Raw genomic sequence first — 288358 nt, 5'->3', positions numbered from 1 at the left:
CGTCCCTTTAGACAACAGGTTGGCTGGAAGCTGGACTGGCTTCAAGATAATTTGTTCTTTATACATTTCAATTATATACTTGGACATTATATACCTGAATTTTCAAAAGGCTGCCCTTCCCCGAGGGCTAACAGCAGCTTACAATATACTGAAACCATTAAACAGAATAAAAACCTTACATTAAAATCTAATATAAATTTAATGGTCAAAAAGCGCTCGCCTTCTCTCCAGTGAGGGGGAAAGAGAGTGCTGTCTTTCATCAAAGACTCCTGAGTAAACTTCTCATTTGTGGGCTAAGAGGACAGGCTCTCTTCTAGATTAAAAATAGGTTAAATGACAGGAAGCAAAGAGTCATGGACAGCAATCACAATGCAGGGAAGTAGGTAGTGGCATCCCACAAGGATCGATATTGGGGGCAGTAATATTTAAAGTATTCATAAATGATGTGGAGATGAGTTAGTGCAGTGTACAAGTTTGTAGATTATACAAAATTTGGGTGAAGGAATAGAGGGGATGCTTATTAAATTTGCAGATGATACTAAACTGGGAGGGGTAGCAGACACACCAGGCAAATGGGATTTGGGGCTGTATTAAAAGAATTATAGTGTCCAGATTACACTAGGTGATTTTACCACTTTGCTCTGCTCTGGTTAGATCTCACTTGGAGTACCGTGTTAAATTTTGACCACCACAACTGAAGGAAGATGTACAGAAACTGGAGCGTGTCCAGAGGAGGGCTACGAAAATGGTTTTGGAGACCAAGTTGTATGCGGAAAGGTTGAGGGAGCTTGGCCTGTTTAGCCTGAAGAAAAGGCAACTAAGAGGTGATATGATCACCATCTTCAAATACTTGAGGGGCTGTCATATAGGATATGGAGGAGAATTGTGTTCTGTTGCCCCAGAAAGTCAGCAGAATCAATGGGTTGAAATTAATTCAAAAGAATTTTTGGCTAAAAATCCGGAAGAAGTTCCTCACAGTTAGAGCAGTTCCTCAGTGGAAAAGGCTTGCTTAGGAGGTGGTGGGTTCTCCTTCTTTGGAAATTTTAAGCAGAGGCTAGATTTTATGAACTTAGGCAGATTGTGAGTGGGTGGGCAGGAAGGGATGTGCTAGTGTTTGTTTCTTGTGGCCCTTCCTTGCATACTCAGGGACTAGCTAATTGCTGCTGTGGGATGGTAGGTGAATTTCCTCCCAGCCAGGCTGGATTCTGGAAATTTTTGGTGGAGGGATCACTTGGCCATGAAATTAGGGTCACCATAGGTGGGCAGGTAGTTGTGAGTTCCTGCACTGTGCAGGGGGTTGGACTAGATGACCCTGGAGGTCCCTTACAACTCTATGATTCTACTGAAGATAGTGAAAACCAAAGCTGACTGTGAAGGGCTCGAAGAAGACCTCTTTAAACTGGATGAGTGGGTGGGAATGTGGCAAATGATGTTCATTGTTGGTAAGTGTAAGGTGGTGCACATTGAGGCAAAAAATCCCAAATTCAAGTATACCCTAGTGGGGTCCAAACTTGCTGAAATTGAGAGGGAGAAAGATCTTGAGGTTGTAGTGGATAGCTCAATGAAAGTGTCAATCCAGTGTGCTACAACAATGGGAAAAATGCAAACCCTGTATTGGGTATTATTAGGAAAGGCTTTGAGAATAAAATGACCAATATATAATGCCCCCATAGAGCTATGGTGCAACCTTGTCTGGAATACTGTGTGCAATATTATATCTCTAAGAGCCTCTTGTGGTGCAGAGTGGTAAGGCAGCCGTCTGAAACCTTTGCTCATGAGGCTGGGAGTTCAATCCCAGCAGCCGGCTCAAGGTTGACTCAGCCTTCCATCCATCCGAGGTCGGTAAAATGAGTACCCAGCTTGCTGCTGGGGGGTAAACGGTAATGACTGGGGAAGGCACTGGCAAACCACCCTGTATTGAGTCTGCCATGAAAACGCTGGAGGGCGTCACCCCAAGGGTCAGACATGACTCGGTGCTTGCACAGGGGATACCTTTACCTTTACCTATTATATCTCTAGAAGGATATTGCAGAGCTGGGTAAAATACAGAGTAGGGCAACCAGGATAGTTAGATGGTTGGAGGACCTTCCTTATTAGGAAAGGCTGAAGAGTCTGGACCTTTTCAGTTTAGAAGATGATAGAGTTTTATAAGAGGGGACATGATAGAAGTTTATAAAATTATTAAAAAGTAGAGAGAGTTGACAAAGACCTTCTATGCAGTGTTTTTTTTCTTCATTTTTACTGTGCATCCCCATTTTTTGTATTTTTCCCTTCCGCAAGTCAACTCACTTTCACTTCACTGGTGCATCAGGCTTTCTTTTTCCTTCTATATAGATTTTTCTCCTTTCAGCGCTCAGTTTGTTTTCTGTTCACTATCTCTGGGTTTTTTGGAGTGTTATTGCAATGTTTATTGCCCTCACTTCACTCCCAAGGCAAGGGTAATTCAAAAGCATAACAATTTCATTGGATTTTCTCCCTTCTCCCATTTCTTGCCCCTGGGAGGCCACTCCTCTACCACCCAGATTGAGCTAGGCATGTTTTTAAAAAAATTGTAAGGATTCTTCCAGCTACATTTACTGTCAGACAGCTATCTTGCTTAATGTTCAGTGCTTCTCCTGCCTTCACAATGGCTAGGCATTTAAAGTTTCCTTTTTAATACACAAAACTCAATCAACCTTCCAAAGCCTTGTTATTGTACTCCCAAAATAGTGCAGCAAGGAACCAGAGGCAACTGAGCTGTGCAAAAAGATCTTGGCTGACTTCTTTGTTCCCAGAGGACTGGCTCACTTGGGGAGATGATGCAAACACAGTGCCTTATATTATCTACCTCTAATGTGGGAGAATTGGTAGGGAATTTTCAGCTTATTTTGTTCTTCAATAACAATATTCATTTTTTAAAATAGTTTGTTCACTGGCTAATTTCCTCTCTTTTGTTCTTCCACTGGTTTCAGCGAGAAACACTGCAGGCTGTTACTTTTTGTTTTGCTTTCCATCTAATTGGGATGAAATGTTCAAGGATTATAATGATCACTTACAGGATTTTGCCTGTCAAACATCAGGCAGTTATGCAAAAAGGTTTGCATCGCACAGAAAACTAGAGGCAAAAAACATTTTTAGAACTCTTCATCCTCACAATTCAATTAGAAGGGAATTCTCAGTTGTTGCATCCTTTAATAAAAAAGAGTTCCTGTTTTACAGATAAGTAGCATAAATTCGGATGGGCAGCCGTGTTGGTCTGAAGCAAAAGAACAAATTTCGAGTCCAGTGGTACATTTAAAACAATCGGAGTTTAATTCTGGGTATAAACTTTTGTGGGCATGCACACTTCACTGTTATATCATTTCTACATATGAATGGTCTTAAAAGGTAAAGGTATCCCCTGTGCAATTACTGGGTCATGTCTGACCCTTGGAGTGATGCCCTCCAGCGTTTTCATGGCAGACTCAATACGGGGTGGTTTGCCAGTGCCTTCCCCAGTCATTACCGTTTTACCCCCCAGCAAGTTGGGTACTCATTTTACCGACCTTGGAAGGATGGAAGGCTGAGTCGACCTTGAGCCGGCTGCTGGGATTGAACTCCCATCCTCATGGGCAGAGCTTTCAGACTTCATGTCTGCTGCCTTACCACTCTGTGCCACAAGAGGCTCAGAATGGCCTTAGAAGAGTGTAATTCTGTTTTCGACCTGATCAGGATAACCTAGCCTAACTCAGTGTCATCAGATCTTGGAGACTAATAGGGTCAGCCCTGATTAATATTTGGATGGGAGACCACCAAGGAAGTTCTAGGTTGCTATGCAGAAGCAGGTAATGGCAAACCACCTCTGATAATCTCTTACCTTGAAAACCCTCACCATAAGTTAGCTGGCTTTCCACCACCACCACCACCGCAGTGAAATAGCCTCATTTGCTGAGCAAGCGAAGTGAACATATCCATCTAAGGAATATGTCCTTACCTTACATTTCTTATGGAAGGCAGACACCATAGGGGCCTCTGCATCTCCTTGGAGTGGTGACATATAAGGATGGAGCCACTAGTGAACTGTAGCTCAAAGGATAGCTTGAAAAGAAGGCTCAACCAACAGGTGACCCTTAGATCTGAGGTTGGAATCAGGGAAAAATAAACACATAAAAACAGTACTCTGGACAAAACAACTATCTGTGTCCTTGTCATAGAGGTCTCTAATGCTCAATATGGTCCCATTTGTGGATACTGAATTATTTTAATTTATTTTATTTTTGAAAATAAAATACAGAATGATAAATGAAACTTGCATTATAACATTAAATATTACGGTTTTCCTCTACATCCATTCTTATTATCACTTAGAGTTAGCTGCAGCTGTAAATAGACAAGGTACCTTATTCCACTTACAGCACCATCCTAAGTTATGCCTTTTTAAGTTCATTGACGTTAACTGGCTTAGAAGTATATAACTTTGCTTAGAAGATCACTGTTGGTAGTGCATTGGTCTGGTGGGTTGGTATATTAGCAATGCCTCAAGGTTAGGCATGGGTGACCTGGTTTTGGACTGATCCAAGCTGAACCAGCCATCCCCTGCATTTAAACAGGCCAAATCATTAGTGGCTGAATAGTGATTCAGCCACATCTCAGCCCATTTAAAGGCATCCCCCCACCACCACCACACTTTCTCAGTCAGCAGCTGAGAAAGCGGGAAGAGAGTATGCACCGAATAGCTGATAATGACAGACACACTGCCTGTTCCCTTTAAATCCCTCCCCAAGATTGGGGAAGAATTTAAAGGAAGTGGTACACCTGTCATTATCAGTGGTTGGTCAGTGCTCTCTTCACCCTTCCTCAGGCAGCAGAAATGCTCTCTGCTGCCTGGGAAGGGGGAAGAAGCATGTACACAAAGAAACCCCCAAACTTTTCAGATTCAGTCTAATTGATGTGGCCGAATCCAAAACAGTGAAGGAGTTATCTGTGCTATTTGAATCCGGTCTGAATTGTTTCAAGCCGAATCTGATAATGTACGAAGTTTTGCTTTTGCACACATGCCTACTCAAGCTGTATGAATCTGAGCCATAGGTCAGAAAGCATCTAGGTCTCATTCTTCATACTCCAACAAACCCAAAGAGATCTGCCTTGCTTACATACACATGGGATGAGATGCCAACCATGAAGATGTCGGCATTATATGGAAAAATAATCTTCAGTGCCCCAGTTGCTGTTGTGTTTGCCGTTTCAGTTCAGTAGTGTGAGCCAGACCTTGGCGGCTAAACAATGGAACGTGGTTCGACTTGAGTTAGGACAAACTGAGCTTGATTCCATGTTCAGCTCCCTGGTTTAGGATCCCAGTACCTTTTTATTTCCTCCTTTTTGTGTGTGTGCTGAAACGAGAAATATGGAAAGTATTAAAATAACTGTGCAACTTTACCTGATTGGAAGCACATTTTGCTGCAGATACGATCTGTATTACCAGCAAAATAAAGTATGTATAGGGCCTGTTTTAAATTAAGTTATCCTTTTGTCCTTTCTCTCTGCTTATTGTTATGTAACAGTTGTGATGGTGAAATGCGTAATGACTATTCCGGACAGTATGATAGAGCATCATGTGGCATTTATATTGGACCATACAGCGCCGTAAACATATGAAAGTCATTTACAGTTACAATTAAACTTCTAAACAAAGAACTTCATAAATATTTCATTGGCGAACGAAGCATCAAACAACTACCTGAGGGCTGGTGGAACTGGGAGGATGTATGTATGTATGTTTTGTGTGTGTGTGTGAAAATAAACTACAACATTATAACAAGTTCATAAAATGATGTAATTCTGAGTGTGCTAATTTGCCTTGACAGTGGGGCTATTAAAATGTATCCTTCAACCAGGTCTTCTTTAGGCTTTATCTAAAACTGCAAGGTATTTATTTACAGCTTACATTATAGAATGGACACCCTGTTTAAACTTCACATTGCATTATGAAAACTCGGAGCTTGGTTCTTTTCTGTGCTCAGAGCCCTTCGACACCTGAAGTGTAAACAGATTCTGTGATGGATCTAGGTAAATTTTGCTTTCCAGAAATATTGTATCTTCCAGTCCCATTCTGAAGTAAACATGGCTCTGCATCTAAGCACACGGCTTGCTGCTTTGCTTGAACTAAGCAGGAAGCTGTACACAACCTCAGTCTGTTTCCTTGGCTTTCAAACTGGAACATTTTCCACCCCTTTTAGGAAGCCTCCATGTGACATTGTGTCCTGGTATAGTGGTTAACAGCGATGGACTCTACTCTGGAAGACCAATTTTAATTCCCACTCCTCCACATGAGCCTTGCTGGGTGACTTTGGGCCAGTCACAATTTCCTCAGAACTCTCTCAGCCCCGCTTACTTCACAAGATACCTGTTGTGGGGAGAGGAACAGAAAGACAACTGTAAGCCACTTTGAGACTCCTTGAAGTAGAGAAAAGTGGGGTATAGAAAAACAATTCTTCCACTACTACTTTTTCTTCTATAATTGCCGTCCTTCCAGGTTTTACCTGTCCTCAGGTATTCTCTTTTCCAAACCTGCTTTACTCTAAACTTTTTGGAAGGAACATTACCCAAGCATCATCTGAAAGGAATGGGGCACAGTTTCTCATCCTGCAAAGGTCCAGCCCAAGCTGAGGCCATTCTCCCACTGTCAGCCTCTCACAGATGTCATTTTCCCACCATTTCTTTCTTACCTCGCCACTAAATCAATGATTGCTGTTGCAGTCTAGGACAACTTAGTTGTGATCTCGCCTCTGTTTTCTATATAACAATTTTAAGGCCAGGATCCGTCTCCAAATCACAAGGAATTTCCCAACTCAATGCTGAAAACTCTATACAGAAAACATTTTTTTAAAAAAATCTGCTCAGTCAATCATATTCTTGGAGGTCCCACATCCAGCCCATCCTCTAGCAGCTGCACTGGCTCCTGATTGAATTCCGGATCAGGCTTAAGGTTTTGGTTATCACCTTTAAGGCCATATGCGGTCTGGACCCAGTGTACCTGAGGGATCGCCTCTCTGCCTACTTCCCCCAAAGAGCTTTACACCCCACCACTTCCAACTTCCTCATGGTCCCTGGCCCCAAGGAAGCCCGCTTGACCTCAACCAGAGCTAGAGCTTTCTCCATTCTGGCCCCCACCTGGTGGAACGAGCTCCCAGAGGAGATCAGGGCCCTGGCAGAACCTGAACAATTCCGCCGGGCCTGCAAAAGGGAGCTCCTCCGCCTAAACCATCGCTTCCCATTGGCCCCAAGCCCCTTCCCTACTACAACTGCTACAAATCTTCCCAACCCACTGGGTCTCAGTAACGAGTGGAGTTTGCAGTTTCTTTGCAGTTTCCACCATTCTTTAATGTTATTGTTGTTATTATGTTAATGTTATTGTTTTTATTATGTTAATGTTATTGTTGTTATCACCTAGTTGTTACTATAAATGATGTTACCTCTATCACTTTCTTGTTTCATATAAACCGCCCCAAGCCTTCGGGGAGGGCGGTATATAAATACAATAAATAAATAAATATCTCCAATGGTCAAACAGCAAACTCCCTGGGCAAAAGCCCCACCCACCTTCTTAAAAAAGCTAGGAAACGTTACAGCACCAGGGGCACCATGTTGGGGATTCACACATTCACACACTACTCTAAGTGCTCCACCATGCTGGTCTTCATGCTGGCTTGGTATGGATTCTGCACTGAATCTGGGGAGCGGCCATCTAGTCACCAACGACCTCGTAAAGATATGGTGCATTGTACATGTCGCCTTTCTTGAAATGCATGTGAGATTTCACTTCCCAACGTCAACTTGTTTCTTCTTCTTTTTTTTAAAGAATACATTCCAGTGCCTCATTCGAAAAGCATGATTGATGGTCCCTTAACATTGTCCAAACCGCACGGTCCTACAGGAAAGCTTTACACTTTGGTCTGAAGCTTCGTATCAGTTCGATCTTTATATTTGGCCTAATTATTATTTTTTTTATGTTCTACGGCTAGCTCTTCCAATTCCTTAAGCTCAGCCAAGACAATTTGCTAGGACTGCTAAAGCGATAGGGAGCGAATCGTAGCCGCTAATGTCTCTCTTGAGGATAGTGTCAGGGTAGCTGGAGGAATGAACTTTTTGAGGACTCCCATGGCAGTGTGCAGAACAAGAGTCCATATTGACTCTTTCCCTTGTGGTTGTTGTTATGCACCAACAATTCCTTTACCCTACCACCCAGTGCCTCCATCGTTAAATCCTGTTTGAAGTTTACTTTCCAGTATCTTCCTGGGCAATCATTCCTTGGAACGTTTTGAAACAAACCGTCGCTTGAGGTTCTGACAATCCCATGGCGTTCCAGTTAGTCCGTTGCACCAAAACAATGTGTCTTGTCATTGTCCGGAGACTTTCAGCAACTCCACGAAGCCAAAGCGAATAGGGGAAGAAGCACCAGCCTTATGACAGCAGAAGGAGTTGGTAACGATGCCCTCTGAATGAACGTTCCCACAACTGGCTTGGAAAGAACATTCCCAAAAGCTAGAAATGATGTGAGACTTGCTAAAAAATAGGCAAGGCATAAAACAAATAGTAATTACTGCCACTGATGAAAAAACTATGCATTTCCACTCCTCAGCTAAAATGAATGAACCGATCTCTTTGGGCCACCCCATGTGTTTAGCAATGAGCCTCTTGTGGTGCAGAGTGGTAAGGCAGCAGTCTGAAAGCTTTGCCCGTGAGGCTGGGAGTTCGATCCCAGCAGCCGGCTCAAGGTTGACTCAGCCTTCCATCCTTCCGAGGTCGGTCAAATGAGTACCCAGCTTGCTGGGGGGTAAACGGTAATGACTGGGGAAGGCACTGGCAAACCACCCCGTATTGAGTATGCCATGAAAACGCTGGAGGGCGTCACCCCAAGGGTCAGACGTGACTCGGTGCTTGCACAGGGGATACCTTTACCTTTACCTTTGTGTTTAGCAAGTTCAGCTGGTTCCTAGCAGGATTCAGTCTTTCACTTCTGTCTGCCAGAAGACGTTAGGTCTGTCTCTTCCCTATTAACTTTTTGTCTTGTGTGCAAGACCATCTCAGTCAGAAGGGTTAAATAACGGAGTCTGATGTTTTGAACGGGTTTTGTTCTGAGGACCACTTGACTACAAAACGTGAGAGTTTTGCAGTGGTGGCGGAGATTTTGGTCCTGTTTATCTCTGTTTGGTGTAGTGGTTAGGAGCGCGGACTTCTAATTCGGCAAGCCAGGTTCAATTCTGCACTCCCCCACATGCAGCCAACTGGGTGACCTTGGGCTTGCCACAGCACTGATAAAGGTGTTCTGACCGAGTAGTGATATCAGGGCTCTCTGAGCCTCACCGCACAGGGAGAGGAAAGGTGACTGTAAGCTGCTTTGAGACTCCTTCTGGTAGAGAAAATAAGAACCAACTCTTCTTCTTCTTCAGTAATATCAGGGCTCTCTCAGCCTCACCCACCTCACAGGGTATCTGTTGTGGAGAGAGGAAAGGGAAGGCGAATGTAAGCCGCTTTGAGACTCCTTTGGGTAGAGAAAAAGCGGCATATAAGAACTGACTCTTCTTCTTCTTCTAAGCGTAATACCTCTCCATTCAGTTTAATATTGCAAGCTTAACCCCATTCAGAATTTTAGATGTGCCCCACTGTAATTCCCCCATTGCTTTACATCTGCCTGAGACTGGTGCATATTCCTTGAGTTATGCTGTTTGGAAACAAGCAGATGGAAACAATAAACAGCTAGATCATTAGCGAACACATTTCCATAATGCATGCATGCTTCTCCCCAATTTTCCACATGGAATGAAACTAATTCATATAATTTTCTTGGGATCCAGCCTGCCTAATTTTCCACATTTTTACTAGCTGAGAAGCCGGTGGATGCTTTTGTGAAATCTGTCGCAACAACATGCCCTTATGGAGGGGAAGGTTCCTTCTATTTTTGAGAAATCAGCATTGCTCCAGTGAAATCTGTGGAGGAGCCCTTGATAGCATAATGGGCAGACTTCAGGAATGCAACCACCATTGATTTAGCAGGGCTCCCAGATGCATCAAAGTAAATGCTTGAAAACCTTGAAAAAGCACCTGGCAGAGTCTCCCTGAGGCTGTACTGCTTGAAAATTGAGGGAGGGGGAGAAGAATTCTTCAGTGCTCCTGATATACATATTTCTCCCATAGGTCAGATCAGGAAGAAATTAACCAATGCTAGAGCTTTCTTGTTGGCAGATAATAGCAATTTTCTTTGAGGCCTGTGCCATTTGGATCTGGAAATAAAGGGCATTTGCCTACTAATAGCATGTGTAGAATGTTCTGAATATTTTTAAAAACTTTTATTTTGTATTAACAAAATCAGAACAAATTAATTCGCTTAGGAACAAAACGTAAACGAGAATGCATACCTAACAAAAAAGATGTTATTTATTATAAATTTATTATAAATTTATTATAAATATAATAAATAAATGTTACATAAATCAGCTTAAATTAGACTTCTCTCCGAACCCAATGAAGTGGAGAAATAAAGCTCAGTTCCACGGCACTACATTATGCTCAGAATCGACTGCTATCCTACAGATTTTTACAGATTTTCGCAATGTCCGGGAATTGCTTTTTAATATAAGTCCGAAATAACAAACATTGTTCATGGTATTTTCCCAGCTCTTGATCCATTAATACTGAATATTTTGACATCTAAACTTTCTCTTTCTGGATATTCCAAATCCCGTTGGCTATTACAAAAAGCAGACTGGACTACTTGGGAAATGAAAGTGAAACAAATGCCTCTAAGTATCAGCAGTGGGTGCGGGCGGGGAGGGGAGGAGAACTGAATCGAGTCCAATATCATCTTAGAAACCAACAAGATTTTCTGGATATATACCAAGAGAAGCCTTTTATTTTTATAAAGTTTTTAAAATATCCCCCCAAATCTTGTTGGCCTCTAAAATGCTATTGAATTTGGACATAGTAATAGGTTTGCTGTGCATTCTTGTACAGAATTACTCCCATCAAAAATAATTGATTTCAGTTAACTTAAACGGAAATAACTCTGCATAGGATTATCATTAAACATCATGAGGCTCAAATAGACAACTCACTTCCTACCTATCTGATTGGCACTCCCTGGGGGTGTTCCACCAAGAGAGAGAGAGAGAAAGAACACTCTGTCAATGAGGGCCAATAAGTTCAAATTGCACTCTGCCAGTGAGGGCCAATCAGCTCAAATTGCCTGCAGACAATTTACTTCCAACCTGTTTGGCCCCCTAATAGGAGATGGCCCTCAGCCAGGAATGGCACACCCTGGTTGTGTAGACCCAATCAGGAGTGAGCTCTCTACCTCCAACTACCTTCCAGTACCAAAAGTCTGTTGAGTGAAAAAGGAGGCAGCCGCAGAACATGCCCTGCTGCCACCAAGTTGCCCTTGCCTCTTTCATCTCAGTGGACATGGGGGCAGGGGAGCGAGCTACCTCCTGGAGCAGCCCCAGCATGCCTTCTGGGTGGCACCTTCCAGCTGGGACCAGGAGATCCCACTTCTAGGGTTTCTCAAAGCCTGAAGAATATTTCGGGAGTGTCTCAATGGTAAAAAGGTGGAGAAAAGCTGACATAGAGGCAGTAATTGAGAAACCGTCTGTAAGTTCTTTGCCAGCCAATGTTTTCATTTTTTATTGTAACATACAACTGTTTTTTAATTGAGTGACCCCTGAGTCAGGAATGTTCCTTGAGGTTTGGAGCTGGGGCCTCAAGAGTCCAGGGGTGGGCAGGAGCTTTTGTCATGAAGCCAGCCCCCAGGAAGGCCACAGTGCAGTTGTGCATCCTAGTGCCCGTTGTTGCCATGGGTGCAACGGGCTTGGACTCATATACATATACACAAATATATATACATACATATATATATATACACACACACAAGCACATATACATATACATATACACATACACACATATACAAACATATAAGCAAATCTATAGATGGAATGTAGAAATTTTAGGAAAATCTGTGGTATGACTGAATTATTTAAAAGTATATGAGAAACCACACAAGTGGTGTGATTGTGTATAATATGGTTGGGCAGCATAGCTGTGTACACCCCCACCTCGGGACCCTCCCTTTCCCAACCCCTTCAGGCCCATCAGTGGCGATTTGGGGGAGGGAGTTGGGTCCACATGACCATTTATGGTCCTATCCCCCAATAAATATTTAACAAATGTAAAAAATATATTAAAAATGGTTTAACTCACCCATTCAAGAAAGTCTTCCAAGGCCGTCAAGAAACCCCAGGGTTTCACAAAACCCTGGTTGAAAAAGTCTGATCTGTACACTTTGTTTCAAAATCCTATTTATGATTTTTCTCTGCATAGACTCAATCTGGGTTACAATGTTGGATAAAATATAAGAAAAGAAAACACAACAAAATACCTTATCTTTTCCACTGGTATCAGTGAAGAAAGTCCAGACCTGGCATTCCTATATGTAACATACCATAGTTGCAACAGAGTGTTGTGTTAGCATGTTATAAGCTTGCCTGGGAGACGGTTGTTCTAAGGCACATACAGTGTAAAGGTAATATCCTACAAATGCTGGTTCAGCGGTGTATTTTTCTGAAATAACCTTTGTTCTTGTTCCCTTTGAAAAGAAACCATCTTGTGCCTGTCAGTTGTACCTCAGTTATGAATCCTGGCTTAGATGGGTTATACACAGACTGGGATCATCCCCTTGAACCTTCTTTTCCATTTCCTGCTCAAAACCCTGGTACAACAAGGTAAAAATTGTCTTGTGTAGAACATGTTCTCCTCTGATGCCTGTTATATCCCGACATCTGCAGCAAGGTAATTATTGCTTTGCTTGACAACTGCTCTAGCTTAGAAAATACCAGGTTGTTACTGGAAGATGGAAACCCAAGATTTACAGTGCCAGGAGCAAAGTTCTTTGCCATAGCCTGCAAAATCCGTCAGTCGAGATTGACTTCAGGGTTTATGTAAAAATTATGCCATTTTATAATTTTTTAAAATATTAAACAGTATTCAATTGTATTTTTAACTCCATAACATAAACTTTTGATAGTTGAACTCTTATGATTTGCTGGTCTCTGACCACATAATAAAATTGTATTCTATTCTGTTGTGACTGAGGGGGAAATCCCACGGCATAGTGTCTAACCCCCAGGAAATCCATCACAGTAACTATTCAGGAAATCGGCCATTCCTCAGATTTGACCACATGATGTGTTGAAATTTCATCACATCCCTCACATTCCTGTGATGAGGAAGCAAATGCCTCCCTGGAAACTTCAGTGCTGAACTCGTTTTCAAAAGGAGTAGCTGTGAGCGGATGATACAAGACCACGATAAATAGATATCCTCCTTCATCCACTGTTTTTGTTCCATCCTCCTCCTCTATCCCCTGGTTTTGTTGCAACATGTGTAGAAACGAAGGTAGAATTTCAGCACATTTCATTTATCTTTGTGAAAGAACAGGAGTCAGTACTGGATCCAGTAAGACTTGTTACTTTCTGGTGGTAACGTGAGCTCCGTATCTTCCCATAATTCCTCTTAAACCCCAGCCAGCTGTCCTCCATTATCTCCAAGGGTCTCTGTATGATAAATGGATTCTGGTCCTCAAACTTTCACATGTTACTTTCCTTGAGGCTTTCCAATGTAAGGCATGCTCATTAATGTTTATTTTTAGGCCTCTGGTGTGTTTTCATATGGCCACTTTAATGCAGCCTGAGGAATATATAATCCCTTCTTTTCCTGTGATCAATTGCCAGTGATCCTCCCCTTCCACTGTTATCTGTCTTCCCTACCATCCCTAAAGGTTGTTTCATGTACAGACTATAAAAATGTCAACAAGGGGTAAGCTGCATCTAGGTTTTAATTAACCAATCAGCTGCGACGGACTTTTGCTTTCAACCGGAGCAGCTCCGCGATCGCTTCATTCTCTTCTCTCACTATGGCGTTTATTAAAGGCTGTGAACTGTACAGCTGGTCCCACGGCGATTCCCAGCGCCGCTCGCACCGTGCGGAATGCGGCTAGGTAGAAACAATCCATTCACAGAGAGCTCCATTCAGGTGTTATGATATCATCCGACCAAACACACGACCTTGGAAAATGAGGTTAGGCAAGTCTGAAGCCAACTGCTGCAAATTAAATGTCACATCATATTTTTATCCTCCAGTGCCCATGCAGGGGGGAGACATAAACCTTGTGTTTCCATTTTGTGAGCTTTCAAACGTATACAAATACATCCCCGTCCCCCCGACTCTTAACATTAAAACGTATAGGTCTGTCTCCTTTATTTAAAGAATCCAGGCTAAAGGCTGGTTTCATGCAGGGATATAAAAATGTGCTCATAGAATAATAGAGTTGGAAGGGACCTCCTGGGTCATCTAGTCCAATCCCTGCACTTTGCAGGACACTCACATCCCTATCGCTCATCCACTGTAATCTGCCACCCCCTTAAGTCTTCACAGAATCAGCCTCTCCGTCTGATGGCTATCCAGCCTCTGTTTAAACATTTTAAAATTTCCTATGTGTTCCTGCCACAGCGACATCAGCAAGCGGGTCTTCCTTCTCTCTGCCATTGAATCTATCTAGGAGGGCTTTCAGTGGGGCATTATGCCCTACTGTCCACCTTCCACACCAGCCATTTTCTCCAGGTGAACTATCACCATAGTCTGGAGATCAGTTACAATCCCAGAAGACCGGCAGTCCTAAACAGCCACCATGAGATTGGCACCACCAGACCCAGCAGAACTGTTGAGGGGGGGGGGCATAGCAACCCCCTCCCCCCTTTCTCTTTTCCTGCTACAGTGTGGCTCAGCTGGGAAAGGGAAAAGTCTTTAAAGCAGTGGTCCCCAACCCCCAGGCCGGGGACCGGGACCGGTCTGTGGATCAGTTCGTACCGGGCCGCAGCTCCTCCTCGTCCTCCTCCCTGGCTGCTGCCTCGGGGACTGCCCTGCCACTCTGATGCCGGCTCACCTTTGGTGTTCTCCAATGGCCGCCATGGCTGCGGCTCCCCCTTGACGTGGCAGCTGCTGCTGGCAGCGCCCCCCCAGCGGGCAGCGGGCAGTGGGAAGTCAGGGGCGCTGGCAGGAAAGCAAGTGGAGCAGGGGCTCAGGTGGCGGTGACGTCCCTCGGCAAAAAACTACCCTCCCCAGTAAAATTGTCAAGCGTAGACCAGCCCCCGGTGATAAAAAGGTTGGGGACCACTGCTTTAAAGGACTCAGAATCCAGGGAAGGAAAGTTGCAGCATAGTTCTGTCACCTCTCCCTAGTGCCTATAGGTCAAGCATCGAGCTGGATCCTCTACCCTGAGCCACACCTCAATTTATCCTTTGAGCTGAATTAAAGGAGGTGTGTTTTTATTTTATTTTCTATTTTAGGAAAACAGTGGGGGGTATAAAAAGAAAAGGAAAAAAATGGGTTATACAACCAATTTGCTTTTGTCGAGACAATCATGTAGTACAAAATGTAGAGGGCAGAGTATTTTTTCCCTTTTATTCCCCTTCATTATAATGTTTTAAGTTATCTTCTATATACATAAATTTGTGACTGTGTACCCTGACAACATGCTGAAGGTTCCAAAGCCCCCTAATTGGTGGAATCTCCCCACCACTCAGGGCCAATTGCTGTTCTTGCTCAGGATTCCACAAACATCCCCCCCTTCCCTTCAGGCCTGCTGTGAAGGTGCCACTAACAGCCCCTGACTGAGGGGAGGGACAAATTTCCAAGAGCAACACAGGGGTGTCTTTGGGCATAGGCATGCTTTCCTCTGGAGGAGGGAAAGCTTTCTCCTTCTGCCTAAAGGTTGGCTGACATGGAGGCCATGAAAAAGCCCTCTCTCACTTACTAGACTGCTGTGACTGGCCTCGCTGCTGGAGACAAGCCATGTGTGTCTCTTCTCCGGTCTCTGAACCTTTGAGGCCTACCATGCAGTGTTGTTGTGCAGATGAAACTGAATGCTGTTGCAGGGGTTCTTTTGCCTCCTGTTTCATCTGTACAACAACCCTGAGCAGTAGTCCTCAAGTATTTCATCTCCACAACAAGCTGTGTGGGAAGCCTCAAATGTTTCTTTTGCACAACAGCCCTGTACACCCTCCAAAGCAGCCCTTTATGCCTGGAGAGCTAATCTTTATAGTCTGGGGATGAGCTGTAATTCCAGACAATCTCCAGGCCCCACCTGGAGGTTGGCTACCCCTAGAGTGGAAATATTCCTTGAGGTTTGGAGATAGGGCCTCAAAACCATACAATGCCTCAGTCCATCCTCTGCAGCCGCCCAACCAGCCACATAATTTCAGGAAAAGAAAACATTGTAGAGAGGAGGTAAGGTAGCCAGATAGGTGTAGGTTCATGTTCTGGAATTCCACACTTCCTAGGTGTGCTTGAACCTGACATGGGTCAGGACTGTTTTGCACCAAGAGACGTACTCTTAGGGTTGCCAGCTTCCAAGCAAGGTACAAAACTGCCACCAAACCATGAACTATCACCCGTTGTATTACAGCATGCGATGGGCTTTACTGCTTGTTCTCTATAAAACAGAATAGTTATTATATCTGTTGTATTCATCGTTTAAGTTTTTAGTTTCAAACATCATAACTAATCTATTTTGACTATGGCACTAGTTTCAGCATTGCTTTGTGTTCATTATAACATATTCTTGACTTGTCTACAGATTCATTAGAACCTTCAATAGATAGGCAGTATAACACAGTGTAAAATATATATCCAGAATCCAGTTGTATTTGAGTAAAGGAGGCATATTTTTGATGTGGCTTGATGCTCCTAAATCCTGTGATGGCTTCTTATTGACCATCTGGGTGAGTGGATGGGGGAATTGCTCTACAAGGCAGGGGAGATTTCTCTATGAATCTCAAATATCATATATGTGTGTATGTGCATATTGACTATTCAACAAGAACATACAAGTTTATATGTAACAGTCTGATATAATTAATGAAAGAAGCCTAACATTCATTTTATTCATTCGAAAAACAATTAACTTTTTAAAATGGAAATTCTCCCCTATCCCCCACCCCTAATAATCCCAAACTGAATAAATGCCAAATCCAAAACTGAAAGAATGGTCTTATTTGAGAGTTGTATAAAATACATGACAGGCAAGACTTTCATATTACAAAGAAGTGGCAGCCCTTTAAAATAATAGTAGAAAAATGGGTGGTAATTTAAACATCACATGTGAAACAGCTCCACTAAACCTTATGAATGCAGAATTTCTCGAAGAAATTTTTTCTCTCTAGCTGTGCAGAAGCTCAAACGAGCTTCTGTCATAACATTAATGATTTTCTTACTAATTACTAACAGGCACTGCTGTGGTCTAGGAGCCTGTTAACTTGTTAATAATGTTTGGATTATATGTTGTTTTGATTTTAGGGATCGTTTTGTATTTTAAAGTAATTTGATCATACTTATTCATTCGTTAAACCATTGGTATGTGTTAATATTTTAAAAGTGGACTTGGCCAGGGACAGTCTTGTGTTGTTGTTGTTTTTAATTATTACACAGGTTATAAAGTCATCAACACATGTTACAGATATCATAAAACTGATTTAGGAAACTGGACAATCAGGGACCTGCTTAAACCAAACAGGAATGAATAAGATCTGGATGACTGTAAAGCACAACACGTTTTAAGAGGTTCAAAGGAAAAGGCTGTGTCCCATCTAGGTCATGATTCCCCCCCCCCCCTTTCTGTTGACTGATTCCTCTGTTTCTCTCTCAAATTATCACTCCATTTCCTTCTTTGTTCATCTCTGCATTGTTTCCATATACCTTTCCAAATCTGTCGGCAAGGCTACTAATCAAAAAAGGATGAAGCGAGGAACACTGACTATTTGATAGCTTGCCCAGCCTATTAAAAATATGAGTTTGACATCTTGCAGCATGTTTGAGCAATTCCTTTGCAAATTACAGCATGGCTAAGTACAATTAAAGCCATTCCGCTGTGCACCGTAACTGCTGAACACATGCAGCCAAAGCTTGTACACAGATCACAACATTGTGGGCTGTTCTTCCTTTTAAACAGCTGTTACTCTGCAGGCATATTTAATGTGCTGAAGGCTCATTAGATCCCGAAGATAAACAGGGATAAGGCAGACTTTTATCATACCAGGTTACTGAACGGGGTGGAAAAGACACCTTGATGTTTTGAAGAAAGGGGGCATTCAATAGGTAGGTACCTTCCCTCTTTCTCCAGCTAAATATACCATTAGGAGTCCCAGCAACCGTGAGAAAACTGAGCACTTCTCAAAATAAAAAAAATCTAAATGTGTATTAAATGGTTATATGACTCCAGTCTCAGATTTGCATCTGAATCCCTAAAACAATTGTTAAGGAACTGCCAAGTACCATGGGTTGGATCCAGCCAGCTTTTTCTCCACTCAGTTCCTCTCATAACATTCTGAGGGTTTCAATCGCTCCCCTCCCCCCCCCCCAAGGCCCTATTGAACTGCAGCGCTAGACTGTTGAAGGGCCTAATTTCATCCACTAGCCCAGTGGTTCTCAACCTGAGGGTCGGGACCCCTTTGGGGGTTGAATGACCCTTTCACATGGGTCGCAGCAGGATGAGCAGCTTAAGGGGGGGGCGCCACCACTGTTGTTACTCCTCATGCAGGCGTCTGTCTGGAGCAGCGGAAAAGAGCGAAATTAGCATGGTGGGACAATAGCCAGAACTTAAATGAGAACCCCCCCCCAAAAAAAAAACAAATACAATTATGAACAATGGATCTTCATGCCATTGGTTAGTTTCGGTTTAATTTCTGTGAAAGAACCCTTGCATAATTTTATGGTTGGGGGGGTCACCACAACATTAGGAACTGTATTAAAGGGTCACTGCATTAGGAAGGTTGAGAACCACTGCTCTAGCCGGTTTTATTCCATCTTATGTTTTCAGTTACTATTTCATCTACACTGACAGATGCCTGGAATAGGGGGGTGGTTATATTAGGTCGCCACCATTTTCCATATGTTGTAAACTATTCTAATTGTTTTATGGGGATTTAAAATTGTATGGATGTTTCTATTTTGCGAGCCAGCTATGGGAGCAGTGGTATAAAAATCAAATGAATAATAATAATACCCGTCCACATCACTGGTGCCTTTTGTTCATGCCGGTCCTACAATTCCCAATTGCTGGTCATTTCCAGGCAATAGAGATAAGTCCCCCTGGAGAAAAAGGGCTACTTGGGAGAGGGGAGTCTCTGGCTTTGGATCCCATGGAGGTACCGAGATGCCAGTTTCCAGGTGGGAAACAAAGAAAAATGCTGGGTGGTGGCAATTGCTAATAACAATGTATATCAAATAATTTAGAAACTTGTCACAGTTTCTTACTTCAATGAAAATATTTAATTGATAGCAAAATTTACCTTAACTGAAAACCTCTGGAGGCAGAGAGCTGATTCCTTATTAGCCCTTCCTGGCCAAGGGCTTCCTTCTGATTGGGGCTGAACTACCAGGGTGGTTCATTCCTGCCTGAGGGCCATCTTCTACTGGGGGGATGTTTCTGGAGGGGAGCAATCAGGTAGGGAGTGAGGTGTCTGCATGCAATTTGATTGGCTCTCATTGGCAGAGAGCGCTCTCTCTCTCTCTCTCTCTCTCTCTCTCTCTCTCTCTCTCTCTCTCTCTCTCTCTCTCTCTCTCTCTCTCTTTGGTGGCACCCCCCTAGGGAGGGCTAATCAGGTAGGACTGATTTGTCAATTTGAGCTTTATTATGTTTAGTGATGGGCATGAACTGGAACACAAAGCAAAATCTGTGCTGAGTTTGGGCAGGTCCAGGAAGTAAGTGCTCTATAGGTACTCTCCAAACTTTGGAAGCAATCCGGGAAATAGAACCCTCTTGCAGAAAACCAGGCATTGACGCTCGCAAACTCACCGGCAATGGTGGCGTTGGTATTCTCTCCAGCTTCAGAAACGCCAATCAGGGCCTTCCAAAACTTGACAGGCACTTCTGGCTGCCAGGGACCCATTCAGCTCTATGGAATCTGAACATTATATAAGGAATGGAAGCAGTCCCTCATTCCTTTGTCAGGGGTTTGCAGTAAGTTGGAGCAAATCAATATTGTATTTGCAAATTTGTGATGGAATATGCAGGATGAACAGATTCAGCTTCACTGGGGAGGGGAAAGGAGAGTATTGCTTTGCTCTGTGTATCCTTTCTGATTATGTTGTGCTGTAGGGCCTCTGATGACCTGAATTTCTATAATTCCTCTCATTTTGTCCATCAATTTTCTGGGCTCTCTGTGTTGTGTGTGCTGGGCCATGCCTCTGTGTGCCATGGGCAGCCTGGGGATTGGCTTGGCTTTGCTTCTGTTGAGGATGGTTTCTCTCTCTCTCTCTCTCTCTCTCTCTCTGTAATACAGCATATTATGAAATGGGAATTTCATATTATGTTGCAATAAATCCAAAAGATAGGAACAGACTTGCTGTTACAGCTAATATAAGAATCACACTTTACAATACATTTCCTGATACTAAACATATCTGTCAACAAAAACACTAATATTCTTCCCTATGAAATATGAAAAAAAATATCTTTTCAATAGCAATTATTCTGTTATTTTGTTTCTAACTTTTGGATTGTTGGAAAATATTTGTAACATACTTTATTTTTGATGTTATTTTTTTGTACTTATAGCCTGCCCTCTCTGCCAAAGGTGGACTCAGGGCGGTGGACAACATGTATATTGTAATACAGTAGATCACCTTAAAACCATGCTAAAATGTATAAAATCCAAACAATCTAAAGAAGAAGCTGCTGTGACTTAATAGTGCTGAGTGAAAGTACTACGATAAATAAAACTAGAATTCCAAAACTATTATTAATTTATTTATCACATGTATATACCTTCCTCCCCGAAGGTTCAAGGCTGTTCATATGGAACATAGAACAGGAACAATACAGAGAAAATTGGTAACCACATATAACAATAGAACAATAATAAACAGTGTGAACAGTAAATTCTTAACTGCAACATGTAGATCAGTGGTTCTCAATCTTCCTAATGCTGCAACCCTTTAATACAGTTCCTCATGTTGTGCTGACCCCTAACCATAAAATTATGCAAGTGTTATGCAATTTATGCATAACACTTGCATAATTTATGTTATGCAATTTATGCATAAAATTATGCAATTTCACAGAAATTAAACCAAAAATGTTTATCATGTTTGTTCATGATTGTATATAAATTGTTTTTTTCCGGGGTTTCTCAGTTCAGTTCTGCCTCTTGTCCCACCATGCCGATCTTGCTCTTTTCCGCTACTCCAGACAGACGAACGTTCTCTCTCGATCTACCCTGAAAGGCTGTTGTGTGGATGGCACCCCCACGGCCAAGCTGCTTGCCTTGCCGCACCCCCTGTGAAAGGGTCATTCAACCCCCAAAGGGGTCCCGACTCCCAGGTTGAGAACCTCTGATGTAGATGGACTCATGATTGGTTGGTTTCTGATGTTAATTTCAAGGGAGGGAGGCTTGGGGGACCAGTGGAATATGGTGGATTCTGGTTGACCTCAACCAAATACCTGGTGGAGGAGCTCCCTTTTGCAGGCCGTGTGGAATTGTTCAAGTTCCATTAGGGCTCTGATCTCCTCTGGGAGTTGCTCTGTATGTTCATTAATATTGTAATCAGGTACCTAAAGATGTTTTCAGTTATGGTTGTTGAAAACTCACAGATGATAGCTCGAAGTTAGTGAACAGGCCTTGGATTGTAAGCTCCTCTTCTGTGAGCAGGCAGTTTTTGCTCATTCTCCCTTTTCACTGCAGACCCTCACTTTGACCCACTTGGTGTAGAGAGCCAGCTTGGCGTAGTGGTTAGGAGTGCTGGCTTCTAATCTGGTGAGCTGGGTTTGATTCCTTGCTCTTCTATATGCAACCAGCTAGGTGGCCTCTGGCTCACCACAGCACTGATAAAGCTGTTCTGACCCAGCAGTAATATCAGGGCTCTCTCAATCTCACTTCCCTCACAGGGTGTTTGTTGTGGGGAGAGGAAAGGGAAGAAGATTGTAAACTGCTTTGAGACTCCTTCTGGTAGAGAAAAGTGGCACATAAGAACCAACTCTTCATGTTTGTAGGTGTCCACTGATGGGGAACAATTCTAGGGAGAGCATAGATGAGTGTAGTAGTGGAAGGGAGAAAGGAACTGTACTATTATTGATGCACATTTATGCTGTGTATGTCCTTCTGGCTGGGACATTCATACGTATATTCAAATTTTATGAAATAATCTAAACATAATTCAAAATAAAATCTTGGGTATTCCACATCTCCTTTCACATAGCGAGCACGAAAATTAGAAAAATGTCTCTGATGTTATTCATTTCAGTCAAATATTTCTGGTAATGACTCAGGACGTATCTGCCTTTTCTTGATTGTACCAAGGATAATAAGATAGACCACTAAAAAGTGCAATGTTTCACAAAGTATTGGACAAAACACATCCCTCCAGGCCTCCGTGGTTCCCCTAAACCAAAAATGCGGCCAGTGTTCTTATTCAATATGCAAAACCAAAACCCTTAACAGAGTTAGGAAATTAAATAAACATGGGGAGCCCAAACCAGCTTTGAGACTGGAAGGATGCATTATGACATACAGTTTGCAGAGCACAGGATGTTTTGATTGCATCTCTATTTTTAATAAAAGATGGCATAGGTTGCATGTAATTCTTATATAGCGTTGCCTATAAGACGAGAGGATGTAACATGCAAAAGTCCCTGCGCAATATTTATAGGGAGCTTAAATCAGATAAAAACCAGGAACCTTGGGGTTCTTTTTGCTTTCCTGTTCATAATATAAGACATGCTGGTGCAGATCTTCAGATGATGTACATCTGAACCTTTCAGCCCCATGTAAGGGACAGACTAGGAATAGGTGCAGAAATTCTATTCAAGTTCTTTAATTTCAATACGATTTCATTGTCATTGTATGCATTTCTGTTGCTTTCTGGGGTGGGGGGGCAGACATATTTCTACCTGCAACATTTTTCGTACTTAAAATCATTTATTTTATTTATCATACTTATATACCGCCCTCCCCGGAAATCACTTTGAATGAAATCACTTTGTTAGAATGAAATTCCTCACCCAAGGGATCCTCCCTCCTAACTTTCAGGCAGATTCGGGGGGGGGGGGTGGAGAACAGACTTCTCTCAACTTGAGACAATTGAACTTGTGAGTTTGGCACTTGAGGCATGGAGGAAAATAGGGGAACAAGCTTTGTTTCCTCACACTGCTTTTGTTTCCAAACCTCCCCCCCTCCTATGCATTTTACAAATGAACTGGCAAACTCATGCACATTGGATCCTGAATCAATATTTCCCTTTCAGTTATCTGTAACAGCGGGCTCGGTGTTATAATAACTTGCTAAGGGCTAAGTGGGCCGAGAGTGGGCGTGGCTTGTACCTTCCCCATTGGGCCGCCAAGCCCTCTCGCCGCCTCACAGAGGTGCAGAGCTGCGTGTGTGCAGTGACTGGTGTGCCAATGCCCACTCCTCCCCACCCCACCCTGCGGCGCTGGCTGCTTCAGGCGGGAACGGCTGCTTTAGACACCGAAACGCCCAACCCTAACAGGTACAGCCCAACTGCTTAAACAGCTTAACAACAGCCTTCAAGGCTAACTCCAACAAATTACTTGCTGTTTATACTTCCAACAGTTTGCTTGCTATTCACTAGATGAGGGAAGTCTAAAGCCTCCATTGCTCTCATTTCTAGAGCAGGTGGGCTGCTTGTCAAAGGGGGTGGGCAGATCCTGACTCTCTGCCTCTGTTCCGAGCTTCAGCAAAGCTTTCTCTCTCTATATTCAGCACACTGAATATCTCGTCCGATTTTAGAAGCTAAGCAGGGTCAGCCCTAGTTAGTATTTGAATGGGAGACTGCCAAGGAAGTCCAGGGTTGTGATGCACGACAAACCACCTCCCAATGCCTCTTGTCTCAAAAACCTCTTCGGTCTTGCTGCAAGTCAGCTGTTGCTTGACAGCGCTTTCCAGCACCACCATCTAACATGCATACAGATAACAGAAGAGCTGAGGCTGATATGCCCATCTTCTGAGTCAGGGCAGTGATTAGGGAAATGCTGGATGAGTAAAGAAACAACAGTCAGGACAATCCCTTTTGGCATGGACAACAGGTAAGTTCTCTGGTTAGATTAGGGTTGCAGCTCTGGATTGAGAAATACCTGGGGACTTTGGGAGTGGAGCTGGGAGTGGGTAGGATTTGGGGCTGGGTGACCCTGGGCCTGTCACAATCCTGTTAGGGCTGTTCTCACAGTGCAATTCTGTCAGATCTCTCAGTCCCACCTACTTTGGAGGACAGGTTTGGGGAGAGAAGGGAACACAGAGGGTACCATAGAGTTCATCTTCCAAAGCAGCTGTTTTCTCCTGGGGAACTGATCTCTGTCACCTGGGGATGAGCTATAATTCTAGAGGACCCCTAGGTCCTACCTGAAGACTGGCATTCTTAGAGATGGAATCCCTGTCAGGCATATTTTTTTCCTAGGAAAAAGCATAGTGCAGAGAAATGGAAACTGAAAGCACACTGCACCTGTAGATAGCAAGACCAAAAGTAATCTTGTCTCCTCACAAGGTTGTTTTTTTTTTTACCAGTACCTTGGAGAGGGGCTGTCCCGAACTCTGATAGTGGATGCTCAGGACCAGCCTAGGGACTACAGGGGTAGCAGGGAATTGGTAGAAATTAGTGCTGCCTTATATATAAATTCTCACTTTTTCTCTCGCCCTCTTTTTCTTTGACACATATACTCTTTTTCTTTTACGAAGCCTGGTCTTCATAGAATCATAGAGTTGGAAGGGGCCATACAGGCCATCTAGTCCAACCCCCTGCTCAACACAGGATCAGCCCTAAGCATCCTAAAGCAATTGTAATGTATATTGTAATGGCCTTTGGCTGTAAACAATAAAATCTGTTCCTTCATTCCTAATCGGTCCAGGCCCTCTGCCACCGATGCCCTGCTATGGTGACATGTAATTCCTGCCATGCTGCTGGAGAGATGAGGAAGAGTTGAAATCACTAGTCGAACCCAGCTGCTCTTCCTAGGGACTGGGTGATGATGTGGGAGCCATGCATGCTATAGCAACTGGCGAATCATCGCAAATATTAAACATTCTTAAGAATGTACACTGGAAGATAGCTAACCAGATTCCCATCCATGAGTCAATGCAGTCAGCAGGATGAGATGTTCAATGAACAATGCAAATAGGAATTAGGGGTGTAGTACCAAACAGTAGCCTAAAAACAGAACGAAAGCAAAGCGTAAGAATGAACACAATACGTGCATTAAGTGATGCAAAAATTCCATTGTAGGATCTCAGTCTCAGCAAGCTATATGCAAGTATGCTGCTAGCTGATTTTAGCAGGGTAACCGTTCTAAAAGAATTTTATCTCCAACTTTAAATAAAGAACCCATACTGGCTTATCTCAAAAAGGGTTTCGTGAAACCCTGGGTTTTCTTGACAGCCCCAGAAGGGCTTCCCAATTGACTGGAAGTTAATTGTATATGTGTATATATGTATATATATGTATATATGGTTATGCTTACTGTCGCGTCCCAATGGTCAATGATGGGCCTCGAGTGGATGGAAAGGAGAGGAGCCCCGGTCATAACAATCTTTGCTGGGTGACGCCACACATGGTAGTGACTAGAGTCCAGAGTGGTCAGTTTAACTTAACTGCATTGGCAGGTGGGGGGGATGACAGAGCATGATGTCACATCTGGTGGAAGTGATGTCACTTCTGTGACTTCTGAGGACATGGCAGGGAGGTGTGGCCTGCTGACTTCTGGGATTTCTTGAAGCCTGAAGAATGTTTCAGGGGTTTCTAAATTGTAAAAAAGTTGAGAAAGGCCTAAGTAGACCAACTGGGATTGGCAAAACTATTTTATTTTATTTTATTTTTACACTGCCCCCCCCCAGTTGCCTCCAATCCTAAATGCTTTCGAAGCAGAGGACAGTTTAGCCTATAACCCCAAATTCTGCAGTTGTTCAAACCAATGTTAGTCCAAAAGAGATACCATATTAAACCTCTCCGTGTGTGAGACTAATTCTCACAGCAACTGCCCTGGATGTTCTTATATTACCAGAAGAAAGAAGTCTTCTCCTCCTTGCTTTGATTTACTTCTGCAGGGTCCAAAGCATCACATTATTCTAAATAGAATAAAACATCTGTTGGAAGTCACATACAGTTCATTGGCTGGGTTCACTGATAAAAGCCAGCATGCAACCCTCCCAAAGCAATTTGTGTAACACTTGTCATATGTTCTGATCATTTTTTCATCCCTCCAGGCCCGATTTCTTCCGAGGTTTAGTCCTTTTCCTTTGGCTTCCCGGAGTGCACATGGTAGCAGCAGATCAATGTGCTTTACATAGGAACCTGCCCTGATGGCTTAGGGCCGTGTTACCCAACCCCCAGGCCGTGGAGCCTTCAGTACCGGGCTGCATCGGGGGGAGGGAGGCACAGCCAGCGGGCGCGCCTCCCTCCCCCCGCAGCGCAGTGCTACCCCTCTGGAACTCAAGCCTAGCTGTGTTGCGGAGGGAACATACGGGCACAAATGTGCGCGCGCGGCAGCTCAATGCCTGCGTTTTTGTGCCCACTGGCGAGTGCTGTGATGCGGGCGGGCGCCGCGGACTAAATAAAAGAGTAAGGGCCCCGAAGGCGGGCCCTGTCCGGGATGAGGAAGGGTGCCGACCTGGACTGACCAGCGGAGGGCCCAATCGGGAGGCACAAAGTGCCTCCCGATTGGCCCCTCCGCTGGTCAGTCCACCCTCAAGCTGCCAATCGCGGGGCTGCTGATTGGCTGCTTGCCCGGCCAACAACCAATTGGGAGGCGCGAAGTGCCTCCCAACTCGCCCCACACCCCACCAGAGCTTTCCTTTGCTCCACGGCGGCCATTATTTTGCTGGCCGCCGAGAGCAAAGGTAGGCTCCCTGGCCCCCGGCCCTTAAAATGCTCCCCAAGCCCCGGGGAAGGCGTGGATCGCCTTCCCCGGGGCTCGGGGAGCGTTTTAAAACTGCAGTGCCGCCTTAAAACGCTCTCCGGGCCCCGGGGCCTGGAGAGTGTTTCCCTACATGGGGGGAGGGGAAGCAAACCCTCCCCTAGGGCCCGCTGTATTTTTTGGACAGCGGGCTCTATTGCTAATATAATATAATATAATATAATATAATATAATATAATATAATATAATATAATATAATGTAATGTAATGTAATGTAATGTAATGTAATGTAATGTAATGTATACTCATATAATCAAATGTACTTTCCTGATTTTGACCTATTAATAAATCAAATTCATTACAAAATATAATTACAAAATTTTAAAAATATTTTATAACAAATACACAAGCGTACACATTTGTAGACAAGAATCCTGTGGCACCTTAAAGGTGAACACAATTTTATTCTGGCATCAGTTTTCATGTGCTAGTGGCCACTTCCTTACATGCAGTGAATGGATCTTAATTAAACTATTATTTTATTGAGGGCTATGACAATTGGGTTGCCAGCTGTGGGGTGGGAAATACCTGGAGACTTTGGGGGTGGAGCCAGGATTGGCTGGGATTTGGGGAGGGGAGGGATCTCAGTGGGGCATATATTTAATATATATCTGTTCCACTTAATATTTCTGGTTAGGCCTTGGAGGAGGAGCATGTCTCATAGCTTAAGTGCCACTCGGCACTTAACACCCACTCAGGGCAGTTGTCCCGCCCCTGAGTGCCTCCTCCTCCAATTGGCTTGCCTATCCAGTGTCCAGCCAATTGCCTTCCATCCCCCACCCCTGACCACCCCTCCTCCTTTCACTTCCCTCCAAGGCTTAGTGGTTGCAGATCCCTGCTGCATGAGAGCTACCTGCAGCCTTTCCAGGTCCTGGGGGGAGGGAGAGTCTACCTATAGAGTTCTTCCACTCCACCACCTCAATGTAACGTGCTTGGCCCCTAGTATATGCATATTAACACTACTTCAGAAGCTACAGAAAGTTATAAGACAGAAGTTCAAAGATATATTAGATATTCATGACAATGTTTTCGGAATTCTTCTGGCGGCCAATGGTTGACCAAGTGTTAGTTTAGCCACTACTGCTACTTCTCTGAGTTTTGTACACCATGAAGCAATGAGGAGCTTGCTGTTGCTTCCAGCCGGAAGCGATAAGTCTTGCTGCTGTTGTTGCATGAAAAAAAAAAGTTATGCACCTTGTTAATGTATAGCTACAGATAGAATGCTTAACAACATATTTTTGGGATCCAATGCAAATTTCCATTTAAACATAGTTTGTTTGTTTGTTTATTATATTTATATACCGCCCTCCCCAGAGGCTCAGGGTGGTTTACATGCAACATACGAACAATACATGAAACAATCTATAACATATGAATAACCATACAATAATATTAATAACAGATAGTTGTAACAATATTAACAGTGTAAACAATACAACAAAGCAACAGTGCAAACAGGTCCAGAGCACTCTGGTGGAGTTCTGGGAGGGAGGGGAGCAGGGGCCCTTCAGTCGCTATTGGTTGTGTCTGGTCTCAACCAAATGCCTGGCGGAAGAGCTCCTTTTTGCAGGCCCTGCGGAACTGTTTAAGCTCCGTCAGGGCTCTGATCTCCTCCGGGAGCTCATTCCACTAAATGGAGGCCAGAACATAGAATTCTAAAGGTGGACTTCTTTAGGGCCAGGGATCATTAGCCGGTTGGTGGTGGCAGAGTGTAGAGCTCTTTGGGGGGCATGGGGAGTCCCTCAGGTACACTGGGCCCTGACCACGTATGGCCTTGAAGGTAATTACCAGAACCTTTAGTCTGATCCAGAATTCAACTGGCAACCGGTGCAGTTGGTGGAGAATGGGTTTACATTTTTGATCAGTTTACAATTCTACCACATATGAAACAAAGATCCAATAGCATCCTGACATTTCCAACATTTTCCATCAGTTTGCTTAGATATTTACTAATAAATTTAGGTGTCAAATGCCATCTGTGAAACATCTTATACCAGTTTTCACGTAATGTTTGACATTTCAACAATTTCACATTTTTGCACCATAGATGTTCACATTCTCCTATTGTTCACATTCTCACACCAAATTTTTGCATCCACTTTAACATACAAGTTTTTACTTGTTCTGTCTCGGTTTCATATTTAATCGATAGTTTATAAATTCTGTCCCAAAGGTGTGGTTTATCTTGCATAATCATCTTTCCAAATTCAGTTTCCTTTCTCAAAATTCCTTGGGATTCTTTTTAGTTCTTCTTTTGTCTTAGATGCTCATTGCATCTACATGAATCAATCCACTCTTTTTTCTTCCTCTTGTATCAGCTGCCAACTTTTCATTCCCCTCTCTTTGTCAACCAAATCTTGAATGCGTAAAAAGTCGATAGACTTGTCTTTAGCTTTTCTTTCAATGACAATTTTTAATGGGGAAGGATTCGGGCTGAGTCTTTCTTTGTATTTCCCCTATATCTTTAAGAGCTTGTTTCTCCACATTTGATTTCATTCAATATCTAGTTCTTTTTTGATTAGCCATTACGAATTCTTCAAATTTCAGACTTCTTTTTTCCAGATCTTTGATCCAGTCTGTTATCCATATTAAAACCGCTGCATGATAATGTGGCTTAAGGTTAGGAAAGCCCAGCTCTCCTCTCGTCTTCTTGTCTTGTGATATTTTAAATGCCATTTACTATTATACTCCCCTTCCAAAGCAGCCATTTGATCCAGGGGAGCTCACACCTCCATAATAAGTTTGAAAAAAACAAGTCCCTGATTAGTGCTGAGTTTGTCGCCTAACAGATCTTTTCCCTCAGCCAGGTTCTGCTACAGGGTTTGAACTTGCTGGGAGTAAGCACCTAGTTGCTGCAGCGGTGTATTTTTCTACATTTCTTGCTGTTAAAGTGGGCGTTTATGGATCACCCAGTTTCAGCACTGAGTCTCAGTTTGCTTGAGAATTTCTTCTTCCTTGTATCTGTTGGAAATTCAGGAATTCTCCAAAAATGGTACACTGTTTGTTATAATAAAGTTTGGATACAGTGGGACCTTTAAGACCAATGCAGTTTTATTCAAGGTATATGAACTTTCATGTGAAAGCATGCTTCTTTAGATACAAACTGTTTCTGCACTATAGGGATATTGTTTAGATTTGCATTTTTAAGCGGTCAAGGTTTTTGTCAGTTTCCGCTCTGAAATTTAAAGCAGGGACTAATTGGGTCTAATTCAGGGTTCCCAAATGCGGGAAAGTGAGCAATCGGGTTTTTCCCTGCGCCCGCCATTTTGAGTTGTTTGGGAACGCCCCTTTCCTTGTCGCTGGGAAGGTATATAAATTAAATAAACAAATAAAAAGAAATATGTACTCTGAGAGAGCCAACATGATGTAATGATTAAGAGTGGAGGGCTTGGTTCTCCACCTGAGGCCTACTTGGTGGCCTTGGGACAGTCAGTTTTTTCGGATCTGTCTTAGTTCCACCTGCCTCACAAGGGTGTAAGATCGATTCAGTCCCTGCCCTCTACACAGAATGCGACTTGTGTTTGGATTTGGGGCGATTTAAATTTTCCTTCTGCAGCAAGAAGGATTGATCCGGAGTGACCCTACCTTTATTGTGGGATATCTCAGACTGCTGCTAATCCTGAATATATTCAGAAAATCGCATTGTTTTGAATCTGAGCTCTCCTCCGTGGTAGAGGACCCGTGATTGGCTACAGGTGGTCATGTGACAAGCCTGCCTCAAAGGAGAAGCCCCTAAATTCTCTCAACTTCTGTCGGCCTTGGATTTTTTTTTGTGCCTTCTTCGTTCCCCCCCCCCCTTCAAGAAAAGGATTTTTTTCCTCCCTCCTCTGACTTCTTGGATCCTCTCCCCCCTTCAAGAAAACAGCCTCCCTAATCACGTGCAGAAGACTTTCCTGTTTCAATGGGGAGGGGGGGAAGAGGAAGACCCGAGTTCAAAGCGATCTGAATTCAACAGGATTGACAATGGAATAAAAAAAGTAAGTGCAGACTCTGCCAAGGTGCCTGCCTCACTGAGAGTCGTTAAGGTAGAGAAAAGTAGGGCATAAAAACCAACTCTTCTTCTTCTGAACTAAATGCTATTAAATTGAACAGGACTTATTCCCAAAAAGCATAAATAGGTACACATTTGTTTCCTTTGCCACTGTTAAGTGCTTAGAGTACTATTAAGTACCATGCAGATAATAATCAGATGAAACAATAAAGTTAGCTTTTAAATATACTAGCCTCTGAACAGATAGCTTTTTTATTTTCTTGTATTTTTAGATTCTTTGTTAACAAAGGCTGCAATCTGAACCACACTTACATGGAAAGAAAATCCAGTGAACCCACGGGAGCTTACTTCTGAGTAAACATGCATAAAATTGTACTGCATGTATTGTTCCTGTTTTATTTAAGACCTAAGTAGCTCCGGCCATCCGGTACCCTCTTGGAAGTTTAGTCAAACAGTCAAAAAGCATCAAGCTTAGCTGTTTCATAATGAAGACCTAGACTAAGGATGAGGTGTGAAGAGGGGCTGAAAATGTTGAAGCAATTATGGCTTTATTTTCTGCCCAAAATATTCCCCCCACGCAATCCGTTCATGGAAATTGGCTGCTGGATTCAACCCATTAACTTGGCTTTTAAGTGCCTTGGAGATCCAAACATTTCAATCCACTGCTTAACATCCCCATGTCTTTAATATGTTTCACCTGTTATCTCTGAAATTTTATAGCAGCCTCTGAAGTATTTATTTTACTCTACCAACATTGCAGACAAGGATGTGCATCTGTGCACAATGAGAGGAGCTCACCGAGGGTGAGGTTCAGACCAGAGTTTTCTTGGCTCTCACTCTCAGCCATGACACGATAATCAGCTCTTTCTATCCCTTTTCGAATCCTCCAGGTTGGTGACCTACTTGAGGTTCTCTGTAGCTTTCTCATCTGTGGCAGCCAGGTTGCCTCCGTCCTGTTCTTTGCGCAAAACAACAACTTGCTTTTACATCTTCCTCCCTGCTTACCTGTCATAGATTTATGGCGATTATTTATCTCAGCTCAAAGTGTTTGGACACCAAACACACAATTCCGTAGGAGAGAGACCTAAAGGAGCAGGCGTAGCTAAGTGGAGAGTGCCAGAAGACATAACTCAGAAGTCCAGGGGTTTTAGGGCTTGTTTCGTGTAGTTCCAGATTCATGGTCAAGATGCCCTTGTGTCGAGTTGGCAGGATCCGTAGCTTCTTCAAATATTTTCCCCATTTCTGCACTTTCAGACGCTGTCTGCGACTTGTATATCAACGTCATGAGAAGCTAATTTCGAAAACAAACACAGTTACCATAGAAAGCTGGCGTTGTGTGGCGTATAAAAGTTCTTTCTTTCCTAAGCTTGACAAGGGTGGATATAGGCAAGGGAACAACAGAGTGCTGCAGGAACGTCCCGGTTTGGATTTTTTGTTTTGTTTTGCACAGAAGGTCTGCCAGATCACAGTGCATATGCTTCGGCCCTGATACTCCTTGAATGCTGCTTAATCTGAGTGAAGTCAAAACTTTGAGCAAAAGGTGGAATCATCTGTCACCCCTTCACTCCAGTCTCCACAGATGTAAGCTTGAATAATAAGAAGACTCTTGTCACCTAAGAGAGTAGTGTCAATCATTTAGGGAACAACTCTAGGCAGGTCTATTCAGAAGTGAGCCCCTTTTTATCCAGTCAGCTTACTGTCAGGAAAATGTTCTTTGGGTTCCAGCCTAAGTCTTATGAACACTTCCTCAATGTGTGAGCATATTGATATTTAGGGGAAACAACTGCTCATATGCAGCCTTTTAAATAGGGCAAGGTTTCTATTCTCCACCTCACTTGTCCTACATATTGCCCTTTAGCCTCAATTATTCTATGACTCTATGATTCAAGTGAGAAACACAAATGGAGGTCAACAGAGCTGATGGGCCTGTTTGTCATGTGGATAATCTAGGCTAGGAGACAACAATAGAAGATTGTCTTGAGTTAAAGATTATGAACACAGTGCGTTCTTCTCATCTTACTGTTCTTCTGACTCAAAAGTCTTAGACAGATCAAGGCCCAACCCTGGGGAAGGGTATTTAACTGAATTAGCCTGAAGAAGGGTTTTCTCCTCATACACATTTTCCTATTCCTTTTCCTCTAAAAGAAAGTCTATTATGAAATGAAATGAAGAAAGGGAGCCCCTTCCAGTATTTCAGGAGAAAAATATCTGTCAACTCTCCCCACTCCATGCGTAATTTTATAAACATCTGTCATGTCCCCCCTTAGTCATCCATTTTCTTAACCAAGTCTTTAGCCTAATCCAAGACTCTTTAGCCCAGTGGTTCTCAACTGCTGTAATGCCGTGGCCCCAACTGTGGCAGCGGCAAGGGCGGCATGCGCACGCGCACATGTGCACAATGATCTGGAGGCGGCCAGTAACATGGCTCGGCCGCCACCACTCACCACTGCCGGCCGCCGCCACCACCAACAACAACAACATGTCCTGGCAACCCTGCAGAAGGAGCCAGGCGACCCCACTTGGGATCAAGACCCAAGGTTGAGAACCACTGCTTTAGCCTTTCCTCTTAGAGAAGGGTACTCCAACCTCCTGATCATCGTGATTGCCCTCTTCCATATTATTTCCAGCTTTGCAATGTTCTTTTGGAGATACGGGACCAGGACTGTACACAGTAATCCAAATGAGGCATTAGAATATTGCATAGATCTATACAGATCTATACAGGGGCATTAGAATATTGGCCGTTCTACTTTCCCATCCTTTTCCTAATAGTTCCTAGCATAGGGTTTGCCTTTTTAAAGCGTTGCAGCCTGTGGGATTGACTCTTTCATCAAGCTATCCACTATGACCCCAAGATCTTTTCCCCACTAAGTCTCAGCAAGTTCAGACCCCATGAGTCTGTACTTGTAGTTGAGAATTTCTCCCAGTGTGCATCCCATTGCATCACTGAACTTCATTTGCCATATGGTTGCCCACTCACCCAGGTTGTTGGGATACTAGAGCTCTTCACAATCAACCTTGCTTTTCCCCACCCTGTTTTAGGTTTTATAGAATTACATTTACTAGTTCCCAGAGTTCACTTTAAATCCTGCACATTGCCTCTTATAACTCAACAACTGTGGTAAAAACAGTAAACATTCTGTGAAGTAGTAAATCATGGCAATAGATCATTACTAACCTATTATTAACCTATAATTTTTGACAAAAAAAAACCCGTGAAAAAGGTTGTTGCAGGATCTAGGAAATCAGAGAGAGAGCATAAGGGCACAGGTCTAGGAAACAGGAGACAAGTTGTCCAAGTCTACTGAGAGAGCAATCACGATTTCTGGGATTCCACAGTTCATTACTGAATGCGGCAACCAAATCTGTCTCCCCCCAAAAGGTGACACCATCCACTACAAGACCAAGCCATCTTATCATCTCTCATCATCTTTGTAGATGGTCAAGACTGATACAGCAGTGGAAACGCAAACTATCCCCTCACTGAAACGTCTGTGTGCCTAAAATATGACCTGGAGTAACCACTTCAAGAAGCCCATGCCTTTCAAGGACAGAGTTCCAGAGTGGACCAAGGTGTCCCAGCTGGTAAGGCAACTGTCATGCTTCCCAGTGTCTCCTGTTAACAGCTCAGACTACTGCTTACAAACTCACCTTTCCAAAATGGTCTGATTCGCTGTGTCAAGATCAAAGAGAGTCAAAGCTGCCAATCCAGAGCAAGGATCTACTGATAGGCAAGGATACCATAGCATTCCCCTGGCTCAGTATCTAATTAATGTTAGTCTTTCTACAGAGGCTGGTGGAATAGAATACAGCTCAGAGCGACACGACCACCTCACACTGTTCCTGTTTTTGCTGTTCATCCCTGTGATCCATCGGTATAGTTTTTGAGTAGTTAGCTGTTCTAAGTTTTAACTAACTGGTTCAATTGCTGGTTCATATTTTAGTTTATAAGCTTCTCGCCCTTTCCCCTCCCCTCCCCACCATCTTGGTTCCTGAAGTTTCTCTGTTATGTCAAGTCATGTTTATTGCATTCGCTTACAGCCATAACAAAGAACATTAAGAAAAACAGTGCAGCATATCATCAATCACAGTACGCATTAGGACCCATAAAATATCCATTAAAATCTAAAAACATAATCTATAATTAACAAACATGAACCTTAGTAACAAAGGGTGAGGTTTAACAACGAACTACTGATCCTGGAATAGCACAGAAAGATCCAGCTCAAGCAAGATAACTATTCCTCGACCACCCATTGGAGGAATTGCACTGGATCTTTATAACTAATGCAATAAATTCTTCCATTTGTGTTGTGACCCATTTATTTCGGTCTGTGAGTAATATTACAAGGTTGGGCCAATCCAGCTGTCCCAGATATCTTGTTAAAATATTCCCGTGATATCATAATCCACTGCACATCTTGGGCACCCAAAAACCACATGGGCCAGGTCCTGAATAGATCTTTGGTCACAAGAGCAGACTCAGTTATTACAGGGGATATTGTTTTCTTGTCATACAATATAAGGATAGAATTAATACATTACAGGCTTTCTCAACAAGGGTTTCATGAAACCCTGGGGTTTCTTGACAGCGATGAAAGGGTTTCCCAAACGGATGGGGGTCAATTAATTTTTAATTTGCTAAACATTTATTGCGTGATATATGGTCATGTTGACCTTCCCTCCCCCATCCCAAAATGGCCAATGATGGGCCGGGAGGGGGTGGAAAGGGGAGGGGCCCCAGGTGGGCATGTGATGATGATGATGATGATGATGATGATGATGATGATGATGGTGATGATATCCATTCAGTCGTGTCTGAATTTTTGCCATGTGCCCCTGTCTTTGACGGCTTCTTTTAGTTGGTTCATGGTCATCCCTGTATCTGCTTTGATCGTGTCGAGTCAGCGGATCCTTTGGCGACCACGTTTCCTTTTGCCACTGACCATGCTGAGCATTAATGATTTTTCTAATGGGCATGTACTCAGCTATAATTCCCAACCATATTCTGCTTGATTACACCACTTCTTGGGTTTCTCAAAGGCTGAAGAATGTTTCAGGGGGCTCTCAATGGCAAAAACGCTGCATTACAGTTTGGTTCTGTAACGTCAGGAGTTTTTCAAAAATCAAACAAACAATGGACTGGAGCATTTCCCTTTTTAAAAAACACACAAGCTCTTGGAGGTGGGTGACCTACAGCTGCCAACTCTAGATTGGGAAATTTCTGAAGACTTGGGGGTTGGAACCTGGAGAGGGCAGGGTCTGTGAAAGGGAAGGAGATGAGCGGGGTATAATGCCATAGGGTCCATCCAACAAAGCATCCTTTTTCACCAGGCCACTGCCGGTATGTCAACGCCCACTCAGCTATTGCTGGCCAATCACAGGGCTCAGAGCCACCTGTGGCTCAGGCTCTGCCTGTCTAGTGAGAATGTTAACCCCTCGCTAACTGTTACCATTGTCCCAGCAATTGTAAGCCGCTTTGAGACTCCTTTGGGCAATGAAAAGTGGGGTATAAAAACCAACTCTTCTTTTTCTTTAGCTTTTCTTTCTAAATAAAATCCGTAATTATTGGAATGTTGGTCTGTCAGTAGTTACTATCCTTGATGGCTAAATGGAACTTACATGCTCAGAGGGAACATGACTCTGCGCACCAGTTATTGTGGGGCAGAAGAAGAAGAAGAAGAAGAGTTGGTTCTTATATGCCGCTTTTCCCTACCCGAAAGAGGCTCAAAGCGGCTTACAGTCGCCTTCCCATTCCTCTCCCCACAACAGACACCCTGTGAGGTGGGTGAGGCTGAGAGAGCCCTGATATCACTGCTTGGTCAGAACAGCTTTATCAGTGCCGTGGCGAGCCCAAGGTCACCTAGCTGGCTGCATGTGGGAGAGTGCAGAATCGAACCCGGCATGCCAGATTAGAAGTACGCACTCCTAACCACTACACCAAACTGGCTCCATGCCTTTCTTTGAGGCCTTCCATAAGTGTCTCACAAGCCACTGCAGGAAGTATGATGCAGGACTAGAGAGACCCTTGGCCTGATTTGTCAGGCCTCTTCTTAGGCATCAGAAAGTAGTTTCTCCACAATACACTGCTCCGGTGGGACAGGATGACATGGGATGAGAACAGCAAATTGACAGAAATGTCCACTTAGTCTGAATCCATCCCTGAAAGTCACACAGAGGACAACAGCTCATAATCAGTGTCTACTTTTCAGAAGAGAATAATTTTCACTGTAATTTCACCAAGACGATGTCTTCCCTTGTCATCCCTCTGATGCACATCCATGCATCTCTTTTGGTGATCCTGTTTAAAAACGTTGATACGCAAAGACCTCCTCAAAGCAACATGTATGAAGCTGATCTGAAAAGAAATAAAGGCCAGAAACGACAACTGCACTAGATCAAACTCAGGAAAAAGTAAAGGGACAACCCCCCCCCCAACCCAAAGTTTGCATTTCATCTGTAATATTGCTGATAAATTGAAATGCTACCAGAACATTTTTTGGCTAGCAAAACTGCCCTCTTTGTTTTGTGAATCTGGGTTGCATTGACTTGCCAAATTTAGATCATCCACAGATTAGGAAGGGTTTCTTTTAATGTCCCAACGATCTCTTAATGAAATACATTTATAATCACAGAGCTTGGAGAACTCACTGGACATCTTTCCGCATCTGCTGTTCTATTTGAAGCTTTGCTGAATGGCGCATGGACACAGAGACGAATACGACTCCTGCCAACAACAATATGGCATGATCTCTCTATAACTAGGTTCCAAAAAAAAAAAACACCCCTCTATAAATAGTTATGAGTGCTTTACCTTGATAACAACCATCTGAACTGAGCCATGATTGCATGCAGAATTGCATTATAGTATGCTGTTAGAGAATCATAGAATCATAGAGTACGAATGCATTTCATGGGTCATCTAGTCCACCCTCCTGCACTATGCAGGACACTCACAACCCTGTCGCTCATCCACTGTAACCTGCCACCCCCTTGAGCCTTCACAGAATCAGCCTCTCCATCAGATGGCTATCCAGCCTCTGTTTAAAAAATTTCCAAAGATGGAGAACCCACCACCTCCCAAGGAAGCCTGTTCCACTGAGGAGCTGCTGTAACTGTCAGGAACTTCTTCCGGATGTTTAGATGGAATTTCTTTTCCATTAATTTCATCCCACTGGATCTGGTCCGTCCCTCTGGGACAAGAGAGAACAACTCTGCTCCATCCTCTATATGGCAGCCTTTTAAATACTTGAAGATGGTTATCAGATCCCCTCTCAGTCGTCTCTCAGAAAGTTTTGTGTTGAACGGCAGGGAACCCCTGTAATTGGAGGAGCTGGTATTGAGCCCCTCCAAGTACAACCCGGTGGAGTTGAAACTTTTTTTACACAGGCTCGTTCTCATGTGGACAATCGAAGGGAGAAAAGCAGTGGCACGAATTACCTGTTTGTGGAGAGGGGATGGTATACAGTGCCGTCCTAAGCAGGGTCACACCCGTCTAGGTCCCTTATCTACATTGATCTTAGAGGGTCCTAACTCTGCTGAGGATTGCACTGTTCTTCATCTCGTCTGAAATGGAAAGGGAGGTTTGGGGGAGTAGAGCTTCCATCCTGCTGGAAACTGCGCACGATCTGTTTCCCCTTCTCGCTCCTGTCTTCTCTCCAGGATTGAGAAAGAACAGCTGTTTGTACTCTCGTTTCTTCAGAACTTTCTGTATGTAGCGTCATCACTCCTGGGGTACATCAAGAATTGGCGCTGTGGTCTTCCCTGCACGGTGGAACAAGTGCACTGGATTTCCTAACAGACCCAGCAGATCCCAATGTTGTTATTTGGCCCATGGAAATCTTTTAGATAAGTGATTCAGAATCTGTTATTTTCCTCCCAACCTGTTCCAGTGATTAACTGCCCTCCTTGTTTGGAAGCTTGTTTGGTATAAATTAATCCATCTTGCAGACGATAGCTGTTGTGACTCCTTCTGTTAGGCTTTGGGTAGCCGGTTTTCCCCTCTTCTTGAAACTGGGGTTGCTGGAATAAATAATCTCTCAACCCTTTTTTTCTTTTAGTAACCTACTGCGTGACGACTTGCTTGATAAATCGAACAAACAAACGAATAAATAACTAAGCACCCTCCCAGATGCCTATACTTTGATTCACAAGTGACATAATTAAATATATATATGTATATATATATATATATGGAATAGGACAATATCAAATTTTCCTAGGACTGAAATGATCCAAGAAACCTTTGTCACCGCTATGAGGGATTTTCATTTGTGTATATTATTTTTGTGATGTAGGCAGCAAAGGAAGAGCATTAAAAAATCAGCTGGATGGAAGTCAAAATAATATGCAATCCTAAGATTGAGTCCAGTGGCACTTTTAAGGCCAACAAAGTTTTATTCAAGGTATAACTTCCATGTGCATTTTCCTGGGGGTAAGCCCCACTGAATCCTGAGTAGCTTTTTGGACAGACCTGCTTGGATAGACCTGCTTAGGATTGATTGCAGAGCTTTTCATTATGAGAACAGCTGTTGTGAAAGATACCCACATGGCTACAGCTGTTTGGGATCACACTACGGTAAGGTTGCCAGGATCCCCCTGACCACCAGCAGGGTCTGGGGGATAGGGTTGACAGATCCAGTCAACCCTGGAGAACTCTGGAAATTTGGGGGGTTGAGGAGAAGAGGGACCATCGTGGCCATAAAGTCCACCTGTCAAAGTATCCGTTTTCTCCAGAGGAACCGATCTCTGTAATCTGGAAATGAGTTGTAATTCCAGGGGGTTCCCCAAGTCCCACTTGGAGGCTGTGGGCAGAGTTTAAATAAGCAAGAGAAGGGCAAAGCACCAGCCTGATTAAAGAAAGAAATTGTTCTATTAAGAAGTGAAACAGCTTTGTGAAAAATAAAAAAGAGGAGGGGCCTAAGTAAATTCTGTTGTCTTTGTTCTGTCTGTTGATTCTGGAGGCAAGCAGGGAGGAAGTGCGCTGAAAGGAGCAGGAAGTCTCCAAAGAGCCAATCAGAACACTGGGGGAGAGTATTTGAAAAACTATGTTAAACTAGGAGCCAAGCATTCAGGAATACAACAGGTGCTAGATTGGGGTGGAAGAGCTCTGTGGATGGACTCCCCCTCCCCCCCAGGACCTGGAAAGACTGCAGGCAGCTATTAGGGAACTCACCGAGAGGGTCAGCTCTCACACAGCAGGAATCTGCAGCCTCAGAGCCTCAGAGGGAAGTGGAAGGAGGAGGGGGTGGTCAGGGGTGGGGGAGGGAAGGCAATTGGCTTGCTGCTGGACAGATAGGCAAGCTGGTTGGAGGAGGAGGTACTCATGGGCGGGACAACTGCCCTGAGTGGGTATTAAGCATTGAGTGGCACTTAAGCCATGAGACACGCTCCTCCTCCAAGGCCTTACCAGAAATATATTATGTGGAACAGATGCACATCTCTTCCAAAGCCCCCTGTAAGAAAATCTTCTTATACTTTTGATTCTGGCCTACGACAGTCCTTACAAATTCCAGTAGAGGCTGGCATCCCTACACGGCAGAGAACCCTTACTTCCTAAGGGAAACCATTCTTATTCCTTCACCTTTGACTCTGGTTGATTGCCCTTTTCATCGATCCCAAAGTAGCAATGGGTCTGGAAGAAACAGACACTGGAAGTGATTTCAGCTCTTTTTCAGGACACCATCACAGTACAGAACTGAACCAAAGAAGCGCCACCAAAACACCAACTTATAGGGTCAATTTTGGTTTAAACCAGCGGTTCTCAACTGCTTCTACGCTGTGACCCCAACTGTGGCAGCGGCGCACACTTGTGTGTAGATGCGCGTGCAAGTGCACAAGAATCTGGAGGCAGCCAGTGCCATGGCTCTGCCACTGGCTGCCGCCACCATCCACCTCCTGCCACCGCCCGCCGCCGCCTTGTTGACACCACGGAAGGGGCCAGGTGACCCCACGTGGGGTCGGGTCCCCAAGGTTGAGAACCACAGGTTTAAGCGGACCGGATCCTGCAGCAGGGATCTAACCATGCATTGGCTAATGCGATTGCAGCACCTCAAGCTAATTCCTCGGCAGGTCGACAGACACAACAGCCACCTTATGATCTTACCTCAAATTGATCAAGAAAATACATGCCATGCAATCCTTTGGAACTTCTAAATTCAGCCTGTTGAAATCAATAAGTTTTGTTGTTATTTGGTGCGAAGTCGTGTCCGACCCATCGCGACCCCATGGACAATAATCCTCCAGGCCTTCCTGTCCTCTACCATTCCCTGGAGTCTATTTAAATTCAACAAGCTTAGACTGTAGAAATTCTGCATAAGACAAACTGCAAGCTCCCTTCAGCTCATGGGTGTTGTTGTTGTTGTTGTTCTTGTTCTTGTTCTTGTTGTTCTTTTCGATTTATTTCCCACCCCTCCCTGGCAGGCTCTTGGCGGGTTACAACATCTTATAAAATCTCCATTAAAACACCAATTAAAACATAGAGACTCCACATGGCGGGAAACCCACTCCCAATCCCCCACTACTAGCACAGATCTTCTCTTCGCTCTGGTCTCAACTATAGAGCTCCATTTTGCAGGCCCTGCAAAAAGCCAGAAGCTCCTGCAGGGCCTGTAACTCCTCCAGGAGCTCATTCCACCATTAGGGGACCGAAAAGACCCTGGCTCTAGTTGAGGCCAGGTGAGCCTCTTTGGGGCCGGGAATGACCAGTAAGTTGGAACCCGCAGAGCACAATTGACAGGAAGCTGGTAGCGAGAAGCGCTCTGAGAGAACTGTGACTGATCCAAGGTCACCCATCAAGAGGGGTACCAAGTAAAACGCACTTCTCCAGATAAGAGTCTGCCACTCTTATCTACTACACCATGAGGGCTCTTCAGAGGATACTGAACCCTGAATCCGCTGGAAGTATGGGGCTGTTTCTAAGGCACGCAGTGTCTTATTTTATTCAGCGGTTCTTTGGTATAAATATGAGGAGGGGGGAGTTAAAATATGAGTTTTTCCAGCCCATACAGCTGTGTTAATTAAACAGCAATCGCCACATAACATTTTATACCTCTGGATGCTTTGAAGAACCAAATGCTTCCCTCTGCTGTTATTTTATTATGTATTTACTCAGCCCTAGCATGTTTCATCCCACATCTATTTGATTCTTTCCCTGCCCACGTTGCCTTTAAAATATATTTTCCACACATCTATGGGGCAAGGTTAACAAAGAGACGACCATCTGGGCCTAGGTGGAGTTTTCTGTCACAACTGTTGACGTGTAAAGGGAATTTTCTGTTTTGCTTGGACAGCGCACATGCTTTCTTTGGATTCGTGGGATTTTATTAATTTTTTTTACTGAACTGTAAAAATAGACTTCAATGTATAGGTTGTGGCAATTAATGCATTATTTACATTACTAAACTACAAACACATAGAAGGCTACGGCTCCCTCAGCCTCAGCCAGAATGACCCATCTCCTGTAGATCGGACGCTTTGCGATACTACCGGCAAACTTCACAAACTGTTCCGTAGGCCACTGTGCCTGTGGTTGGTTGCCAGGAAAAATATTCCAGGCCAGCTTGTTAGGACCTTGATGTTTCTCATGCCTTCGTCGGCATTGGAACATTGAGAATGTTCATACCGAGTCCCGCTGACACTGAAATCGTGCAGAAATCCCAGCGGGCTGATGTAACAGGAGTTGTTGATCAGGGAGATTAAGCTGGTCTTGGTTCAATGCATGCTCACCTCCGATGCAGTGTTCCGTTTGATTTTCTTCCTTGAGAAATGATGTGAGCCTACACTATAGTTGGAGCACAAGGGAAGCTAAGCAGGTACAGGCCTGGGGAGTGCCTGGATGTTAGACTTGTGGGAAACCCAATGCACTCTGCCTTGAGTCCCGCAATAGAAGAAAAATAGAACAGCGATGTCATGTCATGTAAAAATATATACTTTATGAACACAGAGGCCAGATAGCAATATAATTTTTATTTCTATGAGGCTACGAGGGAGGCTGCTGGGGGGCCAATCCAGGCTGTCCTTCTAACCATTAAAAGGAAGGCTTGTAAGGCTGGGATCAGCAAGATTGTTTTTGTGTACACACCAAAGGATTTGTTGTGCTGGGACCCCATGGAGTGGAATGGTGGCTGGATGAGTAGTTCACAGAGATGGTTGTCAGCTGCGCATGGATATGTAAAGGGGATTGCTGGCTGGAACATCAGCACACGAATTCTGCATTAAAAACTGAAGTATTTATTTACCTCATTCATACCCTACCTTTCTACCCAATGGGGACCTAAATATGTTCATATTGGTCCCTTTACTTCTGTCCTATCCTCACCATAATGCTGTGAGGTAGATTAGGTTGAGATTGCGTAATTTACCTGGTAGGATTCCAGGGCATGAGCAGGGATTCTAACCTGAATCTCCCAGATCCTAATCCGACACTCTAATCTCTACACTACATAGATTCCTCAGACAGGGACCCATGGATCCAGAATCCTTACATTTTAATAACATACGGTATTATCAGATCTGGGTGCTGAAGTGCTAATTTGGGGGGGGGGGTGTCTCAGATTAGTGTCTTGGATCCCATAGAACATTTCTGCAGACGGAAGGATTTCCATCCATGGAGTTGGACTTCCCTGACTCCTTCTCCCTCTGTAACCCAAACTGCTCCCTAAAATGCTGCTCCTGAAAGAATAGAGACCCTTGAGAACAGCTAGGGGGTTTGGGAGGTCTGCAATGGGAGGGGAGAAATTCTCTGTGAGTTCACGGAAATCCATTCATGGAAGTCCTCTGCGTTCCAATTCACATGACCGTGAGGTGGCAGAGTCCTGATCCAGTAGAATGGACTGTACCACTTCACTGGAGCTACGTCCGGCAGCAAACACAAGGCAACCTGCTCCCACCCAAGTTCCACGACGCACCGAGCCCCAACGGCTTGTTCAAGACCAGGAGGAGGGATTATATTTTCAGACTTCCACCACCCTTATCATTCGCTGTAAGTGGAAAACTAGCACACCTTGCCAGGCCGTAGGCTCAACTCTTTTTCCCATTTATTTTTGGGTGTGTTTTTACCTCAGAAACCTTCGTTTTCTGACCTGAAGTTTGTAGCAGTACCACCTCTTCCATCACCTCAGAATGCTACCACCTTATCTGCCTTCAGGTATAGACCAGGCCCTTTGTTCAAGAAGGACTGATGGTTGTCACAATGAAGATTGTCGTTAGGAGCGCTGAGTTATAGTACTCACCTGTACTTGAGTAAATTTAGGACAAAGTTGTGAAAGGTTTTGTTTATTTTTACACAGATTATGAGAATTCCTAACAGCTGTAATGCCAACGTCCAGTTCACAAGATCCAGAAACACATATGCATTAAAAATAAAGAGCCCTCATCTATCCCACTGTGTCTCTTCTATTAACAGTATTCACTGGTGCACACAAGAGAAGGATAAAGCCACTTTTACTTTCACTTTGAAATTCTCTGTCTTGTGTCTGATAGTTGTGTTTGCCTGAGAACAACAGCCAGGCATGAGATCAATTTATGGGAGACCACCTGAGACTGTTAAATGGGATTGCTAACTGTCCTGGAGAAAAATTATCCTGTCCCAGCTACATAGAAATGCGCAGCTGAATTTTTTCATTGCATGGAGCTAAATAGCATCACCTGGTCAATAGCATCTCATGCAATTTCTGTTAAAAGAGGAGGACATTTTTTATTTTCCATGCTGCTGGCAACCATAGAGCTGTATGATGTCTGGAAGAAAAAGTGAGAGATAAAACTTGACTGAACAAACACAGCAGCAAACTGGTCAGCATTTGTAAAGCTTGAAATTATTTTGCTCTGGCGCTTATCGTCTCCGTGCCTCTATACCTGGGATATACTATGACGAATAACATAAACTCTACTTATGTAGGGAAACTTCATCCGAATGGAAAAAACTCATACCAGCAATTAGTTTTTGGACTCACATAGTCCAGTTGTAGAAAAACTAAAAATCCTGGTTTCTTAAGGAGAGATTTAAGCATTCAAAGTTTGGGAAAAACAAGAGAGAACATATTTGGATTGCATAGGATAAGAAGATTCAGGTTGGTAGCCGTGTTGAGGTTTACCAAAAATACAATAAAATAACAAAAATATTTATTATATAGTGTACACATATAAAATTTTAAACAGTAGGAGTCTGATAGCTGTTCAAGTCAGCAAGAGTGCCCATAGTTTTTGCAGATGAGATATTTTCTTTGGTTTCATCTGTTTTCATGTGATATTCAACGACTAGGAACGCTTGTTAAATGTAGTCTGATAGTCAAATTCTACATTTCTAGTGGTTGAATATATCTTGTATATCACATGAAAACAGACAAAATATATCTTCAATATTTCATCTGCAAAAAACATGGGCACTCTTGCTGATTTGAGCAGCTGTCTGACCTCCTACAGATGTTGCAATGGCTTCTAAAGCAGGGTGTGATACCAAGCAACCAAAAACTATTAAGACCTGACTTAAGAAGACTTAACAGTCAGTTGAATGTCATATGTTAGGATTGTGTGTCCAGATTAGGGCTTCCAGTCTCAGGGTGGGGGCTGGAGATCTCCCAGAATTACAACCGATCTCCAGACATAAAACACTTATTTATGAATTATTTATTTACTTAAAACATGTACTCCACTTCTCTTGGCAAAAAAAAAAAGGCTGCTTTGGAAGGCGGACTGCAGGGCATTATACCCTACCGAGTTTCTTTCCCTCCGTAAACCCCAGGCTCCACCCTCAAATTCCCAGGTATTTCCAAAACCGATCTTGACAATCCATGTGCAATCTATTTAATCCATGTGCATCTATTTAGCACAATAGGAGGAAGAGCAAAGGGTGGTTTGGGAATTTTGACATCTTACTAAGCCAAGGATCAAGGTCATCTATCTTATCCCCCTTCCCTCCCATGCTAATGCAGTAATTATAAAGTTTAATTCAACTGGTATTCCAATAACAAGAACCTCTTGTGGCGCAGAGTGGTAAGGCAGCAGACATGCAATCTGAAAGCTTTGCCCATGAGGCTGGAAGTTCGATCCCAGCAGCCGGCTCAAGGTTGACTCAGCCTTCCATCCTCCCGAGGTCAGTAAAATGAGTACCCAGCTTGCTGGGGGGTAAAACGGCAATGACTGGGGAAGGCACTGGCAAACCACCCTGTATTGAGTCTGCCATGAAAACGCTAGTGGGTGTCACCCCAAGGGTCAGACATGACTCGGTGCTTGCACAGGGGATACCTTTACCTTTACCTTTATTCCAATACTAAGTGTGTATATACTACCACAGTGTAATCAGAGTAATGTCAAAGTAGCTTGGTCATATTTATAAGAATGTATCAACAGATGGATTAATCATTACCCTGAGGCAGCCTTGATAATTGCAGGAGATTATCATGCGAGGGAGGGAGCATATGATGAGACCATCTATTCCCCTTTTCACAAGATTCCTCCTGATCCCCTGGAGGAATCCTCTCTTTTTTTATAGACAGTCTAAGGATAACAGTTGTAATTTTGCAGAATTAAATTATTATTTGATTTTTACCCCGCCAGTCCCTAAAAGGGCTCAGGGCAGTTTATGTGTAATGCAAATGGTTCACAATTTTAACCTAATATTACAAAATGGAAGAATTAATCCTGGGAATTTTACATTTCTGCCTGGCGTAGATACATCAACAATCGACTAACTCATGTTATCACATAATCAGGCTTAAAATGTCTGTCCACTTGAAATGTCGGTACCAAAGGTAGTTAATCAAATATTATTTGGATTGGTAATATTGATACAAAAGCTTTAAACCTTTGGAAATAATACAAGCTATACTGGCTCTACCATACTATATATCAAATTCCGTTTTATGTTTAGAAGCTGGCCTGGTTACTATTGAAGCTTGAATGTGACTCTCTTTGTTTGGGTATTGGCTAGAATCAGTCTGTTTTCCAGTAGGCCTGACTCCATTTATATTGATTGGCAATCAGTCAAAGTGGGAAAATCTCCTAAATAAGAAGATGCAGAAAATGCTAGAATCCAGCGGAGAATGCTGTATTCTGGTGTACATGTCTTGTACCACTCTTGGGACAAGTGGAAGCACACTAATTAGGGTTGTTGATTCTGACATGGGAAACTGGGGGAATTTAGGGTTGGTACCTGGGGAGGATAGAGCTTGGGGAGGATAGAGAAAGTTCAGTGGGGATATGATGTCATAGAACCCACCCCCTAAAGCTGCCATTTTCTCCAGGAGTACTGATGTCTGTAGTCTGGAAATGTTGTAATTCCAGAAGATCTGGAGATAGTCAAACCAGTTTATAGTTCAAAGGTTTAAAGAGGAGGGCCTAGATTCTCAATACAAATCACCGAAAGGGCAATCCTAAACAGGGTTCTCCCCTTCTAAATCCATTGAAGCCAATGGGCTTCGGATCACACTGTGAAACAAGGTCTCAGTTCTTTCAAATAATCTTGAGAGCCAGCTTGGTGTAGTGGTTAGGAGTGCGGACCTCTAATCTGGTGAGCCGGGTTTGATTCCGCACTCCCCCACATGCAGCCAGCTGGGTGACCTTCGGTGGCCACAGCACTGAGAAAGCTGTTCTGACCGAGCAGCAATATCAGGGCTCTCTCAGCCTCACCCACCCCACAGGGTGTCTGTTGTGGGGAGAGGGAAGGGAAGGCGATTGTAGGCCGCTTTGAGAGTTCTTCGGGTAGAGAAAAGCGGCATATAAGAACCAACTCTTCCTCTTCTTCTACCTCACAGGTACCTCTTTCTACTTCTAAATGTTAGCAAAGCAAAACACCACAGTGGATTCTGTAAAATACTGGCCCATTCGTTTTATTCCTGCACTTAGTTCTAATGGCAACCTTTTAACTGAAGCACACCCAAATGCGGATGCCTCAGATCTCCCTCCGAATACTTGTTTTTAAAGAGTGAGATGTCTTTTTATAATGTGATGGTGGACAGAAGTGTAAGCACTGCCATGTCAAGTTCAATTTCCTTTCTTTACCACGAAGCTGAAAGAACAACCTCCTTTTCCTCTGAACGTTTCCTTTTCCTACTTTGAATTTCTGACATGCCAATTAAAGGCCTGGCAAGAACTTTGGCCTCCTGCAGTTCCTGTTCTTTGAACAATCGCTGTCAGAAAGACACTGGGAAAGTGAGGAGGCCGTGTCTTTGAGTCATCTCTTTCCATTTGCATCGTGTTTCCTGCTTCATGAATTCCACAAAAGGTATATCCTGCGGCTTCAAAAGAATTTTGGTTTAATCCTACATTTCTTACAGGCCTTTATTGAAGAAGAGTTGGTTCTTATATGCCACTTTTCTCTACTTGAAGGAGTCTCAAAGCAGCGTTCCCTTTCCTCTCTCCACAACAGACACCCCGTGAGGTAAAAGAGGAAGAGTTCGTTTTTATATACTGTTTTTCTCTACCCAAAGGAGTCTCAATGCGGCTTACAGTCGCCTTCCCTTTCTTCTCCCCACAACAGTCACCCTGCAAGGTAGAAGAAGAAGAGTTGGTTCTTATATGCCACTTTTCACTACCCGAAAGTCTCAAAGCGCCTTACAGTCACCTTCCCTTTCCTCTCCCCACAACAGACACCCTGTGAGGGAGGTGAGACTGAGAGAGCCTTGATATTACTGAAGAAGAAGAGTTGGTTCTTATATGCCACTTTTCTCTATCTGAAGGAGTCTCAAAGCAGCTTCCAATTACCTTCCCATTCCTCTCCCCACAACAGACACCCTGTGAGGGAGGTGAGGCTGAGAGCCCTGATATTACTGCTCTACCCAAAGAGGTCTCAAAGTGGCTTACATTTGCCTCTCCCCACAACAGACACCCTGTTGAACACTAGGGCAAAGATATCAAGGGCTTCTCAATTACTTAAAAAAAGAGAGAGAGAATTACAACAAATCAGGCAGAATGCTATTGCCATTAGAGTAGCAGAATAGGATTTGTGAGACCTGAGTTCAAATCCCCACACCGCTTGTTGTGTGACCATGAAAGCTTGTTGAGCCGATGGCAAGTGCAAGGGTTAGGGTAGGTCCGATTGGGGTGTGAGGGGCGGACTGACATGCAGAGAGGCGAATTTGGCCTCTCCGCATGTCAGTCCGAGGGCAAGGTCCATGAATTTTGATCACGGACCCGACCCACCTCAACCCCTCTTACTGCTTTATTAAGAGGGAAATATGTTTTACTCTTCTAAACTATAATGCCTTCCCTTTGGTTTATTTGGAAGGGAAATTTGAAAGGCTTCCAATTGAAAAACGTATCCCTGTTGACAACAGTTTAAGGCCACTGATAAAATATTTCCTGTGTCAAGACTCAAGGAGCAATTCCAAGGCTACACTGGAATGAGCAATGAACCTCCAGTCTTCCTCTTCCACAGAACCATAAACAAGTAGACCTAAATGTATTTAAGGACTATGCGGTCTCTCCATCTATCCTGTTATGACTTCTCCCTCCCCCCTGCGGTTCCAGAAGGTCTGGCCATTCACACTGTGTGGGGTGACAACATGAGGACTGATGCCCTGGACCGGACGGTGCCCACAGAGGCTGTAGGGCAAACGACATAGTGATGTGTTCCAAAGGGTGGCCAGGTCACATGCCAATGAGGACTGTGCTAAAGAATGGCTGCTAGGAGAAGGAGTTTTTGGAGTAGTATGCCTTGTGACCTCAATAATAGCTTTCGGAACTGGTTCTTGCGGTTTCTTGAAAGTTGCCCCTTTCAGCTCCGTACCAACCACTGGCTCTTGTGTTTACATTTCATTCGGTGCTTCTTTGGTGATGGTTAAGATGAGTGAGCAACAGTGAGAACTGAACATGGAATCACTAATTGGTTCAAAATTGAGAAAGGAGTTTGGCAAGGCTGTATACTGTCGCCTTGCCTATTTAACTTGTATGCGGAGCACATCATGAGAAAGGCAGGATTAGAGGACTCACAAATTGGGATCAAGATTGCAGGGAGAAATATCAACAACCTCAGATATGCAGATGATACCACTCTAATGGCAGAAAGTGAAGAGGAACTAAAGAGCCTGGTGATGCGGGTGAAGGAGGAGAGTGCAAAAGTTGGCTTGAAACTCAACATCAAGAAAACAAAGATCATGGCATCCGGCCCTCTCAATTCCTGGCACATAGATGGGGAAGATATGGAGATAGTGACAGATTTTATTTTCCTGGGCTCCAAGATCACTGCAGATGGGGACTGCAGCAAAGGAATTAAAAGACGCTTCCTCCTGGGGAGGAAAGCTATGGCAAATCTAGACAGCATCCTAAAAAGCAGAGACATCACCCTGCCAACAAAAGTGCGTTTAGTCAAGGCTATGGTCTTCCCAGTTGCAATGTATGGCTGCGAAAGTTGGACCATAAGGAAGGCCGAGCATCAAAGAATTGAGGCTTTTGAACTCTGGTGCTGGATAAGACTCTTGCGAGTCCCTTGGACTGCAAGGTGAACAAACCAGTCAATCCTAGAGGAGATCAGCCCTGACTGCTCCTTAGAAGGCCAGATCCTGAAAATGAAACTAAAATACTTTGGCCACCTCATGAGAAGGAAGGACTCCCTGGAGAACAGCCTAATGCTGGGAACGATTGAGGACAAAAGAAGAAGGGGACGACAGAGAATGAGGTGGCTGGATGGAGTCACTGAAGCAGTCGGTGCAAACTTACATGAACTCCGGGGAATGGTAGAGGACGGGAAGGCCTGGAGGATCATTGTCCATGGGGTCGCGATGGGTCGGCCACGACTTTGCACCTAACAACAATAACAACAAGATGAGGAACTACCTAGAGCCTGTTTGCGTGTCCTGGAATGTCTACCGTTTGGATTCGACCTTGAAAACACCTGGACTGAAATCACCAGTGGAGAGCAGGAAACAAGCAAGGAGGGTGGGATCTCCAACAATCAGTTTGAGGGCTGAAAAGACCAATTGTTCTACTTGGCTGCTGGGTTAACAGAAGTGGGTAAAGTCTTCTCATATAAGGTGGCCTTAAGGTGAGAGAAGCAGTCCACATACGATTTTGGGGGTAAATTGCTGGCAGATCTTACACGGTGCTATGTTGTGGTTTTCCCCGAGGAACAAAAGACAGATAAAGTGCTTGTCTGTATGAGTCATCTCCATAGAGCAAAAGATATGATTTTTGAATAAAGACATCCTTGTTGATAAAGAGAGGAGCTAGCAAGGAACGTTCTTCTCAAGGTGGCAAAGAGAACACTGAGGGAGGGAGAGGGACTCCAAACAGTTCCAATTGGGAGAAGCCCCCTCCCACTCTGCTACTAGGCTAGCTAGTAATCTTGTGTGCATGTGTGCACAGTCCCTCTGTGAGGTAGCACAGAACAACAACAATTAACCACAGTCACACCCTTCAAAACTAATTAGGTCAATGCAAATTGAGAGTGTAACCCTGTTTAGGTAATCTCCGATCTCAGAGAGATTGTTCACCTGCCCATTAAGGGAGGTGGAAACGACCAAACACATCTTCTGCCCTTTGTATTTCATAGCTTGCAGCAAGCTTATCCGACTCCTGACAGGAAGCCAGACCAATCACAAGAACTAAAGAGCATCTTGATGCAGGTGAAGGAGGAGAGTGCAAAAGTTGGCTTGAAACTCAACATCAAGAAAACAAAGATCATGGCATCCGGCCCTCTCAATTCCTGGCAAATAGATGGGGAAGAAATTGAGATAGTGACAGATTTTATTTTCTTAGATCACTGCAGATGGGGACTGCAGCAAAGAAATTAAAGGACGCTCCTGGGGAGGAAAGCTATGGCAAATCTGGACAGCATCATAAAAAGCAGAGACATCACCCTGCCAACAAAAGTGCGCTTAGTCAAGGCTATGGTCTTCCCAGTTGCAATGTATGGCTGCGAAAGTTGGACCATAAGGAAGGCCGAGCGTCAAAGAATTGAGGCTTTTGAACTCTGGTGCTGGAGAAGACTCTTGAGAGTCCCTTGGACTGCAAGGTGAACAAACCGGTCAGTCCTAGAAGAGATCAGCCCTGACTGCTCCTGAAAAGGCCAGATCCTGAAGATGAAACTCAAATACTTTGGCCACCTCATGAGAAGGAAGGACTCCCTGGAGAAGAGCCTAATGCTGGGATCGATTGAGGGCAAAAGAAGAAGGGGACGACAGAGAATGAGGTGGCTGGATGGGGTCACTGAAGCAGTAGGTGCAAACTTAAATGGACTCCAAGGAATGGTAAAGGACAGGAAGGCCTGCAGGATCATTGTCCATGGGGTTGCGATGGGTCAGACACGACTTCGCACCTAACTACAACAACAGTTAAGATCATTTGAAATTAAACAGATATAAAGCAGAAAAAGTCATAGAATCATAGAGCTGGATGGGACTTCTAGGTTTATCTAGTCCAACTCCTTGCAGAATGCAGGAAATTCACAACCAGCTGCCCACCCACAGTGACCACAATTCCATGCCCAGATGATCCCCCCCCAAAAAAAAAAACAATCCCTGGCCAATCTGGCCTCAAAGAAATTTGCCTCCCAATTCCAAAGTGAGGATCGACAATTCTCTGGGCATTCAACAAGGGACCACACAACCCAAGCACCCACGCAATCCCTTCTGTCCACCCACTCACAATCTGCCAAGTTTACGTAAGAGTATGTTTTATTATTTTCAACGCTCTAGAACAGCAGTCTCATCCAACAGACGGTAGCCTGGCACAGACAATAGCCATATACATTCATTGAACCTGCTGCATGATTGTCCATTGTCCAAGATTTGTAATGCTACATTGCAGGTACTCACAGAAATATTTATTTATTTATTATATTTATATACCAATTTATATACCGCCCTCCCCAGGGGCTCAGGGCGGTTTACATAATAATGTAAGAACAATACATAAGAACAATACATTTCATATATGTCTTTTCTCAAATAGCCCAGGCAAGCCTTAGCAGGGCTTGGAAGCTAAGCAAGGCCGACCCTGGCTAGCATTCGGATGAGAGGCCACCAAGGATGTGGGTGAAAGTTGTAGATGTGGTTTTAAAAGTTATTAACTGTTTTTAACTTCTACTGTTATTGATGATATATGTTGAACATCGCCCTGAGCCAGCTGGCCAGGAGGGCAATTCATAAACATATAATAATAATAATAATAATAATAATAATAATAATAATAATAATAATAATAATAATAATAATAATATAGCTTCAGATTAGAAGCCACTGCAGTAAACTGGAACTGGCGACTCTTTGTTAGAAGGGAAAAATGGAAGAAGGGGAAAATGGTATAAGCCGCTTTGGGTCTTCCACGGGGATAAAAGCAAGGTATAAATCTAAGAACAAACAGAACCCTGAAAACCCGGGCTCTTTCCACACATGTAGGATCATGTCGCTTCCATGTGCCTTTGCAGCTAGGTTTGCTTCTGCAGAACAGACGTCCAAAGGGGCAGACAAAGAACCCGGCCAGGACAGCTCTCCCAAACGGAGGGAAGGAAGCGCGCCTGACCCAGAAAGCCAACCGGGTCAGGCATCCAGCGCTGCCCACCCCCAAGGGGCAGGGCGCTTCCCACACTAGGCGGGCTCCGGCCCGCCCACCAAGCGACGACATCCTAGTCTGGCGGAAGCGTCGCGTCTTCGGCTTCCATCTTTCTCCGACCGCTGCTTCCGCCCGACCTGGAAGAGGCGCCGTGCCCGTCTCTCCTGCCGAAATGCTGCGCAGCGCACCGGCGGCCAGGGAAGGTACGTGCTGGACGCATCGGTCGGCGTTCCCCTCGCCGCCGCCGCCTGCCCCTTTGGGGCTTCTTTGCAAGGATTCCCCCCGGCTGGCCCTTCTCGTGCCCGGCGGGGAGGAGAGAAGGCGTCGCAGGCTGGCTTGTTCCCTGGGCAGCCCCGAAAGGGCCATCTGCAGGCTCCGGTTCTTTGCAGGGTGGCCGCTCCGACCTCGCTCGCCGGGATTTTAACTGATGGGCCGCAGCGGGGGACGCTTTCCCGCCTCCCGAGTCTTGTCTGTCGCTTTTGGTAAAAATCTGTCACTTAGGAAACGCACACACACACTGTTCTGAAATAAAGTGGTCGGAATGGTGCCAACCTGGAGGTTGCTATAGAGCATCCTTCCCGGGGGAGCTCTTGCAGAACGGGGGTCCCACCAGGCACAGCTTGTTCTGAGGCAGACAATCCTGCTTGTAGGGCCTGGGTAGGAAGCTTTTGCTTATTTGTTCAATTTATAGACTGACTGACTGGCTCGGGGCGGTGTACAACGATCATAGTCCACGCAGGGAGAATAAATTCAGATACAACTGGTAATTGATTTGAAAATGGATTAAATTAAGATATATAATCAATAACAGTGATGAAACCATTTTAAAAATGCACTTGCAGACGATCGTTTTCACTGCACTTCAAATAGATTCTTCAGGGCTTGTTAGGAGCGAAGTCGTGTCCGACCCATCGCGACCCGATGGACGATGATCCTCCAGGCCTTCCTGTCCTCTACCATTCCCAGGAGTTAATTTAGGTTTGCACCGACTGCTTCAGGGACTCCATCCAGCCACCTCATTCTCTGTCGTCCCCTTCTTCTTTTGCCCTCGATCGCTCCCAGCATTAGGCTCTTCTCCAGGGAGTCCTTCCTTCTCATGAGGTGGCCAAAGTATTTGAGGGCTATAGGTTTTTTTTCGGTTTTGGTTGTTTTCATGGGAGGGTGGGAGCCCTTTGATGTAATTGCAGGATTGTGTAGGTGTGTTGGCTTTGTGAGCTGCCCTGAGGTGACATACACATTTTCTAAAAAATATTTTACAGGTGCTTTTCATAATTTTATAATACATATTTCATAAATGCTTTCTAAACTCCCGCAGCACAAAGTGGCCTTTGTGTGCATGCATAATATGAGGCAGGACTGGAAATTCTTAGGACTATTGCCCTCCCTGCCGCCGCCGGTACACAGCCTGAAAATGGTTGTGGACCACTGATCTAGGCTTTTATGGAGCTTCCAAAGCAAAATGGCAATTTTCCCACCAGGCATTTTTTTGTGGCCAAGGTGCTTAACCATCTGAACAGGCTCTCCTGCCTAACACCCTGCCCAGGCTTCTGGGCCAGCCATGCCCCTCGCATCAAAGCTGGGCGAATTAGTCTATATCTTGAATGGCTTTAACATCAGACCTGGGGAGATGTTTTAACTGACATGGCTACTGTACTAGTATTTGAGTTTAAGACAGGGGTAGTCAAACTGCGGCCCTCCAGATGTCCATGGACTACAATTCCCAAGAGCCCCCTGCCAGCATTCGCTGGCAGGGGGCTCTTGGGAATTGTAGTCCATGGACATCTGGGGGGCCGCAGTTTGACTACCCCTGGTTTAAGATTTTAAGTGTTTTATTATACACGATTATTCCTCTTCTTGTAAGCTGCCCTGAGACCTTTTTGGAGAGGGGCGGTCTAGAAATCCAAGGAACAACAATAATAAAAGACTGCTTGTTTTTTCTTCTGACATGCACAATATGCTTTTTCTCCAAGGAACCATACTGTTGGTACCTCCCATTAAAGGTAAAGGTATCCCCTGTGCAAGCACAGAGTCATGTCTGACCCTTGGGGTGACGCCCTCTAGCGTTTTCTTGGCAGACTCAATACAGGGTGGTTTCCCAGTGCCTTCCCCAGGTACCTCCCATTAGGCACAGGTTACTGTGAACCTTTCTAGTGGTACAAGTCTCTCATAAACCTCCATTTGATCCTTTCAAATGGGCAGAATCTAAAGTTTCCTTCTCAGAAGACATCTTTTTTGTTGGAGAGATGACTTCTGCAAGAAGGATTTAATTTGGGACTTTATTGGCCTGGAAGGAATTGTGTATATTTCACAAGGTCTCAAGGATCCTTCCTTGGTGCCAAAGGTATTGTCCCCTTATTCTGTTTGTTTGTTTATTTATTCGATTTCTATAACCTAGAGTTGGTACTACCACACTTTTGTTCTACACCATGTCATCCCAAAGAGTCTGGCACAAACAGACAAGAAAAGAAAACTTTATTCAAACAAAATAAACTCTAGGGAATCTTATAAGTTGGATGGTTACCTTGTTGAACCTTTGATATTAGTAGACCCAAGATGTATGTCTTAAAATATAAGGTAGCGTGTTGAAGACTAACTTTATTAAAAACCAGTTTAAAGAAATACTACACTATACTGATAAGTTCACTGAGGAAGTAAAAATGAAAAACGAGGCTGTTGTACCTAGGAACTCGTTCTGCTTATAACAGTTTATATTGTTTGAATAAAGTTTTGCCATCGCCAGCTTGAAAACTACCATTTCTTGTCTACTCGTCTTCAGCTGACAGGTCGCCTCTGCACAAACTAGATGAAGGCAGGGTTCCATGAGTCTGCTTAAATAGGACAGTGCAGACTAGCCTAAAGGATTTTCTGCCTGTTTCTCACAGCTCAAGGCCATTAGGTGTGTTGAGCCATTTATCTAAAAGGCTTATGAAGTGCAAGTCCTCTGAAGCAGTCAACCTGTGGTCCTCCAGATGTTCATGGACTAAAATTCCCATGAGCCCCTGCCAGCAAACGCTGGCAGGGGCTCATGGGAATTGTCATCCATGAACATCTGGAGGACCACAGGTTAACTACCCCTGCCCTGAAGGATGTTATGACCCACTCCACCAGACCTGTGGTGTCAGCAACTTTTTCTACCAGGGTTCTGGTGGAAGAAATCTGTAGAACTGCAACCTAGTCCACTTTTTATACCTGTGTGAGACCCAGTAGGTGGGACCAGTTAAAATCTGTAGAAACTTCATCTGATAGAATGGTGTGCCACATAGTTGTGTGACAGAATAAAAATAAAAATGAGGATCTCACCCAGGTTGTAGGATGGGCCTATAACCGGTTTGGATGTGACTTCCCCCACTGAAGGAGAACAAAGCATTGGAAGTCACTTGGCGGTTTGTTCTCTTCAGCAGGTAGAAGACACCCACACTGCACCACCACAGAAACAAATGTAAAAGCCTAATCAGAAGTAAAATTTGTTTTGGAGCTGGGCTCTACTAAAACTGGAGGGTTTTAGATTTGCAAATTGGCAAATCGGTATAGCCCTGCCTGGAAAGAGAAGAGTTGTGACCTACCAGTTCAGATGACTTTGCCCCACTAAAGAAGACAAACCATCAAGTAACTTCAAATGTTCCGTCCTCCCAGCCAAGGCATATTCTTCCATTGCTGCATTTTAGACTAGCCTCCCTGATCGCTGTCTCTAGCCAATGCTATGCTGAGAAGATCCAACATGTTCAATAGGACTTCAGGTGCAATGATGAAGGTCTTCTTCTCCAGACTACATTGCTGGCTTTATGGTGTATCTGCAAATGTATTGCAGCTTGGTTTTTGCGATTATTCTGTTTTGCCTGATTGTCCTTCATCTTTCCTTGTGATTCTCTTTGTGTATTTGTAGAACATGCACATAAAAGGTTGGATCCCATTTTTAAAAGATCGGAGTAAGCAAAGGGGGAGGAGGGCTTCTCCCTGATGCCCCCCTCCCACATTGTTCCTGGGGGAAATGCAGGGTGGAAACTCATGACTCCTAGGTGGGATCCAACTTTATGAGAGGCTGGAGAAATAAAGATGGCATTTGAAATAGCAAGCTGAAGATGCTAGTAAAGATAGCTTCACTCCCCAGCAGGTGCGGTATTATATTCTATGCACAGTGTTCTTTACAGTTCCTTTCCCAGCAGCAGGAGAAACACCCTAGAAAACATTGGAAACAAAAAGCGGTGGTAATGCCTTTCTTTCAGGACCAACCAAAATAACACAAAATATGTAGCCTTTTGAGTTCTGTAACTTATTAGACTGGATGTCCTATTTTGTTTTGTAAAAGGGGGGGATGGGAAAGAGAGAAAATATTTGAGAAGCTGGTCTTTAAGGCCCTTGTTTTTAATCCTGCGTGGAATGCTAGGCAGATTTGAAAAGTGGGAAAAGGTGCAGGAGAAATCTGGGACTGGGTTATGTCTTTGACCTTCTGGGACAAGGGAAAAGGACAACCTCTGAGTGATAATATGTAGCTCGTTGAATGTCTGTCTGACAGCAAACACTATGCAGAATGTAAGATGGAATTCTTCCTCCAGGCATCCCATTGGGGCAATCTAACTAGGCCTACTATCAGCTTTTATGATTGTCGTGCCAGAGTATTAAATTGTTCTATATAGCATTTTTATTTATTTATTATATTTATTATTTATTTTATCTGTTCCACTTAACATTTCTGGTAAGGCCTTGGAGAAGGAGCCTGTCTCGTGGCTTAAGTGCCACTCAGTGCTTAACACCCACTCAGGGTGGCTGTCCCGCCCCTGAGTGTCTCCTCCTCCTCCAACCGGCTTGCCTGTCTGTCCAGCGGCCAGCCAATCACCTTCTGTCCCCCACCCCTGACCACCCCCTCCTCCTTCCACTTCCCTCCGAGGCTAGGAGGCTGCAGGTCTCTGCTGTGTGAGAGCTGCCCCTACTGGTGAGTTCCATAACAATTGCCTGCAGCCTTTCCAGGTCCTGGGGGGAGGGGGAGGCTGTCCACAGAGTTCTTCCACTCCACCCCCCTAATCTAGCACCTTCTTGAATGCAATGGGCTTGGCCCCTAGTTATTATATTAATAATATTGGTAACCATACTAAGCCCTGAGTGCCAGGGAAGTGCTGGGATGAAAAGATGGATGGATGGCCCACACCAGCTTAATCTCGGGAGCTGAGTAGGATCAACTCTGGTTAGTATCGGGGTGGGAGACCATCAAGGAAGTCCAGGGTCATTAGGCAGAGGCAGACAGTGGCAACCTGCCTCCGAATATCTCTTGCCTTGGAAAGCCTTGGAAAGTCATCAGACGTCAGAAATGACTTGACAGCACTTCCTACCACCCCCACCACTGAAAGGGAGCAAGTGCGAACTGATTCACGTCTGCCTTGGGGGCAATGGGGGCTCCGGGCAAGCCATTGTGAGCTTTCCAAGGATGAGTCGAACAGACAAGCAAAATCATTCAGTAGTCAAATAAGGGGAGAAATTTCTTTTGCTGCAGGAAAGCACATGCTGTAATTATGCATAAATAGTTAATTACTTTACACACACACACACAAAAACTTTCTCCCTTTCTTTAGCTGCAGGTAATAAACCAGTGTTGGAAGAGCAGATCCCAGTGCACGAAGAGTTCACCAGCATTTGCGGAGCAGCTACTCAGGTCTTAAAATGTGGCCCTTGGCAAAATCTCTTCGAAGATGCAGGTGTTCCAAGACTCTTATTTTTAGTCATCCCAGGTAAGTCTCCCAACTTCCCATTTAAGGGTACATTATCTCGGTTGGGCATATTATAAGAAACAGGGAACTTGTGTAAGATATATATAACTGAAGGGAGAAAATCTAAAGAAGAACACTGATTATTTCACTTATTGTCTGCTTTCGTCCTTGGGACTCTGAGTGGATTACACAATTCAGCATGTACATATGACTGCCTTCTAGCACAATCAGTCCATCAAGGTCAGTCCTGTCTACCCTGGCTGGCTGCAGCTTTCTCCAGGGTTTCAGGCAGAGAACTTTCACACCACCAGTTGTGTGGTCCTTTTAACTGGAAATGCTGGGGATAGAACCTGGGACCTTCTGTATGCCAAGAAGATGCTTCACTGCCGAGCCACGGCCCCCTCCCTGTTAAAAACAATGCAATCAGAGCAATATAACGCATACATTCCGCAATGCAGTAATATAGGATTCGAAGATTACAGTGCATTGAACTGAAAATAGCATCCTCTACACAATAAAATGGTATAATACAACCAACAATAACACAAAAGTGGCTTACAAGATGAGAGAACCAATGCATTAGTGTCATATGTACAACAAAGAGAAGGGTAGGGACAAATCTGGCCCTAAAATAAAATTTTCAAAATAAAATTAGGAACTGGAATTAGAATGATCTTTATAAAAACTGTGTTTTGTTTTGATCCATAGCTATCGTGGGTCCTGAGGAGGTCTTAAGTAAGACTGTGACAATCACTCCCCAAAATCTACCAAGATTTGATTGTACCTGGTGCTCATGATCTTGTTCTAGTATTGTGTTGCTACGTTTATTATCCTATTGGAGCATTGTAACGCTGTTGTTTGTAGTTGGTTACTACATGCTGGTTGTTTTGTGCCACTGCAGATGGTATCTTCAGTGAAGATTGAGACAAAAGTCATTATCCCTTGTTCGTTGTACGTGATTGCAGAAGTGTGTAACTGATTGATTTCATTCATTTCCTATGCAGGCAGCTGTAATTAAGATATGATGGCATAGCACTAAGACATCTGGCTGTACTTATATAGATAGATATGACAAGAAGTCAAAACACTCCTACCCTTTGGGCAAGCAGGTAACATCCAGGGCTGAGGCTATATACACACAATAAACTAGACCTTAATAAAATAAAGTTTATTAAACATTTAAAAAAAACCCCTAATACTCAGCAACACAGTCCAGCCTTGCAGCACAAAACAAGAACGCTAACTTTTCTAATTAATACATTTGTGCCTGGTATTAGATGGCACAGTTTGGTGTAGTGGTTAGGAGTGCGGACTTCTAATCTGGCATGCCAGGTTCGATTCTGCGCTCCCCCACATGCAACCAGCTGGGTGACCTTGGGCTCGCCACGGCACTGATAAAACTGTTCTGACCGGGCAGTGATATCAGCCTCACCCACCCCACAGGGTGTCTGTTGTGGGGAGCCTCACCCACCCCACAGGGTGTCTGTTTCTCAGCCTCACCCACCCCACAGGGTGTCTGTTGTGGGGAGAGGAATGGGAAGGCGACTGTAAGCTGCTTTGAGCCTCCTTCGGGTAGAGAAAAGCGGCACATAAGAACCTCCTCCTCCTCCTCCGTCTATGGCTCAATTATAGTCTCGTGCCATTTAGTGTCAGGTGATGTTCTAAATCCAGTGAGGGCACATGTTGCTGAAACGTTCTAATAGATTATGACACCACTCCTGCTTTCATCTCCCATCTCCCTGCTTTCATCTCCCAACCACAGGTTCCCAATAAGAGCTAATTACTAAGGGGAATAACTGATTTTGAAAGAAAACATTTCATAGCAGTTTCATCTCGTCTTTGGTAAATATTGTGAGGAAAATAATTTTTTTCTAAGTTTTCTTCCCCTCTGAGTATTCACATCTCTATGAAGGACCAAGCCTGATGTGTAGAAAAGAAGTAGCCATCTTCAGAGTGGATATTCTATGTGGAGATACTGTGGGACGAGTTGTGCGTGTGTTGTGCATAGAGATTCTATAATGGTTTGCAGCATGAAAGAGAAAAAGTTGACAGGTTAATTAATACATTATTTTAAAATTTTGTCATTTAATCTTTATAATCAAGTATAGATTTTGTGATTGTATTTGGGAGCAGAAAAACTCACTTGCCCATAGTGTAAGCTGACCAGGCGTCCCGATTCTCGCGGGACACTCCCGCTTTTGAGGAGAAAGTCCCGCCCCCCCCCCCCCCCCGCAGTCTTTAAAACTCCCGCCAGCGGCTGGTCTCGGCGCAGCTTTGCCCGGCCCCGGACAGACACTGCCGCCAGTGGCGTTGGGGCATGTGCCGGCCAGCAAAACAGAGGGGCGCAGTGCCCGCCAGGGATGAGTGGCCCTTGAACCCGGGTGCCTCCCACCTGTGCCCCGCTTGTTCGGTGCCTCCCGTTTGGCCCCTGCCATTGGGCTGCTTCGGTTTAGTAGCCGAGAGCGTGAACTGTGTATGTACACACACGTGCGCTCACTAGCTTGTTCCTGAAATAGAGAGAGAGGGACAGAGGGAGGCGCCAAAGGCAGGCCTGCGTGGCAGCTGAGGATGGACAGAGTGACTTGCGGGCGAGCTTGCGTCCTCAATTGCTGTGTGGGCAAGGGAACGCGTGTGCGCGTGAGTAAGAGAACGACTCGGTCTGTCAGTGCGAGAACAAAAACGAGTGGGGGTGGGATTGGCGGCGGGAGCATGCAAACAAGCGTAAGCGTAAGCTGATCGAAGTTTTGTCTGGGACTCCTCGCCTGCTTGACTGCGTGTTTGCCTGAGGCCCGGGGTCCAAGAAGCCGGGACACCTTCCTCCCAGAAGCAGCAGGTAAAGGAAGGAGGCCTCACCTTTGCTGTTTCCCAGCAAGGATGAAAGGAATGGGGTTGGGTCACGTCATGTCTCTTCCCAAGCGCTTCCCCCCTTACAGTTGGCGCCCCTTTCTCCTCCACGGAAAGCTCACTCAGGTGTCCCTCATCCCTTCCCTGGCCTTTAGCCTTGTCCCCGTCCCTCCCCCCCCCGTTCTGTATGCATTAGCAATCTTTTTTCTTTCTTCATCCTACTCCTCGTATTGTTTATGCATGCGCTTATTAGTTGTTATGTCCCGTCTTTCAGTTACAAACAATACTCAAGGCAGTTTACATCCTTGGATTAGTAAAAATATTAAACGTTTTAAACATGTATCTAATAGAGCAGTTTCCTGAAAGGTCGATTAACTATCGATAAAATAGAGAAAAAAACGTAAAACTAACAAGAGTTCAAAAATCAATATAGAAAGAAACATTTCATTGTAAGATTGACATAGTAACATTCATAAGTAAAGATTGCTGCTATTACTAGTATTTTGTAGGACCTTTTAATGGTCAATATTTTTTGCTTGCTTTGTTACCTAGGTTGGATTGGATCCCCTCCCCCCCCCAAATACAATTCGGCAGGTTCATTGCCTTTTACTCTTCCGTCTTGCATCCTTGTCCCTGCTCTAAATCTAGCTGTGCCTCATTTATTGTTGCTTTTCTTTCCATTTCTTGGTTCTGAATTACAACATTAACTGTTGTTTATGTGTGCTGGTTTTGCTGCAACCCAAAAGGAGGACTAGTGAGGTGTGCCATATGAATTGGAGTGGGGGTTTTGATTGCTGTCTGGGATACTGATTACACTGTACTATGGGAGGGGCATGTCATTACTCTCGTTCAAATCAGGTGATTTCCTACATACAGCTGAGCCATGAGTAGGAAATAGTTACTTGGTGTTATTTCTCTTGTACTTTTGTTATTTTGGCTTATATATGTCTTCGATACAAAATTTTATGGTCTGAATAGTTATTTTGTCACCTTACTTGTAAACTGGTTTCAACTACAGACTCTTTTGGGGGATCTCTAGTTGCCCTCTCTAGTATCTTCTTTGATGTGTGCTTTATAGATGTGTCTATACAGGCCCCTGCTTTCATCTGTATTAATTTTATAGATGGCAGGAGGAAAGTGGCTTTAAAATTTGAATTAAAATTATAAATTAGGCTTCTAAATAAGAGTGGAGTCTTAATCTTATCCGTTTGGTGCCTCTTAATAATTGTGAAACAGCCTTGGGTGACGGACTGTCCGGCCTCTCCATGGCAATTGGCCCTGCCCCTACAGCTCCGCCCTCCCTGTCCAAGTTGGAATAGGGCCAATCAGGGTGCAGCCAGCTGCACCCTGATTGGCACTGCCCCTACAGCTCCGCCCTCCCTCACCAAGCCCTCACCCCTTGCCTCACAGACATGCCTGGCTGCTACAGCCAATCAGTCGGTGACTCCTCCGCGCCACTTGCAGGGTCCCAGGTAAGACACCCGGCTGGGGTGGTGGGTGGAGCGCTTCCCAAAGGCCTGCAAAGGCCTCGCACAGGCCTTGAGTGTGCTATCAAGGCTTTTGGGAAGCCCTCTGACTGAGGGAGGGTGGGAGGGAGAGGGAGCGCTTCCCAAAAGCTTTATAACTGTAAATGCTTATAGGCTGAACCCGTAATTTTGTTTATGAAAAGTATGGTCTCTGCCACTGTCCTATACTCTTAGCTCTGATTCTTTAAGTTACAGGCCTCTGTTCTTCACCAGGCAAGAACAGTCCTTCCAGTATTTGATTTGAATTTCTTTAAACAGTAATTATTCTCCTAGGCCAACAAACCATGGATATAAGTATGCAGTTAAGCACATTAGGAATTTTAGGTATATCAGTTTTAGAGTTTCTCATATGGTATCAGGTAACATTTATTCCCTGAGGTTGCATTTAGAGTCAAAATGTACAGAGAAGACAATAGATGAATGGATAACAGTTATGGTTTTACTTATTCAGTATAATGAGTAAATGGGTGGGTGGAGAGGACGCCCAGGTGAGAGGCTTGGCAGAGGCAGCAGGGCAGGGGAGAGCTGCAAGGATCAGCTCCGGAGGAAGGCAGCGCCAGAAGGTGCAAGAGGAGCACAGGTTGGCCTCCTCCAGAGCAGCCCTTGGTCTCCAAGTGGCTTGAGTGGTGATTCTAGAACTCCAGGCTGTGCCTGGAAGTTGGCAACCCCCAGTGTCTCCAAGCTGTTCAGGCTATTTTATGGTTGTTCCAAATTCTGTCTCCTCCACCCCCATCAGGATTAAACATCAGAATTGGGCTGTGGAGTTGCAGAAATGGACCTGGGGAATTGCCACAGAAGCTGCCTTAATATTGGAAGCGGGTGTGTTTATTGTCCTTCCCATATGTGCTTTGTAGGCAGCATTTATGATGAATCAGACAGAAAGTAATGCTGAAAACGAGACAATTACGCTTTCTGACTTGCAAAAAGATGTGCCAGAAGATGGTGCTGTTTTGAAAGATAAAAAGCAAATACATATATATGTATACATATATATGTATATATATTGTTTTGATGAACTGCTGGTTAGAGGGTTTTTTTTTTTTTCATTAATCCTTCCTCCTTTCCAGTAATAGAAGCAAGCAAGCATCCGTGTGCATTTAGGTGGATAAAACCAACACAAACAAGGACTATTAGTGCTAGTATCTGTAGCTCTTGCTTTACCTAAATGACCTTTTAGTACTAATGTACCAAATTGGGGCAGAAATATGGGGTTTAGCGTCTACCATAAACCAGAGGCAATGAGGGTGGCCATTAAACTGATAAAAACTGTTACAGAGATAAGGAAAGTAATTTAAGAACACAGTCTTGAAAATGGAGAAGGAAGATAACTTTGAAGGGCAGGGCCTGTAGTGTCTCTTTAAAATATGCTTCCTTCTGCGTTGTGCCAAGTTTGGTTGTTGTTCTGTACCAGGCTATGGATTCCGTCATGCTTTTAAACTAGGCTTGAAAGAAAACTGATGAACATCTATTCCTATGATGCGGTTTACACAGTGGAATGGCAAATTACTTGCTGCTTTGCTGCAGGTACAGTATTAAATGTGTTAGTTTATACACACACACACCTCTGCTACTGTTCTCTAATTTTTGTATCGTGATGTTTTATTGCAGCTGCCCCCAACCCCCGGTCTACAGACCGCTATAGGTCCGTGGATCAGTGGGTACCGGGCTGCGGCTCCTCCTCGTCCTCCCTGGCTGCTGCCTTGGGGGCTGTCCAGCCACACTGCGGCCGGCTCACCTTTGGTGCTCTCTGGCGGCCGCCATGGCTGGAGCTCCCCCCTTGGCGTGGCACTGCGTAGCTGCTGCTGGCAGCACCCCCAGTGGGCAGCAGGAAGTCAGGGGTGCCGGCGGGAAATCAAGTGGAGCAGGGGCTCAGGCGGCTGCTACCCCCCTCCCCCAGGCCTCAGTAAAATTGTCAAGCACTGACCTGTCCCCGGTGATAAAAAGGTTGGGGACCACTGTTTTATTGGATCCAGCTAAACTGAAACTGCCCTTCCCACCACACATGTGGTTCCTCAGTGTGCCCTGTCCACCAAGAACAGCGTTGCATGGAGATCTGTGGGTTGCAGTGGGACAGGGGGAAACAGGAAAGTTCTGTTCCGCTGATGGAAAATGTAGTCTGAACCTTGAAGGGGTTTATCGGCTTGTGCTTTTTACGGTGGAAACTGCCTCAAGGAATTAGTTCAAAGAGACAGTAAACTGGCAGTCTTCAAGCAGCAGCTGGACAGCTGCTTATCCTGGATGTTTGAGGATGATCCTGCGTTGAGCAGGGGGTTGGACTAGATGGCCTCTATGGCACCTTCCAACTCTATGGTTCTATGATTCTGTGATGCACATAACCAAAGGAGAACACAACTGAGCTATTTTCTTGCTCTGTTTAACATGCCCAGTTGTTTTAGAAATGCAAAGTGTTTGAATTATGTAATAAACTTGGCCACCACCCAGTGGTCTTCTGTTTTAGAGGTCGGATGTGACTCAATCAACTCATAGGGTATCAGGCAACTATTTGTACAGCCCTTCCTTGCTATGGTGTCATGTTTCCCAGGGGCTCTTGGGGGGGGGGGGGGCTAAAGTGTTTCACACTTTTCTTGATAGTTTTCAGTGCCTTCTCGAGGAGATGGGAACAGCACGGTTGATCAATTAGTTTCTTATTGCTGATAATAGCTTCAGCTCAGTTGGATTTAGTCTTCCAAACAATGTCACATACCACATGTGTTGTGCTTCCCTCCCACCCCAATTGCCAGCTTGGGGCAGTGGTTAGGAGCGCCGACTTCACCTTGGGTGGCCTTGGGCTCACCACGGCACTGATAAAGCTGTTCTGACCAAGCAGTGATATCAGGGCTCTCTCAGCCTCACTCACCTCACAGGGTGTCCGTAGTGGGGAGAGGAAAGGGAAAGCACTGTAAGCTGCTTTGAGACACATTCATAGAATAATAGAGTTGGAAGGGACCTCCTGGGTCATCTAGTCCAACCCCCTGCACTATGCAGGACACTCAGAACCTTATCGCTCATCCACTGTAACCTGCCACCCCCTTGAGCCTTCACAGAATCAGCCTCTCCATCAGATGGCTACCTAGCCTCTAAAAATTTCCAAAGATGGAGAACCCACCTCCTCCCAAAGAGGGTGTACGCCTCCCAGGTATAGAAAAGCGGCATAGAAGAACCAACTTTTCTTCTTCTAATTCAGTGGTTCTCAACCTTGGGGTCGCAACCCCATTTCGGGTTGCTTGGCTCCTTCCCTGGGGTCGCCAGTTTGCGGGCAGTGGCGATGGGTGGCGGCAGGTGGCAGGCAGAGGAGGCGGAGCCATGGCAATGGCCACCTCCACGCCGCCCCAGTTGCGCATCTGTGAGTGCACACTGCCGCCACCGCCACCACGGCTGCTACCGAAGTTGGGGTCGCAGCAAAGGTAAGGTTGAGAACCGCTGTTCTAATTCCATAGTATTGAGACAACATCCATCTGTCCTTTTAATGCTGATGCAATTGCAGAAAACATTTACTGGGTCATCTGGAAATTGTACAGTCACCAAAGCACCAAATGCTCCAGAAAGTCCACTTTCCTTGGGTACACCACATAATGATAGGGCACAGGCATGCCAGCTGGGGCATACCGATGCATCCAGCCCCTATGAGTGCAAAGCCAGGTTGCCAGATGGCATCCTCCACCTTGTCCTAGCCTTCGGAATCTAGGGATAAGGACAATAGATTCACACCCACCAAACACATGTCAACAGAAAAGAAGAAGGTTATTTCGCAGGCACAGGATGAGAACCTGCAGTGTTGCCATCAGAAATTCCTCTGGCCCAATTCCACTTTTGCCAACCAGACCCCAAACTGGAATCCAGATGGAGTTTTGCCGGTTTCAAAATGGCTACCCGAAAATAGTACAAATGAATGAATCTCCTGCTGGTGACCTTTTCCCCCCAAAATCCCCCCAACCCTGACACCCACATTCAAAATCCAAAAAGCTGGGGGGAATCAGAGCAATCACGATTATTGAGTGAGGCAGCATCACTAGAATCAAGCGGGTGAGAGTCCCGTGACACCTTTAAGACCAACCATACCTGGAATAAAACTTTGTTGGCCTTAAAGGTGCCACCGGACTCTAATTTGGTTCTGCAGTATCACTAGAGCCCATGTGCAGAAAATTTAAAGAATGTGGGACTTCCATGATGACGCCGATAATCTCTCTGCAGATGAAGGGCTGGACCTTGAGCATTATGTCACAGTATGCTGAGAGTGCTTGTGCAGAAAATTAAAAGCGGGCATTATTGTTGTAGCTCTACTGGCTACACCATTGGTGACTCCAGCACTACGTGGCCATATGCAGAAGAAATAAAGTGCCTCTGCAGCAGAAATGATTAAGAGAAAAAGGCAGATGTGTGGAATGACTATACTCAAGTCGATCCTGATGCTTGCAGATCGACTTCCAAGAAAATCAGGCGTAAGCTGAGGGTGCGGAAATACCCTAGGTCTGAAAGCATGTTTTTTTTCTCAGCTCCTTCTAGCTACCTCCTGGCCCCAGCAAACAGCTAGAAATACTTGTGGATTCACAGAGAGCAACTTTCCCACTTTTAAGGGATATAATAAAGTCTTTTTTGGAGAGGCTGTTTGACCTTGCTCTGTTACGTAGAGCAATTTCATGGGACAATGAGATAAAAGTCAAGCATCCAGCATTTTATATTTGTGGGGGTCAACACTAGCAGTAGTCAGAATTTTCCCATTTCATCCTTATTGCCTACCTCTTTTTTTGGGAGGGGGGGGGTTAGTTGATTTGAAACAGGTAAACTTTGTGTCTGTTTAAAATGGTATAATATTTAATATGCAGCGTTTCGATTCAGGTGGTAGGTCCAGCGCACCTTGCCTCTTTTTCATCTAGGTGCTGGTCTTAGCGGTTGACCATTACCTGTTGGTGAAGAGACACAGTGCAGATTTGTACAACAAATCCAAACAAGGATAGCTCAGAATAAATCAAGCTGTACAAGTGTGTGACTTTATATTTTGTGCTTACAAAAATATGTTGCTTTAGGGCAATGGTTCTCAGCTTTCCTAATGCCGCGACCCTTTAATACAGTTCTTCATCTTGTGGTGACCCCCAGCCATAAAATTATGCAAGTGTTCTTTCACAGAAATTAAGCCAAAACTGACCAATGGCATGAAGATCCATTGTTCATGATTTTATATACCGTATTTGACGGCGTATAAGACGACCACCCAACATTTCCACTCAAAATATAGAGTTTGTTACATTACATTACAGTACTATGGGCCACTATGGGCAGCTATGTCTATCCCAACTGAAGTGCACCCGGCGTATAAGACGACCCCCCCACTTGAAGGCATGTTTTTCAGGGGGGGAAAGTAGTCTTATACGCCAGCAAATACTGTAAATTGTTTTTTTCCCCCTGGGTTTCTCAGTTCAGTTCTGCCTCTTGTCCCACCATGCCGATCTCGCTCTTTTCCGCTGCCCCAGACAGACGAACACTCTATCTTGAGCTACCTCACAAGGCTATTGTGTGGATGGCGCCCCCCCCCCCGACTAAGCTTCTTGCCCTGCCGCAACCCCTGTGAAAGGGTCATTCCAACCCCCAGGTTGAGAACCACTACTTTAGGGAATATAAGGTGGTTAATACATTGGGCTGTCCTTTCTTTTTTGTTGTGAGAAGTAAGGCAGTTTAGGCTGCAAATCCATGGTTGAGGGAAGCCAGTGCAACAAACCCCACGTGTGGTCTTTGTTCATAATATGTTTTCTTTGTACATCTAAGAAACATATCCCTGCCAGTTCCTGAGCTAGGCTCCTCTTGGAATCCACCGTGATCATCAGTTCTCTGCAAAGTCAGCCCTCCCAAACGTCGCCTTGTGTTTCAAATGCTGCTGCGTTCTGTACTGGTGCTGTTGAAACCCTTCTGACATCGGCATGGGCCAGCTTCCACACCTTAACACAGGGGAGTTAGACATTGCTTGTCCTCTGGCGGTTGATTCGTAGCCAAGGCAGATTGATTTTCCTCAAGGAAGGAAACTTCAGGTTTTATTCAAATCGAAACCCTCGGCGTCCAGAGAGGAAAAAGCGGGTGCAATCTTTGCCACTAAAGCAATTATTACAGTGGTTTTCTGTGCGGCCTGCAGCTCCCCCCCCCCCGAGATTTACATTTGACTATTTTGAAATGATTCTGCATTTTTATTTTGTAGCGGTGATGTAACAGTACTCCAGAGTTAAATTCCTTTTTAAAAAAAAAAACCTACGAGGATTTCCATATATAATTTGTGGTCTGTGGATAAGTTTCTTTCTTTCTTTAAAAACAGCAACGGCAGGTGCTGACTCCTTTGTGCCTTACGGCTCCTTCGAATATCCAGAGATTCTCTGAATCGTTCAGCAGCACCAAGGTTTCACTTTTGGGTTTCTTCGGGGAAATATGAATTCACGCTTGAGTAAGTTCACTGGAAGGAGAGGCTCAATGGGAGAACCTCTGTTTTGCCCACAGTAGGTCCCAAGCTGAATGTTGACAAACTGGAGCGTGTCCAAAGGAGGGCAACAAAGACGGTGAGGGGTTTGGTGACCAAGACGTATGAGGAAAGGTTGGGGGAGCTTGGTCTGTTTAGCCTGGAGAGGAGACGACTGAGAGGGGATCTGATAGCCATCTTCAAGTATTTAAAAGGGTGCCAAATGGAGGATGGAGCAGAGTTGTTCTCTCTTGCCCTGGAGGGACGGACTAGATCCAATGGGATGAAATTAATCCAGAGGAAATTCCGTCTAAACATCTGGAAGAAGTTCCTGACAGTTAGAGTGGTTTCTCAGTGGAACAGGCTTCCTCGGGAGCCATCTGACAGAGAGGCTGATTCTGTGAAGGCTCAAGGGGGTGGCAGGTTACAGTAGATGAGCGATTGGGATGTGAGGATCCTGCATAGTACAGGGGGTTGGACTAGATGACCTAGGAAGCCCCTCTGTGATTCTAAGTTCATTCCTTGGCATCTCCAATTAGAAGGACTAGGCAGTAGGTGTTATGTAAGACCTCTACTTGAGACCCTGGATAGCTGCTGCTGGTCAGAGTAGACTATGTTGATCTTAATGGGCTGATTTTCTGGGTGTTTCCGCACAAGGACCAATGTTAATTGGTTCCACAAAGCAGGAACGCTATTTTTAAAAGTGCAATCTCGGTGTTACGCATACCTGCCTTTGTAGTGGAATCCTGTAGCGTTTCATTCGTTTCCCGCAGGTTTCCGGTCTCGCAAAAATCGCTAGAAAGGAAACGATTTTTCTGTGCTTGGTCCCGCTCCTGGCCGTCAATCAAACGAACAGCCAATGGGCGGTTGTTATCATGCTCTGGAAAAGTGCCTTTCCCTTTAAGCACAGTTTAAAAAAAAAAAGAAAAATACAGGTTGCAATGAATATGCCTTGATTCTTCCTAACATAGAGACCCATCTAGCTGGCGTGTGAGCTGGCGAGTCATCGTTACCACGCTCCCCCGAGTGGAAAAAAAATCCCCCCCCCGCACGGGCGCAATTTTCAGCCGAAAATAAAGGGAACTTGCAAACGGGGCTGTGTTGTACTTAGGGACTTAGGGGAGCTTTAAAGCACTTCTGTGGAGGGACTGTAGCTGGAGAAGCCTCGCTGGGTGAATGAAGCCTCACTGGTTCGTTGCTTTCCGCTCGCTCAGAGGAAAAGAAAATGGCGATTGCTTCGCCGGAAGTTCGGAGGAGAGAGCCAGGGAGGGACTTTGTTGGAACCGCAACAATGGGAACGCACAGGTCTTTTTCGCTAGTGTTGCAGATTGTTTGCAAGAGTGTAGCGCTTTTCGGAGGATGAATCCACTTTTCCCGATTTCCCTTGAAGCGCTACAACGAATCGCTTTTCACGGAACTGTTTCAGGAGTGTTGCAGATTGTGTGCGATGTCTTGCGGAACTGCAAGTTAGTAGCGTTTACAATTTGCAAGCCTTCTGCTACATTAAAGTCGTGCGGAATGGACCTCATTCAGTATAAAGCAATTTCATGTGTCTTCATTGGTGTGCTATTGGCTCTCCTGTGTTAGTTCCATAATTGCCTGGTATCTCATGTGACTGGTTCCCCATTTTTTATCTCCATCTCATAATAGCTGCACTTTGTCTCTACCCTCTCTTTTAACTAGTCATCTTTAGACTCTGACTGTGGTAGCGTCAAAGCAGAAGGAGCCTCTCAATAGAGGTCATGAAAGGGAAACTGGATGCTGTCGGTTGAATCCCCTGTCTCTCTGGCGGGTTCATTAACCCTGGGGAGACTCAAAATAAATTGGCATAGAGCAGTTCATTGCAGCTGCAGAATCTGGAAAACCCTTAGCATTGTTTTTGAACGGCAGCGCTGGTGGCAAAATACTCGAGATGTAAACCTGCAAGTCCCAGATTCGAACACTTGTCTTTGTTGAAGCTGCTCTTCTCCTGGCTTTATCCCCCTGACTTCTGTACGGTGATACTGACAGAACTTTTGTTATAGGTCTGTTGGGATTATTATAGGGGGTGTCAGGTTACAGTGGATGAGCGAAAGGGATGTGAGTGCCCTGCATAGTGCAGGGGGTTGGACTAGATGACCCAGGAGGTCCCTTCCAACTCTATGATTCTATGTATGTGATATGTTTGGAACTCTGTAAAGCACTATATAAATCCAAAGTTCTGGCTAAATATATCGTTGATTCTAAAAAGAGCCATTCTAAAAAGATCCAGATATAATTTTCATTTTGCTCTCCATGCATGTTGGGCACATAATTTTACAATAGCTCTCTCTGTTTATATAGAAATGTATATTTAGCTCTGGTTTTTAATTTGTTTCATGAAAGGTTTTTGTACTCTGTTTTGGGGTGTTAGCTGCCTCAGTGGCCCAGATTGGGCCAAAAGGTAGACTGTGAATAATCTAAATTAATAAAACATAAATAATAACGCCCTCTTCACACCAAGCGGGTAATCTGGCACTGTAAAATGATGAACATTCATAGAAATGTTTAATCATTTTAAAAAGTCATATACGGCATATCTTAATGTAGCGAATTGCCTAGGATCAATTAACTGGGGAAGGACATTGTTGTGCTTTCAAGACTATTTCCCACCCGTATGTAGTAATTAAAACTCCAGGAAAGCAAGCTGTGATTGTAATCCTCCAGAACCCAGCACTGGAATAATATTTTTTTGGCTCTGATCACCGTCTTGGGTTAGTGGATTTCTTGGTGCCCACCTGCCAAAAGGTGACGATAATTTTTCTACCACAGATCCGTTCAGTGGTACAGTTAGATAACTTGAAACTTTGGCCTAATTTGATAGAAGATCCTTTGGCTCTGAGCACAAGATGACCTTTCCCATCTGCCAGATTTCTATCTTGCTCCGATGGCAGTTCTGAGCCAAAGAAGCATTCCCACTTCCCCTTCCCAATTCCGCCTCATTCTAATTGGTCGGGGGTGGGGGGGGCGGGGAGGCAGTGCACTGATAGCCAAGGGGAAGGAAAACTGTTGCAGTGTCACCCACCTATATCCTGTTTCCACTCCTAGTACATTCTGGATTCTGTCATTCCCAGAAAGAATGACATTGCTAGAAGAAGGGGGAATAACTGTTTTTTTTATACCCCGCTTTTCACTGCCTGAAGGAATCCTAAAGCGGCTTATAAGCACCTTCCCCTTCCTCTCCCCACAACAGACACCCTGTGAGCCAGGTGGGGCTGAGAGAGGCTAAGAGAACTGCTCTGCGGGAACAGCCCTGTGACTAGCCCAAGGTCACCCAGCGGTCTGCATATTTATTTGTTTGTTTGTTTTTGTTTATATGGGTGAGAGGGGAATCCACCCCAGTTCTCCAGATTAGAGTCCGCAGTTCTTACGAACGATCCTCCTGAGAAGCACTGAGGAAAGATGGGGATGAGCTGAGAAGGGGGGGAGGCTTGCCCATATCTAACCACAACCTGCCTTTGGAGGCCTCAGCGGAGCCATGGTGATTTGAGGCCCTGGATCCCACCCCAGAAGTTTGATCCTGTCCATGCTAATTCACCGACTTCAGTCGTACGAATTGTGTTGTCCACGAACCAAGATTAGAAATGCAGTGAGGTAATTTTTCCGACGGCGTTTTTGTGTGGCGGTGAACTTTCTTTCCCTCGCTGGCGTTATTATCTCCCTCATTCAGATGTTAGCTCATGGCCGTGGCTCCGATTTCTCCCCTTTTAAAGCATTTTTTTTTGACATTGCCCAGTTACAAACCGACCAGTGTAAAAGATTATCTCTCTCCTGAGCAGATGCTTATGAGAAGGATACTCTCTCTGTTCCCCTGGGTCTTTCCCAGGTCTGTTTTTTGACAGATCTTATCTCTGCCTTCCCGTCTGAAGTCGATCTCAGGTAGTGACTCCACTTATCGGAGATGAAGTCTCCTTTTGTCTCCGAAAAGCATTAGTCACGGGGCCATAAGCTAGTGCTGAGCACAAAGCTTGAGGCAGGTTATATAAACACTTCTTACTTTCGTTGTTCGGCTGGTGATTGAAGGAAAGCAACCCTCCGTGTGTTCTTCAGTGGAATCAGTGCTGGGAGGTGAAAATGTATAAAAGCTTCGACAGCGTTCTGTGTTGCTTTCAAAGGGGTCAGGAATGTGGAAAGGAAAAGCCAATCTTTAAGATGATGTAAACCATTATTCGGAGAAGGATATATTTGTTTTTAGTAAACCCAATCCCTTGCCGATGAAGCACCTTAATGCATTGTGTTTAAAAAAAAAACCCAAAAATACACCCCCCCTAAACTACAAGTGCATCTTTGAAAGGACAAAATGAGTTAAAGTATTTGCTGGCGTATAAGACTACTTTTCCCCCCCCTGAAAAACATGCCTCCAATTGGGGGGATCGTCTTATACGCCGGGTGCACTTCAGTTGGGATAGACATAGCTGCCCATAGAGGCCCATAGTACTGTACTGTAATGTAACAAACTCTATATTTTGAGTGGAAATGTTGGGGGGTCGTCTTATACGCCGGCAAATACGGTATATCTTCAAATAGCTACTTTGATCTTCCATGTTGCTGAAAGGTAAACTTTTCCTGTATTACATGAATTTCCAGAGCTTTGGCTGGACGTTTGCACGGCCATTTGCAATATCTTCTTTCGCTTCAAAATATGTTTTGAGCTAGAGTGGTCTTAGGAACAACTGGTAGTCCTGCAGTAACTAATGTGTTTTAAAAACATTTTTACTGACTTCTGCTGGGGATGGTGGGGGGGAGGGGGCAGGATCGAAATCAGCTGTATCTATGTCGAAGTTGTGGGCTGGTTCCAAACAATATTAATGGGATGCAAAGTTAATTCAGATTTTGTAGCCACTCAGCTGAACTAGGTCTGATTATTGTCCAAATCCTTAACATGTTTTCCCTTTCTTTTTCAGGCAACCCAGGATTGCCTGGCTATTACTGGACATTCATTCAAGCTTTGTACCGTGGCTTAAATCGGAAGTATCCAGTTTGGGTTGTAAGTCAAGCAGGACACTGTAAAGTTCCTCATGGCATGGAAATGATGGAAGGTAATACGAATGAACTTGTTAACATGCTGCCATTTTATAAGCTTTGTCCTTTCCTCCCCGTGAAGCGGTTTGAACGAATAAGCGTTTAGCTGGACCGTTACAGGATTTCAAGATTTTTGGAATCACGCAGCCTTCAGTTGTGTTTACACAGGAGGACAGATGGAGGCCTGAGGCTGAGGGTTTCAGGTTTGCTCACATTGTAAACAAATTGCGGTTGGTTTGGAACATCTGAATGTAGCCAAGAATGGAATTGGTCCATCTTGGGAACTTCTGAGAGCTGAAAGTTACATTTCACTATGAAAAAGGTAGCACGGACCATAAGGTGGTAATTGCAATTGCTCCTAGCTCTGCAGAAACAGTTTTGACCTCCCTTAGCATGGCATCTTTATGGGCAGCTATCCAGTTCCTCTATATTGACACCGATACACATAGGAGCATTCGACACCAAACGCCCGTTAGCTTAGTGGAGCTGCAGAGCTGGACGGGGCGTTCTCCCACCCCCACGCTGGCGGGAGAGCAGCATGCCACTGTCCTGCCAGTGTGTGGTGGGGCCCCCATGCCTCCTGCTCCCCCTCTGCCACCACCATCGTGCAGCGTGCTGGGCTCCCCAAGCCCCGGTGTTGTGTGTGCACACTACATTGAGGCAGTCCATGTGCACCGGGGGATTCCATCCCCCGTGCGTTTTCAGGATGAGGTGGGGCATGCCACTCCACCGCCAGGACCCGGCAGCAGCCCGGTGCAGCCGCTGCCATGCATAATTGGTCGAAGATGACACCCCTCTTAAAATAATCCGATAAAACTGGAAATTCCAGACAGAGAGGCATGTTATTCTGTAGCTTTAGAATAAAGAGCAGAGTCCAGTAGCATATTAATGCCTTCCCAAATTCATGTTTGCATAAGCTTTCAGCGATTGCTGCTCACTTCATCAGGTGAGAAAGGGGAGTTGAGAGGCGCTTGCTGCGCATACAGACTTCAGAATGTAATCCAGAAAACATGCTTTGATGTCGTCTCACATGTTCCCTAGAAATTGTACAAGCAAATACAGACAAAAGGGATGGTTTGTAGTGTTGGGTTACTGTAGCATCCAACCAGAACGGGTGCCAGATATCTCCCGTTTTCAAAGGGAATTTTCTTCTAGCATCCCTACAGTACAGAGCCAAAGGCCGGGGTATATTCTTAACATTTTGAGATTCAATAGAGGAACAACCACAGAGGAAAATTACATGTTCCCTAGCCTGGTCTCTGTGTGTCATTTTAATGCCATAACACGCTTGCTAGATCCTCCACATCCAAACAAAGGCAGGCTCTCCCAAGAAGCCTATATTGGAACAATGAATTCAATATGTTCCCTGATTCTCAGCACCCAAAATACTGGTCCTGTTCAGTTCTGCAGTAGCAATTGTCTTGATGGAGAAACGGCTGCAAGATCTGTTTGTGAGGTCTGTGCCTCTTCTAACATCTCCATAGAATTGCAGCAACTGTACAAGACACAGACCCCGAGAAGGGCATTTACCCTTGCAAGATGCTCCGTCTTGCCTTCAGCTCTTGTAGAGGGTCGCTATAAGAACATTCCCCTTCCACTGAGACAATGTTTTTGTGGGAATGGCGAAATTGATACGAGAGAGCATATACTCTGTTCCACTGCCCTGCTCATGTAGACATTCGCAGCAACTTGATTGAACTACTCCTTAAAATGTTGCCAGAACATGATTGTAGATCGAGCAAAGAGCCTGCTAAGTGATGAGTCCTCCCAGGTAACAACTCGGCTGGCTAAGTTTTGTGCTGCCGCCGTAAAAAATCTGATGCTCTAAAGTAGCATAATTTTAAGTTCTATTTTATGATCTGGAGAGCCTCTTGTGGCGCAGAGTGGTAAGGCAGCAGACATGCAGCCTGAAAGCTCTTTCCATGAGGCTGGGGGTTCGATCCCAGCAGCCGGCTCAAGGTCGACTCAGCCTTCCATCCTTCCGAGGTCGGTAAAATGAGTACCCAGCTTGCTGGGGGGTAAACGGTAATGACTGGGGAAGGCACTGGCAAACCACCCCGTATTGAGTCTGCCATGAAAATGCTAGAGGGTGTCACCCCATGACCCAGTGCTTGCACAGGGGATACCTTTACCTTTACCTTTATTTTATTATCCATTTTAAATGGTATTATATTAAATGACCATCTTCTTTTGGTCTTTTTATGTATTAACTTCGTACAACTTGGTCTGAACGACTGTAATAAAGTTTGATACAGATACTGATACTGACCCCGAGACATGTATTAAAACTGGATGTTTAGAACCTGAGCCTAAATGTTTGCTCTTAATAGAGTTTATTGCTGACTTTTGTGTTTTTAATGTTCAAGCCTTTTGAGCACAGGCACTCCTGCACATTCCCCATGCTTGTCTTCTGTGGTCTCTAGGCTGAAAAGGAAACCCAAGGCCTCTTGGTATTTTAGTCAAATTGCTGCTAATCATTGTGGTCAAATGTCAGACTCTAAGGCAAACATTAACGCTAAGAAGAAGGAAAAACACCGAGGAGGGGAGGAAAATCTCATTGGCTTCAAACTAGGAGTAGAACTTGACAATTTGTAAGCCCATGACCCCATTGTGTTCAGAAAAACACGGTATGCTTTTGGAAGTTTTGGTGGGTGAGGAAGTAAAATTACTCCAGGCAAGGTTTTCATGTAGTTTCTGTCTTAAAGTTTGGTGTATTTCTATCCTTTTATATTTACGTCAGCTCTGCAAAAATTGCTGTTGAGGGAATAATTCTTCAGAGAAACTTTTGAACTCCGGTAGGTAGGGTTAATGGATTTTAAAGACCTCGATAAAGCTGAGAGTGGAAATGTTAGAATGCCAATAGACCAGCATTTTATAGAAGAGGTAGCTTATTTGATTTTATTCCTCACTGACCTTTCAGCAAGAGCTTTGTTCAAGGTGACCCATTTCAACAAAGTAGTAGAGTGTTAAATATTTAAAACAAAAGCACATTCTAAAACCATAGATGCTGTTCTCATCTAATGTGTCCCAGAGTAATATTTATTTCTAGTCTGCTTTTCTTGCTGAGACTCAAGGCAGATTAAAAAAAAAAAAGAATGCAGTTAGATAGTACAAGACATAGAGCAATGCAGTAGGGCTTGGATCACAAAATTAGAAAGTGAGGAATACTGTTAAGAAGTTTAAGAATTGACGTTCGGTAAACAGTGCAGCAAACATTACAAATTTATAGGACAAGGAAGCAAAATCATGATAATGCAAGGAACTATAGTCCCATAGGTATATCTGTTTCTCAATTTGGACAAATCTGTAAACAATTAAATCTGGAAAGTGGAACCATGAACAATCAAGATAGAACAGATATTTCTACAGTCCTGACAAAAGCTGGGGATTGCAAAAGAAATCTGAAGTAAAAAAAAAATCCATTGGAGGGCCTCCTGGGTATGCTTTCCAGGCCTTTGGGAAGCGCTCCCTCTCCCCTGCCCACAGCCGGGCCTTTTACTGGGGCCCTGCAAGTGGAGTGGCGGAGTCACAGACGTGCCTGCCTCTAACAGCCAGGCAGTCTGTGAGGCAAGGGGTGAGGGCTTGGTGAGGGAGGGCGGGAGCAGTAGGGGCAGGACCAATCCAGGAGCAGCTGGCTGCACCCTGATTGGCCCTGGAGAGGCCGGACCGTTCATCCCCCAAGGCTGTTTCACAGTTATTAAGAGGCACCAAATGGATAAGATATAGATGTGCCATCAAGTTGCAACCGATTTACTGTAACCTAAGCAAAGGGCTCTCAAGGCAAGTGAGACACAATAGTGACCATGGACTGCAATGCCCATGAGCTCCTGGCAGTACATCCAATTGGCGGGGACTTATGGTCTACCGTGTTTTCGCACTCTTTGCACTCTGCATGCCTGCTTGAAATTGCGGAAGAGAGTAACGCACTTTTCACATGACTCTCTTCTTCCTGTCAATCAAGCCAGGCAACCAATCCCCTTTCTCAACCCTTTAAAAGGCCCACAATGCCCGCTAATTTTTTTAAATTCAAACCTCCATTGAAACGCCTATGCATCTTATCATAGATGCAGATAGCTTTCTGAATTCCACCCATTAAGGACTCACAAGTCTTGATACTGGAAAAAAAATCTTGTTACTGATTGGGGGGGGGGGACTTCAGAGAGGCATGCTTTGTGTGACTACTTGGAGGGAAAATGTTTTTTCTTTGCCTGCACACACACACACACACACACACACACACACACACACACACACACGCAAAATCCCATCCCCGGGAGAAGGGAGAGGGAGGCGGGTGCGAGGGCAGGACACTGGAGGCGGTGACAGCGCTTCTTCGCCTCCACACATTTCTTTAGTGTGTGGCCTGGTGGTTACTCTCCTCTTGCTGGCGCTTTTTAGCTTGGGGAATCCACTTTATGCGATTCCCCAGCTAGCACATTAAAATGGAAGATGTAGCTAGCAGTTTGCTGCTTGGATGCTGGATGTTGGCGACGTCATACGAAACGCCAAAAATGTAGCGTCTTCAGCAGGTAAGCATTTCACTATATTTATGGCATGGGGAAAGGCCCACAGTTTGGCCACCCCTGGGCTAGACCATATCACCTTTCCTCCCATTAATATAGCGAGAGGATACAAAATTCACAAATTGTGCAGATGCATTGTGAAATTGTGCAGAGGCTGGATAGCCATCTGACGGAAAAGCTGATTCTGTGAAGGTTCAAGGGGGTGGCAGGTTAGAGTGGATGAGCGATAGGGTTGTGAGTGTCCTGCATAGTGCAGGAGGTTGGACTAGATGAACCATGAGGTCCCTTCCAACACTATGATTCTGTGATTCTATGATCTGAAGATACAGGTGACCAACTCTTGACCATACTGTTACACAATGAAAAGTTGGAGAATTGTGAGGTCAGACCTCACCAACTCTGTGCTCAATCCTGGTGTTCTTAAAGCCGTCTTGCATCCTTTCCTTGATTGCTCATGTCCCTCTCTGGCCAACAGCTTAAATGCAGAGCACATATATGACTTGTTCCCTGCCCTAAGTGAATGTCAAAAACTGGTCTCCTGCCAGTGACCGAAATGAAGCTGCTTATTTTCCATACAGTTTGGAAGTGATTGCCCGCACAGTGCACGTTCCAGTGCTGTCCATGACCTTACAGCCATATTTTTCTACCTGTGTAGGCAGCTCTGTGTTCACACTCATGGGCTCCTATACGAAAGCATTTAAGATGGCAAGGAAGAAAGAGGGCTTACAAGCATCCTGTCACCCTGCTTGAAAAGGCCGACAATCTATATGTGCTGAGTAAACACTCGCAGAATCCTTAAATGTTGCTTTTTCCTTTGCCGTGCCCCAATATTGACACGTTGACTCATAAGTTTTCCTAATGGTTAGCTTGCTTGACTCAGTCTTTGCAGATGCTACCTATGAACGGCTTCTTTTATAGTATCATAAACACTGGCTTATTTATAGCATGCAATGTTGCCCATTACGGCAAATGTATTATGATTTTGGGGTCACTCCGTCGTAAGATTAAAGTGGGCTATTGGGCAGACTTTGTTTTTTTAAATTTAAGGATAGGCTTGAAAAGAAATACAGAGTGGACAAGATCTAATCCATCCCAGGAGATCCTAATCAACGCAGAGCAAACTCGGTCACTAGTTGAACATCAGCAGCCAAAGGCTTGCCCACCCATCATTTATTTTTGCAAGCCTGTCAGATTTCTTTTTAGCATGTCACTGTTCAGAGGGGCTTGTATTACTTTTTCCTTTGAGAATCCAGGTCACTTTTATTTATTTATTTTCCAGGGGTAGGGGGAAGGAGTGTGAAGTAATCTACTCTCTGACTTTTAGATTTTGAAAAAGCATGCTAGGCTTAGGGGGGAAGTTTATTTAAACTACAGGTTAGTACTTCCTGTCAGAAACTTTTAAAAAGATGTTAAATGCAGCACAGCACAGTGGTCTGGCTGCCGAAACAGAGACTACCGGTGTGGAATGAATGTCTGTAAATTAGTAGATGTTAAATGGGTGGTCATTTATTAAATTACTAATGGGGAGCAAATGGGGTGTTGGTCTAAATGAGACGTACCTGGGCTGATTCTGTACTTTATTTTCCATGATGTCAATCCTCCTGAATTCAGATCGATTTGAACCTGGGTCTTCCTCCGTCCTCACCCCCACCCCAAATTGAAACAGAGAGCCTTCTGCACTTGATTGGGGAAGCTCAGAACGGGAAGGGGGAAGGGGAGCAGGGCACGGTGGTCACGAAACTGAACTACCTTTCCTGAACTGGTGGCAGGGTGGGTGGGTGACTCTAGCTGGTACTAGTGCTTTATTTCTTCTCTTTTGACTCCCAAGCCAGCAGCTGCCTTTCAGAGAACGAGGGAAATCTCTGCTGAGAGAAGTGTGGGCTTCTGGAGCATGGTCACTTTAAAACAGGGAGGGAAGCCTTGCAACCGGGAACCAGGAAGTCTTTGAACTGGTGCCCTGGCCAATCAGGGAAGACTTCTTTAGAGCAGGAAGTTAATTCACAAAAACAGAAATCTACACTTACACTGGTCAATGTTTTTCAAATATCAAAGCTTATATCCACTCCAGAATATCGCGGGAAAAGGTAGGGTCACCACCGATCAATCATGCATGTTGCAGAGGGAAAACTTTTAAGTGCCTAAAATAAAAATGCAAATCAAATTCATTGTAGACGGGAGGGATTTATTTGGGCTGGGAGTGGATAAAAAGCCCCATGCAGACTCGACCCTGGATTCCACAGACTGGTTGCTATGTGTGTTTCCTTTGATGGTCCAGTAAAGCAGAGTGCCAAATGGGGCTGCTTTTTCCTTCTGTTTTTTTTTTTAAGCTAATAACTCTCAACATAATTTGAGTCCAATGGCACCTTTAAGGCCAACAAAGACGTATTGAAGGTGTGAGCTTTTGGGTTCATGTTCACACCTTGAATAAATCTTTGTCGGTCTTAAAGGTGCTATTGGTCTCAAGTCTTGTTGTGCTCCTTCAGACCGAACACGGCTACCCACTTGAATCTATCTCTCAACATGTTAAACTCGAGCAGTACCTTCAAGCTAAAATTTTAGTTATGTCTGCAAAGCCATAACTATGTCTGCAAACCTTCCCTGTAATCACCTCCACGTCACCCTTGTTCTTTCATTCAGGTTTTTGCTCCATCCCAGGGTTATTCTTGGCAGTGAAGTGACTATCAACTCCTTGCCCCTTGGGAAATGATTGGGTTGGGTTAGGTTGGGTAAGTTCCGTCACCACTTGGGTCGGGGTTGGACTTTTAGGCTTGATCTTCTTTGTATTAGGGGTTTTTCTTGGGTTTTTTATGTGTTATAACCTGCCACGAGCCTTGTGGCAATGGCGGGCTATAAGTATAATAATAACAACAATAATAACAATAACAACAACAAAAACAACAACAACAACAACAACAACAATAATAATAAACAAGATTGAAATTGCAATTAAAATTGCATAGATATTTGAATGCATCCGGTGTCACACAGCCAGGCTGAAATTTTGTATGTTGTAAGGGAAGATTTTGTATTGTATCCCCTTCCTGTCAGCATTGTCAAATGGGGCATTGTAAACGCCCTCTAGCGTTTTCATGGCAGACTCAGTACCGGGTAGTTTGCCAGTGCATTCCCCAGTCATTACCGTTTACCCCCCAGCAAGCTGGGTACTCATTTTACCGACCTCGGAAGGATGGAAGGCTGAGTCAACCTTGAGCCGGCTGCTGGGATCGAATTCCGAGCCTCATGGGCAGAGCTTTCAGGCTGCATGTCTGCTGCCTTACCACTCTGCGCCACAAGAGGCTCTTAGGTTTCACAGACCCAGCCTTTAAGAACTGTATTGTGCACATCCGTCAGGACTGTCTTGTGACTAGCAGCTCCAAGTAGTTGGCCACAGGAACTACATGCCCCACCTGCACCACTGAGAGTCTGTGCATGGCCACAGGTTGATTAATTCCCCATGAAGAAAATCACACTAAAACTTCAGTATTGGTGCAGAATTGCAAAGACTGGTCATTGGGACGAGAATGCAACGTGAACCAAAGTGAGAGCGAATTCTGGAATGAAATATTGATTCTAAAACCTGTGTAGTACAATAGCACTTAGAATTTGTATGGCCTGGTTTCTTTAAACAAACCTTGTCTACATTTCTTCACATGAATCAAACCTTTTTTCAGATAATCAGATTGACCAAATGTCCTTGGTATGGGTCAAAGGTGTCCTTCTGCTCATAGAAGGGCTAGTTTACATGTTCCACTCAAGCCATACCTGAAAAAAGTGTAACTATATCCAAAGATATTGCTTTGGTTTTATGAATTAATCTTTTAAGCCATAAAAAACCTGGAAAATGTTTAGAGACACTATTCTTTTATGGCCTATTAACCCCCAGCACAGCTGGCCCTCCTCTCGCCTTACATGTTGATCTACAAACTGAGGCAAAGCTGTCTTTGCCAATGCGTAGACTGAAGAATTTCCCCTGTAGGGTTGGCCCTACAGCATCTTGGTCAAATATATAGAGCAGCAAACCCTTGGGAAATAGCAAAAGGACAAAGAAAGGGTCCTGCAATAGGAGGGGGCAATCAGTGGAAATCCCCACCCTCCCTTAAGAGAACTGGAATGCCCTGTGTGTGGCTGGATACAGGCCAGCCTTTCAAACCCAAAGCGGATCGTTCAGCTTGCCTGCCCTCTCCATAATCCAAACAAAACAATCCAATTTGGGAACCTGAAAGTTCAGCCTGAAGAGCGGGCTCTTGATCAGCCTGCTTTCCTTTGTGTCCTTGCTTTAGAAGCATATGTCGAGAGGCACAGTTAACATTTCCCTGATTTTCTATTTTGGCAATCCGATGCACGCTTAGTTGAGTAAGACATACTCGAGTGGAGCCAATGGTACTTCTTAGTCACTCCGAGGCCTGTCGTTTTTCAGCTAGATATAATGACGACTCACTGAGCAGACTCCAGGTGATCTTTGAAGGAATGGGGGCTGTCACTGCTTTGGTGGAAAAAGACAAAACGTACCGTGTGCTTCAGCTGCAAGACCACTTATGTACCTGGCTAGAGAATATTTTGCAGTTGGTAGCTTTCGGAGCATAGCTGATCTTGGCCTGCTTCTGTGTCAGGAGCCCAGGGGTGGCCAAACTGTGCCTCTCCAGATTTCCATGGACTACAATGCTGGCAGGGGATCATGGGAACTGTAGTCCATGGACATCTGGAGAGGCACAGTTTGGCCATCCCTGCTTTACACTCTGCTCTCTATGATCATCTGTCTAGGAATATGTTACTCAGACTTGGGGGGGGGGGGCAGTGTGGCAGAAGCCACAGCTAAAACACTTGCTGGTGTACTCATGGCCCATCGTGTACAAAGCATTCCATATGAATTCCATGATCGGATGCAACGACAAGGGTAGAAAGGGACCTCCTGGGTCATCTAGTCCAACCCCCCGCACTATGCAGGACACTCACAACCCTATCGCTCATCCACTGTAACCTGCCACCCCCTTGTGAAACATATAAATTCTCCCTGGCACAGCGGAATTTTTTTGCTTCAACCTTTCTGAGAACAACTAAGGCAAGGGGAAGGAATGATTCAGGTCGAACAATGTAAATATATATTAAAGTCAATAAAGTTTATTTAATCTGAAGCCTGTCTTTCACTAATATCGAGAATCCTATTCCAGGTTCCATGCTTCTAAGTCCCATTAAAGTTAATGCACATGAAAAGGATGTAGCTTTGCTTTGAACTGCTTTGAACTGCACGGTTAGTGAGAAAGAGCAGATCCAATCCACTATAATGACAACCATCCATATACATCTGACTATGCTGGTGCCCTCCATATACCCCACATACTTTATGTTCTTCTGGCATATTAAAAATGCAGTGTTTTTGCTATGAAATGCCCAGTTTTTTGATATTGTGCCTCATCCGTATGCAGAAAAAAATATTTTCACTACTAAATACAGAGGGCGAGCTTCCTGTTTATAGCAATGATTCATTTTAAGCATTTTGCAAGGTATTCGTCAACAGTGAGGTATCCCACATCAATGGGTGTGTAGAGGAACTGGCTGTTTTCACAAGAGTGTGGCAGGAACTATATCAGCAGAGCTGCGTTACCCAGCTTGATGCTTCAGCTTCTACAAAACCAAGAGTTTGTCCCCTCTGAGGGTTCTTAAAAGGACACTTGAAAGCAAGAGTACTCGTAATGAATCATTAATACACAGATAAATAATAATTTTGAGTTTTTGCCATCTCCTGGACTCCTATTTCACTTTCATGTTGAGTTTCATTACTGGATGCCTATTTTAAGAAGATAGCCGAATATATTTTGTCCCCAAGGTTTAAAACAGAATGTGTGAAAGGAAACAGGTGTTTCAAGTCTTCACTTGCATTTCTCCCCCCCCCCCCCTTCAGAACAAACATTTATTTGTTATAATTTTCCCTTACCTCAAGCAACTAGGTAAAATTATCTCAGTGGAATAGTAGTACCGCTGAAGTCACGTAAACATGTAGAAATAGGGGGGGAAATCACACTTCCTTCAATTCCCAGTTTTTTCATTGTTAAAAAGGCTTGGGGACAGGCTGGCCATTTCGGCATTGGGAAATACCTGGAGATTTGGTGGAGGTGGAGCCTGGGGAGGGAAGGGCTTGGGGAGGTGAGGGACTTTAGCAGGATATAATACCATAGAGTACACCTTCCAAAGTAGCCATTTTCTCTGGGTGACCAGATTTTTGATGCCTTGCAGTAAGGGCAGGAGATCCAGGTTTGTTTGTTTTTTCTAGCCCGGTATGAAGATCTAGAAATGTATGATGGCCTAGGTCAGGGGTGGCCAGACTGTGGTTCTCCAGATGTTCATGGACTACAAAGTTAATGGACTATAGTCTGAGGAAGAGTGCTTGCACTCGAAAGCTCACGCCTTGAATAAATCATTGTTGGTCTTAAAGGTGCTGCTGAACTCTGATTTTGTTTTGTTGTGCTGCTATAGACCAATACGGCTACCCATTTGAATCTATAATTCCCACGAGTTCATGGAAATTTGGAGAGCTACAGTTTGGCCACCACTGCTCTAGGTGATTTGATTTTGGATACTGTGACTGGCAAAAGCTTTCTATTTTTTTTGGCAGAGTAACTCTTTTCTAGAACTGGCCAATTCTGCATGGGCGGAAAAGGCTGAAAGGAGAGCCATATGGAGGCAGGGTAAATCCCTGCTTCCATATGATATTGCTGCCAGGCCACCACTCTCCCAGGCTTGGTGCAGATCTGGCCCCAGAAGCCCTGGGCTAAGGAATGCAGAAGTTTCTGCATTCCCTCAGACCTCTGTGAGGGCACACAGGGCCTATCCGCATGTGAACAGCAAAGAACTACACCTAGAAGGCCCAGCTCCTCCCTGTCCTACGGTGGCTCAGAGGATGCAAACAATGCCCTAGTTGGCTTCACAGCTCTATACTGCACTGTGGAGTGGATCGGGTACTTATTTCCCCTTTGTAGGAAGGTGGTATTGCATTTCACGCAAACCTGCCTTTCTGCAAAATACAGACCCCCCCCCCCCCGCAGCTCCTCACAGAGCAGCGGAACTAAGGCGGTTCTGTTTTGTTTCCCGGAGAAACACAGTGTTTCCTGTGTGAACACAGACTGCTGCGGAGCATGCCACTCCGCAGTGATCCACTGGCAGCAGCCTGGTGTAGGTGCCACCATGCGGAATCAGCCAATGTAAGCAACTTAACAGTGTAAATTAAATTCATTATAATAAAGTACCAGGTAATGCACATGAGAGGGCTGGAAAATTTTAAATTAAAAATATGCAGATAAGATGTCGACAGGGGATCTTGGGCCTGGATAGCTCAATGAAAATGTTGACTTGGTGTGCAATAGTAGTGAATAAAGTAAATTTAGGAAATTCTGGTTGATTAGACAAAAGGATCTAAAAGAAAACCTGTAGTATATGGAAACGGTTTCATAGGCCTATTATGCACGGCCGCTGAAACGGCGGCATGGAGAACACGGAGGAGGAAGAAGCAAAGCAAACCGCTTACGCACGGGATGGAACGCAACGGCGGCAAAACCCAGAGAATCCGATTATGCACGCAGCTACTCCGGAGCCGCTTCTGGTTGCGCCCTGGTCCTGGGAAGCTCCACTTTCTTCCGCATCTCGCTAACGTGGCTTTTTCAGCTGCATATGTTGACTCTGCGCCCGGTTGCCGTCTGCAGCGTGCATAATTGGTGATTTTAGCCGCCGCCATTCCACCCCGAATGCGGACCTTCCACTCCGTGCATAATGGGCCATACTGATACATGCTCCAGCCACACTTGCAATGCTCTATATAGTTCTGGTCTCTGTACTTGAATAAAAGGTTCTCTGGACAGCTCAAAGCAAGTTGAGAGGGAAGGAAGCACCCAAGGATGACATCATCTGTCCATGCTGGCTATCAAAAGCACAGCATTGTCTGGAAACATCGAGCTGGCCAAGGTGGAGAGGTGGGAATGAGTGCATGTGCACCCATGATGCTCGGATATGGTGGCTGAAGGAGACAAGTTTGCCTTCTGGGTAATCAAATGCCAGATAACAAAGCTTTCACTCTCTCCCTTGCAAGCCTTGTGCTCTTGGTAGAAGAAGGGGAATAACTTTCTTAAAAGGAATTAGATGAGACAGATAAACTGAATTCCTACGAAATCTTAAAAGCAATATCTAGGCCAATCTTTTTCAACCTTTTGATCATGGGGGAACCCCTGAAATATTGGAGAAATCCCAGAAGTGGTGCCATATCCCTTCACAGAAGTGGGCGCAGAAGTCAGATTTGGGAGCCAGCCAATCAATCATTTATCATTTCCATTGTAGACAAAGGGACTAGGTCTTTATAGCAACAGGGGAAGTGGGTTCTAGTGAGGCCTAGTGATGTGATGTCGGCAGCCATACAAACTTCCGGGAAAGACCTTCCTGGAACCCTAGTTGGGAAAAACCTCCCTGGAACCCTGGTTGGGAATCTCTGATCTAGGCTTGAAAGTGTATGATTGGTCCAAGGTCACCCAGCAAACTTCCATGGCAGAGTGTGGATTTGAACCTCAGTATTCCAATTCATGGTTCAGAACCAATGACTTTTGTGAGATGGCTGTTGTTGAATGGTAGCAAGCAAGTAGACATGGGTAGCTTAGGCAAGTCTTGTGGTAGCAAGTTACTGCTGGGCCTGACCCTCACGAGTCCTCTTTGAAAGTCCAAAACAGACCTAAGAAGGGCCCCGCTGCCTCCCCCTGCTGTTTATTGACAGAAATGAAGGCTTGAATGGTGGTAATACTCTTGTGATCACCTAGCAACAGCCACTATGTTCATTTCTTAAAACGGCGGGTTCTGTTTCTATCATTTTGGAGAGTTTGAACATCATATTCTATTTTTATGATTTCAGGTTTATTTTTATGATTTCAGGTTTTTCTGCAAACCTGGGGCATGTTTCAGGCTTGTGGAAAGATCTGCCTTTTCTGTTCAGGGCTCCCGGCTCCAGATTTAAGTATCCTCATCTATAGTCATGTTGAGAATTAGATATATTAATTATGTGGAACTAAAGCAGCTTGGAGAAGGAAGGAATGCAGAAAGTCAGACTGGTAGTAAAAAAAAATACTCCTCAATTAAGAAGCTGGTGTGCAGCCTATCAACTGAGATTATGAGCTATGAACCCAAAAAGTTCTGGTTTAAACCTCATGTGAAATAGCATGCGAGACGGCCTTAGGAAACCCACTATCCGATGACTTATAAGGAGGTTAAACACAGGCAGATTTTACTGAAAGCATACATACATGGGACACTGAAATAATGTCTGTGCACACTTAGGAAAAACAATGTGTGTAAATCCTATGCAGCTGCATTAATCGCCAAGTGTCCTGTTTAAAGTAGCTGTTGACGTGAGATAATATTGTCACCCGCGTTAGAATGCAGCTAGATTGGCAATTAAAAAACTGATGGTCAAATGAAAATGGCAAGGGCTGCATTTGCAGCAAGCAAGGTAAGTCCCATGGGCATTATTTCAGAATCCTGAGCAAATGTCAATTTATTTGCGGAGGATACTTTTACAAAAAGCAATTACTCCAATAAACATTAATGAATTGAATGTTTACATTGAAAGTCACACGAACATTCCCCAAAGGTTGGAGAGCCCTTCTCAAGTCCAAGGGTTAATCGAAAACAATTCTTTTAGACTTTGTTCCCCGGTTTCTGGAGGGGTGTAAAACATTTATTGAACATTTGTTCCTGTTTGGCCTTCCACATCCCCGCATCCCTTTATGGCATTTCGACCGTTTCCAGATAGAAATTGGGTAACGAAATTTAAAGGTTGGGTCAACCCATGCCTGTTTTTAATGTTAAAACTGAGCAGGGGTTTGTCTCTGCCTCTCTGGAGTGTGCCTGCATGCCAATTCAAGAACCACATGTAGCTTAACTAGCTAATTTTTATGAAGTGACTACTACTTTGTGGCTCTAGTATGCCATAAACAATATAGCAGCTTTTCTGGTTTTACTGTGTGTCTACTCATAGACCTAAATGCCAAGGCTGTCAAAATGAAAACATTACTTATTAATGCAGTGGTTCTCAACCTTCCTAATGCCACGACCCTTTAATACAGTTCCTCAGTTGGGGTGACCCCCAACCATAAAATTATGCAAGAATTCTTTCACAAAAATTAAACCGAAACTGACCAATGGTCTGAAGATCCATTGTTCATCTGTAAACTGTTCCACGGTTATTAAATAAAGGAGTAAGGGCAAGTTGGGAGGAGTTAGGGCAGGCTCTGTCCGGGATAAAAACTTGGAGGGGCGAATCAGGAGCCGCGGCTCCTGATTCGCCCCTCCGAGTGTCAATCATGGACCAAGGATTGGCCACCATAGACTGCGCTTCGATGCAGGGAAAGGAGCAGGGCCGCCGCGTCAAAGACGCGGCGGCCCTGCTCCTTTCCAGCTGCACATCCTCGACACTTTGCCTGGGGGCCGCCTACAACTCGCCTGGATCCCTCGCTGCTTCCCGCCTCCCAGCTACCCGCCGCCTCCCGTCACCGCAAGAACCCTGCCGCCGCGAGACTCAGGTCAGCCACCGCCCGCGCGTTACCGCTACCCCCTTCAACCCCCACTCTCCCCTTACCCCGACCTTCCCCGCACCCGCAACCACTGCGCGATGACCCACACTCCCGCAAGTCCACCCCTCCTCCGTCCTGACCCGCACCAACACACCCCACAACAACCACCCCCACCCTGCCACGCTTCACCCCTCCAAACCCTACCCCCCCACACCACCCTTTGCCCCGCCACCCCTTACCCCCTCGAACACCGGCCCGGTCTCCCCTGCCGCGCTCCGATACATGGCAATGGCGCTGCCAGGCTGCGCGAACCCCCGCGTGCCTGCCGCGCCGCAAACACACTGAGCCATGCATGCGCTGAGCCGACGCACATCCCCAGCCGCCTCTGCCCCGCCACGGCTCATGGACGCTCTCCATCCGCCCCCGCACACCGGTGGTCGCCCGCCATTGCCCAACATGAAGCCGCGCCGCCACAAGCCTGCCATGCTACGGGTTTCCGGAAACACACAGGCCTCTGCGCACCCACGGACACCGCGCCCCGCCGCCCTGACCCACCACACCCCGGTCCCAGGTAACTTTGGGACTCGGGGGCGGGGGCCCAACTCTAGCACCCATTTTATTTCAAGATAAAATGGGCTTTAAATCTAGTGATTGTATATAAATTAGTTTTTTTCTGGGGGTTTTCACTTCAGTTCTGCCTCTTAACCCGCCGAGCAGCGCTGCCACCTGGAGCACCTGGTGGGAGATTGCCCTGGAGGCACTGCTGGAGCAGCTGGCAGCCAAACACCAGCATTTGCAGGAGGAACGGCAACAGTTGCAGCACCCCCCCCCCAGCCAAGCTGCTCACCCTGCCGCGACCTCTGTGAAAGGGTGGTTTGACCTCCAAAGGGGTCCCAACCCCCAGGCTGAGAACCACTGTATTAATGAGTAAAAAAAGAACTTGTGGAAGGGTGTTTTTTTTTAAGTTCATGATTTTGTGAAAAATCAAAATGTGAACTATTTGACTTTTGAACACTAAAAATTGTCATGAGCAAAGGAAAGAGTCAGGTGCTTAGGAAAATAAGTTTAGGAGAACACAGGAAATGTGAGGTAGAACTGCTGAAGCAATTAGACTTGCATGGACTTGTTGTTTTTCTAAGTTCATGGTTTCTATATAGTCTGTTCTTTAGATTAAATCAGTGGTGTCCAGCCATGATGCTTGTCAAAATGATCCCTGGTACACTTCTTTTCCCATAACAAAATTTGAGTCCGAAGTCACCTTTAAGACCAACAAAGTTTCATTCAAGGTGCAAGCTTTCATGTGCAGGCATGCTTCTTCAGACAATGCAACAGGGATCATAAGAGTAAAAATATAAGGAGGGGATAAATTAGTACTAAATTAACAGTATCATAACAAATATGCAGCACGATAATGAAGATTGGCTAGTTCCTTGCTAGAATAACATAATCAGCCCTTTGGGTTCAGTTGTCATTCACAAATACATAGGGGGAATAAAAAGGTTAAGGTTAGTGATTAATGACAGACTGATTTTGTTGTTCTAGCAAGGAATCTTCATTATGCTGCATATTTGTTGTGGCACTGTTTACTAATTTACCACTAATTTATTCTCTTGTTATATCTGTACTCTTATGATTCTTGTTCCATTGTCTGAGGAAGTGTGCCTGCACACAAAAGCTCACACCTTGAATCTTAAAGGTGCTACTAGACTCAAATTCTGTTCTGCTACTTCAGAATGGACTGGGTAAAAGGACTGATATTTCCTCAAGCCCCAGTTCTTTCTTCAGGAAGCCAGGTGGGAAAACTGCTGAAAAGTTCTGTCTCTTGTTCATTTAAGCTAATGGGATCTTTCTTCATTTATTCTTGTTCCAAGAAGTGACCCAGCTCAAGGGAACATAAGTGCCCTCTCATGTTTTGTCCCAATAATCGTATGCGGTAGATTAGTTTGAAATGTTGTGATTGGCCCAAGACTATCCAGTGAGCTTCATGGCTGGCTGAACAGGGGCATTTTGACCTGACTTCAAATTTTTTACAAGGTGTTTTCAGCACACATGTATTCCAACTACATGGAACCCACATGGAATGGAGCCTATGGAAGAATTTGGTCTCAGATCCGTGCTAGTGAGACTGAGTAAAGAAGAAGGCCTACTTTCCACCATCCCTTACAGCTGCAGGCTTATGTTTTATATCTAGCGTAGGGGAAAGCGTAATAAATGGAAATCAAGAAATCAGAGGAGAAAGTGACACCACAGGCCATGTTGTTTCTGAAGGTCCTCTATGCCCCAAGAGCAGCATTTTACGGAAATTGGTGAGCTGCAGTGAAAGGAGGGAGACAGGAGAGTTCTGCTGGAGGAAAGTTTCACCTGCAGCTGACCCATATTCATTAAAGGGAATAATCAGCAAAGCTCAAGCAGTCATTATGATATTAATAATAATAATAATAATAATAATTTGATTTATATCCCGTCACTCCCATACAATGGCTTGTGGCGGGTCACAAGTTCCTCATTAAAAATCCCATTAAAACCCCCATTAAAAGGACATACTGATACAATATAAAATACACAGCAACAGGCGATAAATTAAACAAGCCCCACACCCAAGACTGATGCCCAATATTGGGGAGGAGAGAGGGCCTAGCTGGCAACACCAAGGTGCTAACACCAGCCCTGCGAGAGGAGGACATGATCTTTCAGTGATCTTCCTCACTGCCCTGACCTCAATCAAAGACCTGGCGGAAGAGCTCCGTTTTGCAGGCCCTGCGGAATGTGGAAAGCTTGCGCAGGGCCCACAGCTCACTTGGGAGCTCATTCCACCATGCGCTGGCCCAGGTCAAGGCAAGGCGTGCCTCTCTCGAGCCAGGAATCACCAACAAATCAATGCCCACAGAGTGTAAAGCCCAGCATACTGTAACAGGATAAATCAACACTGTGATTCTTCTGTTCATATGCATGTTCCTGACATCCACACATCTCTGTGTATCATTCCAGCAAGGGAGACAAGATTCTGGAGAGGTAAAACAAGAAGGCAGAGCAGAAGGGATATATACTAAGAAGATCCAGCACTGGTCCTATTTCCTAGGCAGAAGCACAAACATCCAGGCAGCAAAATAATCTTCAAAATAAATGGAAAAAGGAAGAGGGAGCTGAGCCTTGATGTGAGTCCAAAACTATCAGAAAGGCAGAGACATATGATGGCATGTCGAGAACCACAATGTGGTAAACCCAGCAGGAACACACAGGAACTTCAATTTGTTGAAAGTTTCTGACACTGGTTATAAGGCTAGAGGCTAGAGTGAAAACAACAAGCAAAACCCAATAAAAGTTTTCTTATCACCCAACTGAAAGAGGATTCAGTTGTTTCTTACTTGTTCAAAAGTAAGAATGGGTTTTCAGGTCCTATGGAAAGTTAACAAAGCAAGGAAAGACTCTAGGCAGGTAGCACTAGAGGCAGTCTCTGAACTTGTTGAGTGGAAGTTTTGGGGTGGGAAATTCCAACACTCCTATGAGGTCTGAGAACCTATGAGTGAAAAATACCAGTGAAGGCTTACTTATTTTCTGTGGTTGAATTCAAAAATGGTAGAATACAGTTATGGCCAAGTAGCTTCGATTAATTGTTGAGATTAATTGTTGAGATGTTAATACTCTTCCCAATATCAGGGCTCATTCTGCACTTAATTTGTTTATTCTGTTGTGGATCCTGCTGAATTCAGATCAATTTGAACTCAGGTCTTCCTCTGTTCCCCTTCCCCCATTGAAACAAAAAATGTTCTGCACTTGATTGAAGAAGCTCAGAGCGGGGAGGGGAGCCAAGTGCAGCAGGAGTCTCTTTCTTTTCTTAAACAAGGGGAGGGGGAGAGGACTGTAGACAGCAGAGGCAAGGGAATAAATCCAAGAGGCAAATCTCTGCTGAGAGAAGTTAGGGCTTCTGGAGCGCAGTCACTTTAAGACAAAACTTGCAACTAGGAACCAGGAAATCTTTAAACTGACGCCCTGGCCAATCAGGGAAGATTGCTTTGCTACAAGGCATGGAGATGGAAGTTAATTCTCAAAAAGCAGAAATCTGAAAACTTACTCATGGTGATTTTTCAAATACCAAGGCTTATATCTACTTCTGGATATCGCAGGGGAAAGGTAGGGTCACGCCGGATCAATCATGCATGTTGCAGAGGGAAAATTTAAAGCACCCCAAATCAAAATGGAAATCAAATTCAGTGTAGACGGGAGAGATTTATTCAAGCTGGGAATAGTTATTTTCTAGAAAGTATTATTCACTTAGGCATGGTCTCATTCATAGTAGCCCAGGCTTTCTCAACCAAGGTTTCATGAAACCCTGGGGTTTCTTGACGACCCTCGAAGGTTTTCTCAAATGAGTGGGAGTTAATTAATTTTTAAAATTTCTTAAATGTTTATCAGGTGATATGACCATATATGGTCATGTTGACCTGCTCTGCCTTCCCAAAATAACCAGTGATGGACTCGCAGGGGGTGGGAAGGGGAGGGGCCCCAGGTGGGCCTGTTCACAGCTATGCTCCCCAACCATATTCTGCACGATTGCACCATTTCCGGGGTTTCTTGAAGCCTGAAAAATGTATCAGGGATTTCTCAATGGTTAAAAATGTGAGAAAGGCCGGTCTAGCCCTAGGACTTTTAAGGAGCTCATGGCCAGGATCACTGCTTCTTATCCTCATATCATTAACAGACAGAGGGTTGGGTCCAGCCACCTTTTTCAGCCATCTAGCCCCTATTCCACATGACATTCATACATTTATACATTCATTCATTTAATTTGTATGCCGCTCTTCACTATGATGTCTGCAGATCCTGTGATACACAGCATAACGTTTGGGATGTTCAAAGGAGATCCTCCCTCCAATTTTAACCTGCAAAAAAGTTCCATCTCATAGGTTCATCGCACAGCCCAGGGAAAAGAGAGAGACTGGCAAAAATGAAAGCTCAGTGGCAAGGCCTAATTGTTTGTCCGCTCCACCATTGTGACTGACTCTGCTTAAGACACTTTAGCATTAGGATAGGATTCTATGTTTGGAGATGAGATGAGTCTGTAAAATACAATGGCATTCTGCAAACTATGCAAAACTAAACTATCCAAGCGGAAGAAGAGTTGCTTTTTATACCCAGCTTTTCTGTACCCTAAGGCAGTGGTCCCCAACCTTTTTATCACCGGGGACCACTCAACGCCGGGGACCACTCACCAGGGACCACTCAACGCCTTTTACTGAGGCCCGGTGGGGGGGTAGTTTACTCCTCTACTCTCAACCACTGCCCTAGCGCTCTCTGATCGCTATGGTAATGTTTAAACATCCCTTCAAAATAAGATACAGACACGCCACAACAATGAAGTGTGTTGTAAAGGGCTGGGGGGGATGAAGTAAAGGGCCGGGGGGGGGGGGAGAAGGCGTCCTACGGGGCCCACCTCCAATTAGTCGAAGGACCACATGTGGTCCACGGCCCACAGGTTGGGGATCGCTACCCTAAGGAGTCTCAGAGCAGCTTACCCTTCCTCTTCCCACAACAGACAGCTTGTGAGGTCGGTGGGGCTGAGACAGCTCTGACAGAACTGCTGTGTAATAGCAGCTCTACTAGGACTGTGGCTAGCCCAAGGTCACCCAGCTGGCTGCATGTGGGGGAGTGGGGATTCCCTGCACAGAAAATAAGGCAAAATGGTACAAAATAATTCACAATTGGTTCACAAACGGTTCACACACTGCCTGCTGCCTATAGCTTATTGTAAATTGGATTCTATTACGCACATTCTGCACCACTTCATGTGCTTCAGTTCTTTCTGATGGTTCCAGTCTTCTCAAGTCCGAAGGCACTGCTTATTGAATGTCTCCTTTGGTTGACTATACTAACTCAGTATGTGGAGTCTGCCAGGATTCCCTGTGAGAAAGGCAGGCTATAAATAATGTGAATACATTCAAGAAATAAAGCAGAAACATGCCTCTGGATGGAGTGCCATTTTGCAAAGAAGAGAACGTGGCAAAACCTGGCATGTTTTCACATTGCGTTGTGCATTGAGTCCTATATTACAAAGCTGCCTTCTGTCCTTTGCACTAATATTCCATTCTGCCATCATTCCCTGGGACAGGTGTGAGGTGTGTATGTGTATATCATTCAAGCCATTTCATGGTATTTTTTAGAAGAAATAAGAAACTAGAGCAGATTGAGAGTGAGTGAGTGAGTGAGTGAGTGAGTGAGTGAGTGAGTGAGTGAGTGAGTGAGTGAGTTAGTTAGTTAGTTAGTTAGTTAGTTAGTTAGTTAGGCTTCTATACCACCATTCCCGAAAAGGCTCATGGCGGTTTACAACTCAGATATAAAATCCCATAAAACCAACATTAAAATCTCTGATTACAACCCCCTCGGTGGCAAAAATTCCCTCCCTTCATCCTCCCCGGCTCTACAGATAGCCTGAAGACCAGCCTTGGGGGAGATCTTCCAAGGAGAAGCTTGATGACCTGAGTGAGGGGCCCCTGACCTTCCTTTCCCTGGCCTCAACCAAAATCCTGGATGAAGAGCTCCATTTTGCAGTCCTGCAGAACCGTGAAAGCTCTGACAGGGCCTATAGCACTCCTGGAAGCTCATTCCACCAGGTAGGTGCCAGGACCAAAAAGGCCCTGGTCAAGGCCAGGTGAACTTCCCTCAGGCTGTGGGCCTCCAACAGATTCATACCCACTGAGCATAAAACCCTGGGGAGGGGCATAAGCAGATAGGCAGGGTGTGACCTCTACCGTGGATGGCCTTAATACCAAAAGCCTTGAACTTGACCCAGCCTGCAACTGGCAACCCATAAATAAATAGAGTGAATGAAATGATACTTCTTCACTGCAAAGGACAGTAACATAAGTTTTGGGGTTATTTTAGACACGGATGTTAAAGAGCTGGATGACGTCTTTGGGCTTTCTGGACAAACTGAACACAAACTGAACTTCCTCCGAAAGAACGTACCCCGAGACATGAAGCTCGTGCTGATCGGCCACTCCATTGGTTGTTACATTGCTCTGGAAATGATGAAGCAAGCGCCAGAACTGGAGGTATGTCAGAGACAACTAAATTTGTCGGTCAATTATTTTCTCCCCCAACCCCCATTTTTTGGGGGTGCCAAGTTTGTTCATGCTCATTCACCCCCTTGCCTGACTGTGCTGCAGCAGAAAAAACTTGTCTCTCCCTGGAACGTGCTTTTGCCAGCAAGCAGTTGGTGGCTGAGAAACACTGCAAAGGAACATGCTCTTTCTCTCCCCCCCCCCCCCACTCTCTTTCTCTCTCTGTCACAAAACCTTCTAGCAGCTTCTTATCTCCTATTCAAGAAGACAAAGAGTTGTTTTTTATACCCTGCTTTTCACTGACCGAAGGAGTCTCAAAGTGGTTTATACTCGCCTTCCCTTCCTCTCCCCACAACAGGTACCCTATGAGGTAGGTGAGGCTGAGAGAGCTCTAACAGGACTGCTTGGCCAGAGCAGAACTATTGGTGCTGTGACTGGCCCAAGGTCGGCCAGCTGGCTGCATGTGGCAGAGCAGGGAATCAAATCCAGCTTGCCAGATCAGAAGCGGTGGCACGCATGCTCCTGCCCCACTGCTACTGCAGTTGGTGTCGCGGAATTAGAGCGGTGGACAACCGCTGTTTTATAGCCTTCTCCTGCTTTGAAAGCACAGTTCTCCCCAGACTGTTCGTTTTCAGCTGCAAAGTAAGCAAATGGAACATTCTAGAGAACATGCTTGTTTCTTCATTCATCCTCTTTGACTCAAGTAGCATTACCTGGTTTCCGTTACGTTGAGTCATTTTCTTTCACCTGCGGATGCCGCTGGCAGAATACATTTTTTTGTTGACCCCGTCGGTATGCTTAGGACACTTTGCAAAAAGCACTGCGTGTTTGACGTTAACATATGACATGCCACATTTGAGATGCGTTCGACAATAGAAAATATTTGCGTAAGCCAGATTGTTGTGCAACTTCTGTCGCCTGGCCAAAAATAAGTTAACCGTTATGTTTTATGACATATGAAGTGTGATAATAAGAAACTTGTGTTTCCATCTCTTCTTTTATTTTTACTGGAATATTTTATTCCCCGTAGGGTTCAAGCACATATGTGTAGTTTAGTAGCTGAATCCATTTGTCTGTGTGCTTGTACTTTCACTATATTATTTTATTACAGGATCTCCTTTAGTCTTAAATTCGCTGTTTTCTTAAGAGGTTTTCATTGCTACGTTCCCTTGTTCAGAGCTGAAATTTAATGTGCTGTGTTTATTGTTTTAGTAGCTCTCTCAGTTTTTATGTTCTCTGTGCACTTTTTTTATTAAGGTTTATTTTGGGGGAATTTTAAAACATTGCGGAAATCCAGAATGAATGCTGGGTTGCCTGTATAAAAGGAAACAATAATTGGTTGCAGGGAAAAATAGCAATACCATCTGCCTCTCTCCTTTCCTTGTGCCCTCTCTAGCCAACGGCAGATGACCGACTGGTGTGTAGGTGTGCATGTGATGGGCAATGTAGTGTAGCCTATTCAAGATTTATTAAAAGTTAATATTTAGAAGAAGAAAAGCTGGGTGCATTGTACCCTGCTCTGTACTACCCAAAGATATTTATATACTACTCATCTCCCCACTGAGGACTCAAGTAGTCCCTGTGAGGTATGTTAGGCTGAGAGAAATTGATTGGTCCAAGGTCATACATGAAACTTGCATGTCAGAGTGAGAATTTCAGCCTGGATCTCCCAGGGGCTAATCTTAACCACTGTGCCATTCTAGACTTAATCTGTCCATCCGTCCATCCATCTAGAATCATAGAATCATAGAATAATAGAATTGGAAGGGACCTCATGGGTCATCTAGTTCAACCCCCTGCACTATGCAGGACACTCACATCCCAATCGCTCATCTACTGTAACCTGCCACCCCTTTGCCTTCACAGAATTAGCCTCTCTGTCAGATGGCTATCTAGCCTCTGTTTAAAAATTTCCAAAGATGGAGAACCCACCACCTCCCAAGGAAGCCTGTTCCACCGAGAAACTGCTCTAACTGTCAGGAACTTCTTCTGGATGTTTAGATGGAATTTCTTTTGAATTAATTTCATCCCATTCGTTCTGGTCTGTCCCTCTATCCATCTATCCATCTATCCATCTATCCATCTATCCATCTATCCATCTATCTATCTATCTATCTATCTATCTATCTATCTATCTATCTATCTATCTATCTATCTATCTATCTATCTATCTATCTATCTATCTATCTATCTATCTATCTATCTATCTATCTATCTGTTGTTTAGATTTATATGCCGCCAACACGTTACATAAATTTAAGACATTAACACAGTTATCACATTAATTAAAACAAAAACAGAAAAAACAGTTACAGTATCTCTTTAAAATTCCATCGCCAAAACAATATCTAGCAATTGACATAAATATTCCTCCTTCTCAGGGGAGATTTGTCACAGGAGGGGACTGAAACAGATGTTGCTAGTTATTGGCCCCAACCAAATGCCTGGCTGAAGAGCTCTGCCTCGCAGGCCCCTTGAAATTGAGCTCACTCTTGAATGGCTCACAGCTCTGCTGGGAGTTCATTCTACCAGGTGGGAGCCAGAACCGATAAAAATCCTGGCCCTGATTGAGGTCAAACATACCACTCAAGGACCAGGGATTGCCAGCCTGTTTGGCTGACACTTTGGCAGATATATTCAGTCAGGCAGTGATTCCTGGCCCTTGAGAGGTACTCATATGGCAATTAGTCAAGCCCCCCAGTAGGGGTGCCTGCCTCCAGGTAGGACCTAGGAGTATCCCATAAACACAGCTCATCTGCAGACTACAGATAACATTTGTCCTGGAGAAAGTGGATGTTTTGGAGGATGTGCTCTGTACCTCACTGAGGTCCATGTCCACCCCAGGCTCCATCCATTAATCTCCAAGAGTTTCCCTGCCTGGATCAGGCAACCTACCCCACCATTCCCATCAGTAGCTGGGGGGGGGGACCTAGCCACACTACCCCTCCAATGCACTTGACATCCATAGCATGTTAGACATCACAACCGTGTAAGGACCTGTGTGAATTGATTCACTGGCAGTCTTCAAGCAAAGGTTGGATACACACTTTTCTTGGATGCTTTAGGACAGTGGTCCCCAACCTGCGGTCCGCGGCCCGGTACCGGGCTGCGGTTCCCTCTCCCCGCCCCCCCCACAGTAAAAAACTTCCCAGGCCGCAAGCTTGCGGCCCGGGAAGCTTCTTACTGCGGGAGGGGGGGAGAGGGAATCAGGGCCGCGCCGCGCATTGCACATGTGCGGCCCAAATCGCGCATGTGCGGGACTTTCGCGCATGCGAGCATGCACGAAAGTGCCACGCATGCGCGATTTCGCCGGGGTGCACATGCGCGATGCATGGGCGGGGCAGTTGCCCTGCTGGTCCCCAGCCAAAAAAAGGTTGGGGACCACTGCTTTAGGATGCTTTGGGCTGATCCTGCGTTGAGCAGGGGGTTGGACTAGATGGCCTGTGTGGCCCCTTCCAACTCTATGATTCTGTGATTCCAATGTGTACTTTCCAGTTGTGCTACCTCTACACTTAAGCTTGTGGATCCTACAGATGTTGACCATTTCCTAGCAGTCTGTGCAAACATTACACCCAGCATATTGATATCAGGTATGCCAGAACATTTGACACCACAGATTGCCAACAGTCTGGTTTTGTTATATTGTTATCATTGTTCAGCTTTTATGCATGGAAGTTTTATTTGTTTGCACCACTTCTAGGAAATTTACAGTTCAGTCCTGTATAGACTCACTCAGCGGTGTCTGTGCTCTTAAACCTTCACTCTGTCTGCATAGGATTGCACCTCTGTTTGCAGTGTAAAGGTAAAGGTAAAGGTATCCCCTGTGCAAGCACCAAGTCATGTCTGACCCTTGGGGTGACGCCCTCTAGCGTTTTCATGGCAGACTCAATACGGGGTGGTTTGCCAGTGCCTTCCCCAGTCATTACCGCTTACCCCCCAGCAAGCTGGGTACTCATTTTACCGACCTCGGAAGGATGGAAGGCTGAGTCAACCTTGAGCCGGCTGCTGGGATCGAACTCCCAACCTCATGGGCAGACAGCTCCAGACAGCATATCGCTGCCTTACCACTCTGCGCCACAAGAGGCTCATATTTGCAGTGTAGGGATGGCAATTTTAAGGCTGGGTTGCATAAGATCAACGTTTCCCAAAATGGCTCCATTTTTTATCCACATTGGGATGTCAAGCTGGGTATTTCTCATTATATTAGATTGTACAATATTAGGAGACATGCATTCAGAAAGAAGATATTAGATGATTAAAAGGTCCAATATTTGGAGGCCTCTTGTATATTTTTAATGAATGGTGCTCATGAAAACTCGTACCTAGGATTAAACTGTATTGGTCTTAAAGGTGCTACTGAACTCAAACCCTTCTATTGCTTCAGACCAACCTGGCTACCCACCTGAATCTCCTTCTGCATTATGATTGTTAAATAACTTTCTCCATCAAACTAGTTATATAAAAGTCTATAAGAACCAACATATAAGAGGCATATAAGAACCAACTCTTCTTCTTCTTCAATAAAAGTTTATAAGTGACAACCGCCATTTAATGGAATGTTATAGTATGATTCAATACTCTTTGTCATGAGAATTGTTCTGCACATAAAAACTCAACTGTTGATAACCAAGCATATATAGTTGCATCTCTTTCTTCTTCTTCTTCTTCTTCTTCTTCTTCTTCTTCTTCTTCTTCTTCTTCTTCTTCTTCTTCTTCTTCTTCTTCTTCTTCTTCTTCTCTAGCTTTTTCTTTTACAACTATCAGTGTCCAAACCGTAGGCTCCATTTTTTAAAAAAAATGTCCCTTTAAAACTTTATCCATGCGCCTGTGTGGAATTACATTTCAAGCCTGTGTCTGTTCCTATGATACTATTTTTTAAGTAGCAGGTCATATTCAAGTGTGAATTTCATCTGTTAGTTTCAGTGAAGTGTGAACTGAGAGATATAGCAATATTCATTAACACTATTAATTATTTTAGCTGCAGGGCAAAATGTATTAAAATGTATTAAAATAAAAGACTTCCAAGATTTAAAGGCACAGGGTCTCTCTGTGTCTGTTAATAGAATAGTTACTTACTTGAGGGGCGGCAATGAGTAGAGGTAGTTTCCAGTGCAACAGAAGGAAGGATAAGTATCATATTCTCTTCACAGCAGCCTCCTTGTGTCTTGCTACATTTTTTTTCCCTATCAGTCTTGGGAGTTCAAGCATGAGCTTTTCAGAGGTCCCTGGAAACATCTTGGTAGTGGGGGAAAGTTGTAAGCTATACTTCTAAGTGAATGAGATCTGGGGTACCTGTGGACTGTAAGCTAAATATGAGCAGGCAGTAAAGAAGGCAAGTGCAATCTTGGGCTGCATCAACAGAAATATCACATGAAAATCTCAAAATGTCATAGTCCTATTGTATACTGCATTGGTCAGACTGCATCTGGAATACTGCGTGCAGTTCTGGAGGCCTCACTTCAGAAAAGATGTGGACAAATTGAGAGGGTGCAGAGGAGAGTGACGAGGATGATCCAGGGCCTGGGGAGGATAGGACCCGTAGTAATTAGTTCAAATGATGTGCAGAATGGTACCAGTTAGATATCGGGGGGGGGGGGGAATTTACAAAGTAGTTCAGCAGTGGAATCGGCTGCCATCGTGTTTGACTAAGCACATTATGTCGTGTTTATTTTATTGTATTTATTTTATTTCTAGCTTGCTTTTCTCTCTGAGATTTAAGGTGAATTACATGGAATAAGAGAATGCATGCAAAATTCCAAGAGATATCCCACAAACAATGCAATAGCAGTAAGACTGAAAAATTAGAAACAATGCAAAAGATAATATTAGGTCTTTGCCAGACAAACTTCCCCAGAAGGCAATGTCATATATCCCTCCTGTTTGTTTTCGCTTATTGGGTGAGAGCTGGTTGAAAGCTATGTGTGATGGTGGATAGCATCAGATTGCTAGGTCTCTCAGCTGTTTAAGTTTGGGGTTTGTGGATAAATGAAAAACATGCTGGCTTTCCCCATTGTTCGCATTGGCCCACAGACTGGAAACACTCAGTTTGCATACTAATTCTGAAAAAATAAGATGTCAAAGACTGCAGCAACTATTGGACCATTGCATTAATTTCTCATGCAACTAAAGTGATGCTCAAAGTTTGACAACAAAGACTTTTATCCTATATGGAACAAGAAATGTCAAACGTTCAAGCTGGATTTAGAAAAGGAAGAGGCACTAGAGATGATATTGCAAAATTATGTTGGTTACTGAAGCATATGAGAGATTTTCAGAAGAAAATGAGCTTATGTTTCATAGATAACAACAAAGCTTTTGACTATATGGCTCATCTAAAAGCTATGTTTGGCTTTAAAGGAAATGGGTATGCATTGGATTGTTTTGATGTGCAAACTGTACTCTGGAAAGAGGCCACCAGTAGGACACAATATGGAGAAATAGAATGGTTGCCAACTGGCAAAGATGTCAGACGATGCATTGTATATCCCTATACAATTTGTATGCAGAATGTGTCATAATGAAAACTGGATTAGAATTAGATGAAGGTAGAGTGTAAATTGGAGGAAGGAACATTAGCAATTTGAGATATTCAAATGGCATCACCTTATTGTCAAAAAACAGTGAAGACTTGAAACAACTCCTGCTGACAATTAAAGCAGAAAATGCCAAAGCAGGATTACAGCTGACCCATCAAAAAGACAAAAGTAATGACGACTGGGAAATTCCGCAATTTTAAGGCGATGAAGAAACTGAAATCGCTCAAGATTTTCTATTCATTGGCTCCATCATCAACCAAAAGGGAGACCGCACCCAAGAAGTCAGAAGAAGATTGAAGCTGGGAACAGCAGCCATGAAGGATCTAAAAAATACCCTTAAGTGTAAAGATGTATCGCTGGTGAACAAGATGAAGTTAAGGGCATACGCGGTCTGGGCCCAGTGTACTTGAGGGATCGCCTCTCTGCTTACACCCCCCAAAGAGCCTTACACTCTAGCACTGTCAACCTCCTGGTGATCCCTGGCCCCAGGCAAGCTCATATGACCTCATCCAGGGCCAGAGCTTTCTCTATTCTGGCCCCCACCTGGTGGAATGAGCTCCCAGAGGTGGTCAGGGCCCTGGCGGAACCTGAACACTTCTTCAGGGCCTGCAAACGGGAGCTCCTCCACCAGGTATTTTGTTGAGGTCAACCTGTACCACCATTTCCCAAGGGCCCTCCTCCTGAGCCTCCTTTCTCTGGCACCCACCATAATTCTGCCCAACCCACTGGGCTATCAGTATGAGTTAATTTAATGTTTCCCACATTTTTCTACTGTTCCACGTTGCTTGTTGTTTCACTTCATTATTGTTAACCTAAGTTGTCTGTATAGTTCTGTTTTAAGTGAACCTTCCTCAGCCTTCAGGGAGGGCGGTATATAGATATAATAAATAATTCATGCCATAGTATGTACAGGTTTGAACTGGACAATGAAGAAAGCTGTCAGCAAGAAGAAGTATGGCGCTAGAGGAGAGTTTTATGGATGTTGCAGACCTTCAAATAGACAAATAAGTGTGTCCTAAACTAAACCAAGCCTGAACTCTCCCTAACAACTAAAAGCTAAACTGAGGCTATCGTACTTTGGTCATATCAAGAGAAGGCAAGAATCACTGGAAAAGATAATAACGTTAGGAAAATTTGAAGGCAGCAGAACAAGAGGAAGACTCAATATCAGATGGACTGACTCAATAAAATAAGCCAAGGCCCTCAGGTTCCAAGGCCTGAGAATGGCAGGTAGCAATAGGAGATTTTGGAGAACATAAAGGAGGAGCAGCAGGAGGAATTGGTTCTTATAATAATTCATAGGGTTGCCCTAACTCAAAACTGACTTCATGGCCCTTAGCACACACAGAGTCCTTTTTTCCTATTTGAAATTTACTGCACTGGTTATGAGCCTGGATTTCTGAATACACCGTTTATTCATATGAATGATAATGGTAAGCCTAGTTGGACTTTGTTCCCTCGAAGGCTACACCAGGGCTTTGACAAGATATTAGCCAAAACGTTTGCTCCACAGATGCCTCTCTGACAGTGTCTCTGCACTTTCAGAGTAGCCAATACAGGGGTAAAATATTAAGCCACTGGGGGCGAAGCCCGTTGTGTTCAGGAGTACAAGGGGTGCTAGATTAGGGGGGTGGAGCGGAAGAACTTGGTGGATGGCCTCCCCCTCCCCCCAGGCCCTAGAAAGGCTGCAGGCAGCTGTTAGGGAACTCACTGGCAGGGGCAGCTCTCATGCAGCAGGGATCTGCAGCCTCCGAACCTCGGAGGGAAGTAGAAGGAGGAGGGGGTGGTCAGAGATGGGGGACAGAAGGCAATTGGCTGGCCACTGGACAGACAGGCAAGCTGGTTGGAGGAGGAGGCACTCAGGAGCGGGACAGCAACCCTGAGTGGGTGTTAAGCGCTGAGTGGCACTTAAGCCTTGAGACACACTCCTCCTCCAAGGCCTTACCAGAAATATTAAGTAGAACAGATTAACTCTGAGTTCAGTAAGCACATGCCTGTCTGAGTTTTGCTCTCTCTGCTGGCACTGGTGTTTCTTGTGGAATGTAGAGATTTGATCAAAAATAAATTTCAGAAGAATGGGTTATTTTGAAACAGGAAAAATGGCTCTGTTCCGCTGAATTGGATAAAAGCAAAGACTCAACATTGTCTTTGGTTATACAGTCACAGTTCCTTTACTTCAGTACAAGGATGATCACCTCAGTGTAAAGGCCAAGGAAACAGTCTTTATCAGCCCAGTTTTACAGAAGTTTTACTCAGGCGTAAATCTCACTTTGCTCAGTGGAACTTCCTTTCGAGCAAGGTCACACAGGATTGCCACTGCCATGTACATTCGACTGGGACTGAAAAACTGATTATGACATTACAAATTATTTCAGCATAATGACAGGAAAGACAAGTCACCCAACGCTGAATACAAGCATTTGAAAAGAAAACAAAATTCTTCAGTGCAGAATTGCTGGAAGTCCAGAAGACCAGACAATAAAAGAATTCTTGCATTATCTTTATGTGAGCTGAGATGCCAAGATAAAATTATCAGCAGCATGGAAAAAATAAGGGGAAGAGTATCTAAGTGGCATGAAGTTTTTATTTTTCTGATGATATGCAGTCCCATGGCATCAGTGATGTCACCATTGTAATAATAAGTTCACAACAAGAAGCTTTTAACCCCTTGTATTATATTATATCTCATATATAGCTAGTATTATATCTTAACTATCTAAACCATCTTCCCAGCAGCTAGAGCACATTATAAAGGCCATCACGAGATTATACCTAAACACCATTGTAACAATAATAAGAAAATGGGTTTGATCTGACCCACTTTTCTACTTGTGCAAGGAAGAGGGTCACTTCTTCCTGATTTCTACTCTTCACTCCTAAGAGCCTCTTGTGGCGCAGAGTGGTAAGGCAGCCGCCTGAAAGCTTTGCCCATGAGGTTGGGAGTTCGATCCCAGCAGCCGGCTCAAGGTTGACTCAGCCTTCCATCCTTCCGAGGTCGGTAAAATGAGTACCCAGCTTGCTGGGGGGTAAACGGTAATGACTGGGGCAGGCACTGGCAAACCACCCCGTATTGAGTCTGCCATGAAAACGCTAGAGGGCGTCACCCCAAGGGTCAGACATGACCCGGTGCTTGCACAGGGGATACCTTTACTCTTCACTCCAGCCTCCCCTGCTGTGTCAGCTTTTTGTCCACATGGATCCCACAAATCTCTATTGTGTGCCAATTGTGTGTCTCTATCAGAAGACACACAAATCTCTATTGTGTGTCTTCTGATTCTGAAACTGTGGCACAGCCATTTCAGGGATCATGGCAGGGACTGTCCTCCACCTGCCCCAGCAGAAAAAGTGGTAGGATCAAAGCAGACAGCCCCAAAACATTTTGGGAAAAAAACAAAACAGTTTCCATGCATCTTCATAACAATCAGACAATGTCTGTTCAGGGGGGGGGGGATAATTTTATGTACTGCGGGAGAGAATTAGCCTTTTCCTCCTCCAGAAGACAAAAGAGGATGGTACTGCTGTTTCTCACCCCTGCAAATCTGACATTCAGACGGAGACAGGTGATATACTTGTAATCTGGAATGATTGTGAACATTCCATACCAGTAAATTCCACTTGAAACTGATGAAAACAAAGCCATTCACTGGGGAGGGGGGGGGGCAATCTTTTTAACCACAACACCATTAAAGCAACATATGACACAATGTCACACCTTTCTAAACCCATTTAGCAAGTTCAGGAAGGTGTAGCTGTTTAGGATTGCACTGTACCTCCGTAGCCAAAGCAGCTCAGACTAGGATTTTATTTGTAGGTGACTGAAGATAACTTTCAGCAGACCGAGGCAGATGTTATGGGCTGGGCCGGCCACAACTGCTCTGTTCACCTCCAGGCGACTCTCAAGAAATAAGCTTTCTATTCCCTTCTCTTTCAATAGTGCCAAGTTTGGACTTGATATTCTAAAAGGCCTAATTAAAACAGCTGGCATGAGAGCGAAGGCTGTAGTTGAAGTCCACTTAAAATAGGCATCTTATCAGGGGACTTACAGGCTTAACAGAATAGAGATCGGGGACAATTAGATCATGGTCCAGCAAATTAGTCCAAAGTGAACCGTGGTCTCTTTTGTTCCTTTGGGTTCTAGCTAACCGCGTTATCAATCCTTGAGGCATTAAAAATGCTTTTGGAATATGTGGAAAGAAGCTCAAGAGGACAAGACTCCTAATAATTAAAAAAAAATGAGTGGAATTGGCAACCAGTTGCTCAAACGCTCACATGGGATGCTGCAGATGCTACGAAAACGGTTTCCAAGTATCGTCCCCGATAGAGATAAATGAACAGGATCAGTGCCCCTAAAGACTAGTTACTGAGTCAGATTGCAGGAGCCGCCTGTATCGTACAACAGCAGCACCGAGTCTTCTACCCCTCTGGGAAAGCGGGAAGAAGAACGAGGTTGGCCGTTTATTGAACTGAAGTGAGATGTATCTATTTATTTTGTATTTAGGAATGATGAAGGTGGGGCGCACGATTTTAAAATGCTCTTGGATGGATCTGTGTTTTCGAAATACGAAGTTTGGGACCTTAAAGGTTTGCAAATGTAAAATGAATGACAAAAGGGTCGAAGGGGCACGATGTTATGAAGACCGTCGACGTCTTAGAAAACTTTGGTACCCAAGAGAAAGAGCACTGGGGTCCTGCTCTGTAAACTCTCGAGTGTCCTCCCTCCAGGATGCATCTGTTTTCTTTTCAAACCTATGCGGAGTGAGCAGTTCTGGGGGGGAAAATACCCTTGAAATATTTTTTCTAGGAAGTTACATGGCATTAAAATAGCAAAACACACAAAAATAGAACATAAAAGTCTGTTATTCCATTGCAGTAGTCCAAGTTCAACATTACACTGAAGAGGAAATGAAGAATTAAAACCTAGGGATTGGTAGAGGAAAAAGTCATAAATCGAATTTACTAAGAAAGCTTTTTACAATTACTTGTGTTCAGTCCCATCGGCACGAATGACAAAAATGAATCTTCAGCTCCCCTTTCTATGACTGGGAACGTCTGATTCTTCACTGTCTATTATTTCCATTATCTCATGTGGGATTGATATTGTAATATTAGATTCCCCTCCCCTCCCCTCTCCTAATTTGTATTACATGTTAACAACGGCATTTAGGTGGATGATTCAAACTTCTCAGTACTGCAAAAATTATATTAGACCAGACTGGTGTTTAAGTCGTTCAAGATATGTAAACTGTGCCTTGTTCTGGGCTAGCACATTAATTTAAGGCAGATTTACCCGTTACATTTTTGCAGACTCCTACAAATTCACTGATGTCACCTTTGGATTTCTAACTTGTCGATCCCCTGAAATGAATTCTGGAGCATGTAGACCTGAGGACGTGTGAGCTCTATGTGTCAGCAATGCAGATATTACATTATTAGTGACTATGCAGATGGAGAGAGGGCTTCTTGCCAAGTAATAATACAGTGTCCAGATTGGTCACTGGATAAGAGCTAATAACAAAAGACACTAGCCAACGGAGCTGGAGACAAAGTCAACTGCTTAGCTCAGCAAAATTGTTGAGCTGCGAAGTCATGAAAGATCAATAACACTATGCTGTTTTCTCCAAGAGAACATTTAAATGGAACTCGTGTAGATCAAGGCAGCTAATGAAGAATGCAGAGATTTTTATGTAGAAAGGGGGGAAGTGAAGCCGGCAAAACTGCAGGTTTGAAGTGTGCTACAGTAGTCCCCAACCTTTTTATCACCGGGGACCGGTCAACGATTGACAATTTTACTGAGGCCCAGGGAGGGGTGGTCTTTTGCCAAGGGACGTCGCCGCCACCGCTTGAGCCCCTGCTCTGCTTGTTTTCCCGCCCCTAACTTCCCGACGCCCACTGGGCGAGCCGGCGGCAGAGTGGCAGGGCAGCCCCCGAGGCAGCAGCCAGGAAGGAGGATGAGGAGGAACCGTGGCCCAGTACCAGCTGATCGACGGACCGGTCCCGGTCCCCGAACCGGGAATTGGGGACAGCCGTACTACAAGACCAGTTTGCGGCAAAAAGCCTTTTTGATTAATTTGTTCTTAAGGAAACGAACCCAGTGATGGTGTCATTTTTCTGTCTGTATTTTCAAAGCGCTTGTGAAAAGGAGATGCTTACAGACTTGGTCGATGTGGTGTCCGATAGCAAAACCCTTTCAAAATAATTGGTTGCCCATATAGACTGAAGTCTTGCCGTTGTAGCCTTCTAAACTCATTGACTTCATTGGATTTAGTAGATTCAGTAGGGTGTCACTCTGCTTAGGACTGTCCAATAAATAACTTCCTTTGGGATCTTAGCAACTGTGAAGGAACAATGCACTAGAGAGAGACTGATTTTTCACCCCAGATTAAACCTTCACAAAATGCAAATAAACCAAGAAGATATTTAGTGTCCAATAGAGAGAAGGGACAGAATTTGTGCAATACTGGAAGTGGCCTTCCAAAAGGAACGCTTGAAAATCATGAGCATGTATCAAGTTGGATCGTTGGTTCATCTAGCTCAGTACTGCCTGGTTTGATTGGCAGTGACTCTTCAAGGTCTTTTCCAGCACCTGTAACTGGAGGTGCCAAGGACCATGCAAAGCAGGTGGTCTACCACACAGCCTTAATGTCTCCTCAAATGTTTATTCATCCCATCTTTGACCTATGGGGTTTTTAAAAATAGAATTTATTCAGTTTTACATAAAAGGAAAAAGAAAAAGTTAGGACAAAAGTAGAATCAATAAAGGTAAAAGTAAAGGTATCCCCTGTGCAAGCACTGGGTCATGTCTGACCCTTGGGGTGACACCCTCTAGCGTTTTCATGGCAGACTCAATACGGGGTGGTTTGCCAGTGCCTTCCCCAGTCATTACCGTTTACCCCCCAGAAAGCTGGGTACTCATTTTACCGACCTCGGAAGGATGGAAGGCTGAGTCGACCTTGAGCCGGCTGCTGGGATTGAACTCCCAGCCTCATGGGCAGACAGCTTCAGACAGCATATTGCTGCCTTACCACTCTGCGCCACAAGAGGCTCTCATAGAGAATCATAGAGAATCAATAGTAGAATCAATAGGACAACGTTAATCAACATTTTCTCAGCCTCTTGGAATTCTTGGAATTCTTGTGGTGCTCTTCTGTTCACTAGATTAGTTAAGTTTGCCATTACAGTGAACTCCTTGAGCTTCTCAAGCCCTAAGTCCAGATCAGGCAGCTCTTGTTGCTTCCATCTTGAGGCATCTAGAACAGGGATAGTCAACCTGTGGTCCTCCAGATGTCCATGGACTACAATTCCCATATGCCCCTGCCAGTGTTTGCTGTCAGGGAAATTGACAGGCCCAACAATATAGATTAAGAGTCTAGTGGAAACTTTATAGTTCTCTGTAATTTCTCAGGTATTTTAATCCAAAATGCTCTGGCAATTTTGCCAGATCGCCACATGTGGAAAAAAAACAAACTGGTAATCTCATAGCATTTCCAACAAGACCAATGGGCTTTGTGCAATAGTGAGGACATCTTTCTTTATGATATGGATTCAACACAGGCAGTTGCAGGATTTTGCTAAAATTCATGGGACTAGTGGCCTGACGTGTCTAGGTGGTATGGGTGATCACCAAGAACGGGCTCTTATCTGCAGCTCAAAAGAGTGCATTGCAGGGCTCCTCCATCACAGTTGCTTGTTCGGTGCCTGATTGGTTTTGGTTTTAAGCAACCGATCTGGGTGAATGTATTTTGGTTTGATTTCAGGTGTTTCCGTGGTGTTGCCTAGATGCGAAGTTGATCTTTAACAGCTGGTGGCGAAGTAGTGTCCATTATATATTGATTTGTTTTCAGTGAGGTGGATTGTCTTGAAAACGGCACCAGGCGATCCATTAGGCTGAGAGGCAGGATACAGGTTTTTAGAAATAAATTCAATTTTAAAAAGAGGAGGGAGAATGGGGCAGATATATCACATCACAAACGTAAGGAAAAGATGCATTTAGATAGAATAGCCCCTGAACGTCTACCAAAGCAGACAAGTGTGACATGGATACAGTTGTACCACTTAATCTCCACTTGAGATTAAATTCAATCAGACACAAAAGGAAGCTGTTCTTCATTCGGAGAACATTTCCCAACTAGCTGTTCTAAATCATAGAATCATAGATTCATAGAATAATAGAGTTGGAAGGGACCTCCTGGGTCATCTAGTCCAACCCCCTGCACTATGCAGGACACTCACAACCCTATCACACAACCACTGTAACCTGCCACCCCCTTAAGCCTTCACAGAATCAGCTTCTCCATCAAATGGCTATCCAGCCTCTGCTTTAAAATCTCCAAAGATGGAGAGCTCACCACCTCCTGAGGAAGCCTGTCCCACTGAGAAACCGCTCTAACTGTCAGGAACTTCTTCCGGATGTTTAGACGGAATTTCTTTTGAATTAATTTGACAGCTTACGCTTACCTAAGAGCAGCTTTCCCAAAGCACATGGTGGTTTCCCTGGCTGATACATGCTTGTCTCATCAGCTTCCAGCTGATTTCTTTTTCTTAAAATTGGGAATCAGTGTTGTCTTTAGCAACGATGCATAGTATTGACATCATTAATGGGCACTGGCCCCATTTTATAGATGAGAAGCACAACTATAAGTATCCAGAATTTCTTCTAAAGCAAAGTGTGCCTCTTACCATACCCAGAGTGTTTTCTTCTCACCATCTTTGTAACAGTTCACTCCTGGCACTCCCGTCCTTTATCTTTAAATCTGTAGCATTGTTGAACCCTCGTCTCTGACTGATATGCTTTATCAATGCATTAAAGAAGTTGGTGAAGAAGGGAACCAAGAATTATTCTTGCCCAAACACTTCTTACCCTTCCATGAAGGTAGATAGATTCAGGTGGGCAACAGAACAAAGTTTTGAGTCCATTGGCACCTTTAAGACCAACGCAAGTTTTATCCAAGTGAAACCTATATCTGAGGGTGTGAACAGGCACATAAAAGCTTATATCTTGAAGAATACGTGTGATCTTGGCCATCCCCATTGGTCTGCACTGGTACATGGGCAGCACTGACACTCTAAGGAAGGAGATGCAGAGAGTATCAGCCAGTACCTTTTATTCAGGATCTTCCTTGTTCCCTGTGCCTGCCGTCCTCACTCCCCAGCATGGTCTGCGCCTCAGTATGGCCACTGCCATGCAGTCTCCTGTACCTGCACGATCTGGCCTTCAGCTACACTTCCTAGTTCCTGCACACCTGGGGCAATTGGTGTACACTATCTCCCTGTTCAATACCTACCACTTCCACAATCCCAATGGCAGGCCATCGTCCCTCACTATGATGGAGGCATCTAGCATCTAATGTCATGGTTGTCAGCCAGTTGTACCCTGTGGGTTTGCCTGTGGCTCCACTGCTGGTCCTATGCCCCAGTCCTTCCTTCAGGTGGGCTACTTGCTGGAGGGGCCTTCCACAGCCCTCCCTTCCACATCTTTGCCAAATTCCTGTCAAAGCTCCTGTTTGCTTTTCTCGATCTTGGAGGGCCAGAAGTAGCAACTGGAAAAATATTTAATTTGCTAGCGCGACCATGATTCTAGCCTTTGGGTCTTACTGGGCTACTGTGGGGTACAATTGTGGAGGAATGTCAACCATTAGGTTTTGGCAGTGTATGAGTTAGCCCCAGAAGCAGATTAGATTATATTAGGTTGATTCCTATATTAAGTAGTTTTCGATTGATGCATGAAGTAAGTCTTAAAGACTTTTTGTTCCCTTTGTCTGCTGCTCTTTCAGTTAATAAGGTTCCCCCCAGCATAAATTAGAAATAACTAATTTTTTTGTCTTTCCACTGTGAATGAGAACCATGACTGATTCTCATCCTCCTTAGGAAAATGTATTGCAATCATTTCTCACTCTTCTTCAGGTTAAGTACATCACAGTTCAAGCCCCACTGAGCCCTGCCCAAAAGAACGTCTCAAGGGCAACTTCTCATGCCCAATGGCCTCAGATACCTACAGGAAGTGGCATTATTAACAGTCCGTGCCTTATGCGCCCGCTTGCATATGGCCGCGTGCATAAAGCGCTGTGAGAGAGAACTGACCCCTGAGTATTTCTCCTTACAGAATGTTACTGTGCATCCTTCCCCTCGGAAGCACCAGAGAGCCTGTAGGTCCAACAGAAAGAGCAAATAGTTTGCATGCGTTGGTGTGGTTTTGCCAGCTTTCTAGATATCTTTTTCAACGTTAGGACAATGATCCTGGGGGAGTGCTCCACGGAGGGGAGAAAATAAAACCCCACCATGTATTTTCAGAATGGAAACGGAAAGAATGTCTCCTGGAAAGTGGCAGCTGATTTTCGTTCTGTTTTGGACATTCATAATGGGAGCGACTGAAAGCTTTATGGCGTGTAACTGTGACACCACATTCCAACATAAGCTTCACTCTGCCCATCTCCCAGCCAATAAACCACCCTTCCCTCCCCTTTTTCGTTCTGCCTCCTTCTAATCTTTTGCTGTTTATACTTTTTAATCATAATAGCAACAAATCCTTCCTGGTTGACATTATCGTACCATGGTAAATTCTGGCTGTTTCCCCGCATTCCGCGGAATGATATTGCCCACTTTGTGGGGACATTTTCTTCTCCGTCAGAAAGTAATTCTCCCAATGAATTGTGTTTCCACCCAGGTAGGGTCTTTGTTTTGTTTTGTTGTTGTTGTTGTTGTTTTTGAGAATAAGTTGCTTTAAAAAAGAAAAATCTTAGCGCTACTCCAGAATTTTTATTTTAAAAAATCTTACTAATTCTACAGAGTTACCGAAGTGTGTGTTGTACAGGGAGGTTTTATTCCAGCTGTGCGAGTTTTGTGAACACAATGTCCATTCAGGCCATGATCCAGCAGTTCCGGCTCACGTACGCAACTGGAGGTTTTCCATGGTTGGCTATAGAAAAACATACCACGCATTTGAGTCGGTTTGTGTTTACACAGCCGGTGATGGGGACTCTCTGTGCTCATGGTGTCTTATCCAGATGCAGCAGTCTACTAGAACGGTCGAAATCCCAGATCTCTTCTTTGCACCCAGTGGTTGTCCTTACTGGTGGAACTGAATAGAGAAACCTGTTGTGCATACTGGAACGTTGGTCACTTGTAAAAATACTTTTCTTAATTTTTTGCATACACATAAACACAAATTTGCCTGAATTGTTTAATATGATGTGAATTTGAAACAGTTTTCCTGGGAGTCTTTGCTAGTCTATTGTGGGGTTTGTTCAGTAATAGAAGACACACCAAAACAGCTTGCCTGCCACTGTCAGTTGTTTTCCTTGCGGAGTTTAGCCACAGCAGAGGACCAGGGTACACTTCCAGTTCACATGAGCCAGTGCAACTAGGAGGTCCAGCAGAGCTGGCTCGTGTTGCATTAATTAACTGTACACCCCTAGCGGATATTCCCCTATCTTCTGTAACATTCAGGGCTCTATGGCAGAAATGCAAAAAGGAAGGAACAGAGTCCCTGAATACACAAAGTCAGAAAACTGTTGGGATAATTGATGAAGCTATAGATGTCAGAATTAAGTCAATAACTGCGCTGAGCAAAAATTCTTGTTACAAACTCCCCTATTGATTTCCATTCTCTCTGTCTCTGTCTCGTCTCTGTCTCTGTCTTTCTGTCTGTGTCACATGTCACAAAGAAAGAAACAAAAGAACCTGACTGTATTCCAGCTCCACAGATCCTGTAAAACAACATGATTCCAACAGGCTTTCGGTTGAGGCCAGGGTGGTTTAGCATCATACGGACCTCCTTCCTCTCCTCTGTTTCTCTCCTTGCCCTCCTTTACTGGCACACACCACCAGCCATGCAGGCCAGATAGAAGATGACATGTTGGGAGGGGGGGGTTGTTACTTGCTGATAGGTAACTGTTAATTTTAGTCATTTTATGCTGATTTAATTTTTTTATTGATTGTTTGTATCCTGTTGTTGCGAACCACCCTGAGCCCATTCTCAGAAAGGGGCAGTATACAAATTGATTTATTATTATTATTACTAATATTATTACTAATATTAATATAATATTATTACTAATAATTATTATCACTACTACTACTACTACTACTACTACTACTACTACTACTAATATAGAGGTAGCTCTTATTGCTATAAGTAGGCAAGTGGCTTTTCTCAGTTCTCTGCAACCACCTCAAGATGTTGCATTGCAAAAACAGTATCTATATAATGTCAGAATAGACATAATATTTTCCAGTCTGCTCACAGTAGCCTTTGTGAAGAACCTGTTTGGAAGTGAGAATCTCTTATTCATGGTTTAGAAAGAAAGCTTCCATTATGCGTTTGCCCCTTTCTACAAAGGGGTTAATACTCCTGGTTGGAAAAATAAGGTGACCCAGCGGACAGCAAAGCTCCTTTCGTACATTGGCCAATTGTGGCACGAGGGAGAAATTTCTCCCTTGAGCAAAAAAAGGAGCAGAAAAGTAAACCTTTTTTTCCTCCCACCAAGACCTTTGAACCTGATGCTACTTACTATTTTATTTTGTCATGTAGATTCTATAAAGCCTGTACAAAATAAATGTCATGTTTCCATAAGGGATGAATTAGTGTGATTAATACACACATAAAATTTGATTTAGTTGGCCAAATCCTGCAGTTAGGGAGCCAGATCGTCAGATAAGCCAAGCACGTGGCATAAGGGAACTGCAAAATAACTTGGCTTAATCTGCCACAAAGACTGAAATAAGTTAAATACTAGATGGATGATGCCCTGTTTGGGGTTCGTGAACATCTCTTTTAAACTGCATATCTTTGGCTTCAGCATTTTTGTGAGTGTATTAACCTTGATTTCGGTTACTGCTACAAGGGGGTTACCGTGTACACATGAAATTTCTACCTCCATTGGTCTGCTGGGGACACTGTGCAGTTCCACATGTTAAATCATTCCCTTTGTCAGTTAGGAGTTGGAATGGAATCTTTATATCCCGGTCAGAAGGGATGCTCTCTCAAATGCATATATTCCCCAAATCTTTATGATCTTTAGTGGTCTCTAATGAATGGCATGTGTCCTGGCAGCCACCGCAATTCACAGGTTTCCTGTTTATGTTGTAGGATTTTACAGAACCATAGAGTTGGAAGGGGCCTTGCAGGCCATCTAGTCCAATCCCCTGCGCTTTTCAGGATCTGCCTAAAACACCCAGGATAAGAATCTGTCCAGGTGCTGCTTGCAGACCACCAGTTGCTGCTTGCAGACTCACCACCTCCTTAGGCAGCCAATTCCACTGCTGAACAACTCCGACTGTGAATTCCCCCCGCCCCCTTATATCTAGCTAACTTCAACCAGTACCATTCCACATGTAGTTTAAACCCATTGCTTTAGTTCCTATCCTCTGCTGCCAACGGGAACATTTCCCTGCCCTCCTCCAAGTGACAACCTATCAAATACTTCAAGTGAGCCATCATGTCCCCTCTCAACCTCCTCTTCTCCAGGCTGAGCGTTCCCAAGTCCCTCAACCTTTCCTCATAGGGCTTGGCCCCTAGGCCTTGGATCCTCCTCCTCGTTCTCCTCTGCACCTTCTTGATGTTCTCCACGCCCTTTTTGAAGTGAGGCCTCCAGAACTGCACACAGTACTCCAGGAGCAATCTGACCAATACAATATACAGTGGGACTATGACATCTTGCGATGTCATTCAAATATAGCTCTCAACTGTTTTACTTTGGCTTTTTACTTGAACAGGAGCTTATGAGTCTTTTTCCGTGTGCTTCAGTATGAAGCTGTGATCATTCAATTATTTTTTGTTGATCTTGAAATCAGCCAAATAAACAAGGCTGCACTCTGTTTAAGTGAAAGTGACAGAAATTGCCAATGGCGGAAAGCACTCCTTCAGCCATCAGCTTAAATAAACAGTAGTCTTGAGGCACCTTAAAGATATAAAAAAATTATTTGAGCATAAGCTTTTGTGAACTAGAAGCCACTTCCTCAGAGGCAACGAATGGCTCCCCACTGTGCAATTTAATTATTTTTTATTTATGTCTCAATTTATATCTTGCTGCTCCCATTGAGCTGGCTTGGGGCGGGTCACACTGAAAACCCCAATAAAATATACAATACGGTCCCATTAAAATACCCATTTTAAAAACCCAATTTATTTATCTATTTTTATTTATTTTATTTTTATTTATTTAGATTTTTATACCGCCCTTCCCTACGGCTCTGGGCAGTTTACATAAAACATTTTGGAACATTTACATAGAACGCTATCAAAATCAATATAACAGTAGAACAATAACAACAACACACCAACTGGAACAATTAGAACGGCACTTCAACAATAACTTTGACAATCCCTCAGTAGGTTCGGTCCCTCAGTGTGGGGGGGTCACCTGCAGATGTTATGGGTCACTTGGCCCCACCAAATGCCTGGTGGAAGAGCGACAACAATTCCAAATCTCACAGTGCTAGCTATCCTCTGGTCTCAGGAGGTCCCTGAGTGCCGACCCATCACCCACAGCGATGGTCAGTTCATGGGGACTTCCAAATTCAAGATCTTTCCTTCTCCTCTGCCAGGGGGTATCACATGTTACATGTCTTTTTTCCTACCTAGAATGACAACATAGTGAAGATCCGTTCAGTTCATCTAACTGAGTGGGCTCGCAGCTTGTGCTAGAAGCTCATGATCGACTGACCCACTTGGTCTAGCTGGCGTGGGAGGTCATCCATGAGAGCGACTAGCGCTGTCTCTACCCTGTGTCCAGGCTGGAAACCCAACTGAAATGGGTCAAGGGCAGAAGTTTCCTCCAGGAATGCTGATATTTGGTCTGCAGCAGCCATTTCAACTAACTTCCCCAGAAACTCTAGATGAGAGACGGGGCGGTAGTTGCCAGGCTCCTGTGGAGCCAAAGATGGTTTTTTGAGCAACAGGCATACCACTGCTTCTTTTAATCCCTCCGGGAATTCTCCTGTTGAGAGGGAGAGATTGATTAGTTCCCAGAGGGGGGCTCCTATTCTTTATGTCTGATGTTTTCAGGAGCCACGATGGTCATGGGTCTAGTGGGCCAGTGGTTGGCCTTGTTGCAGCTTGCATGATGCCATTAAAGGTAATCTATACCTATATCTAGAGCCTCTTGTGGTACAGAGTGGTAAGCAGCAGAAATGCTGTGTGAAGCAATGTCCATGAGGTTGGGAGTTCGATCCCAGCAGCCGGCTCAAGGTTGACTCAGCCTTCCATCCTTCCGAGGTCGGTAAAATGAGTACCCAGCTTGCTGGGGGGGAAATGGTAATGACTGGTGAAGGCACTGGCAAACCACCCCGTATTGAGTCTACCATGAAAACGCTAGAGGGCGTCACCCCAAGACATGACCCAGTGCTTGCACAGGGGATACCGTCACCTTTTTATACCTATATCTATATGTAACTCCCACCCATTTAGCCCTTCAAGCCTTTCTAGAAACCCCAGGGTTTTACGAAACCCTGGTTGAGAAAGCCTGCCCTAGACAAAAGCTCAAAATGTTCTTAGCTACAAACAATCATTCTTGTCCTATGTCTATCTGTGAGCAGGTAATACAAAGAAGACGTGTGCAGGTAATACAAAGATGGCAGAGACAGGCCTTTAGGTTGTGTGATCCACGCTGCTCTGCTTTTAACAGCTCTAGAGGAGGGACTGACCTGCATTTGACTACCACCTCCTTCCCTCAGCCCTACTTAAGTTTGCTCCAGGTTGACCCTTGCCGAAGAAGAACAATATAAAGTTTGTAAAGTCCTTCATCAGTTGAGCCTCACACCTGTGACATACAGACTGATCAATTGTTTCCCCGTTGCAAGACACCAAATGCCGGTCATGTTATTATTCAACGAAAAAGAAATCTGTAACAGTGATATGCAGCCTGTGAGAAATATGACATGCATACTCCCTACTCAACACAATAGCCGCTATAGAAAAAGGGGAAAGTCCCCACACGTTTTTACGGTTTTTACGGTTTTTACGGTTTTTACTGCACAGCAAGACATATCTCATTCTGTACAACAGCATGGAAGCTTTTGCAGGGCATTGGGTCAATCTGAACAAATCCAAGATTCTTAGCCATTCATTTGTGTTGTTCGTTTTAACTAGGCGTTTTAACTCAGGTGGAAGATGGACGCAAAGCTTTCACTGAGCCATTTGAAAGCATGGTAGGTTGAAAGCTCTGGATAAAGTCGGAATGAATAAAGAAGGATGGTGGCCATGAAAGGCGCAGTCCTTATTCTTAGAAGAAGAAAACCTATATAAGATTAGAAGAAGAAGAGTTGGTTTGTATACCCCACTTTTCACTGCCTGAAAGAGTCTCCAAGTGGCTTACAATGTCCTTTCCTTCCTCTCACCACAACAGACACCCTGTGAGATAGGCGAGGCTGAGAGAGCTCTGACAGGGCTGCTCTGTGAGAATAACACTACCAGGACTGTGATGAGCCTAAGGTCATCTAGCAGGCTGCACATGGAGGAGGAACAAGGAAATCATTCCATTAGAAGCCTCTGCTCTTAACCAGTATACCATGCTGGCTCTGTTAAACATCTGTTAAAAGTGTCAATGTGGTGGTTAAGAGTGGCTGGGTGACCTTGGGCCAGTCACAGTTGTCTTAGTGCTGTTCTCACAGAGGAGTTCTGTTAGATCTCTCTCTCTCAGCTCCATCTACCTCACAGGGTGTCTGTTGTGGGCAGAGGGAGGGAAAGGTGTTTGTAAAATGCTTTGGGGATCCTTTCGGTATTGAAAAGAAGAGTATTAAAAAACAGCTCTTCTCCTTTGGCTGCAAAGATGTTTTAAAGGTATGTTTTACAGAAGTTACTTACGCATCTATATACTGGATATGAAAGGTAATTTATCTAGGTTATATGTTCAAGTCATTTTCCCATTTCAGTTCTCAGTGCAGTTCTGTGGAGTCTAGAGTTGTCTACTCAAAGCTTTGCATTACACAAACTGCTATCCGTGACGTAGGACTTACAGATTCTCTAGAAGATCAGGTCTCCTACAGCGGCTGGTAACTACCGTATTTGCCGGCGTATAAGACGACCCCCCAACATTTCCACTCAAAATATAGAGTTTGTTACATTACATTACAGTACTATGGGCACCTATGTCTACCCCAACTGAAGTGCACCCGGCGTATAGGACGACCCCCCAACTTGGAGGCATGTTTTTCAGGGGGGGGGGGAAGTAGTCTTATACGCCAGCAAATACTGTAGATGTCTTGTCAAGAACATTGGCTGAGGCCATTTGATAGGATCTAATGAAAGTATTTGTTCTTAAGCAGAATAGGATCACTTATCCCTCAGTCACTCTGAGGTCCTCTTGCTATCAGGAGACAACATGACTTCTAGGCTTAAAAAAGGAAAACACACAGACAAGACGGAACAGAGGCAGCCCCCACCCAATATAAACTTGAATATTATTCCAGTCGCAGAAGGGCTTTTAATTGGGATGAGTGGGCGGGAATCTGTCTGAGGCAACTTGTCCTAGGTGGCAGATTCATCTGGCCCAGAGGATTTGGTTTCATTTAAAGAAACTTAAGTGTTTATGGACTACCCCTACAGTGATCCTAGGCCACAACTCCATCCCTCATCACATTAAATGATTTTGCCATGTTGGGCACTATTTCCCTCGCAAGAGAAGACTGAGGGGAATTAGGAATTGAGCAATTCAGCCCTCTCTTCATCACTTTATGGTCCCTGCAGTGGTCCTATCATGTCCCTTTTCTTTTTCTTACTTTGAATATAAATAAAGATCCCTTTTTTGTTGTTGTTTTTTAGCCTTCCTTTGGATTTCTTTTGGATGTTACAAGTCGACTCTAGCCTATCTTCATTTGTCCTTTCCTCCGCTTGTTTCCCAGGCTGAAATCTGTGACATGCTTTCCACACTGAGTCTGATGGAAGCAGCTTCCCATCATGCTTTGTTCCCTTCCTCTTTTCAAAAAATTGTGTTTTTTGCAAAATGGTTCCTGCCTGCCCCTTTGTTTTCATTGCACCCCCCTAATCCCACCATTCTGCACCATTGATTGCCACCCCCTTCCCCCCAAAGTGTCCTGAATGTAATTTTTTTTTAAGCTGTGTTATAATGTTATAATGTTACTAGAAAAAAACCCTGCTGTAGGCTAAATACAGTGGGCTCTAGCGGGGCCGGGGCGTTGGCCATTGCGGGGCTGCGGAGGGCCGTCGGCGGAGGCAAGGTCGGAAGCGGACGGTGTGTTGAGGTGGCGGCGGGCCCGTGAGTACGGGCATGGGGCGGCCTACCTCGGGGTTGCGGGAGTCAATCCGGGGCTGTTTTGGGTGGATCAGGGGTGGGAGGCTCTGGCGGAGGGCGCGGCGCGGCGGCTGCGAGAGACTTTGCAGCCGGCGGCAGAGTCTGTGCTGGCGGGAAAGGAACGGGTGGCAGCAGAGGGGCTGCCGCCGCAGCCAGCAGCCCCAGCGGCACCAGAGTCCCCGCCGCCTGCAGAGGCAGCTCGGGAGTGAGTGGCTGGTGAACGGGCAATGGGGATGGGGCCAGGAGCTGACCTGGAGGGTCGTGGGGGTGCTGTGAGGCGGCGAGGCGGCGGTGTGGCAGTCCGTGGGAGTCGTCCGTGTCCATTGGTGGCAGGCGGGTGTGGTCCGTTGGTAGGCGGGGCCTTCTAAGGGAAGGGCGATGCTTCGACGTGGCGTCCCTTCTCCTTTCCTGCCGGCGAAGCATCTGGGCGAGGAGTCCAGGGCGGGCCAAGTGGCCAATAGGGTGGCGCGCGACGCTTCGCGGCTCCTGATTGGTCCCCTCCAAGTTTTTATCCTGGACTGGTCCCGCCCTAACTCCTCCCCAGGAGCCCTTAGTCAATTATTTATTTATTAATTATTTAGGACAGTTTAAAGATAATGTTATAATGTTATAATGTTATAATGCTGCTGTGCAAGACTGCTTTTTAAAAATTTAGAAACAGCATTGTAACGCAATCACCTCCTTTTTAAAAATGCAGATTTTGCGTAACAGAGGAAGGGAGTAGGGAGGGAGGATGGTGATGAGGAAAGGGACATGCCCAAAGGACTCAAAATGGCGGGCACAGGGGAAAACCGATTGCAAGCATTTCTGCATTGGGCAGCCCTGAATTAGTCCCTATTAGACCCCACTCGAAAACATGGAATCTGATTTCCTGGGGGATTCCTTCGCTGTGGAGCAAGTGAGGGGCAATTCGGACTGCGCCTGAGGAAGCAAATCATAGCACAGAAACGGACAAAAAAGTCGACCCTTTGAGAATGCAAACGATATGGCTTTGTGATTTGTAGGCGGCTTAACAGTAGATAAGCCCATGTTGAAAGGATTCGTGATGGCATGAAGGCCACCAGCCAGAGGGAACCACCAGCCAGAGGGAAATCTCGTAGGCCGTCCAAATTACCAGAGCCCTCTCTCTTTCTTCATCATGGAAAAGTTCCCTCTTCCTGCAGTGGTATTCCTTTCCTCTCCAGGCTCCCATATGTGCAGGAGCATTGAGAACATTGCATTTTGCGGCTTTGCATTGTGAAAAGGACATGTTTGCTTTTCCTTAAGGGAAAGGGCATGAAATGTCTTGCCACAGGTGCTCGGTATGGAACCCTAAAGAGTTTCTTTGGCATTTACTGAAGCACGACATTCATTGAAAGGTGAAATTTCACTGCAGGGGGAAAAGAGGAATGCCGCGAGTGCTACGGGGAAACCCTTCTGAGAGCTGCCTATCTGCATCCTATCGACCGTGTCTGCAAACATTGACCAAGTTCAAAATGCGTTGCTGGCCGTTAAACAGGCCAGTGACATAGGCTCTGGGATGGGAAAGCAAACTTTGCTTAATGGTCATTTAAAAACACACCCCCACACTTCTTTTCCCCCCAGGATGGCCAAAAAGGCCCACCAAGCCGACGACTTTCAATATCGGTTTGTGAAATGTGTCTGTATATTAAAATGAATGGCCAGAACTTGATGAATGTGGATATGTTCAAGTGAATGTTTTGCAAAGGTCAGCATTCATTCGTATGTGTCCCTGTTTGTCAGATACAGACTGGCAAATGCTAGAAATCTCATTTCATTGAAGCCGCATTCACTGGTGCTTTGGACTGCACCTTCTCATGGCTTCTTAAGCTCCTGACCCATGGAGCCGAGATTTCCTTGCTTATGGAAAGATGCATACAGAGAAAAACATGCTGCAGTTTTGCCCCCTGACCCCCCAGAAGGCTGTGGGATGGCGCCGCAGCTACAACGAGGTGTGTGGCCTCCACCCTGGCCCCTAGAGGCCTGTAGGGTGGCAGCTTTGGCCAGGTTGCATGGCCTTGGTCCCAGCCCCCAGAGATCTGTGGGGCAGCGCGACAGCTTTGGCCAGACATGCAGCCTGTGTCCTAACCCCAGAGGCCTCTGCCTTCACTGGCTTCCTCCCTCCCTCATGGCCAGTGCTTTGGCCTCCACCTCCACCAGCTCCCTCCCTCGCAGCCAGCACCCTGGCCTCTGCCTCTAACAGCCGCCTCCCTTCCTTGCTCCCTCCCTCTTCTGGCGCATTCTCTGGGGCGGGACTATGGACATCATGTCTGTACCCATTTCCATCCCAGGAGGCGCACCAGAAGATGTGTTCCACATCAACAATCAGTGGAGATAATAATGATTAGCAGAGTCAGTGAATTGAGCATGAAAGGTATACATCTTACAATTTGTCCAGACCATCTTGAATTTTAAAGTGGAGAAATAATTTTTCCCACAGTCCTGATTAACCTTCTTAGTGGAGAGTCCTCCCTGAAGTGTTTTATTTTTAAAAATTTGGATTCTTAGCTGGCAATTTCAGCATCTATAATCTGGAGTTCCCAGAATCCAAAGGGCAATTAAATCTGACAAATGGTGGGTTGCATTCAAACCTGTCTCTGTGAGATCAGAAGATATTCCCACCCCCACTAAAGGGAGAGCTGCAATTTCGGCAGATATCCCTCACTATTCCTTAGATCCTCCATTGTTCAAGAGCATCTTTTCAGGGATGGAAGGACCTGCAGCAGAAAAAGAGAGGCAGGAAAAATAGTAATTTTAACTCACCTTCTTCACCACCCTGAGCCCTATTGGGAGTCGGTATAGAAGTTCAATAAATAATAATGATAATTTTCAGTTCTCAGGACCCAGCCTCATGTTTCCCATTTATGCCAATTTATATTGGACTTGCGAGCACATTTGGGTTTCATCGGATTGAGGCAATTACCTTTGTGTCTATGTCCCCATCACAGATTTCTACTGTTTGAGTGAAACTAGGTAATAAATTACATGTAAACTCAAAGCAATTATGTCCTGTCTTCTTGAGGTTTAGTTAGGAAATACATTGGAGGTTTGTATGACGATCCTCCCAATAAAAGATTTGTTTCTTCTGTGAAATAACTCATAATCGTTTAAAGTTGATATTGAAATTGGAATCAGGAATTTTCAGGCTTTCTGTCAGATTCCGGGAGAGTTTGTTTGGTGCCAAATATTTTCCTTTCAAGTTCACTACCACAGAGTAACAAATGTAGTGTCAGAGGGCCACTGAATCACAGGTGCATATTTTCTAAGGCTATCCCAAGAGAGGGAATCTTAAATTTTGCATATGGTACAAAGACTGGGGTTAAAAGAAAAGCAAGTAGCCACACGGAGAACAGTTAGATGACTGAAAATTACTAACAGCTGAACTTTTTGTTAAGGGGAGTGGATTGTGTTAACAGTAGTACATATTTCTCATTTTAGGGAAATCACTGATTGCTTTGCAAAAACAAACAGTATTTCTTTCGTTGGATGAGAATGTTCTGAACACATTTATGTGTAAATCACTCACTGGCAAAGTCGAGTTCGTTTGATTTGTTTATAAACATGTCGTGACAGCCTAGCACATGGATCCAGATGCAAACATGATCTTTTTTGACTTGCAGAATGATAGTGATATTATTTTTAAGGAGACACCAATCTGCTGGTTTGGCATACCACACACAACAGCGAAGGCATTCCCTATGAATAATTTATAGACTAAGTCACAAAAGAGTTCTGTTATTTGTTTGTTTGTTTGTTTGTCTGCCCTCTCGAAAGCAGGGAAAGCACTTTTTGCCAGTCGTCTCACTGTTGATTTGACTTCAGCTGCTGTTGAAAGTGAACACACATACAATTTTCAGCCTTAGCAGTATTTGTCGCATGTTTAAAGCTAACTGTTGTTAAATCCATGAGTTCAGAGGTAAACATGGACACCAGTAGAAGAAGAAGAGTTGGTTCTTATATGCCACTTTCCTCTACCTGAAGGAGTCTCAAAGTGGTATAACAATCGCCTTCCCTTCCTCTCCCCACAACAGACACCCTGTGAGGTAGAAGAAGAGGAAGAGTTGGTTCTTATATGCTGCTTTTCTCAAAGCGGCTTACAGTCTTCCATTTCTTTTCCCCACAACAGACACCCTGTGAGATGGGTAAGGCTGAGAGAGCCCTGATATCACTGCTCGGTCAGAACAGCTTTATCAGTGCTGTGGGGAGCCCAAAGTCACCCAGCTGGCTGCATGTGGGGGAGCGCAGAATCAAACCCGGCTTGCCAGATTAGAAGTCTGCACTCCTAACCACTGCACCAAGCTGGCTCTTGGGGTCTTTAGTAAGCCTTCAGTGTTCTGTGATGGCATCACATGGCCGCTGCAGGACTGAAAAACTGGACCAGCAACCCCGATAGCACCCCAACATATATACACAAGTCACACAATAGATCTTCCCACCAGGGCACACTGTTGGTCAGTTTCACTTTGAACTGACTGGATCCTGCAGGCAAGATCTAGCCACGCTTTGGTGAGTTTCATGCTGGCTAGGATCCTGCCTCAGACCTCAAGCTTGGTCCTCAGCAGTGTTGTAAAGGGCTGGGGGGGATGAAGTAAAGGGCCGGGGGGAGGGAAGAAGGCGTCCTTCGGGGCCCACCTCCAATTAGTCGAAGGACCACATGTGGTCCGCGGCCCACAGGGTGGGGATCGCTAATCTTGAACATTTACAGGTCTCCCACAGAGGCTGCCACATCCTTGTGATATTACTGGATGTCGCAGAAATAACGTTTTGAGACTAGCTTAGCACCTGCCTCTCTCCTGTCCCCTGTAGTCTCCACCAGCCAATGCCCCTCTTTCAGGCGTCACACGGCCACTGTAGGCAATTAAGAACGAAAGGCTTCTACAGTTATCATTGCAGGCACCTGCCACATTTGTTTCAGGGTCTCTAATGGCTTGAAGGGGCCGATTGGATTCCAGTGAGACAAGTTGTTTGTTGGCACCTAGCTTTTCCACCATGCCCCATGCTGCAAAGTGACTTACCGGGCCAGAATTAGCCAAGCATTGTACAAAACTAAACATTGCCCTAAGCATTCAGATTCAAGCAGTGCACAATTTCATAGCATTGGAAGGGGCCTCGAGTGTCATCCAGTCCAACCCCCTGCACAACACAGGAAATTCGCAACTTCCTGCCCACCCACATTGACCCCAGTTCCATGCTCAGAGGATGACCCCCGCCCCCCCCCCAAAAAAGAACCAGAATCCCTCGCCAATTTCCCAGCACGCTGCCAAGCACAGGAAAAGAAAAGTCTGCAGCCTCCGAAACAAAAAGTCTTTACAATGTCTCTGAAAGCGGGACAACATGGACATCCTCCTAGATCCTTCGGGGCATTGGAAGGGAAAGTGCCATCAAGTCACAGCTGACTTCTACTGACCCCGTGAGGTTTTCGAGGCAAGAGACGCTCATAGGTGGCTGGCCATGGCCTGCCTCTGTATCCGACCTTGGTATTCCTTGGAGGTCGTCCACGGAAATACTTGCCAGGACTGAAGCTGCTTTGAGATCTGACGAGATCAGGCCAGCTTGACCGATTCAGGTTAGGTTAGATGCCACCACTGAAAAAAGAAGACCGTGTTCAGGCCACATTTATGGACTTGTATGACGGGCTGATCGGTTTTTGCTTTTGTTTCATCTCGCAATGCCGTTAACCTGACAAGGGGGCCATGTAACAGAGAGCTTGCAGGTTCTGCCACACCTTTATCTTGCCCCTGGGATGAAAAGGCAGACTTGTATTTCCCCATACGAGTGGTTCTTGGGTTTTTTTCTGTTCCTGCAAGCTGGAAATAGAAGGGTGATTAATGTGACACCGTGAGTCAAAAGCGGATCATAAATTACCATTAAATGCATCATTATGTTATCTTTGCACACTGCAGCAGGTTTCACCTGACAGATAAGAATTTTCCTTTTGCCAAGGCAAGCAGATGAACAAGGAGGCAAAATGGAAATATATCAAAATTAAGTGTTATCTCTGACGGAGAAGCAGCGATAAATTTCTTCAAAGAGGCAATGCTCTACTGCGGGAGCTCATGAAAACTCCCCGCTGGGTTTCCTCCCAGCCGTTTTGCTTTAAATGATGCTGCAGGTTTACAGAAGAGAGAATTTATATATGTACGGATCAGTGCCGGGCCGCTTCACGAATCGTAACCGGATGCCAGGGTCACTGCGAGGGATCAGTTATCAAAATAATGAATTGCTTCCTGCTTCTGCCAGCTGATTTGATCAGAGCCTGAAGTTTATTGGGAAGTGCAAGTTACATATCTGAGATGGAATCCAAGCCGTGCATTTCTTGTCAGCTGGTGGGTGATTGCATTAACTCTTTGTCCAACCCGCCTCCCCTCAATAATTCAAAGCAGGTTCTTCAGCGACAGCAAACAAGTTCCAAATTGATTTGCTGCTTGGGAGCAGCAGTGAACCTCAACCGTCAGCTGGGGCTGCTACTGACACTGCATGAGCTAAGGAGCAATTTCTGGACCAGCTCTGGGTCCCGACGACGTAAGTGAACTCAGTGATCTCAGACCTCAGCAGATCTCAATTTCAGCCCGGTTATCTCTAAGCCAGCATCCGTGAGCTAAGGCGGGCAGACAGAAGAGGAGGTTCTGCCTGTTTTCCTAAGAGTCTCTTCCGCTGGTAAGAGGTAGCCCAGTTAGAACATAAGTGGGTGGTATAAGCTGGTAAGGTGATGTGAATAATTTGGGTGCAAAGAACTGCCTACGCTGCAGGTGAACAGAGTTTGTATAACTTGGACAAATTTTCTTTTTAAGGAAAACTGGTGATATTTCTTTCCTGCATCTTTCTCTGTCCTTTTCTCTGTATTTATTTCAAACATATTTTTGCCTTTCCATCTATAAAAGGTTCCAAAGAGCCTGAAAATTATATAAAATCATGTGAAACAATTTATAAATGTACTTATGGCAGTGGTAATATTAATAATATGAAGGAGGAGGAGGACAAGAAGAAGAAGAAGATGATGATGATGATGACGATACAGTAGCAGCAAGAAAGCCATGTCGGAAATTGACGCCTTTATAAATTGCCTTAAATTGAACTAGATAATTTGTCTATCAAGGTCAATCTTATTTACTTATTTACTGAAATTGGCAGTGGTTCTGCAGGCTCTTAGGTGGAGGACTTTCCCTTCACCTTCTTCTTGACCCTAGTAACTGTAGATGGTAGAGACTGAACCTGGGACCGTCTACATACAAAGCAGATATTCTACCAGTTGGCCTCGACCTCTCCCCCCATGGCATGACCATGCAAGTCATAAGGATGTTCCATAATGCAGAATTCAAAAACTTTGAAGGCCTAGATGCATAGGCCCACCTGCTGCACTTAAGATTTGAGTAGGTTCATATGGGAGAATTTGGCCCTTGTCATATCTCATGTACCTAGATCATCCAGGTGGGAATGCACAAAAATAAGAAAATTATGCTTTTCAGAAACAGAGCTTAAAGAAAGGTGAGAGGGTTGAGGATTGATGGCTGAAGAGAGACCAAGCCAGTTGGTTGCTGTAGTCATTTAGTGGTCATCTTAATAATGGTTTAATAGGATTGGCATTTAACCCTTTTGTCCATAATACCTACCAAGAACCTGCCCTTCTTGTGTGATCATGCAGAAACATATATACAAAAGTGTTCTCAGTGGCTGCCTTTCAGATAATGGAATTCCTTCTCCATACGCATCTTCTGATAATGCTGCCATACTTTTCCGAGTTGACTGCTTTTCAGCAAAGAGCAGGGCTAAACAGGTGCCAAAGGTTTCTTGCTTCGCATGTCTGATTGCTATGAGTTTCTGGAAGGGGTGAGCCACAATCCCAGACCTGGAAAAAAAAATTCCCCCAAAAGTACAGTATTGGAGTTGCTTTCCGGAATTCTGTTTCTTTCATTTCTTTGAATCACTCTGCTAATTTCTCCCAGTGGCAAGTATGACATGCCGATCCTGCATCTGTAGACCATGATGTGCCCGAGAACGGGACACAAGCAGCCTCAGTCAGAAGCTGATCTGCCTCTGAGTGAAATGGCACAAAACTCCCATGTAATTCGATATCAATATTGCATTCCTCCACTTCAGATGTTGGATGTCTTGAAGGGGAAAAAAGAGAGGCCCAGAGTAGACTTTTCATCCAGAATGTGGTTTTCTTCATCCAGAACCAACACAATATGTGCTGGATGAGGTACAGAGTTCCTTACTAATATTATCATGTTCCTACTTTGTGCTAACTGGAAAAAAAAACGCTTTGAAATATATTTCTGTCCTGAAGCGTGATATGGCATAGGTTCAGAAAAGTTTGGGTTTTGTTTTTCATTTGGCCAATTAGTTGTCCCTACCCATGAAAGCTGAGCCACCCGGCAGGCCGCCTACCGAAATGAGCAGGAGTCGGTATTAACCTGGAGGTCTCTGCTCACTTTAGATACAGAACTTGAACTCCTACAGTTTCACAGCGCCTGCAAAAGGGAGCTCCTCCACCAGGCATTTGCTTGAGGCCGACCGACCCAACAACGTCCGCTGGTCCCCCCTGACACCTCCCCCTTACATGACTAAATATGACCTACCTAAGGGTCCCGTTAAAGTCGCTATCTTGGTTGAACAACGTTCTCTTGAAATATCCTAGTGGATACGTTATATCAGTGGTCCCCAACCTTTTTTTGGCTGGGGACCGGCAGGGCGACGGCCACGCCCACGCAGTGCGCAACGCAGCCGCACCTGCGCATTGCGCCCACGCGGCCGGCCCGTGCGTGCGCACATGCGCGCTGCGTGGCCGAAATCGTGCATGCGCGGCACTTTCACGCATGCGCGAAAGTGCCGCGCGTGCACGATTTCGGCCGCACAGCATGCGTGTGCGCATGCGCTGCGCGGCCCTGATTTCCTCTCCCCACCCTCCCGCAGTAAGAAGCTTCCCGGGCCGCAAGCTTGTGGCCTAGGAAGTTTTTTACTGCGGGGGGGGGTGGGGAGAGGGAACCGTGGCCCGGCGCCCTGATCTTCTCGGCCCGGCACCGGGCTGCAGACCGCAGGTTGGGGACCACTGCATTATATGTTAACGTTATGATTGTTATATCTGTTGTGATGTTCCATGTAATTACCTCATGATGTTTTATGCAAACCGCCCAGAGCCATATGGAAGGGCAGTATAAAAATCTGAACGAACGAACGAATTAATGAACGAACAAACAAGATGTAAAATAATTTATCAAGCTTAAGTATAATTTGTCATGGTTGTTCTTTAAATTGGAAGGTGAATGCAACTGACAGGTTGAGCTACAGGTCAGGAGACCTGCGGTTCAAAACTTGTTAATGGTATAGAGTTGCCAGCTCCAGGATGGGAAAACCCTGGAGGCTTGGGGGGCCGGGTGGTGGAGCGTGCAGACAGTGGGGTTTGGTGAGGGGAAGGACCTGACTGGGGTATACTACCAGAGACCACCTTCTAAGCGGCCATTTTCTTCAGGGGAACTGATCTCTGTTGCCTGGAGATGAGCTGGAATTCCAAGGGTTCCCAGGTCCTGCCTGGAGACTGGCATCCCGGCAATAATAATAAATAAACTGAGCTTCTGTGTGGAATCTTGGCAAATGGTTAGGACACAAAGCAACAGCTTCTGGACTGAAGCTTTCCTCTCAAAACCAAAAACACTTGCTGGGTGTTAAAGAAAAATCCTGAAAAAATATAGGTTCAAAACATGATAGAAAGAGCATATAGTTAAAACTTGTCTAGTGTAATATTTTTTTTGTATTTTTAATTTTTATAAACATGGTAGTAACTTAGTGTTAGGTGCTGCTCCAACTAGTCTTTCTAAGGCAGCGGTTCTCAACCTTGGGGTCAGGACCGCAAGTGGGGTCGCCTAGCCCCTTCCGTGGGGTCGCCTGGTTGGTGGTCACCATGGTGGCGGTGGCAGGTGGCGCTGGTAGCAAGCAGCAGCGGGCGGTGGCAGTGGTAGCAGGCGGGGTGGTGGTTGTGGTTGGCGGTGGCCGGCAGCGGCAGAGCCATGACACTGGCCGCCTCCATGCTGCCTCAATTTTTCTGCACGCACTCCCCCCCACACACACATATGCCCCCATGCACCTGTGCATGCCGCCCCTGTGCCGCTGCCACAGTAGTTGGGATCGCAGCCATGAGGCGGTTGAGAAGCACTGCTGTAAGGTGTCCTGGGAAATGCTGTGGATTTACTGTAGAGTTCTGCGGAATTCCTAGAGCGTTAGGACATCACTGCCAGGTAAAACCCAAAGCTGATATATTAATATTGCTCTGTGCTTTCCTTCTCCATGCCCTGCCCCCCCCCCAATTTCTTGGACGTTGTGGGCACCCTGATTCAGAATGCTGGGCTTTAAGGAGGAACCGCAGGGTTTTCCTGCTTAAAATCAGCGATGTGGCTGCAAATCACAGAGCTCTGAAATTCCCACAAGAAGGGACCCACGGCACGTTTGTGGATTCTTTTAATCGTGCTCTCCTCTGCTTTGTAATAATGCAGAAATGCCAAGGGTACACGGGGGGCAAACTCAAAACAGTGCACAACATTGTGCTGAAAGCCCGCGCTCATTAAGTGTCGTAATTAAATAAGACAAGGAGTGCTACTTTCAAGAATGTGCCACCTAAAATTAGAAGAAGGGGCAGGAGAACTGATACAGGAGAAGGGCTGGATTGAATCACCCGTTCTTAAGATGTGGCCACAACTCCAGAGGCCTCAGAAAGCTAGGGCTCGATCCAGAGCTCAGGGGAAACTGGGAAAGGCGCAATCTTGCGGGGTTTGAAATCGCCTTTCAAAATTTTGTCAGGAAGCAAGTAGTGTGCGTGTATCATAAAGCTGTATGCAAATTCTTGTGGTTTACTTTGAAAGGGGTGATTATTGTCTCGTTAATTTCTTCTTGCCTTTGTGCCGCACCCTTTTTATAAGAAATCACAAATGCTGCATGTTTTCAATATTCCATTGTTGTTTATGTTGAAAAGAATCTGAATTAGGGGGGGGAATAATAAATCGTGCATTTTGTGTGGAAATATGAGCTAGGAAAAGTTGCTCGAGATTACCCCTCATCCCTCAGCCAAAATATATTTCAGATCTGTCACAAGCAGGGCTTTCCATTCTCTTCTAGGAAAGCAAAATGCTCTCTCCCCATCCATTTGCACTGTCCCTGGGTGTTTGCTCTTCTACAGGATGTAAGGACACACATCTAGCTTGGCGTAGCGGTTAAGAGCGGCGGCCTCTAATCTGGCAAGCCGGTTTTGATTTCCCGTGCCTCCACATGCTGCTATCTGGGTGATCTTGGGCTAGTCACAGTCCTGATAGAGCTGTTCTCACAAATGTCAGGGCTCTTTCAGCCCCACTACCTCACAGGATGTCTGTTGTGGGGAGAGGAAGGGTTGGCGATTGTAAGCCGCTTTGAGACTCCTTCCAGTAGTGAAAAGTGGGGTATAAAAACTAACTCTTCTTCGTGTATACATATTTGGCAGCAAGAGTGACTGCTGAACAGGTCTCCAGCAACTCCACCCTGTTATGAGAGATGGAGTTAGGGCTGCCAACTTCCAGGCAGGACCTGGGGATCCCTCAGAATTACAGGGCATCTCAGTTTCCCTGGAGACTGGAAGGTGACATTGTACCCCTCCGAAGTACCTGGTGGAATGTGTCCAGGGCTTTTTTATCATGTGTCCAAACAATAAAAATTTCATCAATGCTTCACAGGTATAAGAGAGGTAGGAGTGGGTGGGACTTTAGGAAGTGTCATGTCATGGTTTGCAGGAAATGAGGCAAGGCAGAGCCTTCCTGACCTCCTCAGGGAGGCCATTCCACAAGATAGGTACCCCAATGGAGAAGACTGGTCCCGTCCCCCTCCCCCCCCCGGCTCCTATTGCAGTGCTAGACTGTGTTGTAGTCCTGTTTCCATCTCCCAGCGGGTACCTATTTTATCTTAAGAATGATGCCTGGAATACAGGGAGTGATTTTTAAAGTTATTTAGTATACTGCCATGTTGTGCTTTTATTTATACCTGTTTGAGTTGTTTTATTGGGGACACTTTTAACTGATATTGTTTATTGTTTTTGTAAACAACGCTGAGAGCGACGATATAGAAATACAAGGATGGATGGATGGATGGATGGATGGATGGATGGATGGATCGATCGATCGATCGATAGATAGATAGATAGATAGATAGATAGATAGATAAAACTAATGAATACAGGCAGTTATTGACTTTGCTCATTTGCAGATTGGCACAATACCTACAGAAACCACAGGATCGACACAGGAACACTGTATAAAATTATTTTATCGGACGTTATTCTGGAGATGGGGAAAATCTTTGCTCCTAGAGTGGCATAATAAAACTCCAACATATTTTGCAGAATCTTACAACTGGGGGTAAAACAGCCGTGCTCATTAAATCATAAGTGATTCTCTGGATAAAACCTATCATGCACTGGCAGCTCTCCCATCCGTGTCTTTTCAGGTTCTCCGCTGTGTGATGCTCTTCCCCACGATAGAGCACATGGCTCAGTCGCCACAAGGCAAGATCATGACACCCTTCCTCTGCCAGCTTCGTTACATCGTCTACATGCCGATATACCTGTTGACGCTTCTCCCGGAAATGATCAAAAGTACCCTGGTGCGCTTTTTCCTGCGAGGACTGAAATTCCAAGACGAACATTTAATAACGGCTTCTTTAGCTCTGGCTAACATGAACTGTATTGGTGAGTAGAATGTTGTTGTTTTTTTTTCAAAGCCCTAAACGTCCTTATCTAACATCCTGATCTGACAGGTTGGTGGGCACCAGGGGAATTGACTCTTTACAAGCTTAGCTGGATATTGCCAGGGTTAGAATGCTTTGAAAGCCAGTGGTTAAGAGTGGCGGCCTCTAATCGGGAGAACTGGGTTTGAATCCCGATTCCTCCTACTACAGTTTCTCTCAGAGCTCTCTCAGCCTCACCTTCCTCACAGGGTGTCTGTCGTGGGGAGAGCAAGGGAAGGCGATTGTAAGCCGCTTTGATACTCCTTTGGGTAGAGAAAAGCGGCATATAAGAACCAACTCTTCTTCTTCAATAATATCAGGGCTCTCTCAGCCCCACCTCCCTTACAGGGTGCCTGTTGTGGGGAGAGGAAGGGAAGGTGGTTGTCAGACAGTCTGAGACTCCTTCAAGTCATCAAAAGCAGAGTACAAGAAAATCTCTTCTTTTTCTCCTATGGTGTTGGAAGATCTGAAAAGGCATTTGAGCGTGAGCCCTCTTTCTTCCCATTTCAAGGAAATGAAAATATCTGTGAACACTGAACACTGTGCGATAACTGAGGGGAAGACAGATTCTCAAAACATGTGATTGTAGCATCAGTATATACAGAGTATTTTAATCCCTAAGAGAGCCAGCTCGGTGTAGTGGCTAGGAGCACAGGCTTCTAATCTGGGGAGGGGGGCCATGTGAAACACACCTGCCAGAAATGTGGACAGCTGCTGCCAGTCTGAGAAGACAATACTGACCTTGATGGACCAGTGGTTTGAAGCAATATAAAACAGCTTCCTGTGGAGGCCAGTCATAGGTGACATCATCTCTGATATGGTTTTGGAGCAGTGGTTTTCAATCTGGGGGTTAGGACGCCTTTGGGGGTCGAATGACAGGGGTTGTGGCAGGGCAAGCAGCTTTTAAAAAAATTAATACTCCCACCCATTTGGGAAACCCTTCCCGGGCCATCAAGAAACCTCAAGAGTTTCACGAAACTCTGGTTGAGGAAGTCTACTGTGGAGCAGACGAGGTTTGCAACATCAAATTTACCTCGGTACTCTGCTACAAAATGGATACCTCCTAAGCAGCAGCATGACTGCCTGTCAGCTGCCTTTCTGCCCAATGCAGGATCCCCAAGGCAGCAAACTGCAAAAACACTGAAGCAAGATTTAAACACAAAACACATGAAGGGGAGGAAAGGTCAGTGAGGATCAGTGAATGAATCGTAAACAAAATGGTGATAATGATAGAAGAATCACCCTTCCTTCCTCTCCCCGCAACAGACGCCCTGTGAGGTAGGTGAGGTTGAGAGAGCCCTGACAGAACTGCTCTGAGAGAGCAGAACAATCAGGACTGTGACTGGCTCAAGACTGCCCAGCTGGCTGCATGTGGAGGAGCAGGAAATGAAACCCAGCTGTCAAGATTAGAAGTTACTGCTCTTAACCACTACACAAAGCTGGTTCTCTAAAAGCGGCTTACTAGCACCTTCCCTCCCTCTCCCCACAACAGGCCCCTTGGTGGGGCTGAGAGAACTCTGAGAGAACTGTGAGTGGCCAGCAGGCTTCATGTGGACCAACGCTCTTAACCACTACTTCACACTGGCTCAGGAGTGAACAGAGTGATCTCTTTGAAGAGGGACTTCCATAATTTTATTGTTCCCTATTCGGAGAGGAACACAGTTGTGTCTTGTTGTGGGAGCCAACATTTCTGGCTGACTATAGATTTTGTCCGTCTTGGATCAAGCTGTCCTTGCCCAGAATCTCATAGCTAAAAATATTGACATTTGTAGCAGGAAATCTCAAGCCGCAGCTATGCTTTCTTATTTCTAGCAAGAGGATTTAGAGAATTAACAATAAAAGAGGGGGTGGTTGTTAAAAAAGTGAAGATCTGGAATAATTCTCAGACAGGTTTTATGAGATTTTTCCGCCCTCTTTTGGTACATATTCAAGTCAAAATATCCCTGTATTTTATTCATCATCTCTTTAACTCTCTTCTTCCCCTCCCGGCTTCTAGCTGCTATTTACGTGTGTGATTGGGCATGCAATCAAAATTACTTGCAATCTCAGGGCACAAGGATAGTATTTAGGGTACCGTATAGCCTGTGAGTAGAAAAGGAATGGGATTCTATCTTTGGTCAATTTTTATTACATATGGTGAAGATTATTTTTTAAACCTAATAATTTTCTTTAAAACAAAACTGAGCAATTAAAATTTGAAATAAGCAGGCCTGGCCAGCCTCTGTTTTTGACACACTGGGACATACCAGACTAAGTTACATCAAGTAGCAGAGCTCCGTCTTGCAGGCCCTGCAGAACTTCTGGGAGCTCATTCTACCAGGTCGGGGCCAGGATCAAAAAGGCCCTGGATCAGCTTGAGGCCAGGTGAGCTTCCCTCAGGCCTGGAACTACCAGTAAGTTAGTTCCCACAGAGCGAAACGCCCTGCGGGGGGCATAAGCAGTCAAGCAGTCCCTCAGATAAGTGGGCCCTGGGCCCTGACCACGGATGGCCTTAAGTACCATGACTTTCAACCTGATTAAGGTGACCAGATTGTCCCACTTTTGGAGGGACATCTGGAGGTACCTGGCAAATTGTACATATGTTGAAATTAAAATGTATGTATTACAATACTATTTTTGCTTTCTATGTGTTCTGTGAAACTTTTTGTTGCTCCATATCGACCACATTTTTAATCAAGAACCCCTCTGGTCAATGGTGTCCCGCCATGCCAATGTTAAAATCTGGTCACAATGTTAAAATCTGATCCAGGCCACAACTGGCAACCAACAACTGCCTCAACACTGGCTGGATGTGGGCCCTCCAAGATGTACCTGTGAGGACCCTAGCAGCTGCATTTTGCACCAGCTGCAATTTCCCAAACCAGAGCCGGCAACCCTAACACAGATGCATATGAATTATTTTCCTTAAAAGTGAAACTGATTATATTTTTTTGCCTCACTTTGGATAAAATTTGCTTTAGGATACTTTTGGCTGATCCTGCGTTGAGCAGGGGGTTGGACTATACGGCCTGTATGGCCCCTTCCAACTCTATGATTCTATGAAAATCTGGCAGAGCCGCAGAAAATAGGGATCACCAGCAGGTCCTTGGATGCTGGCAGGGCCATTCCGTGCTGATTGGTTTTTTGGATCCTGTTTTTATTTCTAAGGGGTTGTTTTTTCTAAGGGGGTCTATTTCCCTCCCAGATAGAACACGACTGATACCAGCTCCAAGGAGAGCTAGAATTAGGCCGAAGCCCTGGTCCCACCACTCAGCTCCGGGAGCTCCTTTGATTTTGCCCGTTCCGCCATTTCAGGATTTGGTCCTCTTTCGCCCTGAACAGATTTTGAAACCTCTTTACGTAATGAGGCCGCAGTCGAAAATGACTAGTTTTATTTGGCTGTACTTTGCTCAGCTGCCTTTAAATAAAATTAAGTACTCATTGATTTCAATGAACGACCTTGCTTGGAAATGAATCATTGCGGTTGACTGAGTTCAAAGGAAATGCCCACAAACATTAAGGCTCAGAGAGAGAGAGAGAGAGAGAGAGAGAGAGTTTTATATGGCAGCGGGCTCTTAGACCTTCCTGTGCAGGTCTAAGTAATCTAGGAAGTGGCATGGCCCAGAGCATATGCTTCAGATTAGCAATAACTGACAGTATCTTGGTCAGCGATCTTGCCTATTTTAACTCGGCTTTACCACTCTGCAAGTTTGTGCAGCAAAAGGAAAGGGGCGGTGGGGAGGGGGACCGTGGTCGCAAGCATCTCTTCCTACCCTTTAATAACCCGTTAAGTATGGTTCAGGAACAGCCCGCAAATGAATTGATTCCTCTTCTCAGGAAGTTTGTGTCAACTCCTGAAAATGTGTGCATGTTACCTTTGGCTGGGAGCGTCTGCCTCATTGCTGTAATTGTAATGAAAGCCATGATTAAGGGCAACCCAGAAAGCAAAACGAGAGGGAGAGAGAGAGAGAGATGGTAAAAGTTTCCTTAAAAGAAACACGTTTGCTAGAACAAAGTAACCTGCCAGGGACTAGTTACCGCGTCCGGAGCTTACTCACAACAATATGTTTTCTCTCCTCCGAAAAGGAAATGAGATTTAGAAAACTTAATTATAACAAGGCCTAAGGTTTCAGGCCCAGTCCCCATCAAGGCCAAAACGCAAAGCACCATTTAGAAGGAGCCGGGCCCGTTGCAAGATCTTGGCTCGGCTGGAGATAATGGGAAGTTTTTTTCTATTGGCTTCGGTAGAATCGAAGACTTTGCTCCTAGGGATGCAGAAAGACTCCAGAAGAACCCCCCCCCCCAAAAAAAAATACTCCCCTGCATTATTTATTTATTTTGTTTAGATTTTTATACCGCCCTTCCAGACGGCTCTGGGCAGTTTACATGGGACATCATGGGGTAACTACATATAGCATTGTAACAAATATATCAAGTATAACCATCATAACAGAACACGTCAACCAGAACAATACTTTAACAAGAACAGGAACATTGACACGGCCTTGGGTAGGTCGGATTCTTCGGTCATTGAAGCGGGGTGTCGGGGGGGGGGCAGCGTGTGTTTTTGGCTTGGTCGGCCTCAAGCAGACGCCTGTTGGAGGAGCTCCCTTTTGCAGGCCCTGCGAAATTGTGAGAGTTCGGACAGGGCCCTGATCTCTCCTGGGAGCTCATTCCACCAGGTGGGGGCCAGGACCGAGAAGACTCTGGCTCTTGTTGAGGTCCGGCATGCTTCTTTGGGGCCAGGGATCCGCAGCCAGTCGGAGGTGGCGGAGCGTAAGACTCTTTGGGGGGTATAGGCAGGGAGGCGGTCTCACAGGTACACGGGGCCCAGACCGCATATGGCCTTGAAGGTGATTAGAAGACGAGGGCCGTGTTTTGTGTGGCCTCAGTGCTTATTCAAAAGACATTTGCATTAAAGTTGTTGTTGTTGTTAGGTGCGAAGTCGTGTCCAACCCATCGTGACCCCATGGACAATGATCCTCCAGGCCTTCCTGTCCTCTACCATTCCCCGAGTCCATTTAAGTTTGCACCGACTGCTTCAGTGACTCCATCCAGCCACCTCATTTTCTGTCGTCCCCTTCTTCTTTTGCCCTCAGTCGCTCCCAGCATTAGGCTCTTCTCCAGGGAGTCCTTCCTTCTCATGAGGTGGCCAAAGTACTTGAGTTTCATCTTCAGGATCTGGCCTTCTAAAGAGCATTAAAGTTACGCTTCCTTTAAGCTGTAGGAAAACCATACATTTCGCTTCCATGTTTGATGTGGCATCAGGAAATCATGAATGCTAAATCATTTAGTGACGTTACAAGCAAGAGCAGTCCAGAGGATTGGAGCCCAGCAAACCTTTGATGTCAGCACTGTCATTCAGTAGCGAAACAGGAAAAGAGTAAATGAAACAATGAAAACATCTATTATATCATGTTCATAACATGCAAATTTACGGTATTTGTGGAGTGTTGACATCAGACCAATCTTTGTTATGGATAGGCAGTTAAATAGAGAAAAGCTTTAGAGGCAACAGCAATAATATGCACAGTAATTCTTTTAGCATTTGGAACAAAAACTGGCAAATTGTCAGGGGAGGAAACTGGGAGAAAGTTACGGCACTAAAGGTAAAGGTAAAGGTCTCCCCTGTGCAAGCACCGAGTCATGTCTGACCCTTGGGGTGACACCCTCCAGCGTTTTCATGGCAGACTCAATACGGGGTGGTTTGCCAGTGCCTTCCCCAGTCATTACCGTTTACCCCCCAGCAAGCTGGGTACTCATTTTACCAACCTCGGAAGGATGGAAGGCTGAGTCAACCTTGAGCCGGCTCTATGTAATGTTACAGCACTATGTAATGTTATGAATGTTCGACAGTTTAACTAATCTTTTCAAGTCCCATTTAAACCTCCAGCTCCTGGACCAGGCTTTCTCAACCAGGGTTTTGTGAAACTTGGAGTTTCTTGATAGCCCTGGAAGGGTTTTTCCCAATTGGGTGGGAATTAATTATTTTTAAATATATTTTTAAATGTGTTATTAATGTATCAGCTATGATCATAAATGGTCATGTCCTTCCTCCCAAAATGGCAACTGATGGGCCTGGAGAGGGTTGGGAAGGGGAGGGGCCCTGGGTGGGCGTGTCCACAGCTATGCTTCCCAGCCATATTCTACACAATTACACCACTTCTGGGGTTTCTCGAAGCCTGAAGAATGTTTCATGGGTTTCTCAATGGTAAAAAAGTTGAGAAGGGCTGCACTAGACTGATCCTGAATCCACTCTTCTAGAGGTCACAGGCTGCCAACCAAGGGGTAAGGGACAAGTGCCCTTGGGTTCTTGCCTTTTTGCTCGTGCCAAAGGCAGGTTGGCATTCAGACTGGGAAGTCAGCCATGTAAAGTGGGCACCTTCCTGATTCTGCCATGGCTTCTCCAGTCCCTGAAGAAATAGGGAATTCTGAGATCAGGAAATTCACAAGTGCTTCCCACCCCCATTCCCCCAGTGAGTCCTGTTCTATGCCCAGAAAAAGGCAAAAAATCTCCAGGATATCTGGTCTGGAAAAATAATTCTTCCTGACCCCAACATGGCAATTGGTATTACTTTGGACATGTAAGGAAGGGCCATGAGAGCCAAGCACTGGCTCACACTTTCCTGCACTTCCTCTCATGATCTGCCTAAATTCATAGAATCAGCGTTGCTATCAGATGGCCATCTAGCCCACCACTTCCCACGGAAGCCCATTCCACTGAAGAACCACTCTAGCTGTCTGGGAGTTCTTCCTAATGATACAGTGGTGTTTAAGGTGTTTAGCCCTGAACTATTTTGGTTTAATTTCAATCTGTTGGCTGTGGTCCAACTTTCTAGAGTAACTGTACTCTATACGATAGTCCTTCAGATACTTGAAGATGGCTATTGTACTACTTCTCACTTGTCTCCTCTCCAGACTAAATATACTCAGCTCCTTCAACCTTTCCTCATAGGACTTGATTTTCAGACCCCTTGTTATCTACATTGCACTGGTCTGGACACATTCCAGCTTGACAACGTCCTTCTTAAACTGCGGTTCCCTAAACTGAATACAATACTCCATGTGAGTTCTAACCAGGGCAGAGCAAAGCAATACCATACCTCGCATGATCTGGGCACCATCGTATTATTGATGCAGCCCAAAATCACATTTACCTTTTTAGATATCGCCACACACTGCTGACTTGGGTTCATGTGTGATCTGCTAAGACCCTTAAATCCCTTTTGCAGGTAATACTGTCCAAACGAATCTCCTCATCCTGTGTTTATGCATTTGATTTTTTTCTACCTAGATACAAAACTTTAATTTCTCCCTATTGAGCTTCATTTTGGTCCGTTTGGTACAATGTTCCAGCCTGTCAAGATCATCCTGTATCTTTATTCTGTCTTCCACTATACTTACTACCCCTCCTAACTTAGTGTCCTCTGCAAATTGAATGAACATCTCCTTTATTCCTTCATCCTTGTCATTTATAAAAAACAACACAGGTATGATCTCTTTATCCTCTCCAAGATCTCAGGTGTGATCCTTTTGTCCTCTCCAAGAGGACGAGGAACCATTAACAAGCTTGTAACATTGGGAATGGTTTAAGGAAACACGGGGCCCAGAGCACCAGAGCCAGTTTAAGGATTTGTGGGGCCCTAGCAGAGTACAATTGTGGTGGGAGCAGCCAGACTGGGGGCAGAGGGGGCCCCCACATTGGAAAGCGGTGTCATTCCAAGTGTCCTTAAAGGGGGAAAGGGAGCTGGTGAGAGGCTATGGCCCTGATCCAAGGGGGGAAGGTACCATGCGTGTGTTACAGGAAGTGCAGGGCCTGTAACACATGCTGTTGTGCTACATGGATAAACCGGCAACGAGGATGTATTTTATGTCATTACTCTGCAGTATGTTTCAATAAAGCAGTAACCCTTCTTTCTTCATGGTCAATTTTAAGAATTTATAGTCTGAAAAATAGTTTCCAGCGAGCACATAAGTGGCAATTTTAAGATGAGGGCAGACGGGTCTGTATCTATATAGCACAGGATTTATTGTCCACTAGCTTGACTGGCAAACTTCCTCCATTTGTTTCTGTAAAATTTCCACAAAAGCACAGACATTACATAATGGGTAAACACTGCAAGTCTTTTTTTAAAGAGGCAGGCTTGTGGGTCAGAGGTTAACGTCTGGATGACAGCGAAGATATAGATAAGCACAGTAAGCAAAAAAAAAAACCCTCCTTTTTTTCTGAGTAGCCTATATGCGGTCAGTTCTTTGCAATCTAGAATCTGCGGCTTCTCTTAAGGAATTTCCTTGTTTGTTTAACCTGTTTATTGACCAGGGGAGTAATGGAGACAGTTCGTTTTATGATACTTGGAAATAGTGGAAGGGACTTGGGGGGGGGGGGCAATCTTATCTTGGGAAACAGAATTTGAAATTGTTATAAAGAATGTGGTGGAAACAACAATCTCCTTCCATACCGAGGAAGCAAAGCTGTGAGTATAAAACAGATCTGGCACTGAGACGGGCCAATCATGAGCAAAGAATAAGGCTCAGGGGCCTTTTGACTTGTCTTCTTCGCTGTTTGGCTGAAAGCCAGCGACCGGTTTCTCTTGGACGCAGGATGGAGGATTCAGAAAGGTGGTGGGGTTTTACTTCTTCTTCTTGAAACCTGGGGTTAGAGGCCGGCTGAGACTCAAAAGCTCCTCTCGATTTGCTGCAAGGTAGGGATGCGTGGCGAGCCTCTTGTGGCGCAGAGTGGTAAGGCAGCAGTCTGAAAGCTCTGCCCATGAGGTTGGGAGTTCAATCCCAGCAGCCAGCTCAAGGTTGACTCAGCCTTCCATCCTTCCGAGGTCGGTAAAATGAGTACCCAGCTGGCTGGGGGGTAAACGGTAATGACTGGGGAAGGCACTGGCAAACCACCCCGTATTGAGTCTGCCATGAAAACGCTAGAGGGCGTCACCCCAAGGGTCAGACATGACCCGGTGCTTGCACAGGGGATACCTTTACCTTTTTACCTTTAGGGATGCGTGGTCCCCTCACTTTGCTCATGAAAAGGAGAGAATAGCATGAGAAGAATCAACATTTCTCAATGAGAAGAATCAACAAGAATCAACATTTCTCGTTCCACAATGTTAGTCTTTCTCTCTCTTTCGAAACGGAAGAGGGGCATCTGAGGCTCCACAAAAGCCTGCTTGGCATGAATTTAATTGCAGAGGGGTGGGGGTGGGGCAAGCACTCGAATATGAATGACATGTGGCCCTGACCCCCCCCCCTTCACCGAGAAGAAAGATGAACAGGCAGACATTATCTTTTCTAGAGGCTTTGCCCCCTGCCTTGTGAGTCAAGCACAAGTGTGTAAGAAGTCAACCTGCAAGAATCGTTGCGTGTTATCAAAAAGTTGAAGGGGCTATTTATTGGAATGTGAGATGTGATTAAAGAAAAGGCAGAGGAGGGGGGCAGTGTAGATGTGTTACAATAATCATGTCGCCTGTTCTACACAAAAGCATTCCGCCTCTCTTTCTGCCTTCTGATTTAGTGGCATATTTCAAGCACAGACAGCTCTGGGTAGAGTGGCCTTGCACTGGGGTAGGAAGGGAAAGGTCCCTGGGTGGGCACGTCCACAGCTGTGCTTCCCAACCATATTCTGCATGATCGCTCCACTTCTCGAAGCCTGAAGAATTATTTATTTGTTTGTTTGTTTATTTATAATTTTTCTATTTATATACCACCGCTTTTCCTAAGAACCTGCGGCGGTTCACCAATTAAAACCTTAAAATACAATAAAAACCCCATAAAACTCCAATTTACAATAAACAAGCAAGCAGCCACACGTACTTCTCCATGGTAAAAATGCTGAGAAAGGCTGCATTAGAGAGACAACGTAAATCCACAGTCCTGCCATTCCGCTGCTCCAACGTTTTGTGCCTGTGACAGAGGCGCCGTTTGACGTAAGAGATGATATTCCATAATATACATTTTCCTTCCTTGCAGAAACACATTCTATTTTATCACCTGCCTTCCAGGAAAAAGAGGCCACGGAATAACAGCCCTTGCTGCGTTCCCATTTCCTCGGCTACTGTTTATGTTCCTGCACAAGGCTTCAATAGGACGTTTACTTAACGTTGTCGGACAACCTACCTTCCCCTAGGCAGCACCAAAGCGTGGTATGAAAGAACTCTGCATCTGCTTTGTTGTCCGTGTTCAGGAGACGTTTCCCCCTGTTAGGAAAGTTTCCTTGCTTTTTCGTGAGATGAAGTTTTCCGCTATTAGGGATGCTTTTACGAACCGGGCGAAGGGAAACAAACGGCTTTTACTATGTTGACGGCCCTGTTCCTTTGTCGAAGTGGCCCTGCTTCCTAATGTGCCCTGTTTGTGAATGAAAGAGAAAGAAACAAGGATAAAAGTTTAACAAGGTCGTTTTATGGCTTATAAGAGTTTTGATTTCCCTGCGGATGCTCTGTGTGAAGAGAGAGAGAGAGAGAGAGAGAGAGAGGGAAAAAAACGGGCTGTTTTGGTTTGGTTTCCGTAATTACGGGTTGTTGGGGCTTCTTTAACCAAAATATTAAAAGCTCTCAGTTTTATTTCCATCATAAATATTACTCATGAGGCTTGAATGCTTTGATAATGAAGCTTGTTTGTAACTTCCAAGAAATACGAAGCACAGTTTGGGGGCTTCTAACATCCTTCCTGAGTCACTTGCTGTGACTCATGCCCTGTGGTGTTGTGAGCCTGGAAGTGGGGAGAGAGGAGGTGAGCTGAAGGAAAGATTGAGACACGGCCAGTCGCGATAATGCTTCTGTCTTGCAGGGTCACTTTGGCCAGACTGGGTCGACCTCACCAAACGCCATTCGCAGGTGCCTGGGCAGTAATGTTAGGTATGAAGAGGGGCAGTGTGTGATCTGAAAGTCGTGCGCTACCTGAAAAGATTCCAAGGCCCTGTGACAGTGCAGCTCATCCACGTAGAGCCGCAAACAAAAAGGTCCATCCCAGCTTCAGTTTTCCATATCTCTGCCACTTGAATGCCTGTGATGGTTACTCCAGAATTAAGCAAATCCTGAAATAAGCTAAAATAAACTACTTTCACATCTTACATGCATATCGAAGAAGAGTTGGGTTTTTATACCCCGCTTTTCACTACCCAGAGGAGTCCCAAAGCGTAATACTTTCCCTTCCTCTCTGCCCAAGGTAGGTGGGGCTGAGGAAACGGAGAGAAGTGCTCTGCAAGAACAGCTCTGAGAGAACTGTGACCGGCCCAAGGTCACCCAGCTGGCCACATGTGGAGGAGCGGGGAATCAAACCCTGCTTTCCAGATTAGAAGCCCTTGCTCTTAACCACCACACCATGCTGGTAATTAACCTGTTTGTAGAACCACTAGCTACCATCTCTAAATATTGTTTGCGAGCATTTAGCTGTATTTTTGAAAGTTTTTATTTGGCTGAATTACTTTTAGAGTCTGAACTAAGTGTCAGTGGCTAACCAAGGCAGGCAACGGCCAACATGGACAAGTCAGAGGGAAAGAAAGGTTCCATCAACTCCTATGCTTCTGCTTCTGCAGAACTGGATTCAACATGTTTTAGCTATAAATGTATTGTTCTACTATTTTCCATTTATTGTTCCTTTTCTTATTCTTTTGATTAATGATTAATGACTCCTCTGTATTGTTCCCGTTCCTATGTTCCATATAAACCACCCTGAGCCTCCAGGGAGGGGGTTATAAAAATGCAATCTATCAATCACAATCTAGAATTGCTCCCTCACTCCCTCTCAGTCATCTTAGTATCAGGTCAGGTCAAGTATTAGCATTAGTATATTTCTGCTTGTTTTGCTGCCTGTTTTGTGTGATGGATACGCCTAGAGATTTCCTTTCCTTCTCCTGAAATCCATCTCCCCTTCATGAAGGACTTACAACCAGTAGACTCATTAACTGGGAAACAACAAACCGTCGGTTACACCACAAGGTAGGGCTGCCCATATCTTATGGCAGCTGGAAGTCTCCCAGAATTAAACTGGTCTCCAGGTTACAGATATCAGTTTCCTTGGAGAAAATGGCTGAATTGGAAGGTGGACTCTGTAGCATTATATCCCACTGAGGTCTCTTTCCCCTCCCACCCTCCCCAGGCAACACAACCCCCTGAAATCTCCAAGAATTTCCCAACTCTGAGCTGACAAGCCTCCCTCAGTGTTGGACTGGGGTTCTGTGAAGTCTTAAGTGGTCCATGAAGGCTTAACTTCCTACAAGCCACCATGAAGGAGGCAGAAATGACCATCACTCCCAGTGCTTTCTAAATTCTCGTGCAGCACCTAAGATCAGACTAATAATTTAACTACCAAGTAATACATGCAACATTTGTGCCTTGGAGAAGGGGGGGTATTATATGAATCTTGGTATTAACTAGACCTGTAGGACGTAAAAGGGATACTTTTCTAAGAAGGAACATCTCTAATGTATCATGGAACAGTTTGAGGATAGGGATGATCTCAGGGATGTTCATAGCCACGGGGCATACAGTGCTATTGCCTTGGGTCTTAGGCTAGGCGCCCCCAACTCTTTGAAACCCTTTTTACAGGGAAGAGTCCTATAGCTAGGCATTGGACCCCACTTGCTCACAGGCTGAGATATGATGTCTGAATTTGACTGATCAGTTTGAAGGTAACTTCGGTCAAAAATCTGTCAGGAAGCCTAGGAAGAAAATGCCTGACATTCCAAGGCGGGGCAGCCATTGTACAGTTTTAGCATATCGATAACAGACCAGGTGCAAGTAATGGATTTCAATGTCTTCACGATGGCTCCTCCTGAGTGGATCGGATGTTAGGCTGCCTTTATCAGTGGTTCGATGGGATGAGCAATGCTTAAGGGTTGCCCAGCTGTCCATAGCTGGAAATGGTTCCCATTGCCTCAACAAAGTATCCCTTGGAGCAAAGGATATGGTTGCATTAGGCATGCCTCGGAGCTGCAGGTTGTAAATGCCTTATGCATTCCAGTGACACCTTGCCTGCGTGCTGGAATGTGGTCCAGACATGGAAGACCAAATGCACTCTCTGAAACATACCCCAGGTGTCCCCATTGCTCTTAGGCTTTCAAGGGGATTGCACCCTGACCTGGATAGTCGGGGCAAGCCCCAACTTGTCAAATCTCAGAAGCTAAGCAGGGCCAATCCTGGCTAGTATTTCAGTGGTAGTTCCTTCAAGAAAGACTAGGGTGATGGCGTTGAGTCAAGCAATGGCAAACCACCCTTGAACGTCTTTTCCCCGGCTGCCAAACAATCTAGGAGTTTCTGGCTCTACTACACCCATGCCATAATATAAGATACATAACATTTTAAAGGGGTGTCCTTCCAAACAACTTGAGGAGCCTGGTGGTCCAATTGGGGTCTCTCAAATGAAGAGAGGACAGGGGGCTTACAAGGGCAACTTTTGGCCAGACCTGTGGAAATGGACAACTGGTCTATGTTCACACAACTGCAAAATGGAGCTCTTCCACCAGGCATTTCGTTGAGGTCGACAGAACTGACATCTCCTGCCCCCCCCCTCCCCGAACCCCTCCCCATAATCTATATTCTGAACTGACCAACCATGGGGTAGTTAACATGTTAATGTTGTTCAACCAGTTACTGAGCTATAAAACAATAAAAAATTTTAATGAATATTTATTTAAGTGCACCAATATAATGTTAAAAACAAAGTAAAAACTATACAGATACTATACTGCAGTGGTCCCCAACCCCCGGTCCGGGGACCGGTACCGGTCCGTGGATCAGTTGGTACTGGGCCGCAGCTCCTCCTCGTCCTCCCCGGCTGCTGCCTCGGGGGCTGCCCTGCCACTCTGCCTCGGGCTCACCTTTGGTGCTCTCCAGCAGCCACCATGGCTGGGGCTCCCCCTCGGTGTGGCACTGCGCAGCTGCTGCTGGCAGCGCCCCCCAGTGGGCAGCGGGAAGTCAGGGACACCAGCCGGAAAGCAAGTAGAGCAGGGGCTTAGGCGGTGGTGACGATTCCTTGGTAAAAGACTACCCCCCCCCCCGGGCCTCAGCAAAATTGTCAAGCATTGACCGGTCCCTGGTGATAAAAAGGTTGGGGCCACTGCTATACTGCACGTGAACAGACCATATGTGTTTCGACCCTCATAGGTCTTCCTCAGTGGTCAATATTATTATACAATGCGCTCCTATCTAAAACCAGTTCTAAAGTTTAGCTGGGTGGTCTATTTGGGGTAGCTCCAACACATACTTCTATAGTGTTTCTTTTTGGAGCCCACCTTCTAAGATATATAATGTCTAGGACCACCACTCTCAGCTTTTTTCTGACACACATGTAACGCACTCTCTATGCAGAATAAGACCATACCTAAACTTCAGAACTGGTTTCAGATAGGAGTGCATTTACTTTGTTGTTAACATTATATTGGTGCATTTAAATAAATATTCAGTATAATTTTTATATTGTTTTATAGCTCAACTTTAGAGTCTCTGACTTTGTTAAGGTTGGGTTTCCGTTCCCTTTTTGGTTTTGCAACCAGTTACTGAACCTAATGGAACCACTGTTATTAATGTCGATTTATTCGGCGTTGTTACTGAGTTATACTGTACTTGTTCCATGTTCTCCCATGTCCTGTGTCAACTGCCCTGAGCTGCAGGGGAAGGCGGTATATAAATATAAGAAATAAATAATAATAATTAATAAAGTGTTTTTAATATAGCAAACTCAGTCATATAATTTCCCCCCTAGTGGTGTTACAGTCTTAAGAATGCAGGTTCATATTGTGATGTCCTGTCTTCTAAAATAGCTTCAAAATATGCACTGAATTAGCATATTTACACAAAATATGCACTGAATATGCACTAGTAAAAAAAACAAAAAACGTGGAAGGCGTCATAGCATCCATAGAAATTGCCACCTTGGCTTTGGATAGGGTATCTCTAAAGGACTTTTCCCGTATGTTCCTTCCTGGAGATTAAGGTCACAGAGAGATACCCTCCTGACTGTCCTCCTAATGAAAGACCGTGGGTACAGCTTGGTGTAGTGGTCAAAAGAATTGGTTTCCAATCTGGAAAGCTGGATTTGACTCCCAATTCCTCCATATGCAACTAGCTGGATGACCTTGGCCTAGGACTCTCAGAGCTCTCTCAGCCCCACCTGCCTCATAGGGTGTCTGTTGTGTGGAGGACGAGGAAGAGGAGAAGGAGAAGAAGGAGAAGAAGAAGAGGAGGAGGAGGAGGAGGAGTTGGGTTTTATACCCTACTTTTCACTGCCCGAAGAAGTTTCAAAGCGGCTTACAATTGCCTTCCCTTCCTTTGAGCAGTGAAAAGCGGGGAATAAAAAACAACTCATCTTCTTCTACACTAGAGGACCTCTTCACGGGGTGGGTGGGGGGAGTATGCTTGTCGCCCTCATTGTATATCTGCGGGAGGCAGTTGACAGTTTTATTCAGGACTGCCTTTGGATTAATTTAGGATTCATTATTGGTTTTCCTAATTGGAATTTTTAACCTGTGACTTTTAGAGGTTTTATTGTTGTTTGTATTGCGTTTTCGAGATGTTTGATCTGTATTGTAAGCCACCTGCAGTTCTGCTAACAATGAAGGCAGCTAACAATTGTTTTCAGTAAATAAATAACAAAAGCTTGTTCTGCCTTCAGCTATGTAAAAAAAAAAAAAAAACAGGAGTGGGAATCAGCCCTTAGCCTGAATAGTAAAGGCAAAGCATTGGATAAAAAAAATGCAACCCAAATGAGCGATTCCGATGAATGTTTCATTCTTTCCGCTGATTTACTCCAGCGGAGCATAACATGAAAACCAGTCTATGCGTTCAGAATAAATATTGGGTACAGCTCTCCCGAGACGGCTTCGTTTCTGAATAGTTGTGTGAATCTTACACAATTTAAAACTCTCCCACCAAAAAAGCTGCTTCTCTGTGCAATGTTAACAGGCCAAGGAGAAGGATTCCGTTTGGTGTCGTGGTTTAGGAGTGCAGACCTCTAATCTGGCGAGCCAGGTTTGATTCCCTGCTCCTCCACATGCAGCCATCTGGGTGATCTTGGGCTCACCACAGCACTGATAAAGCTGTTCTGACCGAGCAGTGATATCAGGGCTCTCTCGGCCTCACCCACCCCACAGGGTGTCTGTGGGGAGAGGAAAGGGAAGGTGACTGTAAGCTGCTTTGAGACTCCTTTGGGTAGAGAATAGCGGCATATAAAAACCAACTGTTCTTCTAACCTAACCTTCTTGTAGAACAAAGTTTCAGTCCAGGGGTACCTTTTGATGATATCACCCTTTCAGTCTTATCCGATCCTCGGCGATTCTATACGAAAGTCTTTGCCATGCACCACTGTCTCTGACTGCTTCTTTGAGTTGGTTCCTGGTAATGCCTGTATCGGCTTTGATCGTGTCGAGCCAGCAGATCCTTTGGCGACCACGTTTCCTATTGCCGCTGACTATGCCGAGTATTAATGATTTTTCTAGCGAGTTTGATCGCATGATGTGTCCAAAGTAAGTGAGCTTTAGCCGTAATATCTTCCCTTCTAAGGACATAGTTGGTTTGCTCCTCTCTAAAACTATCTTGCTGGTAACTTTGGCTGTCCATGGTATTTGGAGCATTCGTCTCCAACACCATAATTCGAAAGCATCTATTCTCCTCCTGTCTTCGTACTTCAGGGTCCAGCTTTCACATCCATAGGTTGTTATGGGAAAGACAACAGCGCTGACTAGCCGGTATTTTGTATTAAGGCTGATATCCTTATCTTCCATATTCGGTTCATGCCTAACATTGCATTCCGGCCCAGTGTTATTCGCCGTTTGATTTCACGGCTGCATCCACCATTTTGATTAATCATAGAGCCAAGAAAGATGAGATCATCAATACATTCAATGTTCTCATTGTCAATCGTGACTTTGGTGCTACTGCCAGTAGTTGTCATGATCTTGGTCTTTTTGATATTTAGGTATAGTCCCATCTTTTCACTTTCTTCTTTTAGTCTCTTTATCAGGGTCTTTAAGACCAACCAAATTTTATTCAAGGGGTAAGCTTTCATGTGCACAACACACTTCCTCAGACACAATGAACTGGGAATCACAAGTATGTATGCAGCTGGAGGGTGGGTCAGGAATTAGTACACAGATGTTTAACAAATACAAAGGCCTTACAGGAATGACAGGCTAAGTTTATAAGGTTATCATTTGTTTGGGTGGAAACAGAGGGCGCATAATGGCAGGGTCTCTGTCAACAACACTCAGCATTCCTTAGTTGAGAATGCATCTGTCCATTGGTCTTTAATCATGACATTTTAATTTCCTATACCATATTCCCCCCCCCCAGAATAATTGAACCCAAACAAATGAGGACCTTATAATCTTAGCTTGTTATTCCTGTAAGACTCTTGTATCCCTTGGACTGCAAGACGAACAAACCGGTCAGTCCTAGAAGGCCAGATCCTGAAGATGAAACTCAACTACTTTGGCCACCTCATGAGAAGGAAGGACTCCCTGGAGAAGAGCCTAATGCTGGGAGCGATTGAGGGCAAAAGAAGAAGGGGACGACAGAGAATGAGGTGGCTGGATGGAGTCACTGAAGCAGTTGGTGCAAACTTAAATGGACTCCGGGGAATGGTAGAGGACAGGAAGGCCTGGAGGATCATTGTCCATGGGGTCGCGATGGGTCGGACACAACTTCGCAACTAACAACAACAACTTCTGTAAAACATCTTGATTATGCTGCATACTAATTCATGGCCCACCCTCCGGCTGTGACTTACAATGCTGCAGGTGACTCACAATGTTGTGTGCTAATTCCTGGCCCACCCTCTGGCTATATATGTGGCCTTCATGGTATCTGAGAAAGTGTGAGTGCACACAAAAGCTTCTACTTTGAATAAAATTTCGTTGGTCTGGAGGGTGCCACTGGCCTCAAACTTCGTTCTAGGGCTTCAGATCAACATAGCTGCCAACCTGAATCTAACCTTTTTGGGATGCTAATTCAGGGAGTGACTGTTGTTGTTTTTCTAAATAGTTTTGAGTATACCAAGAGATACTCCCCCCCCCCCCGCTCTGCAGTCCCAAGAGAGCTATGCCACCAGCTGTTTTGAAGCTACACCACAGTTCTTTGGTAGAGACCATCTGTCCTTAACTAAAGACAAGCTAGGCAATTCAGGCCCCAGTTTGCTACAGAAAGCAAGGAAGATGCTCATGGAATGGATGACTCCATTTTTTTCAGTCAAGCTGCGCACTGAAGGATTTTGTTGGTCTTCAGTGCAATTTTTATGGTGGGCCAAATAACTCCCGATGAAGGCTTCGTATCATGTCAGTAAAGGCAATAAGATCTCAGTCGTCTTGCCCGCTGTGCCAGTTCTTAATGGGATGGGCAAAGATGGCATGGGCAGAAGGGCATTCAGGAGTAACCAGTCACTCTCCAAGCAATCAAAAGGTGTTTTCCTCCCCACCTCGGAAGCTGCTATCACCTCCACCTTATCATTCCCCTTAAGAACTAATCATAGCCACTTCACGCCTCTTTCTCCTTCACACTAAAGAGCCACATTTGTTTGTGTAGGAAAACAACAGCACCACAATCCTTTCCTTTCTGCCTCTCCCACTCTGCAGGGGGGTGAGGTGCACGCACACACACACAATCCCCCATAACAGTGATTTTCAACCTTCCTAATGCCGCAACCCTTTAATACGGTTCCTCATGTTGTGGTGACCCCCAACCCTAAAACTATGTAAGTGTTCTTTCACAGAAATTAAACCAAAACTGACCAGTGGCGTGAAGATCCATGGTTCATGATAGTATATAAATTTTTTGGGGGGTTACTCAGTTCAGTTCTGCCTTTTGTCCCACCATGCCAATCTCGCTCTTTTCAGCTGCTCCAGACAGACCAACACTCTATCTCGATCTACCCTGCAAGGCTGTTGTGTGGATGGTGGCCCCCCAGCCAAGCTGCTTGCCCTGCCGTGACCCCTGAGAAAGGGTTGTTCGACCCCCAAAGGGGTTCCGATGCCCAGGTTAACCGATTATGCATGCGGTGATCCCGGCGGCACTTCTGGTTGCGTTCCGGTCACCCGGAAGCTGCACTTTCTTCCGCGTTTCGCTAACGCGGCTTTTTCGGCAGCATGCACTGAAGCTGCGGCCGGTTGCCACCGGCACCGTGCGTTATCGGTGATTTTAGTCGCCGCCATTCCACCCCTAATGTGCATTATTCCCCCCGTGCATAATGGGTCGTTGAGAGCCACTGCTCTTTGATATGAATGGGAAAGAAATGTGATGTTTTCTCCTCTGCATTAAAGTTTGAATAGTGGGGTTTAATAAGACTCAGAGATTCTCATGTCCAAAACATTGGCTCCTTTATTTATCACCAGCGACTGAACAAGTAAACAGATCACCACCCAAACTTATATACATTTGAGGGGTTCCCACCAAAGCCTATGACTGGCCCTAAGCAGAGCCTCTTGATTGGACAAAGCAGACTACCAATAGCAGGCTGGATCCTGCCATCAGCCAATGGAATTCACGCATCTCCGATGTCCAACCTGGATTCCCCATTCCTGGTCTCTGCAGACAGGCATACACAACAGCTTCCATTTCCTCTTCTGGAAAAAATGTAATAATAACTCTACATTTTCCCCCAGCAGGGCATATTACAATGGTGATGGTGGTCTACTTTGGGACAAAAGCAGTGGAAAGGTTCTAACCCCCGCCCCTCCAAGTCGCCATTTTGTATCTGACTCCAGTCACTGAGCAGCCTTTTTGTAACTGGGACCTGAAGCTCACGAAAGCACTCCGCTCCCAGGAAACAATGATCTAAGACATGGCCCCTCCTTGTACTGGTTACCTAGATCGAAGCCTCAACTGGATTAAGTAGCTACCTTTTGTACTGAATATCATGCATAACCCTTATTTATATTGTAATTCACAAAACGATTAATAGTTTTTCTATGTCCCTGATTCCATTCCTTTATTAAACTGGAAGGTGAATATTAAGAATAGACAGTATGGGTTAGGATTCAGTGACAAAGATATGGACATCATAAAACAAATAAAGCCCTCAGTACTGAATTTGAATAGAACAAGTACCTTATTGAAGGCACGGCATATATCCTCGCCAATATTCTTTGGAGTTCGCTTCTCTTATGCTATTCCAGGCTATTTAAAAGGCTTAATAATCCCTCATTACAGCCATTCTGCTCAGTCAGTTAAATTTATTTCCTTTCACCATACCGGAAGTCCAATTCGTAGGCATAGTGCATCCAGACAGGGTTTGTTATTATGGATCTGGTCAGCTTGAGTTCTTAGAACATATTTTATTGGAGTATGAAATGTGGTCTAATTTGTCCTTCCTCTTAATAGGTAATGTGAATTTACTAACTCAACAAATTGTCTAGTTTTTCCTAGCAGATTAGGATTGGGAAACTGTCTTTGCAGTTGCTAAATATTTAGCTAAATATTTAGCTGTAGTGATGGCCTGGAAAAGGTCTGGATCTAGATCTATTCAAGACTGTTGGGACAAAAGAAAAGTAAGATAAGAAGGAACCACCTGTTTCTGGCTGATATTTTCAGACCTTTTCTTTTGAACTCTAAAATGGTTCAGATGTTATTTAAAGAAAACCTTCATGGTGCATCTAATTCTTTCTCAAAAATGGTACACTTTTTGGGCAAGAGAATGATGCCATCTCTTCCCTTATCACCTGGCTGAATCCCTCATTTTGGCTTCCTCTTGTTGAGTGACATGCTTACATCTATTGTGGTCAGATTTCTTCAGATTATCTGACCTGTACCCTTTCTGCAATCACAGCTTGATTCTGATTAGCACTGAATTGAAGACTGTATTCTTTTAATTTGCATCCTATTCCTGTATTCTGCACATTTCTTCTTTCCTCATTTTTCTCCTCCAAACTGCAGAGTATTACTCCACATGCTAATGGGAAAAATCAGATTCCTGAGGGTTTTTTTTTTCTTTTATGTGTGTGTGCAGCTGGTTGGTCAGTTTCAGGCAGGGGATGCCTTTTGCAACTTAAAGTTGCTTTCAGTTCTGGGTAGGCATTTTAGTAGATTTTTCTCCTATTCATATTGTCTGTGATCCAGTACTGATTAAGCATTTAATTTTTTATAAGCCCCCCCCCCCTTAAGTCTATCAAGAATTAGGGTTCAGTTTTTCACGCTATATGATAGATAGATAGATAGATAGATAGATAGATAGATAGATAGATAGATAGATAGATAGATAGATAGATAGATAGATAGATAGATAGATAGATAGATAGATAGATAGATAGATAGATAGATAGATAATGTACTCCTTGTGCAACAAGGACAAGCTGGGATGGAAAGAGGATGGCTCCTCCTGGTATTTGCCTATGTGTACACTAAGATCTGCCTAGGAATCTCTTTATGACCATCTTGTTGCGATGATTCTCTGGACTGGGCCAGAAATTATACTTTTTATGTGACCACCCCATTGCATTGAAACAGCCTCCCAAAGGCTAAATTACTCCAGCCTTGTTGTTTGTAGGAGAGGCTGCAAATTTTAACTTTTCAGGGATGGGTGTTCTTGGTTGGACTCTGAGACCATTTGTGGTTGAGTAGACGTTGGTGGAAGTGGCTGTTCTTCACTTTTGAATTACATAATTGTGCAGCGAGTCTTCGTATTTTTTAAATGATTCTTAGGATTGTACAAATTGTCTGTTTTCATTTCTGCTGTTAGCCCCCCTACACTTGTTGGAAGAGCAGGAATAGAAATGTTATAAATAAAATAAGCAAGACTCAACTGATTCCAAACATCCCAATCTAATCAAAGAACAGCTTTCCAAATATATATCTGTAACTGCCAGAGGATGCCATTTGTACTGGATTGGAAAGTGAAGTCTCATAAACTCAAAAGAACTATACTTGTACAAAGGGAACTGTGCGTTCTGTTGATCTTGGGTAACCCACTGAGTTTTTTATATGTCCTTCATCTGTAAGAGGGAGCTGTCAAATGTGTGTAGAACACCATCTGTGAGGGTGTGTTCTCACAGGCGGAAGGCTGGGGTAATCCTCGTGATCATTTTTGTTGGAAAAGAAATATCTGTTTTTTCTTTCTTTCTTTTTCAGTTTCCTCAAATGCTTGGCTAACTAAGTGGAAAACAATTTTACTTGGAACTTCTGTATTGGTCCAGTGCTGTGGCATCACTTTCTATCTATGTTTTATGTCACAGAGGACCCCAGATGGTTGGCTTAGCCATTAATTACGATTCTTGCTTGCTTGCTTTCCCAGGCTGCTTCCTACATAGCATTGTAGTATGTGGAACTAGAGCTGAGGTTGTAGCATCCAGCAGTCTTTAATTTTGCCAAACTTGGGGCTCATGCTGCCCTTCTCTACATTTAACTTAAGCCCATCTCGTTGAACTCTGTTCTGTTCCTAAACTGGTTTGACACGTGTCAGCCACAATTGTTTGGAATTTTTGTTTGTTTGTTAACTCGCTGAGTTCCGCAGGGCCTGCAAGATGGAGCTCTTCCGCCAGGCCTACAGTTAAGGCCAGCGGAAATTTGCTTAGTACACTCTGATTGGGCCTCCCTCATCCTGCCCTCTTGTTTCTCTCTCCCCTACCCTCCAACGGAGCTAACTTATTCGATTGTTGATTAGAGATGAGCTTTTAAATGGCTTTTAGTGTTTAATTTTTATTGAATAATTATGTTATGTTTCTATATAATATTGCAATGATGTAGATTGGTAAAGATTTGTATACCGCTCCAAGACAAGTGGTTCAAGAGAGGCAGTATATAGCTTTGATAAATAAGTAAGTATAAATAATAAACTGATGTGTATTTAAGTTACAGCAGGGATAGTCAACCTGTGGTCCTCCAGATGTCCATGGACTACAATTCCCATGAGCCCCTGCCAGCAGGGCTCATGGGAATTGTAGTCGATGGACATCTGGAGGACCACAGTTTGACTACCCTTGAGTTACAGTACACATGGCCACCAGGAATGCTTCCTTCCCCTATTGCAGTCTTTCTCAACCTGGGGTTTCTTGATGACGCTGACCAGTGATGGGCCTGGAGAAGGTGGGAAGGGGAGGAGCCCCAGGTGGGCGAGTACACAGCTCTGCTTTCCAACAATATGCTTCAAGATTGCACCACTTCTGGCGTTTCATGAAGCCTGACGCATATTTCAGGGGGTTCTCTACGATAAAAACATAAGTCTGCCTTACTGTGTAGCCCGGCTGCAAAAAAAAAAACGTTTTTGAACTTCGATGTTGTGTGAGCAGGTATTTTTGTGTGACAATTGGTGGTTAATTGAATCGCTGTCCAACGGTTTTAAAGGCTGGAAAAGTTTGATTGATTTCAGTCATTAGGCTTTGTTGGGGCGGGGAGGAAGAAAAACTGTTCATTTAGCGGATGGGGATATTAAGCTTCGGCGGTGACAGTTGAGGTTAAAGAGCTACCAGTGATATAAAGCTCTCTTTTCTTCTCTCGGGCCTTGATTCCGAGCCCCGTCCACATTGTGCCACCGGGAATAAATCAAGCACCCCTCGGCCCAGCTAGCTGCCTCTGTTTAGCAAAGGCATGGGACTAGACTGACACCAGCCCTCAGCTTGAGAAAAAGAGGTGGGTGAGGAGAAAGCCAAGAAAGTAAGATGGCGATCTCTTCTTCCAGGTCAGAAGAGAGGTCAGTGTTAGGATCCTGGGGTGGAATTTTCTCTGCAGCTAAGTGCTTGAGGCCTGACTTGGGAATGATGCCTTCAGCTTGCTGGGCTTTTATTACTTCCTTCTATGTGGTGTATATAATGACTGGGGGATTTGTGGTCTTCACAGCCCCGTATCAGTTTAAAATGGCCTTTTCAGGTTGCTGAATTACCTAGCCTGAAGACGGATAAATGGCTACGTTAAACATCCCAGTGACTTTTTGTTGCTCTTTGCATTGAAGCGCCCGGCAAGGTGTTTTGTAAATCGCTAACAAGTTAATCCTCAGTGTTTCTCTGGGTTCATGACCGTTTGGGGGAGAGGGCTGACCCCTCTTTTCATGAATTCAGAAGGCTGAAGTTGGGAACCTAATCCAGAATCAAAGCTAACTTCTTTGAAAGAAAACAGAGAATGCCTCCATTTTGTGTCACCGCCAACTCTGATTGGAGCCTGGGCGACCTTGGCCAGTTGCAGTTCTCTCAGCCCCACCTGTCTTGCAAGGTGCCTTTCGGGGTGAGAGAAAGGGAAGGCGATTGTAAGCTGCTGTGAGACTCCTTGGGTCATTCACCGTTCTCTCAGAACTCTCTCAGGCCCACATTCCTCACAAAGGTGCCTATAGAGGAGAGAGGAAAGGAAGGCGATTGTAAGCCACTTTGAGACTCCTTGCGGCAGATAAAAGTAGGGTATAAAGACCTTTATTTGTTTGCTTGTTTGTTTAAGACACACACACACACACACCATTGCTGTGTGCATGGCAGAGTGACAGGAAATACCCAACAGGAATAATTGCTTTATTTATTTAAAATATTTATGGGCCGTCATTCCCCAACAAGTGGGGCCAGCTTGGTTTAAAGAAACATGCTGTTGCATGCCAACATTAAAAACAGCAAAACCATAAAAGCATCACCCCTCAAAAACAACAACTGCAGCCTCAGTCCTGAAGTCTACAGCCACATGGTGGTGATAAAATCAGAAGAAAGTCCTTTGAAACAATCCTTCTTTCTTTAAATATGGGCAAGAGGGGCTGTTCTGCCCTCTGTTGCAATCCTGTCCGGCAGCAATGGGGGAGAGGAAGAACCCGGAGGAGTGGTCACAGATCAGATCTCTCCATGGGAGGAAATACAAAGGAGACACTGGCGAGAAGAACCTTAGACCAAGGGCCGAACTAGACATAAGGTTGTCACATGGTTGCCACAGGAATTTGCAACCATATACCAGCCATGTACCAGCTGCATGGGAACTCTGTTCAGCCGTGCCTTGGGGTCCCAGCTGTGGTCAGGACTTTGGTATGGGGCAGGCGGGGCTCTGGCCTTCCTTCCTGTACTGTTTTCCTGCCCTGAAGGAACACCAGGGGAGTAAGTTATTTACTTCCTTGGAGGACTCAACATGCAAGCATTCGGCATGCGAGCAGCCACCTGTTGGAGTAAACAGTGCCTCCCCAGGCCATTTCACCTCGGGGAAACAGAGCGGGTGGGTGGGTAAGAGCCTCTCCTCCCTCCTCAACATGTTCCTGATCTAAATCAGTGCCCCTGCAGCACTTTTATATGGAGTTCTCACCGCTGCTAGTCCTCGCTGGAAACTTGACCGAAATCATTACGTCTAGATTGGCCCTAAGGCAGTCCAAGCTAGAATGCTGAGTTAGTCCATAGCAGCAAAACAGAATCCTTAAAAACTTATTTTAGCATAGATTCAAGTGGGTAGCTGTGTTGATCTGAAGCAGCAGACCAGATTTAGAGTCTAGTAGCACCTTTAAGACCGACGAAGTTATATTCAAGGTATCTGAGCTTTCGACCTTGAATAGAATCATAGAATCATAGAACCATAGAGTTGGAAGGGGCCAGACAGGCCATCTAGTCCCACCCCCTGCTCAACGCAGGATCAGCCCTAAGCATCCTAAAGCATCCAAAAAAAGTGTGCATCCAACCTTTGCTTGAAGACTGCCAGTGAGGGGGAGCTCACCACCTCCTTAGGCAGCCTATTCCACTGCTGAACTACTCTGACTGCGAACATTTTTTTCCTGATATCTAGCCTATATCGTTGTACTTGTACCGTAGTTTAAACCCTTTACTGCGTGTCCTCTCCTCTGCAGCCAATAAATAAAAACTTTGTCGGTCTGAAAGGTGCCACAGGACTCTCCATTTACTTTCTCTTAAGCTTTCATGAATCAGAGCTCACTTTAGGAGACTACAGAGATATTTCCTGTGCATATTATCTCGGGAGCAAGTCCCATAGAACAGGGGTAGTCAACCTGTGGTCCTCCAGATGTTCATGGACTACAATTCCCATAAGCAAATGCTGGCAGGGGCTCATGGGAATTGTAGTCCATGAACATCTGGAGGACCACAGGTTGACTACCCCTGCCATAGAAGAAACATGGTTGAGGTAGAGTTGCAGAGTTTGCTGGGGTAGAAGCAGAAATATAAACGTCTGCACACAGATGCAGTGGGGTGCATCACTGAAAGGCATCCTGGGGCTTGTTTGACAAGGTTCAACACTAAAGCAGAAGCAGTCTTCATAGGAAAGGAGGCAGAGCTGCAGTGGTTATACTCCATTTTCATTAGAGAAGAGGTGGGTTTTATACCCCACTTTTCTCTACCCGAAGGAGTCCCAAAACAGCGTTAAAAAAAAAGTTTTCCCTTCCTCTCCCCACAACAGACACCCTGTGAGACTGGTGGGGCTGGGAGAACCACTCTGTGAGAACAGCTCTCAGAGAACTGGGACTAGCCCAAGGTCACCCAACTGGCTGCACTACACCGCGCATGAATCGTGACAACCAAGCACAGCCCAGGATAAGCTACATCAGCTGGTTGAGAGCCAGCGTGGTATAGTGGTGAAGAATGCCAACTTCTAATCTGGTGAACCGGGTTTGATTCCTCGTTCCACCACATGCAGCCAGCTGGGTGACCTTGGGCGCATCACAGCACTGATGAAGCAGTTCTGACTGAGCAGTAATATCAGGGCTCTCTCAGCCTCACCCACCTCACAGGGTGTCTGTTGTGGGGAGAGGAAATGGAAGGCGACTGTAAGCCGCTTTGAGACTCCTTCAAGTAGAGAAAAGCAGCATATAAGAACCAACTCTTCTTCAGTAATGTCAGGGCTCTCTCAGCCTCAGCTCCCTCACAGGGTGTCTGTTGTGGGGAGAGGAAAGGGAAGGTGAATGTAAGCCGCTATGAGTCTCCTTTGGGTAGAGAAGAGTGGCATATAAGAACCTCCTTCTTATGAACTTACCTACACACATCAGTACTGTATGTTTTATGGGTCATGAAAATGGTCTTCATGCAGCAGCACCAAGAGGGTTACCACACTCTTTTTTCATGATTGCCACAACAAATCTCTTTCCTTTGGGGGAAAGCAGTGTTAAAATCCTCCCCAGGGGGAAGGATCATCTTTGGGACTGGCCCACAGACACACATTTGCCTGCTTGGGGAATGGCTTTTTTAACGGCAGCCATGAGTGCAGAGTTGCTACCTGCACTGGCATTAATTTCTCAGAGAGTAAAGTAAATGTACAAGAGAATTCTTTTAAGCACTCTCCTTTAGCAAAATGCAGATGACCATCCTATAGCTCTACAAACCAACACCGTAAGTTGAACCGTACCTTTGGGGCAAATTGAAGTGTTATCGAGGAGAGGCTGTTTCCGAAGACCTGTAACTTGTGAAAAGGCTGAATTTTACCTCCATGAAAGAGATTAAAGCAAGTTAGGGAGGCCTTGCCATATTTGGGGACAAATGTCAGGTAGGATGAGGTAGGTGTCAAGGTAATTGTCTTGTGAACAATCGGTCCTGAAGATCATAAAGTACTAGCTGTTTTTCTGGTTAAAAACATCCCTTGTGGAAGTATTGTTTGTTTTAAAGAGATGGTGATAGAAGATATGTAAGGCATTGATTTCCCCTCACCTGTAAGATTTGATGGGGTTGAATACATAGGAAAGCACAGCGCAGTACAATATAAATCAGAAAAATCTTGTACTGTTGGCATGTCAGCGCTTTAGCCTTATTTATTTATTTATTTATTTATTTATTTATTTATTTATTTATTTATTTATTTATTTATTTATTTATTTATTTATTTATTTATTTATTTATAGTTGGATTTATATACCGCCGTTCCCCAAAAGGTCTCACGGCGGTTCACAATAAAATATAAAATCAAAATCACATAAAATCCCGTAAATACCCCGTTATTACAATAAAAGATGGCATTCTATTCTATAACTTTCCCCACTTCCCCCGCTTGTTCAGAGAGAGGTCGGACGTCAATCCTGTAAGAGAGAGAGGAGAGAACGACTGGCCGATGGATCAGGGATCTTGGATGGAACCCGGGCTCTGCCCTGGCCTCAACCATATGCCATTCCTTTGAGTTGGTGGACCGCGGTTAAGCCCTTATTTTGGGGTTCATATGAGTTCAGTAATCCAACCGTAGATACACTGATGCTTGAAGAAGATCTATGTAAGCATGCTTGATCAAAAATTAGCCTGAAACCGGTGGCAATTTGCAAGTTGTCCCGAAAGAAAATTACAGCACTGTGGAGAGACATTAGCCGTGGTTGGACTGAAAAAGATCCCTTTGATATTATAGTTTATTATGTTGATTTATATTGTCAGTATGAGCCTCTTGTGGCGCAGAGTGGTAAGGCAGCAGACATGCAGTCTGAAAGCTCTGCCCATGGGGCTGGGAGTTCAATCCCAGCAGCCGGCTCAAGGTTGACTCAGCCTTCCATCCTTCCGAGGTCGGTAAAATGAGTACCCAGCTTGCTGGGGGTTAAACGGTAATGACTGGGGAAGGCACTGGCAAACCACCCCATATTGAGTCTGCCAAGAAAACGCTGGAGGGCGTCACCACAAGGGTCAGACATGACCCAGTGCTTGCACAGGGGATACCTTTACCTTTATATTGTCAGTGGGGTTGCCAGTTCCCCTCTGGCCACTGGCAGGTTATGAGGGTAGGGTCACTAACTCCAGACTGGGAAACTGCTTGAGATTTGGGAATTGAACTGGTGGGAGGCAGGGTCCTGGGGGGAATACAGGTCCCCCTCCACAGCACCCATTTTCTCTAGGGGCACCATTCTCTGCAGTCTGGAGCTGTAATAATGGGAGACTCGCCAGGCACCATTAGAAGGCCGGCATCCCTCCTTGTTAAACTTGTTCCTTCAGTGTCCACTCTAGTTCCAAGCAGCCTGATTGTTTGGGTTTCATCGGGGCTTCTGCTAACTCTGTGTCTACATGAAGAGCTGACCTTCTGGCACCTGGATCTTCCTCCCATTGCCGTCAGTGACCCCTCCCTGCTCTGTGCCATTTGCCTCCATTTCCTCAGAGCATTTGTTGAATATAATGTTCAGGGTCATCACTGAGGATCTGTCTGATTCGTCTTCCTTTTCCTGTGCCTCTTGTGAAAATGTGTTGCTTTTAACTGTGCCTGTAGCTCCAAATGTCATTACGCCAGTAAATGTTACTAATGTAAAGCAGAAGAAGAGTTGGTTTTTATACCCTGCTTTTCACTCCCTGGAGGAGTCTCGACGTGGCTTACAATCGCCTTCCCTTCCTCTACACATAACAGGCACCCTGTGAGGTAGGTGGGGCCAAGAGAGCATTGAGAAAAGTCTAACAGGACTTTGACTAGCCAAGGACAGCCAGCTGGTTGCATGTGGAGGAGTGGGGAATCAAATCCGGCTCTCCAGATTAGAAGCTGGTCTTAATCACTACACCAAGTTGGCTCTCAACGTGGAGGTAATCAGTTGAGAAATCCAACAGGAATCTGAAATGTCCCAAAACCCTGTTGACTTCCATGCATTCATTTGTGGAAAGCCAGATACATTTAATGCTCAGGCATTTCACTTCTATCAGAAAGTGGACTCCCTTACTTAGGGAACAAAATTTGAGTCCAATGTCACCTTTAAGATCAACCAATTTTATTCCAGGTGTGAGCTTTCTTGGGTATGGACTCAAATTTTGTTCTGCTACTTCAGACCAACACAGCTAGACACGTGAATCTTTTTTAGGGAAATAATTTATTTTGTAGTATATTCCTATGCATGTTTAGTAAGACATGAGTTTCATTTTATTCAGTGTGACTTACTCCCAGGCTACTGTTCTTAAGAATATTTATCCAACTTTCTTGCTGAAACTCAAGACAAATTGCAGTTATAAAAAACAATGCAACAAATATCAGTATAATACATGCAATAAAACTGGATTGCACAGTTAAATGATATAATAAAAACAGTATAACATCTTCCATAAACTGGATTTCACAATAAAATGAGAGCCAGGGTTATATACCAATAAACAATGCTTTGGGCTGAACAGATTATTATTTACAAAGATCATCTGCAAAGGCTTAATTCATGTATTTAATACCATTTATTTTCTATCCCCCCCCCCACACACACACACACACATGTCTGGGTCTCGAAGCTGCTAATGAAAGCTTTTCAAATACCTCTCCCAAAAAAGCACACAATAAGTCCTGTACCCTACTCCTTTATCTTGTTTATTAAGTCTTGCAGCACTTGCAAAGAGGGTTGCTGTTTTCCATATGTGGTCTAGAGAGCTCTCAGAATTACAATTGATCACCAGAGAACAGGTATTTATTCATTTAAAGTAGTGGTCCCCAACCTTTTTCTCACTGGGGACCGGTCAACGCTTGACAATTTTACGGAGACGGGGGGGTAGTATTTTGCTGAGGAACGTTGCTGCTGCCGCCTGAGCCCCTGCTCCGCTTGCTTTCCCACCGGCGCCCCTGATTTCCCACCGCCCACTGGGGGGTGCTGTAAGCAGCAACTGCTGAGTGCCATGCTGAGGAGGAGCCCCAGTCATGGCAGCCGCTGGAGAGCACCAAAGGTGAGCCAGCGGCAGAGTGGCAGGGCAGCCCCCGAGGCAGCAGTTGGGGAGGAGGACGAGGAGGAGCCTGATACTGACTGATCTACGGACCGGTACCGGTCTCCGGACCGGGGGTTGGGGACCACTGATTTAAAGCATTTATTCCACTTCTCCATGGGAGGGGGGTGGCTGTTTGGGACGGCAAATTATATGGCATTATTATGCCCTACCAAGAACCCTTTCGTCCCTAAACTCCACCCCCCTTCCACCCTCAAATCTCCAGGGATTTCCAAACCTAGGAGTTGACAAAGTATTTACGATAATGAATCCCTGATGGAATTCACTCCAAACCTCAACTCAACTCTGGATAGCCCAGGCAAGCCCAACCCTGTCAAATCTCAGAAGCTAAGCAGGGCTGACCCTGGCTAGTATTTGGATGGGAGACCTCCAAGGATTTGGGTGGTGGTTCCTACAAGGAATGCTAGGGGTCATGATTCAGAGGCAGGCAATGGTAAAGCACTTCCGAACATCGCTTGCCTGGCTACGCTTTAGAAGTAGATTATCCTCGGATACTGTAAATACAAAAATAAAATCTACCCTTTATGAATTCCCATTATGATTTCCCTTCACATATCTGAAGAAAGTCCATCCAGAAATAAATGTTGTTAGTCTTTATGGTGCCACTGGACGTGGAGTCTTAGTGGCTAGGAGAAAGGGGTACTATCATTAGGAAGCCCACAGAAATGCCAGGTAGCTACAGACCTTTGCTGTTCTGAGGTGGTCCCTGTCAGTGGTTTATAAACATGGTGATGGTAAGTGGTGCAGCACAACTGAGGCCTTTCCAGGTCGAGTACATGATGTGCTTTATAAGCTGCATGATCAGAGAACTGATAGCCATGCCTGTTATAAAGCTACTGACCAGAGACGTGGGTCAATCTCAGGAAAGCTACATTGGTATGGTAAGATAATGTGATACCGCATAATGCTGTTCAATTCAGCAGCATTGTTATAAGGCAGGGGTAGTCAACCTGTGGTCCTCCAGATGTCCATGGACTACAATTCCCATGAGCCCCTGCCAGCGTTTGCAGACTACCCCTGTTATAAGGTATCTTTAATTACATGATTTGATATCTTCTCCTCAGACAGGAGGGAGGACTACTTAAAGAAGTCGTATCTTAATAGGTACACTGGCAGCACATAAAGCATTCATGCTCCTCTGCCATATGGTGAGTATAGGAACTAGGCCTCTGTTAACAAGTTGGGGTGTAGGGATGCTAGACACCCCGGTGGGAGTCTCCTGCTTTCAGCTCCCACCTCTCCACCACTGGCCAGCTGGCCAGGAGGGGAGAATTACCCTCTCCCCAAAAAGGGAGGAACGCCAGAAATTATGTCACCTGGAAATTAATTATGTCACATAGTGACATCAGAGGGCAAACATCTGGGTTTGGGGGCAAAACTCTATGGTAGAAGCTAATTCTACCATAGAGTTTTGCCCTCAAACCCAGAGCATCCTCCCATATGCCTATGTCACTTCTCGGTTACGTGGGCGTGTTGTTTTCATTTCCCATCCCCTGCCAGCTGTTCTGAGGGACCTGACCACCTTATTGGGTACCAAAGAGCACATACTATTGCTGCAGTTCTTTGATGCTCATTCTCCAGTCTGTTATTTGAGAACAGTTAAACCTCAATGGTTCTAGCCGGACTGAATTAAAAAAAATTGCAGCCCCAGGGTCGACAGACACTGTGCTCGGAATTCCACCATTGAGCTTATGTTCGTCTCTTTTGCAGCTAACGTCATGTACTTGGCAAGTCAAGAGATGAGGATTGTTGTGGAGAGAGACCGCCGTACCATAAGACAACACTTAAAGAAGGTAATCCTCGACTCTTTGCATTACTTTCATTGGCTAGGCAGTTTCTGGCCGTTCTCGTTTATGCTTTTCGAAGAGTTTTGCTTTCCCGAGGCCTAGAAAAGTTTCGTATTGATCTAACTCTCCAGGTGTGGAATTGATCTGCCTGTATTAATTTGAGAGAGGGTTCTTTTTTAAATTAACTTAATGCCAAACTATTCTGTGAACTTAGTCAGATCGTATGTGGGTGGGCAGAACGGATTGTGACGGTGCTCAGCACTTGTGGCCCTTTGTTGAATGCCCAGGGAAATGCCAATCACCACTTGGGGGTCGGGAGGCAAATTTCCTCCAGGCTAGACTGGCCAGGGATTCTGAGTTTTTTTTTTTGGGGGGGGGCAGGGGCATCATCAGGACATGGAATTGGGGTCACTCTGGGTGGGCAGATATTTCTGAACTTTTTGCATTCTGCAGGGGGTTGAACTAGATCAGGGATAGTCAACCTGTGGTCCTCCAGATGTTCATGGACTACGATTCCCACGAGCACCTGCCAGTGTTTGCTGGCAGGGGCTCATGGGAATCGTAGTCCATGGACTTCTGGAAGACCACAGGTTGACTACCCCTGGACTAGATGACCCTAGAAGTCCATTCCTACTCTATAGTTCTGTGATTCTAACTTGACAATTTAGCATCTCTGGGGATAACAATCCTGTTTCCCCCACCAGAATTCCCTGACTTTACGAATACTATGAGGGCCTAAGTCTGAGAGTCCAGGGAATTCCAGGAGGAAAATGGCGGTGACATCATAGGTGTTCTCGGGGAGATGGTAGGATCTAGCCTTTCGTCTGCAGCATTCAATGTGACTGGCAACAATATTAACAGAGATTAAAAAAACCCAAAAGCAAATAAAAAGACAGTCATGAGCCCAGCATCTCAGAGAAACAGGGTAAACAGCCAGGCTTTATACCGCTTTCTTTAAGAAGAAGAAGAGTTGGGTTTTTATATGCCGCTTTTCTATTGTGGGGAGAGGAAAGGGAAGGCGACTATAAGCCGCTTTGAGCCTCCTTCGGGTAGGGCAAAGCGGCATATAAGAACCAACTCTTCTTCTTCTTCTAACACTGGCCGCTTACCTGAAGCATTTAGCATCACAATGGCTCATCAATGGCCTTGTGGTTCTGCCATTTTTTCAGACCATCCCTGTGTGGGGTGTGCACCCACTGACTTCACTGTACTTGCGATCGTTGTAAAACTTTCTCACTTCCCTTGCTAAGTTCAGGGCTATGGCAGGCAGCAAGTGTCTTGCAGGTGCTTTTGGCTATTTCCATCTGTTTTCCCTCACGACGTCAATCCAAGCAGGGCTTTGGCACCTGGGAGCCGTCTTTGAAAACTTGTGTTTTATTGGCTGCTCGGTGTCCTTGCAATTTGAAGGCGGCAAGCTGTCCCCAGGAAAAGCAAAAGCTGAGGCAAAGTGGGCCAAAAACCTGGCGAGGGGACGGTGGAGCAAAGGCCAAGTGTGAAATTAAAGGCCTTTCGTCTCTCCCCCCCTCCCCCCCCCCCACGGCCACCGCCCCGATCCTTCCTTCTAATCATTTCTGTGAATGTGAAAATTAGGGGAGAAATGAGAGTTGGCGGGAAAAGTTATACCTGAAGCGTTCTGACAGTCAAAAGTTGGCTTGGCTCAGAAAGGCCTGGGAGTGTGCAAGAACAGGAAGTGTAGGCCAAGCCGCTCTAGAGCTGGCAGGTCGTCGCTTTGAAAAATGTATGCTGTTTAGTAGTCAGCGTGATCCTAAGTGTAAAGCCAATCTTAACACCTGACAATGCCAGCTGCTGGGGAAGAGGAAAAGTTATTTCTGGACTCCATTTGCATGTTGTGTGCTGAAAGAGGTGAGAGAAGAGACACTAAATTATTTCTGTTTTCCAAGCCCCGTTTTGCAGCATAATTAGTTTGAGCTGGGGACCAGGAGGCAATGTGGTTCTTTTCAAAATTGGGGCAGAGGGCCCAGGAACAGCAGTGCAAATGGGGAAGGGGGACGAGACCGTCTGTAGACAATTCTAGGGGTTTAAAGTCATACCGTGGCCATGGAATGAAGGGGTTGATGGTATTCTGTTTATTCCCTGCCCTCTTTCTAATGCAGTAGTTCTTGGCCTTCCTCATGCCGCAGCCCTTCAATACAGTTCCTCATGTTGTGGTGCCTCCCCCACCATAAAACTATGCAAGTGTTCCTTCACAAAAATTAAACTGAAAGTGACCCAACGGCGTGAAGATCCGTTGTTCATGATTGTATATAAATTGGTTTTCTTCCGGGGTTTCTCAGCTGAGTTCTGCCTCTTGTCCCACCATGCCAATCTTGCTCTTTTCCGCTGCTCCAGACAGATGAACGCTTTATCTCGATCTACTCCGCAAGGTGTTGTGTGGATGGCACCCCCCCCCCTCCGGCCAAGCTGCTTGTCCTGCCGCGACCCCTGTGAAAGGGTCATTCAACCCCCAAAGGAGTCCCGACCCCCAGGTTGAGAACCATTGCTCTAATGACTGAGGGTCATTAATCCATATTATAAACCCACTTGCTATCGGTCCCCTCGAATAGGGTTGCCAGCTCTGGGCAGGGAAATACCTGGAGATTTTGGGGACGGAGCCTGAGGACCCTCCAATGCAGTCATTTTCTCCTGAGAAGGGTGGGGTTTGTAGAAGAGAGGAACTTCAGGGGGGGTTCAGTGCTATGGAGCAGCCATCTTCGCCAGATTAATTGATCTCTGTCACCTGGAGATTAGTTGTCATAGCAGGAAATCTCCAGCCACCACCTGGAGGTTGGCAACCTGCCTGAATAGTAGCCCCGCCCTCCCATTAGGGACCCACTGAAGTTTCCCAACTGTTTTCAAAGGCAGTCCCGGACAGAGTACAGTCGATGTACCTAACGTAGATGCAATCAGAGCATAGATCGCTATGGACAGATCACGCTTTCAAGGAATGGTTGTAGCTGACGGACCAGCAGGAGAGGATAAGCCACACTATGTCCTACAGAGGAGACTTGAGTCTCTAACCATAGGCCAGGATCTAGCAGCATCCCCAGCCTTGTATTCCACCCCGTCAGCCAGATATTCCTGGAAGGCCTAAATGCAGCATGGGTGGCCAACTTAAGCTCTCCAAATGTTCATGGGCTACAATTTCCCTGTACCATTGCCAGCATGGCCAACTGGCAGGGGCTCGTGGGAAATGTAGTCCATGAACATCTGGTGATGATGGTTTGGCCACCCTCCAACATCTGGAGAGGATGGTTTGGCCGCCAGAGACAGTCTCGGAGCATGACTGCTCCATTTACTTACCATGGCTAATAACTACTACTACTATTACTACTACCACTAGTGCTACTACTATTTATTGGTTTTGTATCCCGCCCCTCACCAGCGTATCGGGGAGGCTAACAACATCATTAAAATGCAATATAAATATCTTGAAATAGTGAAAAACATGCAATGAAAAGACTGGACAACTAAATCTAGCTCCTAACGGCCACCGGCATAAGTTCACCCGGTTGGTTTGTGGAACAATTTCCAGTGCTGTAACGGAAGGCGGGGGAGTAAGTAGGGGGAGGCCCATCCCTCATGAATTTGCTTAATCCCCTTTTCGAAGAATTCAAAAACACAACGCGGAGGAGCTGGAAAATAACAACAAAACTAGATACAAAGCAGTCCCAGTTAGATGTAACCATGCTCCATTTAGACACTGAGAAATAGAAAACACATTCTCATATTGCACGTTATGCCTTCATAGGAAATGATTTTTCACGGTACATACATTTAAACAGATACACACCTGATTCCACTGTTTCGCTAAATACAATGAGAAGTAATTCTTTTATTCTTGGTAAATTGCAAATGCATAATCCCACATGCATAATCCCCAGAATTACAGCTCATCTCCAGACCACAGAGGTCAGTTCCTATGGAGAAAATGGATGCTTTGGAGGGTGGATGCTATGGCAATGGGCCCCACTGAGGTCTCCATCCCCAAATCTCTAGGCCAGTGGTTCTCTGAACTGAGAAACCCCGGGGGGAAAAACAATTTATATACAATCATGAACAATGGATCTTCACGCCATTGGTCAGTTTAGGTTTACTTTCTGTGAAAGAACATTTGCATCATTGTATGGTTGGGGGTCACCACAACATGAGGAACTGTATTGAAGGGTTGCAGCATCAAGAACCACTGCTCTAGGCATTTCCCAACCTGCATCTGGCAACCCTCCCCTCTACCACCACCACCAGAGGCCATGGAGAATCTGGCAACCCAACCACCAACACAGCTGCCATCATGAATGCTAACATTAAAAAATCAGCAGCCAACAGTGGGTAAAGAACTTCCATTAAAATCTTCACAGTTAGGGGCAATTTGAAAAAAAAAACACCTATTTTTTCCTTGGGGTCTAAAAGCCTGCAAATCTGAACATTTATGGGAAGAGAGATGCAAAGTCTTGGCACCATTGCAGGAAAGGTCTCCACCTTTGCTTCTGCCCATGGAGCTCACAGAGCAGAGCTTCCAATAAAGACCATCTTAACTGGTACTCAGTCGCTTCAGTATTCTGATTACATCATGGTGGCTACAGGAGGTGAGCCAGTTTGGTGTAGTGGTTAGGAGTGCGGACTTCTAATCTGGCATGCTGGGTTCGATTCTGCGCTCCCCCACATGCAACCAGCTGGGTGACCTTGGGCTCGCCACGGCGCTGATAAAACTGTTCTGACTGAGCAGTGATATCAGCGCTCTCTCAGCCTCACCCATTTCACAGGGTGTCTGTTGTGGGGAGAGGAATGGGAAGGCGACTGTAAGCCCCTTTGAGCCTCCTTCGGGTAGGGAAAAGCGGCATATAAGAACCAACTGTTCTTCTTCTTCTTCTTCTTGTTCTGACAATTGTGTGGAATGGTGGAGCTGCATTCATATCTCTTGGTTCTTTTGCTGGAGAACAATACCACCACCTCTTTGCAAAGTCGTTGAAGAATAGAAGTAATCTCAGATGAAACAAGATGAGCTACTTCTTGGGGGGGGGATTAGAGCAAGGTGGTATGGGTCCCCCTTGGCATCGGCACCTGAACATCTTGGTGCCGAACATCTTGGTTTCCCCCCCCCCCCAATACTCACCTTGCAAGGGCCTTCCCGTTTTAAGGAGAACCATGGTTTTCTTGCCATCTATCAAGGTTTTGTTGTATTGTAGTGACTGGGGTTTTAATGGGGTTTTATTGGGTTTTATCGTATGGATTGTTTTGTGCGATGAGCCGTGAGCCAATTTTCTTTTCTTTTCTTCCAAATAAATCAAGTTTAGTGGTTGATTTATTCGCTTCCTATGATGTACAAGAGCCTCTTGTGGTGCAGAGTGGTAAGGCAGCAGACATGCAGCCTGAAGCCCTGCCCATGAGGCTGGGAGATCGATCCCAGCAGCTGGCTCAAGGTTGACTCAGCCTTCCATCCTTCCGAGGTCGGTAAAATGAGTACCCAGCTTGCTGGGGGGTAAGTGGTAATGACTGGGGAAGGCACTGGCAAACCACCCCGTATTGAGTCTGCCATGAAAACGCTTGATGGCGTCACCCCAAGGGTCAGACACGACCCAGTGCTTGCACAGGGGATACCTTTACCTTTATGATGTACAATCATGTCTGAACAAAGGAGCCACCGAAATAAACGTCGTGGGCTTGAAGCTGAATTCAGAAAACCAACGACAGCTGGATTCAAGCCAAGAGAACTGAGCCTGTGACAAGGACAGAGGGGCACGAGGGGGTGGCAGGCTGTGCTGGTCTTTCGGAGATGGCATGTTCCGACGGACTCTCCCTTTACAGCATTTTCCTCTTCTCGAACTCCTTGTACGTAGTGGAGCCGAGACATGCTGACGACGACACCAGCATTCTGCAGGGCAGCAATTTTCTCTTTCGCTCCCCCTTTCCCACCAGCAAGGATGGCCCCGGTGTGCCCCGTCCTCCTGCCGGGAGCCGATTTTCAAGAGTGGCGGGCTATAAATCCAATAAATAAATAAATAAAATTATGATAACCCACTCCATGTCTCTAAGCACAGTTAAAGGCATACATAGATTGTTGCCCAAAGCCTTTTATGAAGATGAGCCTGTTTTGCAACACAAAATTCAAGTCAAAATGTCTTTGAAGAGAAAAAAAAATGTCACTAACAAATTAACGACGGTGCGTTCTTTTAAGGCAAGGGCTCGTTTTCAACCAACTTGAAGAAAATTGCAAACTGAAGCGGCCAAAACCAATTTTGAACTGGTTTTATTGAAACAGCTGGTCTGGTGTTGCCTCGTTTTCATGGCCCGGTGTCCAAAGCTGTCCATAGCAAGTTAATAGTTATTGCTCTTGAAAGTATCATAATCAGGAAAGCAGCAATATGGAAGACACCACAGATGCCGACTCTGTGCCCATAGCCAGAGTAAATTATTTGCCTCCAGTTGTGGAAAATCTTCCAAACACTCCATATGGTCTAAAATCTTCTCTACAGCCAGGAACACCTCTCCTTTTGGCAGGTCCCGTGTACTTTTTGGACTGCACTGCGCACTGCTGAAGTTCAGAGTGGAAGTTAGGAGAGATGCACATGAGGATTTTGCGACACGTAGCCCTGAAATGGGCTTATGGGCTCACGTAGCAGGACCCCAAATGATTCTGTGACATGTTCAGACTGGACTTTTTGGTATACGCACAATATATTAAAAGTCGAGTGCACCAAAATATTGACCTCGTAGAGATTAAGTTCACTGAAAGTGGAAGATGAAGGATGACAGTTCGGATGTTACCTTTGGACACTAAGATATGCATTTACTCTTGCGAGGACTGGGATGTCCCAGGAGAAAAAAATGTGTCCCAATATTGTAGATCATGACCAAATACTTATGAGCTGTTAATCTAATCTTAGGGCCAAATTTAACACAAGATTTGGCCTAAGCCTCTCTCAGTGACTTGAGAATTCCACACACTTTAGCTTACATCCTCCTAAATCAGCAGCGAATATATAAAAACAGGTTCCTCAGGAGTAGGGATAGGGCCAAATGTAAGAAACAACAGACACTCTGAGAGAGATGCACACGTTTCAGATCAGAACAGAGATGCCAGTCCTCAAATAGAACCTGGGGATCCCCTGAAATTATAGCTCATCTCCAGACTAAAGAGATCAGTTCCCTTGGTGGAAATGGCTGCTTGGGGGAAGGTGGACTCCCTAGAGTTATACTCCATTATACTCCTTGCCCCAAATCTTACCTACTCCAGATCCATTCCCAAAGACTCCAGATATTTCCCAACCCAGAGCTGGCAAGTCTAGATCACAAGGCGCTACTCTAATTATCACAAAAAATTAGCACTCCTACGTTTGAAAAAATGTGTGCATATTAATTCACTCATTTATCAAGGTTATTTCCATTGACTTGGGCAGTGATAGATAGAAAGGTACCCGACATCATATTGGAGCCCAACATAGCAAATCTATTGACACCTTCAAGGTGTTAAAAATATAATATTTCCCTCAATGGTTTCCTCAAATCTGCATCGAAGAGGAGCTTTCTCTTCCTTCCTAACCGTAAGGTCATCCCAGCTCTTGGTGGTCAGCTGACAGGAAGGTATAGGCGCTTGCTGAAGCTATTGTCGAACATAGCACAGAGGAATATCCCTTATTTTCCCTGAGCAACAATCATCTATGTCAATCTGAGGTGGAACCCCATCTCCTCTGATGCCTCACTGTACCTGCTCTTAGTCTGCAATCCCAAATCCACTTTGTAATGCTCCTCCTTGAGGAAAGGGCACCCCGGAAACAGCATGGGAGGTCACTGGAAGTGAGCAGTGGGAAGGGTTAGGGTGGCCGGATCCAGGTAGGTGGAATATTCCTGGAGACAGGTGGACAGAGTCTAGGGAGGACCTCAGTGGGGTACAATGCCATAGAATCTACCCTCCAAAGCAGCCATTTTCTCCAGGGGTACTGATCGCTGCAGTTTGAAGATGCCCTGTAATTCCAGGGGATCCCCAAGGTCCCACGTGGAGGCTGGCATCCCTAAGAAGAGGGAATCAGTGATCCCCCTTCTCATTCACGGAAAGCCTTCTGCTGGATCCAAGTCTTCATATTCAAACAGTTAATTTAGTCTCTCCTGTAGTCAGTGACATCACAGAATCACAGAATCATAGAGTTGGAAGGGGCCATACAGGCCATCTAGTTCAACCCCCTGCTCAACGCAGGATCAGCCCTAAGCATCCTAAAGCATCCAAGACCACTAAGACCTCAACATTTTCCAGAACAAATTTGAAAAGCCTCCACTGATACGCCCAGCGAGGAACTGGTAGCTCCTGTATTGTGAGTGACCAGCTTTTCTTCAAAGGTACAGACCAGGGAACCTTTCCAAGGCAATATATCTGTGTATATGATGAATTTCAATTCAATTTCTTTTACAATTCTTTTATATACCAGAAGGAACAACCATAATGGCTTCTAGATAAATTCCGTTTTCATTGAGTTCATCAGTGGTTGAGTCCTCCAATCCTAAATTCAAAATGTACAGATTATTATCCATATTAGTCAAATTAAACAATGCAGCAAAGAATTACTTCAAATACACATACCTCCAGAAACCTCCAAAAACAGTTTGTTGTATCAAAGGTGGCAAAATCCTATCGCCTTTCATATAAAATTAACAACACAAGTATACATCTAATCTGCTATATATCAATATTTGAATTGATATTGTTAATCTGTTGATTTTCCATTGTGAACCTTTCTTTTTTTGTAATGTAATTTCTTCAAAGGTACATCAAGAAAACCCAGAACTTTTTTACACCTAGAAGATAGTCCTTGAGTGGCACAGGCAGCTAGGGAATTTAATTGCATTCATCAATAATTTGGTTCCACTTTGTCATGAAGAAAAAAACAAAACACGAAATCATTCTCCCTGCAGATTAAGACAAGCACAAATATAGCACCGGATGATCTCCATATGGCACGGACATTTTTGTGAAAGAATTCTTCTTTTATCAAGTGTTTTTGGGCCCAACTCCCATCCAACTGGCCATGCCAAAGTACAGCATATGTGAAGTCCAAAATTCAAAGCAGAATTTCCAAAACCAGCAGATTGTTTCATTTTTATGATGTTATTGGGAAGAAGAAGAGGAAATTCCACAATGAAAGAACAGCTGGGGCAGTTTTTTTATGTCCCTTTACTAAAAAGGGCAGGGGGTAAGGGAAGGGGATTCCTTGGCTGAAGTTTTGCGAACTAGATTACATCCATCATTTGATAGGATCAATTTAACTCAGGAATCCTGCAAAGAGTGCAGCATATCAGCCTGTTAAAGCATGGCTTCTCTTACTGCCTACAGCGGTGGTTCTCAACCTGGGGGTCGACATTGCTCCTCTTCCATTTTATCCACACAACAGCCTTGCGGGGTAGATCGAGATAGAGCGTTTTCCTGTCTGGAGCAGCGGAAAAGAGAGAGATCGGCATGGTAGGACAAGAGGCAGAACAGAACTGAGAAACCCCAGGGAAAAAAAACAATTTATATACAATCCATGAACCATGGATCTTCACGCCATTGGTCAGTTTTGGTTTAATTTCTGTGAAAGAACACTTGCATAATTTTATGGTTTGGGATCATCACAACATGAGGGACTGTATTAAAGGTTTGCGGCATTGGGGAGGTTGAGAACCACTGGTCAATAGCCATCTTGGTGTAGTGGTTAACGGTGGTGGCTTCTAATTTGGAGAGTCGGGTTTAATCCCTCCCCCCTTTCTCCACATGCAGCCAGCTGGGTGACCTTGAGCTAGTCACAGTTCTCAGAGTTCTCTCAGCCCCACCTCCCTCACAGGGTGTCTGTTGTGGGGAGAAGAAGGGAAGGCAACTGTAAGCCGCTTTGAGACTCCTTTGGGCGGTGAAAAGCGGACCAGCTGGAGTGTCTAAAGTGGGCCCCAGGTTGAAAGTGAAGTCTGTTGACCGATCTGAACAGAGGGCACCAGTACTTGGCTGCTTATCCTACATTTAATCTACTGTCTTTTTCTTTTTTTCATCCATGATTCCGCGGAAGCTCTACCACCCGGAAGAAGGGAATTTTTTGTCAGTACTTTTACACTTTCTCGATCGGTCATGCCAGCGCAGTCCACTGCAGGAAACCTTCATTATTTTCCTAGAAACTCTTTAAACATAAACATCCTGTTGATAGCCATCTCAGATTCTTCTAGTGTTTTTGCAGCAGCTGCCATAGTTGTGTGGTATCTGAATTCTCCACTCGTATCTTACGGAAGTTTCATTTGATAATGTGTTCAAGATTTTTTAAAGGCAGAATGTGCATGGGAAGATTTAGGGAAGCGAGGACTGCAATTAAACCATTTTGTTTCCCGTTTGGGAAACTGAATCACGAAGTGTGGTACGGTTGAAAAATATACTGTATATACTCGCATATAAGCCGAGGCACCTGATTTTGCCACAAAATCTGGGCAAACTTATTGACTTGCATATAAGCCGAGGGTAGGAAATGTTCCATCATCACAGGCTCCCCCATCCAGCCTCCCCCCCCCCAACAAATACAGAAAAGACAAGAGGATGAATAGCTGCTGGTTTTTGTACCCCGCTTTTCACTAACCAAAGAAGTCTCAAAGCGGCTTACAATTGACTTCCCTTCCTCGATGCCAGACACCCTGAGAGAGCTCTGACAGAACTGCTCTGTAAGAACAGCTCTGGCAGGAGAACCAAACGGTGCCCCCCAGGCCAGCAAACCAGAACAATACCCAAAGTTGGCAACCTACTACAACAAGTACAACAGCTACCAAACTGGGAGAATGGACAACTCTAACTACAACTGCAGTGTCCCCCCCCAGAACAAAACACTGGAATAAAGAACTGTAAAACTGAACATTGAAAGAAAGAACTGTAAACATCAACTTTTAAAAGAAACACAAGTCAGAGCAAGATCAGCTTGAGGCACACATTTGCAAAAGGCAATGCAACGATTGGCTGGCTGGAACAGGCTGTTATTTCAATTACCATATATACTGCATATAAGCTGAAAAGGGCTTTTTCGGTGTTTAAAAAGGTGCTGAAAAACTAGGCTTATACGCATGTATATAGGGTACATACTTATGAATCATGCAGCATGGATGAAATATGCATCTGCATGACTGGGTCTGAGTCTTTTATAGACTTAGTTTTTAGATTTGACTGTAGCTATGATTCTGTCGATAGATTATCAGCGATTAAATCAGGGTAGCCAGGGCAGAGTCTGCACTTACTTTGTTTATTCCATTGTCAATCCTGTTGAATCCAGATCGCTTTGAACTCGGGTCTTCCTCTTCCCCCCCCCCCCTCCATTGAAACAGGAAAGTGTTCTGCACGTGGTTAGGGTAGTTCAGAAGGGTGGGGGGGGAGCCAAGCCTCTTTCTTTTCTTGGAAGGGGGGGAGAGGATACAAAAAGGCAGAGAAGGGAGAAAAAATCCAGGACCGACAGAAGTTGAGAGAAATTAGGGGCTTCTCCTTTAAGGCAAGCTTGTCACATGACCAGGTGTGGCCTATCAGAGGTTCTCTACCACGGAGCTTGCTTTCCCAATCCGGATTTGAAAAATATTGAGGGTTAAAAGCACTCTAAGATATTGCACAATAAAGGTAGGGTCACTCCGGATCAATCCTTCTTGCTGCGGAAGGAAAATTTAAATTGCCCAAAATCCAAACGGAAATTGCATTCTGTGTAGATGGCAGGGACTGAATTGACCTGGGATTGGAATAAAAGCTCCGTGCAGTTTACACCTAAGTTTCTCTGGCCACCAGTGGGGGATGGGGGATCTGTCAACACTACATTGGGAAACTCCTTGATATTTGGGGATGGAGCCAAAGGAGGACAGGGTCCTCAACAGGGTACAATTCCACGGAGTTCATCTTCCAAAGTATCCATTTTCTTCAAGGGAAGTGATCTCTGTGGTCTGGAGAGGAGCAATAATTCTGGGGGCTCCCTGGGTCCCATCTGGAGGTTGGCATCCCTAGATTGTGTTGAGGAAACTTTCCATGGGTGACGTCTGAACCAGTTTTCCTTCTAATATAATCTCTCCTCTTTTGCTTTTAGCTGACTTTTTACTATGGAGCTACAGACCCGTGGTGCCCTGTGCGTTACTACGAAGAGATGAAGGCAGAGTTTCCAGAGGGGGACATCCGATTGTGCGAAAAAGGAATCCGACACGCTTTTGTTCTTGGAGCCAGCAAGGAAGTGGCTGCTATGATTACGGAGTGGGTACAGGACGATCTAGCCAGACTGTGAAAGGTGAAGCAGGGGATAAAGTCAACGGTTGTGAGAGGCTACCTATGCTTTGTGAACGTGTAATTGTACTTGAGAAGGTTTGCTCCCCTCATTTCCCCTGTGCAACGTGGCTTCTTTCCTGTTGAGGGTGTAGCATGACATTAATGCTGTCCCATCGACAGGGTGAAATGCCTTCAATATGGATGCAAGTGCCTGCCGTGGATTTTGTCAAATGTAAAACCAGAATTTTAAAAACACATGGTAGTAGTCCAGGGGCCGTGGCCAGTGCATGTTAAAAACAAAGGTTGGAGCCAGCTTGGTGTAGTGGTTAGGAGTGCGGACTTCTAATCTGGCAAGTTGGGTTTGATTTCCCGCTTCTCCCCCACATGCAGCCAGCTGGGTGACCTTGGGCTCGCCACAGCACTGATAAAGCTGTTCTGACTGAGCAGTAATATCAGGGCTCTCTCAGCCTCACTCACCTCACAAGGTGTCTGTAGTGGGGAGAGGAAAGGGAAGGCGACTGTAAGCCGCTTTGAGACTCCTTCAGGTAGAGAAAAGCATCATATAAGAGCTAATACTACTACTTCTTCAGTAATATTGGGGCTCTCACAGCCTCACCTCCCTCACAGGGTGTCTGTTGTGGGGAAAGGGAAGGCAATTGTAAGCCGCTTTGAGTCTCCTGATAGAGAAAAGCGGCATATAAGAACCAACTCTTCTTTTTCTACAATGACAAAGAGTAGGTTTTCAAACCCTGCTTTTCCCTACCTTAAGGCGTCTCAAAGCGGGTCATAACCGCATTCCCTTCCCGTCCTGTCAGTTGCAGGGCAAGGGGCAGTTCCCTTTGCTCGATGATGTTATTGAACATGAGCCCACGCCTGTATGTGGTTGCAGCACCAAGGAATTAGTTTTGTGTGTGAAACAGCCATGACTGGTCACGTTCCATAGTCTTCCAAGGCTTCCAAGTCCTCTCAAATGCCAGGCCTGAAAAGCAGGTCATTGTCGCATTTAGCTGTGGGTCACTGAGTGCACAAGTTTTTTAAGTGATGTCCGTGTACGTGTGAATCAGCCCAATATCAAGGTGTCAAAGAACTATAGCACAATACAAGGAAAGCAGAACAAATTTAGAGTTCAGGGGCGGCTTTAAGACCAACAAAGTTTGATTCAAGGGATGAGCTTTCATGTGAACGCACACTTCCTCAGATACAATGTCATGGAATGGAAGTTATAATTTCATAATTATAGGCAAATCGTAAGAGCAAATTAACATAAGCCTAATGAAAATGGTTGACAGATTCCAAACAGGAAAAATCAGCCATTCGGATTTGTTTGTATTCACTGGCGATTGAATTGCATGGACAGCATTTGGGGTTCAAAGGTGCTTACATAGGAGAATCATGAGCAAATATATAATTAGTTGCTGATGACAACTAGGTGAGACCGTACCTAAGATGGAGGCATCTTAGGGTATTGCCTTCCTCTGCTGATATATTTTCTTAACTAATGTCCATTAGCACACAGCACCGAGCCCTAAATGCCCCAATGTCTTCCCTTTTCGAAAAAGATTCTTTTCTCAGAGACTTGCATAAGATTTACGTTTTCTACAATTACTTTTTCTATATAATAGAGAGCGAGAGAGAAATATCCTTCAGTAAGGACCCATTCCAACCTATATTAGAAACAGTTCAGAGGTAATATAATCCAAAAACGAGAAAGTTCTCTTTCTCATCTCTTTCATATCCAAGAACAGCCTTTAAAAATATCCTTTTTTTATTTTTGGACTTTTTAAATGATTATTTTATAAGATATAAAATGAAGGGAAGTGGTGGGTATCCAGCCAGCCACAGACTTTGGAGGATTGTCCTGCTCTCCCCTCCTGCTACAGCCTCCTGTCTCCCCCCCCCCCCCAATTTGGTTCATGATCTGCCAAAAGGAGGTGTGAACCCTCTCTTCTGCAAACAGAAATACCTTTCAGACAGAGGAACCGCACAACTGGAGGCAGGCCATGATAAAGCTCTTTATTTTTTATTTATTATTTAAATTTATTGACCGCCATGCCTGGGCCACACCATCTCATGGAGGTTTATAATAAAACCTTGATAAAACTGCAGAAATTCCCAGGTGGCATAACCCATCCTACTCACTCCCCACCCTTGCCAGTCCATCACCCCTACACCCACTACCAGCCCGCCTCAGGGCATCCTAAAGAGGGATCCTTGATCTTCCACAACCCGGCCTCAACCGAATGCCTGGTGGAGGCTTGCAGGCTATCTTGCCTGTAGTTATTTCCAGGAAACCACTAGAGTCCTGTTCTCACAACCAGTAAATGTGGTGGTAATGTCCGTTTCTGAGCTGTGCTATTTCAGACAACACATAATGGCTCGTGTTACTGAACCCCATACAAAAAGGCATGCAATGTCATTGGGTTTGGAGAAAGGTACTCAAGAGAAAGGCAAATATATCAGATTTCTAAATAAATGAGATCCTTGGATGTCAAAAACTCACCATTAATATTGTTTGGGCAGGCCACCTTTTTGTATGGAGATACGTTCAGTCTCAGATGACTTTCCCTACACTCTGGAATGGTTATGCTCTAGGAACAGGTTTACCTCATCTGGTTAGGGTGAGAACTGGGCATAATGTTAACCAGAGGTCCTTCGCTAACCACTTTGGAATCATGTCTTGGTGCTAATGGGGACTGAAAAACCATACATCTCTAGGATTTATTCTATAATTTCCAAATATGTGTAATGTGAAAAGGTTACCTTCTTGAGCTAGTTTGTGGCTCACCAAATTCATCTTTTCCCACTTTCAACCAACTGATTTAAACCAACTAACTGTCCACTTCCTTACTCATTTCCCTGGGCAGATTAAACAGCAATTGATAGTTACATCTGCAACTCTTGACATTTGAATAGATACAGGCACTAAAATGTACATAACAGTTCTTGCCTCAATGGCCCAAACCACCTCAATGTGCAATATTTTCATATAGCACAGGTAGCTTTAACCATTCAAGTTGCATGAGGACAAGTCACACTCTACCTTATTGGCCCTCAGGAGTGTCCATTCTCTCATGGTGGGCCAATGGCGGGTATGCCCCACCCCTGGTCTCTTCCTCTGCCTCCTTTCTGCTGGAAGAACAGCCATCCCTCTCTGCTGGCCCACTTCCCAAGGGTAAGCTGGGAGGGATGAAGAGTCAGAGGGGGGCAGGAGACACAGGAAAGGCTGCCCTGCAGCACCACAGGGGCCATCGCAGCCTTTTGGCATATCACTGAGCCTGAGCCGAGGGGAGGGGCCATGGAAAATGGAGAGAATGCCACCTACCAGCCCCATAGAGTCCAGGGCAGCCTTTGGACACGCCTCCATTTGTGTCCTCCCCCCCTAATTGGGGAGGTGCAGGAGAATATTTTTCCTTCCTTCTGTCCTTTCTTCCTCCCTTCCTCCCTCCTTCTTGCAATCTTTCGATTTTTCTCCTTTCCTCTCCCCTTCTTTTCTTCCTTCCTCTTTCTCTCCTTCCCTCTCTCTCTCTCTCCCTTCCTTCCTTCCTTCCTTCCTTCCTTCCTTCCTTCCTACCCTTCCTTTCATTATTCCCTTCTCCCTTCTTTTCCTCTTTCCTTTTTTTCCCATCTCTCTCCCCCTTTTCTTCTTTCCTTTTTTCTGTCTTCCTTTCTTCCTTCGTTTGTTTCTCCTGCCCTTCTCCCTCCCTCCCTCCCTCTCTTTGTTCCTTTCCTTCTTTCCTTCTCCCTTTTCCTTCCTTCTTTGTTTCTTTCCTTCTTCCTTCCAGATGTTTTCTCCAGAGGAAGTGATGACTGGAGACCAGTTATCCCTGATATCCAAGCCCCTGCCTGGAGGCCAACATCAGACCCAGCCCTTGAGATTAGACTCTCCTACTCTTTAACCACTTCAGCATGCTGGATCTCAAGTTGGAGCAGGGAGCAGGGGGAGGAGGGCCAGAAACCAGGAAGGACACAGTACTGGTGTGTGTCCTGGCACCCTTTGTATTCCTGGGTGCCATGGGCTTTGCCCCTAGTTTATGTAATAACGTTGCACTTTCAGTGTGTGTATCAGGCTATTCAACCCTTATGGGAGATGTGTTGAGATCTCAAATGTGGGGAGCTTTAAAGGAAGTCATCCCATTTTGATGGAGATGTGTTTGCATCTTTGGCTGGAATAGATAACAAAATCTAGCCATTTGTCATTATAATCATTCAACCACAGGCCCTTCTTTTAGTTTTGACCTCAGTACATGTGAAGACATGAAACTGCCTTATACTCAATCAGACCATCAGTCCATCAAAATCAGTATTGTTTACTCAGACTGGCAGCGGCCCTCCGTGGTTTTTATTTTGCCTCCTGCCTAGTCCTTTTAACTGGAGATGCTGGGGATTGAACCTGGGACCTTCTGCATGTCATGCAGGTACACTACCTACCATTGAGCCACAGCCCCTCCCTTACTCATCGAGCCCCTTAGGGTTAAGTGTCAAAAGGATCTGCAGTTCTTAACACTAATCCCATTAAAACAAGTATCGCTGTCCATTTATTACGGTTAAGTCACAGCAGAGATGAGATTGTTTGAACCTTGGTCTTCTCGGTTCACAAGTGTGGTAGGTCCCTCAAGATCAGTTAGGAACGAAGAGCTGCAGGATTATTTGTTCTAAAGCAAGAAGCAGTTGTCTTAAGTCGGGGCTGAAAATATCCGGGCATATAGAAGAGGGGTGCAAAGAAGGATCATGATAAGATCAGGAATGAAGTTCAGTTGTTCTTGTGACATGATGGTGTCGAATTGTTAGTGATTACATCCAAAAGGTTGCCAGCATAGCGCCCTGGGGGGGGGAATAAAAGCTGGTTGGAGGAGGAGGCACTCGGGGGGGGGGACGGGACAAACAGCTTAAAGGCCTCCTGGTAAATAGAAAGCAAATCCCTAAAATGCATTAAATTGGATGCCACTCCAGATGGGTAAAAACAGAGTGCCACTAGAGAATTGGCCCTGGCTAGTATTTGGATGGGAGACCTCCAAGTATTTGGATGGACCTCCTCCCAGGAACACCAGGGGTAAGGCACAGAGACAAGAAATGGCAAACCACCTCCGAACGTCCCCTTCTTGGCCACCGGACAATCCTTGGGTCTGTGGCTATACTACACACATGGCATACGATGAATGGATGGATGGATGGATGCTTATAGGAGTTGAATGAATGAATGAATGAATGAATGAATGACGATTTCTGTAGGGGTTCCCAAAGTGGGTGGTACACCCCCCTGGGGAGTGGTGAAAGAATCCGGGGGGGGGGGTTAAAGGATTTGGGGGCAGTAAGGGAGCAGTGATGAATTTGGGGGCAGTAGGGGGCAGCAGTCTGACACTTCCTGCAGCTGCATTTTCCTAGCAAGAGGCATTCCATGGGGGCTTGCTATAACCTCCCCCTGGAGTGGTGACCCTGGATTTCCTTGATGGTCTCCCACCCCAGTGCTGACCAGGGCCAACCCCGCTTTACTTCCTGAAGAAAACGACAGCTTCAGAAGGTTGGCTAGGTGGGATCCTATCCCTGCTGAGCTCTTTCCCCTCTTCAGACTCTCCTTCCCTCACTCCAGCTCAAATCTACAGGACTTTCTTTGTCCATGGTTGGCAACCCTTCCCCAAAAGTCTCCATCTCTGGGAGGCTGGAAAAGCCTTTTCCTGCTTGTTCCTGGCCATGGGATTTTCCACTGCTTGCTTCTCTCCTTCCCCATCTTCCCAATGAGGAACGAAAGTGACTTTCAAAGATGACTTTTGCAGACTCAAATATTTTCCCCAGACAAGTGTAGACAATACAGTGTGTTTTGAATTTGCAGTAGGCCTAACAACAGGAAAGATGTATGTATTCTTATGTTGGGGGGGGCATCGAGGATATCGCCTGGGACCCAAAGGGTCGGTAGCCCGAAAAAGTTTGGGATCTCCCGCATTACTACAACCCGTGCAATCATATAGAAGTGTGGTGAGGTTTTTAGAGTGATGTGCTTGAGGACATCTCTCTCCAACGCTGCCGTTCTTCACAGGCTTCAAGTACGGAGGAAGCAGCTTCCGTGACGGTCACTGAACTGGGCAAGGACGGTGATTCCAGCCAACAGTATGGCAATAATAAGGCACTTGTCCCTTTGAGCCAGAGCATTGGATGGGATCCTTAGTCAACTAGGTGGCTCTTGACTGTCTCGAGTGTTCTGATCCATGTATAAAAAAAACTACTTGTGCAACTAAGAATATTATTGTTCAATAAAATCTTGGTGCTAAGAACATTGATTTAGGTTAATGTATGATGGATGGACTCATTTTAACCAAAACGTTTCCCCCTCCCCCTTTGCTAAGGAACTGATATAATATCACTGATCTTGAAGGTACTTATAGATTCAAGTGGGTAGCCATGTTGGTCTGAAATAGCACAACAGAAACAGAGTCCAGTAGCACCTTTAAGACCAACAAAGATTTATTCAAGGCGTGAGCTTTCCAGTCTGACGAAGGGTGCTTGCACTCGAAAGCTCACGCCTTAAATAAATCTTGGTTGGTCTTAAAGGTGCTACTGGACTCTATTTTTCTTGAATGTGCTTGGGTGATCTCCTTGGGACCCACTGTGACTCAACCATTTTATTTTCTCTTCAGATACAGTTGTTACTATATTTGTGTGTGACTTTCTGAGCCAGCGTGGTCTAGTGGTGGCGAGCGGCAGCCTCTAATCGGAGAACCGGGTTTGATTCCCCACTCCTGCTCCACATGCTCGGTGACCTTGGACTAGTCACAGCTCTCTCAGAGCTCTTCTCAGCCTCACCTACCACGCAGGGTGCCTGTGGTGGGAAGAGGAGGGGCCCCACTTTGAGACTCCTTCGAGTAATACAAAGCAGGGTACAAAAACCCAGCTCTCCTTTATTGTCCGTTATGATAAGCCAGGAAATATGTCTGGATTCACACAGCAGGCTGGCCTACATGAACATGGCAGGGAACCCCAGCTCTTGGTTGAAAGCCTCTTGCCTCTATAGAGAGCTCCATGCACTCTGCCCATTCTAAGGCAGTTCCACCTGCGTATATTTCAGGTGTCGGGGCAGAGGCAGGCAGATCCTTTGTTACCCCAGGTGAGTCTTGTCAAGCCGCTGCTCTTGAGGCCCCTGGCTGCCCAGAACCAGTTGAATCTGGTGGCCCCTACAATCCCATTCCTCTTGTCCGGGGTCCGAGCCAAGTGGTTTTGCCTGCACTGAAGGGGTTGCTTTGTCCAACTTGCTCTGGGACTTGCGCCAACACCCCCCCCCCCCCCCGTTTTCTCCTGTGTGCAATTTCAAATGTGCAGTTGGTAAATCTGGCTGCAGCCCTGGCCTCCCTGTCTCATTGCAATTAACTGGGTGCAGTTGCCAAAATTTAGCGATTCTTCATCGGCATGCAAAAGAAAGAAAAAAGGAGCACTTCTGTCCTCTCATGTTACCTTCTGAAACATTTTCGTCGCTGCAAATTAGCATATTAAACAAAATAAGGGCAGACAGTATAGTCCATAGACATTTAATTCGAGTTTGAAGAATGTACAGATTCAAAATGCCCCCCCCCCAAAAAAGAAAATTCCACAGCAGTGCAATTTCTAAACACCTGGATACAGAGTGTATTGTTTAGGAATGACATACATGTCCAGAAGATATGAGTAAGATATTGCTCTCAACAACTAAACAAGCGAGAGGCACGCTCAACAGATAATTTATCATTTTGCAGTTGTTCCCATTCACGGCTTTCGTTTTGAGGGCCTCCCGCGTCAGATGTGGTGGATTCTTCTCCTTCCCCTGCCTCCCCAAGGCTTGCTTATCCACCAACAAGCATTTTTGTCTCAGCACGAGACACGGAACAAATTTCATCGTCGCTCGAGTGCCTTAAACCTTTGTTGGAACGATAGCGACCTTCAGTGCCCGGGAGACCGTCGTCTTACTTGCCGTGTCACGGGGTCAAGTTAAGACTTTGCAATTACGGCAAGCCCTTGAGCCTCTCCCTTGGAGCCCAGACAAAATAAGAATCCCTGGAGAGTTTCCGAGTGACCAAGAATGATTAAGCCAGCACAAAATGCTGAAAAGAGAAAGCCACAGTGATCAGAATACAGCGCACTTGCCAAAAGGGGCTGCTAAGGGAAGAAGCATGAATGCAGAATTTGGGAGAGAAGGAAGGAAGGAAGGAAGGAAGGAAGGAAGGAAGGAAGGAAGGAAGGAAGGAAGGAAGGAAGGAAGGGAGGGAGGGAGGGAGGGAGGGAGGGAGGGAGGGCCAGGCACATCAAGGAAATGGAGAAGGAAGAATGTCCTTACCCAGGCTCTAAGGAAGGCATAACGCAAAAAAACTCATGCTATTCAGGGCTGACCATATTATGAAGCATGAGGAAGGAAGCCTGTTTGAGGAGGCAGAGTGTGTTGTCGTTGTGTTGAAGGGAAGGTTGCCAATCTCCAGGTAAAGGTAAAGGTATCCCCTGTGCAAGCACCGAGTCATGTCTGACCCTTGGGGTGATGCCCTCCAGCGTTTTCATGGCAGACTCAATACGGGGTGGTTTGCCAGTGCCTTCCCCAGTCATTACCGTTTACCCCCCAGCAAGCTGGGTACTCATTTTACCGACCTCGGAAGGATGGAAGGCTGAGTCAACCTTGAGCCGGCTGCTGGGATTGAACTCCCAACCTCATGGGCAAAGCTTTCAGGCAGCTGCCTTACCACTCTGCGCCACAAGAGGCTCTAATCTCCAGGTAGTGGCTTACAATTGACCTCTAGGCCACAGAGATCGGTTCACCCAGAGAAAATGGCCACTTTGGAAGGTGGACTCTATGGAATGTATTCCACTGAGGTGCCTCCCCTCGCCAGATCTTGCCCTCGTTAGCCTCCACCATCAAATTTCCACGTATTTCTCAATATGGAGATGGCAACCTTAGTTAAAGGACAGATAACTGATTGATGATGATGTTTACTGTGTTTCTACCACAGGAGGTAGGAATGATAGCTCTTCCTGAGGCATGGAAATAGTTCGAGTCCGTATGTTGGTGTTTCTAATACAGGGGGGCATGAACCAAAGTGCTCTTGAGATACACATTATCTCCAAACATCAGAGACCAGGGCTGATTCTGCACTTTGTTTATTCCATTGTGGATCCTGCTGAGTTCGGATCAATTTGAACTTGGGTCTTCCTCTACTACCCCCCCCCCCCCCCATTGAAAGAGAAAGTGTTCTGCACTTGATTGGGGAAGTTCAGCGGGGAGGGTAGCCAAGCACATTTTAGGACAAGCCTTGCCACTGGGAACCAGGAAGTCTTTGAACTGATGCCCTGGCAAATCAGAGAAGACTGTTTTGCTCTGAAGCACGAAACAGGGAGTTAATTCACAAAAAGGAGACATCTACACATTTACCCATGGCGGTTTTTGAAATATCAAGGCTTATATCCACTTCAGGATATCACGGGGGAAAGGTAGAGTCACCACGAATCAATCACGCATGATGCAGAGGGAAAATTTAAAGCACCCCAAATCAAAATGGAAATCAAATTCAGTGTAGATGGCAGGGATTTAGTCATTCTGAGAGTGGGTCAAAAGCCCCGTGCACACTATACCCAGTTCTCCTGATTTGTTACTTCAGTGCTTCAATTTCTGCCTGTGCATCTCCTGACACCACCGGGCCACTCCTATCAGACGTAGGTTTCCGTGTATTCGTGAAGGAACAACCAGAGTTGATTCACTGTTAGGCTCCCACACTGTGACTGACTGCTGCTGCTTCCAAAGGTGCTTGAGCATGAAGAGCTCAGGAAAGAACTTCTTTTTTTTTTGCCAGATTCTTCTGGGGGAAGTATTCAGAGGGTCAATTGATGGGCATTCCTGAGCAAGCATTGGCACTCCAGGACAGGAAATAAAAACGTCAGAATGGATCTCAGTGGCAGCCACACACCCTTCCGTGCATCCACGCTGTATCAGACAGCCATGGGTTATGCTACAACTACAACTACAACACAAAAAAACAGGCGGTTCTGAATAAATGTCTCTTGAGCGGTCTCTTGACAAAGCTCTCCCATACCTGTGAGCTGAAGGCCGGTGTTTTATCAGTAGAGTTTATGCTACAATAAATGTTGAAATATTGGAAACTTGCTAGGATAAGTTTCACAATCACAGGAGGAAACAACCACTGACGAAAATTCAACATTGAAAACGGCATAAATCTAGAGTCCGTTTTGGTTGCTTCTTTAATCATGAAAATAGAGACCAGGCACATTTGGACGTTGGATTCAATATCTTATCAAGGAGTGTTGTATAAATGTTATATCGTATACAGATTTTGATAGCCTGGGAGAGATTCTCTCTTTTTTACTGGGTTATGCAACAGGCCTGGCTGAAGAGCCGGCTTCTTAGACATGCGCCTCTGAGACATGCAAAGAAACACAGATGGGCTGGGCAACACTTCCATCGGGTTATTAAGTCCAGCCGTGACACTCAGCCAAAGCAAAAATGATCAGAGGTCCAGCGGCATCTTACAGACTGCCTTCGAGGTGCCCCTGGCCTTCTGTGACATACTTGCGCAGCTTTTACCCCTCTGGGGTTATTATTGTAGAAGGCCCAGCATTTAGCCATATGGAATGGAAATCATTCAGCCTCGTATGGACGTCGTCTTTGTTCACCAGATAAGGTGAATGCTGACTCACGAAAGCCCATCTGGGTCAGAATAAACGTCATCAGCCAACCAAGTGCCACCAGACGCCTATTTAATCCCCCCACTTTATGATTCCCATCTGTAAAATGAGAAAATAATTAAGTCCTATCACTGGGGTGGTGGAAGGGCCAGCCAGACTGCAGAATAATAAAGTGCTGGGTAGAACTGACCGTTGACAATCCTATTGGCGGACAGGTAAGAGAGAAATTCCATTTGGGGTTAAGAGAATCCAGCTGTCCTGCACCGTCCCCGTCCCCCAAGAAAAACGCCAAAGAAGAGTTCCATTGAAGCGCGTCTCAATAAAATATTTAATAAACTTATCTGTACAAAATATTTAAAAGGTTAATTAAGAGTATACAAGAGGGCTTATTTAACAAATATATACCACTATGTAATATGTTCAAGAAAATATATATATTGCTTGTTTACAGTTAATTTACAATCGAATATGTACAATCTATTTAAATTTGCAGAATACATACACAACGCATTTACACCGTCGCTTACAGAAGAGCTACCTTCCGTAGAACTTTTCACGCGCTCCGACTCAAATAATACTTAAAAAAGAAAAAAAAATCCAGAAAAATAGACCTTTGTTTTTATGTACAGATACACATGGAAATGCAGTAAACAATAGTTTATCAGGAATGACAAAAACAGGACAAAAAGGGAAAAGGCGTTTGTTTTGTTTTTGCTCCTACGAATGAGAAAAGGAAATGTATAAATTAAAACGCGGATGGCGATTTGTTTTTGTGGTTAAACTGCAAATAGCTTTTGTTCTTAGGATGACAATAAAACTCCCTCACTTGGGCTAGTTGGACTGGATAAATATGTTCCGACAACATTTCTCCAGGGGTCACTAAAAATATGGAGCAGCGAGAATGCGGCCGGTTTCCTGCAAAAATGGAATCTCATTTCTTGATAAGAGGGAAAGAAAAACACGTCCCAAGAAGGAGCCGTCTAAACTTTGGCTGCCGCAGCTCGGCTTCAGATGCAAACAGCTCGGGCCTGAAGATCGCATTTTCGCACCCTGTTGCCGGTGTCTTGATTTTCAGAGATGCTTTTAGCCGGTGGAGGAGCTTAGCTGAATGGACAGTAGCCCCATTTGCTGCAGACAAGATCCGTTCACATATAAAGCGATACGGGGGGAAACACGGATGAGGCAGGGTGGGAGCAGCGCCAAGGCACTCAAACAGAAGTGCTGAACAGGGGGGGCATTCCTGAGGTCTGACCAAGGTTGCAGCCCAACTATTCGGAACCCAGCTATGTAAAAAATGTCAAAATGTGCAACACTATTTTTAATTCGAGATATTTTCACCCTCTTCCCTCTGGTCATATTTTGAGATAAATTACATTCGTGGGACCTGATTCCAATCTCACAGTAAATCAGGCGTATCTCCACCAAAGTCAATAAAATTTTGACGGATTCCAACCACTGTGGGGATGGGGGGGGGCAGGGGGAGATCAAATCCCAACATCTACGGGTGCGTTCTAACACAGGGTGCAAGGCCGCTTTTGATGCGTTGAGTAGCAGGTATTTTTTGCACCTGGCTTTCAAAGTGTTGCCCTTGATGCTTACGGAGAAGAGATTACAGACATGACAGGTGTCATTGCAAACATAAAAACTACCACCTATAGAGATTTCTTTGCTTCAGAATGCTTTGGATCCATCTCTAAGGGCTTCGGTCTCCCTAGCACAAGGGTGGCCCATCTGTGGCTCTCCAAATGTCCATGGACTACAGTCTCCCTGCAAGGGCATGGGGACAGGAAGAGGCGGCGCCAGAGCTATGACATCACCAGTGACGCCCCTGGAACTGTGGCCGGAAGCCCAAGAGGACCGGGGACAGCAATTGGAAAACAAGCATCCAGAGATGCAATTTGGCATAGTGAGGAACAACCCAGGGACCAGAACCCTGGAGGAACACGGCTAACTTTTGCTCCTCTTGCTGTCCATGCAATCGGAGATGGGAGGCCCAGTCCCTTTATGCAGGGCCAGTGTAGTGTAGTGGTCAAGAGCGGCAGACGCGAGAACCAGGTTTGAGTCCCCGCTCCTCCACAAGCAGCCAGGTGGGTGACCTTGTGCCAAACAGTTCTCTCAGAGCTCTCTCAGCCCCACCTATTTCACAGGGTGTGAGTTGAGGGGAGAGGGAGGGAAAGTGATTATAAAGCACTCTGAAACTTCTTTGGATAGTGAACAGCAGAATATCAAAACCAACTCTTTGCTCTTTGAGCATGCGCACCAACAACACGCCCTTCCACAAAGGGGAAAAGGTGGAAGTTGAGCAGGTGGGACTCCAGTAGAAGTTCTCAGTGAATGGGTTGAAGAGCACCAATTTCAAAATGTATTTTTGAGGACCTTACCAGGATGGACTAGGCTGGCCTGATCTGGTCAGATCTCAGGAGCTAAGCAGGGTCAAACCATCGCAAACTACTTCTTGTTCATCTCTTGCCATCCAACTCAGGCCTTTGAAAACGCTGCCTCCTTATTTCGTGGCTTTCTGCATGACAATTGATCGTGATAGGAAAACGTTAAAACAAGGGTAGGCCCTCCAGATGTCCATGGACTACAATTCCCAGAAGCCCCTGCCAGCATTCGCTGGCAGGGGCTCCTGGGAATTGTAGTCCATGGACATCTGGAGGGCCGCAGTTTGACTACCCCTGCGTTAAAACATCCCCTTTGGTTTTTACAATTCTCTCTGTGGCAAAACGAAATGGGGAGCAAGAAACAGACCCGAACCTGGCTAGATAGAGGAGATCAAATGACTCTTGAGTCATTTAAAACTTTGCCCAAAATACAGAACTTCTACAAATGCTTCGTATCCAGCCCAGCCACTTCCCACTCTGCAGGTTGTTCAGTGTTTTCATTGGCTTAATGCTGAGTGTCTTCAAGCACATTTGAAAACTCCCTAGCAGAAGCACCACAAGGGACCCATCTTCCCTGGCTTTTGTCACTTCGCAAGCTCCGCGTGGCCAAGAAGCTGGATCAGCAGGGAGGAAACATTCTCCCAAACAAGTTTCAAAACGTCAGGGCTGCAGATGGAGGCTGCCAACTTTTAGGTGAGACTTGGATTTGTCCCACAGTGACAACTGATCTTCAGATGGAGCAAATCCCTTGGAGAAAACAGTGGTTTCAGAAGGTGACTTCTACAACAGCACAGCCTTGCCAATTTCCTCTCCCCAAATTCCTCTCTCCCCAGGCTCTGCCCCTGAAGTTCCAGGAATTTTCCAACCTGGAACTGGCAACCCGATCTATACAGAAGTCTCCTCCCAAAAAAGCCTTTTCATCCCGAGCTGTTTTCCCTACAGGTGAAGGAGGTCCCGCACAGGAAACATTCCTTTAACAACAGCTCCAGCCTTGCATTGAAGAAGAAGAGCTGGTTCTTATATGCCGCTTTTCTCTACCCAAAGGAGTCTCAAAGTGGCTTACAATCCCTTTTCTCTTCCCCACGGCAGACACCCTGTGAGGGAGGTGAGTCTGAGAGAGCCCTGATATTACTGAAGAAGAAGAAGAGTTGGTTCTTATATGCCGCTTTTCTCTACCCAAAGGAGTCTCAAAGCGGCTTACAATCGCCTTCCCTTTCCTCTCCCCACAACAGACACCCTGTGAGGAGGTGAGGCTGAGAGAGCCCTGAGATTACTGCTCTGTTGAAACAGCTTTATCAGTGCCGTGGTGAGCCCAAGGTCACCCAGCTGGCTGCATGTGGGGAAGCGCTGAATCAAACCCAGCTCACCAGATTAGACGTCCGCACTCCCACTACACCAAGCTGGCTCTTGGTGTGATGAGTGGTGTCACGTGGACCTTAAAGATTCTGGATCGGGACACAGCATTTACTTAGTCCTCCTGCTCTCAAAAGCCCAGAGAAGGATGTACTGTCAGTTTTGAAACCAGTCTTCTAAAAACTGTTCTCCTCATGCCAGAAGGTGAGAGCATCTGATGAAGACAAACAGGTGCCAAGCAAATGAAGGATGAGGATTTTCACACTGCATCGTGTTGAACGGTGCAACTCCCCGCCACCAGAAACAGGAACGGCCTGCGTTTTGCAAATTAATTCCAGAAAAGGGAGGAATAAACGGAATTCACAGAAAATAGGAATATCAACAGCTATTTCGTGAAATAACAAAGAAATGCCCCAAGGACTACGGCTAAATTTCCAAACTGTTTGGCTGCAATCCTATGCGTGCTTATTTTGGATGCGTTCCCATTTGTTTAAATGGATCCTGCGTCCAAGTAAGAGCATGCAGGATTGCAGCCTTTGTCAAGCCATCAAATCCGGATACCTCAAATGAGGCCTACACAGGCTATTCTTCCTTTCTACAACCCTAAGTTAGATCTAGAATGGTCAACAGAACAGAATGAGGGAAGATTTGCATGAAGGAAAGACTTTGTCTTAAACGGGTGGATCGTGATAGCAGAGCCTCAGTTCATTTCTCTCAGGATTCCACATTTAAAAAGGGTACATCTGCCCATTAGTCTCCGCTTTTGATATATTTATGCCCTTCACGATAACCATATAAACTAAGCTTCTTATTCCAGTTTGGTCCTTGCATCCGTTAAACCAGGGGTAGTCAAACTGCGGCCCTCCAGATGCCCATGGATTACAATTCCCATGAGCCCCTGCCAGCAAATGCTGGCAGGGGCTCATGGGAATTGTAGTCCATGGACATCTGGAGGGCCGCAGTTTGACTACCCCTGCATAATTAAACTTTATTAAGCTGTCTGCTAATTTGCTGATCACCTTTAAAGGTACCACTGGACTCTGATATTTTTTTCCTCGCTGCAATATTATCTCTCAAAATCAACGCCTTTAGAGCACAGGAGAGTAGAGGCTCCCACTGTGTTCTACATACACGGCCTTCGCTTCGGTATTGCTCCAGGATAAGAGACTCGCAGACCAATTGCAAAGTTAACTCCCTGAGGGGGAGAAATCAGCTTGTGAGAAGGCTGTTCGTCCAAAAACAAGCGACAGCCAAACAGGAATTGTTTCCCCTTCCAGCAAGGCTGGACATTGGCATCTTTCATGGGCTGAAGTGTGAAGACCCCTCAGCGACAACCAAGTTCTGGACCGTGGCTCTGTTTAGAAAGCGGTTCTTGTTCGGAAGAATCAGGGCTGGGGAAAGCAAGAGTTAGTTTTCCGTGGGGAGAAGTACCCAAGACATAGAAGGTCTCGTTCCCACAGAGGCGGGAAACATTTCTGGGCTGTACTGTTCCACACAGAATGCTGGGGAACGGCTAGGCTCGAAATTGTTTTCTGCGTGGCTGGATTTCTTTTTCCCAGAGGAGGAGCATTTAATCATGTGACCCACCCCTGCGATCTGAAGGGGTACAGGGCACAAAACCCATTCACCACCTCAGTGAGGAAGGGACTTTAGGAGGAAATCACGGAAGGCGACAGGGCCACAAGAACGCCTTGTGAGGACCGGTAATGTGGTGTGTCAGGTTGACGCCTTCCCCTCAGTGCCAACCCCCCAGTTTGACAGTCTCAGCAAGCCTTGCTGCGTTTAAATTCAGGAACATGTCCTTCAAGCCAGGGAAATGCCAAGGAAGGCTTCTGCCTTCTCTTTGCATGCACCACAGTCCCAATCTAAACCAGGTCCTCCTCACACTTGAGAATTAACATTTTTTGTAAAAACCTCAGGGAACTCTGAACACAGAACTTCATGTCCATGTGTGGTTTGCTCATGAGAGCCTTTAATACAGACGTCCAGGATTGAATCTGTAGGGCTCCTAATTACCCAAACGCCAATCTCCCACTCTTGAGAAACTGAGGAGTGGGAAGAAAAAGTAGCCCCCATTGTGGTGCTCTAGGAATTTTTTCCAGTCTCTATAGACTTTACCACAGAGATTAGCTGAAATTCCTAGAGTGTTGCTCAGACGTGACATCATATCCTCCCCTAAGCGCCACCTTCCCCAAGAAAGTCCCAATGAACCTGGGACTTTCCATGGGTAAAGCATGGTCTCTGCCACTGAACCATGGCCTCTCTCACATAATAGCTTCAGAAAGAGACATTCTGAAACCAAAAGACAGTGAGATGCTTAACTCTTTCTTTTACCACTAGTTTTGCATTGCAGCTCCTCTCTTCTGTGTCCCGCTGTGCCCTTGTCAATGTGCAATCTGTCCAAGTGCACTGAAACTATCTAGCAAACCATAGACTGGACTGGACTGGACTGGACCGAGTCCTGTTCCAATCCGCTGGCGTGAATGACATTACAAGTTCAGCTTGTTTGTGGATCCAAATGCAAAGTCTGCACGCCGCAAACCGAGTTCCACCAATACACTCGGCTTATGCCCTAATTCCAAACACATTTTGGTGGGAGAAAGCCGGCCCTGGTCTCCTGAAACGGGCCAAAGAAGCATACTTGGGATTGTGGCGTCACTGCATGAGCCTAGCCATGTTTACGCTAAGACAAGTCACGGTGCAACCCTAAGCAGAGTCACACCCTGTGACTCTGCTTAGAACCCCGTTGTGAATTCCTGGCAAGTGTACTTTGGTTAACCAGCTGGGGATCGGCTCACACAAACAACAGCCCTGAGGAAGCTGCCCCTGGCCTGGACAGCTACAAAGTCTGGGGAAGGGAAAGCAACGCTGCAGAATGGAATATTCCTCACCCTTCCCGCCCCCCCCCCCAAATATTTTCTACACCAAAAACTAGCACATCTCATGTCAACCACTAACAGAGAGTCCTCCAGTTTTGCAGCTGGTTTCCTCTCCCTAGCTGTACTGGGCCTCAGGATCTTTTGCCACATCATTCTTATTTTGTTTTCCTAACAGCTAGGCTGGCAAACCATCCTGAATCTCCCCAACATTCTCCACATGAATTCCCGCTATGGTGGTGCTCTAGGAATTTCTTCCAGTCTCTATAGACTATCATAGAGACTAGCTGAAATTCCTAGAGTGTTGCTCAGACATGACATCACATCCTCCACTTTGCCGTCAAGTCCACCCTCCAAAGCAGCTGTTTTCTCCTGAGGAACTTGTCTCCGTTTTCTGGAGATCGGTTTAATAGAGGGAGATCTCCAGGTATCACGTGGAGGTCGAAAACTCCCGTCTCCAAGACACTCAACAGGGAAATCCTACCCCAATGCAATCCACTTGAAGCCACGCTAAAGGAGAAGTCCCCCGCTGACTTTTTAGAGACGAAGTCTCCAAAGCCATCCCAGCTGCAGGTAACCAGGAGGCTGGAAACCCCAGTCCCCCAGGGGGAGAGCTTGATGTACACACCAGAGTTGGTTGCCAATAGACCCAAAAGGAGACCAAGTTACTTGCTCGAGGGGGGGGCGCGCTTGTTCAGCCACCATCCCGGGCCTTTAAATTAAACTTTCAAAACTGGTGGTGACTGATTTCACTTTGAACAAAACAAACCAGCTACTAAATCAGCACCACACAGAACAGAAGCCAGGCTGGCTCCCATGTGAGCCACGCAAGCAGAAAATCCAGGCTGCCCACAGAGGAGGCAGTGGGCGTCTCTGCAGCGGCTGTCGGGGAAATTCTGAGAGCAGCAGGCTCCACTGCAACAAGCCTGCAGCCCCTGCCGTGGGCCAAGCGTGCAAGAGCAGTTGCCCTTGCAAGGGAGCAGGCTGTTCTTCTCCCTCCCAACATAGCCCTTTCCTGGCTGCCTGTGGACTTCCCAATCTGCTCCAAGTCTCCGTATGCTGGGGACGGTTTCAGGAACCAGCCATGTTGTCCTGCTTTAAAACAGATTCATGGGGGGCGCCATGTTGGTCTGAAGCAGCAGAACCAAGTTGGAGTCCAGGGGGCCCCTTAAGACCAATCCAAGTTTTATTCGAGTACTCAAGCCAGCCTTTCTCAAACTTCCTACCACCGAGAAAGCCCTGAAACGTGCTTCAGGCTTCGAGAAACCCCAGATGTGGCGCGATCGTGCAGAATGTGGTTGGGAAGCAGAGCTGTGGACATGCCCACCTGGGGCTCCTCCCCTTCCCACCCCCTCCAGGCCCATCATTGGCTGGTTTGGGGGTGGATGGGTGGGCAGGTCAACATGACCACATGTGGTCAAATCACAATAGAGTTTTAAAAAATATATAAAAATTAATTATCTCCCAGCCAATCGGCAAAACCTTCCAGGCACGCTTCTTCAGAAACACAAAAGCATTTATAGACAGCTTGAATAAAACTTGGTTGGTCTTAAACGTGCCAACGGATTCCAGCTATCTTCTGCATTGAAGCAGTGAGACTGGAGTCCATTTGCCCCTTAGGAGTCCAACAAGAACGGCAGGGCGTTAAGCTTCCAGGAGCCAAGCACTGCAGAAATGCAGATCCAAATCTCTGGATCCCAGGCAGAAGGTGGGAGGGGCGTTGTGACGAATCCAGTCCTGGGATAAGAATCCAGCATCCCTGTTCAGTCCTGAGACGTCCACTGAATTAATTCAAACTCAGACAGGGATGTCGGATTATCTCCTGGGAGATGCTCTTTTTTCCCTGGCCCCAAGCATTTCTGCTTTGCTAGTCACAATGTGCTTTTGCATCCTTTACAAGCGGTCTGCCCAACGCCCCCTGCACCTTCTGGATGAGAACGAAAGGTCTCCGGTCTACATTTCTACTCTCCAGTGCCTGATGAAGGGCTCCAAAGTTCACATCCCAATATTGTAAGGTGCTAACGTGCTCCAATCTCACGGTATACGCTCAGCAGACTTGGACGCATGCAGAAAAACAGCAGCTAAGAATGGACTGAAACAGGTTTTTAAAAAATCCCCAAATGAGCTGAAGCGAACTCAGTATGCTTTAGAAGGGACAGAATATCAAGAGCAGCAGAGGTGACCCTACAGGAAATAAGGGCTGAGGGAGAGGACAGCCCCATAGCCCCTGAGCAGAGCAACAGAAGGAGGATGAGTCGAGTGGGCCTAGATTTCCACGTGCAAACTCTCCCCTCCTCCACCGCCCCTCTGCAGTTGCTCAAGCCCTCCCAGCTCGGTCTTCCAAGCAGCAACAGCAGAACATAAGGAGGAGAGTTGGTTTTTATACCCCACTTTTCATTGCCCGGAGTCTCCAAGCGGCTTACAATTCCCACCCTTCCTCTCCCCACAGCTGACACCCTGTGAGGGAAGTGGGGCTGAGAGAGCTCTGAGAGAACTGGGACTGGCTCAAGGTCACCCTGCTGGCTTCACGTGGAAGAGGAGCGGGGTATCAAACCCGACTCCAGATTAGAGGCTGCCGCTCTTTAACCGCCACACCTAGAATTATTTCATCGACGGCATTTCCCTCAGACTCCGGCACAGCAACCAAACGGAATCAGGGAGCTGTGTGGGTGAAGGGGTGGGGCTACGCAGGTTAGATTCGGCTCTCCCGCCTCCTGGTGGGATCCGAGTTTTCTCTTTTGGCCACAGACCTTCAAGCTGCTCACTCCCTTTTGTGAAAAACAGAACCCTGGGCCTGGCCACACAGTTGTGGTCAGGTCAGGTCAGGTCAAAACTGTTTTGTTGTCTGGAAGCTGGATGGGCGGGCTCTCACTGCAACCTATGTGGGGGGGGGCATGTCTGGGGATATGTGCTACGTCCTCAGGGGTCTTCACAGCACCTGCCCCCACTCAGGAAAGGCCTCCTGTGAGTTTAACACTTTGTCTGTGAAAGGAGAGTCCTCTTGGTCCCCCTGCCCTCCACTCAGCACTGAGAAAAATCAAAATAAAACTTTGGACACAAAGCAAAACAGAGCCAGGCTTGACCACCCCACGGACCACGTCTGACCCTGTGCCCCCCCCCCGTCCCAGTCCTCCCCCCACCACCCTGCAATGCTTCACTTCCTTCCTGACACCTCAGAACGGAGGGGGGAATGGCTGGGGCACTGCAGGAGTTGTTCACCCCCTTTTCAAACAGGGCCCATGGACTGCCCTCTCCTGACTCCTCAGTCCCGTGAAAACACGGATCGGGACTCTTGACTGCTCCTCCCAATAACCCCTGCAGAGATTTCTGCCCACGAGAACAGGGAAGGACCCACAGCCTCACTCTGCAGCCCCACCAGATGCAACAGGGACAAGAGGGGCATTATGCACACACTAGGACCCCCCCCCCCCGCCATAAACAGGTGGAATTTCCTGGATGCAGCACAGGTGCAAGGACAGACTCAGGAAACAAGAGCAAGAAGGGGGGGGAGACAGAAAGATGGTTGCAAACCACTGGGCAGACCCTTTGGGCAGCCTCGGAGGTTTAATGGGGAGCAACCCAAAGATCGGGTTGCCAACTATGGTTTGGGAAGTTCCTGGAGATGGGTGGGTGGACCCTTGGGAGGGTGGATTGGGGGGAGGGAGGAAACCACGCCCTGGACCCCGTTCCTCCCAAGCAGCCATGTTCTCCAGAGGAAGCGATGGCTGTCGTCTAGAGCCCAGGGGTGGTCCTGGGAGGTTAGCAACTCTGGCAAATCAACTTCCCTAAAAAACAACCGGCCACCATCTTCTCTGTTGGAGGGGAGGAGGGGAGTTAGTTCCATCATGCACCACCGCCCAGCTGAGGAACCCAGTGCGCTCTAGGGTCACCCGCAACCACATCCCCAGCGTACAGGTGTCCAAGCCGAGCCACACAGAATGACTCTGCCCAGACAATTTGCAACCGGCTGCCCACGTATGGCTTATCGTCCAATCCGATCCCCTCCGGCTAAGCTTGGTGCAAAGCCACGCCGAGACCTTCGCCTTTCTTAAAGTGCCCATTGGGTGGGATCTCTCTCCCAGGACCGGAAAGCTAGAGAGTGAACGGAGGATGCCGCCCCCCCCCCCCACAAGCGATGCTCGGGGGAAAGGGGGCGCAGGCCTTCGGCTCAGCCAGCCCTCCTCCCGGGTTCGGCAGTGGCACCCGAGCGACCAGCAAAGGGGGGCAGAGGAAGAGGGGGGCCACCCAAGGCTCTTTGCTCGGCGGCCAGCAGGGGGGGCTGCTGCGGCTTCTTCGCTACCTGCAGCCGCACGTCTCCACCACCATGTCCTCGTACTGCTTGTAAACCACGTTGTTGCCGGCGTCGATGTAGAGGATGCTGATGGGGCTGAGCTTGGCGGGGACGCAGCAGCTGGGCGGCGTGGCCTCGGGGTCCATGGAGTTCATGAGGGTCTGGATGATGGCGTGGTTGGTGGGCTCCAGGTGCGAGCGCAGCGGGAAGTCGCAGACGCCGTCGCAGTGGTAGGCCTCGTAGTCGAGCGGCGCGATGATCCAGTCGTCCCAGCCCAGCTCCTTGAAGTTGACGTGCAGGGCCTTGCGGCTGCAGCGGCTCCTGTTCTTCTTGCCCTGCCCGCGACCCCCGGCCCGGCCGGCCAGCGTGGTCCGACGACGGCGCCTCCGCTGCTGCGGGCCGGCCTCCTGCAGGGCCCCGCTCAGCGCCTTGGCCTGCTCCCGGATCTCCTGGAAGAGGTTCTCCTTCCGCTGCGAGCGCGACGACACCACCAGCAGGGCGCGCTCCGGCGCCGGCCACGCCTCGGCCTCGCCTTCCTCCCGCGGCCGTCGGAAGCCCAGGATCCCCGGGTCCAGCAGGCGGCCCGACCGCTCCGACACGGCCCGCAGGAGGAAGCAGAGCCGCCGCGGGCCCGGCCGGCCGCGCAGGGCGGCCGAGACGTCGAAGACCTCCCACTGGGGCTCCGCCGCGGCGCCCGCGTCCAACAGGTCGCCGGCCCGCGAGTCCCAGAGCCGCGGCTCAGCGTGGCTGCCCGGGCAGGAGGAGAGCAGCAGGCGGTGGAGGAGGCTCTCCGCGGGCAGCGCCAGGCTCCGGTTCTCGGGGGGCTTGCGCAGGATCCGCAGCTCCGCGCCCACCACCTCGTCGCCGTCGGGCAGGCTGGAGAGGTCGAAGTAGTAGCGCTGCTCCTGTTGCGGCTCGGCCTCCGCGGGCGACTCGTCTGCAAGAAAAGGACACGCGGGTGATTCGCGGGGGCGCCCCCCGGAAAGCAAGCGCCTGGCACGTCCCTCTGTTAGCCCACCCCGTTGGGGAATGGCCCCCATCGCCAGCCTGGGCCAGAGCCCACCATGCTCCCAAACCCCCTCCGCTGCCCATAAGGTGCTCGAGCCGCTTCCCCCCTCCCAAACTTTGCTTTCTCAGGGCGAAGGCACTCTGCACATGATCAGAGGTTGGGACGGGCGTCTCCTGTGCAGAGAGACGGGGATGAAGTGAGCCCCTTCCAACATATATAATCAGCGGGCCTGCCTGGAGAAAATTGTTTAGACATTCCCCTCTTGATTGTTCAGGCCTGCTTAGTGGAGACGTCGGGTTTCTCTGAACATGCGCAGAGTGCCTTTTCTCCGCCCCCACGCGTCTGTAAACCATCCCCTGGTGGGATTCTGGTCTGGGCTTTTGCAGAAGCCGGGACAGCGGCGCTTTGGATGTGCGCATCTCTCCCTCCTCCTTTCCAAACGGAGCGCGCAAAAGCGGATTTCCAAAGGTACGACTCCAGTCGCCATTGGGATCCGGGCCTCTGCCTCTGAATGCTGCCTACTGTGAAGGATCGTGGCCCTCTCTCTGCCCCACTGGACGGCTTCCCATTCCGGGCCAAGTCAAACGTTTTCCCAGCCCCTCGACCCTGCGACGTGCGTTCCCTTCGTCTTTATGCACAGCCAGCCAAAGGACCGGAACTCGGTTGGGGCGCCTGCATCCCTCAATTTGGCTTGGGAGTTACTTAAGCAGCGGGCGGCGCAGACCCTCCCGGCTGCGGCGCTGGGCCTTTGAGTTGGGGATCTGGGCGCCTGGAGGCGGGCTTCCCGGGAGTCAGGATCGGGGCTTCCCACACCGCTGGGGTCGCCCGCCGCCTCTTCCCCCGCCCCGGCCAGTGGGCTGGGGGCGCTGGGAGAAACGGCTTCCCTTCGGGGACACGAGAGTCGTTCCTGCGAGAAGGGAACCGGGGCGGAGAGCTCTGGGAGGCCCCAGAGGCGGGCGGGAGAGCTGCCACCCGAAACACAGAAAGGGGGAATCGACCGATCCCAAAAAAAGAGAGACAGGAGGGGGCACAGATTGAGCTCCCCGTCCGGCTTTGCCCCTCCCGTCCCGGCTGCTCAGACTGCGAATCCACTAGACTCCGAGGATTGGGGGGGGGGGGGGGGTCTGGAAGAATCCGCCTGGTTTCGGTTTTGCTCAGGGCTTCTGCGCCCAGGCCGGCTGCTGTCTCCGGGCACGGAAGGCAGGTCGACCGGCTGAACCTCGGCCTGCTTCGCGCCTCCCTCGGGAGATTTCTCCCGTCGAGAGCAAATTCGGGCGCCCGCCCTGCCTAGCGGGCCCGATCCTGCACCCCAGCCCTTTGGGGAGCGGGACTCCCAGGGCGGGCGAGTCCAGTGGGGGCGCCGTCCAGGGAACAAAGGCCATAGAGGGGGCGGGGGGAGGACTGCTCCTCAGTGGGCAGGCGAGGTGGGCGCCGCTTTGCCTAACATTCGGATTGACTAACTGAGCAAAGCGGTTCGCTCCAACGCCGAAACGGATCGAATAAAACCTCTACAATCCGATTTGCCGGGTGCCCTTGCAAAGGAGGCATGGGGGGGGGGGGGGGCTGAGTGCTGCTCCTCGGGCAAGTAGACCTCCCGGGCAGGAGCCTCGGACGCCCCCACGATTGCTCGGAGAAAGAGGCCGAGGCACGCAGGATGCTATTTCTGCTTCCCCCCCCCCCCCGCAAGCCTTTCCCCTCCGGCTGGAAGCCACCCATCAGCCATCCCTGCGGGGACCGTTGCGCCCTTCTTCGCCCCACAACGCCTTCCGTCTAGGATCTCCGTCCCTCTTTGAGGGTGCCGTGGACCAACGACTTCTAGCCTCTGCCCCCCCCCCAACTGGCCATCCTATCGGCCCTTCATTGGTGGTCGCTCCCCCCCCCCTTTGCCCTTTTTGTGCCGGAGCAGAACCGCTTCACGCGATCCTCACATGCCCTAGGTCAGGGGTAGTCAAACTGCGGCCCTCCAGATGTCCACGGACTACAATTCCCACAAGCCCCTGCCAGCATTCGCTGGCAGGGGCTCGTGGGAATTGTAGTCCATGGACATCTGGAGGGCCGCAGTTTGACTACCCCTGCCCTAGGTGAACCTTGGGAGGCGGTCCTCGAAGAGGCCTGCCGCTCCAAAGTAAGCCCAATTCTACCCACCCGGGCTTGTTTGGGGAAAGGCCTAATGGGGTGCCCTCTACTGGGGCCCTGCTCTGTTTTTTATACCCCACTTTTCTCTACCAGAAGGAATCTCGAGACAATTTACAATCCCCTTCCTTTCCTCACAACATACACCCTGTGAGGTAGGTGGGGCTGAGAGAGCTCTGACAGAACTGCTCAGTCAGAACAGCTCTGAGAGAACTGTGACTGGCCCAAGGCCACCCAGCAGGCTGCACCTGGAAATCAAACCCTGCCCTTAACCACCACACCATATGGGGGGCAGTTCCTGGGTGTGACCAGATAGTGGATTAACCTCCCTTATATTTCAAGGCTCAGCGTGCCAAAGAAAGATTGACTGATCCTTTACACTCGACTGTCTCTGATCTTGGGCCAGTCACGCACTCTCTCTCTTACACACTTCTTCAGATAAGAAGAAAAGATGAAAGAGGTTGGAAGAAACCTGCTTCCATAGGGAAGCTGACCTCTTGAATAAAACTTGTTCTTCAAGATTCTCCCCCCCCCGCCCCGCCCATTTCACCTTGCACAGCAGAGATGATACTTTGAATAAAACTTGGAGGGGGGGTCACTGGAATCCAATTTGTTTCTGCTGCTTCGAACCCCGAAAGATGCCTCCCATTTCGGCAGGGGACCCCCTCGATGAGTCACATCCGCACTCCGGCTGCACCTGACAGCCTGCTGAACCCCCCACCCCTACGAATAAGGATTGCGGGAGACGCCTCGTTGGTCTCTCCGTGCCCTGGAATTCCTGCTTCTCCGCGCATTCAGCCATTATGGAGAGGGGGCGCCCTTCCCCCACCCTTTGACAGACAGCTCGGGGCTTGTCCGTCTCTAGCCCCCCCCCCCAGCCCTCCCAGGCTCTCTCCCCTGAGATTACCTGCGGAACTGCCTGCGGCTGGTGCCTTTCTGCGCTGCCTGCCAATTCTTTTCGCGCTTCCCCGACGCGGACTTCCCGTCCCTTCCTCTCTTTTCCCTCGGGATCCCGGGAGTCTCCGGATCATCCGGTGCCAACCGAGGGGGGGAATCGCCTCCCCGCTCCCCCCGAAATGCGGCCCCTCTCGCCTGCGCGGTCGAGTCCCAGCGCAGGACTGCCAGCTTCGGGCGACGGAAGAAGCAGAGCTCCGGGTACCGGGCGGCTTAGCTGTGGCCCGACGCCGCCAGGAGAGCGTATGTACAGAGGCCTGGCCGACGCCCCCCCCCCCGGCGCCTTCCCCGGGAGGGGGTTTTCTTGGGGGGCTGTTCGGGGCTTCGCCGAGCGGGGAAGCTCCAACGAAGCAGCCGCAAAGCAGGCCCCGGGGCCGTCGGCGTCGAGAGGAGCACGGAGCCATTGCCTTGCGCTCTCCTTCTCTGGCCTGCGGGGAGAAGGCTCAGACGGCCCGCTAAAGGAAAGGGAGGCGACCCCTCCCCCCAAAATAACCGGGTCCCCCCCTCGTCCGAATTGCGTTTGTCAGCGCGCAGAGCCGGAGCGAGCCAACCGACGGCTCGGGTCTTTCCTGCGGCCTCAGCCCGGGTCTTGCGCCCTCGGCAGGGGGAGATGCTGCCCACCCCCCACCGCAGCCCTGACGCGTCTACATTGGCCTCGGGCCGCTCCCCGCTCCGCACCGCAGCGGCGATGAATGCGATCCAGATGAAAGCCGACCTGCCTGCGGGCCCTGCCTCGCCCTTCCCCTCCCGACAGATGGCGATCCGGAACGCCGCCCCCCGAGAGCGCGCCCGCCCGCCCGGCCCGGAGAGCGAGAGACGGCCGGCGGGCAAGTGGCACTGGACGGTTAAGGGGACGAGGAGCTAGACCCCCCTGCCCCGGGACGCGCCGCCGAGCCCGGGAGGTCCGTCCCTTCCTGGGAGGTCCTGGCAGGCAGGTTGCCCCGTGGCCCGGAGGGGAGCCGCCCTGGCAGGCGGGAGGCGCCGCCGCGGATTGGTCGCTCCCGGGCCTCCCCCCCTCCCGCGCCTTCCACCTGCTGCCCCCCCCCCCCCGCCTCCCACTGGCCGGCCAGGTGGCCTCCCCGGTGCCGTCGGGCGTTCCCCGAAGAAGACCGAGGGGACGCGACGGGAATTCGGCCGCCGCTCGAGGCAGGGGCAGATTGCGGACAGCGAGGCCTCGAGCAGGGGGGGGTCTCTCCCCTCGCGGCGCCAGAAACGGGTTTCTAGCTTAGGGGGAGAATGAAAAAACACCGACATTCTCCTCTCCTCCCTTCCTTCCTTCCTTCCTTCCTTCCTTCCTTCCTCCCTTCCTCCCTTCCTTTCTCTTCCTTCCACTCTCATTCTTCCTTCCTTCTTAAGGCTGCCTTCCTTCCTCTCCCATAGCTTTCCTCGCCGGCCCAGAGCCGAGCAGACGGCGCGGCCCTCTGTGGCTTCCCAGATCCCGCTTCCCCGCTGAGGCTCTGGGCTCGCCGGTGGGGCTCCCTGCGCGCTCCGACTCCGCTCAAGCCCCGCACGCCACACGCCCCTCGCCTGTCCCTGCAGCGGCTCCCCGCGGCCCTTTGCTTCGAGCCGCTCGGCTCGACTCGCGCAGGGTCGCAGTCAACTTTTTCTCTAGAGACGCCGCTCTCCCCCAGGCAAGGCCAACCCGCGAGCGGGCTTCCCGTTGCGCATCGGGCGTAGCACCGCTCGAGTCGACCCGGATAGTCACGGACGGCATTCAGGGTTAGGCACCGGCGCGGGGACGGGGGAGCGCGACGAGCCCGGCCGAGCGCGGCGGGCGCCTTGGTTAGGAAGCGGCGTGGACGAAACGGCGCTTCGGAGGTGGCCCGTCGCTTCCCGCGCCGTCTCGCCCGCAGTCCGTCGCAAGGGCAAGCCGTCCGATGCAATCCTAATAAGACGGCCGGGAAAGCGGGGGACCGGGCGGCAAAACGTGACCGGCCTTTTGCAGAGGAGAGCCGGGGGCTCCCGACGCCAGGACTGTTCGATCCGGATTCCGGCCACTACAAACGGTTGACCCGGCCGGTCTGCGGGACCCCTTCCCCGCCGTCTGCTGGAGCCAGAGCCCGCCAGACAAGCGCGGCGGTCCCGTCCCGTCCCGGGGTCTCTACCCCGCAACCCTCCGCCCCGACGGCCGCCCGGGAGCGGCGCAGGTGCGCGTCTCCCGCCTCCCTCCCCCCTCCCGTCCCGGCGGGCGGACTCACCTGGCGGGCGCGCCTGCTGGGCGAAGCCGGTGACGGTGTCGGCGGCGTCGGCGGGGGCGGCGCGGCGTCGGTAGAGGTCCAGCATGTAGTCGTGGGGCACGAAGGTGGTTGTGGCGGCGGCGGGGGGTCCGCGGCGGGCGGTCCGGGCGGCGGGCGCGGCGGGCGTGTGGGGCGGGAGGGCGGCGGCGTCGAGCGGGCCGGGCCGGAGGCGTGCGGCGCCCCAGAGGCAGCAGCAGAGGCACAGCGCCGCGGCCGCCCTCAGCTCCATGCTGGCGGCTGCGCTGGGGCTGTGAGGGCTGGGCGCGCTCCCCGGCCGCTTTTTAACATGGTCTTCCGAATCCACGCCGAGCCCGGCGGCGGCCGGCCACCCCGCGCAGCGCCCCCTGCCGAGCGGACGCCGCCTCGCAACGGCGCGCCCCGGGCCCTTCGGACGCCGCACCTACAGCACAGGAGGAGAGAGGAGAGACGGGGCGGGCGGGCGGGGGGAGACGAGACACCAGCATCAGTAGCAGCAGCAGCAGCCTCGACGGCCGCCTCTTCCCAGCCCCTCCAAGCCCCGAGCGGGCGATGGAGTCATCCGTTTGCTTTGCCCGGGTCCCCTTCCGCCCTTCCTTCCTTCCTGCCGTCCTTCCTCCCCCTCCCGCTCCCTCCCTCCCTCGTCACCTCTTTTAATTGATTCCGTCGGAAGTCACACCGAGGGCGCGGCGCTTGGCAAGCCTCCCCTGGCAGCCGGACGGACAGCCAGCGAGCGAGCGGGTCGGGCGGCCGCGCCAGGAGCCTGCCTGCCTGCCTGCCTGCCTGCCTCCGGCCGGACGCCTCGCCGAGGGGCTTGTGTCCGGAAGGGGCGGACGGGGCAGGCCGAAGAGGAGGGAGGGAGGGAGGGAGAGGGGCGGGCGGGGTCCCCTCCTCCTCTCGCGGGTGGGGGGGGGGGCAGGACCGAGGCCAGCCCAGGAAGGAAGCGACCGGCCCCTGCAGCCTGCCCGGAGCTCGTCCCTCCCCGCCAAGGAAAAGAGGAGGCGTTGGGACGGCCGGCCCGGCCCGGCCCGACGGCGAGTTGTGCAACCCAAAAGGGGGGAGGGGGGCGGCTGAGCGCCTCGGATCCCGGGCGCTTCCCTCAGTCGCGGGGCCACAGCAGGCGCAAGGCCCTCCGGAGCGAGTTTGCCCCGTCGACCCGCTGAGGATCGCGCTGCCTTCCCGGCTGACAGCCTGACCGAAGGGAGGCGAGCATTGCAGGATTCGTCCCCTCCAGCGTGGGTTAGCGGCTGCAGAGCTGCGCACTCTCATCTTGGCTCCGGCTGGGTGACTTGGGCCAGGCACAGCTCTCCAAGAGCTGTTTCCCCCAGAGCAGTCCTGTCAGAGCTCACTCAGCCCCACTTCCCTCCCAGGGTGCCTGGTGTGGGGAGCTGAAGGGAAGGCGATTGTGAGCCCCATTGAGACTCTTTCGGGCAGTGAAAGGCCGGTCTAAAAGCTCTTCTCCTTTTTCTTCCGGTTGCTCCCAAGGCCCCGATCGACACAGGCCAGGCTGGCGCCATCTCCCCAGCCCTGGACCCTTCAGCAGCGTCGGGCTCAGCCGAACTTTTGGGAGGGGGCGCAAGGCGAAGGTGGGCGAGGAGCAGCCGCCTGTGAAGGGGCTCGGCTTCCCCTGCACCCCCGGGAAGGCCGCCCTGAAGCTGAAGCCCCCCTTGGCCATCCCGGCGGCCGGCCAGCTTCTGGAGCCCGAGTTCGAGTCCGGCGGCACCTTGAAGACCAACGAATTTTGCCCCACGACCCAGGCCTTGACGTGCAGCCACACCACACGGTCCAGATGCACCACAGCCCTGGCTGAAATCGGTCTCACGCCTGCTCCATGGCGACCGGGAAGCTGCCAGAGAACCGAGAGAGCCGTCCAGTTCTGGGGCCACGTTTTGGTGGGAAGGGCTCCAGGGGGTCAGCGGCCTCCCAAAGAGGCATGGCGCCGGGATTTCTCGCCGACCGGCGTGTTGGGGACTGAGTTCGAATGACGCGCCCACCCCCGCCTCGGTGTGACGCTTCGATGCTCCTCGTGGCTGCGGTCAGGCCGAAACTCGGGCTAGACTCGGAGGACGGGCGGCTGGACCACAGACCCGCGCTTTTAGGGCAGACCGGCCGGGCCTCCCACGGAAACGATCCCGAAATGGGGCCGCCGGGATTTTGTTCGAGGGCAGGCCCGGCGATTGGAGTAAACCCCTTAAGGAGGCGGCTGTGCAATCTCTATTTTTAAAGTGGGAGGGGGCTGTTAGCGGGAAGGGGGAAAAAAAAGGATTTCAGGAGCCATCCCCGGTTTCCACATCGCCCTTCCCGAAGCGATTGTCAGACGCCGCCTCCAACGCGAAGTCCACGGGACCATCCGGGTCCTTCATCTTCCTATAGGGACAGCCTCGCTTAAGAGGGGGGGGGAGAGGCCAAACAACCCCCTCCCCCTTGAATGTGTTCCTTTCTCCGGAGAGATTCCGAGGGCAGGGGGCGATGCAGATATTTCCGTGGATCGCGATTCAAAATCGCGTACGGCGATATCGATTCGGGTGTTCGTGTAAGTTTTCGCTTCAACCTTATTTGGGGAGAAGGGTGGGCTGGGGCGGATCCCTCCACAGGTGCCACAATATTACCCCCCCCCCTTCTCAGTAGCGGGGCTGCCGCAGATCAGAAGCAGGCGCTCGACTCCCCCCTGCGCCGCGGCCCGAGGCTCGGAGGAGGCAGCAGCGGGGCTCCCCGGGAGAGGGTGGGTGGCTGGGAGGGTTCCGTCGTCCGTCGAGGCTTTGGGGGGAAGGGCGTGGCGTGGCCGGGCAGCCGGATGCCCGGCCCAAGGAGCGACCCCGAGGTCGTGCTGCTGGGAAAGGCACCGCTTCGCCGTCGAACCAAGCGAGCAGGCCGCCGGCTGCCTTCCGAATCCGGATTCCGGCCGCTGTGCCTCTCGCTCGACGGGGCTTCCAGTCGGAAGGCCGCTCCCCGTCCGAGGATCTCCGCGGAGCTGCCTCCCGGGGGTGGGGGGCAAGGCGGGGGTCGCCTCCTCGTGGACGGGGAGCGCGTTTCCGTTCCATTCGTCGCGGCCCGTCTCAAGCCAAAGGGGTCTCCGCTTTGCTGTCGGGTTTCGACGCCAGGCCCGGCTCAGAACAGAGGCCGGTTTTCAACGGGATTGTACGGCCAAGGAAAACGCCCTTCCACGTAGTTCGAGGGGTTCCCCTTCTGCAATTTTTGGGGGATGGGTGCGAGGGAACCCACTTGGGATAGATAGATAGATAGATAGATAGATAGATAGATAGATAGATAGATAGATAGATAGATAGATAGATAGATAGATAGATAGATAGATAGATAGATAGATAGATAGATAGATAGATAGATAGATAGATAGATAGATAGATCCAGAGGAAGGCTAACCCCACAGAACAAGAACCCAAAGTTGGGGGAGGGGATATAGAAACCTACAGCAGCGAGGTATCCCAAGGGTTATTCAGCCGATGCCGCTATGCTTAGGATCCAAACTTCATGACACTTTCCTGAGAGTAAGCCCAGTGTGATCATATGGTGTTTCCTTCTAAGTAGGACCCCATAAGTGGCCACACCGGGAAGAAAATGCCCTGCCCTTATTTGTTGAATTCGTTTCTGTCCCGTTTCTTTCCCCAACACGGATCCAAAGCAGCTCGCACTGTTCTCCTCTCCTCCATTTTACTCTCACAACCACCCTGCCAGGTAGGCTGGACTGAGGCGGTGCGAACGGCCCAAGGTCCACAGGAGAGCACTCAGGCCGAGCGGGGATTCCACGCCCGGCCCTGGAGCACCCTCCCCGCAGGGCAGAATTCCTGTCCAGGGAGGCTGACTGGGTGAGGCCTGGGTTCAAAAGCCATGCGGGATCCTAGGACGGTTTCCTCGGGAGCAAGTCCTGCTGGACTGCATGCCTTTGCCGCATGTGTGTGTCAAAGAAGGGCGTTTCTGCTTTGGATTCAAGGCAAATGGGATTTAGTCACCAAATCCACCAATTCTGTAAAAAGGATTCCTTGTTTTCTACGAACCCCACCCCCACCCCCCAGCCTGCGTTTTGTGTCTCCCTCCCAGCACACAGATCTTGTGGAAATCCTTCTGCACACTTAAGAAGAGCCTGGACTTCCAATGCACTGGACTCCCCCCCTCCAAAAAAAAAAAAAAACAACCACAACATTTGCCAGTTGTTTGGAAGCTGGGTCTGGATAGCTAGGAAGAGTTGCCTGAAACTCAACCCCTGCAAGATGGAGGTCCTGTGGCGGGTAGAGGGGGACAGGACCAGGAAGCGTGCCTCCCCTGCCTGCATGGGGTGCAGATTGCGGCTGTGCCTGCGGCCAGTAATTTGGGGGTGATCTTTGACACCTCCCTATCTATGGAGGCTCAGATCATGAAAGTAGCCCAAACGGTCACTTCCAGACTGGACTTCTGTAACTCGCGCTACAAGGGCCTTCCCTTGCATCTGACCCGGAAATATCAGCTGGTACAGAATGCAGCTGCTAGGGTCCTCACAAAGTCCTCTTGGAGGTCCCATGTCCTGCCTATGCTGAGGCAGTTGCATTGGTTGCCAATTGGCTCCCAGATCAGGTACAAGGTTTTGGTACTTACCTTCAAGGCCATACTCAGTCTGGGCCCCGCTTATCTGAGGGGCCGCTTGTCTCCTTATGCTCCTTGCAGGGCTCTTTCCGTGGCAGGTAGGAATTTGCTGGTTGTCCCCAGCCCCCAGGAGGTGCGCCCGGGAGGTGTCCCTGGCCTCAACCAGGGCCACGGCCTTTTTGGCTCTGGCTCCAACCTGGTGGAATGATCTCCCGGAAGAGCTGAGGGCCCTGTTGGAGCTTTCAGTGTTCCGCAGGGCCTGCAAGATGGAGCTCTTCCGCCAGGCATTAGGTCCAGGCTGGCCTAGGAAGAATTGCTCCCTCCCTGTGTGGGCCTGTAAAGCTGCCGGGACAGATCTGTAGCTGCCCCCTGGGGGATTTGTGACTGTTGGATGTGGGGGCCAGGGTGGGTCTGGTGTCGTGGTTTCATCCTGTTATCATGTTTTTACTGCCATCTGTTTTTTTTATTGGGGTCTTATTGTTTGATGGGGCCACGAGCCGGGTGTTTCCGGGAGCAGCGGTCTACAAATGTGAAAATAAATATGAATAAACAAAAGGCGTATTTTCCTGTTCTGCTTGGATCCCGCACTTTGAGTTCACTTCAGAAGGCGGTTCTCCTGTTCCACGCGGGAAGATTCAGCTGCCAGAGCACATTGGACGTGCAAAATCCAACATGTGCAGAATGAGTATGGGATGGGGGGGGGGGTTGTCAGAGCAAATGCCGCAGAACTCGGGGAGATTTCGGTGGAAGTCAAAATGCAAAGCTAAGCGCCTGAGCCACGCACCGACCAACGGCTTCTCTGGGATGCTGGGAGCATCAACTTTGAGGACCCAGAAAGCAAGCGCGTATGGGGGGGGGGAGGTGTGCACCCATCAGGGTCACATCCCAGGGTCTTATTTGAGTGTCAACGTGGTGAGCTGCAGAGCCCAATCGAGCCGCCTTACTCCATTTCCCCGAGGAAAGGATGCTGTGGGCGTGCATGCAAGCAACCAGTCCGCAGGACGCCACAGAGCTCTTTGGCAGGCTGGGTAAAAACAAAACAAAACAAATGGGGAGGGTGAGAAGACGTTTCAGAGGCCGTGGAGGTGATTGACTTGAAGACGTCCGCTGGGATGGGCGTGGGCACGAGCGACCGGGCAGGGCTTTTAAAAAGTCATCACCTTCAATGATACCTGACCATTCTCCCCGATGGGAACCCAAAGTGGCTTTTGCATCCTTATCTTCTCCGTTTTGTCCTCACAACATCCCTGTGAGGTAGGTTACTGCTGAGGAGTGGGTGTGCCTCTGACCCCGCGTCACTCACCCAGCTTCCCGGGCAGAGTGGGGACTCGATCCCCGGGGGTTCCTCAACTCCTAGCCCGACACTTTAACCACCAGGCTTTTCTCCAGTCTGGCGCGTTCCTTCAAGGCACTTTCAGTGTTTTGCACAGGAAAAGCCAGCTGCGAAAAACGGCTTAAAGCACCTGGAAAGCGCATCATGCTAGGCCTGGGGAAGGAGCCTGTGCTCCAGCTCAATGGCGCCCCCTACGGGACCGGGGCTTCCGCATCCACGGCGTGCCAAAGCCGCCCTAGCGGCAGAGCACCGTCGCGGGCTTTCCCGCAGCCGAGGATCCCGCTCCCGTGGCCTTAACGTGCCCTGCGAGCGCGGCGGCTCCGCGCCTCCTCTTCCGCTCCGGCCCCCCCTTGGCGACCTGGGCACGGGGCTGGGTGGGATGGATTGTGGGTCTCTCTACCGGAGAGGCTGAGCTCAGAGGCGCAGCACCGTCCGGGCCCGCCAAGGGGGTTTCATGAGCCTCCGTCCCCCATCAGGTTTCTTGGCCGTCCGACAGAGCGCACATTGGAGGCGTCGAAAAGGGCGCTGTGTCCTGGCGCGGGGAGACCCGGCGGCCCCTCGGGAGTGGGGGTGGCAGAATCCCCCTCTTGGGATCGCGGGATCTGCAAATGAAGTCGGGGGTGGGGAAGCGGATCTGCCTGTGAAACCCTCCGGTCCCTTTTGGAGGCGAGTGAAGCCCCCCCTCCCCCCTTTCCCTCCTCCCGGTTAGGGCTCGATGACAAACCCTCTTGGGTTTGGACTGAGGCCATGGAAAATCAGCCGTCCCTCTCCATAGAAGGGCCGGTCTGACTTTCACCCCCCCCCCCAAGCTGGCTGCAAGCAGCGTCCTGTTAAGAGATCCCAAAGTCCACCAGTTCATCTCGAGATGCCTTTTGGGGGCCTCAAAGGCCTTGCTGGGATCTGGCCGGGCCTCCATCTTGCCGGGGTCAGCTCTGCAGCCCAAATGCAGCTGGGGTCTCTGTGTCTTTGAGATGCAGAGGTTCACGTGAAAGACATGCCAAATGAAACCAGGTATGCAGCATAGACCAAAGTAAGCTTGTAAGGCTAAGTCTGGGGGTGGGGGTCAAGAGCCTTCCCAAGAGCCAAGCCGCAGCCTGATCCTGAGCAAAAGAGAAACAAAAAGGCTCTAAGGTATTTTACGTGTCTTCTCATTCTGAGACCACGTTTGGCAAATTTTAGAAAGGGTGTGTTCCTGTATGACCACCCCCCTCCCATGAATCTCTTCGTTTTGATCTCTCTTCCCCTTGTAACATTGGCTTAGTCAAGAGCTAGTGGCCTGTTCTCTCACAGGGAAGAGTTCCATGGCTGACCTGGCTTTTTGGAATATTGAAAGTATTCTGAAAAGAGAAGAAGAGCTTTTTTTTGTCCCCTGCTTTTTACTACCAGAAGGGCTCCCAAAGGGTACCGGGCTGCGGCTCCTCCTCGTCTTCCTCCCTGGCTGCTGCCTCGGGGGCTGCCCTGCCACTCTGCCGCCGGCTCACCTTTGGTGCTCTCCAGTGGCCACCATGGCTGGGGCTCCCCCTCGGCATGGCACTGTGCAGCTGCTGCTGGCGGCGCCCCCCAGTGGGCGGCGGGAAGTCGGTGGCATGGCAGGAAAGCAAGTGGAGCAGAGGCTCAGGCGACGGTGACGTCCCTCGGCAAAAGACTAACCCCCCGGGCCTCATTAAGATTTCAAGCATTGACTGGTCCCCAGTGATAAAAAGGTTGGGGACCACTGCTGTAGAGGATAAAAGGGGGTGGTTTGCTGTCAACCCACAACTATTTATTAATTTGTTTGTTGATTTGTTTCAGGCTTTTTCAGCCAGGTTTTCGTAAAACCCACAGGTTACTTTAAAGCCCTGGAAGGGTTTCCCAAGTGGGCAGAAGTTTTTATATATATATTTATATATATAAATATTTATATATTTAAGAGCCTCTTGTGGCGCAGAGTGGTAAGGCAGCAGACATGCAGTCTGAAAGCTCTGCCCATGAGGCTGGGAGTTCAATCCCAGCAGCCGGCTCAAGGTTGACTCAGTCTTCCATCCTTCTGAGGTTGGTAAAATGAGTACCCAGCTTTCTGGGGGGTAAACGGTAATGACTGGGGAAGGAACTGGCAAACCACCCCGTATTGAGTCTGCCATGAAAACGCTGGAGGGCATCACCCCAAGGGTCAGTCATGACCCAGGGGATACCTTTACCGTTACCTTATATATATATTTAAAAGTAAACATTTATCAGGTATTATGACCATATATGGTCATGTCCACCTGCCCCCCTTTTCCCAAAATGGCCACTGGTGGGCTAGGAGGGGGTGGGAATGGGAAGGGCCCTTGATGGGCATGTAGGTAGCCATGCTTCCCAACCATATTCTGCACCATCATATCACTTCTGGCCAGATGTCAGAGGAAATATGTTCACAGCCAGAGTAGTTCAGTAGTCGATTTGGCTGTTGTGAGCTCCCCATCAGTGGCGGCCTTCCAGCAGCGGCTGGACAGAGACTTATCCTGGATGCTTGAAGCCAGTCTTTTTCAACCTTTGACTCTGGCAGAGCCCCTAAAACAATGTTTCAGGCTTCAAGGAGCCCTGGAAGTGATGCCACACACCCTGGAAGTGACATGTCACCAGAAGTGACATCACCACCAGTGTTAGGGTTTGGGAAGGACTGAGAGGGGAGAGACAGGAGGTGGCTTAAAGCGGGAATAGGCAGGCGGATCCACTCTCCGGAGCAGAAACCATGAGAGAATTCACTCATGCTTGGGAAGTGAAGAAAGGAACAATGGATCCTTGTGGACAAGTCAATTAAGGAAGCAGGGGAAAGGTTGTGGACCCCTGCCTGGAGCTCCTGCAGAGCCCTGGGGGCCCAAGAACCTTTAGGTGGAAATCCCTTCATTAGGCTGATCCTGCACTGAGCAGGGGGTTGGACTAGATGACTTGGAAGGCCCCTTCTGACTCTAGGTTCCTAGGTTCTATCCTGACCTGTCTGGGTCTAAGGCAGGCACATTGTGACTCAACATTCCGTCCTCTCCGTCCCAAGGTGTCCACCCAAAAACAGACACTCAGTGCCCCCCCCCCCATCTGTTCTGGATTGCAGCTTCATCCAAGCCCTTGTGGGCTTTCTTGAATTTCCTCCCACCCAACCCAGGCTAGGACAGCTGCAGGAGCTTCCTGAGCTGCTATGGCTCAGAGATTCTTGAAGTGGAGCCTTTGTGCCTCCCTTCCCTTCTGCTCTTTGGACCGACCGGCTTCCCCGCCCCCAGCCCTTTGGTAAGAATGCAAACATTTGTTTCTATTCCTATGCGCCTGTGCGCGGACCGTTGTACTGGCAATCGGCCTCTTTGGACCCCACCCGCTTGCGAAATTTAAGTAACAATCTGTCACTGGGGAAACTCAAGAAGAAAGAATGGCTTTTCCCCCTTTGCTTTATAACTTGGCAAATTATAAATTAAAAAACCATGTTGTAACCAAGCCTGAGTTTGTCTTTTTGGGGGTAAATATTATTCATCTCTACTTGCCAGCCAGAAAACAGCATCACCCCACCTAAGAATGACACCCCATTCTACTCCAGGCCATTTGACAATATTAGACATAATCCTTCTCCTCATCCCCAAGTTAACACCTCCCTCTTGTTTCCCATTGATTACCAAAAGTCCAAACTAACACACACTCCAGAAGATTTTTTTTGGTTGCTGTCAAGCCATAGCCAATTTGTGTAGATCTCTCAGGGTAGGGCTTCTCAACCAGGGTTTCATGAAACCCTGGCATTTTTGATGGCCCTGGAAGGGTTTGAGTGGGAGTTAATTAATTTTTAATACATTTTTTTTAAAAAAATTGTTAAACATTTATTTATATGTGTAAACCTTATAAAATCCAAACTGACAACTCGCTTCCTATCAGATTGGCCCTTCTTGGGGGTATGCCACCAATAGAAACAGCACTCTGTCAGTGAGGGCCAATCAGCTCAAATTGCACTCTGCCAACGAGGGCTGATCAGCTCAAATGCACTCTCCCAATGAGGGCCAATCAGTTCCAATTTCACTCTGCCAACAAGGGCCAATCAGCTGGAATTGCACTCTGCCAATGAGGGCCAATCAGCTCAAATTGAATGCAGATGACTCACTCTCTACCTGATTGCCCTCCCCTGGAAATATTTCCCTATTAGGAGATGGCCAATCAGGAGCTAAACCATCCAGGAAGGGCTAATAAGGGGTCAGGTCTCCACCTCCAACTTTCTGTCAGTTTCAGAAGTTTGCTGGGAGGAAGAGGAGGCAGCCTCAGAGCATGCCCTGCTTGCCTGTAAGTTGTCCTGGCCTCTTTCAACTCAGAGGACATGGGGAGGGGGTGACCTACCTCCTGGAGCAGCCTCTGCATGACTTCTAAAGGGGGAACTGCAGGAGGCCCAGAAATGACCCCCTGATGGCCCTCTGGGACCCAGAATGGTCAGGAAAAGCTTCCGCCCTGGGAATGTTTACTCATGAGTAAGTCATGTGAGATTTGCAATTTGCAGTCTGAAAAGGGAGGAATGCTTTCAGGGGTGACCATCACAGGCAACTGCAGCAGGGATAATGCTGATGTGAGACTGGGAAGATGTTGGCCTTCCCCTTTCCATATGGATACCACCTTGGTCTTGCTGCAGTCTTTCCAAGACCATCACAATGCAAATTTGAGACCAATGGCATGGAAGACGGGGAAACTGTAGAGGGGGCACAGAAGCACCACAGGGACATGTGGAGGGGGCAGGCTCTGTTTCCCAGTAGCACGTTCCCAGTAGAAGAAGAGTTGTTTTTTTTATACCCTGCTTTTCCCTGCCCAAAAGAGTCTTAGAGTGGCTTATAATTGTCTTCCCTTCCTCTCCCCACAACAGAGACTCTGTGAGGTAGGTGAGGCTGAGAGAGATCTGAGAGAAACTGCTCTGTGAGAATGGTTTCTAAAAGGACTGTGACTAGCCTAAGGTCACCCAGCATATGGAGGAGCAGGGAATCAACCCCTACTTGCTACATTAGAAGCAGCTGCTCTTAACCACTGCACCAAGCTGTACAAATTGCCATTGCCTTGAAGGGATGTAGCTAATGGACAGGCAGAAGAAGGAGGATGGTGTAAGCCTTTTTTGACTTGCTCATTGGCTGTTACAGGATTCTTTTCCTTTAAATATGGACCTTCTGGCCAATGCAGAGCAATCCAAGGAGGGAGACACTCAGGCATTCCCTACATGGAGAGGTGATTGTGTGTTTAATAAGGCATGCTATTTGTGAAAGGAAGAATGCCTTTGTCTTGTGTTTGTTCTCTGTGTGTATGAGTGAGAGAGAGTGTAGAGGGGAATGCTACACGCCCCCCATCCCCATCCCAAGCAGCTTTTTCCTCCAGGGGAACTGATCTCTGCAATCTGGAGAGGAGCTTTCATTCTGGGCTTCTCCAGGTCCCACCTGGAAGCTGGCATCTCTGAACATTGGCAGGGATGCCAGCCTCCAGCTTGGACCTGGAGATCCCACTTCTGGGGTTTCTTGAAGCCTCAAGAATATTTCAGGAGTTTCTCTATGGTAAAAAGGGTGAGAAAAGCTGCCATGGAGACAGTAATTGAGATACCCTTTGTAAGTTTTTTGCCAACCAAAGTAGTCATGTTTGATTGTAACATACAACTGTTTTTGATTTACTTTGATATTGAACTGAACTGAAGAACATACAGATTGAAAGGTTTTCAGTTCTTCATTTTCACTGAAGGAAGAAACGGTGACAAGATTATGCATTATTTGATGTTTATTGTTATTAGCAATTACCCCCATCCTGCTGGGCCTGCTGAGGCTTCTGACAGTGCCCATGTGGGGACAGGAGAGGCTGGCAAACTCCCATGAAGGCTCAGGGCCCACTGAGGCCTTTGCCAGCCTTGGAGGTGCCTGTCTGGGTCTTGGGGAGACCAGGAAGCCTCCCTGTGGTGCGCCAGGAGTCCGGGCTATGGTGCTGGCCCAGAAATAGCTCTCTGCTGGCTCTGTGGGGTGTAGGGCACTCAGGGGAATCCTTCGTGTGCTCTCCCCTGGATCGGGGCTGGGTGCATACTGAACTGAGAGCAGGGTGGCACACATGCTGAAATCAGGGCTATGGTAGCGTGCTTTCTAGAATGGCCTTCTGTCCAGAAGCAGCCTCCCAACTTCCCCATCTCTTTATCTCCATTCCTTTCTCCAGACCTCTTTCTCTTTTCCTTCCTTCCTGGCTTCCATGCTACCAAAGTCTCCCTCTTCCTCCTCTGCTCTCTCCTTCATGGCCAGAAAGCTATTTTTTGAGGGGGGGGGAAGAGGCTCCCACTCAAATGCACCTGTTTTCTTTATGGGGTCTGGTGCCTGGAGACTAGGTGTAATTCCTGAAGATCTCCAGGTTCAAAACCTGTCAAAACCATGAGGTTCAAAAACAAAAACCTGTCAATCCCACGAAGTAGAAGCCGAGAAACAAATTGATAATTGGCTGTGCGATAAAGTCTGTTTATACAAAATAGACTTTATTGCACAGCAAATTATTGGTTCTTTTCCTTGGCTTTCCTGGAGGTTGGCAACCTACCTGGCTGCACATGGAGGAGTTATCAGATCCAGCCACTCTTTAACTACCACACCACACCGAATCTTAGGATCAAGTGGGAAGCAGGAGGAGGAGGAGGAGAAGGAGGAAGTCAAAACCATGATTTATGCTTTTGCCAAGTGGCCAGCACCCACCAAGGCCACAATCCAGGCATGCATCCTAGCACCTGGTGCATTCCTGGGTGCACTGGGCTTTGCCTCTATTGCAGTGGTTTTCAGCCTTCCTGCTGCTGCTGTGGCGACCCAAAGGGGGTCAAAGGGTTGTGCACTTTGGCGCACTGGTGATCATGGAAGGCTGATGTGGCCAGAACATGATCGCCAGTGCACGTGCAACTCTACAACCTCCACAGAAGCAGGTTAAACCAGCAGTTCTCAACCTTCCCCTTTGGGTCGCCGAGGCTGCCGCGGAAAGAGTCAATCGACTCCCACTGGGGGTTGCAACCCCCAGGATGAGAATCACTGCTCTAGTTGACCATATATGATCCTGTTGACCTCCCTCCCTCCCAAAAGGGCCAATGATGGGCCTGGAGGTGGTGGGAAGGGCATGTACGCAGGTATGCTTCCCAACCCTATCCTGCACGATCACACCACTTCTGGGGTTTCCTGAAGCCTGAAGAATTTTCAAGGAGTTTCTCAATGGTAACAAAAGTTGAGAAAGGCTGCCTTAGGGTTTTCAAGGCAAGAGACATGACCAGGCTAGCCTGGAATATCTCTGCGTGTGTCTGTTCCAAGTGAGTTTTGCTCCAGTGGTTGATAGGATATCTCACAGGTTTACGTCCCGCAAGAAAATTTCCCTGCAGATTTAAATTGTGAGTGCTTATGCCAGGCATTCACTGGTGTGATATCGAATCGACCACTAGAGGGCGAGAACCACGTGCAGAACAGAAACTACCCCAAAGAAACAGGAACTTCCAATAAAGGGCAATGCTGAGGACTGTAGAACACTCACTCAATTGTCTCCTGTTCAGCCTTCAAATGGAACTGAACCTCTGACTGATATTCCATCCTATCAAGAATACCTTTGTTGTGACCTCTTTGGTGGCCCAAAATTAGTATCTCTGCTTGGTCAAGTCCAGAGGTGTGTCGATGGGGCCTGGAGAGGGCTCCACAGAAAGCAGAGATGTGTATTGGTGCATATGAACCAAGTTGAGTGGAGAAAGAAGGCTGTCCAAACTTGACCTTTAATTTTTGATCTTCAAGGCAGTAGGTAGTAGAAAACCTACCAGTCTGTTGAGTGAACTGGAACTCCTTGGTTAGGCAGCCTCCTGAATGGTCTTACCGGGCACTGTTTTTCCATCTGCTGGGGATGGTGAGGCTCTCACAGCTCAAGAACAAAACAAGCAGGGTTCTACTCTCAGCCACTTTGGTGTGTGATGGTCACAACCTTCTCAGCTGTTCTTCTTTTGGTTCAAAGAGCCTGCTGCAATGACTATTCTCACGTCATGTCCACCCAGTACAATGCAACCCCCTGATTTTATGTGCATTGATGGAGTCAATGCTGGCCACCTAGGAAGGGTCTCTAAGGTCCAAGTGATAAAATGTCATATTCTGAAACAATTAAAGTGGGAAAATCAGATTTAGGCATTATTAGAGAAAAAAATGGCCCTGAACTGGATAGCTTGGGCTAGCTTCATTTTGTCAAATCTTGGAAGCTAAGCAGAGTCAGCCCTGGTTATTATTTGGATGGGAGACCACCCAGAAAGTCGGGCTTGGTAGGCAGTCAGGCAATAGTTAATATTTACCTTTAAAAGGAGTGATATTCACTTGCGGCAAATTTGGAGCAAAGCCCTGAAACTCTTTCTTTATGCCATACATTTGGAATTCATTGCTGATGATGGTAAAGCAACAGAACTGAGAAGGCTTTTGAAAAGCCCATAACGATTTTGTAGGCAAGGTTCGTAGAGATCATGTGCAGGAAAGTAGCACCATCTGGTGGCCGATGCTCTCTTGGACATGCCCATTCCACACACAACCCACCCCAAAACGTCATCTTTGTTCAAGTCCGACAAGAATGGCTCCATATAATGAATGTTTATACTTGGTAGGACCCACAGAGCTAACAACGGGCCAGCCAGATCACCTTTGGGTACATAAATTGAGATCTTTCTGTTTCTGTTTTCTTTGTATGGTTATCTGGGCAGCCCTGTCAGCCACCATTACATAAGAGCAATGTTTAATTTTAGACGACGCTAACTTGGGTAGATGGACTGATAAACCTTGTTTTGATACCATTCCAGCATTCCGCAATACAAGCAAACAACCTGATCGCCTTGAAATATTGTAGGGTTTGCTTAAGAAGCGGCCCTTATTTCTTCAGCTGGTAGGAACACTGCGCAAACTGGCACATTTTGAATGTGCTCGAAGACAAAAACGGCATCGTTGATCTTCGTTTTTTTTATTACTATACCCTGAAAACACTCACTATATTGGGCCTTCCACTAGGATTATCAGCCCCCCAACCCCACCGGCCATGGGGGGTAGGGATGCTAGCACCAGGCTGAGAAATTTCGGAAGATTTTGGGGGTGGACCCTGGAGAGGATAGACAAAGAAGAAGAGTTGGGGTTTTGTACTCTGCTTCTTACTACCTTAAGGAGTCTCAAAGCGGCTGACGATGGCCTTCCCTTACTCCCCCCATAACAGACACCCAGTGAGGGAGGTGGGGCTGAGAGAGCTCTGAGAGACCCTGCGACTGGTCACCTGGCAGGCTGTATGTGGAGGAGGAGTGGGGAATCAAACCCAGTTATCTCCAGATTAGGGGCTGCTACTCTTAACCACTAACCAAGTTGGATCTCAAGATCTGACCTGGAGATCTCCTGGAATTAGAAGACGACGAAGAGCTGGGTTTTTAATATCCGTGGACTACAATTCCCATGAGCCCCTGGGGAGCCACAGTTGATCAATTGCAACAGCAAGAGCAGGAAAGGTTCCAGCAGCAACGGGTCCACGCAGCCTTTCCAACTCCTGCATCACAGCCAGCTGCTCTTCTTCAGTCGCTGCTGGGAAAGGGGATGCCCCACAGCCATATGCCTGAGACAGGAACAAGCTCCCTCTGGGAACAGGGCAAAGCCCTTTCCTCCCCAGTGGAACAAGGAGAGGGGAGAAGGAGGGGACAATGACAGCAGCCCCTGCAATTGAGGCCAGTGTTCAATTTGCTGGGACTCTTCCCCCCCCCCCTTTGCAAGGATTCAAAACACACCCAGCAGCCCTCTGAGCCTGTTCTCTCATGGGCCCAGGAAGCTGCCTTATATGGAGGGAGAAAGCAAAGGACAAACAGGACCACAGTAGACCCGATAACAGAAGTGCAACAGTGCTGCAGTTATTGTGTAAGCATGTACTCATAAGCCATGGGAAAAATTAAGAGTCTCCCCCCATAACCTTATTCCAAACAATGCAAATATACTTGGTAACCAGGGGACAGAATATATTTTTTTTAAGCAGAAGATCTGAGATTCTTGACCTTGAAAGTGCAACGAAGGACAGACTACAATCAGTTGAATATTGATGTGTTGATCCAGGGAAGAAAACTATTTTATTTTTTGGCTGCATAGCCTAATTCCACATGAGATGAACGAGACAATTTGTACAAATTGTCACTGTATCTTTAATGAGATTTCAAGCAGGTTGGGGCCAGTTGACTGCACCGGCTTCAAAATCAGTGACCAAAGGACTGGACTTATGCACAAGCTGCAGAATGCATGAGTAGCTGGATTTGGCCACCTTAGTAAGTTTTATGGGGTCTGAGAGATACAGTGAGGGATTGGAAGCTAAGATGGAAGAATTATAACTGTTATTTTGTTCTCAAGTTTGGGAGCTGGTCAAACTTGAGCCAGTCACAGATCTCTTAGAGCTCCCTCCATCCCACTTACCTCACAGGGTATCTGTTGTGGGGACAGGAAGGGTAAGCAATTGCAAGCTACTTCGAGACTCCTTTGGAAAGTAAAAAGCAGGATACAGAAAATCAGCTCTTCTTCCTCCCCATGCAGCCAGCTGGCTGACCTTGGCCAAATAACAATTCTCTCAGAGCTCTCTGAACTCCAGTTACCTCACAAGGCATCTGTTGTGGGGAGAGGAAGGGAATGTGATGAGCTACTCTGAGAGTCCTTCAGGTAGTAAAACGGCAGGGTATGAAAAACTCTTTACCTGTGAGCAAATTGGTACAGTGCACTGCAGATTTTGCCTACAGATACTTGATTTTGAACTCCCATTTAACTAGTTTACCTCTCAGAGATGACCTGAGGATAAAACAGGTTAACTCAATGTCAGAAGTTAACCAGGGTTACCTCTGGCTAGTATCTCCTAGGAATATCCAGGGTTATTTATATATTTATTGGATTTCTATAACTGCCCCTCTCGGTACAGCTGTCTCGGTGGTTTGCCAAATATAATACACAATAGGCAATAAAACCATGTAACATTAAAACCCTTACAAATGTTGCATAATTCAGAACGTATTTTTGGGTGGAACAGCAAGTCGCCAAGGTGCTCAGTAAAAACCAACAGCACTGATTCCCCCTTTCTTCTCCAATCTGTCCTAGTTCTTTTACTACAGTCCCCCTCACCCCTTCCCTTCTAAGTCAGTAAACCTTTATTGACATATATTCTCTTGCTCCAAGAAGCTGTGGTCAGCCCAGAGGAGAACTTATTCGTTTTAGGGCATGTGTAACCGGGAGATCCAAGGATTATCTGGCAACCAGGCAAGAGATGTTCGGAGGTGGTTTTTGCTATGGCCTGCCTCTGTGTTCCTTGGAGGAATTACCACTCAAATCTTTGCAGGTCTCCCATCCAATGCTAGCCAGGGTGGGCTTAGCTTCTTGATGGAATCAGGCTTGACTGAGGTACGCGGGTCAGAGCTTCCTAAAGGAGAAGCTGCCACTCAGTGGCAAGACCATCTTTGTAGCATCCAGAAGATCCCCGGTTCAATCCCTATATAAAGGTGTCAAGCCATAGGTGTGATACAACTCCACCTGTGACCTTGAAGGCCCACTCCCAGACAGAAAAGACTGTAGTGACATTGATAGACTAAATTCAGTAAAGCACAGCTTCATGGGTTGTATTACGTGTCATATCCAAAACGGGGCATAGCTCAGTGGTAAAGAATTTTTTGTACAGAGGGAAGCCCCCAGGTTCAAACCATCGCATCTCCAGTTACACGGGTCAAGTTGTACGTGATGTGAAAGACCTCTAACCTGATTCAGGGTGGGAAGCTTAGGAATCTGATGAAGGGTGTCTCCTTATACCTGGGATAAAACTTTGTTGGTCTTAAAGGTGCCACTGGACTCAGACTTTGTAATATTGACTCAGGCAGCTTGAGGGTCTGACTTAGGGCCATTTCCCACGGCTTAAAAATAGCACAATGGTTGCTAATTGAAAACGCTACTAATTTGGCATTACCCACGACGTCGTAGACAATCTGCAACACTCCTGAAACCGATCAGCAATAAGCGCTTCATTTTAGCGCTTTCAGGGGAATCCAGAAAAGTGGATTCACCCTCCGGATAGCGATACACTCCTGCAACCAATCTGCAACACTAGCGCTAAAGACCTGTGCGTTACCATTGTTGCTGGTTCTTCAAAGCCCCTCCCCCTGGCTCTCTTCTCCAAACTTCCGGCGAAGCGATCACCATTTTTTTTTCTCGGAGCGAGCGGGGATAAACGCACCGGCGAGCCTCTTTCTGTTTAGAGGCTTCATTCCTTCACCTTTAGTCACTAAGCACAAACCACTTAAAAGCCCGTTTGCTGAAATAAAGTCCCTTTATTTTTTACACATAAATTCAGCCGAAAATCGAGCCCGTGAGAAGGGGGGGGGGAATTTTTTTTATCACTCGAGGCAGCGTGCAAACGATCATACAATCAAACGACAGCTCACATTAGGCAGCTGGATGGGTCTCTCCGTAGCAACGAATCTACACAGATTCGTTGCTATGGGTCTGTTTTTTTTAAAAAAAACCTTTCTTAAAGGGAAAGCGGCTGTTTGGGAGCATGCTAACGGCTGCCCATTGGCTGCTTGACGGCCAGGGGCGGGACGAGCTTGGCAATAGCGCTTCCTTTCTAGCGATTTCTGCCGAGACCGGAAGCCTGTGGGAAACGCTAAAAAACGCAACTGATTCCACTACAAAGCCAGGTGTGCAAAACGACGAATTCCACTATTTTAAATGGCGATTTTTCATTCCGCAAACAATTTGCAACAAAGATCCCCGTGCGAAAAGGCCCTTACTATTCATGTGACTTGGCGATCAAGGAAAAAAATCAGATTGAGGGAAAGGAGCTGTAGTTATGCAGTACACTCTGACACCGCCCATCGGCTAAGGATCCTTGGCCCAAAAGAAGCCTGCTTGGCCTCAACCAGAGCCAGAGCCTTCTCTGTCCTGGCCCCCACTTGGTGGAATGAGCTCCCAGAGGAGGCAAGGGCTCTGATGGATCTAAAGCAGTTCCGCAGGGCCTGCAAAAGGGAGCTCTTCCACCAGGCATTGGGTTGAGGTTGACCAGAATCTGTAACATCTGCAGGGCCCCTGAACCCCCCTCCCCATACACCTGAACCATGGACCTGTTATGGATTGGACTGTTACCTTCAGTTATGGTTGCTATTGTTGTTATTGTTGAAGTTCACATAAATGTTATGAAGAAACAAAATTCCATGTACTGTTTGTGTTTATCTTCCATGTGAACCGCCCTGAGCCTTAGGGAAGGGCGGTATACGAATGAAATAAATAAAATAAAAATAAATAATTCTGTAACTGCTTTTTCTAAGCATTTCAAATCTTGCCTCTTGCATTAAAAATTCGTCATGTCAACAATATTATGTAAGAAGGCAGCAATGTGCACAATGGAACAGGTAAGAACAAGAACCTGAAATAATTTGCATGTGTCCTAGGAACATACCTGAGGCAATCCCCTTTTTCTTGCATCATTTTCTGACCCAATTGATTACCGACAAGTTATTTTCAGAACTTGCCATCTTATAGTTGGTATAAGGCTGAAATTTTATTTACAAATCGGAGTGCTCCTGTTCTTACCGGAACTGTTGTTAAAACACACATTCTTTCACAACCCCATCCTGTTTCATTGGGCAGCAACAGATATTGAGATCTCTAACAATATTGAGATCTCTAACACCGAGATCATGGTTAGATCTATTGTATTGGTGCCACCCTCTTCTGAACATTATTCTCTCCACCAGGCTGAACTAAGATCAGAATTGTGACCACCGCCGCTATATGTTATGTGATATGTTATATGTAACTTTTAATTGGGGTTTTTATGGGGATTTTATTGTGTTTTAACTATTTATGTTGTAAACCGCCCTGAGACCTATTGGGAGAAGGGCGGTCTAGAAATTAAATAATAATAATAATAATATCAAATGAGAAAATTTTGGAAGATAATGGGAACGAGAGCCAGACTCCTGGGGTCAGCCTCCTGTTCAGCGTTCAAGGGTCACTACCATCCTTTGTGCTCATGGAGAGCCTTGGTCACTGCCGTGCTCTCTACCTTTACATTAGTTACCTGTTCAACAGAACCAAGTGGCAACATTCCCCTGGATTTTATAACTTCCAGCTTCAGCTGGCAGGATGCGAATCTGCGGAGGGAGGTCATGCACATAGGAAAAAAAAATAATACACCAAAGAGAAGCTGAGCTCTTCTCCAGAAAATAATATTTCCCCCCCATGGGTGAGAATTTAGACCCTCTTCCCAGTCTGAAATGGAAGAGTCCGGTAAAAACACTGCAACTCAGTCTTGGCTGCCTTAATTTCCTAAATCCTCTCCGCCAGGAGTAGCCAAACTCTGGCTCTTCAATTGCCCATGGACTACAATTACCATGAGCTCCTGCCAATGTGACCACTGGCAGGGGATCATGGTGATTGTAGTCCATGGCATCTGGAAAGCCAGAGCTTGGTGGAGGTGGGGATAGGAGCAGTATGTGGCAAGAAACTGGAGAAAATGACAAATTGGGAGGCTTTCTCCTTTGCTGGATACGATGAAATTTGTCTGTGATATATGGAGGCCTCTGGAGCCTGCCAGAAACCAGGTGCCCCTCACCTCAGAAGAGGTCCCTCGCCGGTGAGGCAAGTGGCAGATTTATCTGTCATTTGGGATTGCTTAGGGTTTTGTCTTGATTGTTCCTGACAAGTCATGACAGGGCAGGTGAAATGCTTTAGATCAGGGGTAGTCAAACTGCGGCCCTCCAGATGTCCATGGACTACAATTCACTGGCAGGGGCTCATGGGAATTGTAGTCCACGGACATCTGGAGGGCTACAGTTTGACTACCCCTGCTTTAGATAGTGGGGGTGGTCATCAGAACACGGGGTCATTCTCATTGCCATAAATACAGACTGTACTTAGAAAGTTCAGGGAGGTGAAGAAGGCTGCCTTAACTGCCTCTCAATAACTTCACCACACTATAAAGCAGGGGGTGAATCTAGCCCTTCAGCAAACGAGTCCTGATTTTTTTATATCCTACAGGTTCACATCTGGGTATTGTCAACTGTCATCCTGAGGCAGATTATAGGACTGGCTCAGAGACTGAGGAAGCTTTCACGAGAGGTACTTCTGCCTCAGCACTAATTGTACGTACTTAAAGAAAGTTCCTTTGAAATAAATGGAATTCACTTTCAGATAAGTGGAATTGGGATGATTTTGTTTTTTTGGGGGGCAGTGGTATTCCTGCACCTTCAAAGTGCTATAACACATGCCTGAAAGAGGACATGCTCAAGTATTCTTGTACTGTTATAGTGCAATCCTAAGTTGGTCTACTCAGAACTCCCCTGAAGTCTACTCAGTGGCGCTTACTTCCAGAAAAGGGTTCTCACAGTTGCACTGTTAGGAAAGTCACTTGGAAAATGGCTGTTTTGATATGAGGTCGATAATTCATCAGAGGGTGAGGGTGAATGAGCCTTGATCGATTCTCTGGCTTTTGGGTCAGTTGCCCTCTGTAGACAGACGGATGATGGATGGATGGATAGATGGCTGGATATCAGGGAGCTGACAAATACTCATATTGATATCCAGTTTCTGAATCAAAATTTGATATTTGGACCTACCTCTCCCATGGGATTCTGATATTATTTGGCTCCATTATTCTCTATGAGGAATCTTTCTGAAAGGCTAGAATGGCTGGGTTTTTTTTGTTTTTTTTTAGATAATGGTACCAAAACTGCAAATGGAGCTGGCGACGCCTGTCCATTAAATAATCCCCAGGTTTCAAATGAATTGCATCAAAAGGTCTGATTCTATCGTCCCCCAAACAGGGTAGCCTCCATCATCCTATGGGACTGTGGGAATCCTATGCTTTCTTCAGGGCAAGGGATAACCCTGGCAGGGGCTCATGGGAATTGTAGTCCATGGACATCTGGAGGGCCGCAGTTTGACTACCCTCGCAAGAGCAAGCACAGTGACCACCAGCCAAAAGCCTCTCAAAGCAAACAGGCCCAAAGAACCAATGAAGAGCCAGAGAATCTCAGCAGAGCGTGGGACAGCGTGGCAAGCCCAGCACAACAAATGTACAACCTGAGAACCCCATCCAATGTCAAACTAGAGAATCCTCCAAGTCCAATGTATAGGAATACTGATGCAACCCTGGCAAATGAAAAACCAGAGAATCCAACTAAAGGTATAATTGAAGAGCTCGAGGCAACGTCAAACCCAAGAATCCCCCACAAATCTTCCACAAACCATGTGGAGTAGAGAACACAATGTTGCCAGCCCAACAAAACCAATTGCAATGGACAGAATGAAAGCCAAACCACCTGTCAAGCTGAAAACAAGACAGACGCACATGCATGCACACCATAAAATGAAAGAAAAAAGAGTTTTGGGAGCAAAATGCATTAAGAGAAGTCGGATCTCCTCAAGGGCATTAAATACCTAAATGGGACTGTCTGTCAGTCGGTCAGTCAGTAACCTTTTATTGGCATAAAATGTATAAGACATATAAAAATAGGGTTTAAAATTTCAACAAAATAATAAAATGGGGTTACATGACCAAACAGATCTTAAAATGATTAAATAAACTATAAGAGATAAAATACAAGGTAGGCAGCATATTATATGTCTGTAAGTTTGCTATATCCATACTGGGTCCTATCTTTGATCAGGCCAATACAAATCTAGGATATTGATCATTTTAGTACTCCCGCCAGTATTTAGAAACCAGAAGTCTGTGTTGCCAGCCTCCAGGTGTACGCTGGGGATCTCCTGGAATCACAACTGATTTCCAGACTACATAAATTGCTAATCCATTTTTTATTTATTCAAAAAATTGTTCCCGTTCTCCTGGAGAAGGCGGCTCCTTGGAAGGTGGGCTGCACAGCATTACTCACTCCTGTCCCTGGATTCTGCTGTCTCAGGCTTCGTTCTCAAATCTCCAGACCTTTTGGAACCTGGAGTTGGCAACCCCGTGTGTCTGTTCACACCCACCTGCTCTGGATTGCAAAACACAACTTTTTTGCTGCTTTGAGCAAACCCAAATACATTTCACCAAAACTGCAAAAGTAGATTATAGCATCTGAATGTGCATTTCTTCTAAGAATTGAGGGTCAAGGTGCCAAGGGTTATAATAGATGATGGCATTTCAGAGAAATACAATCAAAGGGGGGAAATACATTATTATTATTATTAATCTTTCCCCCCTTTGATTACATTACACAGAGAACTAAAGTGGTGAGGGGGGTGGTGACAATATCTTCCAGCAAAGTTTTATTATATTATATAACTGTGCCTTATTACTACAGGATAACCCGGTTATCTAATAACAATTTAGAGACTGCAGACAAACATCTCCACTTTCCTTTCTGCTTCCTTGTCGTTCCTGGCACTGCCTCCTGTCAGACACACCTGAGTTTTGGGGCAGAGCCCAACTGAAACTTTTAAATCTGTCCTGCTGGGGCCACCAGTCGCTCATTCGTCCTCTCCACGGGAGGCAATCCCAACCACTGTTTAGGATATTGCAAAAAAACAAAACAAAAGATGCCAGAGGAGATGAACAACTTTTAAAAGGCTCGTTCTGAAAAACCTGAGCATCAGGAGTAGTCGTGGCCGAGTGGTTAAGGCGATGGACTAGAAATCCATTGGGGTCTCCCCGCGCAGGTTCGAATCCTGCCGACTACGGGTTTCCCTTTTAAAACCCAAACTTTTACCCGCACGGCGGACGGGGCCTCGGACCTCCCTGGCCAGGCAGGCAGGCAGGCAGGCGGCGCCCAGCAGGAAGCGGCCGGCATGGAAAGACCCGACGGCTCCCGCGACGCTCCTCCCCGGATCTCCTCCCCGGCCTTGCAGGAGAAGCGGCGGCGGATCGGGAGCAGGAGGAGGCGGCATGCAGCCCCAGCAGCAGCAGCAGCAGCAGGGCCCGGCCCCCGCCCTCTTGGTCACCACCCGGTAAGAAGGCGGAGCGCGCCGCCCTTGCAGAGGACGGGCTTGCCTGGGCGCTGCCCTCGCCTCGCACGGCCTGGCCGGCCTGGCCTGGCCGCGCTTCCGCCTCCCGGGCGGCGGAGCTGGGCTCTCCTGCCTCTCCCCTCCCTGCCCCTTGGCTGTGGGTCGCCCCCTCCCCGGGGAACGCCGCCCTTCCTGGGGGGCTTCACTTCCCTAGGGACCCCCCACCCATCCCGACTCCCCCTCCGAGGCTTCTCCGTCGGCGAGGGACGCTTTTCTGGCCCGCGTGAAGCTCTGCTTTCCCAAAAAAGTTCTATCCAGATGTGCGGGCTTGGGGGGGAGAGAAGAGATGCGCCGAGAAAATCCGCCCCCTGTGATCCGACTTGGGTTGGCAACCGTAGCAACTGCAGGAGGGCCCGAAATGTTTTCTCCAACTCGCTGCAGGCTCTCTGGTGGGGAGCTGGACGGGTGTAGGGATGCCAGCCTCCAGGTGGGACCTGGGGATGCCTACCGGATTTACAGCTCCTCTTGGGACAGCATTGATCGTCCCCGTGCAGAAAACGGGTGCTTTGAAGGGGGGGGGGAGTGTAGGGCAGTGAGATCCCTGTCCTTCCTAGGCCCCATGCCCCAATTTCCAGGAGTTTCCTGACCTGGAGCTGGCAACCTCCCCCTCTCCACCAAGATCAGATAGGACCTGGCACCTCTGGGTGGGAGACCACCAAGGAAGCTCAGTTGTAGCTTCATGGATGCAGCCTGTTTAAAGAACACAGAGACAAGAAAATCTATACATTTCTACTGCACATGAAGCATGCACAAAGCGTAAGAGTTCTCCCAGGAGGAAAAGTTGACGACACACTAGCTTTACAGCATGTTACTGGCAAAAAGCCAGTGGAAACCCTTCCATGCCTTTCGGTTTGCCCCCACTTTTTTTGCACATTCCCACAAATTTACATGGAAATGTTTGTGAAATCAGTTACACCCATTATCTTGCCTTGGGTACCCTGAGTTCATAGTGGTGAGTCACTGTGGAGAGCCAGAGGGGTGTAGGAGGTAGAGTGAAAGACTCGGGTTTGGGGAGACTCAGGTCCACTCTAGTATGGAAGGTCATGGGTTGATCTTGGGCCAGTCTGAGTCATAACTACCACAGTCTTCTTGGGCCAATCACTGCTTCACGGAGTGATGACTGTGAGAAAATGGAGAACAGTGTTGTAAGCCACTTTGGATCCCACTGAAGAGAAAAGTGGGGTATAAATCGATAAAAATAATATCAAGTTTAAAAATTTTTAATGGATTTTTGAAAGGAAAAGTCTATCTACAGCTAGTTTTCGACTTAGCATCCATTATAATTCAAAGGTTATCATGAAATAGTGACTAGTCTTTCATTTTGTAGTATAAGGCTCTATTTTCATGCAATGTTTAACCCCGCACTTTGAACTGGGCTTGCGACATATCTCTAGGTTGTGTAATTGCTGTAATAGCTGAGTCACATGCTCCCTGGCTCCTCTGGACTAGCAGTCTAGTTGCAGCATTCTGCACTCAATGCTCTGAACACTCTACAAGGGCAGCCCCAAGTAGGGTGTGTTACAGCAGTCCAGTCCAGGCATAGATCACTGTGGCTAGACCTAACTGCACCAGGAAGGAACATAGTGGATGCACTAGCCAAAGGTGCAAAAGCACCTCAAACCACCATAGTAGTGTGCTTTTTGAAGGTGACAGCTATGTCAAGTAGCGTTTCCAAGTTGTGAATCTGGCTTTCCAAGGGGGATAAGCCAGGAGAGACCTCAAGTCCCTGGTCTGCCTTTTTACTAACCCAGCGAACCTCTGTCTTTTCAGCATTAGAGCCTTGGTGTGTTTGTTTACTTCTGCAGGCCTGTTCAGAATGCCCACACAGGATTAGATCTGTCAGTCCCAGAATACCAGGAGATCCGGGGGAAGATGATGTCCGGCCACGTGGAATATAACATTGTGGTTGTTACCCAGCTGGCTGTATTCAAATCAGCAAAGCACAAGCCGGAAGACGTCATTCAGTTTATGGTAACTGGTCACTAACTTTGGATGAGAGGCGGGCTCACTAGTTGGCAATAAGAGGTGGATGAGGCTAGCGACAGGTGTCTTCTAATGGCTCCTTTTCGCAACTGGGAAAGCATTGGCCTTTAATCACTAACCTTAACATTTTTATTCCCCCTTATTTTTTTGTAAACCCAAAGCACTGAGGAACTCAGTCTATTTGGTTGTGCTAAACATCTTCCTTATGCGGCATATTCGTTGGAGATCTTCACGGTGCTTTATTAATTTACTGCTGATTTACTTTCTCCTCATATCTGTACTCTGATGATTCCTAATTCACAGTCTGAGGAAGTGTGCATGCACACAAAAGCTCACCCCTTGAATAAAACTTTGTGGATCTCAGAAGCACCATTGGACTGAAATGTAGTTGTCAACGAGGCTCTGATACGTTGGGAATGAATGAAACAACAATCACAAGGTCATTACTGCCAGAGCGGTGTAGTGATTAAGAGCTGTGGTCTCTAGTCTAGAGAGCCAGGTTTGATTCCCCTCATGCAGCCAGCTGGGTGACCTTGGGGCAGTCACAGTTTTCTCAGAGCTCTCTCAGCCCTACCTGTCCCACAAGGTGCCTGCTGCGCAGAGAGGAAGGCATTTGAAAGCCTTAAGGTCAAGGAAAGCAGGGTTTAGAAGACAACTCTTCTTCTTAGCTATGTCGCCTCTCCAAGCTTCTCGTATCACATTTATCAGTGACTGCATCCATGTCCACATCTTTGCAGCTGCAGCCTATCAGGACCATGAAATGTGGACATGCTACGATTGCAGACTCACTCAGAAAACCTTTATTGGCATACATGCTATGATTGCATGTTCATGCGCCTGGTACTCAAGGTATTAAAATTTTTTAAACAAGATGCTAATCATGTGGAAAGTTGTCTTCTCAGCTGACATGCACTTAGAAGACATCACATATAAGAAGTAATTATGCTAGAGAGTCTGTGTTTCAGCCTGTGTTTGGGCTGTACCACATTTCTCTCTAAGTAAGGGTGCACATTATGTATGAAATAGTATTCGTGAATGTAGAAAACTTTTACCCATGAGATCTAGCTTTCGATGTGAAAACCTTTAAAAGGAAAGAGGATTCAAACGTGCACTACCTCTTGCAATCTTCAAGTGGTATAGTCCTGACCTAAGTACATGTGACCTCTAGCTTAGCTGGACTTTATTTATACGCCTCCGAAGACTTAGGTTCATTGGAACTCTGCAGATCGTTGGCCCAAGTTGGTCCAACGTAAAAGAGTTTGTACTCATACACTGAATCTATATTTGCTGAGGCCAACACAGCTGTTACCAAATATAACTAAACATCAGTGCTGAAAATTGCAAGCGTTTATCCCTGGCCCACGCTAAGCTGCCCCTGCCCACTTAACAGTGCTGCCCTAAGTGGAATTATATGTAACGTGTGTTAATTTGGGTAGCATCAAGTGAGCTGTTGAGTTGCAACCAGCTTTCAAGGCAGGAGATGGACAGTAGTGGCTTGCCGCTGCCTTCCTCTGCATAGCATCCTTAGTTGTCTTTGGTAGTCTCCAAAATGAGCATCACCCATGGATATGATTGCCCACTGCCAAGTGGTACCTGAAGATCTTCCAGTTGATCTCTAGATCAGGGGTAGTCAACCTGTGGTCCTCCAGATGTTCACGGACTACAATTCCCATGAGTGTTTGCTGGCAGGGGCTAATGGGAATTGTAGTCCATTGACATCTGGAGGACTACAGGTTGACTACCCCTGATCTAGATGACCAGGATCATTTCTCCTGGAGAAGAGGGCTGCTTTGGAGGGTGGACTCTAGGACAATATCCCTGCTGAGGACCCTCTGTACTCCAGACCCCACCCTCTCCGGGCTTCACCCCCCAAATCTCCAGCTATCTGACAATCCGGGTCTGGCAACCCTAGGCACGGCTGACCCTGCTTAACTTCCGGGCTCTGACAAGGTTGGACTGCTCTGAGCCATCTAGGCTGCCCTGTTCATTTTCATCATAGATACTCGGTACAGACGGATGCTTCTATTCAATTCAAGTGGGTAGCTGTGTTGGTCTGAAGCAGCCAAACAAATGTAGAGTCCAGTGGACCCTTTAAGGACTGATTCAAGGTATGAAATAAAATAAGTAAATAAAACTTTGTTGATCTCCAAGGGGCCGCTGGACTCTACATTTGTTCTGCTTATGTTAAATGTAAGTGACAGATGTTTGAATGAAGGGCCTATGGGTCATCCCGCTTGGACATGCAGACTTGGTATGTGTCCTTAAGTAAGCCTCAGGGATTCAGCTCCCTTCCATCTGCCATGCAGGGACTGGCCCTCCTTAAGGGGCTGTTGTTGGGAATACTGTGATATATAAGGACATACGAAAAGCCCTGCTGGATTGGACCAGTGGTCCATCTAGTCCAGCATCCTGTCTAACACAGTGGCCAGCCAGTTCCTCTGGAGGGCCAATAACAGGGCATAGAGGCTGAGGCCTTCACCAGAACATAATAAGAGCCCTCCTGGACCAGACCAGTGGTCCATCTAGTCCAGCATCCTGCCTCGCACAGTGGCCAGCCAGTTCCTCTGGTTGCACTAGTATATAGATGAAGTTGTTGGAGTCTTGGAAGTGCCGGATCAAATCTCAAGGGGAATCAAAGAATTTGCTGCCAAACCTTGTTCTTTGCAGCCCGACCTGCAGAGTTGAGGGGCGTGGTGACCATAGACAGGGCTTTTTCAGTGGTGGAAATGCCTGAGACTTGCTTAGTGGCTAACTTTCCAATGGTACCATTGCTGTTTTTCTGTTGTTGTTGCAAAACTAGGAAATCCCTTCCATAGGTAGTGGTGCCCCAATTGGTTACTTTGTGAGTCTGCACATGGTCTGAAAGGTAACAAACTGACTAACAGGACTATGACTCTGGAATAAGATATACAAATAAGGGAAAAGGAACTTCATGCTATTAGATTCAGCATTTTTGAATTATGTGGCACAGCAGAGTTGTGAGTTGGGTTCTGGTAGTCTTTGTTCAGACTTCTACAGGCAAGTTTCGGGGTTTCAAGCTCTCTTCCCCCTGTGCTCCCCTCAAAAGTATTTCCTGGAAGCCAGAGAACTTTCTGGAGTGACATTTCACACAGTGTGACGAGCAAAACCCATTAGGTACACAGAGAAACAGCATTTTTGTAATGCTCTGTCTGCATTCATTACTTACAAACTGAGTTGTGATTATGTTTGCATGTGCATCACAGAAAGTATAAGGTGCATTTGGGTACACTGTTGTGCAGAAAGGCCTCTAGGGCCAGCTTGGTGTAGTGATTAGGAGTGCGGACTTCTAATCTGGCGAGCCGGGTTTGATTCCCTGCTCTTCCACATGCAGCCAGCTGGGTGACCTTGGGCTCACCACGGCATTGATAAAGCTGTTCTGACCGAGCAGGAATATCAGGGCTCTCTCAGCCTCACCCACCCCACAGGGTGTCTGTTGTGGGGAGAGGAAAGGGGAGGCGACTGTAAGCCACTTTGAGACTCCTTCTGGTAGAGAAAAGCGGCATATAAGAACCAACTCTTCTTCTGCTTCTAAACCAGATGAGAAATACTTGCAATACACTATAACAAAACAGTATGGTGCAGGGTTAAAAGTAGATAGATGCACCATTGCTGAGATACATCAGTCATATCCACACCCAATGGATTTAGGCATATAGAACTCGGAAGGTGCTACAGAAACCCATTTGGCCCAGGTCATTTTCTGAATTATGTAGCAAAACCAAGAAAAGTGGGACAAGTTTAGAGTCCAGTGGCACCTTTAAGCCAGCAAAATTTTATTCAAGGAATGAGGTTTCGTGTGCACAAGCACTTCCTCAGATTCAGTGTGCATGCACGTGAAAGCTCATGCCTTCAATAAAACTTTGCTGGTCTTAAAGGTGCCACCGGACTCTAAATTTGTTCAGCTGCTTCAGATCAACACGGCTACCCACTTGAAACAATCTCTGAGAAATGTGGGTTACTTTCACACTCAATTGCTACAAAGCTGGATAGTTCCAGTAGAGGGCACTCGAACATCATGTACGATGCATGTGTGTGTAGGCCTGGAGAAAGAATATCATTCCGTGATCAGATGGCTTATTTTTGTATGTTTCCCTTTGGAATTAATGGGTTTTCCATTCATTTTGAAGCAAAAGCAGAAGAGGGGGTGTTGTTGCATTGTTTGCACTCTGTTAATGGTGGGGAATATTAAAGGCACAGTCAGTGAAAATTCGCATCCATTTAATAGGCTGTCGGGATAAGGATGTGTCCATGTTTGGAGTTAGTTATGAACAGTTAAAAGAAGAAGGAGAACCTTTATGCCAGAAAGGATTTCATGGGTTTGCTTTTGGTCTGCTTCAGGCTATTGCTTTGTTGTTCTCCTGTCCAAGAAACAGCTTCGGAAATCCATGTGTGAAAAGTTGATAGACTCATCTGTATCACTCCACAGAAAGCATTTTTGGCCACTGCCTGGGTAACTGGGGAGTCACCTGGCAGAAACCTTGGAGCCATCACAGAGAAAATGAGTCTGTCTGTCTGTCTGTCTGTCTGTCTCTCTCTCTCTCTGTGTCTCTGTCTCTGTCTCTGTGTCTCTGTCTCTGTCTCTGTCTCTATCTCTCTCTCTGTGTCTCTGTCTCTCTGTCTCTGTCTCGCTGTCTCTGTGTCTCTCTCTCTCTCTGTGTCTCTCTGTCTCTTTCTCAGTCTGTAAGTTGGTCTTTCACAGCTCTCCGTACTTCTGTCTCAGGCAAACCTTTGCAGGTCTGTCTATGTCTCCACCCCCACCAAACACACACACACACGCTTTAATTTGCTTTATATAATTGTATTCTGGGACTTCCTCTTGTTCTTCTTCCATGCAATTTTCCTTCAATTATATCTTTGAACTAGGCCCCACATAGATCTCCACCCTTTCCCGCCCTCTTTAATTCACTTTATGTAATTGTGTTCAGATGCTTCTCTTTCTTCAATCCAATCACCTTTCAATTGTACCTTATCCTTGTTCTCTCTTTCTTCAGAAGTGCCCCGTCATAGATGCCTTCCTTTGAATATCAACAGGGCAGCCTGCTCTCTTTGTGCCTGATTTGGGGGGGAGAAGCAGGGCCTTGAACGCACATGGCTATCCGCTAATGAAAGCAGAACGTGGGCGGGACAAGGGGGAGCATTGGGCATTGTGATGCCAACTCTGGGTCGGGACGTACCTGGAGACTTTGGGATGGAGCTGGGAGTGGGCAGGATTTGGGACTGGAAAGGGACCCCAGTGGAACATAATGCTATGGAGTCCAGTCTCCAGAGTAGCCATTTTCTCCAGGGGACCTGATCTAGGTCACCTGAAGATGAGCTATAATTCCAGGGGATCCCCAGGTCCCACCTGTGGACTGGCATCCCTACTTTGGCCTAAACCAACAGGGCTTTAAAATATTCTGATGAGACTGATCCAGAGTCTCATGGTGGGATAGGAATTTGAACCAAGTCCTTAAAGGCTAAACTCTGGTACTGTATAATGTGTAGGAAGAGTGGTTTAAGAACGCCTTGAGATTTAGTTCGGACTCTGTGGGGAAACTGTAGCTCATTTGTAAAATCAGGACTTCGCTCACAGGCAATCATTGAAATTTATCCATTTATCTTATTTAAATTAATTGTATTTACATTTACATCCTGCCTTTTGGTCCCATGACCAAGAAGTGTGCTGATTTCATTGCCTTAATGCTCTTCCACACAGACATCCCCCTACTCCCGTATTCCAGCAGACATTGTGGTAAGGGTGCTGGCAGGGATCAATTCAGAGCCCAAGGTCACCCAGCTGGCTGCATGTGGAGGAGGAGTGGGGAATTGAACCTGACTCGCCAGATTAGAAGCTGCTACTCTTAACCAGGCTGGTTCTCGCAGAACTTCATGTGTACATGTGGGAATATCAGTCGTGTGTGGGAAACCTGGGTTGAGGATGGAAATTCTAAACTTCTGCAGTTTTCTAGGATCACAATAAGGTGATAATGCCCAGTACCCGGCTACTAACCTTTGCTTCAGAAATCAGGCGGAATTGTGTTCTCCTGTACCTGCTTCTCCAAATCTGTCATTTAATAAAGGATATCTCCTCTGACCATGTCCTCACAGGTCTCAAAGAAATACAGTGAAATTGAAGAATTTTATCAAAAACTGGTTTCGCGGTATCCACAAGCATCTCTGCCCTCCCTGCCAAGGAAAGTGTTGTTTGTTGGGGAGTCTGACATCCGAGAGAGAAGAGCTACGTTCAATGAGATCATGAGATCCATTTCCAAGGACGCGGACTTAGCAACAAGCCCTGAGCTCCTGGAATTCCTAGGTAATTCCAAAACGTTCTCCTTGAAAACTGAAGGAAATTCCTTCAATGTGTAATGGTCCAAGCCTTGCGGAACCAAAATGTTTGCAAAAAACAAACAAACATGTTCTTCCAAAATCTTTAAAGGCCAAGTTCTACTGCTGTTATGTTAAGGACTGGTAGTACATGTGACGTTCTGAATGTAGCTTCCTTACGTTTAATGTGTCTCAGGAACATTTCAGCTCACCTAGGTGCTAACTTTGCCTTTAGAAGCATCATCCTGGAAGCAAATTTCCACCTCTTGCTGTGGCATAAAGGGTCTAGCAGAATCTATTGCCTGATGTGAAAGCATTCATTCATTCATTCATTCATTCATTCATTCATTCATTCATTCATTCATTCATTCATTCATTCATTCATTCATTCATTCATTCATTCATTCATTCATTCACTTATATCCTGCCACTCTTGAGAAACCCGTGGTGGCTTACAATTATAAATATGAGTTTTCTCTCCACCAGTTCATGCTGCTGCTGGTTGACACGTGTGTGTGTGTGTGTGTGTGTGTGTGAGAGAGAGAGAGAGAGAGAGGGAGGGGGGGCGGGGACAGGAAACTCTCTGTGCTAGTCCCAGTGGACATAATGGACTCTAAGAAATGGATAAGCCCGTGGGGGAAGGAAAATTGCTGCAGAGGTTCAAAACAGTCCCGTGAATGTAATATGTAGACCAGGTCAGAGTAGTTTCATTTAGAGGTAATTGATTTTGGTACAAATTAAAAGGAAATGCATTCTGAATCAAAGCGTGAATTGTCCGCTGATTAACGAAGCCTCCGTTTGCTAACTTTTCAAGTAGGTTTATATGTATCTCTTTTGGAATTTTTGCTCGATCCTGGGATCCCCTTTAAAAAATATAATCTCTAAAAATGTGGTATGCCATTCTATCCACTTCTTTTCTATAAATCTCGTACTGGAAATCTGTAGTACTTGATTTAAATGCAAGTCTCACCTGTAAGAGAGTTTGCTTCAGGAAGAAGGGTTATCTTAAGTTCTTGATATGTGTTCTGGGAAATCAATAAATAAAACTCAAAGTTCTGCAGCGAGGTAACCACATTTCTGTACCATGCAGTGTTTTGAGTTCTGTAGCCATTGGCAATGTAAACAAAATTGTGTTTGCTTATTTCCTAATACGTTATTCAAAATAATTACATAAGAGCACAGAGATGCTGCCTGGACTCTAGGAAACTCTGCTCAGCTTCCCTTCTGCTCTACCTGGTGCTTGGGGCTCCTGGGATGCACCTAGGTGTTGCCCACCCAGGGCTTCTTTTTCTCAGGACGTTTGTGCTCTTCACCAATCGCCAGACATCTACAATATGATTGTGGGTTCAGAGAACAGGGACAGCTGGTTCTTGATTCAGTTAGATTAGCCGTGCTGGATCTAAGCAGCTGCTTATGGTAGTTATGCACCGCTTAAATGTCATGTGGTTGTACTTTTGGCCTTAAATCAAAAAGAAGTAGGTGTCTGGCTATTAGCAGAATCTGAAGGCTCTAATCGGGGCTGGAATTTGTTGATAATAGCTGTACGCACATTATCAGTTGGAACATTGTATTTTGGAGCTTTAAAAAAAAATTATTGTGTACAGGCTGAAAACAAACTCTCTCTGGGTCAAGGCAGAAAGCTGATCTGTCTCTAGGTAGTTAAGTTATGGTGCATCCGTAACCTTCTTTGAAATCTCGTGGCAGACGTGCTATAAAATGAAAGGAACTGCTAGACTAAGGGGAACAAGGCACAAAAACTTGTTTATTTATATATAAGAATACATCTCCCCCCATTCTGTTTGCAGATCTGTTTGCGGTCAGTGAAATGAGCACACGCCAGTAACAGCGGCTGGTTTTTTAGATCGATTTGTTATTCATTTTCCATGTTGGCCCCCCTCCCCGCCCCTTGCAGGAACCAGATCTGCCAGTGTGGTTGACTTCAAGGGTAAAAACCTTCCTGATAAGGAAGAGGAAGAAAACGAAGCTTTTGATTTCTTCAGAGAGGAAGGAGAGTCTGACGTAATCCCCCAGTTCAAGTCCCTGAATGAGCAAGGAGCTAAAAGTGTGAAAGCAGAAGAGGAGGAAGGGGAGGAGGACGGAGACGATGGCGACCCTCTTGGCGTGATTAAGTATAACTTACTTTTATTCTACTTATACCATATGAATTCAAACTTTTATTTGTTCCCAGAAAAGTAACGTAGAAATCTTAAGCCCAAATTACGTGTTATATTAGACCAGTCTTTTTCAACCAGAGTTTCATGAAGCCTTGGGGTTTCTTGATGGCCCTGGATGGGTTTTCTGAATGGGTTGGGAGTTATTTAATTTGTTAAACATTTATCAGGTGATAGGACCCTATATGGTAATGTCTATCCACCCTCCTCCCAGGGATGAACTTCGAGGGATTGAGGGCCCTGGTTAGGCATCTACCCAGATACGCTGCCCAAACAAATTTTGCATGATTGTACCACTTCTGGGTTTTTTGTTGTTGTTTTGTAAGCCTGAATAATTTTCCTGGGGGTTCTGGATGGAAAAATTTTTAGAAAGGCTGCATTAGACACAACAGCTCTGCATTTTCCATGGGAAATCAGTTCTAAAGTACTTCAGGGCCCAATTTTGTGCAGGAGGGGAATCCAAAATAGCCCTCTGGGTGCCTTATTTCCCTGCCTGGAAGGCAGTATATGCACTAGAAAATAATAATCCAGATAAAAGCAAATGACTTGGTTCAGCTGCATCACAAAACTACGGTCTATTTTAACAGATCCATGTGAACCTGAGATTCAACTGGCAAAGGACCACCCTTTGTTTTCCCATACTCTGCTATGCAATGAGTATAGTACTGGGCAACCAGCCAGGATGTCTCTGTGCATCATGTGAAACCATAGTGAACATTAACATTAACATTAATTAATTAAACCAGCTTAAAACTCTGATCTCAGGTTCAGATGCTTGTCCACACAGCATGTCTGCCACATGTTTTTAGAAAGTGGGTGGGGCTAAGAGGGGCTTTTGCCCAGCCAGGCTTCCCATTGGCTATTGGAGATTCGATTGGCTGTGCAATTATTTTTTTTTAAGTAACTTTGACAGCAGCTGCTGGCCTAGCCCAAGGATCTTCACCGTGTGCCTGAAAGTAACCAAGCCCTATGAGGAAAGGCTGAGGGATTTGGGAATGTTCAGCCTGGAGAAGAGGTGGCTGAGAGGGGACACAATTCCTGTCTTTAGGTATTTCAACGGAGGGCAGGGAGCGGTTCCTGTCGGCAGCAAGGGATAGGATCCGCAGTAGTGGGTTTAAACTGTGTGTAGAACGGTACTGGCTAGACATCAGAGGACATGTGTTTTCACAGTCAGTGTAGTTTGGCAGCGGAATCAGCTGCCTAAGGAAGTGGTGAGCTCCCCCTCACTGGTGGTCTTCAAGCAGCGGCGAGGCAGATGCTTATCCGGGATGCTTGAGGCTGATCCCTGCATTGAGGTGGCCTGTATGGCCCCTTCCAACTCTAGGATTCTAAGTGAGCCACAGCAGCAATTTTGTGGCTGGCTTCACTTCCTGCAGCAACCACTTTGTGGCAGACGGTTTGTCACTTGGTTTAGTGGTTAGGAGTGCGGCCTTCTAATCTGACGAGCTGGGTTTGATTCCCTGCTCCTCCCCCACATGCAGCCAGCTGGGTGACCTTGGGCTCACCACAGCACTGATAAAGCTGTTCTGACTGAGCAGTAATATCAGAGCTTTCTCAGCCTCACCAACCTCACAGGGTGTCTGTTGTGGGGAGAGGAAAGGGAAGGCGAATGGAAGCCGCTTTGAGACTCCTTCAGGGAGAGAAAAGCGACATATAAGAACCAACCCTTCTTCTTTTAATGTGCCTATCACCGTGTGTTGAAATTCCAAAGATGCCCGCATACTCAAAAAGGCTGGGCATCATTGGATTAAACTGTAGTTTGTGCCACGTCTGAACTGAGCCGTTGTCTCATTGGCTTGATGGCAGAACAAAAAATACTAGAAAGATGTCCTAGAGAGCCGGCACAGTGTAATAGCTAAGTGTCAAATGAGGATGCGGGAGATCCAGGTTCAGATTAATAGACCGTGTGCCTGCCGAACCTACGGAGAGTGATGGTGGCTGTGAGAATCTAATGAAAGACGGGAGAATGATGCTGTGAACTACTTTGGGTGTCCATCAGGGAGTAAAGCAGAGCACCAACAAATGAGGTACTGATTTTTCTTACGCGTCAAACATCACGGCACAGGAGTGGTTATTTGTAGTTCAGGATTACTACAGGGGGCAGAGAAATGGCGTTGCTCGGGATCTACCCTTCCTTCCATCCACTTATACCAAAAAAGAAAGTGGGAACAGCATTCAGTTTTCAAATGGGTCACATCACTGAGTCTGTGGTCCTCCAGATGTCCATGGACTACAGTCCCCATGAGCCCCTGCCAGCATTTGCTGGCAGGGGCTCATGGGAATTGTAGTCCATGGACATCTGGAGGACCACAGGTTGACTACCCCTGGTCTAAATGACTTCAGGGAATGAATCAGAACTGGATGTGACTGAGGGATGCCAGCCATAAAGACTTATTTTCAGAAGAATGGTCCTATTGTGTTTTCAGGAACTACTCTAGCATGAGGGGCTATTTTTTCCATTAGTCTAATTCAGGGGTAGTCAAACTGAAGCCCTCCAGATGTCCATGGACTACAATTCCCAGAAGCTCCTGGGAATTGTAGTCCATGGACATCTGGAGGGCCGCAGTTTGACTACCCCTGGTCTAATTCTTCATTCTTCATTCAGTAATGCTCGATATTGCTGAACATCTGAGCTCTTCCTCTGCATGTACTAAAAGCTAGGAGGCATTTTTGTTTTGTGTGAGCATTAATTGTGCTGAAAAGCTAGATAAAATAGTGTGTGTTTTTTTCTTCCTGTGGCCGTAGCCTTATTCCAAAAAAGGCTGCCCTTTTTTGGATAGGAAAATGATCCTCAGAACTGGACAGCCTGTTTCGCTGGATATTCTACTCTCACCAAATATAGGTAGTAAAGACGTTAAAGTGCCAAAACAAACAGTCAGCATTCCTTTTAGGTTTCTGGTATATCTAATTAGATGAATTGCATATCTTTGGCTAGGTTCCAGGGGGCCACCAGAAGAATTCGGTGCCTACAGAAGGACCCGTTGTTCTAACATCTCCCATCACTTCATTCTGTGTCACCCAGATTTCAAAATTTCAACACACATTGGGGATGTTCTCTGAGGCAGTGGCTTGAAAAATAAATGAATAAATAGAGGAACTCTGCTAGGCATGCATAAAAACCTTGATGCATCCCTTGGTGGGGTGTGTGTTTCAGCTCCTGGTTCTTAACAGAGAAGCAAGGGCTTTCCATTTTAATGGATTCCCTGTAGTGGTACATGAGGGTCTAACAAATAATAATAATAAGAAGAAGAGTTGGTTCTTATATGCCGCTTTTCCCTACCCGAAGGAGGCTCAAAGTGGCTTACAGTCACCTTCCCTTTCCTCTCCCCACAACAGACACCCTGTGGGGTGGGTGAGGCTGAGAGAGCCCTGATATTACTGCTCAGTCAGAACAGCTTTATCAGTGCTGTGGCGAGCCCAAGGTCACCCAGCTGGTTGCATGTGGGGGAGTGCAGAATTGAACCTGGCATGCCAGATTAGAAGTCCGCACTCCTAACCACTACACCAAACTGGCTCTCTCTCTCTCAATAAACTGTTGGCCATCACTGGGAGCCTCCCTCCCAAATATTTAGTAGAAATTATCCGGAAGCTTTTCTCCTCTGTGGCTGCAGCAGTAAGTTTGGAAAGCTGATTGGAGAAAGAAGCCAGTGAAAAGCCTAAATTCATTGGCCTGAGTCCTGATTTAGTCATGCTTTATGACTAACGTCCCTAGACGCACATCCCCATGTGGCATGTCCACCCCTCTTGCCTTTGTCATTCCGAGCAGCATTGCCTGCATTCCAAACATATCTTTGCAGTCAAAAGGGCTAGAAATGTAATTTCCCCCCAATGAACACCCAGGAGATTACCTTGGAAACTGAACTGTGCATGCTGTAGCAACAATTCTTCTTTGCTCTTTTGGAGGGGAAGAGGAAGTGCCAGTACACCCGCCACCATGCTAGTGAGGTATTTAAGAATGCTGTCCTAAGTACACTTACTTGCGAGTCAGTCCCATTGGACACCGTGAGATTTACCTATGGAGTTAACAGGTTTGATTGCATCGCTTACTGTATTGCTGGTTAAGAAAGAAAGGGTTGAATGATAATTACAAGTGAAAACTTTTCCATTGGTTTGGTTGCAAGGTGAGATTTCACCACTGACAATATTAGAGCTGTTTCTTCGATTGCTAGAATTAAATGAGCAAACATCAGTGGCTGTTTATGCAGCTAAAATTGCTGTGATTTCAAAGGGATGGAATTGCTGATTGTCTTTAAATGCACAGCTAGCATTCACCTTACCCTGAGATTCCAAAGCTCTGAAATAGATCCCAAGAGGGAAATGTACAATTTTTTGTGCAGAAGCCGAATTCCAGCCTTCAGAAACGGAGAGCCTTCTTTGTTCTTCTTCCTCGCTCTGTTTTTGGAGTTTTTGGCAAACCCTTTTGCAAAGAAACCCACAAAAATAGGTGCTGGCTTTCCTGCCCATCTATAATGGCTTTGTTAATGTGTTTTATTAAATTTGTATTCTGTCTTTTCACATGGAGTGCCATGCATTAGCAGTCTCCTGTACAGTCACTAGACAGACCGAGACTTATCTCATTTCCATAAGACAGCTGTAGCACATCCCTTCAGATCATGCTCAACTTGTGATGCGTAGCGTGCATAAGGAAAAGAGAAGTTGCGCCAAACATCTTACGGGGTTTTCAGCAGAGCAGCCAGGCACTCTTTCTCAGGCTGAGTTTCCTTGCAAGCTTTTTATGATGATAAAATGCAGGAGGGGCAAAATGTTGTGAGCACACTAGGGGAATAGTGGGGGGAAGCTTAACGTGCGTCACAGATCTCAGACTGGAAATGAAAACAGGTTGGGTAGGAAAACAAAAAGCACACCCATATATGCAAACACAACAGATGGAGCAAAGGCAAACAGAAATGTGAATAAAAGGCAATCATCCACCCCTAAAGGTGGGAATACAGAGCCACTGTCACTGTCTCTCACCTGCCCTCATTATTCTCTTCTTCCTCTGTTTCACACAGCTTGATTCAGTGGATAGCCCCTTTCTTGGGCAGGACTAGGACAGCATGCCTCAGGGTGTGGCAAGGGATGCTAGGTTGGAAGGCTTTAAGGAGGAGTGGGCAAATCCATGAAGAATGGGGCTACCAATGGCTAGTAGTCACCATGGCTATCTACTCCCTCCAGGCAGTATGCCTGTATGTATCTGTTGCCGAGCAGCACAGGAAGGAGGAGGATGCTGCAGTCCTCCTGCTTTTGCGGGCTTCCTAGAGGCAGCTGGTTGGCCACCATGAATGCTGGACTTAATGGGGCTGTGACCCGGCTTAGCATGGCTCTTCTTATAGTCTGAGAGTTACAAGGTTTTAGAAATCATCCATTACCTTGGGGTCAGTATCTAGAGCAGCCTTCCTCAACCAGGGTTTCTTGGAAGGGTTTCTCAACTGGTTGGGAGTTGAATAATTGTTCATTATCCTAGGGTGCCATAGCCTTTGGCTTTAATCCTGGGGACATTTCACCACAAGTCCGATGGAGGCTTGCCTCCTGCTACATCTTGGTCAACTCTCTGTCCTCTGCCCCCCATTCCTGTTTCACACGAATTTATTCACTGGGGGAGAGTACATGGCTCTTATCTTACTTTCCTTGAAGTTAAGAACTCCAAGGTGAGGATATCTGATTGCTTAGCTGATTTGTTATCGATTGTGATGCCAGTTGCAAACCTTGTAGATGAGGGGGGCACTGCTTTTCAGTTCTCTTCCCTGTTACAATAAACTAGGAATAACACAAAAGGAAAGAGCCTCTTGTGGCGCAGAATGGTAAGGCAGCAGAAATGTTGTCTGAAAACTCTGCCCATGAGGCTGGGAGTTCAATCCCAGCAGCCAGCTCAAGATTGACTCAGCCTTCCATCCTTCCGAGGTCGGTAAAATGAGTATCCAGCTTGCTGGGGGGTAAACGGTAATGACTGGGGAAGGCACTGGCAAACCCACCCATATTGAGTCTGCCATGAAAACGCTAGAGGGCGTCACCCTAAGGGTCAGGCATGACCCAGTGCTTGCACAGGGGATACCTTTACCTTTAACATAAAAGAAAGGGTGGTTATGAAACTACTACTGTAGCTTATGAAGGGTACAAACTAGCCAATGTTGAAGGTTTCTAATTTTGTATCGATTATTATTTTAAAATTAGGAGTGTCAAGCTATAGGGCAGGGGTGGCCAAACTGTTTGCATTGGGTTAGCAAAGCGTGCTTGAGCCGCTTTTGAGGGAAACTGCTTTCTTCTGTTTTCTACCTCTTTGTTGAGCTTCTGAATCACAGTGGTGTGTTGTTTAAAATGTCCATAGAGCTTCCTATAGTGCTGCTTTTCCCTCTGCCCATTTTTGTCATGTGATCATCCATTCCAAGCCAAGTGTTATAGTGCCATTGAGATGCCTAGAATCCCCTGACTCCAACTCAGTGGTGCTGCTATAGCACTGAATCGCTATATTGGTTTAGCACTATAGCGCTCAGCTCAGAATGTTAAAAAAGCCCTCTGAGGAAGATTGTGTGGCAAAAAAGAGTAGGGGGTGGGGGGAATGACGCTTCAGAGATGGCTCGTGAACAGAAAGGGATTTGCTATAAGAAACCCCCATCCTTGTATCGCTTTACTCAAAAATTGACCAACAACAAATGACATCTAGTTTAGAACAATAATGTGAAAATCTTCACATATGTATATTGCATTATCTATATTATACTATCTTTTGGTAGAGAGAGGGAAACAGGAACATATATAGCTTGAAGCATTCAGCTTATACAGCCACCTGTCCAAGTGCACAGCTGCAAACTCTTTGAGATTTGCTTTTCACAACTGCTGAGTCCAGGAAGCATGTTTGGAGACTACGGTTGGGTATATGACGAAAATGTTTGCACGGCTTCCAATCCCAGCTGCTTGTCAGAGCTGCAGCTTTTAGATGACATCTTTTGCAAACTGACAGTGAGCACAAACAGACCCTCAAATATGTAGATATAGCGGTGACTCAGAACCACATAACATTTTTTAAGAATATGGTAAATCAATTTTGCTTAACAGAGCTGTTTTAGAGTCACTCCCGTTCATTTCAGTTAGGGTTTTGTAGAAATTCCCGACGCTTCCATCTTTTGTATGAATTTAAATGGCAGATTTTTTTTAGATTGGTGGGATGAAGGTTTTTGTACACATAACATGCGTTTTACAGGGCAATCCTAAACAGTTACAACTCTATAATGACACTGATTTCAGAAGGTGTACCTCTGCTTAAGATTTGCCCTGTTAGGATGTATTATAGTCTAAACCAAGCTGTCTCAACCAAGGTGTCTTGAAACCTCAAGATTTTTTGACAGCCCTGGAAGGGTTCCCCAAATGGACAGGAGTTAATTAATTTCTGATCTATTCTTAAATTTGTTAAACATTTATCGGGTGATATGACCATATACCATCCTCCCTCCCAAAATGGCCAGAGATGGGCCTGGTGGAAGGGGAAGGATCCACGGTGGGCGTGTACACAACTATGCTTCCCAACCATATTCTGCACAATTGTGCTACTGTTAAGAAACCCCTGAAATATGAAGAATATTTCAGGGGTTTCTCAACAGTAAAAAAGTTGAAGAAGGTTGGTCTAAATCGGTGGTCCCCAACCACCGGGCTCCAGCCCCCTCTCCCTGCCCCCCCAGGCCGCAAGCTTCTTTTTGCGGGAGGAGGGGGGAGAGGGAAGTGCGGCCACATGCACAAACGCGCATGCGCGGCCGGGCCGGGCATGCACGTTTGCGCCATGTGCGGCCGCATGTGTGCATGCGCGAAACAGCCGCACATGTGTGCATGGGCGAAACGGCCGCGCATGGCACAAACGCGCGTGTGGGGCCGCCATATCGCCCTCCCACACCCACCAGTCCGCAGCCTAAAAAAGGTTGCGGACCACTGGTCTAAATGACTAAATACCATGAAAATGAACAGTCTTTGCTCACAGTAGTTTGTTAAGAAAGAAAGTAGGGAATGTGGGTGTTTTTCTTTAGGGACAGTCATTTCTTCCTCCTCCTATGTAATTTTACTTTAGACCCGATCTGTGGTGGTAGACTGTATCCCTGGTTTCTTAGGGGATAACTTTCTGAACTCCAGTTTTTCAGGAATAAAGATAGCTTAGCTAGCTCCAGTGGGAGGCCTGTCTATTTCATAGTCTCCCCCCAAGGGTGTAAAGCATCAGGGACAACGTACCAAATACTTGTAGGGAATAGCTTGTTCCAAGCAAGGCGTATTCACTGCCCTATTTAGACCCGAGCATCTTTTTATATTTATCAAGAGGAAATGAGGCTGTATCCATCCTTCCCCCTGCCAGTGTGGTGTAGTACTTAAATGCAGTGGTTTCTAATCTGGCAAACTGGATTTGATTCCCTGCTTCTCTCCCATGTGCAGCCAGCTGGGAGACCTTGGGCTCGCCACAGCACTGATAAAGCTGTTCTGGCGGAGCAGTAATATCAGGGCTCTCTCAGCCTCACCTCCCTCACAGGGTGTCTGTTGTGGGGAGAGGAAAGAGAAGGTGAATGTAAGCCACTTTGAGACTCCTTCGGGTAGAGAAAAGTGGCATACAAGCACCAACTTCTTCTGCATGATTCATAATGGTGTCAAGGGAGGAGGACAATTTAGAACAGGGAACCTGTATGGAGTGCAATAATTAAACAGCTTCATGACCTCCTTTGCTGGTCGGAGCTTCTTGGAAGCTCCTTGGGAATTCCTGATCATGAATCTTTTACATGCTACATTATGCATGTGACATGCGCTTTGAAACCAATGTGGGGCCCAACCAAACTACAAAATCCTTATCTGTTACATTTGTTAGGATAGCAAGACATGAAGGAAAGAAACAACTAATAAACCTTTGAAACACAGATTTTAAATATTCCCCATTCCCATGTCATGTCTAATCTGGTTCAGGTTGTCCGTACTATATGAGGTAGGGCATGAAGTACAATTTTCTCACTGGCTGTGTGGTTGTTGTTGTTATTAGGTGCGAAGTCGTGTCCAACCCATCTCAACTGCATGAGCAATGATCCTCCTGTCCTCTACCATTCCCCTGAGTCCATTTAAGCTCACACCGACTGCTTCAGTGACTCCGTCCAGCCATCTCATTCTCTGTCGTCCCCTTCTTCTTTTGCCCTCAATCGCTCCCAGCATTAGGCTCTTCTCCAGGGAGTCCTTCCTTCTCATGAGGTGACTAAAGTATTTGAGTTTCATCTTCAGGATCTGGCCTTTTAAGGAGCAGTCAGGGCTGATCTCCTCTAGGACTGACCGGTTTGTTCGCCTTGCAGTCCAAGGGACTCGCAAGAGTCTTCTCCAGCACCAGAGTTCAAAAGCCTCAATTCTTTGACGCTCAGCCTTCCTTATGGTCCAACTTTCACAGCCATACATTGCAACTGGGAAGACCATAGCCTTGACTAGACGCACTTTCGTTGGCAGGGTGACGTCTCTGCTTTTTAGGATGCTGTCTAGATTTGCCATAGCTTTCCTCCTCAGGAGCAAGCGTCTTTTAATTTCTTTGCTGCAGTCCCCATCTGCAGTGATCTTGGAGCCCAGGAAAATAAAATCTGTCACTACCTCTGTTTCTTCTCCATCTGTTTGCCAGGAGGCTGTGTGGTTAGAACTAGATAATAGTCCTTATGGGTTTAAGTCACGTGTTCCATCATGAAAACCCCAGTTGTCTTCTCACATGTTACAAAAAGTTATGAAAACTGTTTTGCTTCCACATTCGAAATCCCTGGTAACCCTTCAAGGTCTGCCCAAGCTCCCAATAAACATCCCCTTGGCGATGTTTAACATCTACCTGAATCTAACTTCTAAACATATAAATAAAATGGTAAGAGTGTGGTGGGAGGAGTTGGGACTCATTGCCTACCAATCAGGTAGGCTTTTATACCCTGCTTTTCACTACCCAAAGGAGTCACTTCCTCTCCACACAACAGACACCCTGTGTGGTAGGTGGGGGCTGAGAGAGCTCTGACAGGATGGCTCTGTGAGGACTGTGACTGGCTGAAGGTCACCCAGTTGGCTGCGGGTGGAAGAGCAGGAAATCAGATCCAGCTTTCCAGATTAGAATCTGCTGCTTTCAACCACTACACCAAGCTGTCTCTTCGATATTGCGCCAGGGAACTCCATGTAGGTCCTCCGTGGTGGAACTATTATGAATTTTAGGAAATGTTCTTTCGGATGGGATAAGAAATTCCTGCTCCCTTCTATCTTAATGGATATGCTTTACTCCCATTCAATTTACAAATCAATTTTAAAAAGAATTTGCAAAGGTGCTTTACAATCTTGCCTATGCCTGTTCTTTCAACTATCCTGAGAAGAAAGGAGCTAATATGCCCAATGAATAGGGAAAGGAACTGAGGCTGGGAACAAAAGGAAACAATGAAATTGTTTCTGGACTCTGCCTCTTTAGAGGGTAGTCAAACTGCAGCCCTCCAGATGTCCATGGACTACAATTCCCAGGAGCCCCTGCCAGCATCCGCTGGCAGGGGCTCCTGGGAATTGTAGTCCATGGACATCTGGAGGGCCGCAGTTTGACTACCCCTGGGATGGTGTTAGGCATCTGAGAGCACAATTTTTAAATTGTATGTAAACTGCCCTGAGCCCCTAGGAAAGGGTGGTATATAAATACAAGAATAAATAAACCGAATAAAAAATTGACATGTAGAAGATTGGGGAGTTCAATCCCTGGCATTTCCAGCTGAAAGGACCAGGCCATAGTTTAGAGGTAGTCAAACTATGGCTCTCTGGATGTTCATGGACTATAATTCCCACAAGCCCCTCTCAGCACATGGCAGGGGCTCATGGGAATTGTAGTTTATGGACATCTGGAGAGCCACTGTTTGGCCACCCCTGCCATAGATGATGTCACAGACCTCTTTCTGAGACCTCAAAGAGCTCCTGCCGGTACTGATCTTGACATACCAATGGCCTGATTTGGCCTCATGTGTTTTTGTGTGAGCCAATCCTTTGGGCTGTATCCCTTCAGTCAGTTGATAAGCATGCCCATGAGGAAGGCTCCCCCAGTGAAATTACATCTATGCCCCTGGCATCTATGTCTCCTCAGCCGGAGAACTGGGTGGCAGGGATTGAGGCCGCCTTCATCCACATGAGTCTTCATCGACAGGCTGAAGTGGTATAATCCAAACGCGCCGTTTGTGAGAACTAGGCCAAACCTCCCCGAAGTCCCACAGAAGGTAGCTGGAACAGCTAAATACGGTCCAAGAATCCGTCCTCCTCCGGTTGAACTAACTGGGCAGACTGAAGCATCTTTTGTCTCGAGGGCTTTAGAATAACGGGAGGCCTCAGCCCCTCCCTTCGAATTCAGAAGGAGCATTACCTCATCGATTGGCCCCGGTCCTTCACCCCGTGGAACAGGAAATGTTGAATCACTTGATTCACAGAGCCTTCGGTTGACAATAGCAAACGGCAAAGTGTGTGTGTGTGGGGGGGGGGGGCGCATTTCAGTTGCCTGTTTTCCCGAGCCTTTAATGAGTTTAAGTGAATAATTGGCCGGGATTCATGGCAGCGAAAGTCTATGTAGGTTAACAGAAGCCTGATTTGTGGGGGTTCATGCTCACTTGCACTGAGAGTGTTAGGAAATATAAGGCCAGTGCGCCTCAGCATCTCTTGTTTGTGTCGAGGGCTCCTGTCCACACGGCCTTTCTTTCCTGGATTTCAGGTGACTTTGCCAGAGTTTGCTTCCAGTCTGTAACAGCTTCCCTACCCGAGTTGCCCAGAGGCTGCCTTTATAACAGGAGCGGCTATTTAAAGATGTGTGCTGAGTTACTTACTGTGACACGGACAGGGTCTGGCTGTCTGGTGTTTTGAGGCCGGGTGGTGTTTTGAGGCTTTGTAGGAGTGCCTCTTTGCTTTCATCTGTGTGCCGTTTAATTTTTGTTTATGTGAAAATGCTGTTAGTTTTCAAGGTATCTCCTTCAGAGGGAATGAAGTAGCATTGGAATTTCTTATCACTCAGGGAAAGTGTGTATTGCTATATCTGACAGCTTTTCCCATCCAGTACTTGTGCGGGAAGCACAAAAGGTAGCACCAAAGGGCCAGAGGCTGCAAAATATTTTGTCTCCAGTGGGGTGGGTGGGATTGCCAAATTGCAGGTTTTCTGCTGTTTTATTTGATTTGTTTCTTGAAAGATTTCTGCTTCCTGGTAGCTCTGGGTAGCTCTCAACACCTAGAACAAAGCCACTTCCTCCAAGATAAAAGCAATAAGAGTATTTCTTAATATTTCAAAAATGAAATATGTCCACAGAGTGCACCTGTATAAATGCAGCTCTTGGATAAGCATTCAAACCCAAGCCCTCTGCAAAAGACCTTTTTGAATAATCCAGTCTGGCATGATTTTCCAGAAGGTTGGGGATCTTCTGGACTATTTCTAGAAGTCTGTGAGCAACAATGGGAAAAATCTCTGGGCAGCACTGCGCATGCCCATTGCAGCAGAAGCACCGGGAAAATGAATTTGTGGGCCAAATAGAGCTGGCTGAACACTCCTGTGCTGGAGAGACAGAAATGTCCCAAGAAAGGAAATTGAACTGCCTGATTCTAATCATTTTTGAAGAAGAAGAAGAGTTGGTACTTATATGCCACTTTTCTCTACCTGAGGGAGTCTCTACCTGAGGGAGTTACATTCGCCTTCCCTTTCCTCTCCCCAAAACAGACACCCTGTGAGGTGGGTGAGACTGAGGGAGCCCTGATATTACTTGAAGAAGAATAGTTGGTTCTTACATGCCGCTTTCCTCTACCCGAAGGAGTCTCCAAGCAGCTTACAGTCTCCTTCCCTTTCCTCTCCCTACAACAGACACCCTGTGAGGGACTTGAGACTAAGAGAGCCCTGATATTACTGAAGAAGAAGAGCTGGTTCTTATATGCCACTTTTCTCTACCAGAAGGAGTCTCAAAGTGGCTTATATTCACCTTCCCTTTCCTCTCCCCACAACAGACACTCTGTGAGGTAGAAGAGGAAAAATTGGTTCCTCTATGCCGCTTTTCTCTACCCGAAGGAGTCTCAAAGCGGCTTACAGTCGCCTTTCCTTTCCTCTCACCACAACAGACACCCTGTGAGGTGGGTGAGGCTGAGAGAGCCCTGATATTACTGCTCGGTCAGAACAGCTTTATCAGTGCTGTGGTGAGCCCGAGGTCACCCAGCTGGCTGCATGTGGGGGAGCGCAGAATTGAACCTGGTGTGCCAGATTAGAAGTTGCCACTCTTCACTACTACACCAATTACTTTCTATTAAGCGCACTGTATGTGGACTTAACAGAGCCACACCCTTCAAAGTTACATTTATGGTTTCATCCTAAGCAAAAGTAAATGCTAATGAATTCAGCGGACGTATCGCCTGGTGTGTTCCAGACTGTAGCTTGCATGCAATACGTTTTCCCTTTCTTCTAATTTCCCAGTATGCTCCTACTAGAAGAATCTCCAAACAGAATAACTCCGACATCTAGGGACCACTTTGCGTTTATTGGAATTTTAATAAGACTAATCTGTTTTCTGTCACTTTTTCTCCTGGAAGACTAAAATAGCAACAGTCTGTCTCATCTGAGATGATTTGAGGCAGGGGTAGTCAACCTGTGGTCCTCCAGATATTCATGGACTACAATTCCCATGAGCCCCTGCCATGTTGTCATTGTAGTCCATGAACATCAGGAGGACCACAGGTTGACTACCACTGATTTAAGGCAAAGATACTGGCTTGAATTCTACCATGCCACTCAAGTCAGGTGCGGTCCTTACCTCCCGCCTTCCTTTTGAGGAAACGTGTCTTCCCTCAGAAGAAAATCCCCTTGCCATCGAAGGTTCTTTCCAATGATTACGCTGTTCTTTCCTTGCACACAGATGAACAAACACAACACTCAGCGCTGTTTTTGTAAAAGTGAATCATTTCCTGGATTTGACATGAAGGTTTGCTCTTCCACAAAGAAGTAAGAAAACAAAACATTTCTTCTGGGCTACTGCAACCTTTTTACATTTGCTCAGTAGATCTGTAGAGCCTAGCCATTTTTCTGTTTATTGAGCAAACCTCACTTTCTGCCAGCTGACTTCAGAAGAAAGTCTTAAATCCATTTGCTGAAGACTTTTACTTCACTCTGTCTCTGACAATACTATACTTGGTGAACCGACAGCCAAATTGGCGTAAAATGGCTTCATTTGTATTTTAGTGTATTTATATATGAAAGTCACTTTTCAATATTCCATTGTATGATTGGGAACTTGAACCATGGATGCGGGTCTGTGGTTGATTCCGCACCAGTGGTGCCATTCTGGGTTGCCGCCAGTGCATTGCTGTGGAGCTTCATGTTCTGCAGCGTACTGTGTCCCTACGGGGGACACATTTCAGCGGAACACCAGGTGTCTTCCTGAGAAACACAGTGCTGGCAGGAAGGCTCTGGTACAGAGGGATGGGGTGGCAGGGGATGTTTTATTTTGCTGGAAGGTGGGATTGTGTGGAACACTATCCCACCTTCCAACAAAATAAACAAACAATGTCCTCGTGGTGGTGTCATATAGACACAGGAATTAACCCCAGGTCCATATAGACACCATCCCGGCCTTTACCGCCCATGCGGAATCGGCCTGGCTTCCACAGCATGAGGAACTTTACCCCATCCTATTTGTTACTCTTTATAACAGTGCCCCCAAATTTGCCATAATGGTAGGCACAGTGCTGATTTAAAATTGTTTCACTTGGAAGCAATACATTTATTTCTTTAGAACTTACTTTCAAGTAGGAGCGTTTAAGACTGCAGTCCAAGTTGGGATTGGCAATATTTTCATGTAAATAACCCTTCCTGGCTCCTGGCCATTACTTTATTTAGATGGAATCCTCCTTTGAAAATAGGCATTATGTTTGCAATTTTCATGAGTCTTCGTGGCTTGGAGACTTTTACCACTAAATCCTGCTGCATTTGGTCTACCCTGGGAGCAGGCAACCCAATTTTTGGCCCAGGGGATGAAACCACCAAAATAGTATAATTCACATACATGGTTTGTTCTAACAGGAATAAGCCTTTGAGAGCCTTGAATTTACAAGTTTCCTCTCTCCTCTATTTGCATGTAGTTTGATAGTGAAGAAGCTCTGATTCTGTGAGAAACCATGGGCTGGATGCCTTGGATTTGTTTTGCTAGTGCTGGTACTTCCTTCCCTCTCAACAAGCCTTCCCGTGATGCCAGAGAGGCTCTTGTTTGGCATCAAAAGAAAATTCCTCATGCTGGAGGGAACTTCCACCGCTAGTAAAATGGGGTCCCCCAATTCTATAGGTAACTAAAATGCAATCCATGGCAGGGTTCTGCAATCTATGACTCTATGGCAGGGGGCACCGTCACCTTTCCTGACACCCACCATGTATTTTTGAAGTAGGCGGGGCTAGCTGCCTAGCAATTATGACTGTTTCGCCTTTGGATATTTGGCTGTGCAGGTTTTTAAAAAATCACTATGGGAGCAGCTACCACTATAGTCCGAAGATCTTCACTGTGTGACTGACAGTAAGTAGTGGCAGCCATTTTGTGGCTGTGATGTTCCGTGGCAAATCTTCCATATGAAGACAAATTCAGAGTTCAGGCTAGAAACGTAGTAGTTTATTCAGGAGAGTACCAATGGCATCACAAGACTTCAGTGTTGACAAAGGCAAAGGAAAACATAGAGCAATTATAGGGGCAAAAAATCCCTCCCCCTTATGTACACAATTCAGTTTCACACAGAACGGTTCTTGTCAACATAGAGTAGTACACTTTACAGTTGTCACCCTGGGGGGCACGAAACAGCCACAATAGCCGAGCATACAACAGTGACCCAGAGTACGGGAAAGAAGGGGGGGGGTGAGCAAGGCAACTTCAGGACAAGTCCCCATGAGGACTTCTGAGATTTTAGTCATATGAACCTGACGGTAGCTAGTTTCGCCTTCTGCATCAGCCATTTTATGACAGCCATTTTACAGCTGCTCCCACCATGCTGTGTCAGATTTCCAGAGGTGCTGCAGACTGAAAAAGGTTGGGGAACCTCTGCCAAATACGGTCTGTGTGGAACCAAATATGGCTCTTTGTAGATGAAAATTAAGTATTTAAAGGGGCTAGGTGGGATGTGGAATAATATCCATTATGTGACAAGGATGCCAAGAAAAGGTTTTTATGAGATTAAAAAGCTTCCTAGAGAATCTTTATGGGAAAAGAAATGATACGGGAGAGCAGTTGCCAGTTTTCCAAGTACGAACCATGACCAGATTTATGGTAGTGCATTAAAACAATTGCACAGGGAGCTCCTACATAAATTAATGGCTGATTGTGAAACATTGCGTGTGCCACTTCCTAAATAAAAGATTTGCAACGACCAGTCTTTGGGCTGGATTGCTAATCAACATGTAGATTATCAGTAATGTGAAGCTGTATATTTTTAGTTATGCAAAGAGACTTCCTTGTAGAGTCTCTTTGTTGTTCCTTTGCTTTGAAATTCCTTGTGGTTTGGCTCTTCCGTTATACAGGCTGGCTGGTTCCCTGCTCCTCTACAGTTCTGCAGAGTACGATTCATAGAATCATAGACATCTAGTCCAACCCCATGCAGAATACAGGAAATTTACAACTACCCACAGAGACCCCAGTTCCATGCCCGGATGATGCCCCTCCAAAACCAGAATCCCTGGCCAGTCTGGCCTGGGAGAAAGTTGTGTACTGATCCCAATGTGGTGATTGGCATTTCCCTGGGCATGCAAGAAAGGGCCACAAGAGCCAAGTACCGACCCAGTCCTTTCTGCCCACCAGCTCACAATCTGCCTCGTTTCCAAACGGCAGTTTGGTCTCAGTTTTTCACAGAGTAGTTCAGCAGTGGAATAGGCTGCCTAAGGAGGTGGTGAGCTCTCCCTCACTGGCAGTCTTCAAGCAAAGGTTGGATACACACTTTTCTTGGATGCTTTAGGATGCTTTGGTCTGATCCTGCGTTGAGCAGGGGGTTGGACTAGATGGCCTGTATGGCCCCTTCCAACTCTATGATTCTACGATTCATCAGGAACACAAGACTGAACCAGTCGTGTCAGAATGGAATACCACGGCCCCAGCCTCCTTTCAGTCCATCTGCAGAGCCCTTGAAGTGAACTTGCCAGGCCTAGCCAAAAAGAAAAGAAAGAAAAAGGAACCCAGGGAAGTTACAAACGTTCCTAAGAATAGACGACTAGCTGAGTGAGCAGCGAAGGGCAAGAATGCTTCTGTCTGTTCTCATGGGAGAGCTCTTTTTGAGAATGTCTTCCAGTGGTGTTTCTGCGGATTCCGCTTCCATTGCTTCTTTGCAACCTCAGTTTAATCCCTCCTTTTTGCAGTTCAAGAAGACACTTATGCCTATTTGGAGCAGGTACATTTCATCACTGGTACAGCGTGGGTACATTTTATGCCAATGACTGTTGCTCTTATTGTGGTAGGGGAGAGAACAGGCCTATTCTAAATACAGATATGTGGGAATGGTGTTTCCTTGATGTGCCTTGACTGTAGAGAATCTAAATTTCTGGTAAGCGGCAGCGTTAGGTCCTAAATTAGATTCCCATGGAAGGGAAAGCAGGAAGAACCATGGGTACAAATAATTCCACCTCAGCTTTTGACCTAGTAACGTTCAAAGAATGTGGTTGATCCTTTTTGTGTGTGTGTCTAGAGCTTCTTCCTTGGAATAATCAGTAATGTACTGTAGAAAATCCAAAATTAAGCACGCAAGCGGGAAAGATTACCAGACTCTGCAGAGGAATGTTAGAAAGTCCATTTATTTTATTTAGATACAAACCTTTAAACAACATTTAGCTGCTCTTTGTGCTTATGTCTCTGTGTCTTCTCCTTCATCTGCCGGTTGTTGTTTGTTTGTTTCTGCATGGCATCTCTCTTTAGCATCAGAGCCTGGAGGAAGAACTTTCCTATGATTCAAAAGCCACGCATCATCCGGTATATAAGAGGATTGCCGTGAAATCTTTAGTGGGGTTGTCAAGTTGCAGCCAACTAATGGTGACCCTGTAAGGCTTTCAAAGCAGGAGGTGTTCAGAAGCTGTTTGCCATTGCCTGCCTCTGCACAGCAACCCTGGACTTCTTTAGTGGTCTCCCATCCAAATACTAGCCAGAGTTGTCTTTGAAACAGCCAGTTCAGATCCCCCTTTCTCCCAACTGTGGCTTTCTCCCCACAGTGAAGAGAAAAGAACGGATTGCACACAGCCATTTAAACCTAATGACTAATGAGTGGACCCATCCCACTGTTAGGTTTAAATGGCTGGCAGAAGGGTAGGTGTGCCCATCAGCTGTTAGGCTGGAATGTCTAGCAGCCTTTATACCGGTTCATTCACTTCCCCCTGCTTCGAAGTGGAGGAAGCACAACAGATCAGTGAAATGGTTTGCAGGTTTCTAAACCTAACAGGTATGCTGAGGACCCACGCTGTTCAGATATTTAAATGGCCCAAACAGTCGAACTGAACCAGACGAAGTCCAGGAAATGTTCAGGGGAGGTATCTTCCCTGAACTGAACATCATTTTGGGGGATATGAACTGGACCAAGTTCATGCTGGATTTTGGCTCATGAACCAGTTTGTACCCATGCCTATGAAGAATTCACAACCGTGTTGATGAAACTCAAAACGAAGGAGGACTGGCCTTCTAAGATGGACTTCCAGATTTGGGTACAGAATCTTTTCACAACAGTTCCAATGCATTTTCTGTAGAATCACTAGAATCCCTGGAATACAGGACAGTTTCTCTTCCAATCAGATCAGCTTTAGTCTTACGAAAACATATGAAGAATTTTATGTGGAAATATGGACCACAGATCTTCCCCCTTTCCTAGTTGCTAAGAGATCAAAAAGCAACAGAGACGTGATTCTCACTGGGTTTATGTTTTTTGTAAATTTACTGCAAGCTGGATTTCGGAACATTTCAGTGATCCCATCTTTAGCTGCAATTCTTTAACAGAGCTATTAAATATAGGTTGCCTTTTCTTGGAATCTTTGCTGGTCTTATCGCCTACTTGTATTTTGTTTCTAGTACAGTTGCTAAAAACATTGTACTTGTGATTAAGTTCTTTATCTGCTCCCAGTGTTTTAAATTACTTTCTCTGTCCCAGTGGGATACAATTAATCAGTTCAGTTGTAGGCCACATCCTGACCTTGCTTGGGTGTAAGTTCACTGCTGGCTTTGGAAGAGATTTTAGTAGACCATTGCTGGCTTGCAAAGCCATTCACTGCTAAGGATAGATTTATCTGTTACATTCTTACCCTACTCTTCTGCTAAAGATTTAGGGGTGCCGTGGTATGCATAGCTTTTCCTAACACAATTTAATTAATTTATTGAATTGCTTACTTTCCCCCTTCCTCCCCAGTGGGAACCCAAAGTGGCTTCCATTGATTTTCTCATCTCCGTTTTTTTCTCCCAATAACCCTGTGAGGTAGGCTAAGTGGACAGCATGTGACTGGCCCATGATCACCCAATAAGTTTCCATGGCAAAAAGAGGATTTGAACTAGCGGCTCTCTGACTGCACCGCACTGAATCTCCCGTGAGTCCCCCATGAGGACCCAAGTAGGCCTATTTATTGCTCTTCCTTTGGTGGCCCCACCGTCATATCGGGTTGCCATGTGTGTCAAACTGGCCACAAGGTTGTCTTAAGAACTTTAGCAATATCTGTTGGATTAATTTTTTTGTATTTTTAACCTTCAGATCCAAAAAGACCAAGAAGCCTGTGCCATCACCTGTCAGAGAAAACAAGTCCAAGTTGACAATTTTTGATGAGGAATTGGATCCAGACAATGAGCTGTTCGGCTCGGCTAAAGATTTTCCCTTCACTGGCGGCAAGAGGATATCGTCAGCCAAAGAAAGTAAATGTGTTTATAGTCCATTTCGCAGTGCCGTTTGTCTGCTGTCTGCTCCCCAAGTAAGGGTAGAAGTTTCACATGGCCTATAAAACTTTTACTGGCTTAGAAATTCTTCCTTTCTGTTGTAAAACACACTTAAGATGGCTTACGAAGATTGAAAACGTAACAAAACACGAAAAGCTAAAAATAGCAGGCCAATAACAACAAAGTTTCCTAAAACAACATTAAAAGTCTCCCCCAAAAGACACTAAAAGTCACGTTGGGAGAAAATCAAACAATAATTGTGATAATAGGACAGTAGACTGGATTATGAATCTTGTGAGTGGGAAGGTGTAGCGCAATCTCTTACGATCTCAGAAGCTAAGCAGAGTCTGTACTTGGAAGGGAGGCCATCAAGGAAGACACTGCCGAGGAGAGCCACGGCACACCATGCGCGCTTCTCACTGGCTCCAAAGTCCCTTGCTGGGGTCGGTGTAAGTTTATTTATTTATTGGATTTATAGCCCACCGCTCTCGAAAATCGGCTTGCGGCAGATCACGTAAAAGGAAAATCCATACAAAAAAATCCAATAAAACCCCATTAATATTCCAATTACTACGATACACAAAAATCTTGAAAGATGGCAAAAATACCCATGGCCCTCCTTAAAACAGGAAGGCCATTGCAAGGGCAGCAAGGAGGGGAACCAAGAAGTTCAGGCACCAATGCCAAGGGGGGCCTATACCACTTGCTCTACCACTTGCCCCAACCATAAACCTGGCGGAAGAGCTTCGTTTTGCAGTCCCTACGGAAAGCAGTAAGCTGTCACTTGACGCATATGAATCATATACTCATTTGGATTTATGTTCAAGGGACTGGTTTGAGTTACCAGCAAGGATAATGGCCTACCAATAGGTAAGGGCTCTTGCTTATCTCTGCTGATATTCCTAAATAATGCCTAAAATAATCAAAATAAAATCAGAGTCCACTAGCACCTTTAAGACCAACAAAGATTTATTCAGGGTGTGAGCTTTTAAGTGCAAGCACTCTTTGTCAGACTATGAACTCCTTACATCAGGGGTAGTCAACCTGTAGTCCTCCAGATGTCCATGGACTACAATTCCCATTAGCCCCTGCCAGCGTTTGCTGGCAGGGGCTCATGGGAATTGTAGTCCATGGAAATCTGGAGAACCACAGGTTGACTACCCCTGCCTGACATGACAGGGAATATATAGCAAAAATCAATTCTGTTACATCAGTAGACTGTGTCACACAACCAAATACAACCACTGATCATTCTTTGTCAAAACAGCCAATCAGTCCCCTGGAATTCAGTTGAATTCCAGTTGAATCTAAAAGAATCAAAAGAATCTGCAAAGGTGAGATCGCTTATTGGTCCAGTTGTGGCCTTGCTGTTCACAGATGTGCAACGACATAGGAGTGCATGTTTGTCACTTGAAATGTGGGCAGAAGTGTGGGCAGATCTTAACGTGTGAATGGTGGACTGATGCTGTACCCATCTCCACTCCCTGCCAACATAGTGTCCGTGGTTGTTGTGTACGATTAAAATCTAATGGAAGTTATCCATCTGCTCAATTGTTAGATCTGAAATTATTTGAAGATCCTGACCTCGGTGGAAAGGTAATGCTGGGTGACTCGCTACTGTTGCCGACGGCTTGTGGGAGCAGAGAACATACCGTCTCCCCTACCCCTGAAGAGGACACCAGTGAACTATTGAGGTATTTATCTCCCAAGTGGTCACTTGTTGAAACTTTAGAACTTCAAAGCCTTGTTCAAAGATGCTCTGAGGTAAACCTGTCTGTCTTGTACAGTGTTGCCCCTACCTTACTCTCACGAGGTGGTGTATGTGATTCTCCCTTACTTGATTTATCTTCACAATAGCCCTCTGATGAGTCTGCATTTCTGGTCTGTCAGGGCATGTTGTGGCAGAGGTGGGATTTGAACCTGAGTCACCTAGATCTTAGACACTTGGAGTACTGTGTTCAGTTTTGGGCACCACAGTTGAAGAGGGATGTAGACAAACTGGAGCAGGTCCAGAAGAGGGCGACAAAGATGGTGAGGGGTTTGGAAACCAAGACGTCTGAGGAAAGCTTCAGTGAGCTTGGTCTGTTTAGCCTGGGGAGGGGATCTGATAACCATCTTCAAGTATTTAAAAGGCTGCCATATCGAGGATGGAGCAGAGTTGTTCTCTCTTGCCCCAGTGGGACAGACCAGATCCAGCAGGATGAAATTAATGCAAAAGAAACATCTAAACATCCGGAAGAAGTTCCTGATAGCTAGAGGGGTTTCTCAGTGGAACAGGCTTCCTCGGGAGGTGGTGGGTTCTCCATCTTTGGAAATTTTTAAACAGAGGCTGGATAGCCATCTGACAGAGAGGCTGATTTTGTGAAGACTTAAGGGGATGGCAGGTTACAGTGGATGAGCGAGAGGGTTGTGAGTGTCCTGCATAGTGCAGGGGGTTGGACTAGATCAGTGGTCCCCAACCTGCGGGACGCGGCCCGGTGCCGGGCCGCGAAGGCCATGGCGCCGGGACGCGGCTCCCTCTCCCCGCCCCCCCGCAGTAAAAAACTTCCCAGGCCGCAAGCTTGCAGCCCGGGAAGCTTCTTACTGCGGGAGGGCGGGGAGAGGGAATCAGGGCCGGGCCAAATATAAAATTGGGGTCACTGTGGGTGGGCAGATACTTGTGAATTTCCTGCATTTTGCAGGGTGTTGGATCAGATGACCCTGGAGGTCCTTTACAACTCTATGATTAAAAACGGCATTTAGACTGATGAAACAGATCTATAAAAAGTCATAAATGTACAACACTGAAAGCAGTGAGAAAGGCTAAAGCAGTTGCTGTGGGAATGCCAAACAAAAACAGAGAAGTGTTTACCTGTTGGCAGAAGACATCGATAGAGGGAGACATACTAATCTCATCAGGGACGGAGTTACAATGTTTTGGCACCGTGACCCGGAAAGCTATTTCTTTTAACTTGCCTTGGTACCCTAAGATTTCCGATAACAGGACAGCCTCCTCCTCCTAGTGTATTTTGATTTTTGAGAGTCGGTACGCTCACGTTTCATTAATGGGACACAAGCAGTTACATTTGAGAGGTGTGAGCCAGATGTGAAGCTTTTAACGATTGTCTAAAATTTTAATAAGCGATACTCAGTGGACGGGAAGGGTAGCAGCTACCCTTCCTGTGAGGTCCCTTTAATGGACACGGTTCTACAACTCCTATTATTTAAGCAAATTCCATTTGTATTGATACATCTCATCAGGAACACCCGCCTTAATGTATCTCAAAGTAAATGAAAATTACCACCTTCTCTCTGCTTATACTTTGGCAACATGTTGGATTTTCTAAGGCCTTATATCTGCTTGGCATGACTTGATTTTATTGGAGCCGGGGAAGGAACGCTCACCGTCTCATGTTTCCCTCTTTGGCTTGATCGGCCCAGTCATCAGAGATGGAAATTCGCTCGTGTTTGCAGAACATGATTTCACGAGGCGTTTGACTTCGCTTAAACAGCTGGACTGAGCTTGTCTTTCTGTCATAGGCCTACACTCCCAAGCTATTCCATATTCTCCCTGCTCGGTGGAATAAAAGAGGCCCCAGAGATCTGCCACCCATGTTTTCTTGGAGCTTGGCATGTGATGAATAGCCCATTGCTTTGCCAGTACAGGAAGAAGAATGAGAGTCATTCTCTGTGCTAGTACTGGACCGCCACTGAGACAACAGTGACATCAGCATCTGGCAGAAAGAAGATTGGGGAAGAAGGGAATCGGTTATCATTGCTGCTGGCTTTGGGGCGATCTTATGTGTAGTTGGCTTGTTTCTGAGGAAACGTCTGTTGAATCCAGCTGTGAATGCAAGAGCTACTGACGTTTGTGAGGGTGGCAAAGGTAGCCACCCAAGATATAACAGTAATTGAAAACTAAAGGCATTTGGGGGGGGGAATGGATGAAAATAAGGAACAAACCAGCTGTCATTTGTGTGTGTTAGAGGTGGAGTTGACTCTCCAGTTGACCCTGAGAAAGTTCTGACCCTGGGAAAGTTGACTCCTCTTCCTGGGGAGGGAGAAGGGAACAAAATCACCTTGTCTGCTTATTCCGTTAGAGTTGCACCGATGGAAGAGGAAGGAAGGGTGATATCACCCCTTAACCTTTTCCCAGGGCAGCCTCCCTGACCCGTATAGCAATTGGTCCACACGGGTCCCACATCTATAGGAATAAACTTTCTTAAGGTCAGCAAGAAATGCTGAGGCAAAGCAGAATAAGAGAGAGGGAGAGCCCACAGTTCCTGCTCTCATGGATTGCTTCATCCAAACTGTTCTGTCCTTCAGGTTCACTGCCTTCTGTGCAACAAGAGCATGCTGATTTGCATAACATCAATGGCCCATTGTTCATCCTAACACCCCAGTAATCTCTTATAATTTCAAGCACACCATTTTCAATGGAGATGGTTCACAATTTCAAACCCCCCCCCCTGGCCATCAAGTACAGAATTACTTATTGATTGATGATACATTCATATTCTGCCTTTCTTATTGATTCAAGGTGGCTTACAGATAATAATTAAAGCCAAATATTTTTTAAAAAACAAACCTTTCCTTCTAAAAGATGCCCCGTTAAAAGCTCTGGCCTTTGTAGTGCCTCCTGAAGATCTCCAAGAAGGGGCACCCATAAGTTCTTCAAGAACCCCATTCCACGGGCCGGGCTCTGGTTGATGCCAAACTGGCCACCCACAGCCAGCAAGTGTCTTAACCTAGCTTGGAGAAATCAAGGAATGTCCAAGGGTTAGATCAAGCCAGCTGTTCTGCTGGTGAAAAAGGGAAGAAGTTATAACAATTTCCTGACTTCCCAAATTCCTTTTTTCTATTTCTTGGACTGGGCAGTCCCGTGTCTTTGTTCTGCTGTTCTTGGTTTTGCTGTCTGCCCCACCCAGTTTTTAAATGTAGATAGAGATATGCTGATCCAGTGTAAGGAACTGAGAGACCAACTAAATTCCTTCTTTTGTCTTTGTCTGATCATGGCACATGAGAAGCTTATGGTGATTCAAGACTAGCAAACTGCTTTATTTCACTTTTGAGGGGAAATGGCCAGGTTGGTATGAGGTTTAGGATTTAGAAGGTGAACAGGTAAAATGAATTAGCTAACTTTGTTATAAACAATAGTCACAATCAGGTAGTTATTTTGTTATACAGGGTCTTTCAAACTGTGGAGAGAAATCTCTTGCAGTCACAGCTTAAATAAACACGCAAAAGCTTCTTTGTCTCAAAAATACTTACATTTGTGAAGGCAGAAACATTAACAGAAGTTTCAGTTCTCCTTCATAACCACCTGATAGGGATCACATACACACCCCTTTGCTAAAAGCCACTTCCCCCCCAAAAAAGGCTACTCATTTCATTTGCCTAATCCAGGATCCTCCTTGATCTTCTCCCTCAACTTAACTCTCCACTCTCAGCTGTCATTCTTAACTCTTAACTGACACTCTCAGTTTTTGAATCCCATTTGAATCCCCCGCCACTCAAGGTTCTCAAACCAGGTTACTGCATGTACTGTCCACTACAGAGGTGTTTCCTCTGACCATCCAGAAAGGCTGTATTGGAGATCATGGGACCTTTTTGGAGTGAAGCCGGATGGGATAGGGACAGTAATAAGGAAGGGGGTTATTGGCCAAGATTCAGTGAAAAACCTGGCTACAACTAACCATATTTATCTATAATAAACGGGCACTTAATGAAATTTATACCTTAAATACCATTCTGCTGCCACTACTCCATTTCTGATTTACTCCCTCTCCATGAATACTAAGGTTTGGTGCAGTATTAACAGGAGCAACCTTTGATGGCTCGTTAATCTAAATTACATCTGGGTAGTGTGACAAATACTATGTTTTGATTAGGTGAAGCTCAGTATAATTATTCTGGAGAATGCTGTGTCAGGATTAAAACTCCGAAGAGCATATGAATTACAGTGTGGTTAAAATGCTAAAAGCATTAGCCTAGCTGCTCAGTCGATTAAAAGTATATCTTCCAGCCTCATTGGCATATGGAAACAGGAGAATAAGTGATAGATGGTGGGATGTTAACTGAAGGGTGAAGAATAGTACCAAATTTAGTATTTTGATCCCTCGCAAGGCAGAGAGGAGAGCTATGTGAACCTTTTTGCTGTAATTTTACCCCTCGTCTACAATGTAGCACAGCCAGGTTTTCTATGTCTTTAGGTCTGGCTTTCTCAACCAGGGGTTTGTGAGGGAGTGAATCATCCATCCATCCATCCATCCATCCATCCATCCATCCATCCAATTTGTTAAACACATATCTGGTGATATGACCGTATATGGTCATGTCAACCCCACCTAAAATGGCCATTGATGGGCCTGGAGGGGGTGGGAAGGGGACCAGTCTTGGGTGGGTGCACAGGTGGGCATGTACGCAGCTATGCTTCCCAACCATATTCTGCTGATTGTCCCACTTCTGGAGTTTCTCAAAGCCTTGAAGAACGTTTCAGAGGTTTCTCAGTGGTGAATAAAATTGAGAAAGGCTGCTTTAGCTATTCAGGATCGGGGTTGCCATTTTTCTATCATATTTTTATCCTGCTTTCCCTTGAAGGAGTTCAAAATGGTGTGCCCAATTCTCCTTCCCTCCATTTTATCCTCAAAGCAACTCATCAAGGCTGGATAAGCTGAGAGAGTTTGATCACCCAGTGAGTTTCATGGCTGAGTTGGGATTTCCACCTAGCTCTTCCAAGTCCCTGACCAACATTTCTCTTCCGGAGAAAAAAACGTGGAGAGAAATGGCAGCAGCAGAGAAGATTCACTGTTAAGATCACCTGTTAACAGTAAACCTGGAAGGACAGCAAGAAGTTCTCATAAAATGTCCAGGCAAAAAGGAGACAGAGCCTGTGAAAAGATAAAGGCCCCTTATTTGAAACTGCCCCCAAACCTTTCCTCCTGCAAGGAATGGATCAATTTTGCATATCTGTCCTGACAGTTCAATAGATAGATCCCGTTAAGGTGGAATATATGCAAAGGTCAGGGAGATTTCTTTATTCAAATAAAGATGGGATCGATTGGCTTGCTTCGTTAGCTATCTTGGCAATAGAGTTTCCATGTGCAGAATTAATCAGTTCACCAAGGAGGCTGCTTCAAAAACACCTGTCTGTCAAAAGCAAGCCAAATTCACGCTGCTCCTTGGGCAGTGGTATTGACTGGTTGAGGAGACCTTATTGATGCGATTGTGTCACTTTGAAAAAGTGTCTAGTGGACATGCAAGGAAGAAAACAAAAGATAATGAGGACAAACAACATCATTCAAACGAGCAGCAGTGAACTAAAAGAAAATCTAGAAACTCCCAAATCCCTGGCCCTCAGCAAGGGACGATGGTAGCAGGGGAAGTAGCAGTTGTCCCCTTCCTGTTACCATTGCCTTGATTTGGGAGTTAGAGAAATAACTCTGCCAACTTCTCTAAAAACAGCACAGCGAGCCGCGTGTGTCCTTAACACAGTGGTTCTCAACCTGGGGGTCGGGACCTCTTTGGGGGTTGAACAACCCTTTCACAGGGGTCACAGCAGGGCGAGCAGCTTGGCCGGGGAGGGGGAGGGGAGGCACAACCACTGCTGCCGCACCTTCTGCAGGCGCCTGCCAATTTATATACAACTTATAACCAATTTAAATATACCGTATTTGCCAGCGTATAAGACGACTGGGCGTATAAGATGACCCCCCCCCCAACATTTCCACTCAAAATATAGAGTTTGTTACATTACATTACAGCACTATGGGCCACTATGGGCAGCTATGTCTATCCCAACTGAAGTGCACCCGGCGTATAGGATGACCCCCCCCACACACATTTGGAGGCGTGTTTTTCAGGGGGGGAAAGTAGTCTTATATGCCAGCAAATACTGTAATCATGAACAATGGATCTTCACGCCATTGGTCAGTTTCGGTTTAATTTCTGTGCAAGAACCCTTGCATAGTTTTATGGTTGGGGGTCAGCACAACAGGAGGGACTGTATTAAAGGGTCGTGGCATTAGGAAGGTCGAGAACCACTGCCTTAAGGGCTTCTTTCAGAAATCTCTTGCACGATTTCTCCTTGTCACGAGAGATAGATGCCGTTTTCATTGCCTTGGCACCTGTCACCAAAAACGGCAGCGGAGATAAGCAAGAGGCCTGGAAGGAATGCATACAGATAGGTGTGCTGGTGTGTTCAAAAGCTGCAGGTAGTGAGGAGGGAAGAAGAATTGCCTTCCCCAGCTGCCAAGAGAGCAGCTGGTGGGCCAGCAGGCAGTTGGCTGGGCTGTATTAAAGGGCATGATGGGAGATTGCTGCCAGAGCAGGCCCTGCGAGGCGAGGGGGAAAATCAGCCACTAGAAGAGGAGGGGCTAAGTTACGGCTCTCCGGCTGTCCACAGACTACAATTCCCATGAGCCTTTGCAAACAGGGTGAAGATGTTCTACCCTTTCTCCTAGGCTCTGAGGTCAATCTGAATTGGGTCCTTCTTGTGCCTTTTATCTAGCATTTCTTTTTTTAAGCATGAGATGTAACTCCTTCTTCACATGGACGTGGTTGAGCCCTTAAGACCTGCAATGCTGCCGTGACAGCATAAGGACACGGCTGGGAAAATATTTACTTTTGGGACTGCAGTCAAATGCGTTTTATCTTTTCATACATTACATCTGTTAGCTTTTCCAGTGCAATTGCCACTCTTTTTGTTTGCTTTTCACCAGCACTTACAGATTTAATTGTTTTTAAAAAATTACAGGATAACATTTGCGGCCAGAAACTTGAATGGATCTCCCCCCCCCCCCCAAGGTGACCTGTTTACCGATATCTGTGCTTAAATGGCTTTCTTGCTTGTTGCCATGGCATCCAGCCCTGCAAAGGTGTGAGGAGGCAGGCAGAGTGCTAATCTAAACATAATTTGTAAAATGGAAAGAAGAATTAAAAAAAAACATCAGAGTGCACCGGGGATGAAAGCACCAAAGGGCAAGCTGACCAACTTTGTTCCATTAAATAGTCAGGAACCAGAAATCTGAAGCACATGGCTCTCCCTTTCCCAGGCTGAGAGAGAGTTTCTGACTCAAAGTCACCCAGCAAACTTCTTTATAGACTTGGGATTGAAGGTCAGGTTTCCCAGAGTCTGGGATGATGCTCTTCCCACTACAGCACTCTGGATCAGTCAGTGTGAGTCCCTTGGCCATGTGGCACCTTGGAGGGGAAGGGAACTGAGGATGACAGGCTGCAAGCTCAGGAGTCATTTGCAAAGGTCTTTAATTGTGAAAAGTGATGGCTAATGTATTGGATAAGCATATTTATTTATTACATTTCCATGGAAATCCTTTGTTGTTTGCTTACGATAGAGGTGATGATTGTTTAATTAGCTTTCGTTTTCGAATGCTTGCATATGTTGCAATCATTTTGTTCCAATAAGGATTTAACATTTTATTTTTTAACGCTTTCACACTGTTATGCAAAACCACTTAGATCTTATTTCTTTTCCTACGGTCGTTCCGTGTTACCATACCTATTTAGCACTCTTATTTTTCGGAACTGGCATTTGACCCACCTCCCATTCCTGCTTATGTGATCTATTTAGAAGGTATAAATGTTTTCCATTAGCGGTTGGAATGTTGCAGTATTATGACAAGAATTTCAAACAGAGTTCTTCCTTTTTAAACAGAACGTAAAGTGTTTAAAAGAAAAAGAAAAAAAACACACCAGCAAGTGGATTTCTTTGCTCCAGGTGACCTTATTAACAAGAAATTTAGACGTTCTCTTTCCAAGTGGGTGAAGATTTCTAAAGATGGTTGCTAGGCTGATTTGTTTCCCTGGCTGTCCATGAAATACGCTTGTTGCTAGGCATGCTAATGGCATATTAGCTTGCCAAAACAAGGAAATGGCTTCTTAGTTCCACATTTACCAGAGGGCCTAACTTAGAGATGATGTTTTACACACATATACCTATAAGCCATGTCCATAGGTGCTGCTAGCAGGAAATGGGGGGCACTTTCTTGGAGTGGGAAGGAATGATGCAATCTTACCCAGAAAGGATATGGCATGTAAGAGATGTTGGGGGCGCCACTCTGGCTTTTAGGCAAAACTCTATGGTAGAATTTTGCTTCTATCCATAGAGTTTTGCCGCAAACCAGAGCATCCCCCCCCCCATGACCCCAACATGCTGACATTACTTCAGGGTGACATCAGCACATTGTGTTAAAATGTGGCATTCTTCTAGTTTGGGGAAAGTTGGGAGAGAGTGGGGGGGGTGAGGTGTATCCGGGAATTGGGAAACCCCTTCTCGGACCCAGGGACTTGGCAACCATACATGTCCATCTGGTTTGACGTGTTGCCACCATGGGACACACCTTCAGTGAAGAGATGAGAATGTGAAACACCACTGCTTCTGCACTTCTGTCATGGCCTTTTTCTGATCCTCTTCCTCCCTTTCCCCAATGTAATGTGAGACAATGTAATGTGAGGGGCACAGGTCTTTTGCTCTCTCTTCATGTTTCATGAAGCTGCCTTTTACTGAATCTGGCTGTTACCCAAATTGCTTGGACACGTGTCCTAAAAACACGTATCTTTGAGCTTGTGGGGAATATTAGCTCAAATGCTGCGAGAGGGGGGTAACTTAGCGTTATCGGATCGTTACCTTTGTATACGAGGGTCGATTGAACCCGTAGGAACTCAAGGCAAACACAGATGTAAATGGTAAAATATTAATATAAGCTTTTATTGAAAGGAAAATAACAAAAAGACACACAAATAGCTAACACACGTACAAGCAGTCATATAGAGAAGGGGGAGGAAGAGTGGAAGGCTTGATAGTTACCTGTCTGAGGAGTGGTGGGTCAGAGGAAGAAGCACGAACCAGCGTGGGAGGTCCCGGGTTGGAAGACACTCAGAGTGGCTGTGTGAAGCCACAGTTTTTATAGGATTTTGGGAAGGGGGCTATGTGACAAGGCTCAGGTAAGCATGTGCTGGAAGTTTCCAGGGTCCCCAGAGATTAGGACAATACCTGGCCAAGTGGGGGGATGGCTGTAAATGGATTTGGATAAAGGTAGCTATCAGGTCTAGCTGGCAGGATGTGGGGAGGAGATTTCCCCTGGCAGAGGGGCCAAGTGTGAAAAATGTTGCAAGACAAAGGATTTTCCTAGGAGCCCTTAGGCAAACAGGAGGAAGCCAGTCCACTCCCTTAGAAATACAATGGGGGGGGGGGGTGAGCTGATGCAAGCTTGAGTCCAGAGGCACCTCTGGGTCAGGCAAAGGCTGTCATTCCAAACCTAAGGCAGAGATGGAGTCTGGCCTGGCTTGGCCGACCCTAGCAGTGTTGTCTTGGCTTTAGCTTAAGCCTAGACTATTGTGGGGTGCCATTGGTTATAGAAGACAGTATGCCTGTCAATGAGGCAGGGGCCCTGCCACACTTAACAATCCCCCCCTCTGGAGCGAATTTTATTTCCATTTATTCGCTCCAGACCAATGTATAATGCGTTAGTGGCGGCAAAGATTGAAATTCAGACTAGAAATTCAGAGAGAAAAGTGGGGCCATCTTCTGCCACTACAAAAACTTAAGCCAAATTAAAAACAAAACACATTTAGGAGGGGTTTGGGTGACTTAAGGAAAGCTGTGAAGTTGCCATTCCTCTTTACCACAACCACTCAAAACTAAATGTAACATACATGAACTATGAACTAGCTAAGCGTGAGGTCTCCACCATATGAATAAAGCAATGAACCAATGCAGACTAATACGTTGAGCGAGGCAATCTAGCAAACAACAGACAAAAAGCAAATGCAGTGAAAACCAAATTCTATGCAGGCAGGAAACTGTGGGCAGTACCTGAGCAATATTTTAGAATGCGAGCACTAGGCAATCCTAAAAATGCTGGCAATGAATATCAAGCAATTACTATGAAGCAGGCAGAAAGTGGTAGAAACTAAAAAGTTAGACAATGAACTTAGCAATGACTTCTAATAAGCAATGCAATAAGAACAAGATAAAGCTAAGCAATTTAGCAAAAATTATATACATAAACTAGCAAACTATTTAAAACTGATACAGGCACAATGCAATAGACAGTGAGTTGAAATACAGGGCACAATACAATTTGGAATACAGACAATACAGTTTGAAAAACTTCCTCCCCCCCTTGTCCAATTGGTAAAGGTGGGAGTGAAGCTGGAGATTCCTTGAATAGTTGAACATGAGGATGGATGAAGATGAGCAACTGGTTCAGCAGTTGAAGATGTTGATATATATATGCATATATGTATAAGACATTGCTGGGTGATGTTTGCAAACACATAGAATGGTGAAGGAGGTTCCTCCATGGGGGTAAAAAGCAACTTTGGCGAGGATCCATTTTATGAGAGAGCCACTGGCAAGAGATTGTGGCAACAAGCAAATAGCTGGAGATGTGTGCAGGTCCGGGTTAGCTTGCAAGTTGATCTTCTTCCCCCCCTCGTGACTGAAATGGCAGGGGAAGAGGCAGTGAAGGCACTAATCCAGGGCGTCAAAGGATATGCAGGGTCAGAGATTGCACATAGAAGAAACAGCAGGCAGGCTGGGCAGTGAGGCTTCATAGAGCAGGAGCTGAGGTAAACAGCAAGCATCAGAAGTTCACCAGCAGGTGGGCTGGGGCAGAAAGCGCAGAGCAGCAGGTCATGACCACAGGAACACATCCATAGCAAACGCAGGCAGAGGATCGCTGTCATCTTGACCAGGTCAGGTCTGGAGGTTGGCAAGCAGGAACAGCATACAGGCAGGACCATCAAGAATTGGTTATGATGCACAAGCCTGGAGCCTCCTTAGGGCAGACTTGGCAGACGTGGGTTGCAAGAATATTTGAGCGGCCCAGGGCATCAACAGCACAGTGGAGCTGAAGAGCTCAAAGGGGAGACACCCAATTGAGAGAGGGACAAAGATTGACAAAAGTTTAATGGAGAAGTGTGTGCAGCTGCTAAGAGTGATGCTGCAAAGTCTGTTGAGACTGGGCTCAAGTAGGCACACAGCCTGATGGATATACAGATTAGGGAAAATACTCAAAAATTTAGAGCTTTGAAGACAATGAACTCAAATGAAAGATTGGAGCAGAGGGGTGCCCCCATAAGTGACTGTCAAAAAGATCTACTGTGGTGGGTGCCCAGCATTACCTTACAGAGACTGAAAATAGAATTTAAGAGGAGCTAGATGCCATCTCCAGGGAGGGAGAGGGAGATTAGAGTGCAATCATAAGACAAGGGAAGGAGGATGCCAAACTCCTGGTGAGTTTGGGAATTTGAGAGAAAACTGATAGATTACTATGGGTGACTGAAGCAAGATGCTTTGTAGAAATACACAAGAGGAGAGAAAGTCCTGGAAGTCCTGGAAGAAGGAGACTAGGTCTACTGACCTTCTGCACTGTTGTGTAAAAAGAAGCATTCAGAAAAAGAATCAAAGAGCCAAAGTTAAAGGTTCCTGCAAACATGTTGCAAATGGTCTATGAATGAATAGATTAGCAGCTCAAATACACACATATATATATGAGGGGAAAAAAGGAGAATTGCTAGATAGAATCTGGTCAATTGCTTCCCAGTTAATAAACACAAAAAGAAATAGATGCTCTGATGTGCAATAGGTTAAAAGCATAAGCAGAATTTTTCTACAGATTTTTCTCTATAAGGAACATAAGATAAATCAAAACACAAAAAGAAAGCTTCAAAAACAAAACTTTGATTGTGATCTATAAAGATCTTGCTATAAAGAGCACAAGAGAGGACTCCTAATTAAAAGAGGACTCAAAAACATGGCAAAAGAATTTGCAAAATATTGTGGATTGACATAAGCAATCTAAAAAGTTAGAGCACATAAGCACAAATCTAAAAGCAAAGGTTTTCTTATAAAAATGAATAAAACCAATAACTTCAAAGAAAATTCAAGGGTTGAGGAATAGAAACTTGTTTTTCAGATTGAGATCTGCTTGCTTGTAGGCCAGGCTGATTGGATGCCAATTGCTTCTTTAAAAAGATACATCTATTGGAGTACTGCTGAGGATATGAGTGGGAAAGAATGAATGAGGAGAACATGAAGAGTCCCATTACACAATAATGTGTCAAAAGAATTGTGTTTTTAAGGAGGAAAGACTGTTCCTCTGTACATACACAGAGTGCCTTTTCATAGGAGTCAGGCTGAGTGGAAGCCTGAGTACCCAAATGAAAGGTCTGTATGAAGCTGTTTCAAAACATATTCAAAACAAAAACAAAATTGCAAAAACAGATTTTTAAACAAAATTGTCTTATGCAAAGAGGAAAAAAAATGTTAACTGCCAATTAAAATTTGAAATAGGAAGTAAAAATATCAGAGGGAAAAACTATGGAGGGAATGCTTTTTCTCAAAGATAAAATATTTCAAATAGTAAAAGCAGCCAAAATTGTCTTAAAATAAAAACTAAAACAAAACATATTTTAGAACAGAACTATTTTACTGTACTCTCCCCCCCCCTTAGATTCTCTCTGAGGTCTTTAAAGAAACAAATCTTCTTCCTGATTTGGGAAGAAAGAATACTTTCAGTCCTTTGTTATGTGGATTAGTTGCCTGGATGGGGGAGAGCAAGGCATGAGTCATGGGGCTGAGTGCCTAGAAAGGCAGTTAGACAAAGAGAGTCTGTTTTAAGATTGCAAAATAGTGGCTGTTTCAGTGTGACTGCAACTATAGCTGGAGGCTCTACCAATTGCAGCCAAATTTAAAATTTGAAAATTTTAAAGTAAAAATTGAAGCACGCATGTTGAACCATTATTTTTCCTGTGTATATCATTGAATCTGTTAAATTTGCTTGCAACATTTACTGGGAGGAGGGAAGCTAAGAGAACATTGAAAAGGAATGTTGTCCTTGCAACAAATTCTTCCCTGTTAAAATAATGGTTGTCACCTTGCATTTTGGAACTCTGTACAGGTTCAGAGGCAGGGTTTCCTTCCTGACTCTGTGATGGGGGAACTGAGAATATTTCCTCTTCTTTAAAGACAAGAGGTGAAGCTGGGTTACTGGATCTGCTGTATTTTCTTTTCAATTTATTATCTGCATGGCTTTGGAAATCCAGTACGTTTTGCAAATGGGTTTTTACATTTAAAAGTTCACCCTGGAATTCCTTGTTTTTCTCATTAAGATCCTTAATTTCTAAATCTTGTTTCTGGGTAAGAGTTTTAAATTTCTCTATTTCCTTCTGCCAGTCCTTAGGGGATTGAGAAGAAATTTCTATGGGGCTAGTTTTCTGTAGCTCACATCTGCCTCTGTTCCTTTTCTCTCTAATGGCCTTTACAAAACCAAACATGAGTACAGATGTTGGTTGGTCATGATACTGGGACATGTCTGCTCCAGTATTTCTAAGTTCCCGCCATAGAAAAGCCCTGTTACTGATTCTTTTATTGCGCTGCTGATGGGCAGAATTTCTATTCTGGAAGTATTTAGGTTTGAGAGTATTTGGGGGAAAATTATTTGAAGGGAAACCATTTAGTGGCTTACTCCTTTCTCCTGGCTTTTGTTTGCTCCAGCCATTAGGTGGCTGCAGGGAGCGATTGTCTCTATTCCTATTAGAATTGGGGTGATTCTGATTAAAGCGGTTCTCCCTCTTGATCCTGTACTGAGAGTGGAGACCACTGTTTGCCTGAATGTTTAAATTTTTGGAGTCCTGGTTAGTGGGAAATTCAAGAGTACCTGATTCTCTAAGCTGGCCTGCAATGGGGAGCTGTTTCTGGATTTCCTGCCTCTCAGTTCTATCTGCAGGGGTTGTAACTAGAACTGGGTGGAAGGGAGCTGAATTTTCCCCTCGGGGTTCTATGAACATTTTGGGGGTTATTTCTTCTGGCAGAGGCTCAGAAGGTAGAAGGGGAAGAGTCTCTGGATGAATTGTGGCAACTAGAGCCCTCTGGAGCTCTAACTGCTTTTCAAGTTGCTGCATTTTTCTATGGCATGCCTCATGGCTTACTTGAGCATGCTTGGCCACATTGTTCTCCACTAGGAACTGTGCAGCTCCCTTGATCTTAACTTGCTCTGCTTCTAGCTCGATAATGTGAGCCTCTGCTACCTTAGCTCTTTGCCTTGTGGCTTGGAGCTGACTTTCTAGTTCCTGGATGGTCTGAAGCTGATGAGCCTTCTCCACCCGTGCACTCAAGCGCTCAGTTCTCATGTCCTCCATCTCGGAGAGGTGGATGACATGAGCCTCACGCTGTTCCAGGAGATCAGCTAACTGGGCCTCCCGTTGTTCGAGACGGTCAGTCAGCTGAGCTACCTGCTCCTTCACTAGGGCATCCTTCTCCTCTAGGGCATGTTGCAGCTCAGCAATCTGGGCTACACTGTCCTGAAGTGCAACAAACATACCCCAAGTGGCATAAGAGTCCTTACTGCCACCCCCGAGCTTCCTGGTGTTACACCATTCTTGGAAAGCCTCGGTAAGGGTTTCCAGGGGGTTAGAGCTTTTAAAAGCTCCCGGGCGCCAGGGGTTCCGGCCGCCCTTCTTGGTCACCCAGAGTGTCAATCTGTCTGCCGGTTCCTTACGGGCAATCAGGCTAGTCAAATTGAATCTGGATGCCATTTCTTCCTATTAATTTCCAAGATCTTAAAGGGGACGGGGCTTGGTTTTCTGGCTTCTTGTCGCTGGGCAAGCAAGCACAGAGGGGATGAGTTTAGGGGCAGCCGCTGCTCGTCTCTTGAACAGCAGGGGAGAGAGGGAAAAGGATCCCGTGGAGTTTAACCTCTCACGGGTGTGGCTAGTTTGTTTTTGGCTGAGAATGGCCGGGGCTCTTCTCAGTTCAGGGCAAAAACTACCGAAAAACCAAGAGGATGGCTGATTTTTCCAATCAAGGTTGCCGGAGCGCACTTGATCCTCGGGAAAACCACCGAAAACCTGAAGGTATTTTTAGGGAAGAGATCACTGGGGGATTTTCTTGCGGCTTCTATATCCTTCAAAGCGGCAAGGGGAAAAGGGGGAAGGGCTCCCGTCAAGGCACGTCCTTACGGGGTTTGGCTAGTTTTCTTATTTTATACCGAGATGGCCGGGGCTCTCTCGATTCAGGGACAAAACTACCAAGAAAACCTGAGGGTACCGGCTAATTTATTCGGTTAGGATCGCCCTGGCTTTCCTGAACACGGGGAAAATTACCAAAACCTGGATCATCTGAGCTTCGCAAAGCCCGCTTGAGTTCTCGTGCCACTCCCGACACTCGAAACTCCAACTCCTGCGGCCGCAGGGCAGTTTTGTGCTACAGAGAGCGACTCTGCTTGCACAGATTTTAGCAGTAGGGGGATTTTCCTGGTCCTTCCTACAGCTAAGAGGAATTTTGCCTAACGCCTTCCTACGCTTGGCTAATCCCTAGTTGTTGGGTGCGTGTCGTCCACCCGCCCGTCTAAGCCTAAGAAAACCTTGCTTCGGTGTTCCTAGCCTTAAAGGAAACTAATCTCCAGCAGGAGCAAAACAATAGTAAAAGGGTAGAAAAGAGAGAGAGAGGCCAACCCTTTTAGAAAGCACACTTCCAAGAGCACATTCACACACTTATGCCAAGAGTTCAAACGGGCTTTTCCCCTTACGTCCGGGTTACTGGAGAGTGCCGTGCGTCCACTTTACTCCCGAGTAAGCCTGGGGCAATTGCCCGCGAGATCCACCATAATCTGTTACCCAAATTGCTTGGACACGTGTCCTAAAAACACGTATCTTTGAGCTTGTGGGGAATATTAGCTCAAATGCTGCGAGAGGGGGGTAACTTAGCGTTATCGGATCGTTACCTTTGTATACGAGGGTCGATTGAACCCGTAGGAACTCAAGGCAAACACAGATGTAAATGGTAAAATATTAATATAAGCTTTTATTGAAAGGAAAATAACAAAAAGACACACAAATAGCTAACACACGTACAAGCAGTCATATAGAGAAGGGGGAGGAAGAGTGGAAGGCTTGATAGTTACCTGTCTGAGGAGTGGTGGGTCAGAGGAAGAAGCACGAACCAGCGTGGGAGGTCCCGGGTTGGAAGACACTCAGAGTGGCTGTGTGAAGCCACAGTTTTTATAGGATTTTGGGAAGGGGGCTATGTGACAAGGCTCAGGTAAGCATGTGCTGGAAGTTTCCAGGGTCCCCAGAGATTAGGACAATACCTGGCCAAGTGGGGGGATGGCTGTAAATGGATTTGGATAAAGGTAGCTATCAGGTCTAGCTGGCAGGATGTGGGGAGGAGATTTCCCCTGGCAGAGGGGCCAAGTGTGAAAAATGTTGCAAGACAAAGGATTTTCCTAGGAGCCCTTAGGCAAACAGGAGGAAGCCAGTCCACTCCCTTAGAAATACAATGGGGGGGGGGGTGAGCTGATGCAAGCTTGAGTCCAGAGGCACCTCTGGGTCAGGCAAAGGCTGTCATTCCAAACCTAAGGCAGAGATGGAGTCTGGCCTGGCTTGGCCGACCCTAGCAGTGTTGTCTTGGCTTTAGCTTAAGCCTAGACTATTGTGGGGTGCCATTGGTTATAGAAGACAGTATGCCTGTCAATGAGGCAGGGGCCCTGCCACACTTAACATGGCCCTTGGTCTGTCAAAGTCAGTGTTGTCAGATTAGTTTTTCCCTGTCACACATGAGATGCACTCTCTATGCCAGCAGTAGTCATTCGCTGGCAGGGGCTCATGGGAATTGTAGTCCATGGACATCTGGAGGTCCGCAGTTTGACTACCCCTGCTCTATGCAGAGTAAAACAATAGCTGAGAGTGGTGTTTCGAGATATTACATATCTTAGAACAGTGGTCCGCAACCTTTTTAAGGCTGCGGACCGGCCGCGGTGGGGAGGGCAACCGCGCATGCCGTGCATGCGCAGCCGTGCTTCCCTCTCGCCCCCCCCCACAAAAAGAAGCTTGCTGAGCCGCAAGCTAATCGGCTGCTTTTGCAGCCGATTTGCTTGTGGCCTGGGAAATTTCTTACTGTGGGGGGCGGCGGGGAGAGGGAGCCGCGGCCCGGTGCTTGGGGACCACCGTCTTAGAAGGTGAGGCTCCAAAAAGAAACACTATACCAGTATTTGTTGGGGCTACAATGAACAGATTTCCCTTGACCCTTCAGCTCTACTTCATAATTGGTTTTAGATAGGAGTGCATTATTTAATATTATTGACCACTGAGGAAGACCCAGTAGGGTTGAAACACGTTCGGTCTGTTCATGTGCAGTTAGATCTGTATAGTTTTTAAATATGGTCTTTGTTTTTAACCTAATATTGGTGCACTTTAATAAATAATTGTTAAAATGTTATATTGTTTTATAGCTCAACTTTTGAGTCACTGAAATCAGAATAGCAACAACTGGTTGAGGGAAAGTGCTCTGTGGGAATGACACTTCACCCTTTTACCTCCTCATGGGTTTACTGTGTCAACAGATCTAGGAATTACCGGACGGGCACACGATTTAGGAGTCTGTTCTAAATGTACCTACGTCAAATGTTGTGTCTCCCAAGGCCCTGATTTGTTTCAGTTATTTCCTTCATTTTCTTCTGGGTTTATACCACAAACATTATTTAATTCTCTAAACCAGCTTTTCTTCTTCCAAAGCAGCTTAGAACCATGTTCTCCCTTTCCCCATTTTAATTTCACAACAAACATCCTATGAAGTAAGTTAGGCTGAGATGGTATAACAAGATAATACACTTGCGCATTCAGTTAAAGAATCTGGACCAATTAATCCCCTAAGAATGGTCCTTTTAATGGTTTAAGGTATTTTGGCCCCAAATATCTCCAGGATCTATCAGATAAAGTTGTTTGCAGGCCTTAATTCTGATAAGTACAGATTGATTAATTCTGTTCTTTCCCCTTTCACCAGTAAACCAGGCTAAAAACATTCAGAGAGTTACTAATTTTTACTCTTTATGAGATATTAGAAAATGCAAAGAAGAAGAGGAAGAGTTGGTTCTTATATGCCGCTTTTCTCTACCCGAAGGAGTCTCAAAGTGGCTTACAATCACCTTCCCTTTCCTCTCCCCACAACAGGTGGGTGAGGCTGAGAGAGCCCTATTCGGTCAGAACAGTTTTATCAGTGCTGTGGGAAGCCTAAGGTCACCCAGCTGGCCGCATGTCGGGGAGTGCAGAATTGAACCTGGCTCTGCAGAAACAAATGCTAACAAAATCAGGTCTTCTAGCATTTCTGAACCATACTTGAGTAATAATAATAATAAAATATATAAAGCAAACTGGATTTCAGATTGTTAGCTTAAAATGCTTTTAGGATTTTTTTTAATGGACCAAGTCACGCATGCAAGCAGAAATCTCACCTAATATCTTCTTGGAATTCTGTCCAAAGAAATCTGATTTGCGTGTTGCATCAACACATTTATATGGAAAAATAGCTATCTTATGCTAAATCTTTCTAACTTAATTGTATGATCACCATGTAGATAAATGATTGATTCTTAACTAAGGATAAGCTAATCAAACAGGCGCATCTAAAGATATATCCGTTATGTGCTCATTAACTTTTTTCAAACAAGATTAGAAGGCTAAACTTGACAGTTCATCTCAATTAAAAGGCAATGAATCTCATATTTCTGGAACTGCTTCAATTTACTGTCAAAAATTAAAGCAAAAAAAAAATTCTTTCCCAATCAGATTTGACTAATAGATGAACCAACCTGAGCTCACAACTACACGAAAACATGCAGGATCAGCAAGAAAACCTGTAACTTCATCAGAATCCTGCCTTGATAGAGTGACTGGCCTGACGTCAGGCAGCCAGCTTCCATGGCTGAGCAAGGATTCAAACCTGGGTCTTCTACACCTTTGCCCAGCACTTTAACAACTACACAACATGGGCTTCCACAAACAGATGTGAGCATTATCTAAACACCACCATTGACTGTTACAATCATGCCACACCTGTGGTTTTCAGCCTTGGTTTACCTTTAAGTTCATACCCTATTAAGGTAAAGGTATCCCCTGTGCAAGCACCGAGTCATGTCTGACCCTTGGGGTGACGCCTTCCAGCGTTTTCATGGCAGACTCAATACGGGGTGGTTTGCCAGGGCCTTCCCCAGTCATTACCGTTTTACCCCCCAGCAAGCTGGGTACTCATTTTACCAACCTCGGAAGGATGGAAGGCTGAGTCGACCTTGAGCCGGCTGCTGAGATCGAACTCCCAACCTCATGGACAGACAGCTTCAACCAACATTTCTGCCGCTTACCACTCTGTGCCACAAAAGACTATTCATACCCTATACTGAGCAGTATACATTGGTGCAGAATCCTAGATTTGATAGGGGCCTTGTCTAGGCATGTAATCCATTTCTGTGTTCTGTGTGGGAAATGTAGAGCTGGACCATCCCTGCCAAATGGTCTCTGCTTGGGGAGTTCCCAATGAGGAAGAGCCTATACCAGCCTTTCTCAACCTTTTCACCATTGAGAAACCTCGGAAACTGTCTTCAGGCTTCGAGAAACCCTAGCAGTGGCACAATCATGCAGAACATGGTTGGAAAGCATAGCTGTGGACACGCCCACCCTTCCCATGCCTTCCAGGCTTGTTTATTAACCTCATCCTCTCATCCTATATTTCTCCCACTTCTGAATTCTTAACATTCAGCAATTAAAACCACCATCATGTATCAGATTATTCTGAGCCAGCTTGGTGTGGTAGTTAGGAGTGCGGACTTCTAATCCGGCGATCCGGGTTTGATTCCCCACATGTAGCCAGCTGGGTGACCTTAGGCCAGCCACAGCACTGATAAAGCTCTTCTGACTGAGCAGTAATATCAGGGCTCTCTCAGCCTCACCCACCTCGCAGGGTTTCTGTTGTGGGGAGAGGAAAGGGAAGGCAACTGTAAGCTGCATTGAGACTCCTTCAGGTAGAGAAAAGCGGCATATAAGAACCAACTTTTCTTCCTCTTCAGTAATATCAAGGCTCTCTCAGCCTCACCTCCTTCACAGGGTGTCTATTGTGGGGAGAGGAAAGGGAAGGTGAATGTGAGCCGCTCTGAGACTCCTTCGGAAAGAGAAAAACGGCATATAAGAACCAACTCTTCTTCTTTTCCCTTCTCAGATCAGTAGCTCTTACCCACCATGTTAAGCCACAAGTACAACATCTCAGATGTTCCCACTGTCCTACGGGTGGGACAAATGAGCTCCATGTCCTTTCCATGTCTGGTTATGAAGCAATCAGCCCTACCTAGAGAACTCAGAAAGAACAACATTGGGCAGGCAGAATACTGCAAACAGAATACCAAGGAGGCCATATAATAAGAGCTGTTTATTTTGCATATACGCTAAGTGCCAAGAATATAATTCCGCATATACACAGTGTTAACAAGGAGTCGGCAGACCTGTAAACATCTGCCTTGTTAAATTGTTCTTGACTCGTAGAATTCTATAAATATGTGAATTTTAAAATAGCAGGTGCTCAAAGTGATGGATCGTGATTACGAGTGCTCGAGTAAACAGATGTCACGGCAGTGCCCGTCTGCTTTGGGGGAAACAACACACTATAAAAGTCTGAAGCAAACACGGGAAACCAATGCTCAGAAATCATCTTTTGGGGGCATTCGTGCAGACCATGTTGTCTGTTGTAAAGTGAGCGTATCACATTCTTTGCACCCTTGTTGCTCTAAGCACTTTTATTTATTTCATGTATATCTGGCCTTTCTTCTGTCATTTATTGACTGAAAATATTTCCCCCTGCTTTTTAGCACAAATACCCCCCCCCAAAAAAGCAGGAAATTTGGCCATGAGTTAATTGGGTGGCTTTAGGAAATGGACCAGGCATTTATAAGATGTGACCTTTATGGATCTTTGATACTAATAGACCCAAATTATATGACTTAAAATATAAAATATAAGGTATATAAAATAGAAGAATTAGGTATAGGTTGAAGACTTTGTTTGTATCCCTGAAAAAAAAACAATTCAGAAATAAGTTTACCGAGGAAGTAAAATACGAAAACGAGGTTTTACACCTAGGAACTCGTTCTGAATAAAACTTTTCGCCATCGCCAGCTTGGAAATTTCTTTCTGTTTATTCACCTTTGGCTGACGGGTCGTCTCTCCTGGAGAAAATGGCTGTTTTGAAGGATAGTCTCTGCAGCATTGCACCCTCCTGAGGTCCCCTCCTCTCCCCAAATTGGGCCCAACTCAGGCTCTGTCCCCCCCCCCTCAATCTCCCAGCATTTCTGTACCCAGAGCTGCCAGCATTATGGATACCAGACTCATGGCTCCTTAGGCCCAGCAAGGTTGACCAATGACACGCCTTCCAAACATTGGATTGGATTCTGTAAAAGAGCTTCTAGTGCAAACATAAAAGAGAATGAAGTCCTTGCAAACAGCATTACATCAACTTGACAATCCCATCAAAGACCTGAAGGCCAGAGTCATCTTCTCAAAGGGAAGATGACTCTGAACATTAGACAATCTGCCTTAAAAAAATGGTTATACACAGGAACTGTGGGTGTTACTGGGCATAACTGTAACTTATATGCAAAGGTTAGAGGACCTGCCTCATCTTTTTGGGAGAGAAAGTTCTGGTCTTGCATTTGAGTACGTTCCGTAGTAGTAACAGGCTTGTTTTTGTAGATATGGAATGTTTTCTCTGACATGAGCATGCATGGGCAAGTGGGAAGAAATCCCTCCTAAATCTCTGGTGAGCCTGGCCACCCCTGTGGTCTGACCATTTGATAGTGGAAACGCTATCTTTAAAAGATGTCTGCTCCAATTCCCTGTAAAGGCAGGATGGATCTAAAGCGTAAAAGGGTTATACCCCACTTTCTCTTCTTCCCTCTCTGCCAATTTTTCTCTGGTCGGGTTCACTTCCGTTATTGACTGATGGACAGACTAAAAGTAGTAGATTTTAGATTTATTGTAATATGACTCCAAGCCAGTTACAAAACCTGCACAATTTACAAATCCATAATCTAGGAAATGACAAAGTAGTAAAATAAAGTAGTGACTGGGAGAAAGTTGAGTGGTGATCAGATTTGTTGCTCTTTATACCCTCCCCATCCCTCCATTATATTTGTGATTGGCCTAGATACAGGCATGTCAGGGTAAGAGGGGAGACAACTAGAGGCCTCTTTCCTCGGCCTGCTAAGGCCTATGGCCCTTTCTGCTTTTTTAAATCCAATCCTATCATTTTGGGACCATATATATGTTTTAAAACAATGGGGACAAAATTGAGAGGGTACAAAGGAGAGCAACAAGGATGATCTGGAGCCTGGGGACCTAGCCCTGTGAGGGAAAGGCTGAGGGACTTGGAAATGTTCAGTCTGGAGAAGAGATTAAAGAAAAATTCAGAGTAGTTCAACAGTGGAATAGGCTGCCTAAGGAGGTGGTGAGCTCCCCCTCACTGGCAGTCTTCAAGCAGTATCTAGACAGTTACTTATCATGGATACTTGAGGCTGATCCTCGCCTGTATGGCCCCTTCCAACTCCATGTTTCTATGATTCTATCTAAGGAATTAGTCCTGACCTGGATAGCCCAAGCTAGCCTGATATTGTCAAATCTCAGAGGGTAATCAGGGTCCACCCTGGCTTGAAGATGGTTGGGAGATCTGCAAGGAATACCAGGGTTATAAGGTGGAGGCACGCCATGGCAAACCAACTTTGAATGTTTCTTGCCTTAACCCTACAGGATTGCCATAAGTTGGTTTGACTTGATGGCTCTTCCCACCACCACAAGGGGTCAGTACCTGAATTTTATCACCCCTGTCGTTCTGTCCTCTCTTCTTTTTGTGTTGTATTTATTGTATGGAATTTTAAACTACCATGAATGGCGGTCTCTAAATTTATCAAATAAAGGCTCAGATTTGTGGCCATTCATGACAGCTCGGCTCTGAACTCATGTTATTCAACAGAAGTGCCGCCGGTTAACTTTTGAATTTATCTCTCTCCCCCCCCCCCTTAGAGTGGAAGAGGATTTTGAGAAAATGTGGAACTTAAGCACTAAGGCTAAGCCCAAACCCAAGCCCCAGGTGCCTCCTAAGCCAGCTGTGCCAAAGAAGCCAACAATGGATGCCAAGGTCCCTGCATGCACCGCCTCGAAGGTCAAGCCAACAGAAGCAAAGGTACAAACCATGGGAGAGGTGGACATCCTCAAGTACATTCAGGAAAACGAATCCCTGGGCAGTGAAGAACCAAGCCTTTTCTGAAGCTGTTCTACTGTCGATGCACTGCTTCAACCTTGAGAGGTCCTTTCTCAGGAAGATCTCCCCTCAGCCCGCTGAACAGGAGCAACAGGTCTTCATGGGAGTTTTGGGTTGTCCCTTTGCCAGATGTTCTGGTCGGTGGTCTACAAAGCAGTAAATTAACGAACGGAGTGTGTTGTTACTGCTGAGCAATTACGGATTAATCAACGATTCCTCATTTTAAAGAGGGGTTTAAGAACCGGGTAGGAATTGTTTTAAATTAAGTGCTGCAAAGTTCTCTACACTTGGGTTGATGATCAAGGGATGGCCACATGAGTTTAGCAGAGCTTTGCACAAGCCGATGACTCAGCTGGGAGGGTAGATGGCATGAAGGGGACAGACCGTACAATAAGGGTGGGTTTGTGATAGTCTGGGAAATAATGGATTAAACAAAAATTGAAACAGGCGTACTTCTTCCTTTTGAAAGGACATGCTGGAAAACATGCAATATAAATGCCCCCAGCTATCCTATGGCTGTTATTGGCTTATTCTTCTCCTTGATCTATGCTTACTACAGTTGTTCAGATGACAATTTATGGTGCAGGAGAACAAGGCCCAAAGATATGTGGATGCAAGTGCATCCGTATGACCAGCAGGGTGTCAACAGTCCCTTTTTCAAACCTAAAATTTCATTCTGGTGCCTTCAGAGGTTTCCTGAGAAATGCATCCCTGCAGAGAAGGGGAACGTGGAATCTCCCTTCTCCATGTTGCCTTGATCCCGACTGATGTGAGATTCTGGCATTGGATGCCTTTGTAACTTGTACAGAGAGAGGCACCCCATCTTTAATAAGGCTAGGAGGCCTGTTGCTTTCAAGATGCTGCCCTCAAAGCAGCTCATGTCCCCATTTTGGGAAATCAGAACAAGGAGACTGTGAGCCCAAAGCCATCTAAATCCGTTTTTCCATTCTGTGAACATTGTGAGACAGTGACAAGGTTTTATTCCTTGATAACAGACGCATGTCATTTCTACCCAGGGGGAGGGGGGTAAGTTTGTAAAGAAACAGGCATATCATCTTTCAAGAGCTGAATTGAATGTGGGTGATTTGGCACAGGGTGGGTATTTTTTTAAAGTGACCTTCTCTATGAACCTGGCCTGTGTCTCTCTATTCCTTCCGACTTGAGGGTTTGTGGCCTATAGAATCAATCTCCCTGTATGGAACCTTAAGCCATATTTGCCAAGCCTGTAGACTTTTCTTGGTTGCCTTTAAAGTATAGAGCTGAATGAATGGGGAAACCCCGCATTTAAAGCACTTTACAATAACCGTGTTTATTATGTACGGTGGTTAATATTTTGTTATGGACAGAATGAAATGATCATACATTATTAAAATTAAGTACAACAACTATTTCTGTGTATCAAATTGCACCCTGTTATGTGATGGACTAAGCTCAGATGAGCAGCAGATGTTGGATTTGGTTTATTTAAAGGTTCAATCCCCAGCAATCTGACAGCATGACAGCAGTCAGAGCTGACTTTGAATGACAAAGGTATGAGTCAGTAGAAAGCAGCCACCTGTGTTCAGCCTGCAGGATGGGCACCATAAGTGGCCAATCAGGAGTGGAAGAAGGTGTGGCCTGTCTGTACAGGAGCAAAGGCCTTGGGTGCCACCCCTGACCACCCCCTCCTCCTTCCATTTCCCTCTGAGGTTCAGGGGCTGCAGATCCCTGCTGCGTGAGAGCTGCCCCTGCCAGTGAGTTCCCTTCCCGGGGGCCTCCATCCTTTCCAGGTCCTGGGGGGAGTGGGAGGTCATCCACAGAGTTATTCCACTCAATTCTAGTGCCCATTGTATTCTTGAATGCACTGGGCTGGGCCCCTAGTTATTTATATTACACTTCCATTGCATTAGCGTCTGTTAACTGCAAAAAGCTGAACAGTGAATACTTCTTAAGAGCCAAAAGAAAAGGAGAAGGTAATAGTCCTCTTTGCATCCACACTAAAATTACCAGCTACAGGGGTTCTTTTGCTGCAAAAAATGTGGGGCAAAATTCGCTGCGGTGGCCACC

General features: G+C 46.2%; 3 protein-coding genes, 1 long non-coding RNA gene and 1 other non-coding gene across 7 annotated transcripts; 4 read left to right on the top strand and 1 right to left on the bottom strand.

Moving 5' to 3' along the window:
• Positions 1-53362: 53362 nt before the first annotated feature.
• On the top strand, positions 53363-185414 carry LDAH (lipid droplet associated hydrolase). Of its 2 annotated transcripts, XM_077311649.1 has the most exons (8): positions 53363-53659; positions 59021-59176; positions 74884-75018; positions 96945-97114; positions 134364-134604; positions 166852-166934; positions 178976-179170; positions 185180-185414. In XM_077311649.1, exons 1-7 carry the CDS (start codon positions 53629-53631, stop codon positions 179165-179167), a joined length of 1008 nt encoding a protein of 335 aa, XP_077167764.1. In that variant the 5' UTR covers positions 53363-53628; the 3' UTR covers positions 179168-179170; positions 185180-185414. The 2 variants fall into 2 exon arrangements, with proteins under 2 accessions (XP_077167764.1, XP_077167754.1); XM_077311639.1 differs by having other exon boundaries at positions 178976-185414.
• LOC143824401 (uncharacterized) lies at positions 143076-145018 on the top strand. The gene is made up of 2 exons (XR_013226764.1): positions 143076-143323; positions 144594-145018. It is a non-coding gene; the product is annotated as an uncharacterized LOC143824401 (long non-coding RNA).
• A 14149-nt stretch (positions 185415-199563) lies between the features above and the next one.
• On the bottom strand, positions 199564-207777 carry GDF7 (growth differentiation factor 7). Of its 2 annotated transcripts, XM_077311479.1 has the most exons (3): positions 207654-207777; positions 206991-207429; positions 199564-201633 (listed from the first exon to the last, which is right to left on the bottom strand). In XM_077311479.1, exons 2-3 carry the CDS (start codon positions 207256-207258, stop codon positions 200702-200704), a joined length of 1200 nt encoding a protein of 399 aa, XP_077167594.1. In that variant the 5' UTR covers positions 207259-207429; positions 207654-207777; the 3' UTR covers positions 199564-200701. The 2 variants fall into 2 exon arrangements, with proteins under 2 accessions (XP_077167594.1, XP_077167603.1); XM_077311488.1 differs by lacking the exons at positions 206991-207429; positions 207654-207777 and adding an exon at positions 204746-205122.
• A 22699-nt stretch (positions 207778-230476) lies between these two features.
• TRNAS-AGA (transfer RNA serine (anticodon AGA)) lies at positions 230477-230558 on the top strand. Its single transcript has one exon. It is a non-coding gene; the product is annotated as a tRNA-Ser (tRNA).
• Positions 230559-230632: 74 nt separating this feature from the next.
• Positions 230633-287700, top strand: HS1BP3 (HCLS1 binding protein 3). The gene is made up of 7 exons (XM_077311465.1): positions 230633-230825; positions 232688-232853; positions 238974-239181; positions 241105-241321; positions 261059-261216; positions 262796-262931; positions 286075-287700. Exons 1-7 carry the CDS (start codon positions 230764-230766, stop codon positions 286316-286318), a joined length of 1191 nt encoding a protein of 396 aa, XP_077167580.1. The 5' UTR covers positions 230633-230763; the 3' UTR covers positions 286319-287700.
• The last annotated feature ends 658 nt before the right edge of the window (positions 287701-288358 follow it).

The sequence above is a fragment of the Paroedura picta genome, chromosome 1 (genome assembly GCF_049243985.1).
Source record: "Paroedura picta isolate Pp20150507F chromosome 1, Ppicta_v3.0, whole genome shotgun sequence".
In the NCBI taxonomy this organism is placed as follows: Eukaryota; Metazoa; Chordata; class Lepidosauria; order Squamata; family Gekkonidae; genus Paroedura; species Paroedura picta.
Note: the sequence above shows the minus strand (reverse complement) of the source record. Positions and strands in the feature narration are given on the sequence as shown.

Coding starts and splice junctions, on each gene's coding strand:
- HS1BP3 (XM_077311465.1), top strand. CDS start 230,764: ATGCAGCCCCAGCAGCAGCAGCAGCAGCAGGGCCCGGCCCCCGCCCTC. Junction 230,826..232,687: donor GCCCTCTTGGTCACCACCCG/GTAAGAAGGCGG, acceptor TTACTTCTGCAG/GCCTGTTCAGAATGCCCACA. Junction 232,854..238,973: donor AAGACGTCATTCAGTTTATG/GTAACTGGTCAC, acceptor ATGTCCTCACAG/GTCTCAAAGAAATACAGTGA.
- GDF7 (XM_077311479.1), bottom strand. CDS start 207,258: ATGGAGCTGAGGGCGGCCGCGGCGCTGTGCCTCTGCTGCTGCCTCTGG. Junction 201,634..206,990: donor CCAGCAGGCGCGCCCGCCAG/GTGAGTCCGCCC, acceptor CTTTTCTTGCAG/ACGAGTCGCCCGCGGAGGCC.
- LDAH (XM_077311649.1), top strand. CDS start 53,629: ATGCTGCGCAGCGCACCGGCGGCCAGGGAAG. Junction 97,115..134,363: donor AGCAAGCGCCAGAACTGGAG/GTATGTCAGAGA, acceptor GTGTCTTTTCAG/GTTCTCCGCTGTGTGATGCT. Junction 166,935..178,975: donor TAAGACAACACTTAAAGAAG/GTAATCCTCGAC, acceptor TTTTGCTTTTAG/CTGACTTTTTACTATGGAGC.